We start from the raw sequence: 283170 nt of genomic DNA, 5'->3' as shown, positions 1-283170 counted from the left end.
CCCCCACCCCACACATTCCCTTTCTCTCCGCCTTGCCAAAACTCCTTGAAAACAGCGCCACAGTCAATTACAGAGGCAAGGAGGAATTCATTAATATTGAACACAAGCTCTGAGCCAGGTGGGGAAAGACAAGGAGGAGATTGTATGTGAGAAACTTGTAGGCCACCTAAATGGAGCAATTGGACTTGTGTGTTTACACTTCTCCATTCACCCTCTTAGCCCTCACAGCCAGGCCTTTCAAGAACGGCATTGAGGAAAGAGCTCCACTGAAGATGGTGGAGCCGCTCGGCCCACCCAGGCCCAAGCCAGCCATCTGAGACTGAAATGGAACCTGTGTACTTGCGGGACCCGGAATAGAAGGCAGTTTGTCACCGGCCCAGGAATAGAAATACTATCAAACCTCCTGCCGGCGCCATGAAACCTGCCCCCTGTGCACAGATGTGAAGTATTGACTTTGGCAACGGAGATCCTTTGCCTTGTCATGCTTGCAAAGAGTGGAATGGAACAGAATGACTAGTGTGGCCCTCTCGGCATGATAAAACAGGACACAAAACTTTAGCATTCGACCCAGAAAAATAGATAAGAAAAAAAGAATCCATGGAGAAGGAAGAGAAAGCCCAATGACACAATGTTCAAAATGTCCTGGCATTTTGAATGTTTGTTTTCTCTCAGTATACAAAACAGACACTCACTTTTTATTCTTATTAAATCAGATTTTTTTTAATCCCTCTCCACCGCTGAACTTCTTAACCGTAAAAACCTAACGGCTTTTGAAGAATCACCCGAACATTACCAAAGAGATCTGATCCGGTTCCTGAGTGAACGTGAGCCTAATCCAAATATTGAAGCAATGTGCCAATATCACCTGGCATTAGGTAAAAATTCCATCCGTTTGTTCTTTCATTAAGAAAATGGCTCCAGTTAGAGAGGATATGTTCCTGTAGTTGTTAGAGTTCTCCGAGATAGGAAAGAGCTCTTCCTGATCTCAGCAGGGCAGGATTGGTGCTCAGAGAAATGGAGCAGATGTTCCTTCCTTGAATTCTTGACCCTGGGCCACATCTAGAGCAGAAGAGAGGGAGCCCCAGCTGCTCTAAGCTGGGCAGCGAATTAGCTTCCTTGTTCAAAGTACCTTTGCCTTTGTTTCTGCACCAAGGCAACAATTAGTTCTTTTAGAATATTAATGAAGTGTGAAAAGTAATTTCTATAAATAAAAGCAGTACTCACATAAGGGGTAGGGGACAGGAGGTGGACTGAAGAGCTAATTACAGAATTATCAGCATATTGCTTACATTTTTTTTAAATTTACATTTATATCCCGCCCTTCTCCGAAGACTCAGGGCGGCTTACAGTGTATAAGGCAATAGTCTCATTCTATTTGTATATTTACAAAGTCAACTTATTGCCCCCCCAACAATCTGGGTCCTCATTTTACCTACCTTATAAAGGATGGAAGGCTGAGTCAACCTCGGGCCGGGCTTGAACCTGCAGTAATTGCAGGCTGCTGTGTTCTAATAACAGGCTTCTAACAGCCTGAGCTATCACAGCCTCAGAGTTTGGTAAATTCAGTTTGGTAAATTCAGTGTGAGAAAGGACATAATTTCGAAGGCTATAGCTGCATGCATGGAAGATACAGTATCTCTGCAGAAAAGATGTCCAGCTTCTGGAAGCCAGGCACTAAGAGCAAAGGTACCAAATTACCCTACATCAGGGGTGTCCAAACTTGGCAACTTTAAGACTTGTGGACTGCCCTACACCTTTCATCAAATGATGTTGGTGTAACATTCATCTTATTTTGCTATTTTGTCTTGGTTGTAGAATGAGGGCCTTCAGTGCTCCAGAACTCTTGCAAAACACTTCATATTCTGCAGAACGTAGTCAAAAAAAATATCAGTTGATATGGTTTCTGCCTATACCACTAATGCCTTTAGCCAACACTATTTTTGTTGTGGGGTCCTTGGTGCTCTTTGAGCTTGGCTGTTTTCTTTGCAGATGTTTCATTGCCCAAACTAGGTAACATTATCAGTGCTCTGAAGATGATGACTGATGATGTTTGGGTAATGAAACCTATGCAAGAAAATAACCAAGCTCAGAGAGCACCAAGGACCCTTCATTTCAACCCTGAACTATAAATTTCCCCCTCTCTCCCCTCTACAAATTTTCCCCACTATCAGTACTATTTTTGCTTTTAGAAAATTACAGGCTTCGGTAGAGCTATATAAGTCTAAGACTGGAAAAGTTTGCCAAGTGATTCAGTTCCTTCTTGAAATAGCACTGCCTGCAATTCTGCTGCTCCTAAATTCTCCCTAGAAGCAAGGAGCAGAAATAATGCCAGAAGACACCAGGCTGAATCTACAAATGATTAATGACTAGCTGGTATGAAAGACGGCTAGAAAAACTCAGCCTCAGCACAGCTGGAATTTCTTCCCATGAAACCACTGACTCCAAACAGACCTAACTTGTTACAGTCCACAAATAATTTACTAGTGAGGGCACAATTATCTCCCAGTCCAAGGGTGTATTATCTGTTACTCACAATTTGGGAGGCTAATATATCTTCTTGATTTGTCTTGGCTGTGAATAAGTTCTATGGTATTATTGGATATCCATCTCAACTGAGGAAATGCAACATGAATTGTTAAGTCAATAATTTCATTCATTTACTATATTGATGCTTTTAAAGCTGTACTACAGTTTTGTGTGATTTTACCAATATGCTCAAAGCTCATCACTCCAAGTTGAACAGCTAGTTAGGAATCAAGAAGAAAATGACTGTTTATAAAGGCAACTAAAAATTTCCTGAATGCGTAATGCTGCCAAATTTTGAACAGGGTCTAATCTATTCTGTTTGTGAGTTTTCACTACCGTAGTAGGCAAACAGGTCCTCACAGTGGTATATTCTCCATATTCATTAAAAGGCATAAGACAGGCCCCCAAAGGTTTATCAAGTCTAACTTCCTCTACCACTGTGGTCGAACCAATTCTCTAGGAAGCCTGCAAGAATGACAGAAGAATAGTAGCTCTCCAAATCCCATTCCTCCACATCCGCTGCTAAGAGACACATTATTTTTGATATTGAAGGTAAAATATAGTTATCATGACCAGCAGCTGTTGACAACCTCATCCTCTATTATTTTGTATCACCTTCTTTTACAGTAATCCATAGCGATTGCCATCATTACATCTTATGGAATCAAATTCTACAAGCAAACTATATGTTATATGTAGCATTCATTCTCATTATTTCAATACGGGTGACACTTTAGAGCCACAGGATTTAAGGCTACAGTTGCTTAGTGAGATACTCTGTATTTTAAGATATGTTTCTCACTGTCATGATAGCTTCTGCATTCTCGCAACATGTTTCAGTAATGATTTATTGCAATGGTGGCTCTGCGACACGTCATCAGAGGGAGTCAGTGAAGGTTTCAAGAAATGGTGTGATTTAAGTCTTGACTTAAGTATTGGGAGTCCATAGCCATGGTGCATGGCCAAAAACGATAATTAAATGGGGCCCGTGGTGAAGAAAAGGTTAAGAACCACTGGTTTAGTGAATAAACCAAAATTGGATGGGCTCATACAGCTAAGCTACAACTATATTTTGGTTGACAAACTGCATGAACCTAACCTCAATGAGCCACTTTATTGTAACTTCAATTCAATATTGCACTCCTGTGGTTAGCCATGGATGGCTTAAATAGACACCAACATTGCCCCATTTCCAAAATAGGCTTATTTGAGTTAAGGGTTAGTGTGCTGTGGAAACCTCCAAAGGAGTCAACGGACACAACCTGAGTGGTTTAGATTTAGTTCAAGAAACCCAATCTTGCACAGGATCCAATTAACTCCTGGTAAGTTGTACCATGGGAACACCAACTCCAAGTCCATTGGTCTACTTTGCCTATCTGTTTTTCCAAGACAAGGAATTGATTAGAAGGAGCAGTTCAAAAAAAGAAAAAGAAAGAAACTTCCCAACTCAGGCCTCACTGGCAGCAGAGAACACCTTCCCAAACAGCGACTGATGGTAGTGTCTATACGGCACCTTCTGCTGCTAGCCTGCAGGGGTGTTATCTGTACTAGGCAAGAAGCATGTCCAACAACTATTTCCTGCTTCTCTTCTTTTCCTCCCCCTTCTTGTTTGCAAGGGGACCACAGCAGTTTGCTGAAGTGTACAACATCTCCATGCCTCTTTAAAGGAAATAAACTCTCCTGGGGCCTCATTCCCCCCCCCCACATCTATGAGCACAGAAAACCAACAATATTGCTTATTCACCCTGCCCCACCCTGTCCCACACTTAACTAGGAAGCATTTGAAAATTCTTTTGTAAACCTAATGAAAGCATAGTTGCTCCAGGCCTTCTATCACAAAAGATCTTCCTGCAGGAAGCAGAAGAAACCCAAGTGCTCAGGCTGCCTTGAGTGCAGATGGAAGCTCATGCCAAGGACCCAGCATGGTACCTCTTGGGGACAGCCAAACAAAAGTAGCAGCTAGTTCTCGGGACTCAGACCAAAGCAGTTAGGTCACACTTCTGCAATCTTGGCTAATAGGAAGGGGTTAGGGATGCAAGGTGGATGGATTCAATTATTGTGGCAATCAGTGCCCTGTTGGGAGATTTGGGGGGGGGGAACCAGATTAGGGATAAATCATTATGCAGAAAACTCATCTACCCGTATGTGGTTGCTAGCAATCGAAAATGACTTCATGATGCCTAATCGATCAATCAGTCAAAAGGGATGCCTTGATGGAAGGACTCAAGGGTTAGCAGGCACTTTCCTGCTAAAAGGAAAGTGAGTGGAGTCTTTGCCTTCCACAAATGGTGATCTTTGATCTAGTTAATAAGATTGTGCCCTCCTGCAGGCCCCAGTAAGGAGGTCTGACTGGGTTAATGATTGGAGTTGTGGAAACAAAGCTGCAGCCTAACTTCAAGTAACCAAGAAAGTTGATGATTACAAAGCAGAAAGGGAGTTCTCTTGGCTGCTTCTTTTTCCCAAGACTGGAACCAGGATTTTTGGGCTGTTGGTGCAAAATATACGCATAACGGGAAGTCCAAATAGCTGCTTGTATTTTTTTCAATAATTCATAATATGAGAACTTCTGAATGCAAAGCACACTATTACATTTTGAAGTAGTAGGATTATTAGCACTGTCCTAGAGATTGTAATTATTTTGGCTGATAATATGCGTCTTGTAACTTTGGCATCGCTTTCACAATTTTGTACCGACTCTTAAAAACAGAACATATTGATAATTTTCATCTGAGTGTTTTTAAAATTCATGACTGTATGACATAATGTCATACTTACAAGTATTTCTTCTTTGAATTAGGAAAAAAACCCTAAAAATTAACATTTTAAAATTATATTTGGGAATGTGCCCCCCCCAATACATTGATTTTTTCATACCTCGAGCTCCTGCTTTAATATGAAAACATATTTTTCAGTCAGTTTACAGAAAATATACATCTTCTGATTCAGGGTGTAAATTTGATCCGTTCACATCAAACCTTTCCTACAAATTAGAAGGAAATCTCCTTTTTCATCAAGTTTTTCATCAAGAAGAACTTTGGTATGCAGCAACAGCCCTTGTTTCGTCCTTTGCAAAAGAATATACTGATTTATTGGAGGCTGACCATCCATCGAATGCTTAGTGTGGCAGCCCCATACTCTACAAAAATAATCGGTAAACCAAAGGAATGAATGCAGCCTGAATTTGGAGAGAGAAAACTCTTAACTAGAGGCACATGTGGAGCCTGGGGTGGGGGGAGCCCTCCTCCAAGCCCACAACAACTGGAGGCCTTTTTATTGTTTAACATTCCTGATATTTTCTGTCAGGGCTGAACCAATTGTCCCTAATCCACCCAGCTCTACTGGCCAAACAAATGCAGCTGAATCCTGTTCCCACTGAACAGGCATCTTTTGTGAGGGGGGATTTAGAGAGTAGCCCAGTAAATCCATCTAGTTTCCTGAGTTGGGGTTCCCACACACACACTCTCTCCCAGCTGCTAGCCCTTCCCACCCTTTGGGTTATGAAGATGCCCTCTTCGCCAGCAGTGTCCATGGACCCCATATACAAAGTGTAAGTCTTTCTCTCTTTCCTTCAGTAGCTCCTTTTCATATCTGTTCCCCTTGAAAGCAACTGCCATTCTTTTTAAAGTACCCTGACTTGGAGAAATGGCCAGGAAGCTATTTTAGACCTATAGAAGACCTGATCATTGGATTTGACAGACTTAATGTGTCAGGTTCAAAGGCCTTATGACAGTTTCACTAAATGGAGAAAAGAGGAAAATCTTTGTATTCAAGGGCTAATTTCTATTGCCACAGTCTAAATTGTTTTGCTCAGTCAAGGTTGTTCCCTTGTCATCAGAAACAGAGGACCAATCTCCTTGGCAGAAGCTTGCTGGGCCCAGATCTCATTATAAAACATTGCCAAGGAAAATCACTCTGAAGCTTGCGAGCCCATAGAATGGTATTTTCCCCAAGAAACAAATAATTTATTTTGATCGTTGTATAAGAAAAATGTGTTCGTATTCATTTTGTCTGGTTATTTGTCTCTAGTTTTCCCCATAAGTCATTAGGACGAAATAAACATGTCCAGTACATACATGGAAAGCCATGTTTGTATTATGAAAAATATCATTTGTGATGGGGCTGTACAGGAGGTTTAGACGAAAACTTTGGGTCACATCAGTGGCTCATAGTTTCTTCCCTATTTTGAAGGAAGGAAATTGCAGAGATATCATAACCAATTCTGAGTCCTGCATGTTGGCACAGGCAAAAAAAGAAATCAAGAATGTGTTCTATTTCAGTGCTATTTATGCTGCCCTTCAGCAGAGCCTGCAAAATAATTTATAATTTATAATACACGGGCAAGGGAAAAGCTGACTGGATTACAATTTTTACATCCATTCTTCCTTGCACAATCAACAAATTTAAAATCTATACATTTGTATGCTTGTATAAATTACATGGCGGTATGTAAGAGGGCAACAGCCGGACTAGACAGGGTATTTGTTCTCCTAATTATGGAAGAAAGGGACAACTAAACTAGGACTCATCCAATCTTCTAGAACAGAGGTCTCCAACCTTGGCAACTTTAAGCCTGGTGGACTTCAATTCCCAGAATCCTGGGAGTTGAACTCCGCCAGGTTTAAAGTTGCCAAGGTTGGAGACCCCTGTTCTAAAACAAGAACCCAGTTTTACCCTGGCTTAGAATAAAGGTAATTTATCTACCTATCAGTATCACTTGTGATCATCTCATTCTCTGTCTCTTCTCCCTCTTTGTGCCCCTTTTCTCCTTTTTTCCAGTTCTGTCTGCGCTCTTCCTTTAAAGAAAAAATGGCTTTAAAAAAGTAGGCAGGAATTATTATTGTGCCAATGCCACCCACTTCATATAGTGCACAACCATGATTTGTCACTGAGCTAAATGGCAGCATTTCTCAGTTTAGTGTCTTCAGTCCCAACATCTGGAAGGAGCCACTGAGCAGAGATGGAGGTCTTTTCCTGATCTGAATCATAGACAAAGCTGGGACTCAGGATGCAGCCTCAGCCATTCTGATAGCTGAATCATAACAAGCCTTTTACAATCTACACCGAATAATTCTTTTTCAGAAAAGAGAATACAGGGAATAGCATTAAGGACCCAGCCTCATTCATTCATTCATTCAATCAATCAATCACTCATGCATTCATTCATTCAACTTTTATCCTGCTTTTATTACTTTATAAATAACTTAAGGCAGCAAACATACATCATACTTCTTCCTCTATTTTCCCCACAACAGGTGAGTTGGGCTAAGACAGAGTGACTGTCCCAAAGTCACCCAGCCGGCTTTTATGCTTAAGGTAGAAAACTAGACAACTATTACAAGTAAAAGCAGGTAAAACCTGTGTGTAGGCCAACTTCTCATTCATTGAGCAAGCTTCCTCTGGCTCCTTTCTGTAAATTTATCTGAGGTAAAAGTGCAATTTGGGGGCAGAGGATGGTGCAATGGATGCCTCAATGAGATTGTTTAGTTTAGATCAGGGCTATCAAACTCGTGGCCCACAGGCCGGATGCATCACACATTGGCCACACCCACACCCAGTTTAGCAAAGGGGGGGGAAGTCCCGATATGTCATGTGACAACGCCATGACAATGTGAGTTTGACACCCCTGGTTTAGATACACAGTTCCATTGAACTTTTTGGTCTCCAAATAGGTTTATTGTTCCAAGAACTCTGTGTTTCACATCATTCTCTCTGCCATGTGACTAGCCTAAGCATGGGCCTAAAGCAATTCCCCTTTCCTATCCCAGAGCTCTGCCTTTGGTCTTGCACCATTTAAGCGCCAGCTTCTGAGGCAGTCAACCCTAAAGAGTCCCTGTGCCTGCCAGGGGAGGGAGGGCGGGAATTAAACTGAATCCCAAGGAATCTATCTTGCAAGGGAGGAAGGGATGCAATTCCCAAACAGGAGGAGGAAGAGGGAGGAACAGGGCCATTAATCTAAGGAAATAATGCTTTATTTTCCCAGTGTAGAAATTTGAACTCGGGCAGCACCTGGGACAACAGGGTGTTGATTGCTTCAGTTCTGCTTCGGACGCCCCTCCTGTCCCTTTGCTTCAGCAATAGAGCATTAGTTAATCCCACTTCAGTGCTCAAGAGGGAGGAAAGAGATGGGCTATTAAATAATTAAATTCTGAAACATGAGTGAAAGCTTGCTGACCTCTTTTGGGCAGGTAACCCCCAGTCCAATTCCCAGGACTTACTCCTCAGTCAAAACACTGCGGTTTGACACTTTTGTTTTCTTAGCTGGAGGGGCTGTAGCAGAGCTACCATCACCCTGAAGAAGCCTTTCCCCAGTTCTCTCAGTTTCTTCTAAAAGGCCTTTCCATAGTTCATGGCTACAGTGATGTACAAAGTATGTGAGCTATGCTAGCTGGAGATATTAGGAATTGTAGCCAACAGATTTGGTGGAATCAGATCAATATTGTGTTGAGACGGCTGGCTTTATAGATGGCCAAATAAAGACAAGGACATTTGGTTATAATGAACCTAGCGCATATATATGAGCACAAACTCATTTTCCAACTTATGTTTCCTTCTTCATACTAAATTCTATACTGAAATACTCATTTAATCATTTGTTCTCTTCTTCTCTGTATTAACATTTATCTAGAGTCATCATTCTATATTATTCTAAGTTACTCTGTCCTTGAACCTTGAATGCAATTGAATGACCCCATTACTTGCAGTATTTCTTTCTTGCCATTGCAGAGAATATTTTATCTCCCCCACACAGTTCCCAATCTCTTTTAAAAATAACAAATAGATGGGAGCAAAATACCTGTAACCAAAACAATTGACTGAAACAGCTCATGTTGCATCGTGAACAATTTAAACTGTAATAAAACACCAGTGTTGTTGGATGGTCATAACTCCAAGGTTCACATATATTTGTGAGAATATATCTATATATTTATATGTATACATGCTTACACACACACACACATACACCACAGGTTCAGTAGGGATCCTAATTTTAAAAATAAAAACAGTAGAAAAGTATTATACATTCATAGGCTTCTACACCTAGTTTCCCTTGTCATATCTCCCTCTTGGTATTGATGGATAAGCAGTAGGAAAAAAGTCATGAACATCCTTTTTATTTGTGATAACTGCAAGAAATTATTGTAAACACAAAGACAGAATGATTTGGCAAAACCTATGACAGAGGAATGGTTGGTGAAGATGATAGAACTTGCTGAGATGGCCAAGTTGACTAGTTTGATCAGCAAAAAGAGAATATCTGGGTTTATTGGTGGCTGGAAACCGCTTATGGACTTTTTGCATAAAAAAGAAAAAAATGAACTTATGATTTATCATTTTGATGATTGGATAGGATAGATTATAGGAAGAAGAGACTAATGAGGTAATCTTAAAGAAGTCAATTTATAATTGTACTTATAACTGCTCTAAAAATTTAATAAATAAATAAATAAATAAAAAGATTAAACGCCACTTCTCTATACTTCTTCCTTCCTTCCTTCCTTCCTTCCTTCCTTCCTTCCTTCCTTCCTTCCTTCCTTCCTTCCTTCCTTTCTTTCTTTCTTTCTCTGATACTCTTTTTCTTTTTGCACTTTTAGTTTGACCTTTCATTTTTTCCTCTGGTGTCCGCATATTAGACAAATGATTGGGTTAAGTCTACTTCTTTCAATGTCTTCAGTGTACATTGTGCAAGTCCAGAAAACCAGGTTGAAGAAATCCACAAGTAAGGATAACCTAATGGTGGGAAAATAAAATTACGAAGTTAGAAAAGGCTGTTTTTAAGTGAAGTACTTTTTACCTGTCTCCATTAAATATCATCCTGTGATTTTTTTTTAATCTATCAAATTTGTTTTGAACATTACATCTGTTTTCTACCATATTGTTCGTATTTTGAAACTGGTGAATATCCATTTAAAGAGACTCAAGACCATAAATTACACACTGTCTTAGAAACGTTCATACCTGCTGAGAAAATTAGAAATCATCAGTCCCTTCTTAAAATGCACACTGTGGTAAAGAATGGTAAATAATCCTAAGGGAATCCTAAGCAGCCTCATGACAGCCACTTAAAATGGATTTCTTATTTTCATTGGGACAGAGCACAGTTGCATCAGGTTCTTTCATAGAGACTGGAGATCCTCCATATTTGAACATCATTTTATTTCAAGCTATGTCATAAGCAAACATCTAGAACAAGCATGTAACCCTACTAAGAAGCTTTGGAATTCTGTTTTGTTGTATTACTCGTATTTCAAGAGTTTATGAGGTACTGATGGGATTCATACATCATATTCATTCATAATTTGCCTAATTACATTTTAAGAAATAAACTGCAGTGACTGGATTCACACAATATGCTAAAACAAAACAAAAAGAAAAACCAGGCAAGCAGGCATTGAAAGCCAAAAGGGGAGGCAGGGCCGGAGAGAGAATGTCCAAAATGTGAATAAGAAAAATACTGATTGCATGAAAGTCAGATGCATTTCAAGGACACTACAAAGCAAAAGGCATATGAGCATCTTGTACAATTTAAAAATGATTGTGTAAGATTAAAAAAAAGTAATATTTATCAATCAGATTGTGTGGAATTGCAAAACTTTAAGAAATATTTTTAAAGTGATAAATTAAACCCAAACATATATCTAATACTAAAATCAAATTGGTGAAGCCATACTAAGCAATATCATATCTTTGGAGAGATACCAAGCAATTTCTAGAATGAAAGATTTCATTTTTGAAGATTTCACTGATTAAATACAAAATTAAAACATGTTTATCCTCCTTAATTATTTTTATACTTTACATTCTCTCATAAAAAACATATAGGTTTTTGAAAATATCTACATTTTTATTATTTTTATTATTAACAAAGCTGGATTCAGATTTTTTAAAAAAATAAATATACAGGAAAAACAATGAAGCCACAAAAGGAAAGTTTTTTATGTCTTCTTAACTAGCTAAAATATTTCAGCTAAAGGACAGTAGAAAACTAGATGTGGAAAGAATGCAGCTGTTTTATCTTTTGGCATTAACAAAGGAGGGTTTTTTTTCCTTCAGTCTACAAAAATGTTATTCTTTTCTTAAAGAGAAGTTGACTCGAAATATCTAGCTGAACAAAATAATAAAGTCAGGAAGAAAATGAATGCATTTTGTTAATGTTATAAAAGAAAAAGATTTTTGGTAAAAGATTTGAGGAAAAAGGGGGGGGGAGGATGGAGTATAGCTTTCAAAGATCAAATAATAATAAAGATTGGGTGTCCTGATGTAGTTCTGTGTACATTGAACTAATTATTAACAACATTGATTTTGTTTCTCCCTAAAATTTTCATTATTACTTTGTTGAATAGCCCAAAAATGTAATTCTGAAATTTTATGAGCTTTTTCCCTATAAAATGTTTTACTAAAGAGACTCCTGTTATTTAAAAAAAAACTAATTTTCCCTCAGTCTAAACTCTAAGGGCCCTAATAATCCTAGCCACATAAATTTGTGATATAGACATTCTACTATATATACAATTTCACATATTAAATCTCAGTAAGTGAGGGCTCTGGCTATCCCCTGAATGAAATACTGTGGCTGTCACAAAGAAACATTTTTATGGATTGTAAAATGCTATAATAGTTTGATTTTGTGATAGAAATTGTACAAATAGATAGAAACAGCCATGGTGCACCTTAATAATACTGAGTTTCAAAATGAAAATTCCTGAACAACCTTTTTTTTCACCTAACAGTGGCAAAAACCTGAAAAAATAAACTTTCTTCAATTCATTTTTAAAATCACTATTATTTATTCAAGATTTTTTTAAAAAACAACTATTATTGGAAAATCTAAAGAATAGCTATGGGCTTTACTTACTTCACTTTTGAAATAGATTATTTATATATTTGCTCCTTCAAAGAAGTGTATCAATCTACCACCAATCTCTAAGGAATGCTTTTGGCAGGTTGGTGAAATAATATTGATGAAAGTTTTCCTTTTGAAAAAAATAAATTTGAAAGCTGAAGATATTACATGGTTGAAGAGTTTATGTATATGTATATATGTATGTATACATACACACGTCCATTAATCTGGTTCTCATCATATTATTTATATGTATTTATATATTTATTTATATGTATATATAAACATATACATATAAATAAATACATAAATAATATGATGAGAATCAGATTAATGGATGAAATTTAAGAATGTTTAGGGAAACAAGGATATTTAAGGGCAACAAGGATTAATTATAGTTTGTTATCCAGACAATATTTTAAGACTCAAACACAACTGCTCCTTAGAGGCAAATCTTCAATTGCAATCTAAGACTCTAAAGAAACCATTAAGGAAAGGTGAATGACAATTTTGAAAAGCAAATAGTTCACATGAAGAACACTAGGATCTGACACACTACCATATTCTACATATAAAAGAACTAAGAACCTGAAGGGTATACTATTAGAATTGATTTTAGTTCAAGCAATGTGAACCACAAAATAGAACTGATAAAACTTTTTCCCTTCCCATCTTTTCCCTCAGGCATTTGCCAAACATATTTTTTTCACTATCCTCCCTGTCCCCAGCAATAATTTCCTTTCCCAATCTTATTTCCTTTTCTCAGCTAGACTATGTTTCTCAGTCAGTTGGCTGGGGAATTTTGGGAGTTGAAGTCCATGCATCTTAAATTTGCCAAGTTGAGAAACACTGAGCTAGACTTATGAAATTAATATAACATCTCAGTGCTAGAAGATAAAACAGCTGTATTAACTATCTCAAAATAACTATTAGTATCCTTTGATTTACCTGTTTTAACTGATAACCACAGATATAGATGATAGATAGATAGATAGATAGATAGATAGATAGATAGATAGATAGATAGATAGATAGACAGACAGACAGACAGACAGACAGACAGACAGACAGACGGACAGACGGACAGATGTATATAGAGATACTCTTCTGAGCTTTTGAAGTCAACTTTTTGTCTAATATTATGTTTTTCTGTCTCTTCTATCTCTACTCTCTTGAGTATGGATTCTAAAGCTACTATAAATTCTCTTGGTGTGGCATCTCGCATGTTAAATCTCTCACCATTGAGTTAAATACTCACCAAGTATTTGTAACTCCTGCTGGCTTAATTGTTTGTTCAATAAATTATGGGGCGAGTTCACATAGGTTTCAGAGCATGGCTTTAACTTTTGAATATTATCCTCCAAATATTTCCTTTTTCTCACCTGTTTTTCTTTGACCAGAGTACTAATAACATTTTCTAGGTGGGTGACCAGTTATTCTTCAAGTTGTGATAGCCCTGATGTATATTGATATGCTTTATACTTGCCCAATCTTAAATGGCAGTCATTGATGGCATTCTAGCATACATTTGCTGAATGCTTTTGCCATACATCTGCCCATATCCGAGTTGACCAGCGGTCAGTATCATAGAATGACCCCTTTCCAAGTGCATTGATGTAGAAAGCTTTCAAAACTGGATGCCTCGGGTGCTGTGAAAAATTCACAAAGTCAAACTGTTCAAAGCACTAGGTAGCTACCCATAACCATCATGAATGAACACATATGTTCTGCTCCTAATTCCCAAGAATGCAGTATGCTAAACAGTGGTTTTTATTTTACACGTGAATATTTTTAAAGTTATACAAACTGCTTATAGGATTTTTATTTTATAATGCCCTTGTCAAAGGAATTTTCCAAAATGCATTGGTCTTAAACTCACAAACATACAAATAAATAACATATTTTAACATGATGAGTAAATTGGGCTATTACTAGGTTTGTACATCATGTTTAGCCATGGTTTGTTGATTAAACCACAACTTGCTGGGTTTTATCATATATGAAAACCAAAGAAACTAGAACTCTTTACCAAAGTACTTTTACATGCTCAGGAACTCCATCACAGGGACATCCTCTCCTCTTAATGAAGAATGAAGCAGTTCAATCTGCAGGGGAAACAGAATGGATTCATCAAAATCAAAGCAATCGTACATCACTAATCACCATGAAAAGAAGCCTATTTAAATAATTGATTGAACTAAAGTACGCTAATTTTCATGCATTTCCTAAACTAACATGCATTAGTTACTATGGCAATCAGCTTGCAATGCATTTTAGAACTTTGATCATGCAGCCAGCCCATATGCTGTTTGCACTATTAAATTATATTTAGTCATGATGGGGAACATAGGACTCTAAAATCAGTGAATGCCTGTTAGGTTTTCTATATTCATTAAAGAACTTAAACCCTGAGAAGAATTATAAATTGCATTTCTTTTCCTTTAATTAATGGATTTCTTCTTGTTTCTTTTTATACAATGATGCCATTAAAAAAAATTTAAGGCTTTCCTTTTAAGCTGTTTTCCTCCCTCTAAAAATTATTCCTTGTAGCTCCCAATGGGGCAAAAATACAGAACACTGATATCTATTTTCCAAGGGAGTAATTTTCAGCAAGAAGAGGCTGTTTCACCTATCAGGCTAAGCCAGCATTTGTTTAATCAACATTTATTGAATAGATATTGAATAGATATTGAATAATAGATATTGAATAGATATTGTTGGCTTTTGGTCATTACCTAGAAGCAACAAAGTAATGACCAAAAGCCAACATAGGTTTATCCAAAACAGATCATGCCAGACTAATCTTATTGCATTCTTTGACAAAGTGACAAAATTAGTAGACCAGAGGAATGCTGTCGATATAATTTACTTGGACTTCAGTAAAGCATTTGATAAAGTAGATCATAACCTACTACTAGATAAAGTAGAAAAATGTGGGTTAGACAGCACCACCACCAGATGGATCCGTAACTGGCTGACCAACCGCACTCAACGTGTAGTCCTCAACGGAACTACATCCACATGGAGGGAAGTATGCAGTGGAGTACCCCAAGGCTCTGTTTTAGGCCCAATACTCTTCAACATCTTCATCAATGACTTGGACGAGGGGATAGATGGGGAACTCATCAAATTTGCAGATGACACCAAGCTGGCAGGAATAGCCAACACTCCAGAAGATAGGCTCAAATTACAGAAAGATCTTGACAGACTTGAACATTGGGTGCTATCTAACAAAATGAAATTCAACAGTGAAAAAAGTAAGGTTCTACATTTAGGCAAAAAAAACAAAATGCACAGGTACTGTTTATGTGGTACCTTGCTCAATAGTAGTACCTGTGAGAGGGATCTTGGAGTCCTAGTGGACAACCATTTAGATATGAGCCAGCAGTGTGCAGTTGCTGCTAAAAAAGCCAACACAGTTCTGGGCTGCATAAACAGAGGGATAGAATCAAGATCACGTGAAGTGTTAGTGCCACTTTATAATGCCTTGATAAGGCCACACTTGGAATACTGCATTCAGTTTTGGTTGCCACGATGTAAAAAAGATGCTGAGACTCTAGAAAGAGTGCAGAGAAGAGCAACAAAGATGATTAGGGGACTGGAGGCTAAAACATATGAAGAACAATTGCAGGAACTGGGTATGTCTAGTTTAATGAAAAGAAGGACTAGGGGAGACATGATAGCAGTGTTCCAATATCTCAGGGGCTGCCACAGAGAAGTGGGAGTTGGGCTGTTCTCCAAAGCACCTGAGGGTAGAACAAGAAGCAATGGGTGGAAACTGATCAAGGAAAGAAGCAACTTAGAACTAAGGAGAAATTTCCTGACAGTTAGAACAATTAATAAGTGGAACGACTTGCCTGCAGAAGTTGTGAATGCTCCAACACTGGAAATTTTTAAGAAAATGTTGGATAACCATCTGTCTGAGATGATGTAGGGTTTCCTGCCTGGGCAGGGGGTTGGACTAGAAGGCCTCCAAGGTCCCTTCCAACTCTGTTGTTATTATTAGATCAGAAATGGCTGGGTTCATACAACCTATTGTAATGTAAACTGTTTTATCAACTACACTGTCTTATATGTGTGCACGAAATACCTTAAACCAAAACCAATGACCTACGTTATGATTGAATGTGCAAGCCAGGCTCAGGTCAGAGGGAGAGAATTAGAAATTCATGTCAAACGATGACTACCTGCAATTAGAAAGGTCATCTTATATACATATTTAAGGGTTCACTGCTTTGCTCTGCATTGTTGTATTTGCATCAGTTTGTGAAAGATTGTAGGGAGGCTTGGAAAAGAATAGATGAGAACACAGACATAAACAATCAAGAGGTAGAAGTAGGTGAGTTGCATCCTGCCTTCCCTCTGTCTGCCACCACCTCTGCCAGGGCACCTCCCCTGCCCACGGCCATTCTCCCAAGACCTGGCAGGCTTTATTTTCCTCTCAGCAGTCATGTTATGTTCATTTGCTCCTAATAGAAAAAGGAATCCAATACATATAACCTGCTATCTCAATTATGGGAACCCCGATCCTGTTCAAGGCATCGATAACCACTTAACTTCTCCTTGATTTAAGCAAGCTAATCCTAAGGTCCTAAAGAAATTCTTGCCTTTATTCCAAAATGCCTTCCAGTGCCTAAATTAAAGCATGCTTTCTCCCGGCCATCCCTGCCCTCTAAGCTCTGACTTAAAATGTATAATTATCCCTTCTGAAAGGCATGCCCTGTATCTATTTAGCGTTCAGATTCTACCTTATGCAATATTTTTTCCTGCAATATATTTCCAGAGAAATGTATTGCATGTTTACTCATTTGGCAATCACTTCGAGCTTCCTCATGCTTTTTGAGTGACAAAGGTTTGGGAATCAATGGGTTTTAAGTTCTTTTTACTCCAGACCAGCTGTTGAAACCTCTGGGTCAGGACAAGGAGGGGAGGGTCATCAGGAGACACATTGTGGCCTAGGAAGCCAAGCCAGCTGGCTTGTGTCATTCCAACATCCAGATCCCATCAAATGCAGGCTGTCACCAGAGATGTAGTCCTCAGCACACACTCAGCAGAGAGATCAGACCATCCACTCACACCCCCACAGAACTGCTCTGTAATGGAAGGGGAGGCACAGCCTAGTCATTTAGTAATGTCAAGATAGAAGAGAGCTAGCATGTCAACAAATAAAATGATTTCCCAGGCTGGGTTCAACCATTCAATTCCATAACCACAGGATGTGAAGTTTCACAATTCAGTGACTCAAAGTTGATCCACCCAATTTCTTGAGCAAGAGGTGGCTGCTTGTTAAGGATAATATGCACTTACTGTTGCCCATCTGCCACTGGTGTGCTGTTGGGAGCCAAAAAGAATTGAATGTGACCTTATGTCAAGTCTGACGGTCTTACCGCTCCCAGAATAATTGGGCAATTCTGAAACAGCTATATAACCCTATGCTGTCTATATTTCCATCTTGGTAGTATATGAATATTGTAAACCACCCAGAGTTAACCTGTGGTAAGACGGGTGGCCAATAAATTTAATAAATAAATAATATTAGTAGGTTGTGTATGCCATCACAAAACAAACATGGAAGCTTGCCCATGGCTGTGCATGTCACATAGGTCACTATTGTTGCTTTCCACAAATCTTGACTTCAAATTCTCCGCCCCCATCTAACAATGGCAGGTATTGTGTGTTTGAATACAATATGTAACCTCAGGTAAGCTTTGGAGTTAAATGAAGAATACATGTATGCATTTTTGGAGAAGGGCTGATAAAATGGAAGCACACAAAGTCTCCATTGACTTAAGAGTAGACATCCAGCAGTTGTGTTCTCATGACACACCTAATTGGCTCACCGCAAGGTTATCGTGTCATGTGAACTGTTAAACCCAGTCAGCTGTTAGGTTAGAGAGGGTCAGTTTTAATCCAAAACAGCCTAGGTAAATAAACATCCTCTGTTCAACTGGGAAGAGAAGAATAACACTCTCTCAGCACAAAATAAAAAAACCTAAAGTGGCACCCCACCCCCTTCACCCCAAACTGGGTTTCTCTGTCTATTTTCCTTTACATCCTGTGCTCCCCCCCTTTGAGCGTGCGTGCACACACACACACACACACACACACACACACGATACAAGAGCAGAACGTAAACGCAGGAACTAAGATAAGGACTCCCAGGTCTAGAGTGCCAACATCTGGATGACCACTAGTGATTGTCTGTATTTGGGTGTTCCTGGTAGCAACCCCAAGCAAGATGGTTGCTCCTCCTTTGCCTGAGGCATCCTCATAGCAGCTGTTTTAAAATCATTTTTACTGAACTACTCAGAACTGGCTGCATGTATATAATCTAATGAGATATATATCATAGTTTACAAAACACAGTTACTGAGATGGAATGGAATGGAAAAATAGGACAGACCAGGTTTATGCTCCTGATTACAGGATGTTAACAATGCAAGCTGGATCGAAAGCTACTATACAGAAAGAAAGTTACCTGTTAGCTTGATAGGAAAAATTGAAAAAAAGTATCTGGGCTACCCTAGTTAAATGGGGAGCAATCATCTTGGCTGGTATCTCAGTTTTGTTTGCAAATGGCAGAAAAGTTTGTTCCCAAACACCATCACTCTGCTAAACAAATAATTCCCTCAACACTGTCAAATAAGTTACTAAATCTGCATTACTATTAATCTTCTGATCGTTCCTGTCACCCATCTCCTTCCACTTATGACTATATGACTGTAACCTTGTTGCTGGTATCCTTACGATTTATATTAACTGTTTCCTAATATTATTTGTATCCTGTTGTACCTTAGAATTCTTGATGAAGATATCTTTTCTTTTATGTACACTGAAAGCATATGCACCAAGACAAATTCTTTGTGTGTCCAATCACACTCAGCCAATAAAGAATTGTCTTGTCTTCTCTTCTCTTCTCTTCTCTTCTCTTCTCTTCTCTTCTCTTCTCTTCTCTTCTCTTCTCTTCTCTTCTCTTCTATTCTATTCTATTCTATTCTATTCTATTCTCCCTTGACACTTTTAGGAAAACATTCATTTAAACATGCATGGTGACCCAACAAGGATTGGAGCCACCACTGACTGGAGTGAGAAATGTTAGCTTGCCTCCGTTGTACAGACAAGCCACCCCACAGGAGAAGGGGATTAATTTAAATACACCACTACTATAGTACTCCTGTTTTGAAAGGCAAATCTAGGCTTCTGATTTTTGAAGCTGGCTAGATCTTTATCTGAACTGGATAAGCATATTATGTGAACAGGTTCCTAACTGAGCTGGGTAAGTTGATACAGGTTATACCATTTTTTGAAAACTGAATTTCCAAAAAACATTTTCAAAAAGTCAACTATTTATAATTTTTTTTATTGGCCAAGTGTGATTGGACACAAAAGGAATTTGTCTTGGTGCATATGCTCTCAATGTACATAAAACAAAAGATACCTTCATCAAGGTACAACATTTACAACACAAATGATGGTCAATATATCAATATAAATCATAAGGATTACCAGCAACAAAGTTACAGTCATACAGTCAAAAGTGGAAAGAGATTGGTGATGGGAACGATGAGAAGATTAATAGTAGTGCAGATTTAGTAAGTAGTTTGACAGTGTTGAGGGAATTATTTGTTTAGCAGAGTGATGACCTTCGGGAAAAAACTGTTCTTGTGTCTAGTTGTTCTGGTGTGCAATGCTCTATAGCGTCGTTTTGAGGGTAGGATTTGAAACAGTTTATGTCCTGGATGTGAGGGATCTGTAAATATTTTCATGGCCCTCTTCTTGATTCGTGCAGTATACAGGTCCTCAATGGAAGGCAGGTTGGTAGCAATTATTTTTTCTGCAGTTCTAATTATCCTCTGAAGTCTCTGTCTTTCTTGTTGGGTTGCAGAACTGAACCAGACAGTTATAGAGGTGCAAATGACAGACTCAATAATTCCTCTGTAGAACTGAATCAGCAGCTCCTTGGGCAGTTTGAGCTTACTGAGTTGGCGCAGAAAGAACATTCTTTGTTGTCCTTTTTTAATGATGTTTTTGATGTTAGCTGTCCATTTGAGATCTTGCGATATGATAGAACCCAGAAATTTGAAGGTTTCTACTGTTGATACTGCGTTGTCAAGTATTGTGAGAGGTGGTTTATATATATCAATGTAGCATCATGCTTATTATTAATGAATGAAATGTTTATGCTACTGAATCATTAAAACTCATGGCAGATTACAGCAACATAAAATTACAATAGAATATCTGTGGGAATAAAATTAATATAAATATAAAATTAATATAAAAGTAAAAATAATATCAGAAAACATTCACAAAAGTTCAGGTTTTAATAAAAATGAAGAATGCCAGTCTAGCTTTTAGAGGGAGGCTGTTCCATTGTGTTGGTGCTATGTTCAAAAGGCAATGGGTCTTGGCTTTTTCATCCTCTAGAATTTAGACACCACTGTCTACCACCATTTTTTCCTGGTTAGACCAAGGTCAGTCAAGGAGATAAACAAAATGGTGGACATAATTCACTGATCAAGGCCTGCCCTTTTTGACTCCATCACATGCAAATATGCAAGTAAAAATGAGTGGATCTTTAATTGTTTGGTCACATCCTTTGTTTTGATGTTATTCACACACACACACACACACACATTCACACACACACCCATGGGAAGAACTCTGATTTGGGAACAAACCTCCAGATTCTTTGATGCCAAATTATAAAGTATAACCTTATAAAACCCAATTTAACATTTCCAATTGCACAGTCAGTCCTGATCATAACCACTAGCACCAGGCAACAAGTAAGCCACTCTGCTTTGGACCAGCTATAGTTTTCAAGAGGTCTTCGAGGGCACAAATACAACAGAATGATAAGGGCATGAGTTATTATAACCAGCTCCTCCCTTATATGATTTTCATGTAAAGTTAACTAACTAGGGCTATAGTATTTATCCAGAGGTGTGGCTCCATCTTCCATTCTGCAAAAAGTCTTTAAATTAGTTCCTGTTATTATCAATGGACACAATTTTAAAGCCACTGGGCATAGACTGTGGCAAGGAAAAAAAATCAGGAGCTAGAGTTTATATGTGGTTGGTGGAACACTGCAGTTAGGCTTCCTGCAGTAAAATGTTATAATCCCTCCAACACAGTGGTGGGTTGCTACCGGTTCGCCCTGGTTCGGGCGAACCAGTAACGGCGGGAGGCTCTGCCTACCTGCCTGGATATTTCTACGCAGAATTGTTGCGCACAAGTGCAAGCACCCATGAGCAAACCGGTAGCGATGGATTTTGAAACCCGCCCCTGCGCCAACATGCTTGCTCAGAGTTAGTCTTTGGTCTAAGAGAAATGTCCTATTCCTGCTTACATTCATAATATATATTTATGCATTTGAACCATTGTATTACCAGACTCTGTTTGATGAATGGGTTCTAGTCCAAGGGAATTCCACAAGTTTATCCACCACTGCTCTGTAAATGCTATGCCATGCATAACTGCCAGGGAGTAAGCCCCAGTGAAAATTTAGTTACTACTTTGGAAGAAAAATACATAGGGTTGTGCCATAAATCTTTTAAATGACCTATGGCCTTGGAGGCTGAACTTGCAATAGATAAATAGGACTGGGGAAAAGTGGCCAAAGTAAATTATGAAGTACAATTCCAATTTATATAATTCTCTTTCATAGGATAAATATAGTCTCCTAAATCTGTTTCATTTCAACTCCTCTTGGACTCTGTCTTGTGTGGTTTTTCAAGGGAGATCAGGCAGGCTGGCCAGGCTGCTGCTGCTGCCTCAGTTCAAAAGCCACAGCAAAAGGAGGAGGAGGAGGAAAATCATGGAGGTAGCAGCATCCAGAGCAGAGGTGGGCAACTATGGCAACTTTACGACCTGTGGACTTCAACTTCCAGAATTCCTGAGCCAGCATGGTGCCCGTGCTTCAAACAAGTTCCTGGCTTTAGACTAGAGCACAGATTCTCATTAATTTTTTCCAAAGTCAAAGTAGTGATTTTAAACTCGGTGTTTTTTAAAAAATAAACTCAACCTAAATGGACCATGTAATTTTTTGAACTAACTGTTCTTTTTGTCCCTTAGTGATGGTTGGCTAGAAGCTTCCTATTACCCTTCTTTCCTGCAACTGCCCACTATCTTAATGAGCTGACCAAAGAGGGACACCAGTAATAAATAGATTCAAAGAATCCCTGATACGCTCCAGAGTCTCTGGTTAGGGTCCCAGGAAACAGATTAATTGCATGTTGAAGAAAAAAAATGAGGTTTTTTTTAAAAACAGGAGTTCCCTTCCTTCATCACTTCCACAATTGCAATTTCCACAATTCTTCCATAAAAACCACAATGAACAGGAAGAAAGCATAGGGAAGGTCTCTTCCACACAGCCTTGACATCAAAATCACTGCACCTCAGTGGTGGGATTCAGCCAGTTCGCACCACTTCGGGAGAACCGGTTGTTAACTTTCTGAGCAGTTTGAGGAACTAGTTGTTGGAAGAAATCATGAGGGCAGAGAACCGGTTGTTAAATTATTTGAATCCCGCCACAGCTGCACCTCCCTTCCCTGCTTGCTGGAAAGCAACAGCACTGCCCCGATCCAGCAAGCAGGCACCTCGGAGGGTCAACATTTTGGCCCTCGGAACTAGAGGTGGTTTTTCCCAGCAAGCGCAGAGGGAAGGGAAGGCAAAGGGCAGTGCTGGGCCAGGCGGCAGACTGAGATCTGCTCCTGGTTCCTTTGATAGCCACAGTGGCTTTGCCTGAGTGCTAATCAGTTGGGTCCTTGAGTGTCTCCATGAAGCTGTTATGGGGAAAATAGCAGCCTTGGGAAGGGGATTCCACCAAGTCAATATTCTTTGGGGCCGAGCATAAAATTGGCTTGCCCAGAAGGTTTTGCTGGTGGCCAAAGCAAAAAGGGCCACAGAGGCCCAGAGATCAATAGGATCATAGGAAGGAATGCTCCTACTCCGGGTTGATCCGAACCTGCTTATTCGGAAGTTAAGTTTAAGTTAAGTTAAGTTTCGGAAGTTTAAGGGGCGTGCATAAGTGCACAAAAGTGCCTAACCGTTCCTGCCCTATTGTTTCCTTTTGTTGTGCCTCGTCCTCCCTCCTCTCCTCAGCCGGGCCCCTCCCGTCTCCACCCGGGCCTGTTATCAGACTCCGAGTCAGATAATGAAGATGAACGGCCTGTCATGCCTCCAGCCCCCGGCCCTGGCCCCATGCCCAGAAAGGATGTCAGGAGTGAACAGAGAAACCCGATAAATTTCACTCCTACAGCGTGTGAGCAGGAAGCCAGCCATGTGCTGGAATTACTGACAGCAGATCCAGCTGAAGAGAATTCAGAGTGGGAGGATCCTTGCTTCCGGAGATCTGAGAGGCGACGCCAGCAGAAGGAAGGGAGGGGCAGTCCTGGATAAATGCTGAGTCATGGAGCCACACCCCACAGCCTATATAAAGGACCTGCTTTTGGCATTCCAACCTTGAGTCAAACAAAGTCTCATCTAGTTTGCTAATATCTGACTCTATCGCTGAAGTCACAACTTGGACTCCTGCCTGCCCTGATAAACCTCGAAGGAATTTGGCAAGCTGCAGGGGCTTCGTTGCCACGTTTGATACGGACTTCCTTGACCCGGTCGTCGGAGGGGGAGGGGACACAACACCTTTCATTATATGTGCTTGTATATAATGTTATGACAAAATAAATAAATAAAATAAATAAAGTTGCATCATGTATTCCCTCAGATTTTGACGGAGGTGTCTATATTACAGGAGCGATGACGTCAGAGTCTCTTTACTCCAGAATCAGCCTGAGAATAGAAGAATAGAATAGAATAGAATTTTTTATTGGCCAAGTGTGATTGGACACACAAGGAATTTGTCTTGGTGCATATCTTTGCTGATCTTCTCATGTGGGGCGGGAGAACTCCCCAAGATCTCTCATACAGATCTTTGCCACTGCTTCTTGCCTAGAAACACCAAAGCTTGAACTAGCAGCTTTTGGCATGTAGAATATGCCTGTTCCCCTGCCTTAATGGAGTCAGCTAATTCGAGGCAATGTGTTGACTGATGAGTTGGGTGTCCTAATGTAGTTCTGCATACATTGAACAGTTGAACATTAACAGTGTCCCTTTTATTTCTTCATAGAATTTTCATTTTTACTTTATTGAATAGCCTTTCTTGACGATGAGGGGACTTGAGAAGGGTAGGGTGACAATATGCCCAGGTGGTTTTCGAAGGGTAAAAATCGTGCTGAGAAGGGGGTGCAACAACGCTGACCCCACAAACAAGCGCCTTGGAAAGTCACATTTTGGCAGCTATATATAAAATTATTTAAAATATAAAATTATTTGAAAGATGATAGAAATATATTAATAACCCCAACATAATATTTTAAAGACTATTCAAAGCAACACTCATGTCCAAATAGCAATTCAAATAACTCAAACAGAAAAAACAACAACCCACCAGTCTTTCAAAGCTCCAACTGCCGTAAAAGTCGGGGTTTCCCATTAGGTTGCTAAAATAATTACAAATGTATAGTAGGAATTCAGGAAATTCCAGGCTGTGAGTTAAAGAGATGGGTTGGGGGGGAAAAAAGCATACTGGAAAAAGACAGTGCCAAACCATTTATTACTGTGACTAGAAAAATACACGATGTTTTTGCTCCACATTGTATGAAAAATTACCTATTGCAGTGCCAGCAGTAAGTGCAACCTATGCTTGTCACTCCAGGACTGGGGATTAATAGGTCAAGATGTTACCAACTGTAGCTTTCCTGAATCATATCTCTGACTTTTGTAGCCTGGAGTGCTGCTAAAGTGTCATTGAACTGACCCTGAACAGATTGCATTAACAGCCATTTCTCTGGAATTTTATATTTTAACACAGGTTATGAGCTGATACTATTTAACTGCTTCTACCTCTGTGTTCCCTCAATGATGGTGGTACATAGGAAATTATTCAATGGGGCCAAATTCGGAGAATTCAGTGATGTTACTATTTGGTGTATATTGCCAAATCAGTCCTAATTTATGGCAGTTTACCATCCGTAGCACTTAGTACATCTACAATAAACATAACTAAATTAAAACAGCCAATAGCTGATCAAAGTTAGAACAATACAAAGGTAAATTATAATAACAGTAATAACGAAAAATAAAATAAAATCAATGTTGCCATCTGCTGGCCAAAATCTAAAACAGAAACAGAAAACAGATTGACTTGGATCTAAAAAATTGCCTCACATTTCATCTATGGGGTTCACTAACACTCATCATCATATCATCTCCTCTAATTTTGGTATCCTGGGACCTCCTCGCATTCATCTCCCATGCGGTGATACGGGTAAGGCTGTATGGTTTTCAGAAAACCTGGCCAAAAGTTTCTGAAATTGCTGGCATCCTTTCTCAAGCTTGGCTGTGCATGCGCTAAACTCAAAATTTCATCTGCTTCACTGCAAGGGATGTTGAGAATTGAATCTGACCATAAGGTGTGATTGAGGGCTGGAAAAGGCTGCTTTCAAGAGAAACCAGGCCTTAAAGAAAACCTTATTTGCTGCATGAATTTCCGGCACCTGCAGTTTGCCTCACTTAACAACATAGGATCCTGAATGTTGCTGTGAGAAATAGAGAGTTAATGCCTACTTGATCAGAAAAAATGTGGTCCCATCCCTGGCAGGGCCTATTCTGATTTCCCTGCCTAAGTGCTGCTTCCTGAAACATGCAGTTATCCTCTTTCATTAGTCCGCCAGTCCTTTCTCTTTTCCATAGCTGTGGGGTGGGGCGGGGTGGGGGGAGCAGCGAGAGGATTTTGTGTCCCAAAGATGATAGCCTGCAATAGCTTTGCCATCTGTTGATTTAAAAGGTCAGCAAGTCAAAACCTGGCAACATCCTGAACGAAAACAGAAAATGAAAACAAGGACTGAACTTGGTGCAGGGGGTCACTGGGGTCAGGGCTACAAATAATAACTTCCTGCACCCTGTGTGGATCAGGAAGCATGCTGGCCAGCACATTGATGGCCAATGACACCATCCTTTGTGTTCTGCACAAGCAGCAAGCAATCGAACCATTGGCTCCGGGTGGAAGGCTTGTCACTTTTCTCCTGGAATCCTTGCTGCCTATCCGGCAAAAATTGCAAGCCCTCATGCTTCTTTCATTGAAGGAAGCCCCAAATAAAAGAACCATTTGCCTTATACAAGCTGGGTTCATGTATCATACTAAGCCATGGTTTGTTCTGCAATTTATCAAACCACAAAATGTACTTCATTTGCGAAACACACTGAGCCATAAAATGTGCCATATGTGGTTTTTATAAACACAAGCCAGCCACATCATGGCTTAGACCAGTGTTTCTCAACTATGATGACTTTAAGATCTGTGGACTTCAACTCCCAGAATTCCCCAGCTAGCTGGACTTGCTGAGGAATCCTGGGAGTTGAAGTCCACAGATCTTAAAGTTGCCAAAATTGAGAAACACTGGCTTAGGCTGAGTTTAAGATACCTCTTCACTGGCAGGGAACTCACTCTCTAAATTACAATCTGACATTTTTCCTAGCCCATCATTAGTGGACAGAGATTGAATTAGGGATGTTTTGCATGTAAAGGATTATTGCCTACCCATCCCATCCCTATGTTAGAGCATCTGTGTTAGACATCTCCAGTTGAGCAACATGAGGCAGGTTGGAAGGTGTGTGGTCAGGTAGGGTTTTTATTGTCTCAATTTATTATTTCCTGCCATTTTTTTCATGAAAGCATATAGATTTAGGATTCCAAATAATTCAACAGAGAAAAATACGTTAGCTGTTTATCTGCTAGTAGCCTTATCTTATATAGAAATGACATTTCCTGAGGTTCCACATCATCCTTTCCATTAAGAAAACAGCATCTTCTATCAATAAGTAAGCAACTATGAAGCACAGATGCAAGTTCCTGATAAGCAACCCATTTTCTTGCAATTTTTTGAACAAAAATGACTAACTGTTTACAGCTCAGATTCTAGAGCTGAGATTTGACCACTCATGGATTGGACAGATCAAATAAGGCAACGGTCCCCAACCTTTCTGGCCTGGTGGACTGGAGGGGATGGTTCTGTGTGAGCAGTGAGTACGCACATGCTCCATTTGTGTAAGTGGTAGGCGCATGCATCTGCTGCTCACACAAATGGAGCTTTCTGGAGGCGTGACCAGCGTTGTGGTGGGACAGCGATGATCCCAGTGCTCCGGGGAAAACACCGATATTCCAGCCGATTTGGGGGTCCTTAATGGACCATAGCTGTCCTATAGAGAAAATGAAGAAGGGAGGCACCAGCTGGTGTGAACAGGGAAGCTGCAAATTCCCTGAAGCACCAGCATTAGCCTCCGACTCAGTGGCGAGGAAAGATAGCCGTTAGAGCTGTCAAAAGCCGGGGCAGCCACACAAATGAATTGAGCAGGAATGGTGATTGAACGGAATATTTTTACCAGGTGAGCGATTGGCCAACTCACAGATAAGAAGAAAATTTTTTAAAGCTGAAAAGAAGTTCCAACTTGAAATTAGCAGCTAATTGGCATGCGGAAATTTAAAGTGAAGGAAAACAAAAAGCAAAGAAGAATTCTAAGACTAAAGCCCTAAAAGAAATAACTTTCCATCTAGATTTGAAACTGGATTTGGAAGAAAGTAAAAATACTAAAAGGAGAAGAAAATTGAGGAAAAGATATTTTACTAACAAAAGGACTTAATTGAGAAAGACGAAGTAATTATCTTTGTGGATTAACAAGTGAAATTTTGTTGCCTGGGATTTGTGAATTGGAGAGAGACATCGGTTGGAGGAAAGAATAACATCGCAATGCTTAGGCTACCTTGGGAAAGACTGGAGGAGTGTTTGTTTAAACACATTGTCCCATGGCTCTGCGCATGCGCAAGATGGCGCAGCATTGAAGAATCGGCTCCGGCGTTCGGGAAGGCCTTCCGAGGACAGTAACATGTAAGCCGCCCGTTTAGCTGCCTGCTGTCTCCGGACTGTCATCTGGTAGGCAGCCGTGGGAGAGGGTTTCGGAGATTTTAGAGCCCACGGCTGCTGAGAACGGGGCCGGGTAAGCAGACGGCGGAGTTCCGGTGGCCATGTTTTTTTGCGGGCCTCGGAGTGGGGTGATGAGTGGCGTTTTTTCCGGCCGTTTTTTCAGCCGACGCTTCAGCTGGCCCTGCAGTTGGCGCTGGGTTTTGGCATCTCCTGGCTGGTTTGACATCTCCTGACTGGTTTGACATCTCCTGACATCTCCTGACTGGTTTGCCTCCGATTTTGTTTCATCTTGATGTCTGGTTGTGCTGTGCTGTGTCATCCGGACCTAGGTTTTTACCCTGACCTGGATGATAGCAACAGAGGCGTTTCATCAGCTTCCGGCCAGTCGTTCATGGCTTATTCCCTGCTGCCAGACTGTGATCATGGCGTCCTTCATATGCTCCGGCCTCTCGGAGAGGTTCAACCTGTGGGACAGGTTTGGCCTCTCGGAAGGAGAGGTTTGGAGAGACCTGGCCTCCGAACCGGGTGAGGATGTACTAGGGGGTGTTGGAGTTGAAGGGGCCCCCGGATTGTGCCTTCTGACTTGGTTTGGAGGTGGTGGTTGGAGGACAGTGGGAAGGCGATGGAGGTATTATGGGCTCAGCTGCTTGTAGTCCCCCTTCGGGTTTATCATCTACTACGCCTCTTCTGGCCAGTTTGGGATTCTTGGCCGTTGGTGGTCTTCGGGTCTTTTAGAAGAGGCAGTAGTTTCGATGGGGGACGGAGGTCGACATTGTTTACGACTGGAACACTCCCCCCCACTTCTTATGCCAGGATGCTTGCTTCAGACTTCCGACAGACTATCATCTGGACTGTGTTGTGTTTACTATTCTGGTCTGCCCTTACGGGGACTATTAGCATTCTGGACTACTGCTTTGAATCATCTTTTTAGGCCTGCCTTTATCCAAGTTTTATCATCGTCTGGAACTATCATCTAATTGTCATCATTTTTGTCACTCGGAGATGGACCATCCTTTTCGCCGACCCTATCTTCTACTGCTATGCACTATTCTTCTCATGAACTCTTGCAACTGTGAGGTGCCCCCGCCTCGCAGGAATGGCCCGCCTCGTTACCAAGGGCCGGCCTCAATGACGGGTCTTGGGACCCACAGAGGTGGCATGCGAAGAGAAAGAGCCTTTGGGGTTTTTTAGATAGGGCATTTTTAAGGGGTGGGAGGGTTAGGGCAGGTGCTGGGGGTAGCCTGTCGGGAGGGAAACCAGTTCCTGCGTGTGCTTGCGGCGGTCATTTAACGGGTTCGGAGGTTATGGGGGGGGAAGGTGTTCCTTTTTGTGAGGGTGGTTCTATTTGCACGGTAAGTGGGAGGGGCAGATATGGTGGAAGGGGGGGATCGTATCGGTCTAGGGGGGCACGCGCTCGATGCTTTCAGGCGATCGCGCGCCCCGATCCCTCTGACTTTTCCCGTTCCCCGTATGGTCAAGACCCTCAGAGCCTGTGCCTTCGACTTATGTTATGCAACGCACGGTCCATAGCCAATAAGGCCCCCCTAATACATGATCTTATTCAGGGGGGTGCCGCGGATCTTATAGGCGTTACGGAGACCTGGTTGGGCACTGAAGGGGGCGTGCCCCTGGTTGAAATGTGCCCACCGGGCTTCCGTGCATTCCATCAGCCGAGGGCTCAGGGTAGGGGTGGGGGGGTGGCGGTTGTTATTAGAGAGAGTCTAGAGCTAAGGGAGACCACTGTACCTCAGATTGCTGGGTGTGAATCCCTCTTTGTGAGATGGGGTCATAGGTGTCAGATGGGCTTGCTGATCGCGTACCTGGCTCCTTGCTGAATGACAGCTGCCCTGCCCGAGCTCCTGGAGGTGCTTGCTGGGGTGGCAGTGGAGACCCCCAGACTTTTAGTCATGGGGGACTTTAATTTGCCATCCTCCGGCTCGTCATCAACGGCAGCTCGGGAGTTCATGGCTTCCATGACGGCCTTGGACCTGACTCAAGTAGTGGATGGCCCCACTCACATCGGGGGAGGCACACTGGACCTGATCTTTATCTCTGGTCAGTGGTTGCAGGATCTGGACTTGAGAGATGTAGTCACAGAACCTTTGTCATGGTCAGATCACTCTCTCCTTTGCCTAGACTTTCTGACCGCCACTCAACACCGCAGGGAGACGGAACCACTACGTTGGTTCCATCCCAGGCGCCTGATGGACCCGGAGAGGTTCCGGACGGAGCTTGGGCCGTTCCCTGAGGGTCTGGCTCACGGCATGGCCGAGGAACTAGCCGCAGCCTGGGAACGGTAGATACAGGAAAGAGAAAAAGAAGAAGAGAATGGGAGAAAGGGAGAAAAATATTAAGAAATAGAATTTTAGAGAGACCGAAAGAAAATGGTTAAACGGAATAGAAAAATGAATAGCAGAAAAGAAATTAAAATAGTTGTAGAAATTTTAGGTAAGATGTAAATTAGAAGAAATATATAGATTATTGTAAAAGGTAAGTAAGAAAGGTTGAAATGAAGTGAATGTAAGAAGTAAAAAAGAAGAAATATGCTGTTTAATGGAGAAGTAGATGAAATGTGAAAGATATAATGGGATATATGTTTTACTGTCTGAGAATGCATGGAATGAGAGAGAATTATAATGGATGGTAAAGAAATATATTTTAAATATAGAAAAGAATAAAGAAATTAATTGAAACTAAGATATAAAACTGAAAAGAAGTAAAAAAGGAAGAAGTATATTGTTTAAGAAAAATAGTCCAGCAGATGAAATGTGAAAGACAATATGGTTTATAAGTGAAAACAATTGAAAGTGAGATGTAAAATGGGATAAAATTGAAATGTTAGTAAATGATGTATCCTACTGGAAGAGAAAAATGATTATTGAACTGTGAATAAGAATTTAAAGAAAACAAGAGATGGAAGATTGTATTAATTAAAAGGTTGTAAGGTAAAAATGGAATAAGATGAAGACAATGTTAATAATTAAAATATATGAGGGGAATTCTGAGAAATATACTCAATAAATGGGAAAATCAGGATTGTCTGGACACCATAGTTAAAAATATTGAAATGAAAATGAATACAGCAATAGAGAGAGATAAGGAGATGAAAAGGGAGCAGACAACGGAAGCTCCTCCTCCGGTATCTTCCGTCTAGCTCCTCCCACAGCTTCCATAATGGGATCCTGACTTTTACTTTGAGACTGTTGCTCTTCTTTACGCTTAAGGGCTCCTCTTGTCACCCTTTGCTCTTGTGGTTCCTCTAATACTGGCAGCAATAAAGGCTCTTGGGTCACCACGCCTTCTTGAGTCTCTTGAAGTTTTTCTATCACTTCTATTTCGACTTTCAAAACTGTAGAAAGAAAATCCTTTGCCTTTAAAACCGTGTCAATTCTATATCTCCTTCCTTGATAGAATAGTGTCAGTCCAACTGGCACCTCCCATCTGAATTGAATCTGATGTTTTTTAAGTTCTTGTGTAAAAAAAGCAAATTCCTTCCTGTCTCTTAACATCTTTGAAGGAATCTCTTTCAACACCTTCAACTCCTGTTCTCCAATTTTTAAAGTTGTCTGATATGAAACTTGCAGAATTTGATTTCTCATAGTCCTTTTCACAAAATAAACCACAATGTCCCGAGGAAGCTTTCTCTGTCTTGCAATCCAAGAATTAACTCTATATATTTTATCAATTTGGTAAGCTACCTCTTGGGGTCCGCTTCAATAAATTCAGCCAATGCTTCTGATATAATTTTTCTTAAGTCTTCTCCACGCTCTTCTCGCATACCACAATTCTAAGAGCTCCTTCCATAAGTTTATATTGTAATATCACAACCTGATCTTCATTTTGATCCACTTTTTTCTGAACACCTTTCATTTCGTCTTCTAAATACTTATTTGACTGAGAGATCTGTTGCATTTCCACTTCCAATCCTTCAATTTTTTTACTCAGTCCTTGAACTGCCATAAGAATATCTTCTCTTATTTTTGCATTAAAATTCTCCATCATCTCTTTTTGCCTATCTTCAGAAAGTTTTAATTGTTCTTTCAATATTTCCTCAAGACTTGGTTCAGATCCCCTTCTTCCAGAAGGCTTTAAAGGTTTAGCTGCCATTTTGTCTTCAAAAGAATCAGGAGACCAGTAATGGCAAATAGAATCTTGTCATGGAATGTTAATGGCTTGAATTCAGCTCAGAAAAGAAGGAAAATATTTCACTACTTGAAACAATTTAAAAATGATGTGATTTGTTTGCAAGAGACACATATAAAATTATCAGACCAAAAATATTTAATTAATTCAAAATTGGGTAACCATTTTGTTGCATCAGCTTTGGAAAAGAAGCATGGAATTGTTGTATATATCAGGAAGGATTTACCAGCTAAGCTAATTGAGGCAGATATTCAAGGAAGATTTATTGCTATTGAACTGGTGATAGATGCAAAAAAGACTTTGTTGATAGGTATTTATGCACCTAATCAGCAACAAGAAAAGTTTTACAAAATGTTACATGAGAGGTTGACCCTCTGGGATTATAGTTCGTTTATTTTATTAGGAGACTGGAATGGAGTAATTAATAGATTCGGAAAAGGATTTGGTAAAGGATTGTATGATAAAATGGGCACAGAATATTCAGGAACCAATAATGTTGGAAACATGGGAGAAAATCTGGGTTAGAAATGTTAAGTTTACACAAGCACAGAATTTAAGGGAAAATTTTTATAAGATGTTTTATAGATGGCAGTTAGATCCCAAAAAATTATCATGTATGTATCCTAATATCCAAGCGAAATGTTGGAGGTGTGATTGTGATGATGCTACATATTTTCATATTTGGTGGACTTGCAAGAAAATTAAGGTCTTTTGGATAAGAATTTGGTGGATTATTCAAAATGTACTGAAGAAGAAGATAAAGTTCCTGCCACAATTTTTCCTTTTGGGAATTATAATGGATTGTACAGGGATTGAGACTAAATTGATTTTGAACTTAATAACAGCAGCAAGACTGTTGATTGGACAATACTGGAAGAAAGAAGAGATACCTACAATAGAAGAATGGATATTGAAAGTTATTAATTTGGCTGAGATGGCTAAAATCTCAGCGTTTTAAAAGACAATACGCAGGAAAGATATTTAATTGAATGGAAAAAATGGATTGATTATCTACAAAACAGATATCAGATTAAGAAATATCAGATTGCCTTTGAATAATTAGAAAGTTATTTTATGTAATGGGGAGGGGGTTGGGAGACGATAAGCTTTGGATGTGGTTATTTGGATTGGACTTTACCTTGTGATTGACCCGGGAAGCCGGGGGGTGGGGGAGGGAGGGGGGTGTTTTGTTTGTTTGTTTTTTTTGGGAGGGAGGGGGAAAAAAGGGGGAAAAATGTTTTTGTTTCTTTAAAACTCTTTCAATAAAAAAAAAAAAAGGAGATGAAAAGGGAGAAGGAGGGAGAGAGAAAGAAGAAAGGGAAGAGGAGAGGAAGAAAGGGAGGGGAAATAAGAATAGGAGAGAAGGTTAGATAGGGAGGAAGAATGGAGGAGTGGGAGAAAGTAGGAGAGAAAGTAGGAGAGGAGAAAAGAAAGTAGGAAGGATAAAAGAAGGGAGGGAGAGGAATGAGAAAGAGAAAAAAGATTGCTGTAAAATAGAAAGGATGAAATGGAAGAGAGACAACCCCGAATATGTTCGAATATATCAGGATAAAAATCGAAATAGCTAAAAAATAATAAAAGAGAATAAATATTAGTAAAAATGGGGGGGAATTAAAAAGTTAATAAAAACTTGTTTAAAAAAACAAAACAAATGGAACTTCCTGTGCTGGCACATCTGCCCACCAGTCATGCAAGTGGAACGGCGTGGATGCTTGCCTGTCACTTCTGCAGCCCAGTTATAAACAGTCATGACCAGGGATTCAATTTTTTTTACTACTGGTTCTGTGGACGTGGCATAGTGGGCATGATTTAGTGGTCATGTGACTGGGTGGGCGCGGCCAACTCAATGTCACTCATGTTGAGGGGCGTGTCGCCTCACCTGGACTTTCATGACCATGGGGATGCTGCAATGGTCGTAACCCCAACGAAGCTATCGAAGTGCTGTCCCGGTGTCTGGAAGCCGTACGGGTCTGGATGGGGAGAAACAGGCTCAAGCTCAATCCCTCCAAGACAGAGTGGCTGTGGATGCCGGCATTCCGGTACAGTCAGCTGAGTCCACGGCTGACTGTTGGAGGCGAGTCATTGGCACCGATGGAGAGGGTGCGCAACTTGGGCGTCCTCCTGGATGAACGGCTGTCTTTGGAAGATCATTTGATGGCCGTCTCCAGGAGAGCGTTCTACCAGGTTCGCCTGGTGCGCCAGTTGTGCCCCTTTCTAGACCGGGATGCCCTATGCACGGTCACTCACGCCCTCGTGACGTCTCGCCTGGATTACTGCAATGCTCTCTACATGGGGCTCCCCTTGAAGGGCATCCGGAGGCTGCAGTTAGTCCAGAATGCGGTTGCGTGGGTGATAGAGGGAGCCCCTCGTGGCTCCCGTATGACACCTATCCTGCGCAGACTGCACTGGCTACCTGTGGCCTTCCAGGTGCGCTTCAAGGTTTTGGTAACCACCTTTAAAGCGCTCCATGGCATAGGGCCGGGCTATTTACGGGACCGCCTACTGCTACCGAATACCTCTCACCGACCCGTGCGCTCTCACAGAGAGGGACTCCTCAGGGTGCTGTCAGCGAGGCAGTGTCGTCTGGCGACGCCCAGGGGAAGGGCCTTCTCTGTGGGGGCTCCCACCCTCTGGAACGAACTACCCCCAGGACTTCGTCAACTTCCGGACCTCCGAACCTTCCATCGCGAGCTTAAAACACACTTATTCATCTGCGCAGGACTGGATTAGATTTTAAATTTATTGGTTTTAAATGGGTTTTATTATTTATACTGTTTTTAAATATTCGACCTTTTAGAATAAGTTTTTTAATTGTTATTTTAATCTGTATTTATATGTTTCTATTTGCCTGTGAACCGCCCTGAGTCCTTCGGGAGATAGGGCGGTATATAAATGTGATTAATAAAAATAATAATAAAAAAGTGGGAAAAACAATCATAAGTCACTTTTTTCAGTGCCATTGTAATTTTGAATGGTCACTAAATGAACTGTTGTAAGCTAAGGACTACCTGTACAAAAATACAAAAAGCTTCTTTGTTTGCAAAAAGCTGCCCTAAATACCAATCATTAGATTAGAAATACCTGCAAGCTGGAGTTACAAATCAGGCAGGGTGCCAGAGCACCTTGAGGAATTAAAATAGTTAAAATGCAATGATAACTATCAACAGCCAACTCTTGGTCATAAAGTGAAACCCTTTAGCAGAGAGGTCATTTAAGCTCTCCAGAAAGAGCACACCCAGGAGAAACAATCTTCAGATCCATTTGCACCACTTAAAGATACCAGCTGGTCTCACTCATCTCATAAGATATCCTAAGGAAATCATCCAAGAACCATTAAAGCAGTGAACGAAGATCTTCTGCCCAGATAGAAAAAGCACTTGAGATAAAGCCTAACTACAAAGAAAGCAGTTAACACTAGAATGAAGCAAAGGTGCAAACACAATAGCTGTTGCTTGTTAAACCAATTACCAGAACAAATAGACACAGGAACTAGCCAGATTTCTGAAGCTGCTTCTTTTCAGGAACACAGATTAACATTTTTACTTCCAAACAAAGCTGAAAAGGGAAAATTATCCCATCAATAAACACTGGATTAAAATCACCAAAGCACAGAATTAAACTTCACAAAAAACCAGTTTTAGACCAAAAGTCAGAAAGGGTATGTAAACTCATGTTTGAATGTCAATCTTTCTAACTAGCCAAGAAGTCTTACTGAATGTCACTCATCTTGGTTCCTTGTCATTAAAAACTTTTTTCCGGAAGCTCTTTGTAATTCAATTATTTCTTCAAAGTGCTGATCGTTGCATCCCGGCTGGAATAACTCCAATAGGGGAGTATTTCCCAACAGCAGTGTAAAAAGCTTAAAACAACCCTTCCCCTTTAAGAAAGTCAAGCCTCAGCAAAGTACCAGCAAAGGAAAAAAAAAAAACTCTGGAGAAGCTCAGGCGGCAGTAAGTCTAGGTGTACTGCCAAGAATGTAATAAGGGTTAACGGAGAAGCAGTTTCTGTAAACAAGACAATAACGATTAGGCTAGAAACAACACCATAATGTGGTAATTCCTTACAGCATTAACCCTGTAAAGTTTGTTGGAAGAAATATCCATCTGGGTTCAGTTCCAAGTGGGGACAAAGACACTGGAAACGTGGAGGCTGCTTGGAAAGATGGTTTAATGGTGGTCAGGATCACATGGCTTGAGATCCTGAACAGAAAAAGGCTGAGATCCTGTGTGCTCCCTGGTTTTATGCTTTTTCTGAGCTTTGAACTTTCTGGGGCACAGGAAGAGTATCCTGATTGGTTGTCAGACTCCCAGGGGGTGGGAGTCTTAGCTAGCCTTGTAGGTTGTCCCTCAAGCTTGCCTGAGCCTTGCCATGTGGTGAGTTTCTGTTTTATTGTGTTGCAAATGACGGTCATTGACAAAGGTGGGGGGATTGAGTGAGCTTGGCTGAAGCCTTAATTGCCCATTGACAAAGGTGGGGGGGGAGTCAGGAAGCTGCTTTGTCTTTAAAACATGTTTCTTCATTTCTCATCCAGGGAAATATATTCTGCCTTTTAAAATATTTTCTAAAATATTTCATTCTTCTAGGAGGGGGGTGGGTGCTAAATTCCTACAAGTTAAAAAAACAAAAGGAGATTTTTTTTCTAACAACCAGTTCTCCAAGCTGGTTAGAAAATTAACTACCAGTTCTACAAATAGATGTGAACTGGTAGAATCCCACCTCTGGTTATGACCTAGTACGACCTAGTAGACCACGGCTCAAAGCTTGGGGATCCTTGAAATAAGGGATCATGATACTGAGGAGTTGTGGTGCATAATTCACCTCCTGCTTGGGCAGGCCTTCCCCACATGCTGGAAGCCAGTAGTGGGCCTCATAGATGTGAAACTGCTTCATTTACCAAACAGATTCATTCTTTTGTCAGTCTGTGGTTTCCCTTTCCATAAAACTTTATATCCACTCGCTATTTCCTGCAATGAACTGTCCTCTGCCTGCCTGGTCTCACGGCGTGCAGCAATGTCAATGCTACAGTACATAGTTCAGCTGCTTATAAGGGCTATTTATCTTTCAGACCTTGTCACTTTGTGTCTATTCAGGAAAACACACACACACACACACACCATCTATCACCATAGTTGCTCCTTTTCCACTGTGCAATATTGTATGAAAGCTAGGGGCACCTTTTTTTTTTAAGCATGTGTAGCATCCGTTTACTCATTCTTTGAATCTAGCCATCACCAAACAGGCCTTTTTCAAGGCAATCTGACATACACATCTGACTGAATTCCCATGTCTCATTTAGTGGTGGCTTGTTTAAAGCAAATTGCCCAACAACTCATTAAGCCGCCCAGAGTCACCTTGGTTAATGGGGTGGGTGACATATAAATAAAATAAATAAATAAAACTGGCAGAATTCACACAGCGTGTGACCAAAACCAAACAAGCCAAGTTAGAGTTCATAGGGCCAGATTAGGGAATTAAAGTATCCAATGTAACATTGGAGGCCTCTCCTCCCTCCTCCCAAATCCTAGATCAGGGGTCAGAAAGCTACAGTTCTGGAGCCGCATGTGGCTCTTTCATCCCACTGCTGCAGCTCCCTGTCACTGGTTGGCTCCACAATTGATAGGGTTTTCGGTTAGGACAGGTAGAGGAAAAGGGACGCTGCGCTAGGAGGAGACTCTATGGTGGGGGAACCGGACTTCCAGTCAGCAGAGGAAAAAGGACACCAAACTAGGAGAAGTCTCTAAGGTGGGGGAACTGGACTTCCGGTCAGCTCCAGAATTAAATGGGGGGCTTCTAGTTAGGAGCTTTGTGGCTCTTTGAGTATTTAAGGTTGCTGACCCCTGTCCTAGATTAACATGGTAGACGAATTCAGACAAATGGTTATCTAATCTCTTCTTAAAAACTTCCAGTGTTGGAGCATTCACAACTTCTGGAGGCAAGTTGTTCTACTGATTAATTGTCTAACTGTCAGGAAATTTCTCCTTAGTGCTAAATTGTTTCTCTCCTTGATTAGTTTCCACCCATTGTGTTGTGACCCAGGTTCCTGGACTCTGACTCCTGGACTCGGATGATTCAGAAAGTGAGGAAGAAGACCTGGCAAGGCCTGCTTCTTCCGGGCCCTCTCCCTCCCTGGCACCCAGCCAAGGGGAGGAGGAGGGGCCGGCAAGGCCTGATTCCCCCGGGCCTTCTTCTGATTTGGCAACGCCCCAAGAACAATTTTGGCTTGATGCAAGACTGTGCAGACGTGACCGGCGCGCGCAGCAGAGGAGGCGTTGGGACAAAGTCAAGGAATGATGAGTCATGGAGTGACACTCACAGAGTCTATAAAAGCAGGAGGCAGAACTTCCTGGCTTTTTGTCTTGGACAAAGCAGTGAAATTGCGCGGGCAAACTGTATCATGGAGAGAAGAATCTGTTTGGGAGTGAATCGTGCTTTATCTATAATTTTCGGGTTATCTCCAGGGATTTTGGCAGGCGTGTGGGGAGACATCTCTGTGCCAGAAGGAATTTAGCCAAATGTAAATAAATTAGGAAGAGGCCTTTGACTGACTCTTTGTTGGGAGTATTGGGGGAGGGAAACAGAACACATTGCTTCTTGTCCTGCGTTCAGGTGCTTTGGAGAATAGTCTGACTCCCTCTTCTTTGTGACAGCCTCTGAGATATTGGAACACTGCCAAGAGCTCCAGAATATCATTCACAGCCTGCAGTATATAATGTGCATAATTTGTGGCATGCTCAAAACGTATCATAATACACATGATATCGCTTGCCTTCCTTGGCTCCACATTGGTGGATGTCTGTGCTGCATTGTGGTCCATGTTTGTCTATCAGGCAGCAGACCTTCCTGCCTAAAAACCAGTGGTGGGTTGCTACTGGTTCTCACCAGTTCGGGAGAACCGGTAGTAAAAATATTTAGTAGTTCGCAGAACCGGTAGTAAAAGATGGCTGCCATGCCCCCGAATCGGTCGCTGGTTGCTCGCCCTGGCCGCCATGTTTGTTGCCATCCTGCCCCCCCTCTGCCACCGCCATCACCACCGCCGCCCCCCCGCCGCCGCCACCGCTGCCCCGCCACCACCACCGCCACCACCACCACCACTGCTGCTGCTGCCCTGCAGCCTCCAGGCATCTTCAAACTTGCCTCCTTTAAGACTTGTGGACCAATCAACTCTAGGCTTTGCTGGCTGAGGAACTCTGGGAGTTGAAGTCCACAAGTCTTAAAGGAGCCACACACACCCCGCCGCCACCTCCCTTGCTCTTTCTCTGCCTCGCTCGCTTGCTGCTCAGCCAGAGGTCCTTGCTACACCGGAGCCGACATGAAGGGCAAGCGCGCCATCATGAGGTGATGCACGAGTGGGGGTGCCCTTCCGAAGGGTCAGGGGGTTTCTGGGGAGGGGGGCCAGTGGGGGCTGTGCTGATCCGGGAGGCGAACACAGCGCTGCTTCCCTTCGCTCAAACAGCCGGGCAAGGCGGGGTGAGCGTTGGGCTGCGGGGAGAGGCTGGCTCCGGAGGGCATCCCTGCCTCTTGTCCCGCTGGGCCCCAGGAGCTCCTGGAGGCTGGGCGGAGCAAAGCCAAGCTGGCGGCCTGTTGGGATGTGGCAGACTTTGGACCTGGGCTTGGTCTTCTTCCCGGCTCTCTTCGCCGCTTCCATCCACAGCCTGCGGTGGCTGGCGCCGGAATGGAGCCTCAAAGACCGGACCCTTCTCAGTGGCAGGTACTGGCTGGCACCAGCCCCGGAGGGGAGGGAGGCAGGAAGGCGGGCAGCATCCCGGAGGAAGGCGGCGGGAGACACCCCCCCAGCCCACCTCTCCCTCCCCTGACCCAGATCTGCTCAGGAAATTGGGGAAGGGAGCCGTGCAAAAGGAGCCAGTGGGGGCGGCGGGCGCAACCAAGAGAAGCGCCAACTCCGAGAATGCTTTCGCGGGGATAGAACCTCTTGCGCAAGAAAAGCTGAGTTGCGGAAGGGTTGGGGGGGCGAGGGGCGGGGGGTTGGGGAAGAGCAGAGCCCCCCTCCTGCTCCTTCCCGAGGGGTGAGATCTTGGGGGTGGGGTGGGCTCTCTCTCCCGCCCCGCACATGGGGGGCGCCAGGTTGGGGAAGCTACTGCTCACCCCAAGTCCCGATGTGCCAAAGGACTGCAGGCTTTTGGCTTGGTGTGGCCAAGGCTCGGTCCTTCTGCACAGAGAGAGGGAGGGAGAAAGAGAGAGAGAAAGAAAGAAAGAGAGAAAGAAGGAGGGAGAGAAAGAAAGAAAGAAAGAAAGAAGGGAGGGAGAGAGAAAGAGGGAAAGAAAGAAGGGAGGGAGGGAGGGAGAGAGAAAGAAAGAGGGAGAGAGAGAGAGGGAAGGAAGGAGGGAGGGAGGGAGAGAGAAAGAAAGGAGAGAGAGAAAGAAAGAGAAAGAGGGAGGAGGAAGGGTAAGAAAGAGGGAGGGAAAGAGAAAGAAAGGAGGAGAGAGAGGGAAGGAAGGAGGGAGAGAGAGAAAGAAGGGAGAGAGAGTGGAAGAGAAAGAAAGAAAGAGGGAGGGAGGAAGAGAGAGAAATAAATATAGAAGGGAGAGAGGGTGAGAAAGAAAGAAATGGAGAGAGAGAGAAAGCGGAAGAGAGAGGGAAGGAAGGAGGGAGAGAGAGAAAGAAAGAGAAAGAAAGGGAGGGAGGGAGGGAGGGAGGGAGAAAGAGGGAAAGAAAGAAAAAGGGAAAGGAAGGAAAGAAGGAAGGGAGAAAGAAAGAGGAAGGGAGAGAGAAAAAAGAGAGAGAGAAGAGGAAGGAAGGACCACAAACCCTGGCACTAGACTTGGCTTCAGAAGATGCTTTGAAACAGGACAGCAATCTGGGGCTGGAAGGGACCTTGGAGGCCATCTAGTCCAACCCCCTGCTCCAGCAGGAAACCTTCTATCGTTTGGGTTATTTTGGTGCCTCTAACAGAGAAGAAAATTGCCAGAAAGGAGAAGGAGTTTACTAGGACAAGGATGCCATGCAGAGGAAGGCAGAGATAGTCCTTGTCTTATGACCAGAATTGAGTCCAAAGTTTTGGTTGCTAAGCAAGAGCGTTGTTAAGTGAGTTTCACCACATTTTACTCAATCCATGATCTCTCCTGGCTCTAACAGTCATGTGCAAGTTAGGGAAGAACATCTGAAGTGTGTGTAATGTTCTAAATGTACAGAACTTATAGTTAAATGTGTGGCAGAAAGTGGACTCTGGGTGTGTTTTTCCAAATGTAGTCAGTGAGGTTGAATGTGTATAGTTTTAGAAGAAGGGGGTGTGTCTGTGTGTGTGTGTGCGCATGTACATACAGTATATATATAGTAGCTAATGTATCTTTTTGTGTGCCTATACACGCTATACTATGTAATATGTATGTACACATATGGCATATATACATAGGATTTAATAGTATATTTTGGATGTTTAGTAGTAGTAAATAACTAGACAGGGAAATTGACGTCAGTGACATCAACCTTTGACGTGAGTGACATCAAGTTGGCCACACCCACCCAGTCACATGATTACCCATCTACGCCTACCCAGTCACATGACCAAGCCACACCCACTGTCATATGACCATCAAGCCACGCCCACAAAATTAGCCACACCCACAGAACCGGTAGTAAAGAATTTTAGAACCCACCCCTGCTAAAAAACTCTTAAAATTGAATAGAATAGAATAGAATAGAATAGAATTTTTTATTGGCCAAGTGTGATTGGACACACAAGGAATTTGTCTTGGTGCATATGCTCTCAGTGTACATAAAAGAAAAGATACATTCATCAAGGTACAACATTTACAACACAATTGATGATCAATATATCAATATAAATCATAAGGATTGCCAGCAACAAGTTATAGTCATACAGTCATAAGTGGAAAGAGATTGGTGATGGGAACTATGAAACTGTTCTTGTGTCTAGTTGAGATGATAATTTAGGGGGATTAGAAACCCCAAAACAGACAATTATCATTTCTTTATTTTCACACCCTTGTTTGCCCTCAATCCCACTTTAACCTGCTTTTCTGGGGCCCAGGCAGCTCTCAAAGGGGCCACTTCCCTTCAGCAGCCTTGATAACTTACTAAGAGTTCTGAACTTTTGCTATTATGCTTCTTTTAAAAAATACATCTTAACACAGTATAGGAACCAGACAATAAATGGAGTGGTTTGCTACCAAGAGCAAACCCACTTAAACAAATGACTTTCTGCAAAATTATTTTTCTATGGATAAATAAATAACAACACAAAGGGATTTAAAATATATGTAGCAATCAAAGCTATTGAAGTTTTTCTTCTGAATATGAAAGAAAACTCTCCCAAACAGTTTACAAAGGAAAGAGGTGACCCATCAAGAATATTCTAAATCAGGAAATGAAATTAATGCTAATATCTTTAGCTGCTAAAGTTTAGCACAAAGGAAAAATTAACAGGTTTCATTTTTGTCCTGGGAAAGACTGTGATGAAACGCTGCCCTCTACTGGATTTGTTTTAGTTTATTTCTGTAATGCAGGCAAAATACATGAAAACATCCCTCACCTGAATTCCACAAGCCGCTTTTGGGGCTGCGCTTGCAGGCAGGGTCTCCCTAAAGCTACCTTCATCCAGGGGTGAAATCCAGCAGGTTCTGACAGGTTCTGGAGACCCAGTAGCGGAAATTTTGTGCAATTTGGAGAACCAGCAAATACCACCTCTGGCTGGCCCCAAAGTGGGGTGGGAATGGGGATTTTGCAGTATCCTTCCCCTGCCATGCCCACCAAGCCACGCCCACCAAGCCATGCCCAAGCCACACCCACAGAATCAGTAGTAAAAATGTTTGGATTTCATCACTGCCTTCATCCCTCCTTGGCCTACGGAGAAGGCAGCTTTAAGTTATCCTCAGTTGTATGAGAGTTTCAATATATTTTTCCTTATAATTCCAAAGCTGTCCAAGAGCAGCTTTGATATATAAAACCTGTTAGACTTTGCCACCCTTTAGCCTGGAAAGGAGCCAGAGGACCAGTAGGACCTGGGGACAGAGGCAGTAAAGACAGAATAGAATAGAATAGAATAGAATAGAATAGAATAGAATAGAATAGAATAGAATAGAATAGAATAGAATAGAATAGAATAGAATAGAATTTATTGGCCAAGTGTGATTGGACACACAAGGAATTTGTCTTAGTGCATACGCTCTCAGTGTACATAAAAGAAAAGATACCTTCATCAAGGTACAACATTTACAACATAAATGATGGTCATAGGGTACAATTTAACCCTTAATGATAGCAACAAAAAGTTACAGTCATACAGTCATAAGTGGAAAGAGATTGGTGATGGGAACGATGAGAAGACTAATAGTAGTGTAGATTTAGTAAATAGTTTGACAGTGTTGAGGGAATTATTTGTTTAGCAGAGTGATGGCCTTCGGGAAAAAACTGTTCTTGTGTCTAGTTGTTCTGGTGTGCAGTGCTCTATAGCGTCGTTTTGAGGGTAGGAGTTGAAACAGTTTATGTCCTGGATGTGAGGGATCTGTAAATATTTTCACGGCCCTCTTCTTGATTCGTGCAGTATACAGGTCCTCAATGGAAGACAGGTTAGTAGCAATTATTTTTTCTGCAGTTCTAATTATCCTCTGAAGTCTGTGTCTTTCTTGTTGGGTTGCAGAACCGAACCAGACAGTTATAGAGGTGCAAATGACAGACTCAATAATTCCTTTGTAGAACTGGATCAGTAGCTCCTTGGGCACTTTGAGCTTTCTGAGTTGGCGCAGAAAGAACATTCTTTGTTGTCCTTTTTTGATGATGTTTTTGATGTGAACTGTCCATTTTAGATCTTGCGATATGATAGAACCTAGAAATTTGAAGGTTTCTACTGTACTGTGTTGTCAAGTATTGTGAGAGGTGGAAGTATGGAAGGGTTTCTCCTAAAGTCTACCACCATTTCTACAGTTTTGAGTGTGTTCACTTCCAGATTGTTTCAGTCGCACCACAAAGCTAGTCGTTCGACCTCATGTTTATATGCGAATTCGTCATTGTCTCGAATGAGACCAATCACTGTTATGTCATCCGCGAACACATAGGCATGTGTTGCTTTGTTGTTTCTGTTTCTGTTGTTACCAGATGTAAGGGGTGTTCAGGGATAGGTAGCACCTCTGGGGGAGGGACCTTCCACACTCTTTTTAGAGCTCTTTCTTTAGTGACACTCAACCCTCACTTGTGGCTCCAAGCAGCTGTAACACATGCAGAAGCCACATCCCAGTAAACCATCTTGGAGAGGCCCCAGACAGCTGATTTTGACTCTCTGTGAGGTAGTAGATTTGTAAATCCCGGTGTGTGAAGACTGGCTCCCCCAGACTGAGTAGAGGAGTCTGATCAATCATCCAGGGGTCAAAAAGGCAGGCCCAGCAAGAGTTGTGGAGCACTCGTGACACTTAGATTTCCTGGTCATCCATTGCCACAGGAGAGGTCTCCAGCCATAATGGTTCTCTCTGCCACTGGACTGCCGAGAGATTCCCTTATGCAATGGCTGTCCCACTCAAAACTCCATCGTGTACAGGTTTCTGTTGTGCAATTCATCTTCCTCTACAACTGATTTGCAAATCTTCTCCATCCAAACCTAATTTGATGAGTCCTGCAGTGATGCGAGCGTGGCGAACCAATAGATGGGAGAGTGGCGAACCAACAGGTAGAGGTGACCGCTGATAGTTGCAGTCGCAAACCTGCATGTGGGTGACCCTTGGGCCAGTGAGTGGTTGGTTGTCTGTGTTTCTGTAAAGTTGTTTGGCAGCACCCAGGGTAACTGAGCAGCCCTTCTAGGAGAGCAAGCCCACCCTTGTATGAGGAAATTAAAAAACTAAAAATTGCCTGTCCCACAACATCTGGCTAGATAATTGCAGCAAGAAAACCATCTCTTTAGTGGTTGAGAATCAAGAGGGGGGGGGGGGAAAGAATCGAAGAAAATTCATGTTTGGGAGCCTGGAACATCCATACCTGGCTGGATAGAGACAAGGTGTCAAAGTCTGAAAGATGAACAGCACTCATAACAGCTGAACTTTGTCATTATAGCGTTGGCATTGCTGCACTCAATGAGACCAGGCTGGCAGACAAGAGTTCTTTGCAGGAAGTAGCGAGTAGATATAGAGCTTTTTGGAAAGGAAAACCACAGACTGACAACAGGACTCACAGAGTAGATTTTGCAATCACAATCACAAGGTTGACTCAGCCTTCCATCCTTTATAAGGTAGGTAAAATGAGGACCCAGATTGTTGGGGGGCAATAAGTTGACTTTGTATATAAATATACAAATGGATGAAGACTATTGCCTGACATAGTGTAAGCCGCCCTGAGTCTTTGGAGAAGGGCGGGATATAAATGCAAATAATAAATAAATAAATAAATAAATAAATAAACTGCTCTGCTGAAGAACATTTCTATTGTAGCTGCTGGAATAAATGAACACATCACGAAGTTCCGCTTTCCTCTTAGCAAGTCTCAGTATATCACCAATCAGCACTTATACACCAACTCTCATGAGTCCAGATGAAGACAAGGAAGCTTTCAATAAGGACTCGGACAAAAATATTCAAATAATCCCCATCAGTGACCAATTCATCATTCCAGGCAATTTCAGTGCCAGGATGAGGACAGACAGCAAAACTGGGATGGAGTCCTTGGGGAACATGGGGTCGAGAACAAAATCGCCATGGCCTGCTCCCTCTGAGAAAATGCGCTGAGCACAACTTGCGCATCATTACCACTCCCTTCAGACTTGCAAACAAATGCAAAACATCAGGGGTGTCAAACTGGCAGCCTTTATACAGGATGCATCATGCCCAGACCATGCCCACCAGAGGTGGGTTTCAGCAGGTTCTGGCCATTTCTGGAGAACCGGTAGAGGAAATTTTGAGTAGTTTTGAGAACCGGTGGTAAAAATTCTGACTGGCCCCACCCTCATCTATTCTCTGCCTCCCAAGTCCCAGCTGATCAGAAAGAAATGGGGGGTTTGCAGTAACCTTCCCCTGGATTGGGGAGGGAATGGAGATTTTACAGTATCCTTCCCCTGCCACGCCCACCAAGCCATGCCCGCAAAGCCATATTACACCTACAAAGCCACACCCACAGAACCTGTAGTAAAAAAATTTGAAACCCACCACTGATGCCCACCCCACCTCTGCAAAGGCAAAAAACATAGTGATTCATCATGTGACACCATGTGACGTGATTGAGTTTGACACCTGTGACCTAGATCCATCCCAGATCCAAACACTGGCACCTACTCGACTATATCATAGTACACCAGCACAGTCTTAAAGATGTCTCTATCCCCCGTACCATGCAAGGTGTTGAGTGATGGACAGATCACAGGCTGATCCGGTCAGCCCCTTTACATTGTAAGCAACCAAGGAGTGTCAGAAAGTCGTTCAACATCTGCAGACTACAAGACCCAGACCAAATCCAATGCTTAGATATGCTCAATAAAAAAAACCTCTCTTGTCAATTTATCGCTTGTAGGCACCTGTTCTGAAAAGTGGACACAGTTTAATGATGTCATCACCACATATTGCAATATGTATACTTTGAAAAACCAGGTGCATCAAGAACTGGTTTGATGAAAAACCCAAAATCATTTCAACAGGTGAAAAGCAAGGCCTTCGCAGACTTGCAAAATGCTCCATCATCTGCCTCAAAGAAAGACAAGCTTAAGTGCCTGCAATCCAAAATATAGACAGAACTGTGAGAAATGCAGGATGGATGGGAGCAGAAGAAGGCTGATCAGATGGAACCTATGCTGATATGACATGCCACCAAAGAGTTCTTCAGTGGAATAAAGTCAGTTTATGGTCCTTCTAAATCGAGATGCTCCCCCTGTCTGTCAGATGATGAATCAAACCTGATCAGGAAGGACCAAAAAAATGGCTGGGCTGAACACTTTTCCAACTTATTCACTAGGCCATTCACATAATTTTCAGCAGACTCCTCAGTTGCCAGTCTTGGATGCCCTAGACCTGCCTCCTTCTAAAGATAAGATCAAAAAAGCAGATCAACTCAAATAAAGCTTAACCTAAGATGGCGCCGACGAAGGCTGCCTCGGTGAAATGCTCTCTAATTGTTTCTTTATTTCTAATTGTTCTCTGTGACTCACTACGGATTTCCTACTCACGAGACCATCTGCTAAAAATTAAGGAACATTTCTTTAAGGAGCAGCTTTCTTTAATCTCACCCCTGCCTGTCTTTACAAACACGGAGGAGATTCTAACACAGGAGGAGGCAATTCCCACGGAGCCATGGATTACTAAAAAAACCAAACGACGGAAACGAAGGAAATGAGGTAAACGATCTGGGATCTTAATCAAGCTAAGAACTCGCACTAAAACTCCTCTGCCTTCAATTTTCCTAACAAATATACGCTCACTTGCAAATAAGATGGATGAAATACTCCTCTTAAACAAATACTATTCTGATTTTCGCAATTCAGCAGTCCTATGCTTCTCTGAAACCTGGTTAAATGAATCCATTGAAAATAGCAGCCTGAACATTCCAGGATTTCAAATTGAACGATCAGACAGGGTTCCAGAAACATCTGGTAAAAAGAAAGGAGGAGGCTTATGCCTATATATTAATTCAACCTGGTGTCAAGATTTTAACATAATTTACAAATTCTGTGACAACAATTTAGAGACTCTAATTATCAATTGCAAACCTTACTATTCGCCTCGTGAATTTTCCTCATTTCTTCTAATTGCTGTTTATGTCCCACCACAAGCCTGTGTAAACGAGGCATTACGAACTCTAGCTGACCAAATCATGGAGGCTGAAGCCAAACACCCTGATTCACTGGCCATTGTTTTGGGAGATCTAAACAAGGCAAACTTAAGGAAAGAACTACCAAAATACTTTCAGCATGTCAATTGTCCCACCAGAGGCAAGAATACTCTAGACCACTGCTACACAACACTAAAAGATGCCTATCGGTCTTTACCACGCAGCTGTAGGACACTCTGATCATTGCATGATTCACCTTGTACCTGCTTACAGGCAAAGACTTAAAGCCATAAAACCAATAATTAAATCAGTGAAAACCTGGACGGAGGAATCAGAATTAAAGCTACAGGCATGTTTTGACTGCACTGATTGGAATATTTTTAAAGATACCTCTGCAGACCTGGATGAACTCACAGATACTGTAACATCATATGTCAGCTTCTGTGAAGACCTATGTGTACCTACAAGGAACTTGCGAATACACAGTAATAACAAACCTTGGTTTACACCTAAACTTAAGCAGCTACGACATTCCAAAGAGGAAGCCTACAGAAAAGGTGATAAAATGCTGTACAATCAGGCCAGAAATGCACTAACAAGGGAGATAAGAGCAGCAAAAAGAAGCTACTCTGAAAAGCTAAAGAATCAATTTTCAGCAAATGAACCAGCAAACATGTGGAAAACTCTTAAAATATCACCGGCTATGGCAAACCTCCTTCCCAGGCTGAAGGTAATCAACAACTGGCAGATGACCTGAATGAGTTTTACTGCAGGTTTGAAAGGAAACTACAGCCACCTATCTCCACAACCCCCATCTCAGACACAGCAACAACAGCCAAGCCTCCTACAACTGACCCCATTTCATTGGGTTCACAACCCCTAGTGATCACAGAAAAGGAAGTGCAGGACCTATTTCACAGACAAAAGCCAGGAAAAGCGCCAGGCCCAGACAAGATAACTCCTTCTTGCTTAAAAGTCTGTGCTGACCAATTGGCCCCCATCTTCACCCATATTTTCAATAAATCACTAGAGATGTGCTATGTTCCTTCTTGCTTCAAACGCCTACCATCATCCCAGTGCCAAGAAGCCCACCATCAAGGAACTGAATGACTACAGACCAGTTGCTCTAACATCTGTAGTCATGAAAACCTTTGAAAGGCTAGTGCTTTCCTACCTGAAAACCATCATGAATCCGCTTTTAGACCCCTTGCAATTTGCATACCGAGCAAATAGATCAACAGATGATGCTGTTAATATGGCTCTGCACTACATCCTACAACATCTTGAGTCTCCAAAGACCTATGCAAGGGTCCTTTTTGTAGACTTTAGTTCAGCATTCAATACCATCATTCCAGACATTCTTCTAACTAAGCTAAACCAGCTACAGGTACCGGAACAGACTTGTAAGTGGATCACAAGCTTCCTAACAAACAGGAAGCAGCAGGTGAAGCTAAGCAAGATCACATCAAATACCTGTACAATTAGCACAGGGGCCCCCAAGGCTGTGTGCTCTCCCCACTTCTCTTCTCTCTGTATACCAATGACTGCATCTCCAATGATCCATTTGTTAAGCTACTGAAGTTCGCAGATGACACAACAGTGATTGGTCTCATTCGAGACAATGACGAATCCGCATATAGACGAGAGGTCGAACGACTAGCCTTGTGGTGCAACCAAAACAATCTGGAACTGAACACACTCAAAACCGTAGAAATGGTGGTAGATTTTAGGAAAACCCTTCCATACTTCCACCTCTCACAATACTTGACAACACAGTATCAACAGTAGAAACCTTCAAATTTCTGGGTTCTATCATATCGCAAGATCTCAAATGGACAGCTAACATCAAAAACATCATTAAAAAAGGACAACAAAGAATGTTCTTTCTGCGCCAACTCAGTAAGCTCAAACTGCCCAAGGAGCTGCTGATCCAGTTCTACAGAGGAATTATTGAGTCTGTCATTTGCACCTCTATAACTGTCTGGTTCGGTTCTGCAACCCAACAAGAAAAACACAGACTTCAGAGGATAATTAGAACTGCAGGAAAAATAATTGCTACCAACTTGCCTTCCATTGAGGACCTGTATACTGCACGAATCAAGAAGAGAGCCGTGAAAATATTTGCAGATCCCTCGCATCCTGGACATAAACTGTTTCAACTCCTACCCTCAAAACGACTCTATAGAGCACTGCACACCAGTACAACTAGACACAAGAACAGTTTTTTCCCGAAGGCCATCACTCTGCTAAACAAATAATTCCCTCAACACTGTCAGACTATTTACTGAATCTGCACTACTATTAATCGTTTCATAGTTCCCATCACCAATCTCTTTCCACTTATGACTGTATGACTATAACTTGTTGCTGGCAATCCTTATGATTTATATTGATATATTGATCATCAATTGTGTTGTAAATGTTGTACCTTGATGAACGTATCTTTTCTTTTATGTACACTGAGAGCATATGCACCAAGACAAATTCCTTGTGTGTCCAATCACACTTGGCCAATAAAATTCTATTCTATTCTATTCTAAAACAACAGGGCAGGATGGCATTCCTGCTGAGATCTAAAAGCTCTAGATTTAAACACTTTGTAAGCATTCCAAGACATCTTGGAAAACATTTGGCCCACAGAGGAGATACCTGATGATTTCTATGATGACTATGATCACTATAAAAATAGGGGAAACAAATGAGATGATGGGAGGTATCTCACTAATGTCCATTGCAAGCAAGAACTTTTCCTGCATTCTCCCAGAGGCCCAGTGTGGTTTATCAGCCAGAACAGCAGACATGATATTTGCTATGAGGCAAATCCAGGAGAAGTGCATCAAGCAGAAATAACGAGCCTCTTTACTCTGTCTTCATTGACCTGACAAAGGCATTTGACCCTGTAAACAGGGAGGCTCTCTGAATCATCCTGAGATATGATGGATGCTTGAGGAAACTTGTGAAACTGATTTAACTCTTTCATAATGGAATGACATGACAGATTCTTTATAACAGTGGTATGTCAGCTGGGTTTGCCATTTCCAGTGGGGGAAAACAAGGTTGTGTATTAGTCCCAGTCCTATTCAATCTGGCCTCCACTTGCAAATAACAATAACAATAACAATAACAACAACAATAACAATAACAACAACAACAGAGTTGGAAGGGGACCTTCTAGTCCAGGGGTGTCCAAACTTGGTCCCTTTAAGACTTTTGGACTTCAACTCCCAGAGTCCCTCAGCCAGCAAAGCTGGCTGAGGAACTCTGGGAGTTGAAGTCCAAAAGTCTTAAAGGGACCAAGTTTGGACACCCCTGTTCTAGTCCAACTCCCTGCTTAAGCAGTAAACCCTACACCACTTCTGACAAATAATTATCCAACATCTTCTTAAAAATTTCCAGTGTTGGAACATTCACAACTTCTGCAGGCAAGTTGTTCCACTCATTAATTGTTCTGACTGTCAGGAAATTTCTCCTTAGTTCTAAGTTGCTTCTTTTCTTGATCAGTTTCCACCCATTGGTTCTTATTCTACCCTCAGGTGCTCTGGAGAATAGTTTGACTCCTTCTTCTTTATGGCAACCCCTGAGATATTGGAACCCTGCTATCATGTCATCCCTAGTCCTGGTCACATGCTGTCCAGAGTCTGAAAGAGAGAGTTTATATCAGGTACTAATTGAATGACTCTCTGTTTGAACTTTGCCTGAATGCATGGACAAAGTGTCTCCATACAGTCATTCAAAAAGTTCTCTTTATTGATAGGACAAAGTGGTAGATGATGAAAGTGATCTAGAGTTTATGCTGAACAAATTCTCAGAGGATGCTATTGTTCTGGGACCTGACTTTCAGCCTGAACAAAACTGAAATACTTTATCAGTCCATGCCAAATACCAAGTCCATAGAACCAAAAATCACTGTTGATGACACTCAACTGTCAAATGTAAACATTCAAATACATGGGAAGCACATCTTGAGTGATGGGACTGTGGACAAAGAAATTGATTAACAAGGATCAACAAGGACAGCCAGGCACTGGGGCAGCTGCATACTAGAGTGCTCAATCAATGTAGAATCTGTTTCTCCACAAAGCTAAAAGTCTACAGAGGTGTGGTTACCCCTTCTTTCCTCTATGAAGGCAAGTCCTGGACTCATCAACGCCAAAGGTACGTCAAGCAACTGAAGAAATTTCACATGTGTGCGCTCCATGCCTTTCTCAGCATTTATTGGCAAGACTGTGTCTCCACCTTGGAGGTCTACAAAGTCCAGCAGCATCGAGTCTCTGATTATATCAGATCCAGATGAGATGGGTGGGAAATATCATCACAACTGATGACTGTTATATGTCTTGCCAGTTGCTCTGTGGTAAACTGGAGACCGGAAAGAGACCTTGGGGGTCATCCATGCAAGTGCTACGAAGATGCAGTGAAGGAAATTTCACTGAATCCTGTTCCTGTCAAAAGTGGCGTTCCCCAAGGCAGTGTTCTTGGACCAACACTCTTCATATTATACATTAATGATTTCTGTGACCATATTATATTGTATTCTTTTTGCTGATGATGTATTCTTTTTGCTGATGATGTCAAACTATTTAACACCACCAACAATACAGCTATCCTTCAAAAAGATCTTGACTTTGATCTAAAACTTGGCAACTCCAAATCTCAACCAGCAAATGCTCAGTCTTACACATTGGAAAAAAGAATCTAAACACTAGGTACAAGCTCAATGGACATTACCTTATAGATGATCCCCCACCGTGTTAAAGACCTTGGAGTTTTCATATCAAATGATCTAAGTGCCAAAACCCACTGCAACTACATCGCAAAAAAGGCTTTAAGAGTTGTAAACCTAATCTTGTGTAGCTTCTTCTCCAGAAACACTACACTACTAACCAGAGCATATAAAACATTTGCTAGACCAATTCTTGAATACAGGTCGCCTGTCTGGAACCCATACCACATTTCAGACATCAATACAATTGAACATGTCCAGAAATATTTTACAAGAAGAGTTCTCCACTCCTCTGAATACAACAAAATACCTTATGCCACCAGACTTGAAATCTTGAATTTAGAAAACTTAGAACTCCGCCACCTTTGACATGATCTGAGTTTAACTCATAAAATCATCTATTACAATGTCCTTCCTGTCGAAGACTATTTCAGCTTCAATTGTAACAATACACGAGCACACAATAGATTTAAGCTTAATGTTAACTGCTCCAATCTTGATTGCAGAAAATATGACTTCAGTAACAGAGTTGTTAATACTTGGAATACACTACCTGACTCTGTGATCTCTTCCCAAAATCCCCAAAGCTTTAACCAAAAGCTGTCTATTATTGACCTCACCCCATTCCTAAGAGGTCTGTAAGGGGCGTGCATAAGAGCACCAGCGTGCCTACCGTTCCTGTCCTATTATTTCCTTTCATTATATCCAATTAATATAGTTATTACATACTTACGCTTATATATATGCTTATATATTGTATAGTTATTTCATGCTTATGCTTATATATACTGTGTGACAAAATAAATAAATAATAATAAAATAAATAATAAATATATAACCTTGTGACACCCAACCAACAGAATTAAAAGCTGTGGCTGCTGATAAGACTCACTGGCAAGCCCAGCAAAAACTGATGAAAAAATGTGAGCTGTATTACAGAATTCACCTACAGTTATTGCAACAATGGACTTCTAGTGATCCTATTGCGTTAGACTCAGAGCTTCCAGATTGGGACCGCAGATGTGTTCACAAATGAACTGCACAACAGCATGTCTTCTTCAAACCCAAAGGGATACCCATCCATTCATTATTCAGCTTGGCATGGTTGGCACAACCAAAGACCTTTCTAAAATGAATGGAGCAGATACTGTATTGACTTCTTTTTTTAATATGCTTTTGCTTTCTCAATTAAACAGCATACATGCCTCTTAATCTTTCATGTATATGCAAAGCTATGTTACCATCCTGTTGCCTGGGATCAATTAGATTTAAGAGGGGAAATCCTATTTAATGCAAGCAAAAACCAGAAGAATGTGTGCATCATGCAAAGAGAGAGGTTTATATACATATTGTATATCACCTTAATCTTTCTAAAGCCTCATCTTGGTCTTAATCTTTCGGCATTGTGCAGCAAAGCCGAAATGGTATGAAAGATTCCAGGATTCCATTGGTGTGGGTTCAATTAGCTTTCAGTGTGGATCTAAAGCCACATCTGGTAATAACGTGAAACAGGTTGTTGTGTTCTTTCTCCCAGCCCAAATTAGAAATATAATGCATACCATCACATTAAGACTGCAGATATGTAGAGGAGCACCAGATAGAAGCAGAGAGATTGTCTTTTTAGAATAGAATAGAATAGAATAGAATAGAATAGAATAGAATAGAATAGAATAGAATAGAATAGAATAGAATAGAATAGAATTCTGTATTGGCCAAGTGTGATTGGACACACAAGGAATTTGTCTTAGTGCATACGCTCTCAGTGTACATAAAAGAAAAGATACGTTCATCAAGAATCACAAGGTACAACACTTAATGGTAGTCATAGGGTACAAATAAGCAATCAGGAAACAATCAATATCAATATAAATCATAAAGATACAAGCAACAAAGTTACAGTCATACAGTCATAAGTGGAAGGAGATGGGTGATTGGAACAATGAGAAGATTAATAGTAGTGTAGATTTAGTAAATAGTTTGACAGTGTTGCAGGAATTATTTGTTTAGCAGAGTGATGGCCTTCGGGGAAAAACTGAGAAATTGTCTCATGCACCTCCTTGCTGTTATTTAGTGATCCTCTTGTATTTCTGCAGACCAGACGTGGCAGAGCAAATGTTTATTCTATACTCTCTTTTTTCCCAGATTATACAGTAGTCTGGTTTTTCAGCAGAGAAGATTTATTTTCTTTTAAATTTAAGTCCTTTTACTTTTGATAGTGAGGTGTTTTTAAATTAGAGGAAATCAGTAATCAAAACTTCTGCAGAGGTGGGGATTGACATGAGGGCAATTGAGAAAGCCCCATTCATGGTTAATCCTCTGGTCACCATTTCTTTTTTAATTAAAGGCACAAGACCCTGCAAATGTTTGAAAAAATATTTTGCCATGAAAAGTTCCTGGAAAGAAACATGTTGAAATGACTTCTGTGATGTAGTAAAAAAAAATTGCATGGGAGTGTTCATGAAGTCACTAGAAATCAAGCTCAAATGAAGAGATATTTTATCTTTTTTAACCATTCTATGCAAGTGTCCACTTCCTAACAAAGGCAAGCTGGCTTATAGAAATCAGGTGATTGTCCTATAACTATTACAAACAAATTATTATTAAATGTTGGGCCTATGTAATCTTCATTTTCCTCTGGTTTGAATAACAAGGTAAATGAGCAATACTATTCTGCTATCTTTGGTGATCACAGGAAGTTTTTCTCGAGCACATGGCTGGCAAATCAAGAAATGTGGCATGTTTTTTTTCTCCTGTATCCTTGGGGGGAAAAAAAAACACCACATAGAATAATCTGAATTTCATTCGGTTAATATGAGATAAGATGTATTTTTGAAACCATGATGACCAAAGGAGGGGAAAAATTGCAGCCAACAAGACAAAAATAGTTTAATAGTTTTTATTTTCCTTTCAATTGTGTAATATATCCTCTGAATATTACCTAATAACCAAATTGAACATTATACATGGGCATTGTCACAGTAGTGAAATGCTCCCGGTTTGGACCGGATCGCCCGATACGGTAGTGATGGCAGCGGGTGGTTCAGAGAACTAGTAGCAAAAATCCCTGCCCACCCCCCACGCCCCAGCTGAGTCGCACGATCATCAGAGTTTTTTTAAAAAAACTTTTAAAAGCATTTTTTCTTCGTCAGAAAGTGAAGTTTTAAAAAAAAAGGCTCTGATGATCGGGCAGCTCAGCTGGGATCGTCAGACCCCTTTAAAAGCATTTTTTCTACAATCTCTTTGACTGAAGAGGTTGTAAATAAAAAGCTTTTAAAAGTCTCCTCTGGCAATCCCAACTGAGTTGCCTGATCACCAGAACCTTTTAAAAGCATTTTTTTACAACTTCTTCAGTAAAAAAAAAATTGGCCACGCCCACCCAGTCACATCACATACACACACCAAGCCACATCCACAGAACCGGTAGTACCAAATTTTACATTTCACCCCTGCATTGTCAGCTCTTCAGGGTGAGCCAGGTCAGGAAACAGACCCCATTAAGTACTAATGGAAATCTAGATTGTTATTGTCAACCTTGAAAGCCTGACAGAATTTCCTCCTGTGGAACAGAATCAAGATGGGACTATCCTGAGTTTCTTTCTTATCCCCTCTTGCTTCCCAGGGGACAGTGGGTGCTTAATAACTGTTCTTGCATTCCTTCTTCAAGGCTAGTAGGGTTTGTAGAATTGTAGTAGGAATGTAGGGTTGCTTTTAAACTGGAAAAGTTGGATGACATGGCATAGGAAGGGGAGTCCTACATTATTTTGAAATAAACTGTTTCCCCACTCTCGATTTCCCTTATTCGCTATATACCTGTGATGGCGAACCTATGGCACGCGTGCCAGAGGTGGCACGCAGAGCCCTCTCTGTGGGCACGTGTCCCATCGTCAGCTGCTCTTCTGGTTTCCGGCATGTACATGCACGCTGACCAGCTGGTCTTCGCAGGCGCCAGAGCACCAGAAAACAGCCTGAAAATGGCCTGAAAAAAGGCAAAAAAACAGGTTGTTTTTCAGGCTGTTTTCAGGCAGTTTTTGCCCCAAAAATGCCCCAAAATGCCCCCCAAAAACGATGTGAAAATGGTCCAAAAAGTGGCTCAAAAATAGCCTGAAAATGGCCTATTTATTACTATTTTGGGGCCATTTTCCAGTTCTCTGGCATGCGTGAAGACCAGCTGGATGGCGCACATGTGTGTGCCAGAAACCCAAAGACCAGCTGACCAGCACACGCATGCACACGCGTTCTGGTTTGGGCACTCGGTGCCAAAAAGGTTCGCCATCACTGCTATATACTGTGATAATTGTAGCTAAGAGGATACAGAAAGCCATCCTGTTTAAGACAGTACTAGATCGGGATAGTTAAGATTTGGTTACGAAGCTGACTAGATCAGAGGTCTCCAACTTCGGCAACTTTAAGACTTGTGGACTTCAACTCCCAGAGTTCCTGAGCCAGCAATTCTGGGAGCTGAGGTCCACAACTCTTAAAGTTGCCAAGATTGGAGACCCCTGGACTAGATAATAAGCAAAGAACTAAGGGCCCCACTGTTTTGCTTCTCTAAAAGTTTAAAACAACAACAAGAAAATGATACATGGAAGAAAAAAGGAACAATGTTTCAAACTGGAGCACAGTTGCAGAACAGAAAGTTGGATTAAAACAAACAAGCAGGGGGCCTGTAGCTACAACATTAAGGTAAAGGTAAAGGTTCCCCTCGCACATACGTGCTAGTCGTTCCCGACTCTAGGGGTTGGTGCTCATCTCAGTTTCAAAGCCGAAGAGCCAGCACTGTCCGAAGACGTCTCCGTGATCAAGTGGCCGGCATGACTCAACGCCAAAGGCGCACGGAACGCTGTTACCTTCCCATCAAAAGTGGTCCCTATTTTTTCTACTTACATTTTTATGTGCTTTTGAAACTGCTAGGTTGGCAGAAGCTGGGACAAGTAATGGGAGCTCACCCCGTTACACGGCAGCACTAGGGATTCGAACTGCTGAGCTGGCGACCTTTCGATTGACAAGCTCAGCGTCCTAGCCCGTGAGCCACCACGTCCCTATAGCTACAACGTTACTGGCCAGCAAAACATATGGCCGTTCCAGCCCCTCCTGTTTCTCTGCCTGTTAGAAGATGTGTACCTATCAGAGGTGGTATTCAGCAGGTTCTGACCAGTTCTGAAGAAACGGTAGCGGAAATTTTGAGTAGTTCGGAGAACCGGTAAATACCACCTCTGACTGTCCCCACCCCCCTCTATTCTCTGCCTCCCGAGTCCCAGATGATTGGGAGAAAATGGGGATTTTATAGTATCCTTCCCCTGGAGTGAGGAGGGAATGGAGATTTTATAGTATCCTTCCCCTGCCACGCCCACCAAGCCATGCCCACTGAACCAGTAGTAGAAAAAATTGAATCCCACCATTGCAATGTGGTGAACACAGCAGAAATTGTACGCTATGGTTTGCAAAGTTTTTACGGAACAGCAACTGCATTTTGGAAAATCATCACCCCTGTTGTACCTCATACTAGATGGGATTCTAGCACAGACCCTGCCCAAATCCTCTGCCTTCTCTAGTTGGTTTCAAGACAAAAAAGACTTTCCCCATTGTGATTAGGCTGATTCCTTCATTGACGGAATTGAGCTAAGATATATGGCTGTTGCTTGAGATGAGAAAATATATTGCATCCTGTTCCAAGTGACATCTTGCCCAAGCAGCTGGTCCTATGAGGAAGAGAAAATGGAAACCGGAAAAACATTTGTCCATTCCACTCCTGTTTACTTTGCCTGGATATCTGAGGGGAAGTTGCAAAACCAACCAGCTAGTGTTTCTCCTACGATCCTATCAATTCTCATTGCAGCTGGCTAGTGGCAGCACCTGATTCACTTTGTCTGGGCTCAGAAGCTAAGCAGGGTGCGGCCTGGTTAGGACTTGGATGGAAGTCTTCAGGAAATACCAGTGCTGTAGTTAGACTGGAAAGTTTTAAAATAAGGTTCAGAAGAAGACAGCAGTGACAGATTGTTTCTATACAATTTCCTTTCATATTTGCAATACATGTCCAGAAAATCATTGGAAGCTGAGCTCAGGTCAAAGAAGACATTTCGCACTGTAGGTTTAGGAGCTGGTAGTAGAGGTGAATCAAGAAATCCCTCCCATAAAGAAGGATTTAAAATATACTGAGACCTCCACCCAAAACCCAGCTTTGCAGTATTTTAAACTCCTAAATTGCAGATGATCTGGAGAAAAAAAATCAGAGAGCTGTGGCAGCTTTCACCCTGCCACAGGATTCTTGAATGGATGTGCCCCAAGCTACTTGGCTCAAAGTAGAATTTCTTTATAGTGGATCAGGGGAGTTAATTAGTTGCCATCAAGTTTTTTTTTATTCCTAGGGATGGGTAAAGGCATATCATCTTGACCTATTTTGGCAACATATACCTTTCAAGTGATTTATTTCATCCATTCATCCACTTTATCCATTGTCTTCCCCAAAACTTGCCAAGCATAATAATTTTTTCACAATCATGTACCTGAATTATATGAGTTTCTGCTGGCTGATCATCATCTCAAGGGAGCCATCAGTTTGGTTCAGGATCAATTTTTTAGTTCTTCTTACTCTCCATGGTTCATTTCCAAATAATTCTCAATGGCCAACTTTTGCCTTTGAACCTTGTCACTGAGAACTAAGGCTTTAATTATTCTGATTGTTCCTTGTAATGTCCTTTATCCATTATGTATATTAGTTTCTCATTGTCTTTGTCCTTCAGCAAATAGTTATCTGTTCGTCAGCCAACAAAAATCAAAACTATCTGCCATCTTTACTCTTTCATTCTGCTGCTTTCCATGTCAGTAATAGCAGCAGCTCAAAGGTATCATTTCACTTTGATAATTCAGTTCTAGCTACCTTACTTGCATATATTTTGTGTGATAAGGCTGCTAGAATTCTAAAAGCATTCTAGAATGCTAATTTACATTAGCTACAGCAAAACAAAGATTGGAGTACTGAAAGAATTTGATTATCCTATATTTGACCAGAGGTGAGTCCCATTTATTTTATATCATCTTCCATCTGTGTTTATCTACTGTTTGTGGTTTTATTTAAATGTGCATACTTTGAGAGATGGAAGACCTCTCTAAAATGTGAGTTTTAAAGTTTAAAGTTATGTGATTGTCAAACGCAGGATAAAGTATTCTCTACATGATTAAAATGAGGATCGATTTCAAAACTTATCAATTTCATCAGATGTTTTAAACCAGGGGTCCCCAACCTTTTGGACCTCAGGGATCACTAAATTTATAATTTTAAATCCCACAGACCACTTAATATGATCTGCCTAATGACAGGCTTGATGGGCGTGGCTAGGTGGTCATGTGACTTGGTGGGCATGGCCAACTTGATTTCACTCGCATGGAGGGATGCCTTGCCAGCCTCTACTTGCCCCTCCCCTCCCAGCCACTCATCGCCCCCCCCCCGGGCTCCTTAGGGCCCCAACAGGTAGCAGTTGTTGGAGTTAAGCAGCCACCATGAGAAAGAGTTGGCAAAACAGTTGGCTCAGTTCAAATTGGATCTGACCGAGAAGGAGGCTCAGCAGAAGCACCTCACTCAGGACTACAAGCATAGGCTTTCCAAGCAGAGAAAAGACCTGCAGAGTGCAAGGCCAGGTACCGGTGCCTGGAGGCTCAGCAGGCTGAGATGGTCAGCCAGTTCCAGGCCATGATGCAGTCCCACTGAAACAAGGCCCTCCGGCTCTTCGCCACCAGTGACACTTGCCTCCAGCCTTTGCCCAAAGCCCCACACAAGGAGGCTGAATCAGACCCTGAGTCGGAATTACTCTCCCCACCCCCCAACCTGCACAAGAAGAACCCGAAGGGGGAGACTCTCTGCAGCAAACGTTCATTGCATGTATCCGGCCAAGGGGCCATAGTTTGAGAACCCCTGATTTAGTGCAATATAAAAAATGCAAATAATTTTTCTGTGGACCACTCTGTTTTAAACCACAAGAGAACAGAACAGAATAGAACTACAATCAACATGACATCCTTCTAATTCCAAACTTAGAATAGTAAAGGAACAAGAGGTAAAAGTAGTATCTAGTGTTTGAAATATTGTTGGACTTGAGAGCAAAAAAAAAAAAAGTGGGGGGAGGAAAGGATTGAATCAAACTCAAAACCAAATCTTAAAACCTAGTAAAGAACAGACTCAGTTACTCACATGCGGGATGTGGTCTTGTTTCTTTTGCAAGGACAGTATCTCCTGCCCCATCCCCAACATCTTGAAAATATTTTTATTTATTTATTTTATTTATTTATAATTTAATTTCTATACCGCCCTTCTCCCAAAGGACTCAGGGCGGTTTACAGCCATATTAAAACACATAAAACACACAATATAAATCACAAATTTAAAATGCATTTAAAACGAAATATTTAACAGGCCTAATTAACTAAAACGGTCATAGACCGATATAAAACCCTTAAAATTTAAAATTATAAATAAATTAATAAATTAATTAAATTAATTAAAAACACTTAGGCTAGTCCCGCCTGATTAAATAATAAGGTCTTCAGTTCCCGCTTGAAGGTTCGGAGGTCGGGGAGTTGGCGTAACCCCGGAGGTAACTCGTTCCATAGGGTCGGTGCTGCCACAGAGAAGGCTCTCCCCCTGGGGCCCACCAACCGACACTGTTTGGATGATGGCACCCGGAGCAGGCCCACTCTGTGGGAGCGCATAGGTCGTTGGGGGGGCTATCAGTGGCAGAAGGCGGTCTCGTAGATAGCCCGGTCCTAAGCCATGGAGCGCTTTGAAGGTGAGCACTAACACCTTGAATTGCACCCGGAAGGCTACCGGCAGCCAGTGCAGGCCACGCAGGATAGGTGTTATATGGGAGCAACGAGGTGCTCCCACTATTACCCGCGCAGCCGCGTTCTGGACTAGCTGGAGCATCCTGGTGCTCTTCAAGGGGAGCCCCATGTAGAGAGCATTGCAATAGTCCAGGCGAGAGGTAACGAGGGCGTGAGTGACCGTGCGTAAGGAGTTTTGAATGTTACAAACTTGCCCACCCTTAGAATTCAACAATATAAACATTTTTTTTCCTACTTCTGTAGCTGAATTTTCCCACTTTATAAGATTTTGGACATACATTTTGGGTCATTGTGGGCTCTGGCTTATGATGATGCCCTGTTCCCAATAGATGAATTTTAAATAGAATCATTTTAATGGATCAATGATTTCTGACTTGCCCAAGAGTAAGGGATTACATGCTGAAAGGAACAGTGATTTGAACATGATTGACATATCTAAATCTTCAAAAGTTTAAGTAAATGTACTCACCAATATAAGGTATGTGTTAGCAAGATTTAGAATAGAGGTAGGAATCAGAAAGAGGGGAAATATTGTCATATATACTCCTATATAATGCTTTAAAATTAACATGTAATGGGAAGAATTAGAAGTTGATAGTATGATAGCATTATATGCCCTCAATAACATTATTAAGGTTAACATGTTATTAGCATTAAGATAAAATAATGTTGAATAATTAAATGATGAACGATTATGTGTAGGGTGGAGTAAATTAGATTTTAAATTTATGGTTTTAAATGGGTTTTATTATTTATATGGTTTTAATAATTCGGCTATGGAATAAGTTTTTTACTTGTTATTTTAGTTTGTATTTATATGTATTTTTAAGTGCCTGTGAACCGCCCTGAATCCCTAGGGAGATAGGGCGGTATATAAATGTGAACAATAAATAAATAAAATAAATAAATATTATAACTTTAACAGTTTTAATTGCATATTTATAATGTTATAATAATGTGGGTATGACTAATGTAAGAAATATAACTACAATGGACAAGAGATGAAGGAAAGAAATAGAATACTTATCAATATAAGATTGGTGTTATCAAGACAGGAAATAGAGGCAGAAATTAGAAAGGGGGAAATAATACAATGAATGTTGTTATATAACATGCTAAAATCAGCAGATAGATGAAAGGATAAGAAGTTTAAAGATGATTGTATTTTGTATAATGTGATCAGAAAAATGTGAGTATGATTAATGTAGGTGATCAAAATTGTTAATTTTATCATTATTGTTGGGTATCAAAACCAATACCCAGAAGCCACATTGTTCATGTAATTAATATTCATATACATTTAAAAATTAAAAAAAACTTATTTGAAAAAAAAAAGTTGAAGTAAAAGTTAAATATGAGAGGCTGCCAACTGGAAGTTTTTAAGTCTTCTTCGAAAGACTTCTTCTTGCATCTTCTAAGAGAAAAGAAAGGAAGTCCTTTAAAAATCCTTCCCAAAGTCCAGAAATATAGCATTAACAAAACTTTATGAAATAGAGGAAATGCAATTTTACATATGAGGATATTTCCCCTTCCTTCCTTCCTTTCTTTCTAACACACACACACACACACAACAGTAGTGGGTTTTAAAATTTTTTACTACCAGTTCTGTGGGTGTGGCTTGGTGGGTGTGGCAGGGGAAGGATACTGTAAAATCTCCATTCCCACCCCACTCCGGAGGAAGGATACTCCAAAACCCCCATTTCTCTCCCAATCCAGGGGAAGGTTACTGCAAAACCCCCATTCCCTCCCAATCAGTTGGGACTCAGGAGACAGAGAATAGATGGGGGTGGGGCCAGTCAGAATTTTTACTACCGGTTCTCCGAACTACTCAAAATTTCTAGTACCGTTTCTCCAGAACTCGTCAGAACCTGCTGAAACCCACCTCTGACACACAGCCTCCAGCCTAATCCTATCCCAATGCTATGCTTTTAAAGCAATGAACCAAATGTCCAAACATTAAAAAAAAGTTTATTGAGAGACAATGCCAATTTTTTTTAAAAAAGGCTACAGAATTCCAACTAACAACATTAAATTAATTGACTTACATGTTATCTGTACAAGTAAGATCTTGATTTTAAGAGTATGTTTGGAGTTTACTGAGAGTTGATGGCTTGAATTATCTGGAATTGTTTTGTTTCTTATTGTCCCTCTGACCCCACCCAACCCATCCCAGTTTTATATAATGCAAAAAATAAATGAAAGACAACCTCTAGACATATGCTTTGCCCAACCAGACGAAATACTTCTGTGTTGATGTTGCGGATGTAACTAATAAAATGAAAAATTACCTAATTGCTGAAATGACCATCCTAATAACCCCATGAATGAATTATAAAGATGCTAACTAGTTTAGAGTAATTATGTATTTTATTAAAAGGATTACTGTGCATAGGTTATCTTTTTGCAAAAAAAGAAAAAGATGGGGCCTGTCTATTCTGGCTTGTCAGCATGGAAATCAACTACTGTATTGTACTCTGAAAAAAACTAGAGATGTCCTGTGTCTCATCCCCTAAGTGGACAACCAGACAAATTCTTACACATTTAATACTGTGAAAGAAAAGTTTCTCGCCAGCTGATCTTGATTGCTGCTGAAAAAATGTGTACAGAAAATGCATGCCATACACAAGGACATCTTTACCAAAAACAGGTGCTGTATTTTAAAAATCTATGAACTATGTTCTTACATTTCTATCTTCGTATTTTCTTTAAGATACATAAGGTAAAGGTAAAGGTTCCCCTCGCACATATATGCTAGTCGTTGCCGACTCTAGGGGGCGGTGCTCATCTCCGTTTCAAAGCCAAAGAGCCAGCGCTGTCCGAAGACGTCTCCGTGGTCATGTGGCCAGCATGACTCAACACCAAAGGCGCACAGAACGCTGTTACCTTCCCACCAAAGGTGGTCCCTATTTTTTCTACTTGCATTTTTACGTGCTTTCGAAACTGCTAGGTTGGCAGAAGCTGGGACAAGTAACAGGAGCTCACCCCATTACATGGCAGCACTAGGGATTCGAACCGCCAAGCTGCCGACCTTTCGATCGATAAGCTCAATGTCCTAGCCCCTGAGCCACCGAGTCCCTTTTTAAGATACATATTGTAACTCAAATTAATTACAAATGTAAAAAGTCTATATAAAAAAGAACCATGCTATTGATGACTCGGTAATGTAATTTTGGGATATTTTTAATGCACAATTTCTGGAAGACATGTGAACATTTGATGTATGAGTCTTTATATCTTAATACTTGAAAAAGCCAATAACTGTGATTCCAAATCCTTTTAAAATTTGCAGCAAATTGCATCTTGTAAACTAATTTCTTTTGAATTTAGATTTTAAATTTTTTACGTTACAAATAGATGAAAATAAACAAGGGCTAAATTCAGCCATTTAGATCAAACTGGTTTAATTTCAAATATTAAATTACTATTACTTCTATGTTATCATCTTTATTATAGTCTTTTATAGTGAAGCCAGTCAGTGATTCTTAATGTATTATATATATTTTTAAAGCTTTTGACTGATAAAAATTCTTTCTATTCTATATTTTGTTAAATATCTTTAACAAAAAGGAACTCAACAGGACTGTCCTCTCACCCTTGCTTCATGTATTAGTTATTGGACCCTTAATGATAGCTTTAAAAAATTAAAGAGAAAATCAAAGGAATATAAATGAGAGAAAATAATAATTGGTGAGATTTATTTGCACATTGCACAATTCAAAAATTATATATGTATTTTTCGGAGTATAAGACACTCCGGACTATAAGATGCACCTACCTTTTTGGTGAGGAAAACAAGAAAAAGAAATCTGCCTCTGCCTGCCAGCAATTTACCTCCTTGCAGCAAGCAGCAGAGGCCCCAGCAAAGCAGCTGAGAGTCCGGAGGCAGATCCAAGGGACTATCAATTTGTGCTAATTAGGCTGTGCTGAAGCTGAAATGGGCTGTTTCTTCTTGCTGCTTGCTGCAAGGAGGTAAATTGCTGGGAAGCAGAGGCCAAAGGGTGGGGGCCAGTGGGTGGGCGGGGCCAAATTCAGTGTATAAGACGCACCCAAATTTTCACCCCCTTTTAGGGGGGGAAAAGGTGCATCTTATACTCTGAAAAATACAGTAATTTCAGTGGTTTTAGAATCTTACCAATAAAGGAAAACATTTGTAGTTCAGGGTTGAAATGAAGGTTCCTTGGTGCTCTCTGAGCTTGATGGTTTTCTTGCAGACGTTTCATTACCCAAATTAAGAAACATCAACAATGCTAGTTACCAGCTTTGGGTAATGAAACAACTGCAAGAAAACAACCAAGCTCAGAGACCACCAAAGACCCCTCATTTAGAACCTTAAGAAAACATCCTTTCCTTGTGCCAGCTTCTGTCTCTTCTCTTCTCTTCTCTTCTCTTCTCTTCTCTTCTCTTCTCTTCTCTCCTCTCCTCTCCTCTCCTCTCCTCTCTCTCTCCTTCCCCCCTCCCCCTCTTTGGTTATTCTTAACTTTGTTCCCTCATTTTACTGCCCTAGGTTCTTGGGCAGACTTCTCCTCCTGTTTGCATTCTGCTGGAAGTTAAACCACAAATCTTATTTTTGTTTCCATCATTGCTATCTCTCTGGCCTAACTAAAAACCACATAAATAACATAAAAATGCCTTGTTCCAATTTTGAACATTAGGGACTTATTTTTACATATAGTTTTCCACTTTAAAATGTTCACAAATGATCCCATCACTCACAAACTGGCAGAGAAAAAGGGTTACATTGTAGTGGCTGCTGGCTGCTTTCAAGTATTGCCCTAGTAAAGGTGATTAGGAGAGGCTGCCATCAGACAGCCTCTGCAACCACCTGGTGCATCCCTAACCTGTGCAGTTGGTGAGTCCTTAGCTTTTCTTCCAAAGAAAGGTAGTCTCATCAGCCTAGCTCCAAGAAAAACAAAACGGAAGGTGGCTTGGATTTTCCTATCCAAAGCCTACAACTGCAGAACTTATCAAAACCATGTAAAAGTTGTACAGTTATTTAGTCTTGCATGTAGCAAAAATTCTAAAGTGAGATTTCATTTTAAACCAATTAAGCTAAAATTACTAAATATAAAAAGGTATTTATTGGAAATGTAGACTTCAACTAGACTCTGTCATCTGGTTTACTGCAGTTGCATATATCCACCATATATATATAATAACATTATCTATATAAAACATTATTCATAACATAACAACAGAGTTGGAAGGACCTTGGAGGCCTTGTAGTCCAACCCCCTGCCAAGGCAGGAAACCCTACACCATCTCAGACAGATGGTTATCCAACATTTTCTTAAAAATTTCCAGTGTTGGAGCATTCACAACTTCTGAAGGCAAGTCGTTCCACTTATTAATTGTTCTAACTGTCAGGAAATTTCTCCTTAGTTCTAATTTGCTTCTTTCTTTGATCAGTTTCCACCCATTGCTTCTTGTTCTACTCTCAGGTGCTTTGGAGAACAGCCCGACTCTCTCTTCTTCTCTTCTCTTCTCTCCTCTCCTCTCCTCTCCTCTCCTCTCTCTCTCCTTCCCCCCTCCCCCTCTTTGGTTATTCTTAACTTTGTTCCCTCATTTTACTGCCCTAGGTTCTTGGGCAGACTTCTCCTCCTGTTTGCATTCTGCTGGAAGTTAAACCACAAATCTTATTTTTGTTTCCATCATTGCTATCTCTCTGGCCTAACTAAAAACCACATAAATAACATAAAAATGCCTTGTTCCAATTTTGAACATTAGGGACTTATTTTTACATATAGTTTTCCACTTTAAAATGTTCACAAATGATCCCATCACTCACAAACTGGCAGAGAAAAAGGGTTACATTGTAGTGGCTGCTGGCTGCTTTCAAGTATTGCCCTAGTAAAGGTGATTAGGAGAGGCTGCCATCAGACAGCCTCTGCAACCACCTGGTGCATCCCTAACCTGTGCAGTTGGTGAGTCCTTAGCTTTTCTTCCAAAGAAAGGTAGTCTCATCAGCCTAGCTCCAAGAAAAACAAAACGGAAGGTGGCTTGGATTTTCCTATCCAAAGCCTACAACTGCAGAACTTATCAAAACCATGTAAAAGTTGTACAGTTATTTAGTCTTGCATGTAGCAAAAATTCTAAAGTGAGATTTCATTTTAAACCAATTGCTAAAATTACTAAATATAAAAGGTATTTATTGAAATGTAGACTTCAACTAGACTCTGTCATCTGGTTTACTGCAGTTGCATATATCCACCATATATATATAATAACATTATCTATATAAAACATTATTCATAACATAACAACAGAGTTGGAAGGACCTTGGAGGCCTTCTACTCCACCCCCTCGCCCAGCCAGGAAACCCTCCACCATCTCAGTCAGATGGTTATCCAACATTTTCTTAAAAATTTACAGTGTTGGAGCATTCACAACTTCTGAAGGCAAGTCATTCCACTTATTAATTGTTCTAACTGTCAGGAAATTTCTCCTTAGTTCTAAGTTGCTTCTTTCTTGATCAGTTTCCACCCATTGCTTCTTGTTCTACCCTCAGGTGCTTTGGAGAACAGCCCGACTCTCTCTTTTTTGGCAACCCCTGAGATTTTGGAACACAGCTATCATGTCTCCCTAGTCCTTCTTTTATTAAACTAGACATACCCAGTTCCTGCAACCGTTCTTCATATGTTTTATCCTCCAGTCCCTAATCATCTTTGTTGCTCTTCTCTGCACTCTTTCTAGAGTCTCAACATCTTTTTTACATCGTGGCGACCAAAACTGGATGCAATATTCCAAGTGTGGCCTTACCAAGGCATTATAAAGTGGTACTAACACTTCACGTGATCTTGATTCTATCCCTCTGTTTATGCAGCCCAGAACTGTGTTGGCTTTTTTAACAGCTGCTGCACACTGCTGGCTCATATCTAAATGGTTATCCACTAGGACTCCAAGATCCCTCTCACAGGTACTACTATTGAGCAAGGTACCACATATACGGTACTGGTGCATTTTGTTTTTTTGGCCTAAATGTAGAACCTTACTTTTTTCACTGTTGAATTTCATTTTGTTAGATAGCGCCCAATGTTCAAGTCTGTCAAGATCTTTCTGTAACTTGAGCCTATCTTCTGGAGTGTTGGCTATTCCTGCCAGCTTGGTGTCATCTGCAAATTTGATGAGTTCCCCATCTATCCCCTCGTCCAAGTCATTGATGAAGATGTTGAAGAGTACTGGGCCTAAAACAGAGCCTTGGGTACTCCACTGCATACTTCCCTCCATGTGGATGTAGTTCCATTGAGGACTACACGTTGAGTGCGGTTGGTCAGCCAGTTACGAATCCATCTGGTGGTGGTGCTGTCTAACCCACATTTTTCTACTTTATCTAGTAGTAGGTTATGGTCTACTTTATCAAATGCTTTACTGAAGTCCAAGTAAATTATATCGACAGCATTCCTCTGGTCTACTAATTTTGTCATTTTGTCAAAGAATGCGATAAGATTAGTCTGGCATGATCTGTTTTTGACAAACCCATGTTGGCTTTTGGTTATTACTTTGTTTGCTTCTAGGTGTTCGGTGATTCGTTGCTTGATTATCTTTTCCAGAATCTTCCCCGGTATTGAGGTCAGACTGATAGGTCTGTAGTTTCCTGGATCTGTTTTTTTCTTTTTTGAAGATGGGAACTACATCAGCTCTTTTCCAGTCCTCTGGCAGCTCCCCTGTGCTCCAGGATCTTTGAAAGATATAGTTCAGTGGTTCTGAGATCACGTCTGCCAGTTCCTTCAGAACCTTGGGGTGTAATCCATCCGGTCCTGGTGATTTGAACTCGTCTAGGGTAGACAGGTGTTCACTTACCATTTTCTTCCCTATTTTAACTTGTGTTTCTAATCTGTTTTTGTAGTGCTGTTTTTGATAGGTTGGATTGTTTTTACGTTTGTGTAAAGATAGATGCAAAATATGAGTTAAGTAGATCTGCTTTCTCCTGTTGCTTGTCATCTTCTTGCCACTTTCTCCCAGCAATGGGCCAATTGTTTCCTTGACTTTTTCTTGTTTTTAACATGTTGGAAGAAGCTTTTTGTTATTTTTACTTTTGTCGCTAGCCTTTGTTCATTGTGAGCCTTAGCTTTCCTCACTTCATCTTTACAGGCTCGGGCTATTTGCTGATATTCTGCCTTAGTTATTTGCCCCTCTTTCCACTTTTTATATTTGTCCTTTTTGTCTTTCAATTTGTCAGATAGTTCTTTATGCATCCATGCTGGTTTCTTTTGAGATCTATTATTTTTCTTCTTCATTGGTATTGTGTTAGACTGTGCTTTTATAATCTCACTTTTCAAAATTTCCCAAGCTTCTTGAGTTGTTTTCCCCCTGAGGATTCTCATCCATTGAATCCTTCTCAAGCTCTCTCTAAGTTTATTGAAATTAGCTCTCTTAAAGTCCAAGACTCTAGTTTGACTTTGTTCTACTACTTGTATTTGCTTAATGTCGAATTCCAATATTGCGTGGTCACTTGCCCCCAAGGTTCTTGTAGCTTCAACACCTTCTATCATTTCATCTCTGTTAGTGAGAATTAAGTCTAATATGGCTGATCCCCTTGTCGCCTTCTCTATTTTTTGGGAAACAAAGTTGTCTGCTAGGTTTGTTAGGAACCTGTTGGATCTTCCACTTGGTGCAGAGTTTGTTTCCCAGTTGATGTCAGGGTAGTTAAAATCCCCCATTACTACTGTGATGTGCTTCCTACATACCTTAGTTAGCTGACTAGCAAAAAGTTCATCTACTTCCTCTGTTTGGTTGGGTGGTCTATAGTATAGACCTATGGCAATATGGTTTTATATTGACCCAAATACATTCAAGATGATTTTCATCATTGTTGTGCTCTATTCCTGTAGAGATGTAGTTATTTCTTATATATAGTGCAACTCCACCTCCTCTTTTATTTGGTCTATTTCTTTTAAATAATTTATATCCCTCTAGCTGTATGTTCCATTTGTCAGTTTCATCCCACCAAGTTTCCGTAATGGCAACAATATCATATCTACCCTCATTTACTTGAATTTCTAATTCACCCTGTTTATTCCTCATACTCTGTGCATTGGTGTATAGACATTTGAGTCCGTTTTGATTGACCTTGTGTTTACTGTCTACATAACCTGTGTTGACTGCCCCTACTTTCTTGCCACCTGTTGGTTTAGTGCACATGGTACGGCACTCATTGTTAAATGCTTGGTTTTGCTTGATAGCAGGGTTGATAGTCTTACCCATACAGACATCTATGTTACATGCACTGATAACCCTTTTAGTTTTCGATTGCTGGGAACAGAAATTTTCTATATCAGTTAATTCTCTGTCCCCACTGTTCAGTTTAAATGTTTATCCAGAAAATCTGTGAATATATTGCTAAGTAACTCAGTCCCTTTCTTTGATGGATGCAATCCATCTCTTTTGTACAATTTTTCATTGGACCAGTTGCAGACATCATGACTAATAAAACCAAAGCCTTCCCTTTTACACCACTCCTTTAGCCACACATTAAACTCCACTACACGCTGGCCTTTACCTTTTTGTTCCTTATGTACTGGTAAAACCTCTGAAAAGTTAAGCCTACAACCTATGCTATTAAGTTCATACCCTAAGCTCTGGAAATCATTCTGCACAGAAAGCACATCCTTTTGGGACAGATCATTTGTGCCAAGATGTATAATAGCATCAACATCAGAATCCTTACTGGCATTCTTGACTATCTTAAGAATACGCCTCTTGTCTCTGCTGGCAGTAGCACCAGGTAGACACCTGACGTCTTTCAAAACCTCCATATCCTTTCCTAAATTTACATCCCTTACAATTGAATCACCAATCAGAAGGTGGCTTCTCTTTTTGGATACCATGCTCTTCTTGTGTGACCGATCTGTAATATTTGATACACACTTTTCCAAAGTAGGTTCACACTTTTCCAAAGCAAGTTCTTCATCTCGAACCATAATCCCTTGATTGTTTGGGTTATCAGTATTACAACTACCTTGATCTGTCATTTTAGTGTTCCTATTTAGGTCAGCAAGGGCACTATATCTGTTATACTGGGACACTGTAAAAGCTTTGTGTTTATGGTTCACAGCTCTCACCCTGCCAGATCCCACGGTTGTCCATACTGCCCTTTTCCTGCAGGATCTTTGAGGTAGAGGGGGCTGATGGCACAGCAGCTGGAATGGCTGAATTGGGTACCTAATTTCTGCTTGGAGAGCATAGATTAGAGATTCTAGATATGTAATCTGTCCAGGTAGACTGCTAATTTGTTTACAAAGAGGACAGTACCCAAATTTGAAAAGAGTACTGCGAAAGACAGCTGCAAAACAAGTATTGCACTGAACTAAGCCAGTCATTTTGAATAGAATAAAATCACAATCTCAAGTGGACCAACCCTGAATATATTATTGCTATTTTTGATTTATAGTGATGGCGCGCGGGTTGTGAAAATGAGAAAGAAATGCAGGCAGTTTTCCACCCCCATTTCTCCTTAAAGCAGCAACTCTACTCACGTGCTGCTCTGAAACAAATCAGGAAGAAATGCAGGCAGTTTTCCACCCCCAATTCTCCTTAAAGCAGCAACTCTACTCACGTGCTGCTCTGAAGCAAATCAGGAAGAAATGCATTCATGGTAAAGAGTTTTGAATATCTAGTTTTTATCACATGGTTCTGATCTTTTTGCACATGCACATAAGTATTCAATGGCCTCCACTGATCTTACGCCACCTCACCCCCAATTCTCTTACACTCAAGGTCTCATTATCCAGACTTCCATTATCTGTGATACATTCCACTGCAATGTAATTCTGGCAAATGCCAAGGTCTGCATGTATAGGTAAAAAAGGGAAAGGGTAAAGGGAAATGGCAAATATGGCAAATCTAGACAGCGTACTAAAAAGCAGAGACATCACCCTGCCAACAAAAGTGCATATAGTCAAGGCTATGGTTTTCCCAGTTGCAATGTATGGCTGTGAAGGTTGGACCATAAGAAAGGCTGAGCGCCAAAGAATTGAGGCCTTTGAACTCTGGTGCTGGAGAAGACTCCTGCGAGTACCTTGGACTGCAAGGGGAACAAACAAGTCAGTCGTAGAGGAAATCAACCCTGGCTGCTCTTTAGAAGGCCAGATCCTGAAGATGAAACTGAAATACTTTGGCCACCTAATGAGAGGGAAGGACTCACTGGAGAAGAGCCTAATGCTGGGAAAGATTGAGGGAAAAAGAAGAAGGAGATGACAGAGAACGAAGTGTTGGATGGAGTCACTGAAGCAGTAGACCTGAGCTTAAATGGACTCCAGAGGATGGTAGAGGATAGGAAGGCCTGGAGGAACGTTGTACATGGGGTCGCGATGGGTCGGACACAACTTCGCAACTAACAACAACAAAGGGAAATATTCATTCTGCCTTTCTTTCAGGTTGTTTTTACAGGTAAGGGCCAAAATGCCTATAACCTTGACACACATTTTTCCAAACATTTTATACGTTAATATATGAATGGCTGTAAGAATATGGGTATGAGGATTCCCTATATGAATTTTTACATTCCTGTTTTGCAAGAAAAACTAGAACTATCAGGAAAAGAGTTGAATAAATCTGATTTTTGGAGAACATATTATCTATACATACTACATCTATACTGTACATATATTGTCTGTAAGCTAGTTTGGCATATTGGAGAGGCAGTTTGGTCTAGTGGTTAAGGCAATAGGATAGAAATCAGGAGAGTGTGAGTTTTAACCCCATCCTAAGCATGAAAGCTGACTAGGTGATTTCTCAGCCCAACTCACCTCATAGGGATGTTGTGAAGAAAATAGGAGGAAGAAGTATGTATGCTGCCTTAAGATATTTATAAAATAATAAAAGTAGGATAAAAAAGATCTTTTAAATAGGCATCAAGCAAGAATATGGGAAACCCTGAGTTCTACTCCCACCTTAAACATGAAGCCAGCTGAGTGATCTTGGTCAACCATTCTCTCTCAGCCCTAGAAAATAGGCAATGGCAAACCACTTCTGAAATCTTGCCAAGAAAATTGCAGAAACCTGTCCAGGTAGTCACCAGGCCTGACTTGAAGATAACACACCCACATACAAACAAACACAGATACACATACATGCATAGTAGGGTTCTTAAAGCAGAATGCTACACAGATTTCTAAGAGACAGTTCTTTCTTTACTTTTTACCTTTATAACTCAACCCCTAATAATTTATTTCAGTGAACTTTACTGAAATTACTTTAAGTGAATGGCTCTAAGTAATACAGCTTATGGTAACATTCAAAACTTTTGATTCCATTTTTCAGATAATTCCTCTATAAATAGTTGTTATTTCTCTTCTCTAGGCTGGATTAACCAGGGTTATGCACTACGTCTTTGGGTCGATATTCTGTTCTCAGGCTTCTTTCTTCCTCTGGGAAGATCCATATTAGAAGACAAGATCCAATTCATTGGCAACTTCAGAGGATTTTTAGTAGCAAAAACTTTTCTTTCCCCCATTCCACAGCCTCACATGTCTGACTCCACAACCTGGAAAATGCAAAGGGTAGGTAGGAACTTTTGGAGAGGAACAGTATCCCTGATTGCTAAATCATGTTTAATTAAATGCACTTCTTGGGCGGATTGGTATGCCATGGTAAGCCATGAAGTATGGCTTTCAAACCAAAATAATTCAAGTAATGTGCTTCATGTCTTGTCTTGTGTTGGTTTTATGTAAACCCAGCCTATCTTCCATCTGTCTGTTTATACAACAGGCTACCTCAAATCTCAAGTCCTTAAAAAAAACACCATAGAACCAGAACTAAAACCAGATACATTGAAATTATCAGCATTTAAAAGCTTATTTTATAAAGTGTGTTTTAGAGCCTTTTAAAAATCAGACAAAGAAGCCAATCTCAAATCAATAGAAAATGTGTTCCAGAGACCTGGGAAATTAATTTCCATTTCTGAATTTAGGAATTTAGGATTCTCATAATATTCTTCTACTAACCAGAAATCAGGCTATGTTTCTGATGTCCAGGAATAACACATACACACCTTCCTTCCTTCCTTCCTTCCTTCCTTCCTTCCTTCCTTCCTTCCTTCCTTCCTTCCTGTTTACAATCTATCTTGTAAAACACAACTCTGGGCAGTTCATAATAGTGAAACTAAAACCCAAGCATCTGACCTATCATCCCCAAGTCCATCAAACCATGCAATCCTCAGGCTCCTTACTTTACTCAGTTCCTAGGGGAAAGCCAGCTTTTTATAGCTTTCTGGAAGGCTAAAAGGGTGAGGTGCTGCTGGATCTCAGGGGAGGGTGTTGCATAGGGCAGGGGATGCTACAGAAAAGACATGCTTCCTGAGTCCTATTAGATAGTAACAGTTAAAGGATAGGACCAGGTATATATCCACCTTATGTGGAGCAGGAAGACCATGTCAGAGAGAGGTGGTCCCTCAAAAAAACCTGACCCCATGCTACATAGGGCTTTAAAGGTAATAACAAGCACCTGGGAAAAAAACTGAGAACCAGTGTAGTTCACACAGCAATAATGTAATATGGGCAAACCAAGGGACATCCAGCACTGTGCAAGCTGCCATGTCCTGGATCAGTTGTAACTTCCAGGCAGTCTTCAAGGGCAGCCCCTTGTAAAGTTCAAGGCAACGGTTTAACCAGTAATGACCAAGGAGTGAGCGACCATAAGTAAGCCTCCCTGTCCAAAAATGGACAAAATGCATAATACAAAGATCTCTTTAGCCAGAGCTGACACCTGCTCTTCAAGCAGGAGCTGCAAGTTGGGAGGGACTTCCAAATTGTGTACCAGCTCTGTCTGAGCAAAGTCTAGCCTACTAAGTGTGAAAGGTAAACACTTCGCCAGACCCTGAATAAGAACAAAAACCAAAGCTACTTTAACTAGGGTAGAGTTAAAGTTGGTTCCTCCCCATCCAGTCCCTTGTAGTCTCAGGGCACCAGGTCAGCAATAAAACAATGTCAATGGCCAGATCAAGAATGGACGAATATAATTGTGTATCTTCACATCCTGATGATACTGTAAACTGTGCCATCAAAGAACCTCACCCAGCAGTTTCATATAGATTTTAGAGGAGCAACGAGAGACCCAAGACCTGAAGCACCCCACTTTGCAGGGGCCTAGGGCTTGATCAATCCCCACCTGCAATGCTGACTGAAATTGGGCAGTGAAAAAGGAGAAGAACTACTGCAAAATGATGTCTCCTTCTCTCAATCCCTGAAGCTGGGTGAGAAGAACACCATGGCTGATGGCATCAAAAGCTGCAGAGAGATCCGGGAGGACCAGAATGGCTCAACATTATGACTTTGGGACTGATGAATAACCAATAGAATTATTACCTACCCATATTCCTATGTTTCAAACATCTTCCTTGAAACTCTTAACATTATCAAACCGACACTGAGTTAGTCACATGAACACAATTTCCCCAAGTGAGAGCTGGGGAACTGAAAATGCAATACCATTTACACACCCTGGCTCTGTGGTAGCTTAGCAGAAAAATGGAAATGAAGAAAGGGCCCAAAGCTGGTTAGCATGGAGATGGTCTAAATTATTTTGTTCTGTTTACATTCCATATTCCTATTCAAGAGAATATTCAAGGTTGCTAACCAGTTAACAAAAAAGAGATTCCAAAACTAAAAACACGTTAACATGAATTTTAATTTAATATTAAAAGCCTGGTGAAAAAGAAGCCTCTTGACAGCAGGAACTCCTTCAGAAAGGCTTCTCCTGCAATTCTTAGCTGCTGGGCAGGACACTAATAAACTCTCCTGCAGAATGCAGATCATCTAGTACCGAGATCACATGATCCAATATGTTACAAATATCCCATAGCTTGGTCTACATTTAGAAACATTAAGAAAAAGGTTGCCATCAGAAGGGCTCCAGAATACATTGTTTCAGATAACTTACTTATGTTTATTGAGAAATTTAAAAAAACAATTTCCCTCTTATATTTCAATTGGAATTTTTTATATTATTACACATATACTGTATCAGTCAGGTTGCAGATTCGCAGCTACCAACTGACAAAAATTTATCTTCTTTTGGGAAAGATGGGTCCAAAAATGATGGACTGTTATTTCTGTAAAACAAGAGAAAGGTCAATTCAAGCTGGAAGAAAATGCATGTCTAAGGCTTGCAGACAAAAGGAACTGTAGCCAAGATTTTGGGGGGTGGGAACTGGAAGTGGATAAAGATGCTGGAAGTAGCCATGGTTGAGGCCTAAACAGAAAGGTACAAGAGTCGGGTTAGCTGAAGGAAGTATTTGCTGAAACAGTATTTTTACTGTCTTTGCACAATATGGAAAATTGAATTCAAGGCAACAACTCTGAGGTTCAATGAATGCGGGCAACTGACCGACCGTGGTTAAAAGAATGATAGCTAGCACACCAATTCTATGGGAGAACAGGTAGAAAAGAGAAGCCGAGAGAAGAAAATCAGACTGTGGAAAGAAGAGGTAAAGGAAAAGAGACAATGAAAATCCCAGGCGGAGAAAGGAGAAACATCAGCTTGTTGATATGCTTGTGTGTTTCATTAACTTAGCCTTTGCGATTGTTCTGTTGTATTAAAGAGGGGAATTGTGTTGAATTGTGGATAACTCAGTCCTAATATTTCTGACTATTGCTGGTCATAATGCTGAGCCTGCTGGGTTTTGTGGAGGACAAGATCTAAAAAGGAACCTCCACTCTCCACACCTTTTCTTTCCCTCTTTCCCTGGGCAGCTTGACTGGGAATAATCAGGGTCACCTTTGATCGCCTGCCCCAGATGTGCAAACTGAATCTGAACTACAACTGACAAAGTGATCCTCTTCAGTTATTCTAATAAGCAGCAGATACTCATGGATGAATCAGGTTTCCCTAAAGACAGTGATCACTGGAGAACTGCAAATGTTCCTACCTTCTATCTCCTGTTGATTTTTAACTTGGGAATGGTTTTGTTTGCATGATACATCAAGTACAACTGTGACAACCAAGTTTTAATCAAGCGCCTTCTATGAACTTACAAAAATTCATAAATTATCCTTAGACCATGATTATAAACAATTTGGTCTATTGGTTAAAACACCAGTCTAGAAAGTTGGAGACTATGAGTTCAGGTCCCACCTTAGCCATGAAAGCCAGTTGGGTGTCTTTAACTCAGTCCCTCCCAGTTCATCCCACCTCATGGGGTTGTTGTTGTGGGAAAATAGGAGGAAGGAATGTGGTATGTGTTCACTGCTTTGAGTTATTTGTAAAAACAATAAAGATGTGATACAAATAAAATAAATAAACCATGGGTAAGAATGTAAATAAACAAGGCCTATGTAAAGCAGTCTAAGCATTCAAAAGCATAAGTATTATTATTACAGTGACCAAGTAAAAAAGCTAATTGTGCATGCCACTTTTACTACACAAGACTGGAGGGGAAAGTGATAGCTCTTTTTATTCTATGTGGACCATTCTTTCCCAATTTCTTGCTCTCCAGATACCAATTTCCACTGCACTCTTCAGAATCCGGTTCAAGGCAGCTTGTAATCAGTAACCACTTCAGAGAACAATACTGTCAATTTCTATTTCATACAGGAATATTTGTGGAAGAGAGGGATTAAAATGTTTTTTTTATTTAGATCAGTTTGCATTCTGGCCAAAAATACTTAACTGGAAAGAGTGGTCAGTATACTACTGGTATTAAAAAAAATACAAAACTCCCTTAATCAGATCATTAGTTTATTTCGATCAACTTCCTGCATTTGGATACATCTTTTGCTGATCCAAACTTTATTGGACCTGCAACTTTCCAAATTCTAGTTGGTGAGGCATTCTCTGCACTCAGCCGATGTTTTTGGAGGGAATCAGGTGGGAGAAGACTGACCTGGATCCCACTAGGGCACATTCTAGCTTGGAACCATCGTTTGTCTGAGGCCTCAGCAGCTGCAATTTAAACAAAATGGTCATTAATGACAAAAGTAGGAAAATATCCTCTTAGAACTTTTATTTGTGCCAAGGTTCCATGCACAAGTTCCATCTGAGATGTAGTTTCAGAATAAAAGTTTTTTTGTGTGATTTGCCCAGGCTTGTTCAAATTGTCAGTGGCAAAATTAAATCTGTGCAATCTGCGCTGTGCTTCGCTTTTAGTGTAGACATTTTAAAAAGCCCGATCCAAGACGTCAGAAGGTAGCAAGTTAGTCCACTGTAGGTATACCCCATTTCCCCATGCCAGCCTATCCTTGAATGGCAACTCCCCCCCACAAGAGTTTCTCCTCTGGAAAACTAGCACTAAGAGCAAGCAAGCTCTTTCAAGCCAGCAAAGAGCAGGAGGCTGGGAGATGGCCTTGGACACAACCACCTCCCTCTTTGCTTGACTAGGGCTTGCTTCTGCCTGCTCACCCTCAGCAAGGGAGGAGAATTTCGCTGAAGCTGATTCCATTTAAATATATAAATAAACGTATCAAATACAAATCAGGATTAATAAGAAACCGGAGGTCCCGGTTCCCTCTTCAGCAAGTCTGCTTGCTGCCCGCGGACGAGATTCGCCGGCGAGGATTTCAGGTAGACCGAACGAGCCAATCCACCCGTCCCGCTTCAGCCCGTCTGGAGGGGCTTGGGAACCGCACGGGGGCTGCCAAGAGTGTGTATGCGTTGAGTGCGAGTGCCCTGGGAAGGTTTGGCTCGCAACTCCAATGGCTGCTGTACAGAGTCGGTGGGGGGGGGGGGTGCCGGGCGGGGGCGACTGCATTCTGCTCCCAGGCGAAGCCGGAGCTGCACGCGGAAACGGGAAGGGAGACCCACACAGTCAAGGCCCGCCGCCCTTGACCGATGTCAAGGAGCTGAAGCGGCTGCGAAGGAGCCGAGAAGCCGGAGCCTGGGTAACTCTGGGCCGTCGTTCGGGGTCTGCACCGCACCACCTCCCGCCGGAGTTGGGGATTCGGCGGTGGTGGCTACGCTGCGGTTGGTCCCCGGCGAGGTTCCCCGGCCGCCCTTGCTCCACATAAAGACGAAGCAGCGCTGCCGAAAGCAACAGGCACGCGACGTTCTCGCTGGCCCTGGAGACCAGCTGCCGCAGCGGGGGTGGCCCCTTCAGAGCCCGCAGCGGTAGAGGGGGCTTCTCTCCCCAAGTCAGGCGGGAGAAGCTTCCTCCAATCTGTAGGGAGGAAGAAGGACAGCACCCAACCTCACTGCTGGGCAAGCCATTGGCTGGGGAGTGGATCTTCCCCCCCCCTTTGAGGGTTTGGGGAGCGGCCTGGTTTCGTTCTGTAGAGGAGATCCTAGCCTCGTCTACCTCTGCCACCCCACGGTTCTCTGGGGCCGTGTGGCCCTGCTCTGGTCTCTCTGGTGCGGAAGAATAGAATCTGGCCCCCTTTAAAATTTGGCGGGGGCCAAAAGGCAGCCAGATCTCTCGCCACAGCCCAGCCATTTATTTAAGGAGAGACGGCTCCCCTCCCTTAATCGGCGAAGGAGGTGGGGCGGGGGGGGAGAGAAAAGACTAGCGACGAAGCTTTTCTTCGCTCGCCACCCCATTGTTGGCCGCGAAGAGGGAACAAGTTGACCTGCTCAATTTCCCTCATTGTTTGGGCGCAAATATGGGGGCGGCCTGGCTACGTCCTGCTCCTAATCTCCGGGGCAGAAAGCCCACCCTGTTTTCCTCTCCCCCTCCCTCTCTTGCAGCGGAATAGGTTTAAGAGGTCGGCCAGGCGCCCTGGTCAACCCCATGGATGTGGCGAAGGGCAGCTCAGACTCGGCAGCAACACGTGCACCGGAGAGAACCCCGGGACGGCACTAAGCCCGGTTGGCTGGTGGTCACGGGGCGTCAGGAGGACTCCCCCCTCCCCTCATTTCAGGCTGGCAAGGAAAGCGGCGGCTGCCCAGCGGGTGGGTGGACGAGCTGAACAGCCACCATCTTTGCTCGCTCGTGCTCTCTCCCGCACCGCTTGGCGGGGGAGCTAGCAAAGGCCTGGCCTCGCAGGCGGCGCCCTGCCTGGGGTGGCTTGGTACGAAACGACTTGTTTAGGCTGCGTGGAAGGACGGGTGCTGGCGCTGGCTGCGAGAAAGGCAGGGCTTGTCCAGCGCGGGCAGAGGAGAGCTGCGGCGCCATGTGCCGTAGGAAGGGAGGGAGGCCGAGGTTAGGCCGGGCAGAATTGCTCGCTCACAACCAACCCTCGGGAGCAGGCTAAGGAGGTAGTCAGTGGAAGGAGCAAGAGGTGGGGCAGGAGGGGCTGCAGCAGTGAGCACTAGGGGGCAGCGACAAGCACACAGGGCCGTGTGGTGCCCAAAGGGGACAGGAGCGGGCGCGCCCGCTCTGATTGGACAGCGCCGCGTTTGCAGCTGCTGAACCCCAAGAGTCAGTCAGGGGGCGCGCGCGAGCGCGCACGGGGGGACAGCAGTAGCGGCGGCGGGGGCGCGCCTGCAGCGGGGGCGCGCCTGAGCGGAAAAGAGCAAGCGAGCGAGCAAGCTAAGCGCAAGAGGCCGGCAGGCTGCTGTGCTGGAGTCGGAGCGGGTGGGGGCTGGAGGAGCCAAATCGGCTCTTCGTTTTGGCCCCGCACTGAGGGAGGGGGCAGGTAAATTTCAGGAACGACTTCCCCGTTCTCCAAAAAGGCTTTCAAGCGTTTTCTTCAGCCAAATTCCATCCGGACATGGCAAGGGCGCTGCAGCCCACTCCAGATGGGCCTTTGCAAAGGGGAGGGGGGAAATCCTTGCTAGCTTCTGTCGGGCCTAGTAGGGAAGCCGGGCGGTAGGAAAAGGAGGAGGGATGAAAAGTCCAGAAGCCCTTGCTAAACCGTTCACTGTGTAGCAGCTGGAGCTTTCGGGGAGGTGGGGGGGAGTGCGGCAAGGCCAGGCCAGGCCTGCTCTGCTCTGCGGTGCTCCCGGCAAGCAACAGCAGGATGGATGCTGCCCTTGTTTTGAAGGCAACGTCAGATTGTGGCGATTAGGCGGCAACGTTGCTGGAAGTGGAGAGTCGGGGGAAGGAGCCCGCACCCGGCTTGTTAGACGTTCTGCGGCCTCCGGGCCAGAACAGAAGGCGGCTGTTGGGCCTCTGCCGCGGCAGCGGCTGCCGAGAAAAGGAGGAGGAGCAGGAGGAGGAATGGCTGCCATTTTGGAGAACAAGGCCATGGAGGGCTTGGCTGACCCCATTGTTGCTGTGTTTACTTCACAGGTTGATGCCCGCCTCACAGAATGGATCAGGCCTGCGAAGTCAGCAGGAGGGGCTGCCTGCTCTCTTTCGCCACTCCCTTGGGGCTAGACGCGCTGGAGGAGGACGGGGACAGCAGCCCCTACGTGGGGGAGGGTCGGAGCGGTAGCCCCGAGCTCCCTAATGGGGGCCCCGCGGGGGTTCCTCCAGCAGCGTCCGAGGTTGCATTCGGCCAAGACCCTTATATCCCACTGCGCAGGCTGCAGGATTTGGCCTCCATGGGCAATGCTGAATATTTCAATGGCTCAAAAGATGGCTCTGATTCCTTGCAGGAGCTGGAAATGAACGACTCTAGCCGGGACTCCCTGGAGCTTTGCAGTTCGTCGTTGTCGTTAGATGGCTCCAGAGACTACCCTCTGCAGGATTCTGCCAGGATTCTGGATTTTGACTCTTTCTCTTCATCCGAGGAAGACAAGGAGGTGGATTCAGAAGCCTCATTCATCACAGCTGAGGAAGAAATTCACTTGAGGATGGAAAATAGAGCTGCAGCCACCTGCAGTAAGGAAACCAACTCTGAAAACAGGGCAGACCTCCATCTAGGAGACTGTCTAGAAATTAGACCCAATGAGACCATTTCTGCCCTCTTATCAACCCCGGTTTCTTCTCCAGAGCATGTACAAAATAATTCTTACCAAGAGTCTGCTATAGGGAGCAGGACTGAGAAAACTGATCTACCCTCAATGCCTTATTTACCTGGAGATGCTGATCTGAGAAAAGAAAACCAATTCAGTCTCATGAAAGTATCTGAAAAGGAAGATCCAAATCCGACTCCCATCACCTTAGAAAACTTGATAGAAAGGCTTGAATCTTCAATTACTGCAAACCCACCAACTCCAGGATTACCATCTGTAAGCAGCCATGGGGTACCAAATAAGTTTTCTGGAAATTTATTTTACTGTGGCCACCTGCTGCTTTAGAGAAGCACAAATAGAGGGGAGGAAGGTCATTCAGTTAGGGGCAGCCTTCTGCAACCTGGTGCCCTCCAGATAATCTTGTTCTTAGAACCATTAACTAACTGAACTAGGATGCTAAAATTTAATTCATCTGGAAGACATTAGGCTGAAGAAAGTTGTGGGGCAGATTTTTCCTTATATTTGTTTATGTGTTTCAGATGAAAATTTAAATGGGAATGATTTAGTAAAGTTAATAATACAAATTTAGCTTATTCTACCTGGCACATAATCATCAAAGTTGGTATATTGAAAAGTAACTTATTACAGAAGCAGGATTGAATCTGTTATTTTTTTTTTCTTCTTTAGGAATTTCCACCTTTTCTTGCTTCTTATTGACAACCATTTGCCAGAATTGGGATGTGATATTTTATCGATTATTTAAAAAAAATATTACTTTATTTATTTTTAAAAAAAATTCATTTACAACATTTTCTTCTTCCTGCTTACAGTTTCAATTATTGGTATAAATCTGGAATTTTAAAACTTCTTTAAAGCCAAAATATTCTTTGGATAGAACATTTGTCCATAGAACTAATTTCTAGAGTTCTGTATAATTTCTGAGTGTAGATTATCTTTAAATCAAGAAAAAGGAAACCAGTTCTACAAACTAAAAGGTTATTCTTGCATTTCTGATTTGATTTGCAAGGTTGGTAGAACTATTTCATATAAAGGTCTCACTGCAAGATTAATAACAAAAATATAAAAATAAGTGTAATTTTGAGCATTTCTTTTGCACATGAACACATTTCAGACCCTTGCTGTCAGTTTTGTTTTTTTAGTGCATGTACATATGATACAACGAACTGACATTGTGTGGTATACTATACATTGTATAGTGTACATGTGATGTCAACAAGTGTCACATGCCAGGTAGCCATGCATATATAGCAGGATAAAATAACATGCATGAAGTAGGAAAAAATATCCTATTTTAGTAAAACTGGAAAGATTTAATTAAAACTGTAGGTTTGAAGATTACATTTTTATAGGTATAAGAAGTTGGTCTGTTCATGGGCTAGAGTTGATTGGGAATGATAGCCATGATACTGATAATATCTGGAATCAAGTTTACTTTTCACGAGTAATTTTGCAAATTATTATGTTTTGCTGTGGCCCTATATTCATTGCTCTGAGTGGAAGTATTAAAGAATAAACACAGGGATTGGCTTAAGAATTTTCATTGTGGTTGGTTTGTAAAGGTTGTGCTGTGGCAGTAAATAAATAGAAAAAAGAATGTGATATAAGAGTAATAGAACAATTCTGCATTTGCCCATTCAGAAGTACATTCCATGTAATTAAATGGAACCTATTTCTAGGTAAATGAGGAAAGGATTGTGAACAGTTATCTGATGCACAGACACACACGCACACACACACACACACACACACACACATATACACACCACCTCTAAATTTGGACATGATATGGTGGGATTTTTTTGAGTTTTCTTGTATGCGAACCAGGCTTTTATGAGTTTTTGTGTGGATGCAAACAGTATATTTGTACCAAGTGCTGCTATAAGAATTATTTTATCTTCAACTGTAACATTGAATCTGGCAGGGTAGGTCACAGATCACAATCATGTGATGTATCATTTAACCAACAAAATTAAGTGCAGTCATGATGCTTTGCTTAATGACCACACTGCTTAACAACATTTTTTCCAGTTCCAGTTATGGTCATAAGGTGAGGACTACTTATAGCCTGTGATAAACTGGAAACAGGAACTTTACACTTGTATAGAGCTTAAGTGAGTGCAGAAGCATGTGGCCTGTAGTGTTTCAATGGGATACTAAAGATCGTTATTACCGTACTTCAAACCTGAATCCCTTGTAGTAAACTCATAGGTAGAACTGTTGCTTTTCTGTGTAGAATAATAGTGGATATTATTTTTTGCTGCAAAAAAGAAAAAATAATTTGATGATTTATGGACTTGATTATTGGAAAGGGTAGGTTATGGAAAGAAAGAAACATTGATATATCCCTCCTTAGTAAGAGAGGGTAAAATACAAATATTCTTATAACTGCTAAGTAGATTAAAAACCACTTCTTGTTTTATTATTTCTTTTTCCTTCATTTCTACTTCATTTCTTTTTTCTTTCCTATTATTTTTCTCTATTTCTCTTTAAAAATGTGCAATATTTTTATTCGGAGGAAAAACTATATCTATCTATCATCTATCTTATCTATCAATCAATCAGTCATCTAATACCAGAAATGGGGATCTGGCATGTTCTTGTAACGGGGGGGATCTGTAGTCTTGTGCCACTGGGAGATCCCATCTCAGGTTTCTCCAGGCAAAAATTTGACTTAGGTCATCTTTTCTGCATCTGTTTCTGTATTTACTACCACTCAAATTATAAAGGGCTTTCTAAAAATAAATAGTTTCCATTCTACCCCACGTACTCTACCAATAACTAATAAGACCTTCTGACAAACATAATGGACAGGTAAAATTAATTTTGTGGGTTCATGCTAAATATATTAATAGCACACACATTAAGTTTTAGTTGTTCAAAATTAATCAGCATTATTTACAAAATATTTGTTGTCATAGAAAAATGGAATAGCTCTTTAATTATTTTAAATCATTATTATTTATATTATTTATTAAAATGTAAACTGTTTCTTAAAATGTGATTCTAGGACCCCTGAGTGTTCCCCTAAGAACACTCTTAAGGGTCTGCAAAATAAAATTTGCTGGCTTATTTTGAAAAATAATATCTGAGGAAGCATCTTGTCCCAATTTCATCAATCCATTGTATCAGGTCAGGCAGGGAAGACGTTACCGGCCCGATTGGTTAGAGAATTTTGACTGGCAGGGCCTAGATAAAGAGCCTTCTCTGCCATTGCCATCGCCCTATAAAATATTTTGCCTCCAGAGGTGAGGTTGTACCCAGCTTCTTTGGCCTTCCAGAAGAATATAAAGACCTGGATTTGCCAGCTGGCATGGGGATTGAAGAGTCATAGGTGACCCTAAGATCGGTTGGTGGTTTGAGGCATTCCTTCTGCCTTTTAAGTTGCCTTTTAAACTTTGTTCTTATTTTATTTTCCGCTTTTTTTCCATTCAGGTTTTCAGTTAAGTCTCTTTTACATAGTTTTGTGGTTTGTATCTGTAAACCACCCAGAGTCACTTGGGTAGTGAGATGGGCAGTATCTAAATTTGATAAATTAATCAAAATTTATGGGTAATGAGATGGGCAATTTGATAATTTGATAAATTAATAATAAAAATCCCAGAAGTGGCAGTGTGACGGCAAACGTGTCAGTTTTAACTTTTAATATGATAAATAAAGATAAAAATAACCGATACAAACAAAAGCTCTTTTGGGAATCATCCATAAATTTTAGAAGGGAACAGGGTCCAGAGAGCACAAACCTTAAGAAACACTGATGCAATAGTTTTGCTTCATCGACTGTATATAATAAAGTAGTTTGCCCATCTGTGAAAGTGAGTTTTCACTCAGAGAGAAATAAATCTACCTCCTAAACGCTCCCTTGATAGTGTCTTTTCTCTGGGGTCCTTCCTGATGTGTTGGATTAAAAGGATCCTCTGCCTCTTTGCTGTCCAAAGGTGTCAGTCCTAAATTCTGGTGTATTATAGTGGCCTGAGAGCCTTTTAAGAATGATTTTTTTAAAAAAGAGTTAGGACCATGATGGAGAACCTGTGGACACATGTGCCAGAGATGGCCTGCAGAGCCCTCTCTGTGGACACGTGCGCCATCACCAGCTGCTCTTCTAGTTTTGCGGGTGCTGGAGCACCAGAAAATGGCCAAAAAATAGGCATGTGCATGCCGGCCAGCTGGTCTTTGGGTTATTAGTGCACATGCAGTCATACACATGCAGTCTGGTTTGGGCACTTGGTGCCAAAAAGGTTCACCATCACTGAATTAGGAGAAGAAACTGGCCGTGTTCCCCAAGACCAAATTAAACAGAGCAAACCCCAGTGAAGCTCCTCCACCCATTACTGGAGGACTCTCTTTGGGCAGTCAGCTTCTTTTTGTTATTGCAATAACAAAGCTGCAATAACGCAGCTCTCCTTTCTCATCTTTATGACTTAGGAAATGTTGGAGTCACAGAAGAGAGTTAGTATTTAAACTTGACTTTATGGCACACTGGTGGTTTTCCCAATAAATGTGTTGGATCTCGGTTCCCATAATTCTCGGCCAGCCTGGTATTAGGCTGAGAATTAAGTCTAATGTATCTGGAGAGGTTTTTGGGAGGATTTGCTCTTCCTGTGGAAGTTTGTGAAAACTTGTATCTTAGTAACTTGTATCTTAGGGGGCTTGATACTGTATAATACTGTGTAACCTTCAGAGAGATTATCTTCATTGTTTTCAGAGAAAAACAATATATCTTTATAGCAGTACTCCTTAGGACAGATAGAACAATCCAGGCTAGGACTGGAAAACATAATGAATTTAGGGATTGATCCAGAATGTTCCTTTCACAGAGATTTCTGCTGAAAATAATGGGGGAGGCAGTTTCTGGTCCCCCCAAGGCTTCAGTGGCAGCAAAATCTTCAATTCTGAAACATTTCTAGTCCTCCCTAGTTTTAAGAGTCATGGGGTTTTCTGGGGATACTAAAACGGACAAAAGTTTCTTTTACTTCTCCGCATATACTTTAGATCATGGGTATCAAACTCATGTCATCATGGCGCCATCACATGATGTATTGTGACTTTTTTCCCTTCGCTAAAACAGGTATAGGCGTGGCCAGTGGGTGACACATTGAAACGAGTTTGACATCCCTGATTTAAGTTGTTATTCCATAAATGAGATGCATGAAGCCCTCTAATTTTTGGTTGTATACAAACTGCTTAACAACTTTGTTCATTGTGTTTCTGTTCAGAAGTAAGTAAAATGGCTTTTTAAGTTCATAAGGCAGATATTTAATTCCTCCATTTTCAGTGGCTATTTTTAGTTTGCTTATCACAATTTTGTAGAAAATCATAAAATAGGTGAAGTGAGTCATCTATTATTAAGCATGTTGTTTCTTATGTCTTGTTCTGTAAATGACCTTTCTATAAGTCAATAGTAATTTTTGCTAAAGTACCGTATATACTCGAGTATAAGCCGAGTTTTTCAGCACGTTTTTTGTGCTGAAAAACGTCCCCTCGGCTTATACTCGAGTATATACGGCTTATACTCGAGTTTTTTTTTTCTTCTTTTTTTCACATTATACCGGATGGCGCAAACTTGGCGGGCTTTTGCATTAGCGGGAAGCCCTGCGGTGCAGTGAGAGGCGGGCGGGAGCCGCCAGCCTTCTCGGCTGAGGAGGAGGTTTCCCGACCGGTAGCTGCCTCATTTCCCACCCTCGGCTTATACTCGAGTCCCCAGTTTACCCCAGTTTTTTGGGGTAAAATTGGGGACCTCGGCTTATACTCGGATCGGCTTATATTCGAGTATATACGGTAAGTAATAATATGTTTTCCTAGTTGTGCTAAATGAGGATGAGAAGAAATGTGGTAGTTGGGTCAGTTAAGAAAGTTAAAGATTGTATCAAAATATCACTTTAGATGCACTGAACTGAGGATCATTTCAACTAGTTAGTTGCTGATTAGAAGACACGGGTATAGGTTACTACAAACCTTCATTTGAGAGTAACCAGACAAAAGTATTGATAGCAGGCATGGCCTTCTGCTTCACATAACTATCATAAAACATCTATGATATGGACAATATATATTCATGCACAATTTTTGGACAAGCCCATGAACTTACAACACACACAATGTTTGCTAGAGGTAGGCAAATGTTTATATTCAGAAAAATACAGGGTATTTCTTGGGGTGTTTTTTTGTGTGGGGGAAGCAAAGTACTTTTGGTCATAGGGCATTTAATAATTGGAATATATATATATATATCTTTGGAGATTATGGTGACTATTAAGATAAAACTGTTTCTGACAGACCTCAAGTTATACTGTACTGAAATATTGCTTCCTTTCTCATATTCACATAAGCAATGTTTCAATAAATTAGCTCCTACACAACATTCAGTAAAGTATAATTTTTTTCAGTGAGTGGTTGAAGCATCAGCCTAGAAACTGGGAGACCATAATTTCTAGTCTCTCCTCAACCAGCTGGGTGATCTTGGGCCATTTTCTTTGGTCCTAGGAAGCAAGCAATGCTAAACCATGACTGAAAGATTGTGCCAAGAAAATTGCAGGAATCTTTCTAGGTAGTCACTAGGACTCAAAGGTACCAAATAATCATTTTCTTCGTGCTTAAAATGGGATCTATAATTAGTGTAAGACAGATTTAATTGTGCAGTTACGGAAAGTAATAGTTCATTGTTTAACAGGCCAACCTCCAGAGAACACGGTTCAGCCCAGTGGGTGAGTGCAGCCAGGTTAACACATGGATTAGATTTGTGAATTGAACTTGGATTGAACATTAATAGTTCTTGATTTATTACCGTAATTGTGACAGGAATGACAGTCATAAGTCTTTGCGGTCATAAGTTGAGATATCATATGACTGGATTTGAGGTTATGATTTTTTCCTCCCAACCATCAGTAAGCGAACGTGACAATGTTTATTTTTTTTCAAAATATTATATTGGTTTTAAAAACAAAAACAATGGACAATGCTTGACATCTCTGGTTTCTGACATTTGCATCTAATTCTAATTAATAAGTAGCATATTCCTCGATCTATATACAAATTTACATACATCCTACTTCATTACATGTCAAGCATACAATGCATTACTTCCTAAACAGCTATACACATATCCAATAAACCTATATTTCACTCATAAATTCAATATACATTGACAAATGCATTTCCAGACAATTGCTACCCTTCGTTTTGGCATTCTTCCTCTTGTCTAACCAATCATAAAATTTACTTCAGACTTCATAATACATTGACTCACTTTTATCTTTGAGTTCTAAAGTGAGTCTATTCATCTCTGCACAATTATAAATTTTACATATTACTACTACTTCTTAGAGTATTTCTTTACACTTCCTTTTTTGAGCAAATGCTAATTTTGCAGCGGTTAGTATATGCAATGTTAAATAGGTTACATTTTTATCATATTAGAATATGCCCAGTAAGAAAAATTCTGGCTTCTATTTTAACCATTAGAATCTCTTCTAGCCAGCTCTTGTGTTTGCTGCCGAAAGCGTTTTGCTCTTGGGCACTCCCTATGACCCTAAATCCGCCTCACACTTCCAACAAATTGGAGAGTGTTTTTTGCTAAATCTTGCCAATCTTGTGGGCGGGAGATGCCACCTGTAAAACATTTTATACAGGTTTTCTTTATAAGAGGCCGCCAGTGTAATTTTAGTATTTTTTCCCCACAGATTCTGCCAATTATCCAAATCAATACTGTATCCAAAACATTTGCTCCAGGTTATCATAGTCTCCGTAACTTGTTCTTCAAGCATGTCTTGTTCTAATAGATAATAATATTATTTTTCATGGCCTTTCCCTCTGTACTTAGTAGAATTTTATCCAATTCTGATGATTCTAATTTTATACCCCACTCTTGAACGTGGCAATGTTTAAAACAATGCATTTTCCCCAATGGATATTTTTTGCTGGAAAGTGGAAGTAAGTGCAGGAAACTGGCAGAAAACATTACAAAATGCAGTCATGTAACTGTGAGACACTGCAATGCCTGTAAAAGGAAGCTGAGTGACAAGTGTCCAAAATGCGATCACATGACCCGCAGGTTGTGTATAGCTGTCATAATTCCAAAAATGATTGTAAGTAAATTGAGGGAGGTCCATTGTAACTCTCGTCATTAAGTAAATGCTTGTAAGTCGAGGACTACCTGTAGATTTAAAGTCTGGTATACTAAGATGACTTTCTGCTTTGTTTCTGGCTTGTGTAGGGTTGCAACCCCCCCCCCCATTTGATAACTTTAAAATAACATATAGCACTGAACTAAAGGATAGCTAATTGTAGTAATTGTTCCTAATATAGAAAATGTGTTTAATGTATATTTCTATTTTTTTTTCCAAAATAAGAACAAATATTTAATGTTCTCTTCCTCAGACTTCTTTTTTCTTGTAATACATTTTACATTGTTGCAAGCTTTCTAAAACTATGGGGAACAAAAACTAGTAACATCTCTTAGTGACCTGGAACATATATATATTTTTTCTATTGTTTCCTATTAGTATTGAAATCTCCACTGAGAAAAATTCTAGCCCAGAAGAATAACTAATTGCATATGTACACTAAATGACTAAATTAATTGAATTTTTTCTTCTGTTATTAAGGCCAGAATGAATGGATTAATTTGAAGACAAAAGGTTGCTTTTCACTGCTTTTGGAAACCAGGTAGTATCAGCCCTAGTCAGTACTTGAACGGTAGACCACAGGAAATTTTAGGGTTTTAGGCTAGATTAGGACATTGAAAAAAAATACCCTGGAAGAAGACAGAAGGCACTCACTTCTGTATGGCTGCTAACTAAACTGTATGTATATTGAAAAAATGCTGGGCGGGGGAGGGGCAGGGATTTTTGCTACCGGTTCTCCGAACGACCCACCGCCATCGCTACTGGATCGGGTGATCCGGTCTGAACCGGGAGCATTTCACCCCTGGGCTAATGTAATTAATTGGGCTAATATATAGATTCTAAACCAGGTGCTGCACAGTTAATTTTTGAATCCCTATATGTAGCTATGTCATCTTGCATAGCACTGTGGCAACTAGGGGAGTAATAATTATATAAAATATTTTATATTCCGTTTTGTTAGTACTGAATGCTAACTTTTTTCTCTGCAGTGAGAAGAACTTTTATTGTGCCTATAGCTTTTTAAACATCATTATGGGGGTGGGAACTCCTGCTAAATTTATTGTTAGATTGAGCTTGGAATTAGAATCACTAGTAGGCATGTTAAATAATGAATGGAATTGAAAAAAGAAAGGTCCCAAATTTATAAAAGGAGAACCACAAACCATTACTACGTTACTATATTATTAATGATTGAAACAAGTTTTCCATTTCCTGTTTTCTCTTTTGTGTTGTTTAAATTTAATTATGAGTTAGCCCAAAATCTTAAATTCTTTGCTCTTTAGAAACAATGTGTTGCGCAAATATGGTAACATGTAGTTTTTCTTTTATAAAGGAACATATTTTATACAGTGTTTTAATTTTATTGTAATTTAGTTTAACCTTAAATCAGTTGTAGTTTTTTCTTCCCTTGCTCATTCTGGCCTCCCAACATTCCACTCAAAAATTAAGTGTGGTACTCCATACAACAAAATACAGCATTTTCACGTCGTACTATGTCTGAACCATGTTGTTATAGGAAAATAAAATTAAAATATATTTTCTAGGTAAATAAAATTCCATAAATTTTAAACAATGAAGCAAAGCCATTGGGGGTTTGAGACAAAATATCCTTTGGCAAGACAATGTCATACCATTCTTGACTTTTATAATGCTGATCCCCAAGGTCTAGCAAATGAGACAATGAAGAAAATAGTCCAGATTAGATTAAAATTGGTTTGACTTCTTTGAACTTTTGAAATAACAGAGTTGCTCATAATGTAAATCAAATTAACATGAATTTAATGCAAGCCAGAGTTCCTATAAAAATACAGCTGCCTAGAGTCAGCAAAGAAGTCTTAAAGTTGCCAAGGTTGGAGACCCCTGATCTAGATGACCATCAGATGACAAGAATGGTTTAGATCAGGGCTGTCAAACTCTCGGTCACGCACTGACGATGGCCATGCACGGTTTAGTGAAGGGGGAAAAGGCCCATACATCAGGTGACGTCACCATGACTCCAGGAATTTGACACCTCTGGTTTAGACCTTTTTTTTACTACAATCTAATGGTCATCTGGAGTTTTTGTTTCCCATATCTAGTTCTCAACCTCTGTACATGCACAGAAATGTGTCCATATGCACTTTGCTCATACTTTCTTCAGTATTATTAACTGTTTTCTCAAAGAACGTTTGTTAGCAGTATGAGTTGAATTTTTATCACCAGTGACATCTAGATTATAAGAGAATTATATATTTCTTTAGGATGAACTATCTCTTCACTGTTTGGACCCCTTTTATTTCCATAGCCTTGAAAATATCAAGTAACAGAATTTAAGTTTGGAAGATATCTTTATGAATTATTCAAGTGACTACAACTTAGCCTTGCTTCTTAGAGCAAAATAATAGGGAGGGTAGTATGCAGGTTCAGAAGAGAGATCGAGCTAATGTCAGCACTTTGCCTGTCAAATGGGTAGGTTTGAGGTTTATAGGATATGGGGATGAAAGTCAAGAAGCTTGGTTGGATGAAGCAGTGTTCCTCTTGGAGTATTCCTCCTAGCAAAAAAAGGAAGAGCCATCTTTGCCAGTCATCCCTTTCAGGACTGAGCCCAGTGCCATCTCTTTCATTGTCCAGATGAGTTCTCTAATCTGTAAAAAACCTTTTCAGAGCCACACAGGCTCTAAGTTAATCCAAAACCCTACGAAGCCCTTGTTTTTTTCCAGCTTGCTAACAAAATTGCCCACTGAATTAAAAGCTGGTTAAAAATGATCCTGGTCCAATCTATAGAGTTAATATCTGAACAATTTTAAACACTATAGAAGTGCTACTATTGCAGAAGGAACTGTGGCCAAATACCCATTTTTAAAAAACACAATTAAAATCCTTTCAGCCACATTAATAAATATAACCCAGAAGGGGGTGCCATTGTGACCAATGAATGCCAAATCAGTTCAATAGGGGACTACAGAGTGTAATATTTCCTCTCCTTTCTAATGAGTAAGAAATCAGTTAATGAGAAAAAAAGAGAAAGCTGCAGAAATAATATTCCCTGTAGATAACACACACAGTGTTAATTTATGCAAACATGAATTATTCTGGTACTTTCAATAAGCTCAGCAGAGCTGAAAACCAGTTTAAAGTGCATTATGAAAAGGCACTTATTGGACATGTGCAATAATTATAGCTTATGGATAGGTGGATTATTTTAAAAAGGGGTTTTTTAGGCTTGATTTGTTATTTTCTGCCATGTGCATATTTTAATCTTGTATTAATGTCAAAATTTATCTAGTTTTTTATTTAGTACAGGAGAATTCCAAAAACACTAGACTGGTACATATGTTGATTTTTAAGTGAATATATTTTCAAATGTGTTGATGAGAATAATTGTTTGTAAGTTGAATATATAATGGAGCTTGTAGGGTAGTGTGTGTGTATTAAATTCAGGAATATATATAGCTAATTCTCAACTGTGATGTAATTGCTCTAGGGAATTACATTTTGGATGATGGCTTCTGCAATAAGGTCTGTAGATATCGGGGATTTGAAATGGTTTCACCATCATTAAGCACCTTTTAAATTCAATTCAAACAATAAATATTGCATAAACATCGTCAAAAAACCCATATCCAGTATATTAAATATTGGCCTTTGATGGGAAGTGGGATAGATATAGTTTAAATAATGAAATCATGTTCAGAAAACCCACTTCCTATACTTCTGTGGACATTCTCTAGGTAAACAGCAGAAACCTTTCAAATCCTTTTGAAACTTCTGCAGAATCTTAATGTTCAAGACAAGGGGACAGTATTCTGACCCCAATCTTTCTGGCTTCATGGACCGGCAGCAGCAGTGGCGGTGGCAGCGGGAGGGGAGGGGATAGTTTTGTATGCACAACCTAGTTCCTACGCATGCACAAATGAACCTTCACGTGTTTGACCATTACTTGTGCAATACGGTTCCCAATAGGCCTCAGATTGGTACCAGTCTGCAGCCCAGGGGGTTGGGGATCTCTGTTCCAACTGAAATATGTCTTTCTGCTACATCCATAAAGAATGGGTTAGGATGCATTCTTTTGAAGGAAATTCATTTTAGACAATTCAGTAACTCATAGTGAAGAATTGGTTCCACAAGAGATACAGCAGATGTGTCCTCCAAAAAGTTGATGCTGTTGTGAAGGTCATACATCCATGGATTTTGCAAGATAGAAGGCATTTCCATCAGGATTATTTGCAGCTGCTTTGTTTCCCCATTAGCCCTGTTAGAAGAGCCTATGCATGCAGAAATATATCTACTTGCCAGTGGAAGGTCTTCACAGCAGCTGTACCAAATTGTTGGGAAACTCTGATCATTTAGACACTTGAAGAAATGCTTTGTTCAAAATGCTATGAAAAAAAAACATGATTTATACAATGCTCATTGATAATGGTTACTGGAATCCAAACTGGCTCAATCCGAATGGAAAGAACTTCTTGTCTTGAAACCCTCAGTAGCAGATGCATCACCAGATTTTTTGTTCACGTTGTCCATTACCTCCAGCTGGGGACTCTGTAGGTGACATGGCTATGTGGCATCTTTCCACAGAGGAAGGAGACATCCTCATTACCTATCTGCTATACAATTTGTAGAACAAAAGTCCAGTATGCTCAGATTATTTCAGTGGCACAGCCAGCAATGACCCACATATGGCTGGCCTAGAGATGCACTTTGAAGTTTCTTAGGCCACTGTTTTGGAGTCCTAAGTTGGAGGTTCTGCAACCAGTTTTTTAGGAGGAATTTACACACTAGGATTCTGATGTGATTGGTGCTGAGTTATAGTGAACCTTAATGCTCTCTTTTGACAATTTGTATGCAGTTAAATACTGATGTTTAAAAATAATTTAGTTTAAAAAGAATTTCCCCCCCCAACTTCTCATTATCCTAAAACTGCATTTCTTTAATGGAATATTGATTGCTCATTATTTATGTAAAGAGAATTTGGTCTATGAATTTTTGACATCGGTTGGCTTGCTTTTCTTCATAAAGAAGATAGAAGAACAAGAGAGAGAGAGAAAGAAAAATATTGTGAGGAACTGTCATTAAGAAGCATTTACCAATAGTAATATAATGATACAATACATTGAAAATTTGGATTTTTTTGAATACTTTTCTGTGCTATCAAAGGACTATTATATTTATACAAATTATTACAATTCACCTTTTAAAATCGTAGTTGAACCTTGAATATCCTTTTCTTGAATGCAAGTATGTATGAGGAGTGCATTCTTCCATACAATGGGAGACACCAGTAGTTTCCATAGTGCAAAATAATTTCAGATGTGTATATTTCCACTTCAGAAAAGGTGATAAATTCTTATTATATTTCAGAGTATGATGTTTTTGAGATGAAAATCTTTTTTTTTAATTGAAAAAGTTTTACAAGAAAATTTCCCCCCATTACATTCCCCACCACTCCCCCCACCCACCATCACCCCCTCCCCCCACCCCACCCCCAGACTTCCCAGAGCAGAATACAAGGTATAAGATCTAACAATCATAAACTAGAATACCCATCCCTCCCCTAAAACCTCAACTCTCCTTCTCCATAAAAAGAAACAAAAAAGAAGGAAATGTTCATTCATAAAATATTTGATGTTCTTCATCCAATAATTGTTCTGAATATAGTCAGTCCATCTTCCTCATTCTGGTATAGTGCAGGACCTATTTCACAGACAAAAGCCAGGAAAAGCTCCAGGCCCAGACAAGATAACTTCTTCTTGCTTAAAAGTCTGTGCTGACCAATTGGCCCCCATCTTCACCCATATTTTCAATAAATCACTAGAGATGTGTTATGTTCCTTCTTGCTTCAAACGCTCTACCATCATCCCAGTGCCGAAGAAGCCCACCATCAAGGAACTGAATGACTACAGACCAGTTGCTTTAACATCTGTAGTCATGAAAACCTTTGAAAGGCTAGTGCTTTCCTACCTGAAAACCATCACGGATCCGCTGTTAGACCCCTTGCAATTTGCATACCGAGCAAATAGATCAACAGATGATGCTGTTAATATGGCTCTGCACTACATCCTACAACATCTTGAGTCTCCAAAGACCTATGCAAGGGTCCTTTTTGTAGACTTTAGTTCAGCATTCAATACCATCATTCCAGACATTCTTCTAACTAAGCTAAACCAGCTACAGGTACCGGAACAGACTTGTAAGTGGATCACAAGCTTCCTAACAAACAGGAAGCAGCAGGTGAAGCTAAGCAAGATCACATCAAATACCTGTACAATTAGCACAGGGACCCCCCAAGGCTGTGTGCTCTCCCCACTTCTCTTCTCTCTGTATACCAATGACTGCATCTCCAATGATCCATCTGTTAAGCTACTGAAGTTCGCAGATGACACAACAGTGATTGGTCTCATTCGAGACAATGACGAATCCGCATATAGACGAGAGGTCGAACGATTAGCCTTGTGGTGCAACCAAAACAATCTGGAACTGAACACACTCAAAACCGTAGAAATGGTGGTAGACTTTAGGAAAAACCCTTCCATACTTCCACCTCTCACAATACTTGACAACACAGTATCAACAGTAGAAACCTTCAAATTTCTGGGTTCTATCATATCGCAAGATCTCAAATGGACAGCTAACATCAAAACATCATTAAAAAGGACAACAAAGAATGTTCTTTCTGCCAACTCAGTAAGCTCAAACTGCCCAAGGAGCTGCTGATCCAATTCTACAGAGGAATTATTGAGTCTGTCATTTGCACCTCTATAACTGTCTGGTTCGGTCCTGCAACCCAACAAGAAAACACAGACTTCAGAGGATAATTAGAACTGCAGAAAAAATAATTGCTACCAACCTGCCTTCCATTGAGGACCTGTATACTGCACGAATCAAGAAGAGGGCCGTGAAAATATTTGCAGATCCCTCGGATCCTGGACATAAACTGTTTCAACTCCTACCCTCAAAACGACGCTATAGAGCACTGCACACCAGAACAACTAGACACAAGAACAGTTTTTTCCCGAAGGCCATCACTCTGCTAAACAAATAATTCCCTCAACACTGTCAGACTATTTACTGAATCTGCACTACTATTAATCGTTTCATAGTTCCCATCACCAATCTCTTTCCACTTATGACTGTATGACTATAACTTGTTGCTGGCAATCCTTATGATTTACATTGATATATTGATCATCAATTGTGTTGTAAATGTTGTACCTTGATGAACGTATCTTTTCTTTTATGTACACTGAGAGCATATGCACCAAGACAAATTCCTTGTGTGTCCAATCACACTTGGCCAATAAAAATTCTATTCTATTCTATTCTATATTTTCTTGTAGGTTTTCAGTCTGGTACATTGAAGTTTCCAACAAGTTCAATATTTTTAACTTTCAGTCTTTGATAACAAACATATAGTCCATATTCCAATATTACACTGACATTATTTCACCCCCCCTATTTCCATCACAATAAACTACCAAATATTTTATGACCATTTTAACATTTTAACCTTAAGCAACTCCCTTTCTATTTTAATTTTTAATTTAATTTCCCCCCCAGCACTTTAAACCCAACATCAATTTTTATCCAAAGTAACTAAATCCACCATTAATAAAATAATGTCAATAAAATATATCTCCCACATTTTACTTACAAATTAAAACAAATACACCCCAACTTAATTTCCAAATACCATCTATAAGACATTTTATATAAAAAAAGAATTTAAATTATCCTTTCTTGCTTTTAATTTTTATCCAAAATAGATAAATCCACCACTTATAATAATAACAAAATAAATATAATACACCCACATTTAACTTACAAACTCAAGCACATGCGCATTATCCTTTTTATTTCTTTTATGTTCAGAGAGATGAAAAATCTTGATGGGAGGAAAGTTATTTGAAAAGAGAAGTAGGAAAAGGAAAAGGATTTTCTGAGCCTTTCCAGTGTTTCCAAATTTATTTCTCATGCCTAGGGAAAGAAATAAGGTTTGTCCCTACATTCTTCAACTTATTTCCAGTTTTTTAGACTATCATTTGAAGTGTAGCTAAAATTTCTTCTTGAAAAATTAGTGATTGTATCTATATTCTTTAATATAACTTGTTTCAGGCTTATTAGAAGGTTACCCTGTAAATAGTAGAACTTTAATTGGTTATCAGCTGAATGAATTCCATAAACTTTTTTACAATATGTCTTTAAGTCTTCTGAGGCCACAAATTACATAAATATGCTGCAGAAGAATGTTCTTGTTTATAGATGGATGTGGAGATCAGCAAATTATTTATAGAGGTTTGCATAGTTAGATTCTGTTCAAAAATTGCATCTAACCAAGGAAGTTTGCTGTGTATTATGTTATTTATGTGGTTCATTTGCTCTGGAATTTGAGGTGAGGTCATAATTAATATATTTTCAATCTTGGCTTAGCAATTATAGTCATATTTATGTCCAATATCATTGGCCCTCAACCTTTTGGGCACCAGGGACCAGTTCCTTGGACAGGTTTTTCCACGGACCAAAGGGGATGTGGTTTTCTTTGCTGCCTGCACCCCGCAAATGGGGCTTTGCTTATTTGGACGGACCAGTTTCTGGCATGACATGGAACAGTGCCAGTCCATGGACTGAGGATTTGGGGCTCCTGTTCTATATAATAACTGTTGTAAAATTCCAAGTAACATTTAGCTTGGGAAAGCATAGAGAAAACTATTCTCCTATGGTAAATCCAAATTTACAAGAACTATAATTTCATATGAAGAAGCAAGCCTATTGGTACACATTGTTTAACTGCTCCCACTCAGGTTTTCTTGGCATTTGATGCCTCTAGCCAACTTGGGAGAACTAAAAAATGTCGGAGAGGAAACAACAGATAAGCAATCAAGAAGGTGACTAATTGGAAATTAAGTGTACAGTTCTCTGTCAAGATTTGAAATAGGATCTGGAAGTATTTATAGGCAGTTAAGGTCATCAAGAAGCAATGGATAACATAGTAGTTCAAGTATGATGAAAATTAAGATAGGGGATAATCCTACATTTTTACAAATCCAAAATAATTACAGTAATAGACTCTCATCCCCTGTTGTGAATAAAAGAGGTAACAACAGAGTTAATCATTCAAAAGATATAGAGATAAGAGAAGGACCTTTAACCAATTGTTTTGTGTTGCGGGTAGATGTTTAGCTACTACCATTGGGACCTGTATCTTGGTCATTAAACAAAGAAGTCACTAAATGAAACAGCAACTGTGCCTATGATCTTACTTCAGCTTTCCTTTGCTTTACAGACCTGTGAAGGTCATAAATGCAAAGATCGGTTGTGAAGTTACTTTTTCAAAGTAACTCCAAACAGTTGGTGAACAAGGACTATTTGTATTCAGTAGAACAAACCAGAGGAAATGGTCAGTGAAATGCGATCTTTTGGATTAGTGTAATTTCTTACTTAGTGGTTTTTGCAATCTCTAAGAAATGTTAAAATTGATAAAGGTTTTTTTCCTCTGTGAAAAGCTATATTTATGATTTTAAAAGGAAAATAATGGGTAGATATTTTGCATAAGCTTCCACTTGAGGCTAGCTATTTAGGTAGGAACACCTGTTTTGAATTGTTTGTATTTCTAATTAAAACTCAAGTACTATAATTCAATTGGTTGACGAACTGTTATGTAAAGAAATTCTATTAAATATTCCAAACTGTAGCTATTTGTCAGCTATTTCCAATGGTATGCTGGGTTTCAACTCCTCAGCCATCATAATCATTTAGCAAGCAAAAATGGTAAGAATTGTTGGCCAGTGAGAATTAGCCATAATTTCTGAATCCCAAGCAATTTGTATCTTTGGAGATAGTATGCTTTGTCCTCTACAAGATTAGAAAAGAAATGAGTGTGCAGTAATGTTGACTCAGAATTAGCTCCATTAAAATTCATTGTTTACTCTTAGCTTTGTTTACCCTTAGCCAATAGAATTAGAATTGCAGCTCAATACTCACATGATCTTCATATTAGAATAGGATGAGCAGATATAAAAGAAGTTTGGGCTTCAGTTATTCTTTGCAAATGTAATCTTCTGAAATTTCCTCTACACAACTGTTAAAGAAGAAACCTTCTTCTCCTTTACCTATAATTTAGCTACCTGAATATAAGTAATTTCTATGAGGGATATGAGTTCTAATTTTTCTACTTGACAGAATGGCTGGGCTTAGATGTCTCACTAAGCCATTATATGACCATTATATTTTCAAGCTAAGATTAAAACAAGCCACAACTCAACATAAAGTACAAGTCATAGTGACCTGATTCACAAAATACTGAGAGGAAATGGCCAGGTTTTTGGCTTGTGGCCCCTGAGAATTCTGAAAGCGTATTGTGGATCAAGTCATAAAATTTGACTTTGTAATAAAAGATAGTTTATTCAAGAATGGCTGCTCCACTGGCTCTGTTAATCATAAATATTTGTTTATTAGATAATAAACTGATGTAGTTATTCTTCATGATTTATGTTGTTAGATGCATATACATTTATCATAGTGTTCCTTTTTGGGATAAGCCATGCATAAAAAATAAGTGAGAAATAGTGAACAAAAGAAATTAAAACATTAGATTAAACACTGACATTAGAATTTAAAAATGGAAGTATAGCTAAATCTTATTTATTCTGGCTCTACTATCTATATTTCTCCAAAACTTTCTATCCTTTTTATCTTTTATCATCACTTTGAGGTCTCTCTAACTGGAACCCAGAATGCAATGATAGGCAGTGCTGATTATGCCTCGGTATGCCCATATAATACTTCTGCTTCAGGAACTGCATTGGTTGCCAGTTTGTTTCCAAGTAAACAATTCAAAGTGCTGGTTGCTACTTTTAAAAACCTACATGGCACAGGGCTTGATTACTGGAAGGATCACTTGCCTCCCATAGGATCTACCCGGCTGATCTGATCTGGCAGGGTTGGCACACTCCCAACTTCCTTTCATTAAACAATGCAGTCTATCAGGACTCTAGAAGCATGCCTTCCTGATAATGCCAGACCTCTGGAATGAGGTTTTCCCCAAGATTTGAATAGCTTCCACCCTACTGCTGTTTCAAAGGACGCCAAAAAACCTGGCTCTTTAAAACCAGACTTTTAGTGGGTGTGACTGAAGACTCCCTTCTTTTTTTCCATTTGGGTTTATTATCTCTGCAACTGTACCTTTTTCTGTGTAGTTTTCTTAACTTAAATGTACTTAACTTAAATGTTTAAAATGATCAGAGTTGCTGAGAGTTGCGCAGCATTTGAATTTAATATATTATTATTATTGTTGGTCATATGTTTAGCCCGACGTTTAGACTGGATTTGGCATTTTTACCACCTATTGAGTTCTTCCCAACGGCCTCTGATAGTCAAATGCTGGTTCATGATGTTAAAGGTATCATCTCAGGATATAAGCTGTTTGAAGTAAAGCTTACTTTTGATTGTGATTTTCTCACTTGGTGATCAGTGGTGCTGCAGTTGTTTTGGGATTGCACCCAAGGTGCCTATTACTATTTGGTACTTTCTTTGCTTTTTTTCCCAATAGAGTTGTTTTACCTCTATTTATTTTTTGTTATTTTTCCAACGGTTTCTCTTCTATTTCGCTGTTTTCAGTTACTGTAGCATCCGCCATCCAGACTTTTTTTGTGTGTTTCTTCACTGTTATTAATTCTGGGATGTTAACATGGCAGTGTGCTTATCTGTTTGAATTCTAAAGTCCAAGAACACTTTAGCTTCTTCATTTTCTTTTATTTTCTCTACTTTGTGGTTCTGGTTCTTGATAAATGGTGATTCTTGCAGATACTCCAGTGCAGCATTGTTGGTACTTTGTCATGCCATTGTCTGTGTGATCTTATAGAATCTAACTAGCTGGTCCATTGTTTCTTCAGCTTCTTTGCAGAGGTGGCATTTGCTATCTGTGGCTATCTTCTCTATTTTGGCTTTGCCTGCATTTGTTCTTAAGGCTTGGTCTTGTGCAGCCAGAATTGGCTCCTCTGCATTTTCTTCAATTTTCCTGCTCCTAGCCGTTGTTATTCTTGTTATTATCTGCTTTGCCTCCAATTTTCTTAGTGTACTGGCCATGAAATACTTTGCATTGCTGTGTCTCTTTTCTATTTTGTTCTGTCTTTCTTGTATACCAGTTTGGTCTCTCCAATTCTCAGTTAAGACTTCATGAGATAGTAGCTTCAGTGCGTCTTCTTTGTCCTTCAGATATTATTCCAAAGCCCTTTTTTCTTCTTCAGCTATCTGGTGTATTTGTAACATTCCACTCCCACCTATGCTTCTTGATAAATAATACCTGTCCATATTCCTGCATGGATGAAGGGCATTATTCATTATAATTCTTTTTCTGGTCTTACTTACTTAGGCCATGTGATCCCCTTTTGCAACCTTCTGACAAGCAAAGTCCATGGGGAAGCTAGATTCACTTAGAAACTATGTTACTAACTTAACAATTGCAGTGATTCACTTAACAACTCTGGCAAGAAAGGTCATAAAATGGGGCAAAACTCACTTAACAAATATCTCACTTAGCAACAGAAATTTTGGGATCAATTGTGGTTGTAAGTCAAGGATTACCTGTGTTGCAGTATGTAGTAGTATGTTGTAGATCTGTATTGCTGCATTTTCCTAATATTATATTAAACTAAACCTACATGCACACCCTAGTCAACATATCTTTAATATCATCACAAGAGTTCCTTATATTTTTTCAAGGGAATGTCACACATCATTATCTTAATCCACTCTCAATGTTGAACTATTTACTACGCATTCCTTACATTCCCTTGCATTATTTATTTACTTGATAGGTTTATATCCCATCTCATTTTATAACTCACTTTATAACTCTAACAATCCCTATGGGGCTGTGTTGTGAAAGGGCAATTGCTCCGAAGTCACCAAAACTCATCCTGTGAATTTCTATGGCTATTTCTATTACTTGATCTGGATCTCCCCAATTCTCATCCTGCCTTTTAGCCATTGCCCGCTGTAGTTGTATGAATGCCTACAAGTTGTAAGAATGCCTACAAGTAGCTTTATATATCCTGGGGGTATTCTTGGAAATAATTGTAAAAATAAAGCTGGACTATTCTCTGTTTCTGCATTGTGTCATGCCAGATTCCTAATCACTTTTTTAATTAAAAGAATCTTTTAAAAATGAGTGGAACTTAGAGCCTATTGAATCCCAAAAGAGATATTTGTAGATACATCATTGCTTATTGAGATTGCATTGCACATTTCAAGAACCTTATATTAAATTATGCATTATGAATTTTAAAACACAATAGATACCGTATATACTCGAATATAAGCCGATCCGAGTATAAGCCGAGGTCCCCAATTTTACCCCAAAAAACTGGGGTAAACTGGGGACTCGAGTATAAGCCGAGGGAGGGAAATGAGGCAGCTACCGGTCAGGGAAAGCCTCCCTCCCTCAGCCGAGAAGGCTGGCGGCTCCCCCGCCCCGCCCTCTCACTGCACCGGCAGGGCTTCCCCGCGCTAATGCAAAAGCCCGCCAAGTTTGCACCATCCGGTATAATGTGAAAAAAAGAAAAAAAAAACAAACTCGAGTATAAGCCGTATATACTCGAGTATAAGCCGAGGGGACGTTTTTCAGCACAAAAAACGTGCTGAAAAACTCGGCTTATACTCGAGTATATACGGTACATTCACATATATCACCAAGCCAAAATAGGCAAGTACCGTCAATGGTATATGACAAAGGCTAATTATCTCTCTCATATGTATGAATGTATGCATGTATATATACACATGCAAACACAAACGTACATGTGTGTGTATATGTGTGTGTGTGTGCACGCACCAAAAGCAAACATATTCCCGGAAATATTGTATGCATAATTATGCAAACATTGCTATTTCATAAATACTTGAAATCAAGATTTGTAACAATGGTTTCTTGAATAAGCCATGTTAGCTGAATTTGCTCATGAAGCTAAACTATAATGACAGGGTTATGCAAAGCCATGATAGAGTTGACTTTAATGTTTTACTTAGTATATTATGAGAATCTTTGCAAACTAGGCCATTATGTTCAGTCCTTATGATGTAAAGTCATTTTTTTAACTTTATATATGAATTTTCCTGCATGCTGGTCTCACGAGGAATATACTGTATAGTTTTTAGGAATGGGTATATGAAACCTAAAGAGAACAGAATCCAGACAGCTGCACAAAGGATATGGTGCAGAAATAAATGTGGTGGGAGTCATAGGAAAAGTTGCAATTCATCTACATGGGACAGATCCTACTTCTATATAGAATTAATTTTATTATTATTAAATTCTGTGTCTAAGAAAATTCAGACTTACATTTAGTTTCTGTGGTGCTATTGTATGCAGATACAATCTAAGTACAGAAAGTTTGATGTTGAAATAACATTTTATCAGTCTGTTTGATTTAAAATAATCTTCCAAAAGAATTAAGTATTGATCTACATGATAAAGCCCAAAAGGGTCTTTCTCAAGACATATTTTATCTTATTCCTGACATATGCTATATCTTACATCTGATTTTGCTTTAAGATCTTAGTTCTTAATTTTTTAATTCTTTTACACAAATGTATCAGATCATACTAGCATATATTAGCTCAAATGTGTTATGCCTGCTATAGTCATTCCTTAGATGGTATTTCCTGTTCCAAAATTTTCCTTCGTTCCACTAGGAATATCCAATATTTGTAATTTTTCTTTTTTCTGTCCTACCAAGCAAGAGCAGAGACTGATTTTTCTTGTTGTCCAATGAATGGTTTATAAAACTGTGCATTGGGGGCAGACAGTAACTGTATATTTACACAGTCCTAACAATGGAGTCAAATGAACATCCTTAACCGAGGAAATGTCTAGAATTGAAAGCAAGAATCTTCCTTTGATATGTGAGTAGGAAGAAGAAGATTGCCAGTAATGCTTGTGAACTTGTAAACAATAATTAAAATGTATGTACATGCTGACAGAGGTTGCATAATATGCCAATTTTGGTGAATTATTTTTCTAATGCTTTTCAACAAATAAACTCCAGACTAGCAATTACTATGTGCTAGGATTCCCCAGTAAAAAACCCAAAATCCTTATGTTGAAATAATTATATATAAGCCTGGTCATAAATATAGAAAATATATTATGTAAGGCAAAAGGGAAGATGTCTATTTCTCCAGATATTGATCAAAGGCATCTTCTGGTTGCTAGAGTCAACCTTGACCATTGGTGAGGGATTCTGATACCTCTTAATTCTTCATTCTGGAAGCCACAATAGTTTCCCATGCTTACTGCAAACAGGATATACGGTCTCATTTTCTAATTCAGATTTTGCTTATTTATTTGAAGCACAAATTCTTTTCAAATTTAGGATAATTTGTTCTTTTACATTCCAATCTCTGCTTTGTGGCTATTAAGCCCAAGGACATATAAACAGACTTTAGAAATATTTTGATCTCTTCCATGGCACACAAAATTTCAAAGTTGGAGAAGGAAAGAAGAAGGCAAAAAGCTTGAAGTCAGTGTCTGCAAATGAAGTCTAGTTAGAGGCAGAGGCTGCACATAATACTGTCCTGATACGGTTAATATAAAATGGCTTCTGAGGTTTCTGGAATTAAGAAGAAGTAAACAAATAGATTATTCCTGAAAATAGGAAGTCTGATTGTATAGAAATCTCTTTAGTCTTATGCAAAAAATAATGTTCCTTAGTAGTAGAAAACAAGGAGGGAGTAGTAGTGGACAGTCTTGTGGTAATAAAGTTGGACCCTGGGAATAATTTTACCTAGTAAGTACAGGGGCTTATTGCTATTTTTTCTATTATTATTTTACATTCATTGGTCACCCAACTCCAATGGACTCTTGTTTTATACCTCTTCAGAAAATGTAGCATTATTCCTGCTTCAGATGCATAACATTCCTTTTTCCCTATATAATTTCTCTGCAATTATGCAAATAATCATGGTCTTATGGTAATATCCTAAAATAATGATTAAAGTTCAAAGTTTATTGTTTGCGGCCCAAGATCAAACCCAGAAAATTGACCCAATCCCACAATAAATATAATAAAAGAAAAGAAAGAAAATCCTGAGATAATGAACAGCTAACAATAGAATTTGGAAGGAATCAGTTTCTAAGAGCTATAGCTGTTGGATAAAAATGTTGCAACTTTCTTAAGAAGTTTGTTTAAAAGTGGGCACCCAAAAGAAGGATAATGATATTCTGGTCACAGTGACAATATTAAGTGGATAGCAACTGGGAAAAGTAAGTGGGATATTTTAACAGCACGTGTGAAATAGATTCTATCTCCATGTCTGAGTAGAAACAAGCATGGCTTTTGTATGGGAGAATTATTTCTACCAATTCACCATAATAGGTAATATACCAATTGGGCCAGTGTAAAGGAGAGTAGAATAGAATACTGGGGGGGAAAATCCAGGAACAGTCCAGGGAGGGGAGGAAATTACGTTATAAAAAAGGTTGCATATTTAGATTGAGCATCTAATTTAACAGAAAAACACCACCACTAGTTTAGTAGGTTAAGATGGAAACTGTTGAGATTACTGAACAGTGCAATCATGTGCACATCTCAGAAGCAAATAACGTTGAATTCATTACTTTTTGGATGGGTGAATATATGAGATAAGGCTAAAATGGTAAAAAAAAATCTATATCAACACTATGGGCCTTGCAGCAGGATGGGCAACAAACAAATTTAAATGTATTTCTTTGCATGTGTTGCACTTATGCTGAATTTAATGTATTGAATGCCTGTGAATTCTTCATAGCAATATCCTTAGTTTCCCAAAGGAAAATGCTGTTGATCATGGTATGTTTAAGTGGAAGAAATTTAGGCTTGGGTAGATTATTTTGGATGTCTGCCATTTTGCTACCTCCCTTTACAAAACTGTTGTGGCAAATTTGTAATACTTGAACTGCATTCTGGTTTGTGTGTGCTGTGATCTATGGTGAGGGGAAAGACTTACTACCGTAAAAAAGCAGAATCTGGATCCTAGTTCTTCCTTTCATGCTAATAAAAGTTGTTTTTCTAACAGTTTTATTTGCCTTAAGAAAGATGCTACTAATAGAGCCCTAACAAAGTACAAAGAATCTCAGTGTTCAAATATTTTGTGTTAGTAATATAAATTCCTTTCCCCATTTTTATTGGCAATATCATGGTTAAGACCAGAGTTCTTTCCTCTGGTGAGGAGAGAGCAGAAATACTAGTTAGGGTTCTTTCACAGATTTTAAAGTTGATAAATTTATTTACCAAATATCAATATTGGTGCCTTTTTTGATTTTCTTCTTCTTTTCTTTGATTTTCAAAATCTTGCAATGTATGATTTATAAATGCTCAAAACATTAACTTTATACAAACTTTTGCAATCAGGTTTGCCTTGAAGTGAAACACTCTTTTGACTATTTTAATTTCCAATTCATGTGGTGCACTTTTACAGTGAGGAAGGATGAGAACTAATTCAGCAACTGATGTATTGTGATTTCTTGTTTTACTTCAAAGGGTCGAACCAAGAAGAAACCTGCTCCAGTGAAATATGAAGCTGGAGATCTTGTATGGGCCAAGTTCAACAGACGTCCTTGGTGGCCCTGTAAAATTTGTCATGATCCTGTATTAGATACTCATTCAAAAATGAAAGGTAATCTACTCAACCTGCATTATATAAGTTTTGAGTTTTGTTACTGAAAATCATTAAGTACATGTAACATTTTGTAAATGATTCATTTGCATTGTATAGATTAATCATGATCAATTGATAGGGAAGAAATAGAAATGACATTCTTAAGCTAGTCCTAAACTAATCATCTTTGTAATTATTGAGATTTTCTTTTCTTTTTTCCAAGTTTTTTATTTTTTTACAAACATATCAATGTGTGAAGAGTGTGGCACCTGAGTGTCATACATTTTAATACAAACAAAATAATAATAATCATATTTACTACATGTGACAAGCTTATACAGTTCTGGTAATAATACACCTATTTATGTTGAATTATAATATTTCATTATTTAGTTATTCAATATTTCAATATGTTATTTTTATGCAATTACCATATTCTGAGTGTCATTCCTTTTAATACAAATAATATTAATCATATTTGTTATATTGAACAAGCTTATATGGAATAATAATACACATATTTATGTTGTTATAATCTACCATTATTTAATTATTCAATATTTCAATATGTTATTTTTATGCCAATCACCATATTATTCAAGCATACTTAATAATACCATCATTCAGGTTCTGATTTCTCCTCTTATTATTACTTCACCTTATTATATGAAAATGTGTATTCCATTAATCCCCCTCTCTCTAGTTTCCATCCCTATTCTAACTTTTAATTATGCCACTATTATATTTAAAAATATTCCCTTTATATCTATTGTCTCTTGCCCGCTTTAAAGCTTTGATTGGTCATTTCTTAGCTTGCCTCCTAAATCTTGAATCTTTACCTCCATCTGCTTCCACATCTTGACCAATCATTTTAAGCATTTCTCCCTTCTCTGCCCTTTTCCATTGTCTAATTTTCAAAATATCTATTCTTGCCCCTATTTCTCTTCCCAAAAAGTATTCCTGCAACTCCAGTTCCTTTTTTAATTCCCTTAAAATACTCTCCTCTTGGCTTATTTCATCAGTTACCTCCTTTCTGTCATCTTGTTTTATTTGTTAGTTTATCCATTCTGTTTTTTCATCTATTCTTTCAATTGGCTCCTCCTCTTCCTGGACGTCTTGATCACTCCTTGTCCTTTGTATCATGTTTTCCAGCTGTCCATCTATGCTCTGCATTTTATTCATAATCTCCTTGTATTTTCTTGTCAAAGTATCCTTAATACCTTTAATTAACAATCCTGTTTCTTCCCAAATTCCACTCATTTCTTCCTGGTGAAGCATCTCGTTTAGTTTTATTTTATTCCTCTTTTGTCCAGTAATCCAAAAACCATATATTCAAACCTAAAGTCACTTCTCAAAAAGTTCAATATTCATAAATCTTTATATCCCAAAGCTGATCAACCTGTTCCTCTGGATAGTCCCAATCCCCCCCCCCCCCCGAATCTTCATAAGTCTCTCTATAAATTCAGTCTTGTATTGTAGCCTTCAGGGGTCATTTTAATAATGTCTTTCTTATTCTCACATTTAAATCTCCAATAGCCAAGTATTTCCAGGATTTTGAGAATTGGTTATGCTGTCCTTTTGTCAGCAGGTGGCACTTTTAAGTCAAATTTCAATATTAACCAGTTTTATCCAATTTTAATGGTATCAGTTCAAATATAAAGATGTTAGTTTAAGTAAATAGTTCCAGCATTTTGAAATGCCTATCCAAAACAACGCCTGTTCACTTTAAAAATCCAATTTTCTGTATTTTTAAAGGTTTTTGTCTTTCTCCCTTTGATTTTTTTTCTTTCAATTTTGAAATTCTTCCCAAAATGTTAAATTGCTGCTTTTAAAAAGCCTCTCTTTTCATGGATATTCTTTTGGGGTTAAATTTTAAATAAAAAAAGATTCTTCTCATCCAATTCCAAACACTGTTCACCAGCACTGCTCCATTACAGTTCTTAGGAGTTCCTTGACTGTCCCAGCTTCATGGCAGCCTTCTTTAGGCTGCCTCTTCTCCTTGCCATGGTGTAGAGGGGAAAAAGCCAGGGTTCAGCAGGAGAGTTTGCAATCTCTACTGCAACCTCTTAGGGTGTCCCTCCTTAGCTTTTCCACTCCTACAAGGTGGTTTTGGCTCCTCTCAGAGCCCACAGATGGAGAACTCATCACAGGGAACACAGAGACCCGGTCCCTGTATCTGATATCACCGCAATGTCAGCTGGAAGTCCCTGAGTGAGATTTTCTTAATGGGGAGAAGGGAAGTACAGAATATTTGTTACATAGTGAGTGGAGTACAATGAGTACATTGTTTTGAGTGTGGGTCAAGTTCAGGACAGTACAAATTTCCAAAGCACCCGAAGGCCAGACAAGGAAGAATGGATGGAAACTAATCAATGAGAGGTTCAACCTAGAAATAAGGAGAAATTTTCTGACAGAATAATTAACCAGTGGAACAGCTTGCCTTCAGAAGGAGACTTTCAAGAAGAGACTGGACTGCGACTTGTCTAAAATGGTATAGGGTCTCCTGCTTGAGCAGGGAGTTGAACTAGATGACCTACAAAGGTCCATTCCAGGGGTGGGTTCTACTTACCTTTACTACCGGATCGCTTAGCTCATGTGTGCTCGCTTCCGCGCATGCGCAGATAGTCAATTATGATGTGCGGGTGGGTGGATCCTCCCACCATTTTTACTACCAGTTCTATAGAACTGGGCAGAACCGGGAGCGACCCACCACTGGTCCATTCCAATTCTATTATTTTGTATTTCAAATGACTGTTTTAAGATCAGAATATTCTTGAATGGAATATGTTGATCTTCCTGACGATTATCCATATGAATGCAGTCATGCAGCAAAATTCTAAACTGGCCTATTTTGAAGCTAGCTGTTTATGCATTGGATTTATTTTTTTAAAAAATGCATGTGAAGATTTTTATAACTATAATCCTATGCAAAATATTTTTTTCAATTCTTAAGGATTCTTCAAATGCAACTACTAAGGCATTTTTAAAGTGCATATCTTTAAAAATAAAGTTTACAATAGAAGGAGGCAGCAGAACAATCTTAGTTACGGGGATATTTTAAAAAATAATTGCAGTACAGAATATGTATAGCCCTCAACTATTTGTTTAGCAACTGTTTGATGTTACAATTGAACTATAAAAAAAGCAACTTATGACAGGTTCTCACACTTGCAACCATTATAGTATCCCTACGGTCATATGATCAAAATTTGAGTACTTGGCAGATAGCATGTGTTTATAAAAATTGCAGTATCCCATGATTGATATTTGTGACCTTCCCAGCTGGCTTCTGACAAGCAAAATCAGTGAGGGAAGCCAGATTTGCTTAATGATCATGTGATTCACTTAACCAATGAGGTGATTCATTAACTGTAGAAAAAAAGGTTATAAAATCGGGCATGATTCATTTAACAACCACCTTATAGCTAAGGGTTGAAATGAAGGGTTCTAGATGCTCTCTGAGCTTGGCTGTTTCCTTGCAGATGTTTCATTACCCAAACTAGGTAACATCATCAGTGCAAATGATGAACATCACTAACGATTTTACCTTCATTTGGGTAAATGTCTATGGAGATTCTCAATCATCCAGGTCATGGTTGTCCCAAAAGTGCTTTCTCCAAAAGGCAACTGGATTTTCTTGGGGGTTTTTTCTTTGAAAACATTTCACTTCTCATTCAAGAAGCTTCCTCAGTTCTCCAGAAAACAGTGAAATGTTTTCAAAGAAAAAAAACAAAGTCCACTTGCCTTTTGGAGGAAGCACCTTTGGGACTTCATTTGGGTAATGTCTTCAAGAAAACAACCAAGCTCATAACAACATCATTGCTTAGCAGCAGAATTTCCAGTCCCAATTCTGATCTTTAAGTTGAGGAGTACCTGTATTGGAGTAAAGGAGATAGGGGGAAAGTTACCTCTTTACTCCTAGTTAAGTGTTGTTAGAGAATAATGCTAGGAAGAAGAGAGAAGAAGACATACAGTATAGCCATCTAATAATAATGAAAAGGGGAGTGAGAAGGATAGTCTCCTGGGGATGGATGGTTTAATTCCAAGTGCAGCTTGTTTTTTTTTCCAAACTTTCCTCTCCCCACACACATTCACCAATTTGAAGATTTTTTTTAAAAAAAGAATGGCTACGAGGAAAGAGCAGTTTTCTAAGTCATTTGGTGGACAAGGAGAAAAGGGTTAATTTTATCTTGCCTCCTGTCCCCAAAATGGTTTGCTATGCTGCATGTAGAAATTGGAGATCCACCAATGTTGATGAATACTGCTCTGTAGTCTGTGTCATTGGCCATGTTGTGGGCCAGGAATTGTGGTTCAGCAATTTCTGACCCTTCATTGGATTCACCACTTCTGGCTAATAAGGGCAGTTGAAGCTTAATATGGAGAAAAAGGAAGCTCAGATAACCTGTGAACGAATAGACTGACTGCATCTTGCTCATAAATAAAGCAGTATCTGTAGAGATACATTTATTTATTAGATTTCTATTCTGCCTTTATTATTTTACAAATAACTCAAGGCGGCAAACACATGCACTATTCCTTCCTCCAACATTTTCTCCATAACAACACGCCATATGATGTGGGTGGGATTGAAAGTGACTGGCCTAAAGTCACCCAGCTGGCTTTCATGCCTAAAGCAAAACTAGAGCTCTCAGCCTCCTGTTTTTAGGCAAGTACCTTAAGCACTACGTCAGATTGGCTCTTTTAATTTTAGAAATAAGCAGCTCCTATTAAAAAAAATAAATCAATTTTTATTGATTCCCCCACACAAAAACACACACATTGTTTATGAACAGAATATTGGCCAGACCATATCTTATAAACCTTAACTTAACATATCCAAATATATTTTACTCAGTTACAATTTCTGCCCAAATATCCTTTTACCATATTTTAATCACAAACTTAATGCTTCTATGCACATTTATGTAAACCACATCTTCTTTCGCCCTCAAGTTCAAATTTCTGCATTTTTACTAACATATATTCTCTTTCATTGTTTTTTAGCTAATTCAATTTTTATCCTGATGTATTCAAATGTGTTCGGGGTTGTCTTTCTTCCATTTCATCTTTTCCATTTTACAGCAATCTTTCTTCCCTTTCTTATCCTCTCCCTTCCTTCTTTTAACCTTCTTACTTTCTTCTCTCCTCTCCTACTCCTTCTCTACATCCCCTTCCTTTCCCCCTCCTCTGTTCTTCCTTCCACTCCAACCTTCTCTCCTACTCTTATTTTCCCTCCCTTTCTTCCTCTCCTCTCCCTTTCTTCTTTCTTTCTCTCTCCTTCTCCCTTTTTCCACCTCTCTCCTCCTTTTTATCTCTCTCTATTGCTGTATTCATTTTAATTTCAATATTTTCCGCTATGGTGTCCAGACAACCCCGGTTTCCCATTTATTGAGTCTATTTCTCAGAATTCCCCTCATATTTTAGTTATTAACATTTTCATCTTGTTCTATTGCTTTATTAAGTACAACCCTTTATTAAGTACAACCTTCCATCTCTTATTTCTTTAAATTCTTATTCCCAGTTCAACAATAATTATTTTTCTCTTTCATTAAGATTTAATGAAAGATTTACTAACATTTCAGTTTTATTCCATTTTCCATCTCACTATATTTCACATTTTATCTATTGGACTATTTCTCTTAAACAATATATTTCTTCTTTACTTCTTTTCAATTTTGTATCTTAATGTCAATTAATTTCTTTATTCTTTTCTATATTTAAAATTTATTTCTTTACCATCCTATAATTCTTTCCAATTCCATGCATCCTCAAAAAATAAAACATATATCCCATTGTATCTTTCACATTTCATCTACTTCCTTTACAATAATCTATATATTTCTTCTAATTTACTTCTTACATACACTTTCTACATCTATTTTAATTTCTTTTTTACTATTCATTTTTCTTCTCCTTTTAAATCATTTTCCTTCAGACTCTCCAAACTTCCATTTTTTAATATTTTCCTTCCTTTCTCCCATTCTCTTATTTTCTTTTTCTTCTCTTTCTTATATCTTCCTTTCCACATCCTTTCTCTACTTTTTACTCTTTTGATTTTTTCCCCTCAATCTTTCCCCATTTCCTCCTCTTCTCTTCTTCCTTGAGAGATACTCTCTAATTTAACTCTGTCACTGTTAATCCAAGTGTAATCATTTATTTTTTCCACCCTTTTAACTTCCCCCCCTTAATCTTTTCCCATTGCCTTCTTTTCTCTTCTTTTTTAAAATATACTTTCCCCTATCCATTTTTTCACTGTCAATCCCAGTGTAATCATCTATGTTTCTGTCTTCATCTATATAATTGTCTTCAGTTATTTCCTTTTCAGCATTGTATTCTTGTTCCTCTTGCTTCTCCCACATAGTTATTTTTTTACATTTTAACCACTCTTCTGCTTCCTTGTTTCCCCTTAAGAGATTCTTGTACCATTTGAAACATTTCCCTTAGTTCCTCATACTCATCCTCCCAACTCTCCATGTTCTCAATTTAAGGAGAAAAGCTTTTCAAATTTATTATTTTAACTTATATATAGTTCAAATTCAAGTACATGTAATGTCCCTTTTTTCTTTTCTTTTTTATTTCCAGAAAATATCCAATTCAGATGTTCCTTTAAACTGTTCCAATTGAAGTCTTTGTTGTTTCCACTCCCCTTTTTTAAAAATCGCGCTGCAGCTGTTTGAACAAATCCTCCTCCTGACTTTCCCACGTTAGTCTAACTGATGCAATACTTTCTTTCCTCCAGCAGATGTCTCTCTCCAATTCACAAGTTCCTCGCCAAAAAAATGTCACTTTTTAATCCACAAAGATAATTACTTCCTGTTCCTCAATTCTTTTGTTAGCAAAAGATGTTTTTCTTCAATTTTCTTTTCCTTTTATTATTTTTAATTTTTTCCAAGTCCAATTTTAAACCCAGATGGAAAGTTTCTTTTCAGGGCTTTAATCTCAAAATTCCGCTTTGCTTTTTGTTTCCTTCGCTTTATATTTCCGTGTGCCAATTAGCCGCTAATTTCAAGTTGAAACTCCTTTTAAGCTTTGAAAAATTTTCTTCTTACCTGTGAGTTGGCCAATCACTCATCCGGTAACAATACTCCATTCAATCACCGCTCCTGCTCAAGTCTTTTTGTGTGGCCGCCCCAGCTTTTGACAGCTCCTAATGGCTGTCTTCCCATGCCGTTGGATCGGAGGCTAATGCCGGCACTCCAGGGAATTTGCAACTTCCCTGTTCGTACTGGTCTGTGCCTCCCTTCTTCGCAGTCTCTACAAGACAGCTATGACCCATAGAGGACCCCCAAACGGCTGAGATATCAAGGTTTTCTCCGGAGCACCGGGATCCGCCATCCCGCATCAATGCTGGCCACTCCCCCTCCTCAGCTCCTATTAAAATTAAGCCTCTAGCAACATTGGGATTGCTTTGGAGCAATTCTTAGGATATTTAAAGAAAGAAAGGCTTATTTGTTTGGTTTACTTCTTTTAATAGTGAACTTTGATGCCACTAGGTATGAAAGGTATCAAAATGTGCTGAGAATGGTGAAGTTTACTGAAACACACCTTTAAATATACGGAGGGTGATATGGTTTCTTACATCATACATGGGGTGGGGGTGGGGGTTGTGGGTTCTTACGTTGTGACATTTTAATCTTGTAAATTACCTAGTGTCATTGTACCTGAGTTTTATTTATTTATTTATTAAATTTGTTTGCTGCCCATCTTGCTGTGAGGTGACTCCAAGCCGACTACAACAATTAGGAGTTAGGTGGCCATATACATTTATTTAATAAATAAACAATAAATTTAATAAATAAAATCACAGGCAGAAAAGAACATTCCTACTGGTCATGAAATGTTCTGGGGATGTAAATTTGAAAATCTAATGTATATCCCTTGAGCTCTTGATTCTAAAAGAAAGCTGACGGAAAACATGCAAAGGACTCTCCTATAATAAAGTAAACGTGTGTTTCAGTAACTTATTTTAGGCTCCATTTGCTAATCCTAAATTGACAGTTTCAGGCCGTTCTTTTCTGAACTTAGTACAAAATGTAAATATAGCTAATTTTATTTCAATAGTTACTAACCGCAAGCCATACCGAGAGTATTATGTGGAAGTATTGGGTGATCCATCTGAAAGAGCCTGGGTAGTAGGAAAATCTATTGTGATTTTTGAAGGAAGACATCAGTTTGAAGAACTTCCTGTCCTTCGGAGAAGAGGCAAACAAAAAGAGAAAGGTTACAGGCACAAGGTAAATCTCTTGTTCTCATGCATATACTGTGTTGAGGCTTTTTGCTGAAATATAACAGTAAGGATCCAGCCAAAGAAGCATAAATTGCAGTTGGAATGAAATCACTTGTATAAATACCTCATTGAAATTAGTAGGATGTCAGTTTTATTTAAACTGACATCCAATAAAAAATTCTATTATTCTAAAAATTCTATTCTATTCTATTCTATTTTGATTATGGCCATAACATTTTCAAGCTGTAATGATTGATATAATTTGATTCTTGAAGTTTGAAGTACTCCAGGCTGACCAATGGAATTCTTAACAATTCCATTAGGTTTCATTTAGGATCAATATTCATTAAGTTACCTAATGTAATAATGCCACTCAAATCTGAGTTGTATATTTTGTTATATATTGCAAATAAACTTTGTGAAGGCAAGTATGATAATCTCTTCGTGTGTTATTATCATTTGCATATAAGCATTTATTTTCTAATTTCCTCTTGTCCTGTCTTCATTTATTTTTAAGGTTCCTAAGAAATTTATGGCTAAATGGGAGATCAGTGTCGGCCTTACTACTGAATATCTTAAGCAGAATGGCATGAAAAAATGTATCCGGACTTCTGGCAAATTGGATAGCGTCCATTTAATGGGATCATATAAAAAGGATTCCTTAAACGAGCAGAGCAGGCATCTGAATGGATATTTGAAACCATTAGCATTTGATTCTAAACATTTGTCCCATGTTAAAGGGAAACTACTCACTAAATCACAAATGAGGAAGAACTCCGATGCAAGGAAGGGGAATAGAATAAAAAAATGTAGCATTAAGGGAGAGTGTGAAGGGGAAATGCCAGTGAGCAAAGTTAAAAATACAATTTCTGAAAACATGCCAGATAAGCAGGCATCTCATGAACTTTGCAGAGCAGCGGAAAGCCTTATAGGTTCCAAATGTACTGTGGAAAACTATTTGCTGTCTTCTTTTGGAGAAAGACAATTTGAAAATAAATCTAAGAAAGCAGAATGCAACATCTCTCAAAGAGACTGCCAGCTTGAATCCCCCAAAATAGATTTGAAGAAAATGAAAAGCCCCTCAGGCTTCATGTCCAGTTCAACACAACAGCAGCCATATTCTGGAACTGATGATGGAAATGAGAGGAAAAAAGAAATGGACTCTGATGGTATCTGCGATCTAGAGCCTTTTGACCAAAGTATTGCAGCAGCATATAGAGATCTAAAAATTTGTGACTCTATAAACAAAACAGGAAAGGAACTGTCTTTGGGACAAAGAAGCATTAAACGTCCTGTATCTTTCTCAAAAAGTAATAATAGAAACCAGACACCCCTGGAAGACTCTTTGGATAGGAATGCCAATGTTGAAACAGGAGGTGAGCAATTCCAGCAGCCATCCTTTGAAGCTGAGAGGAAGGCATCTGCTTACAGGAAGGACAATCTTACCATTGTAGATAAGCACACTACACTCCAAAGCAAAGGGTTTACAAGTCATGTGGATATTAAACAGTTTCAATTCAGAACTATAAAATGCAAACATAAAGGATCTGCTGCTGCTGCCGCCGCTGCCACCACAGAATCATCTCTTAGGAAAGACGAATGTATCCCTGACTGCTGCTTTTCTACTACCAAAGGTGCTCCTGGGTTTCAACTAGATACATCTGCCAAAAGTGGGAAGCTTGATGGGTCTAAACTGCCAAACAGCACTAGAGAGAAATCTCATGATTCTGCTGAAATAGAAACAGCTGTTGTGAAACATGTACTTTCTGAACTGAAAGAGCTATCCTATAGGTCCATGAATGATAAAGACTGTGGGCCACCCAAGACTGCAGTGCCCTTACTCTTTTCATCTGTCTCGGGGCAAAATCACTTGCCTATTGAGCCTGATTATAAATTCAGCACCTTATTAATGATGTTGAAAGATATGCATGACAGTAAGACAAAAGAGAAACAGATCATGACTTCGCAGAATATTGTCTCCTATAGAAATTCTAGCAACGGTGAAAGTGCTGGAAGTAATACTCCGAGTGATTTGACATCTTTGACTACAATGGGAGCAACTCCTAAAATAGAAAAAAATCAAGATAGTGTTCAAGAACCAGAATGCCATAAACCCAAAGAAGGTCAGTCCTCTTTTTCACATGATATCACAACCAAGTTGATCAGTCCTGGTGCTAAAAAAAGGGAACCCACAAATATGGCTGTTGCTGATACACACTGCACCGCAAGGCGCAGCTATCCAAAATCTAAGCAACTATCTAAGCTAATAGTTAACACAACATCAAAGAGCAAATCATTAAAACATTTATTCAGTACAGCAAAGAGAGTGTCCCACCAGCATAGAGCTACCCTAAGCTCAGTTGCTAGATCTCTAGACAAAACCCAGGAAGATTTTGCAAGGAAAGTACCTTGGGAGTTAATCCAACACTCTCCTGGTGAAGACTCTTCAAGTTCCTCTGATGGCAGTTTAGTTCATGTAAAAATGAAGTCAGAATCTGGTAAAAAGAAAGAGAGCTACAGGCCCTCTGAAAATGGGGAGTGCCTAGAGTTGGAAACAGGACTGAATAGAGAAGGCTCCATGGGGGATGAGTCTAAAGATGTAAGCCACGTAGCACCCAAAAAGCGATGGAAGCGTTTTAACCAAAGCAGTTCTAAAGCTGGTAAGCACATCAGTAGCTCTAGGAAAACAGAAGGGGAAATATTTTGGTCATCTTTGACTGGTACTGAACGAAACAATTTTGATTGAGTGGAGATCTCTCCTTGCTTTTCAGGGTGATTAAATAAGACTCCTAAACAGGCAAAGTTTGTGAAAACTTTTTAGCTGAGTCATGTTTTCTTGTTTATAATAAGAACTGCAAGTGGGTTGTTTGATTCCCTATAGTTGCAGGTGGAATTTACTGTGAAATCCTGTAGATAAAAATCATTTTTAAAAAGGTGGACTAGAACTTGGTTCTTTGACATCCAATTTTCCAGGATAATTCTCTGTTTGTTAATACAAGGAACATGTAAAATGTGTGCCTGAAGTGGTACAGCTGTTAAATTACTTATTGTTTCATTTGTAGGTTGTGGGAACTAAGTGTTGCAAAGATATAGAAGCAAGCTAACTTTGACAGGAAAGAAAATCTTAGGAGAATAGCCCGGCATATATTATGTTGTATTGAATCCTTCAAACACTTCTCTTCTTTTGAGCTTAATTTAGGTTTCTAATTTTTAGAAGTCAAATCAACAACTGTCCAAATAAGAAAAGAAATACATTTAGGTTTTTTTCTTTACTTTACAAAAGGATATTATTTTCAAATGAAACTGTTGTGGAATCAAGCCCAGCTGTACTATAAGCAGTTCAAAATGGCAGGAATTTTAGTGTGTCTGTTGTGAATCCTACACACAACTAAATGGTATAAATAAACTTATTAGAAACAAAAATCTGGTTTACATGTGGTAAGAAGTGTAAGATGTAGACTGGACTGTATTAGGCCTACTGTATCTGGGCTGCACATACCCAGATGACATTATAGGTGGCAATAATTCTTTTTTTTTTTTATTCAAAAAGTTTTACAAAATTTTTCCCCTTTCCCCTCCTCCCCTCCTTCGCAACCCCTCCCCCGACTTCCCGGAACGAGCACAAGGTATAGTTAAAAATAAAACAAACATATGCTAAAAATTTTTCGTCCCAACTTAATTATACCCCTACAATCATCAATTCCTAACTTCCCCCAAAAGCAATCAAAAATAATACATCATAATCATTCAAAAACAGTCTGATAACTCTTAGTCTGATATCTACGTTGAATATAGTCAATCCATTTTTTCCATTCCTTTAAGTATCTTTCTTGCGTATTGTCTTTCAAAAAGGCAGGTGGCAATAATTCTGAATCTCGTTGCTGTTATCTAGTGTTGCCTCAATTTTTGCAGCCCAGGGATAATACACCTAGTCTCTATCATTTCAATCCATGGGCTGTAGATTGTATTTTTAACTGTTCACTTACATCATTCGTGTCCAAGCTTGGGTTGCCTGTTATGTTGTTCCCCAAATCTTAAATAGTTGCTTGAGTCCTGCCAGACCATAATAATCAATATGACGAAAGAGAAGTATTATTTAATGCATGAGAAATTGATTTATTAAATATAGTTTATCTGAATATCTTTACTTGAAGAACCTCTGCAAATAGGCAAACAGAACTGAAAGCAATGGGCTGAACTACAACTCTCCTCTCCTCATATAGTAGCATGTATTTTATGTTCTGCTTTGTTTTTAACTGAGGGAGTATTGAAAAGAATATCTCCACCGGAAGTTAAAATGGTGTAACCCATCTTCCCATTTCAGTAATGTGTCATGTGGAGGTAGGTTGAGATCTGAAGGTGCAGAAAGCAGGATAAAGGTCAGTTATAATTTGGTAGTGCCAAAGATATTAATTTGTAACTTCTTTATGTATAAAATGTATATTCATACATATGTGCAATAAATGAATAAGGTTAGGAGTTAAGAGGTTGCTATCATAAACTGCATCTCTACCTGCTGTTTCATAAAAAGTAAATTAAACACACTCATAATTAGGTTGCTCCCAGATATGACTTCAGATTTAGTCTAGTAATTCCACTTCATGTTGAAAATTGACCTTGCAATATGCATTGAAGGACAGATATATTTGATTTAAAATTTCATCATATAGACTGTTGTTTTAGTAGAACAAGGCACCGTATTTTTCAGAGTATAAGACACAGTTTTTTCCCTCCTAAAAGAGGCTGACAATTTGACTCTTATACTCTGAATGTAGCTTTTTCTAAGCTATTTTTCAGCCTTAAGGAGGCGCTAGCGAGTGAAGTGATCTCCGTGCTAAGCTTTTTTTCAGTGAAGAAATCATGCTTTGCCTGCCTCCTCCAACTCTCAACTGTGACGCTTTTTTTCAGCCCTAACAAGGTGCTAGCGAGTCCTGGTTTGCCTGCTTTTCTCATTACTTCTCTCTCTCCAAAGATCAGTTGTGCTATAGAAGCTGTTTTTTATTCCCAAGCAGGGGATAAAAAACAGCAAACTAACGTGCTGAAGCTGACCAGACTAAGGAGCTTGCCAGATGAATACCTGGTTGGCAGGTTCCCTACCCCCCATTTTCCTCCCCAGAAACTAAGCTGTGTCTTACACTCCGGTGCGTCTTATACTCTGAAAAATACGGTAATATTGCAAGTAGCTGATCCTACCTAACAATAAGTTTCTGCACTTTTTACCTAATGTAGTGGTTGGCGGTAGCTACGTGCACATTATATTGATTTTGTGGGTTCAACATTAATTACAGTACCAGTAGATTTCTAGGTGAATTAAGTGTTGATTTTAACTTATAAAATCCATATAGCTTGGGAGTTGGATACCTGCAGAAGCAACTACTTCATATGGAGCCTATTGATCCAGTGTGCACACCCTGGGTAGGAACCTTAAAGGAAGAGAGGAGAATTTCAATACTTCTAAGATGGTTGAAAGGCCCATAGTCTGTGGGATTGACCTTTGCTGAGAAGTCTAAAACAGTAAAGAGGGATGCAATTCCGCCCCCATCCAGATTCCATTGAAGATCATCTCATGAACTTTCCGCTATTTGCTCAGACCTGAATTCTGATTGAAAGGAATGAGATAATCCAATTTGTTTTGGACACTTTTCAGTTTGAAGTACTATCACAACCTTCCCCAGAACTGGGAGATTTGAAAATGGATAATAGTTTTCTAAATGGGCAAAATCAAGTTTTCTTTATGAGCAGGGCAGGGGGGTGAAATGCTTCTGGTTCGGACCGGATCACCTGATCTGGTAGTGATGGCGGCGTGTGGTTCTGAGAACCAGTAGTAAAAGTCCCGGCCGAAAAAATGCTTTTAAAAGTAAAAAAAAAAAAAAGCCTCTGATGATCGTGCAGCTCAGCTAGGATCGTCAGAGGCTTTTAAAAGCATTTTTTCTACAACCTCTTTGGCTGAAGAGGTTGTAAAAAATGCTTTTAAAAGAAAACAAAGCCTCTGATGATCGTGCAGCTCAGCTAGGATCGTCAGAGGCTTTTAAAAGCATTTTTTCTACAACCTCTTTGGCTGAAGAGGTTGTAAAAAATGCTTTTAAAAGAAAACAAAGCCTCTGACAATCAGGCAACTCAGCTGGAATCGTCAGAGGAGCCTTTTAAAAGCATTTTTTTCGTCGGCCAAAGAGGTAGAAAAAATGCTTTAAAAAAAAAAAGTTGGCCATGCCTACCCAGTCACATTAACTTCCCACCACCACCAAGCCACGGCCACAGAACCAATAGTAACAAATTTAACATTTCACCCCTGGAGCAGGGGTGTTTCTTCAAGGAGTATAATACTAATCCTTCACCAACCTTGGTTTTACCTCCCTGATAACCCCTTACCTTCTTCCTGAAGGGACCAGATCAGACAGGATTTCCATTCACATGTGGATGCTCTCCATTTCCTCAGAGTGCTCAGAATAAAATGCACTATAGATAACATTGTAAGAGGCATACCCATATTACTTCCATTGATTCGGTCCTTTTGGCATCTAGTTTTGAGCATTTTGCATTTTATTGGCAAAATGTTCTGAGCTTGTGGGCAGTTTTTTTCCCAACTCTTGCTACACAAAAGGAAGTGGGTCATCCTGAACAATACTGCTGGGACCCAGCCTGCTAGCACAATAAAGACAAATAAGAATACTTCACCAGCCTATACTATAGTGATAGACTCAAATATGAGCTTGTACCAGGTTTGTTTAAGCCCACTTCTATCTTTCTTCACCAATGGTCCTGTTGTTTCATTTCCCAGAAATTCTTAGTAAATTACTGGGCACCTTGGGATGAATGGGTGAGAGAGCACTCAAAAGCTATCTTGTCAAGCACATTGGTCAGTTGAAATCCATGCAAATCCATAAAGTGTTTAGGGTTCACCTTCTCTGCAGAATTTTTAGATGATGACTAACGTTAGGCAACTGAGTAAGTGATCTAGCCATGGCAAATACTACCAGTCCCATTCTCAAGCATAGACTACCAGCAGATGCGCCAAGGTGAATACTTAATATATGATAGGTAACTGCTTACATCTATCAGACCAGGCATTTATGTTAATGCAAATATTCTCAACTGTTTTCTTTATGTCGCCACTACATCATCATCAAAAGCTTTTACCCTATAAGCTAGAGTTCAGTAGCATGGCAATTGTGGATACCATAGCATATAAGATTCTGGCCAGGAGCAAGCGTATCTCCTAAACGGCAAACATTGAAGACAGGATGGTAAAGCTACTGGCTGCATCCTATTTGTTTTCCATACTTGTGGGGCTTTGGGGGCTAAGAGAGAGCAGGATGGAATCCCCTCTGAAGAAATGAAATTGATGTTTAGAGGGCAAAGATGCATAAAAATAATTTTAAATAGAGCTTGTGATGATGATGAAGACGATGGTGCTTTTTTATAATGGAAGATTCTATCCCACCCTCATTGTTCCTTTTTGAAGTCTGTGAAGCTGTTTCTCTCTTCTCTCAGTTGTAAATGCAGAGAAGAAGCGCCTTAGAAAACCAAGCAAGAGGCTTCTGGAATATGCAGAGGAATATGACAACATATTTGCATCAAAGAAGAAGAAAAAGAGTCAGGAATCATTTCAAAAGGTGGGTGTTGAATCAAATTAGGAATTTATGAAAAATGGGGAAAACCTAATTTTTTTTTTGGCTAAAAAATTAGGATTAGAATTCAAAATAGGAGTAAGTGTATAGAGTGGGGAGAAGCAATTTCCTCTTCTGACTATAGTTTTTATTTAATGTGTGAATATACAGGTAGTCATTTAGTGGCTGTCTCATTTAGTGACTATTCACAGGACAATAATGAAAAAATAACTTTACAACCAGTCCTTGCATTTAATAACCTTTGCAGGTCTGTAAAGAAAAGAAAAGCGGAAGTAAGATTATAAACTCACTCTAGCTCACTTAGTGATGGCTTTGCTTAACAAGTGAATTGGTGGTCCCAATTGCACTAAACAATGACAATCTTTAGTAGGAATGAGGAAGGAAGAATAGTAAATAACAAGTGACACAAACACCCCCAAATATTTGACTCCTCCTATAAAGGAAGTTTTTTTTAATATAATAAACAATTGCTGTGTCATGCTTGTTTCCTATGAAGGAATAGGATTTGAGTATATCACCAGTCAGAAAATTGTTCACAGAAGTATTATAGTACTTGCCAGTCTACCTTGAATACATCATGTTTAATCTCTAAACTAATCAGATTACTGTAATTCTTTCAATTATAATTAGGGATGAGAGGAATACATTTGGTCATGAATGAATAAAGAATTAATTAGTTGTTTCAATATCTCTGGTTTTCCCCCAATACATATTTTTTTAAAATCATCATCAAAAACGGTAAAATTAACCAATTGTATTTTTTAAATTATAAGTCTTCTTTTTTTAAAGCACATATCTTAAGGAACGTAGGGATTTGATTCTGCAAATAACATCACCATGATTAATTTTTGCCTTCATTCTTAGAAATGTCTATTGGCTCTCCATGATCCAAAGCCATCAACTTATTGCTTCCCTCATTCCCACTTAATGGTTATCATGGACAGAAGAAAGTCAGAGAATCCTCTAGCCTAATGATACTGTATCACGCAGTGTAATTTATTGGGGGAGAGAAGGAATATTAGTTATGGAAGTACCAAGTAAAGGCAATACTGTGCCTTCGTTATTTCTCATTTTAATTTTATTTTGTTGTTTCTTTTAAAAAAGCAGAAGAATTTATTATATACCTGCATAACTGCTTCCACTAGTAGAGCCGAAAGTAAACTTGACTGCTACCTAAAATATGCTGAAATATGGTCATATCCGATATAACTTTGGTAATGATTTGTACTGATTCCTACTCTGACCACTATTTTTTTGTTGATCACTGCTAATAGACAAGTTCTCTGGAAAAGTCTGAAACCAAACAGAAAAGCAGCATTGAGAAACAAGCATGTAATAAATCTCTTGAGCAGAAGCCCTTGGACTCGGTTTCATCAGCTTCGTCATCAAAAGAATCTCCTCCAGTCCTTGAAGCCGAGCGTCCTTTGTCAGAGGAATCTGATGCCCAGTCCAGGGAACCCAGATTAGAAATGCCAGTTTTGACGTTATCTTCACCAGATGTGTTGGAATCTGTTGCCTCTGCTCCAGATTCTCATTCACAGGGAGAAGAACCAATAGTGAAACCAGGTATGGAGATATATTTTCTGTGCAACTCCGTTTGAAAACCTACGATACTGCATGTAGTATTTATTGGATGGATTTAATTTATACCTTGCCTTTCCACCCAGACAAATATTGAAGTAGCATAATTTAAACAAAAAGAAAAATCCCACCCCACGCCAGGTTAAAATTAACATTAAAATAGGTACCAGAAACATTTAAAAATTAAAGGTTTCGAAAAAGTAAAACCTTTATAAATTGTGTAAATTATTCTCTTGGAAGCATTCTACTTCACAATTTTATTGGTTCACAAATATTACTTATGTATATATTTCTGTCTGCTTCAATGTTTAAAAGCTGTTTAACTCTTGACAAAATGCATAAACACAATTTGCAGACTTGTAGCTTATGAAATAAAATGTCAGTTTTTAACATTTTTTTTTGTAATGTTTTGAGAATTACATTAATTATTATGTGAACATTGCAAAACATTTTAATGTGAATATGGAATGCATTCTACTTTATTGTTTCCAGGCATTTCTGTTCAACTAAGCATAATCACTGTGGTATTCTTATTTTCTAACTTGCTAGTTAGACTAGTTACGGTAAAACAACCTGTTAAGAAGACCATGAATTCAGCCAGATCTGGAATTTTTCATGTTTGACTTGGCTTTAATTTTTCTTACATCTTGCCTTTTCCCAAGAGCCATCAATCCACAGGTAAAGACCCTTTAGGTCACAGGTGTCAAATTTGCAGCATCACATTGCCATCATGTGATGTTTTGTGATGTTTTTCCCATTCATGGAGCTGGGGTGGGCATGGCCTGCACATGATGCATCCAGCCCGCGGGCCACCAGTTTGACACTCCTGCTTTAGGCCCATAAAATAAGTGCTTAGGAGCTCAGTTTGCAGCATATTAAGAGTATAGAGGTTTACCACTGTATAGGAGGGGTCCCTAAACTTTTTTCCATTGCACATTGCTTTAGCATAATCTTAATGTACACAAGTCCCCTAAAAATCTAAACACCAAAATGAACACAACGATGAAAACAATACAATGAAATTTGTTTACAATGAATTTATTATTGGAGTTTTTTCCCATTCAATCCTGTCCAATTCTGGGAGGCTTCCTGAACCTGCAAGGTTTCTTGGCGAGGTTTTTCAGAAGTGGCTTGCCATTGCCTTTTTCCTAAGGCTGAAAGGAAGTGACTCTCTAAGGTCAAACGTGGTAGAAGAGAATTTACATCAGTTCTCTGCAATCCAAGGGCATTAATTGATTCATTGCTGGAACTGGACTTTGCATAAAAGCACTTCGCTCACGAGTGGATTGTACAAGTGGAAATATTGCCATTTTTCCTTGTTTTACATTTTATAATAGAGAAACTGGAAGGTATGGGGATTGGACTTCAAGGAGTTCATTCATCAATAATTACCAGAGTTGCAGCAGCAGTTGAATAATTTGGGATATTTTATTCTTGTTTTTTTCCTTCTGTTGTGAAGAAGCTTAATAAATAATGCCATTGTTCTTAGTTGTTTGATGCTGCTTTTTTAAATCCAGTGAAGTCACTGTTTTATATATATATATTTTTTTTCTTGTAGGAAGCTTTGAGAGTAAGCGCCAGCGAAAGCCAACAAAAAAGCTCTTAGAATCCAATGATTTGGATACAACATTTATACCAAAGAGAGAGTGGACCTCTATAAAGAAGGTAAATTGATCTTTCTTTCAGTTTAAAAATAATTCTTAAAATGTTACCATTTACTCTGAAAATCAGTTACTTTCAAGACCTGGTTATGGTGACGAGGCTTGGGGCTTCCATGGAACCAGAGACTTCTGTAGATGGCTCCATAGATAAGGAGGTGTTTTTTATTCTCCTTCACTTATGGTTTGTCTTTTTAGTCGTTATGATATTTATTATTATTGTTTTTATACATGTACTTGCTGTTTTTATAAGTTCTGCTGTAAGTTATTGTGCCTATCCCAAAGTTGCCTTGTGCGCCTATATAAATTTGGTCAATCAGTAAAACTCCTTGTTGCAACCCTGTAATCCCTTAATTAGGAATAGAGTTGCGGCGACTGGATGGAGCTGAGCATTTACTGGCAAGATGCCTTTCCTGATGCTACACAGAGTGCGCAGCAGATATATTTTTTTTCTTGTAGGAAGCTTTGAGAGTAAGCGCCAGCGAAAGCCAACAAAAAAGCTCTTAGAATCCAATGATTTGGATACAACATTTATACCAAAGAGAGAGTGGACCTCTATAAAGAAGGTAAATTGATCTTTCTTTCAGTTTAAAAATAATTCTTAAAATGTTACCATTTACTCTGAAAATCAGTTACTTTCAAGACCTGGTTATGGTGACGAGGCTTGGGGCTTCCATGGAACCAGAGACTTCTGTAGATGGCTCCATAGATAAGGAGGTGTTTTTTATTCTCCTTCACTTATGGTTTGTCTTTTTAGTCGTTATGATATTTATTATTATTGTTTTTATACATGTACTTGCTGTTTTTATAAGTTCTGCTGTAAGTTATTGTGCCTAACCCAAAGTTGCCTTGTGCGCCTATATAAATTTGGTCAATCAGTAAAACTCCTTGTTGCAACCCTGTAATCCCTTAATTAGGAATAGAGTTGCGGCGACTGGATGGAGCTGAGCATTTACTGGCAAGATGCCTTTCCTGATGCTACACAGAGTGCGCAGCAGATATATATTTTTTTTGTGCTCTAGGAGAGAAATATATGCTGCTATCTAGGATTGAACTCTCAATCTTTCAAGTGAGAGCTGAGAGTCTTCAACGCTAGGCCACCATGCCACTCAAAAAAATTAATAACTAAATAAATTACAGAAGTATAAAATTTTAGACAGCATATGTTTGATTAACGCATAGAAGCTGAGGGAAAAAATCCATGTGATATATTTCAGAAGATGATCTATAACATTCCCATTGCATATTCTTTAAAACACACATGGTATACACAGAGGTTACATTATGACCTGGTGATCTGAATTGTGAACTATTTGGTAAAGAAACCTGGATTGGAACTGAAGTGCTTTGTGAATTGTACCCACTCTTAGGAGGAGTCAGATAACAGAAATTGGGCATGCTCAATGAAATATGAGTCCAGAGGGGAGGGGTGGGAGTGGAAAAAGCATCCCAGAAAGGACCATTTCTAGGTGAATAAAAGTAAGAGAGGGAAGAGATACTTTTAGTATGGAATTGTTGGTGCTCTCTGAACTTGGAGGCTTGCTGGCAGAAATTTCAGTGCTGGAAGAAAGTGGAGTTTGCTCTGTTATATATATACTGCTAGGTAGTAGCTTTCCCTGTCAATGTTAGTGGGGGTGCTATTTTCTTTTGGATAGTGCCTTGATTAGGCTGTTGTTTACTCCTTGTTTTTCTAAGTTGCTAGTTCCTTGATTAGGGCATTTTTACTGCTTGATTATTTGTCTGGTGTTACTCCTGATGTTAATCCCTCTTTATCTGGATATTGATTGGGGAGATATTCTGGTCTGACTGTTCTTTTTAGTTTTTTAATTTTCTCTTTTGAATGGTGTGTAATATTGTTTATTTCTATGTGCCTGTTGACCGAATACCAAGCTTCCAGGAATTATGTCATGCTTTTGGATTTACCTTGATCTAGAATGCTGACAGTTTCCCTGGTGAAATCATTGTTGAGTCTGGCTATATGTTATGAGATTAAGGAACTTCTCACTGCTAGTTGGTATTCATGGATGCACTCTGCTAGTCTTCTACCTATATTTCCTTCATAGTGACTGTTATAGTTCTTTTATGTTAAGCAAGTAGTCCTCAACTTATAACCGCAACTGGGACTGGAATCTTGGTCATTGAGCATAGTAGTCATTTAGCCCATGTGACTGAATTACTCTGACCAGCTGCAGGAATGGAGCTGGGATTTTCATAGTCTGACTTTTAAATATTTAGGAAATTAATAATACATTATGTATTATATATACATATATAATACACACACACACACACACACACACATATATATAATATATCCATGGCATCCCACTGTCCAGCCCCACTTCTGCATCTTTCTCATTTAAATTTGTTTGTAACATATCAACTGGAATTGCATTTTTAGCCAAACTTGTTAAAAATATGTCCTTGTAGAACAATGTGTTTTCATGTTCTAAATTATCGATGGTGCTTATCCACAGTTTCCTGAGGCTGGTCCTTTGGAGACTGAAATGCCTGAGTTTTATTCCACATCTCGGCTTTCAAATGCTGTGGAAGGTAAGAAATGCATACATAAGTAAATAATACTAAAGTGAGCAAGGGTTTGGGATTGCATCTCAGAATCCATCAGCTATGGTGAATGTAAGTATCTTCATATGAACCAAATATAAACTGAGCCCAATAAAAAAGAACTACATTTTTATCTCATTAGACTGAACTTATTTAAAATGAAATCTTGGCTCTACCTGGAATTCATCAGAAACATTCTGAGGAATAATTCAGGAACATTCAAAAACATGAACATATGAAGAGTATGAATAGAAGTCATCTTGAGAAGAAGGTTGTGTGAGAATCAGGTCTTCTTTGACTTAACTTTGTGAAGTTTAGCTCCAACTGGACTTTTTTTGGTTATGTTCTAAAGGAGGGGTCCCCAACCATTCAGACCTCGGGGACCACTAAATTCACAATTTTAAATCCTGCGGACCACTAATATGATCTGCCTAATGATCAGCTGGGTGGGCATGGCTAGGTGGTCGTGTGACTGGGCATGGCCAACTCGATGTCACTCACGTCGGGAGCACCTTGCCCCTCCCCTCCCAGCCACTCCTTGCCTGCCCTCCTGGGCTCCTTAGGGCCCCAACAGGAAGCAGTTGTTGGAGCTAAGCGGCCACCACCAGAAACAGTTGGCAAAACAATTGACTCAGTTCAGATTGGATCTGGCCAAGTAGGAGGCTCAGCAGAAGCACCTCGCTCAGGACTACGAGCATAGGCTTTCCAAGCACAAGGAAGACTTGCGACAGTGCAAGGCCAGGTACCAGCACCTGGAGGCTCAGCAGGCTGAGATGGTCAGCCAGTTCCAGGCCATGATGCAGTCCCACTGGAACAAGGCCCTCTGGCTCTTCGCCACTAGCGGCACTTCCCTCCAGCCTTCGCCCAAAGCCCCGTACCAGGAGGCTGGAGCAGACCCCAAGTCAGAATTTTTGCCCCCTCCAACCTGCACAAAAAGACCCCAAAGGAGGAGACTCTGCAGCAACACAGACATTCATTGCACGTATCCATCCTAGGGACTGTAGTTTGAGGAACCCTGATTTAGTGCAATATAAAAAAATGCAAATAATCTTTTTGTGGACCACCAAAATTTTCTCGTGAACCACCAGTGGTCCATGGACCACCAGTTGGTGACCGCTATTCTAAAGGATAAGGCATCCACAATCAATAGAGATTATTCCTTAATTTTGATATGTAGTTTTCAAGCGCTGCATTTATCTAGACGTAAACTGTCTGCATTAAAGATGAACATGCCCTACAAAGGAAGAATAGGTAGGAAAAATATAAATCCACATTTGCTTGATTATTTGCTTCCATATCCAGAAATGATCAGGTATTCTCATGTTCTGCTCTCTCCTTCCGGCAAAAACAGTAAGGAGGAGGAGAAAGATGATGGAAGGGCAGTTGCATTAAGAATGGAAGCAGAGAAAAGGGATATCAAAACCCTATGGAGGTGATGGGGGAAAGAGGTTACTAGGCAGAGAAGAGAAGCCTGTTAAATTTTTCAAGCAAATAGTGTGTACCAAGCAATGGCTGGTCTTCAAAGTCACATCTTTTCAGCAACATCATTTGTAACTTCTATCCATTTGCTTATTTAAAATACTGTCCCTCTATTGTTCTCTGAATAGAAAGATCAGTTTTTAGGTAATTACTTGGACCCGACTAATTCACAGATAAATTATTTGCTGCACAATGGTCCTACAGAAGAAGTAGGGTGTGCTGTTTGCAAATGGACAGACACATTTTTCAAACTGTTAGAACCAAAATATGGAATGCATCGACATTGTCATTACACTGTGTATATAGCCACTGAAGGGGAATCAAAATTTGCAAAAGTTTTTGCTCAATTAACAGAAGGTACCCAAGGTTAGATTATGGTATTCAGTTCTGAGGACCAGGAGTGCCAGAATTGTATTGTGGGGGAAGTTAACATCCTACAGCTCCAGATACAGCTCCAGATGTGTGGTCTTCCTTGCTGCAGCTCCTGAAAAGGTTCCTGGGAAACAGAGGAAGAGAAAGAGGCAGCGCCGTAGCTTGGCAGCAACTCCCTGTAAAAAAGAAAAGAGTGACAATACTCAGGAGGAAACTCCAAACACGGAGGTACTGCTAAATCAACTTTGTATGATATGACTTTGCAAATTTGATTGAGGAATAAGAAGGGACATTTTAATAAATATTGTTTTGCCAACAAATATTTCCCTGCTAAAGTAGGCACTTGCTTTAAAAAGCCTAATCATGTTAATTTTAAAAGATATTGTTGAGACAGTCACATGACCAGGGTAAGCTAGAGGGTTTGGGGTAATTTTGTTCTGAAATTTGAGGGGTGTCTAATAATAGTATCTGTTGTTGTTCAGTCACTGAGTTACACCCAAATCTTTGCAACCCCTTGGATCACAACAAGCCAGCCTCCTCCCCATCTTTCACTGTCTTTCGCAGTTTGCCCAAACTCATGTTTGTTGTGTTGATGTGTTAGAGTGTTTACAGCATGACTACCATTTTGTGAGAACCCAGGAGCAAAAACCAGTACACAGAGGTTTGTCTTACAAACAGTGGTTTATATACAAGACTTCTACATACAGAAATACATGTGGTAGGCACATACCAGGCAAGCAATAAATCTTCAACTCTACACGGAGAATTACATTGCAGATAGAACCAGGGGTGAAATGCTACTGGTTTGTACCAGTGCGGCCAAACCAGTAGTGATGGTGGCGGGTGGTTTGGTAGCGATGTCAGTGTGAGGCTCCGCCCACCTGCCCGGTTGTTGTTACTTCCTGGTTTTAACCAGGAAATAACCTTTTTTACTCTCTGCGCATGTGCAGAAGGGTTTCACGTGCGTGGTGCATGCACTTCCAAACTGGTAGGTAAGGCCTCTGTGGCTCAGACTGGTAAGACAGTCTGTTATTAACAGCAGCTGCTTGCAATTACTGCAGGTTCAAGCCCCACCAGGCCCAAGGTTGACTCAGCCTTCCATCCTTTATAAGGTAGGTAAAATGAGGAGCCAGATTGTTGGGGGCAATAAGTTTATTTATTCAATTTATTTATTTATTCAAATTTGTATACCGCCCTATCTCCCGAAGGACTCAGGGCGGTTCACAGGCACATAAAACATTTATATACAATTAAAATAACTATTAAAAAACTTATTCTAATGCCAAATATTAAAAATATAAATATAAATCTTAAAACCAAATTTAAACCCCTGTAAATTTAAAAATCTATAAATTTAAAATCTAAATTTAAAATCTAAAATCTAAGCCAGTCCTGCACAGATGAATAAATGCGTCTTAAGCTCGCGACGGAAGGTTCGGAGGTCCGGAAGTTGACGGAGTCCTGGGGGGAGTTCGTTCCAGAGGGTGGGAGCCCCCACAGAGAAGGCCCTTCCCCTGGGTGTCGCCAGACGACACTGTCTAGCTGACGGCACCCTGAGGAGTCCCTCTCTGTGAGAGCGCACAGGTCGGTGAGAGGTATTCGGTAGCAGTAGGCGGTCCCGTAGATAACCCGGCCCTATGCCATGGAGCATTTTAAAGGTGGTTACCAACACCTTGAAGCGCACCCGGAAGGCCACAGGTAGCCAGTGCAGTCTGCGCAGGATAGGTGTCATACGGGAGCCACGAGGGGCTCCCTCTATAACCCGCGCAGCCGCATTCTGAACTAACTGCAGCCTCCGGATGCCCTTCAAGGGGAGCCCCATGTAGAGAGCATTGCAGTAATCCAGGCGAGACGTCACGAGGGCGTGAGTGACCGTGCATAGGGCATCCCGGTCTAGAAAGGGGCGCAACTGGCGCACCAGGTGAACCTGGTAAAAAGCTCTCCTGGAGACGGCTGTCAAATGATCTTCCAAAGACAGCCGTTCATCCAGGAGGACGCCCAAGTTGCGCACCCCCTCCATCGGGGCCAATGACTCGCCCCCAACAGTCAGCCGAGGACTCAGCTGACTGTACCGGGATGCCGGCATCCACAGCCACTCTGTCTTGGAGGGATTGAGCTTGAGCCTGTTTCTCCCCATCCAGACCCGTACGGCCTCCAAGCACCGGGACAACACTTCGATACCTTCGTTGGGGTGGCCCGGTGTGGAAAAGTACAGCTGGGTGTCATCAGCGTACAGCTGGTACCTCACACCGAAGCCACTGATGATCTCACCCAGCGGCTTCATATAGATGTTGAACAAAAGGGGCGAGAGGATCGACCCCTGCGGCACCCCACAAGTGAGGCGCCGTGGAGCCGACCTCTGCCCCCCCGTCAACACCGTCTGCGACCGATCGGAGATAGGAGGAGAACCACCGATAAACGGTGCCTCCACTCGCAATCCCCCCAATCGGCGCAGCAGGATACCATGGTCGATGGTATCAAAAGCCGCTGAGAGGTCTAACAGGACCAGGGCAGAGGAACATCCCCTATCCCTGGCCCTCCAGAGATCATCCACCAACGCGACCAAAGCCGTCTCAGTGCTGTAACCGGGCCGGAAGCCGGACTGGAACGGGTCTAGATAGACAGTTCATCCAGGTGTAGGGGAAACTGATATGCCACCATACTCTCTACAAGCGAAGGTTGGAGACCGGACGATAATTACCTAAAACAGCCGGGTCCAGGGAAGGCTTCTTGAGGAGGGGTCTCACCACCGCCTCTTTCAAGGCGGCCGGGAAGACTCCCTCCACCAAAGAAGCACTTGTAATTGCCTGGAGCCAGCCTCGTGTCACCTCCTGAGTGGCCAGCACCAACCAGGAGGGGCACGGGTCCAGTAAACACGTGGTGGCATTCAGCCTCCCCAACAACCTGTCCATGTCCTCGGGAGCAACAGGGTCAAACTCATCCCATAAAATGTCACCAAGACCGCCCTCAGCCGTCTCACCCGCGTCACTACAATTCTGGTCCAGACCATCCCGAAGCTGAACGATTTTATCGTATAGATAACCGTTAAACTCCTCAGCACGTCCCTGCAACGGGTCATCCCGCTCCCCCTGATGTAAAAGGGAGCGAGTCACCCGAAACAGGGCGGCTGGGCGGTTATCTGCCGATGCAATGAGGGAGGAGGCGTAGCTACGCCTCGCTTCCCTCAATGCCACTAGGTAAGTCCTAGTATAGGACTTCACTAGTGTCCGATCAGCCTCCGAACGGCTAGACCTCCAGGAACTCTCTAGGCGTCTTCTCTGGCGCTTCATCCTCGCAGCTCCTCGGAGAACCAAGGGCGGTTGGGACCTGCGCCGGGTCAGAGGCCGCAAAGGCACGACTCGGTCTAAGGCCCCCGCCGCGGCCTGTTCCCAGGCCGCAACAAGTTCCTCAGCCGAGCCGTGAGCCAGACCCTCAGGGAATGGCCCAAGCTCCGTCCGGAACCCCTCCGGGTCCATCAGGCGCCTGGGACGGAACCAACGCATCGGCTCCGTCTCCCTGCGGTGGGGAGTAGCGGTCAGAAAGTCCAGGCGAAGAAGGGAGTGATCTGACCATGACAGAGGTTCAATGACTATTTCCTTCAAGTCCAGATCTCTCAACCACTGACCAGAGACAAAAATCAAGTCCAGAGTGCCACCCCCAATGTGAGTAGGGCCATCAACTACTTGGGTCAGGTCCAAGGCCGTCATGGAAGCCATGAACTCCCGAGCTGCTGTCGATGACAAGCCGGAAGATGGCAAGTTAAAGTCCCCCATGACTAAAAGTCTGGGGGTCTCAACTGCCACCCCGGCCAGCACCTCCAGGAGCTCGGGCAGGGCGACTGTCACGTAGCAAGGAGCCAGGTACGCGATCAGTAGTCCCACCTGACACCTATGACCCCATCTCACAAGAGGGATTCGCACCCAGCAATCTGAGGTACAGTGGTCTCCCTCGGCTCTAGGCTCTCTCTAATCACAACCGCCACCCCTCCACCCCTGCCCTGGGCCCTCGGCTGATGGAATGCACGGAAACCTGGCGGGCACATCTCAACAAGGGGCACACCCCCTTCCGTGCCCAGCCAGGTTTCCGTAACGCCTATAAGATCCATAGCGCCCCTGAATAAGATCGTGTATTAGGGGCCTTATTAACTACGGACCGTGCGTTGCATAACATCAGCCAAGGCCCAGGCTCTGAGGGTCTCGACCATCCGGGAACGGGAAAGGGCGGGGGATCGGGCGCGATCGCCTGCAAACATCGACATGCGACCCCCAAAACGATATGGTCCCCCTTCCGCCATATCTGCCCCTCCCACTTACCGTGCTAATCAGACCACCCTCACCAGCAGGAACGCAATCTCCCCCCCTAACCTCCGAACCCATTAAAAAACCGTCGCGAGCACGCGCAAGGACTGGCTCCCCACCCGACGGGCTACCCCCAACACCCGCCCTGCCCCTCCCACCCCTTAAAAAAGCCCTATCTAAAAACCCCCAAAGGCTCTTTTTTTTCGCATGCCACCTCTGTGGGTCCCAAGACCCGTCATTGAGGCCGGCCCTTGATAATGCGGCGGGCCATTCCTGCGAGGCGGGGGCACCTCGCAGGCGCAAGAGTTCCAAAGCAGAATATCGCATAAATGTTCAAAAGCATAAGCAGGAGAAAGAAGACAGCGAGAGGTAGTAGTATAATGTCTGGGGTGGCAGGATGTAATGCCAAATCCTAATGGATACCCATCTGCCAGAATATCTTCGGATGGTGGCTGGCTTAACGCTGACACAAGATAGTACAATAAGCAGATGTAGTCTGATGGTAGAAAGTTATTACTACTCTGCACCAAGCTCAGTCCTAAAATCCATAATCTAATAGAGGTGGTATTCCTCTCTCCGTCCATGGCGTCTCAGCTATTTCCGAGGTAGATGGTTCCACAATAGATGTTTCAAGATAAAGTCCCACTGCAACAGTCGGTCTCCACTCATCCTCCCGGGAAGGTCCAAAGATGGCCGAACCCAGAAAACTCCGCCGCCATACAAAGTGCAAGATAACAAATGCGTGACAATGTCACAGATGGCAATGTAACTTCCTAATCCGGGAAGAAGCAGGCCTAGCTGGGCCCAACCAGGCCAAACTAGGCCGGGACACCTCCAGCAGGGGCCACCAGGGGGATCCTTCACAGCCCTTCGCCCCATGGCCGTCCACCAAATCCAAAACAGGACCAGGGGAACCAAGGAGAGCTGGTAAGCCCCCAAAATTCTCCGAAATAGCCCGAGAACGCTGGATGTCAGGGAGAGAAACCCAGCCGCGGCTTCCCAGCAACTAAATATAAGCCGCGGCCTCGTCCGTTGTCCAATGGCCGCCATTCGCCGCTCGCCCATCCCCGGCCTCATTCCCGACAGCCGGGAGTCCAGAGAGGCCCACAGGCCTCTCCCCCGGCTGCCCGAAAGATGGTATACCTGACCGGGGGGCGAAAGCCACTCGGCAAGCCATCTGGGTCCCGGCGTCCTTTCCTCCATTACCCAGTTGTTACTTTCTTCGGCTCCTGCCCGGCCGGATGGTAAAATGGCCGCCGTTCGTAGCTCGCCCTTCCGCAGCCCTGGTCTCGGCAGCCGCGCGTCCAGGGAGGTCCCGAGACCTCCCCCACGGCTGTCCAGAAGATGATACAGTTAACCGGGGGGCGCAAGCTGTTCGGCAGGCCGCCTGGGCGCCGCCATCCCCCTCCTCACATAATCCTCGTCGTCTCCGAACTCCGGCTAGGCTGCCATCTTGCGCATGCGCAGAGCCATGTTGACTTTGTATATAATATACAAATGGATGAAGACTATTGCTTGACATAGTGTAAGCCGCCCTGAGTCTTCGGAGAAGGGCGGGATATAAATGCAAAGAAAAAAAAAAAGGTAAGTAGATTTCACACCTGGATAGAACACAACAAGGAGAGTGATACACTGGGGGGGAAAGATACGCCCTCTCATGGCCTCCCTTATATAGACATCTTCTTAAAGTGGCAGTAACCCTGCTGACTCATCCTGGTCCACAGCCTTACAGTGGCTGGTCAGCTTTAAATCATCATTACCCTGACATGATGACACTATCTAACATCCTTTGCTGTCCCCTTCTCCCTTTGCCTTCAATCTTTTCCAACATCAGAGTCTTTTCCAGTGAGTCCTTTCTTCTCATTTGGTGACCAAAATATTTGACCTTCAGCTTTAGTACCTGTCCTTCCAAAGAACAGCCAGGATGAATTTCCTTTAGGATTGTCTGATTTGATCTTGCAATCCAAGAGACTCTCAAGAATCTTTACAGTCTCCCAGTTTTTTTACTTTATATTGGTATTAAACCATATTCTTTATCAAATGTTTTTCCCCTCTTTTATGCTCTGAATGGTTCTTTTCATCTACTTGGTTTTATTTTAAAAATGAAAGTGTTCACATGAGTGGAAGAATTAAACTAATTTATTAAACATTCATGTGTGTCATGGCTGATGGCAAATCTGGAAACCACTAGGTATATATTAAATATGGTTGGTTTGTTTAAAATCTCTTACTTTTCTTCTTTTTAAAGGGTGACAGATCTCATGGAATAGCTGGAAGCCCGAAGGAAACTACTGAGGAAGGTTCTGAAAATGATCCTGGGTTGCCTTCGTCCAAAAAGTTGCAGGGGGAACGAGGTGGAGGAGCTGCTCTCAAGGAGAATGTGTGTCAGGTAGTAGCCTCCAATATTTGTCCTAACACGGTAACTGTAAGGATGGCTGGAAACAATTAGACAACCAGAAACACTCCACATTCCTCAATTCTTTATAGACTGTTTGTATATTAAGTGCTTTTGTTCGTATTGATCTTTTCCCTTTAAAATACACTTTTGCAAACAAGACTTATTTGTACTTGCAAACTGCCCAGAATTATGAGGTGGCAGATAAAAATTTGAAGTCATCATCATCATAATCATCATCATTATTGTCATCATGATCTTTTATTCTTGAAAGTCACTTCAGCTTCCCTTACAAGATTCTTCCTTGCATGTTAGTGTTTCTAATGTCCTTTCTGCCTTTGTTGGTTATCTCCTTGCTGATTCCTTCTCTTCTGTTTCTCCTATATCTGTTACTTTTAACTCCCAGCTGAGTTAAAAGCTCCCTATGTATTCATAATGATTTCTTAAGCTTCCTGTCCCCATTTTTTTCCTAATGGAATAGTGTGCAGTAGTACTTCCAGAATCATTTTTGAGAAAGCCCAAGCCTTTCTGTACTGTCTTTGATCTAAGGATTTCTGTTAATAAGATCCGTTTTACTGCTACTGAATTGTTCATTATTGAGTCCCTCGTAGTCTCAGTACATGGCATCATGCTGTTTTCTGGGATCTCTGCCCCCCATTCGCCCCACCCTGGTAAGTTTCAGTTTAAATCTCTCCAAATGAGGGTTGCAAAGTGATTTCCAAACACTTTCTTCCCCATTCATATGTGGGAATATCTTGAGTCAGCTTACCAGAGTCCTTTACCTTGGAAGTATCAAAATTGCTTCCATTCCATACTATCTGCATGACAGATCGTTGACATCCAGTATTATTATTGTTTTCTTACTGGACTATGCTCTACAACAGGAAGAGATGGAAAAAAAACCCACCTGTTTCTTCATTCCCTTCACCCAATCCATCAGTATATTATAGCACCTTGTAGTGTCTTCAAGGCTCTGAGTTGTGCATTTGATGACATAGGAAGGGATGTTTTTCAGCAGGTGTACAGATAGTCCTCAACATACAACTATAATGGAACCTGTCCATCACAGTCATATGTCATGATAGTCAAAAGGCAGTTCGGCCATACTATAAAATGCAGCCATGTGTTTGCAGGATGCTGCAAACTGCTGTAAATGCAGGCTGGTTGCTGCACATTCAAAATATGGTCATGTGACCATCAGTGAGGGGATGTCACAACTTTAGAACTAGATCGTAAGATCCCTTGGAAGGTTTCTTATAACTTTGAATAGTTACTAGGGGACCGGTCATAAGTCAAGGGCTCCTGTAAAAGTTTTGGGGAATTGTTCCATTATTTCTGCTCTTTCAGTAAGCTGTTTCTGGGAGTCTTCTTGGTGCTGCAGTCCCAGTGTGACGATTTCCTGCATCTGATTTAAAAATTCTCCCAAGTGATAGTTAATTTGGCCTTCTCTTCCAGAAGAGCAGTCGGTTTACACTTAATAGCATGTACTTGTCTTCATGGGAAACCCCCCCCCCAAACCTGACATATCCCTTGCAGGTCATGAGAGCAGGTTCCTCACTGTCTCTATGTTCCAATAAGCAATAAACAAGTTAAAGAGTTGGTTTCTGAGTAACTGGCTTCCTTGTATGTCCTATAAAGATGCCCTACCTATACCCGCAGCAAACAGAATTCCAGCTACACCCCAATATTACTCAGGAAACATTAAGCAAGCAAACACAGAAACACCCAGGAAGCAGCCAGCAGCAGAAGCAGCAATGAATCACCAGTCTCTCCAGTTTTTCCGCCTCTTTCCTTCTCTTTGTTGAATTCCCCTGCTCTTTTTATTCATTTGCTTAGTGACCTCTCTGTTTGAGAACTAGCTCCCTTATGTTTCAATGTATAAAATGTTTTCCTATTGACTTTATGGTAGATAAGAAACGCAAGTAAACACATTTGCTGGGGGAAGGGGGATACAGGGATTGAGCTAAATTTTGCCTTGTAGGATGGACTTAAATTTAACTTTTGAAATCTAAATTGCTTATATTTCTACAGAAGAATCTGTATACTTTAAAAAAAAGTATTGTTGAATGTTTCCAAATGAAATTGCAACTGGGGTTTTGTATATTATTGTACATACAAAAAAAAAACAGCTTATGGTGACATACTGTTCATTTACATGCAGATCTGTGAAAAGCCAGGTGAATTGTTGCTGTGTGAAGCTCAGTGCTGTGGTGCTTTCCACCTGCAGTGCCTCGGGCTCTCAGAAATGCCGAAGGGCAAGTTTATCTGCACTGAGTGTTCCACAGGTACAGTACTGGGTGAATGGAAAGAACTTACTATCAAGCGGTGCTGTCTGTCAGCTTGGCAGCCTTCAAAAAAGGGTTGGACCAATTAATGGAGAGCATGGGGAACAATGGCTGTTAGCCTTGATGGCATTGTGACTGCCCTTGAAGAACATCTTATGGAGGCTACCGAGCTTCCTTGTAAAGCTGGCTGGCCACTGTGCAAACAGACTGTTGGACTAGATAGTCCAGTGGTCTAATCCAGCAGGGCATTGCTTAGGTTCTTATATTCTTAGGTAAGTGTTTGAACTTGTTGCAAACAAGTGGTTTTCCTATGGGGAACAGATGGCCTTGTGGTCAGCTGATTTAGAATATTTTTGAGACCTTCTCTCTGGTCTTAATAATAAATTTTGGTTGTTGTTGCTTCTGTATTTGAATGCCCCTATCTCTTGTTCTTGATTTCTCCTTTAGGAGTTCACACGTGTTTTGTATGCAAGAATAGTGGGGAGAATGCAAAGCGTTGTTTACTTCCTCTGTGTGGCAAATACTATCATGAAGAATGTATACAGAAATATCCTCCCACAGTCATGCAGAACAAGGGCTTTCGCTGCTCACTGCATATCTGTATGACATGCCATGCTGCTAACCCAGCTAATATTTCTGCATCTAAAGGTACATACAGGGGGCTTCTTTATAGTCAGTCCAGTGATGCCAAAATTTGGAGCAAGATGTGGGTTTTATTTGTAGACATTTTAAAAACTCAATGGACTTTTTTTTTAAATTGAAATTTGAATTTTATTATTTCCCAGACATATTAATTTTTAGAACTGCAGTTCAATATATTTCTTTTTAGGTCGCTTGATGCGTTGTGTGCGGTGCCCTGTTGCATACCACTCAAATGATTTCTGCCTTGCTGCTGGGACAGTGATTCTTGCTTCCAACAGCATTATCTGCCCCAATCATTTTACCCCGCGAAGGGGCTGTAGAAACCATGAGCATGTAAACGTCAGCTGGTGTTTTGTTTGCTCAGAAGGTAATGCATTGTTTGCTGGATGTGATGCATTGTATATATTTTAATTAAGACTTCTTTGTTGTTGTATTGGAAGACACCTCTGAAGATAGGAGAAGGAATTTGTGATGGGTGTATCTGAAGAATAAAGCAAAAATATCCTAGATATTATCCCCATGCAAAGTCTGATAAAACTAAACCTCAGAATAAGATGTTAAGATGAGTTAGGACTTGATTGATCAGAAGCTTCATTTATATTTCTGTTAAGTTTTTCTCTGCATCTTTTCTGCAAAGTATAGTGATGACTCCTCCCTGATTCCTTTATCATCTTGTGAACTATTTGTAGTATACAATTAGATGAAAGATGCTGGCCAGTCTAAAAAGCTATTATTATTATTATTATTATTATTATTATTATTATTATTATTATTATTATTATTATTATTATTATTATTATTATTATTTATTAGATTTCTATACCGCCCTTCTCCCGAAGGACTCAGGGCGGTGTACAGCCAAAATAAAACCCAAACAATACAATATACAAGTAAAACAAAATTAAAAAACTTATTATACAATTGGCCGAAAACTTTAAAACATTTAAAATTCTAAGAACCCATTAAAATTCATATAAAATTTAGAAATATAAAATATAAATTTAAAAATACAACAAAATTTAAGCCAGCCCCGCGAGGGCTAATCCCAGTCCTGCGAGGGCATCTCTGCACAAATAGTAGTTGTAGCATTAAATACCTGCAAATTACATTGGCGTTAAGGCCTCTAATTATAAATCCTATTACTGGTGGTAACTTGGTTCTGACAACTGTGATAACCCACCTTTCGTCCTTATAGGTGGTAGCCTTTTGTGCTGTGAGTCGTGCCCTGCCGCATTCCATCGGGAGTGTCTGAACATTGACATGCCAGAGGGGAGCTGGTATTGTAATGAGTGCAAGGCTGGCAAGAAGCCACACTATAAGGAAGTGGTCTGGGTGAAAGTGGGGCGTTACAGGTGAGTGAAAGAAGCAATTCATGTTACACCTAAATTACTGATTTTGTCTCGGATATAATCTGAGTCTGTCCATTAGAAGAAGAAATCACCACCATCTTTATAGTTCAGGTAGTCCTCAACTTACAACAATTCATTTAGTAATTGTTCGAAGTTACAACAGCACTGAAAAAAATTACCTATGACCATTTTTCACACTTACAACTGTTGCAGCATCCCCATTGTCATGTGATCAAAACTCAGACACTTGGCAGCTGACTCATATTTATGACGGTTGCAGTTTCCGGGGGTCATGTGATCCCCTTTTGTGAGCTTCTGACAAGCAAAGTCAATGGGGAAGCCAGATTCACACTTAACAACCAGGTTACTAATTTATCAACAGCAGCGATTCACTTAACAATTGAGGCAAGAAAGGTCGTAAAGTGGAGCAAAACTAAGTTAACTAAGTTCTCACATAACAACAGAAATTTTGGGCTCAATTGAGGTCGTACGTCGAGGACTACCTGGAATGACAGCTACCTTAACGTACGTGTGTGTTTTATCCTCAGTTTTTCCTGCTGAGGCTTTCACATTGTGAAGAGAACGTGTAAAGCAGGAGTGTCAAACTCAAGGCCTGCAGGCTGGATCTGACCCGTGTGGTGCTTACATCCGGCCCCCAGGGCTGCCCTGGAAACAGCGAAGAATCAGCCCGCGGTGTCTCTGACAGCAAAACTTGGGCTCCCATTTTTGGCTGCGACGGTTCCTACAACCTTCTGCCAGCAAAAACAGAGCTTGGGTGGGCTGCCTGCAGCCATGGAAGCAAAAATGGAGTTCGGCAGCCCGTTTTCGCTGGCAGAGCACTCAGGCCACCACAGGCACCCACGCCCGCCCTGGCCCCCCCAAGGTCAAACACAACCCTGATGTGGCCCTCAATGAAATAGTGTTTGACACCTCTGATGTAAAGCATCTGGTCTTGTCCTATTGTGACTGACTTGGCAAATATCTGAGAAGAGAAGTTGCAGTAGATATATCTCTTCATTACTTTACCTTGTGTTCTTTATCATCAGGTGGTGGCCAGCTGAGGTTTGCCACCCTAGGACCATTCCTATCAACATTCAGAAGATGAAACATGTCATTGGTGAATTCCCTGTTCTTTTTTTCGGATCAAATGATTACCTTTGGACTCACCAGGCTCGAGTGTTTCCTTATATGGAAGGAGATGTGAGCAGCAAGGATAAGATGGCAAAGGGAGTGGATGGCATTTATAAGAAGGGTAACTTACTTTAATTCAATCCAATCTAAGAAAGTGCTTAACTTTCATAAAAGCAGAAAGTACTTGGCTTATACTGTGATATATCAATTTACTTTATTATTTCTGGTCTCAGAGCAAAGGTAAGCTAAAACATTGACAATCTAATATTTGCATTTTTATCACAGTTAATGAATCTGCCTGTGGGTTACTTATACGTGTCAATTTTGTGCAGGAGTTCAGGATGTTATATTTGCTTTGATTTTGTTGGAGTAAAGCCACCATAATAGTCTATAGATATGTGTTTCCCTCTTGAAGGCTTGTCATTGATTTGGGTATCTAGCCACTGACATTACAAAGCAAATTTTACACCTTCATTCAGCCTAACTTCCTCTTTGGTTCAGACAGAGCATACTTCATTTCCCAAACATATCTCGTTGCTGATTCTGGAAAGATGAATTTGAGTTGAAGCTTTGCATAGCTTAGGATATATCCTCCTCCTTATTTTGAGTGCCTATTGCACATTTATTCACATATGATTTTTCATACAAAAATCTTGAGAAACGATCCAGATCCATATACCAGCCAGAAAGGTATATAAAAGTGTCTGTTCAAATATAATAAAAAATGCAATTCTCAACTTAGCTTTACAGGAAGCTGCTGTAAGATTTGAAGAATTAAAGGCACAGAAAGAACTGCGTCAGCTACAAGAAGACAAAAAGAATGATAAGAAACCTCCACCATACAAACACATTAAGGTCAGAATGCACATAAGAGATCTGATAGTACCTTAAATGTAATTGAGTGGTTAATTGTTGTTTAAGAGATTGATTTTATGCAACTTTTGCAAGCCTTAATTGTATATTAAGCTTTAGTTTTAACCAGGAATTGCTGTCAACTAGTACATATATTTCTTGCTTAGCTTGGATTTAAATTTCTATGTTTCCTGATTTCCAACTACCCTATGGAAATTCAATACTGGATATAAATTTAAGGAAGGAAGGAAATTCTTACAGTCTTTGCTGTTGTACCCTAACACTTTTAAACGAACCACACAAGTAGATTCCCAAACCTTTTGTCCCATCTCATTGTATGCAAATTAGCTGTTAGCTACACTGAGTTGAACTTGGTGCTAACCTGCAGCAAATTTGTATAAGGGAATCTCCTGGTTCAGCAAAGATATAATTTTTTACATATATATTATTGGAAGGCCAACCCATCTGACAGCCATTATATGGTCACAGAGAGGAAGTGAAATACGTACTATTTCTTCTGGTAGTGGTACTAATAAAGTAGCACAAAGTGCCCTCTGCAGCTGTAAAAAAAATTAGTAACTATTCCAACATTGTTTACTTATCATTTATGCTGCCAAAAGTTATTTATCTTTCAGTGAATTTCAGCGTACTGCCAGACAGTGCATCTGAGTCAGTGGTGAAATCCAATTTTTTTTTACTACTAGGTCTGTGGGCGTGGGTTGGTGGGTGTGGCAGGGGAAGGATACTGCCAAATCTCCATTCCCTCCCCACTCCAGGGGAAGGATATTGCCAAATCCCCATTCCCTCCCCACTCCTGGGAGAAGGATATTGCAAAATCTCCATTCCAACCCCACTTGGGGGCCAGCCAGAGGTTGTATTTGCCGGTTCTCTGAACTGCTCAAAATTTCCACTACTGGTTCTCCAGAACCTGTCAGAACCTGCTGGATTTCACCCCTGAGAGTGGCGTTTTCAAGATGTACACTTCCTAAGACAATGGGTTCACTTCGAATTGTCTATTTCTGCTTGTAGGTAAACAGGTCTGTGGGCAAAGTGCAGATCTTCACAGCAGATTTGTCTGAAATACCACACTGTAACTGCAAGCCTACAGATGAAAACCCCTGTGGCTTGGATTCAGAGTGTATTAATCGCCTGCTGCTCTACGAATGTCATCCCGCGGTTTGCCTAGCTGGAGAACGCTGCCAAAACCAGTGTTTCACCAAGAGACAGTATCCAGAAGTAGAAATTGTCCGTACTTTAGCACGTGGCTGGGGTTTGCAAGCTAAGAGAGACATTAAAAAGGTACTTTTTTTTTTTTGTTTTTTTTTTTTTTGTTTACATTTATACCCCGCCCTTCTCCGAAGACTCAGGGCGGCTTACAATGTATAGGGCAATAGTCTCATTCTATTTGTATATATTTACAAAGTCAACTTTTGCTTTTTTTATTTTCATTATAATTACCACATATCTAAAAATAAAGAAAAATCCAATTTTCTTGTTTTCATATACATCATAAATACATGGTAGAAGTTTTATTTCTCATGGTACTTTTTCTACCTACATAGAGGTTAGATTATACAACAATGGAATCTTAAATTACATCCATCAAATCAGTGTATTCCTTATACTGATTGCCTTTCCATGTCAACTGTTTCTTTTTTCAGTGTCAGTTATTTGTCATACAAATTCTGATTTAAAAGACACAAATTGTCTATGGCAGCTCATTGTTTCTGATACCCAAGATGTTACATAAATTACTACTGAATATTCATAAAATTCTTAAAATGTGCTATAAAAAACATGATACTAGATTATTGTATCAGGAAGTAATTGAACAAACGTTCCTTAAAATATTTGCCAGTTTTAGTATAACAGCTACTACAGATGCTTCAGTAGTCAGGTTTTTGCAAGTGTTTAACAGTAGCCCTGAGAAAAAGCAGAGTGGGAAACTGCAATCTGTAAATTCATGTAGACTTCTTAGATTTTGAGTGGAATATAAATACATATGAATATATAATCATAATGTAGCCCAATTCCAAATTGTTAAGAGCGCTAAAGTTCAAAGGCAAGGTATTTTTTTTACTGATTATATAAATAAGTTGGTTATATTTCACTTGTTGGTTACTGTTCTGTGTCCCCCCCACCCCGCAACCACAACCAAGAAGACACGCAAGATGACTATATTTGCCAGCAATTTATTCCTATGACAGATATCAGTTCTGGCAACGAACCTGCGATTGCCTGCCAAGTTCTCTTATCTCCTCAGAAGCCTGCGTAACTGCAGTTAATAAACAGAAATCCAGAAGCCAAATTCTTAGTCTCGAAATATTGCAGCCAAAGTTTCCAAGAGTCAGTTTTTGTCCGTCACAAGAAGCTATAGAGCAGCTCCTCCTGCTTTTATACCCTGTGGGGTGTGGCTCCGTGACTCAGCACTCTCTAGGCCTGCCCCACCCCTTCTTTTGTTGTTCCCACCTCTCCTTTCTGCAATGCCTGGGATTTAACCAGGACTGATTGTCATCAGCTGGGTCTTGAGGTGTTGCCCGGGAGGGGGAAGGTGCGGGAGAAAGAGGCCTCATCATCTCCTCCACCTGGCCTGCCTCTGGGACCTGGAGCGGAGCCAGAGAGGAAGGTCCTGCAGAGGGAAGCCCTGTCGGCTCTTCCCCCTCACTCTCTGAGTCACTCTCTGCCAGGAGGCCCAGCTCAGGAGCCGAAGACACAACAGTTACCTGTGTGACAAATATATAGGCTGCTTGGGTCTTTCTAGCAAACCTCCTAGCTTCTGGATTTTCAAAAGCAACCATATGTAGGCTTATTGTTATAGTAAGAGTGAGAACATTATTGAACATGAAATAGATTGGTGCCTCCTCAGACTTTTCTCAAAAAAGTAGTTTGGAATATTGATATTAATGAAGAACTTTTTGTTTTCCTAATTTTGTAATCTTACTTGTTCTTCCATTCCTGGGAATTTCAGGGTGAATTTGTGAATGAGTATGTGGGAGAATTGATAGATGAAGAAGAATGTCGGGCCAGAATCCGCTATGCTCAAGAACATGATATCACCAACTTTTACATGCTGACTTTGGACAAGGTGGGTTAAAAAATTTTTTTGTTTGCGGTACATTGAGTGACGGGTAGCTATATAAAAACAATTTTGTTTCAGCATTTGGAGTATTTAATAGAATGCAAAAAACCCTTGAAAAAACAAATGCTCCTTTGATACATTTGTGCACACTGTATTTTCTGAACTGTTCTGTTTGTTCACCTTTGTATTTTTTAAAGTGCTCTACATATTAGGTAGTCTCAGCTAAAAAAAGATTAAAGCTATGTTTTTAAAAGATGTTATTCCATTTGGTGATTTTAGGATCGAATAATTGATGCTGGACCAAAGGGCAATTATGCTCGATTCATGAACCATTGTTGCCAGCCAAATTGTGAGACACAAAAGTGGTCAGTGAATGGAGATACTCGTGTTGGGTTGTTTGCCCTTGTAAATATTAAGGCAGGTCAGTATGTCTCATAAAACCTCTCTTTAGAAACATTTGGGGTGTCTTAAATGCTTGGCTTTTGCTGTCTGTTGATGATTATAAAACCCATGACAAATATATTAGTGTTGAAGAGATAAGTTGTTCCCTGAGTACGTGGACAGTCTGATAGCCAGAACTGACTCATCCTGACTCCATCTGCAATTTGTCTTTTTCCTTTACATTTTCTCTGCTCATTTATTTCCTGAAAGATGGCAGAGGACTGTTTGCTGTAGATGCATGGTTCTTCATTTCTTTTCTCTAAATACCCCACAATGAAGGTTTTTTTTAAAACCTCATGTCTTTCTTTTTCCCCTTCTCCGCTACTTTCCTGCATAGTTTTTGATACCAGGGGTTCCTTCATTTGCTTGGTTGAAGAAATCCTGCCTCCCTTGTCAGCATTAGTAAGACTGCACTTCTCTAGGAGCCTATAGAAGTCTTGTAGCTGCTGAAAAGAGTCCTGAAAGGAGGGGGAGAAATGGTATAAAAGGAACAGTGAAGAAACACCAATGTTTTATTTAGTGGGATTAGGTTCTGCAAAGGGTTAATCTCTAATAATTGCATTACTAACCCATGGATAATGCTCTGTGTTGCAGTCATTCTGTTAGAAAAAACATGTCACAGCTATACTTCAGAAACAGTACTGAAATATAGGCTAGTAGATACTGCTTAACACAATAGAAATAGATTTCCCTGAGCACTTCTAGTTTTTCTTCTAGATTAACTAATTAATTAATTAAATTTATTGGCCACCTATCTTATCACAGGGTAACTCTGCATGGCTTACAATATTAAAAGATAAAACTACATGAATACTCCCAAAAATATAAAAATACAAAATACAATAGCTGGGGAGGGAGGGAGTAGGATGAGCGGGGGGATGGAGAGGGATGTGATATTAATCTGTCAACCAAATGAAGCCCCTCATTTAGAACCGAAGCTTACTGGCAGAGCTAGGCCTTTAAGCTCAAGTGGTAGGTCAGGAGGGTTGGAACTGGTCTCACTCCGGGGGCGGGGGAGGCAATGCAGAGAAGACCCTGCCAGCCAGAACACTGTGGCCATCCCAGGCAAGGATGGGGTGGGCCAGTCCCAGTAGGATGAGCAACTAACAGACCCATGCTTTAAAGATGATTACCAACACCTCAAATTGCACCCAGAAGTTGGCAGCTAGTGCAGCTCGTGGAGCAGTGGTGTTACATGAGCCACCCTTGGAATCCCAAGAATTGCACTGTACTCTGCATCACTGTAGCACTTCAAGGGTAACCCAATGTAGAATGTGTTGCAGTAGTCCAACTTGAGATGACTGGGGCTTGAAAGACTGAGCACAGAGACTCCCAATTCAGGAGAGGCCGCAACTGATGCACAACTCAAAGTTGCACAAATATTCTTGTTTGGTTGACTTTTTATCTTTCATTCCTTTATTAGATACTGAATCTCATGCTCTAAAACCTGTATGTTATCATCCAGGTAGGTCTTACTGATTTCTTTCATTACCAGGGACCGAGCTGACTTTTAATTACAACTTGGAATGTTTGGGGAATGGGAAAACGGTGTGCAAGTGTGGAGCACCAAACTGCAGTGGCTTCCTTGGAGTACGACCAAAGGTATAACAGTGTGTCTTTGAATATTTTTCAAATATCTTTTGAAAATATGAAGGTATCTTTTCTTTTGTGTACACTGAGAGCATAATGCACCAAGACAAATTCCTTGTGTGTCCAATCACACTTGGCCAATAAATTCTATTCTATTCTATTTTATTCTGTTCTGTTCTATTCTATTCTATTCTATTCTATTCTATTCTATTCTATTCTATTCTTACATATACTGGATACACAGGAGTTGCTTATACTGCTGTGGTCCTCTAATATTTGTGTAATTTGGTCCTGTTAATAAAAGTAGCATCCCTGTTGTCTGTTCTGCATTATTTAAACAGCTGAGAGTACAAATTAAAAAGAAAAAGAAGAAGAGCAATTCTTGTTTTCCTTGTAGATGTACATCTACTAATGGACCATCTAGGATTTAGACATTTCATTATGTATCTTAGTTAAACAAGTTAAATAAAACTAGTTATATGAGAACAGGGATTTTTTTCCATCCTGAAGAATTGCTAACTGGAATTTTTTTCTGTCTTTAGAATCAGCCACCTGCTACAGAAGAGAAATCTAAGAAATGTAAGAGGCGGCATGGGAAGCGCAAATCACAGACGGAAGTCACAAAAGAGCGGGAAGATGAATGTTTCAGTTGTGGAGATGGTGGGCAGTTGGTTTCCTGTAAGAGACCAGGCTGCCCCAAAGTCTACCATGCTGACTGCCTCAATCTGACTAGGCGACCTGCAGGTCAGTCATGTGTTCTCCTATTTTGTTACTGCAGAAAGTATTTCCAGGATGAAAACGGTAGCTCATATGCATGTAGGGAAGACAAAAGAACATATTGCTACATATTGGCTAAAGTTCCGTTCTTTAAAATAAACCTATAAACATAATTTTCTTTTAAAAGTGTTCTGTGTTTTTCTTCTCAAAGAAACATCTTGTGTTAATGAATCAAAATCTAGGACAAAGTTAGAAAATGAAGTTCTTTCCTTCATATTAGTGTACTAATAAATATATATATATATTTTGGATGAATTGGGAGTCAGTTATCTCTCCTATACCTTTTTTCTCATTAAAGTATTCCACTTTAACAAGCTTTTAAATACAAGCTGTTAAATGATTCAGTTACAGCTTCTGTCTATCTAATTTGATTCTTTTGTAAATGGTTCCTAGAGTTTGAATTAAGTCATTTAATTGTTACCTAAAGCAGCATTTATCATTAGAGTGAACTAGGAACAAAGTTAGATCAAAAGAATTGAGGAAAGGAGCCCAGGGGAACCAGACACATACGCTTATGAGATGTTAAACAGCAATTAGTTGAAATCCACAAGAGCTTATACCACCTCTAACTTTTTTTCTTGAGGTGGGAGAATTGGAAATGTTTATGTCTCTAGTTAAATTCTGTCTTCGTTAAATTCCCGTTAGCCCATCCCTAATCCTATAGGGTATAAACTGTTTTAGTGAAAAAGCACATGTGTTCCACTGGAATGCAGTGACTGTATGCTAATGTTCCCTTGAAACGCCAGCTCTCTAGTGGCATGGGTCTGGAAAAAACCTCGTCCCTGAATTTGAGAGAGAAACAATTTACCTTTGCAAAGTGTTTCCCTCCCACCAGTGCTCCCCTCTTTGCAGTACTAAGCACAAATAATTCAGGTAAAGCAAAGGCATTTTATTAAGCGGGGGGAGTCTTGATACAGGGGACAGAACCAAACAATACATTTGATATTTATAAGATGACAGAAAGCAACAAATTAAACAATAAAAGACATTGATTAGATGCAGGGAAAGATAAACACCCTTACCATATGTGGCAACTTCTCCTTTCCCGTCTGGGTTTGTTTCTTTAGCACTTGCAGTTCTCAAGGATGTCAGTCCTATTAAGTTTTTTTTTTTTTATTTACATTTATATCCCGCCCTTCTCCGAAGACTCAGGGTGGCTTACATTGTGTAAGGCAATAGTCTCATCCTATTTATATATTTATATACAAAGTCAACTTATTGCCCCCCCAACAATCTGGGTCCTCATTTTACCTACCTTATAAAGGATGGAAGGCTGAGTCAACCTCGGGCCGGGCTTGAACCTGCAGTAATTGCAGGCTGCTGTGTTCTAATAACAGGCTTCTAACAGCCTGAGCTATCACGGCCCCGCAAGTTTCTGAATAGGCTAGTTTTGCACATCAAAGGAAATGGCTTTGGCTAAAGGAAAAACAAGATTTCCTGTACTTCAAAAGGAGGCATGGTTGTCATGTTAAAATGCTAATATTTTATCTAAAATGCTTAATTAAAAAGCTCAGCATAAAGCCTAAACTTCCAGATAACTCTAAGGCCCTGTTTGTTTCTGATCATAGGTATCCTTTCTTGTTCTATAGATGGAGGTTCCTGCAGTTGGAGCCAGGGCAAAGTTGAAAGACAATAATTGTTACATAACAGTGGAATGAAACTATTATATGTAATGAATTGGATCCTCTGTGGGCAATTTAATACCAGCATCTGGATGTCTGGGAATCTGGAGCTGAATTTAGCAATTTTGCCTGAACAGCTTTCACCAGTCAGGGTTTCCTTGCATCTTGATTTCAAGAACTTTCAGAAACTGCCATCACTCATTTCAGTCATGCTTTTTCCCCGTGCTGCAGGAAAGTGGGAATGTCCTTGGCATCAGTGTGATGTGTGTAACAAAGATGCAGCCTCCTTCTGCGAGATGTGTCCCCGATCATTCTGCAAACAGCACCGGGAAGGCATGCTGTTCATCTCCAAACTGGATGGACGCCTGTCATGCACAGAACACGATCCTTGTGGACCTAACCCTCTAGAGCCAGGAGAGATTCGTGAGTATGCGCCTTCCACAGAATCAGCAGCTGGCTGCCAAAACACTCAGCCATCAGACCAGCAGCCTGCAGCTACAGGCCCGAAATCTCAGTCCTCAGAGAGGCTTCCTCTGACTGTGTCTCTGAGGCTACAATCCTCAGATAAACCACCTTCCTCTTCATTGGCTCTGAGGCTACAGTCCTCAGACAAGCCGCCTTCCTCGGTGGCCCTGAAGCTACAGCCCTCAGATAAACCACCCTCTACAATGGCACTGCGGCTTCAACCAGCAGACAAACTGCCCTCCACCCTGGCCCTGAGTTTAAAGCCCTCTGACAAATTGCCCTCCACCCTGGCCTTGAGGTTCAAGCCTTCAGACAAACTATCCTCTGCCCTGGCCCTTAGACTGCAGTCATCAGACAAGCCACTTTCGGCAGTGGCTCTTAGGCTACACCCCTCAGAGAAGTCAGCACCCACAGTGGCCCTCAGGCTGCGGGCCTCAGAAAAGCTAGCTTCCCCTGGGGCCCGGAAGGGGCAACCCCCTGAGAAGCTGTCCCCCGCCATAGTTTGGGAGGAACAGTCCTCTGGCGCCACTGAGGAAAAGCCATCTGTATCTGAGACAACAGCTGCCCTAGAGACGCCCAGGAATTCAGACCCATCACCGATGGGTGCTTCCCAGCCCCTATTGCTAGATAAGCGCCCCACCACCCCACCGCCCCATGGGCAGGTAGTGGATAGAGCTGCAGAACCTGACTCTCTGAGGCCTGAGCCGCAGGGCAGGGCCATTTCTATGGGGCCGCTGCCTCAGCCTTCAGGGAAGGCGGCCCCTTCACTGAGCCTGAAGCCGCAGCCGCCAGTCAGACCTGTCACCCCAGTAGCCCTGAGGTCTAAGCCGTCAGAGAAGCTAGTCGCTCCGACCGGCTCACCGCCTCAGACACCCAGCAGGCTGCCTACCCCTGTGGACACTCTGCCTGTACCATCTGACAAGCCTTCTACTGCCGCGGGCCTGAGGCCTCAGCTCTCAGACAGGCTTCCTGCCCCACTAAACCCCAGGCCTTTGCTTTCAGAGAAAGCACTGCGGCCAGTCGACCAGAATGCTCAACCCAAAGAAAGAGGCTTTGTGACTGTGGAGCAGAACCCTCAGCCGAAAGAATGGACATCTGTATCTGGCGAGCAGTCTTGTCGGCCAACGGGGAAATGTCCACCCTTCCCAGGGCAAACCTCCTGTCCGCTAGAGAACTTGCAAATGCACGAAAAGACCTCTTGGCTTAGTGCAAAAGGGCTGCCATCCGTGGAGCAATCTTTTTGGACAGCTGAGAAACTGCAGTCTCCTGAGCACAGTCTCTGTCCAGGCCAAGAAGCAATATCTGCACCCTCCACGGAGCAGACATTTTGGTCAACAGAGAGATTGTCTGCATTCGAACAACCCCCTTGGCCTGGAAGGGAAGCTCCACTACCTTCTGGGCAAACTTCATGGCTGACCAGAAACATTCAGACATTGGAGCAGATCTCTTGGCTCTCTGGGAAAACACAAACACCTGTGGGGCAGGGCATCTTGCCTTTGTCTGAGCAAAATGTGGTGCTAGGACTGGACCAGGACTCCCCTGGCCACGAACCTCCTGAGTCTAAATCTAAGTGAAGCCAGTTTGAGGCCAGACGGGTCACCTATTTGTTTTGATTGGTTTTTTAATTGTATGGGAAAGGATTGTTTTTGCTTGTTGTTTTCTTTTTAATCACTTCCCCAGTTTCTTAACCTCCAGCAACATCCTGCTCAAGCTATACAGACGTATTTTAACTAAATCTCTATGATGCCCAATCAAGGAGCAAGAATGTAGGTGGTCTTTACCTTCATTTCGCATACAATAATGCTGAAATAAAGGAATCCACTTGGGATAAAATATTTAATTCCATTAATCAGTTCACTCATTTTGTGAGTCTGAATCTAGGAACAGACTTGGATTCCTAGATTATTCCCATGTAGCTCCAAAGAAATAGTTTGTTATCATAACAAACTTCACACTGGCCCCCTCGTATTTCCAAAATGTTAACTAACGAACCCATATATTGAGGGCACACATGGAAATGCAGCAGGTTTTTAGTCCTTAATTTTCATTCCTTGCAGTCTTAACTGCTGTCAGGGTGGAACTTTTCCAATGCAGGTGCTTTTTTAAAAATACTTGAAGTTAGTTGAGGCCCTCAGTTCTGCAGAACAGAAGAACGTGCCTCAATGAACCTAGGTCTTACAGCGGGAGTATTGAGAAATACTATCTGGTAGATTCTTTGGGACTTCAATCTTTAGTGCAATGGCACTAGAGCTCCCTTTTCAACAGAATTTTGACCACTAAAGACATGAGCAGGTTAGAAAAATAAGTACATTATTTGTCTAGCTTTTCAGTGCAGCATTGCTGTGTTGGATTTTGTTTTCTTTTTACAGTTTGTTCACCAAAGTCATCTTGTAGCAAACTGATAGTCAGTGTGGACAAATGAAACTAATTTTCTTCTTTTCCATGACAAATCTGCTTAAAAATAATGTTTGCATTATGTATGGGTGTATTTCTAAATTATAAGCTAATTCAGAAAACTAAACAGTTGATGACCTATATGAGAAGAAATGTTCAAGATGAAAAGTTAGTATTACTACCGGTATTCTGATTAGTGTCTAGCTTAGCAAGCCTTTCATATTGTCTCCTGCAACACTCCCACACCCCACCTACAGAAAATTGACTTGAATTTAATGGGGCAACCCTAAGGTGTCCTGTTGTTTAAAGAGAGAGATAGCTAAGGTTATAGTTCTCACACTGGAACATGAAGAGCTCTAGCCCTTGCTGGAGGTTCTTGTTCTTTTTTCTTTATTTTCCAGTTAATGCAACATTTTAGTCCCGACTGGTGGTTAGGTTGGTAATACTATCTTTCCATTAAGGAGAAGCATTTAGTATTACATACAGAGGCAGATATGTTATCTGCACCACAGAAATATAGCTTGTGTGGTACTGATGGTGGTTTCTTTAAACTGTAGCTGGGGAATCAAATAAATTATTACTTCACCCTGTATATGGCGATATTATTCATTCTGCAGGGCCTTCACATATATAATATGGCTTCCATTTCATACTACAAAATCAGCAAACTATTTGACCATTTTTAGATTGCCACCCTATTCTATTTGCCTGGGCATCTAAACTCTCACAGACTGCTAAGCTCCAGTTTGAAGCAAAAACTTTTTGAATAGCTCCCATTTGGTCCTTTCTAGATGTTCACATTTTGGCACAGAGCAGAAATTCTAACTCTGTCCCAACCTAGAGCCTCTCATCTTGGAATAGATAACTCTGGGGTATTCAGGGCCTGTAGGCAATCGGCAATGTTGCAGTGGCAGTTCAAATTCAGATCCATTACCTTTTTTCAATGTTGGCTTTCCACAATGACAATAGCAACTCGGCACTGCGAAATATTCCCTACCTGGTTGTGCATCTCATCTTCTCTGATTCATTTCATTCTCTCCAAGTACAGCTAATGACTTTGTAAAAAGCATTATGACTAAATGGAACCTTAGTGCTTAAAGTTGGTTTTCCTTGAACACCTGCAGGCCGAGCGCTGCTAATTGCTGAAAATGGCGAAATGCAAACACCTTTTGTTTCTGCGTGACTCCTGCACAAAAGGAAACAGGACAGTTCTTCTGAATGAGACAGATACAAGAAACCAAGGGCATTTTACCAAAACTTTTTAAAATGAAAAGACCCACCCTTTTGAACAATCAAGCAAGTCAAGCCAATCACGAGGCTCAGCATATTAAACATTTCTCATGTGGAAACAAAATGAGGCTCTAAATTTTATGTCTCTAGGCCTTCCCGTGAACTGGACTTTATCATGTAGATTGTGTGTTTAGGGCTTCCTTTGTGCCAGCCCCTGCCCTCCCTTCACAGCTGTACTTGTAAGAAGAGAGATATCTGCACTGCTTTATCCAACTTGGTTCTTGCAATGTCATGTGTTTTAACTAGGTATTTGTTTCATGGGAAAAAAAATAAACTGTGAATATTTTTGGTGGAGGCTATTTTAAATCTTTAAAACTCAAAACTTTTTATTTTGAATTTTTTTGTTCAGATTCCTAGGGATCATATAGGTGACTGTTAAGAACTGGGATTTATGTAGCAGCACATTCTGAATTTTTGGCTAGGAACTCGATTGAACCAATTTAAACTTTTCAAGTGGTATTTCAAAACAATTGCCCAGTGACTTATTTAATATTACACCTTTCCTCTTTTCAGTCTCCTTAAACTAAACTTGCTTAAAGTACAAAGCTGTTAACTGAACTAAGCAATGAAATAGAACACATTGCAAAAGTATAGCTGGAGCAACTTGAATATTTTATCAAACACAACAGACCTCTCCAAGTCCAGAGGTTAATGTCCAGTTCATTAAGCGAAGTGAAGAAACTTCAGGAAAATATGAGGCATAAGGAGGAATCACCCCCCAGGTCTTGGTTAGCATAAGGTAAGAAGTTGCAGTCTCTATAACCAGATGATCACATGAGGCAGGAAATTCTTCGTTAGAAGGAACTGGTCAAATAGAGAATGCCATCAGTCCAAAAGAAAGGAGCAAATAAGGGTTGGAGAACATAGCTGATAAGAGTTGAATTTCCAGGGGCTAAAATACTCTTGAATTTAAAGTTATTTGGGCGTATTTTCTCTGCTGTTGAGTAGTGGTATCTTGCTGGAATTGTGGGCAAAGTGATGCACCTATGTGCAAATATTTTATTTTGCTGTCATGTTTATTTTAGACAGAAAATATGGTCTATAATTAAGAGTCTGGTCTAGGGTCATGCAATTTTTGTAGTCTGAGATAATATTTTGCCTTTGAAAAATAGGCCAAGAAGGCATATTCCAAAAATTAAAAAGATTGGGAAATTGAGAACAATCTGGACTAGAATTTAATGTAAATACATACATACACACATACATGCAGTGTGCATTATACAGTTCAGGTGACTGTATAGAACTGTAAAGAATATAATTTGTGCCTCTCCTTTTTCCAAACATTTTATCTAAGCTTTTGAGAAGGGAGAAGTGAACCTTAAAGCCTGCAGGTGCCTAGATCTGTTCAAAAACTCATGAAGCTGTTAAAAGGTTTATTTTTTAATATATAGGCTACTTGTGGGAAGTGTACAGTGTAAAACTAAATTGAGGGCACTCCTTGGTCAGTCTTGTAATAGTTACAAGTTAAACAAAAGTTTATTTCCCAGAGGCTTGAATGGGGCTTGTTGAAACAATAGATATATACATGATCATGATAATATTGAAGTATATGGAGAATTCTGGCCAGTACAGTTCAGTAATGTGCTGCTAATCATTCCATATTTCATGCTTTTCTGTACCAGTTTTCTGCATTTCTCTGCAGATGCAGATGATAAATTGACTGCAAGTCCTTTAATTTAGGATGTATAGTTTCAAAATGTGGGCATATTTTTAATTAAAAATGGGAATTTAAAATTATATGTAATATTCTGCAGCATTCATATGCTTATGTTCAATTTTAAAAGTCTGTCCTCCAAATGCACATAATTACTAATGACCTACATAAAAAGAATTTATTCCCCTTGTGTTGATGAGATTTTACAGTGTGGTTGAATTCCTTGAAATGTACAAAGCTGTCGAAATTAGATACAACCAGGGTTGACCATTTAAGAACATTGCATTACAGGAATTGAGATAATATTCACATCCAAGATCAAGATGTATTAGCGTATTCAAATATTGACAGAAAGTTACACTAAATAATGGGCACATTTCTGTCTCCTTTTCTAGATTTGCAATTGTTAGTATATTCAAGATGGTAGGGATCAATTTATATGTGACAGCCACTTGAATGCGCTAGTTCTTTTGGTCTTTAGGTGGCTGTATGCTTTGTGCTTCTGCAGAGCAACATCTTGAAAAGTTGTAGAAAGTGCAACTCAAATTCATCCTGTACTCTCGACTAGATAAATCCCTGAAGCTGTCCATTCTGCTCCTCACCAGTTAAGCCAGATTACAGAGAACATAAAGTTGAAAAATCCTTGAGGCAGCAGGATATCCCAGTGATGATTTTACATTTGCTAGGTTTAGGTCTGTCATCATCTGAAGAGAGATACTTTTGTAAAAGTTTAAGAGCCTATCCTAGTATATGGTCAAAAGTATTTGGAGAGGCTTACTTACATTTGAGGGCTTAAAACAAAAGTAATGTTGATTTTTGGGGAGGGGGGATGGTGGAAGAGGATCTTGTGTTTATCTGTTGCAGCAAAAGCAAATTCCTTGCAGCATTTTAGAGACTAACAAATTTATGATATGACAGAAGTTTGGGGATTGCAGTTCTTAAAACAGCTGAACTATTGTTCATACTCTTGGTTATTTATAAAAGTGATGTTAAACTTTTAAAAAATCATACGTTGTCTTTATGAAACCAAAATAAAAATGAGTCAGATAAAATAATTGGCACTTAACAAAAGCTAACATAAGATGGAGGGGAGAAAATAGTTTCTTCGAGCAATTTGCATTGTTACATTCTCAGGCATGTTGGTTACTAATTGTGGAGAGGGCATCAGTGGAAATTATGGCTAAGCAGAGCTGTTTACAGAAGATCTAAACAGCATATGCTGCCATATCCCTCCAGTGCTTAATTTTATCTGCATGGATGATGAAAAGGAGTCAACAAAGCATTTACCTGTATTAGTGGAAAAAAAGAGCCCAATATGGCTATGCAGAGCTGCCCAATTCTACAGAGATCTGGCTGCGACGTTTTTGGAATAGCTACATTGAAAGAAGAGGAAGTGTCTTTGGATTTTTAATTTCATTTTGCTTCCCATACCTAGTTGACTGTATGTGAAATTTATAATTGGGGGAGGGGGGGAAGGTTGCCCTACCCAGGCATTCCCAAAATATGTACTGTAATTCTTTGTATATAAAAGAACATAATTACTGTAAAGTAAAGTTTAACTTTACTCTTATCTGTGTGCATTGTCTCATTAAGGCCTGGCAGAGCATTAAAATCTACCTTAAAGGAAAGCTACTTTTACAGCACAGGTAGTTTCCCCATCCAAACAGTAAATGGGCCCAACAGTGCTTAGCTTCCAAGACAGTACAGTGTTGTCTGCCACTTAGACAAAGTGAAGACTAACTTATCTGGTGATTTATTAAAACTGTCCAGGATAAATTATTAAAAACTGTTTATAAAGTGTGGTTTTTACAAGATGCTTAACGCGTGGCATTTTAACTTAATACCTCACTATAGCTAGAAACTTAGGTAAGTTTCCCCGAGATTGTTGTGAGCTTATTGGTAGTGAAGTATGGAAAGTGTTTTCTACTTTCCCAAATGAAAAGCAAAACCACCATACATGAAAACAGATGGACACATTTTAGTCCTTGATAGCCTCAATACTTTGGAGAAGCTGAGGGCTATGGAGTGACTGCCTCCTGTACAGAACATATCAGGCCTGTGTGGTAGGCAGTAGGTTTGGGGCATTTTAACTAATTTGCTGTTTTGTGACACACAATTGTCTCGCATTTTTCATAAAAATAATAGTTTCCTCGGGAAAAAATCATGCTTTGGGGTATTAAGCCACAAAGCAAAATTCAGAGGCCGCGTTTGTCAACCAATTTTAAGATAGGTAGCAGCTAAAAAGTGATGGCTCCTCTCCTGCTGCTTCTCGCCAGTTACATCTACATAACAAAGAATGATTCGAGACCTGGTTCCAGCTGAGCATGAATATAGGAAAACTCCCATTTGCCTATTCGCTATCCTAAATTGATGGAGCCTCTTTCTGTCGTATCATTGACGAAAACAACGTTCAGTCTTCTTTTTAGTGCCTTAATAAAAGATTCAGTATTTCAGTATTTCTTTAAAAGTCCAAAGGTAGAAAAACCATTTTGCAGTGACAAATTAACAGGTAAAGTGTAAATATATTGTACTACTTGCTACTGTTTATAAAAGAAAACATTACCACCCATCCCTGTCGGGAAAGGAAAAGCATTTTCATGATTACATCTATGATCATCTCACTCTACAGCTGCTGGCATTCTCTAGCTCCCATATTGCAGCAGACTATAACTGCATTGGAACTTCAGTACCCTAATATGTAGTTCTACTCAGTGCAAGATTTAGAAACAAATCCTTTCATAGTATTGGGCCTTATTATTTTGTATGCACTCTTGTATTAAATTACTTTGGCCAACTCTGATTAAGCTACCTCAATAGACACCCCTATCTGAAAGAAGAGTTGTTTCTGTTGCTACATTGATAGCTGCTGATTGCCAGAAATTGATGGGTCATCCCTAGAATCACTCAGATGGCTTGGAGGTAAGAAAGTTTCCTCATATGGCCCTGATGGATAGCCCTCATTTAACAACAGTAGCCAATACCATTATTTCTATCACTAAGCAATGCAGTTGTAAAGTGTGAGGTTATGTTTATGACAAGAAATTCCTCCATTTTCAGTTGCCATCGTTAAACAACAACATCACATCACTATTTGCAACCTGTACATTTCCCTGTTGACTTTGGTTATAGGAAACTGACAAAGGAGGTCACAAATGGCAATCGTGACCACAGGTATGCTGTGACCATCCTAAGTATCGGGAGAGGTAAGTATCACTCCTTCAGCTCCATCATAAGTAGGGTCACTGAACAAGTGGTTATTATGTGAGGACCACCCGTGTGACGTGCCGTCAGACCAGAACAGATTCTTTTTCTAACTTTCTGCAGTTCTGGACATTCTGTAATTGCAGATAAATTCTCATCCCCATGTGCTTCTTCAAATAATCTGATTTTTTTTCAGCAGAAATAGAAAGCTGACCATATCCTCAACACACAAGACCACTCTGCCTTTTATTTACATGTAGATAACTTATTAGAAGCCATTTAAATAAGCTTAAGAATCAGGCAACATCTTCAAAATAGCAAAAACAACCCTACTCAGCATAAGGTCTCTTGTGCATAGTGATGAAAAATAATAATTCTTGACACAGTTCAATAATTTAGTCAATATCTGCTGGGAAGGGAGCACAAGGCAATCAAGTCTTCCACTCAACAAGGCAGCACATTTTGCAGCATGTTCATATCCTTGATCTACTTCTCTTCTGTTTCCTTGGATAGCGGCCAACAAATGATGTTCTATATATCCAAAGGGCAGGCATTCCAACTAGCAAGTAGAAGATGTGACCCACCAGAAAAAGCATGAATTGCTATCTCTGGTGGAAAATGTTACTTTTGGCAAAATAAAGAATTCAGTGATGACAACAGCTGTAAAAATAGGTGGTAGTGTTCTTTTGATTCAGATCAACTCCTTTTTCCTCTGAAAGTTAAACACATACAGGTTATAAAAGTGTACAGATTTCAAACAAATTAAGGTTAAGGCTCCATTAAAATTTCTGTGGAAAAATTTGGCAGTCACAATTTACTTAAGTGTGTGTAACACATAAAAGCTAATACCTTTCCTCTGTGGTCATCATTCCCTATCTTCCCTGTTACTGATAAGATAGGAGCTTGTATTTGGAAAAGATGTTCAAAGAGTCTGATACCTTCCATACTTCTTAGCACCCATTCACAACTATTCTTCTAAATTCAGTTAAAGGTCTCAGTTTCACAGGGAATAATATGCTGGATATGTCTTAATTCAGGTATACAACAAATTATTTAGAAGTGAATGTAGATGCTCAGAACACACCTGGTTCAGCAACTCACCTGTTAACTCAAAGGCAGTAAAATGCACATAATCTTCAGCCACCTTCTGGAAAAGCTCATCTTAAAAAATAGAGATAGTAAAATCACACAGAGCAATGAAACACTCAAAATATTAAAAAATGAAAAATGAAAATCTCTTTGATAAACTGCTGAGGCAGCCAAAAATGTAACTCTTTTAGTCTATTTATTTATTTATTTATTTATTATTTAAATTTATATACCGCCCTTCTCCCGAAGGACTCAGGGCGGTTCACAGCCAGGTAAAAATACAATACAATAAATACAAATTAAAATACAATTAAGAAACTTATTAAAATTGGCCAGGATTAAAATTTAGAGCTAAAAACCCATTAAAACCCATTAAAACACTAACCCAGTCCAGCGCAGATGAATAAGTAGGTTTTAAGCTCATGCGAAAGGTTCGGAGGTCCGGAAGTTGACGAAGTCCTGGGGAGTTCGCTCCAGAGGGCGGAGCCCCACAGAGAAGGCCCTTCCTGGGTGTCGCCAGACGACACTGTCGCTACCGACGGCACCCTGAGGAGCCCCTCTGTGAGAGCGCACGGGTCGGTGAGAGGTATTCGTAGCAGCAGGCGGTCCCGTAAGTATCCCGGCCCTATGCCATGGAGCGCTTTAAAGACATTCACCAACACCTTGAAGCGCACCGGAAGGCCACAGGTAGCCAGTGCAGCCGGCGCAGGATAGGTGTCACTCGGGAGCCACGAGGCTCCTCAATCACCAGCGCAGCTGCATTCTGACTAACTGTAGCCTCCGGATGCCCCTCAAGGGAGCCCCATGTAGAGAGCATTGCAGTAGTCCAGACGAGACGTCACAAGGGCGTGAGTGACTGTGCACAAGGCATCCCGGTTCAGAAAGGCGCACTGGCGCACCAGGCGGACCTGGTGGAAAGCTCTCCTGGAGACGGCCACAAATGGTCTTCAAAAGACAGCCGCTCATCCAGGAGAACGCCCAAATTGCGCACCCTCTCCATCGGGCCAATGACTCGCTCCCGACAGTCAGCCGCGGACTCAGCTGACTGTACCGGGATGCCGCATCCACAGCCACTCCGCCTTGGAGGGATTGAGCTTGAGCCTGTTCCTCCCCATCCAGACCCGACGGCTTCCAGACACCGGGACAGCACTTCGATGGCTTCATTGGGGTGGCCCGTGTGAAAAGTACAGCTGGGTGTCATCAGCGACAGCTGGTACCTCACACCAAGCCACTGATGATCTCACCCAGCGGCTTCATATAGATGTTGAACAGAAGGGCGAGAGAATCGACCCCGCGGCACCCCACAAGTGAGGCGCCGCGGCCCACCTCTGCCCCCCCGTCAACACCGTCTGCGACCGGTCGGAGAGATAGGAGGAGAACCACCGATAAACGGTGCCTCCCACTCCCAATCCCCAACCGCGCAGCAGGATACCATGGTCGATGGTATCGAAAGCCGCTGAGAGGTCTAATAGGACCAGGGCAGAGGAATAACCCCTATCCCTGGCCCTCCAGAGATCATCCACCAACGCGACCAAAGCCGCCTCAGTGCTGTAACCGGGCCGGAAGCCGGACTGAACGGGTCCAGATAGACAGTTTCCTCCAGGTGAAGGGGAAACTGATATGCCACCATATTTCTACAACCTTCGCCGGGCGAAGGTTGAGACTGGACGATAATTACCTAAAACAGCCGGGTCCAGGAAGGCTTCTTGAGGAGGGCCTCACCACCGCCTCTTTCAAGGCGGCCGGAAAGACTCCTCCAACAAAGAAGCACTCGTAATCCCCTGAGCCAGCCTCGTGTCACCTCCTGAGTGGCCAGCACCAGCCAGGAGGGGCACGGGTCCAGTAAACATGTGGTGGCATTCAATCTACCCAGCAACCTGTCCATGTCCTCGGAGTCACAGGGTCAAACTCATCCCACAACATCACCAAGACCGCCTCAGGCGTCCCGTCCGAATCGCTGCAATCTTGGTCCAGACCGTCCTTCAGCTGAACGATTTTATCGTATAGATAACCGTTAAACTCCTCAGCACGTCCCTGCAACGGGTCATCCCGCCCCCCCTGGTGGAGGAGGGGGCGGGTCACCCGCAACAGGGGAGCTGGGCGGTTATCTGTCGACGCAATGAGGGAGGAGGCGAGCAACGCCGCTTCCTCAGTGCCACTAGGTAGGTCCTAGTATAGGATCTAACTAGTGTCCGATCAGCCTCTGAACGGCTGGACCTCCAGGAACTCTCTAGGTGTCTTCTCCGGCGTTTCATCCCCCTCAGCTCCTCGGAGAACCAAGGAGCCGGTTGGGATCTACGCCGGGTCAGAGGTCGCAAAGGCACGACACGGTCTAAAGCCCCAGCCGCAGCCCGCTCCCAGGCTGCAGCCAGTTCCTCTGCCGTGCCGTGAGCCAGACCCTCAGGAAATGGCCCAAGCTCCGTCCGAACCTCTCTGGGTCCATCAGGCGCCTGGGACGGTACCAACGTAATGGTTCCGCCTCCCGCGGTGTTGGGTAGCGGTCAGAAAGTCCAGGCGAAGGAGAGTGATCTGACCATGACAAAGGTTCAATGACTATTTCCTTTAAGTCCAGATCTCTCAACCACTGACCAGAGACAAAATCAGGTCCAGTGTGCCACCCCCGATGTGAGTGGGGCCATCCACTACTTGAGTCAGGTCCAAGGCCGTCATGGAAGCCAAGAACTCCCGAGCTACCGTCGATGACGAGCCGGCAGGTGGCAGGTTAGAGTCCCCCATGAGCAAAAGACCTGGGGGCTCCACCGCCACCCGGCAAGCACCTCTAGGAGCTCGGGCAGGGCAGCTGTCACGCAGCAAGGAGCCAGGTACGCCACCAGCAAGCCCATCTGACATCTATGACCCCACCTCACAAAGAGGGATTCACACCCGGCTATCTGAGGTACAGTGGTCTCCTCGGCTCTAGACTCTCTTTAATCACAACCGCCACCCTCCACCCCTACCCTGGGCCTCGGCTGATGGAATGCACGGAAACCCGGTGGGCACATCTCAACCAGGGCACACCCTTCATTGCCCAACCAGGTCTCCGTAACGCCTATAATATCCGCTGCACCCCTGAATTAGATCATGTATTAGGGGCCTTATTGGCCACGGACCGTGCGTTGCATAACATCAGACGAAGGCCCAGGCTCTGAGGGTCCTGACCATCCGGGAACGGGTAAAGTTAGATCGGGCACGCGATCGCCTGCATACATCGAACGTGACCCCTATGTCGATACGATCCCCTTCCGCCATATCTGCCCCTCCCACTTACCGTGCCAATAGACTCACCTCACACAAAGGAACACCTCCCCCATAACCTCCGAACCCATTTGATAATCGCCACGAGCATGCGCTGGAACTGGTTTCCTCCCGACGGGCTACCCCATCACCCGCCCTACCCTCCCACCCCTTAAAATGCCCTGTCTAAAACCCCAAAGGCTCTTTCTTCTCGCATGCCACCTCTGTGGGTCCCAAGACCCGTCATTGAGGCCGGCCCTTGGTAGCGATATGGGCCATTCCTGCGAGGCGGGGGCACCTCGCAGGCGCAAGAGTTCACGTGCAGTGTAGCGCATAGGAAAGTGCGAATCGGCGAGGGATGCTAAGGTGGTAAAATCCCAAAGTAAAAGAAATGGTGAGTCTTCCAGCAGGAGTCCAGTTGGTCAAAGGACAAATGGAGCAGGAACCGGATAGCGATGACAAAACAGGAACAGACAGGCCGACAGTCTCCATAGCATGCCTATGGAAAGCAGTTCTACAATAGATCTTAATCAGGTAGACATGGCTAGCGGTCTGCCTAAGTCCCTAGACCAGTCCAAGCTAGTCCAATCCAGTCCAATCCACTCCATCCCGCAGATGGACAGGCATGACCGCCCAGTTTAGATGACCCATGGTCCGGAATAGTCTGTCTATTTGTATACTCTCAGTGGGATAGTTAATTTAACTCGGTACAATTTGTTTCTGAACAGATCTGCCTAGAATTATATTGTAATTCTAACTGAAGAGAAGGTAAAAATAGTTGCTTTGTCTTTTCTCATAAAGAAAAGATAAAATAACTCCATTCACACTATCCTATCTCCAACACTAGGAGAGAAAAATACCTATTCTGGAATTAGGTTGTTCCAAGAATGCCAGACATGTTTAGCATAATGCATGTAATGCACACAAACAAGATACACACCTACATTCTGTCCAGTCTTGCTTGAAGTTTCAAACAGCTCAGCTTTGATCTCTGGAATGATGTGTCAGAAGGCAAGGATAAATGTTTTGCTTTGTACTAAAACTCTCAAGTGTTAGTAACTGATAATATACCAACTATTACAACCCTCAACCTCTGGGCTAGAACTAGAGCAGGAGCAATCTATACAAACTACAGCCATTTTGGAATCAGGTCATTTTCCCTCCCCCCTCCCAATCTTCAACAAACATGAATATTCCAGCCAATGACATTGCTCCAAAAGTGGATGCAAATTATTTTCCATGAAAGGCAACATCTAACTCGCATAATTGCAAACCTTAAACTGCTGTATTAGAAAAGAAGACAGTAGAACTGTTTGCCCTCCTCTCAAAACTGAGCAATTGCAAGCAGTGTAACCTTTCATGAGGCATTATAACCAATAAATAAACATGGTTTGTCTTTCCAAGGACATAGTCAATGGGATATTTGAACCTCCTATAAATGACTTACAGGGACAAGGAGGACACTGATATATATCAGAATAAAGCAAAAACATACCATCTGCATAGTCCTGTACATCATGGAAGTCAATTTCTCGTCTTCTCTTATCCTCTTCCAGCAAGTCACTTTTGGTGCCACACAAATAGATCCTGCAGTTCTACAAAGAAAGAAAACAGGTACTTTCAACATATGAAGTGTCCACTGACACTTTGCTCCTCATAATAATAGGAATCACTATAGGGAGTTCGCATTGATACTGTGAAAAGCTAGTTAGTCTTCATTCTGTTTACTATTTTAACTAGAAACATCTCAGAAGGTTCCCAAATACATTAGATAAACATAATGACCAAGCCAAGCTTTCCAAAATGTACTTCCAGGGTCTCAATTTCCTACATCAGTGCCTAACATAAGCATCTCCTATAGAGGTGAAGGAATTTATTCTCTTTAAAAAGTAGTAGCAGTATTTTTATATGGCATCCAATTCCAAAAGAACCCTGCAAGGATTATACTTTAAACACCAGAAAAACAATAAACAGATAATCTGAACCATACAAACAACCATAATCCATATATTATAAAAAGGTACCACAGATAGGACCCCATAAACATCATCCCACAATTTTTCTTGATGTTGTCCTAGAAAAGCCAAGTAACCCATTTTCTCTGCCTACAAATAGAGATCAACATACTTCCTCAAAGTTCTGTAGTTCATTCACCCAGAATTTTGCTCTCTGGAAACTGCTTCTGTCAGTAAGATCTGTGGAAAGAAGAAGTGTCAGGACTAGATCCCACGCCTGGAATTAAATAAAGCAGTTCCATTCATCCCTGCATAAGTAAACCATGTCAAGAAACTAGAAGGAGTAATTCAGTTGAGAAAGTACAAGTATCTTCCTCAAGGGCTCTTAATAAAGCCAGTGTTGCCCTGACACCATAGCCATTTGCCTACTTTATGTGAATGTTAAGCAAGGTTATCAGATACCTGTCATTTTTATTGGCGCAATCTCCCAAGAGACCCAATTCATTAAATCACAACAGAATCTGAGTACCAAAGTACAATTCCAATTCTGGATACAGTAGTGCTTAAAAATGTGTTGTTCTTTTTGAATTTTCAGTATTTCTGCAAAAATATGTGGTATGTTTTCCACACAAGTCATTATTAGATAGAAAACCCCAACTAAATAAGTTAGAAAAATATATTTATTCATTTATTTATTTATTGAGGAAAACTGATTTAAAGGAACATATTTGTATGCAACAAAAAAATCAGCCAACCTTTGTTTTTGGTAACTAGTGAACTCCCCTTGAGCAGCGGTAACTGCAACTAAACATTTCCAATAACTATTGATCAGTCCCACACATGAGCTAGAGGAATTTTAGCCCATTCCTCCTTACAGAACAGCTTGCAGAAGTCTTCAGAAATCTCCTTTTGTCAAACCGATCCTACTCTGTGTCCATGAGGGCAGGCAGGCAGCTTCCCATCTGGTCGACCGCCTCTCCCAATGCCTGAGGGCCCTAGAACATCATCGTCCTTGGCCCTTGATCCCTCCAAACATTCCAGGGGAGCCATGCCAACCCCATTGGACAGCCCCAGTTCCAACTCCTTCTCCGAACTGGGATCAGATGAGGCCATGACAGGGACAATGTGGTGATCATAAATACCTGCTGGTTGTGAAGTTTCCAAATCCTAATTGCATGACTGTGGGGATGCTGCAAAGGCCATAAGCTTGAGGACCAGTCATAAATTACCTTTTTCAGTGTTGTTAAGTTTGGTTGCTGAACAAAGCAATCATTAACTGAAGACTATGTATAACTTATTTAATTGGACTCTCTTTATCTAGTTTCAGGAGTTTTGTGGACAATAGATATTTTAGGTCCTAATTATGCAGAAATGTTGAAAATTCAAAAAGTTTCACTTTTATGCACTGCTGTATAGTATATGAAATTGTTTGATTAGAAAAAGAAAATCAGATTTTCCCCACTGATAATATTTCCTGACCAGGACGAGTCTCACAATGCTTTATTAGATTTAAGTATATAATATTTCCCATTAAGCAGCTCAACTATGATTGCTGGGTGATCAAACAAACATTTCTACAGCACTGCCCTCAAACCCTGCTGTATTATAGATATAGCTCTTCCTTCCATTCTGGCCTTTGTAGCAAGATTTTAGCTAGAGCCAATTATAAGATATTTCACGATGAAATGACTTTTTTCAAGTGGCAACATGGGATGAGGGCGCTAGATAAAAGTAGCAGTTGGTGTCTGCAAGTACGAAAAAAATGGCCTTTTCCAACTTGGCATTTTCTAATTGCACTTTCCCATGATTCCAAGCTAAGTCATCAGCTTTGCTCTAGAAATCTGCCTGAACCAACATGCAAATAAATGCTTACCATAATGTAAATGACGGCTTTACGCAAATGAATGCTTACCATAACATACAATGGCAGCTTTTGCTCCACGATAGTATATTCGGCTCATGGCTTCGTACCTCTCTGAACCAGCTGTATCCTAGAGAAAGAAAATGGACATCAGATTTCCACTTAATGGGAAAGTATGGTTCTACTTTACATAGTACAGTGCATAATGTACTGAAGATCTGGTTGCGGCCTGGGAACGGGCCGCGGCTGGGGCTTTGGACCGTGTCGTGCCTTTGCGGCCTCTGACCCGGCGCAGATCTCAATTGGCTTCCTGGTTTTCCGAGGAGCTGAGAGAGACGAAACGCCGGAGAAGATGCCTAGAGAGCACTTGGAGGTCTAGCTGTTCCGAGGCTGATCGGACACTAGTGAGGTCTTTTACTAAGACCTACCTAGTGGCAATGAGGGAAGCGAAACGTTCTTACGTTTCCACCCTCATTGCATCGGCAGATAACCGCCCGGCCGCCTTGTTTCGGGTGACCCGTTCCCTCCTTCATCAGGAGGGACGGGATGACCCTTTACAGGGACGAGCTGAGGAGTTTAACGGTTATCTATACAATAAAATCGTTCAGCTTCGGGATAGTTTGGACTAAGATTGCGATGATCCAGCCGAGATGACGGAGACATGTCTTGTTGAGGTTATTTGGGATGAGTTTGATTCTGTGGCTCCCGAGGACGTGGACAGGTTGCTGGGGAGGTTACATGCAACTACATGTTTACTGGATCCGTGCCCTTCCTGGTTAGTGCTGGCTGCTCAGGAAGTGACATGAGGCTGGCTCCAGGGGATTATAAACGCTTCTTTGTTGGAAGGGGTTTTCCCCGCCACCTTGAAAGAGGCGGTGGTGAGACCCCTCCTTAAGAAGCCTTCCCTGGACCCAGCTATTTTGGGGAATTACTGTCCAGTCTCCAACCTTCGCTTTGTGGCGAAGGTTGTAGAGAGTGTGGTTGCATGCAGCTTCCCCGGCACCTGGATGAAGCTGTCTATCTAGACCCGTTCCAGTCCGGCTTCCGACCCGGTTATAGTACGGAGACGGCTTTGGTCGCGTTGGTGGATGACCTCTGGAGGGCCAGGGATAGGGGTTGCTCCTCTGCCTTGGTCCTATTAGACCTCTCAGCGGCTTTTGATACCATCGACCATGGTATCCTGCTGCGCCGGTTGGAGGGATTGGGAGGCACCGTTTATCGGTGGTTCTCCTCTTATCTCTCTGACCGGTCGCAGACGGTGTTGACAGGGGGGCAGAGGTCGTCCGCGAGGCGCCTCACTTGTGGGGTGCCTCAAGGGTCGATTCTCTCGCCCACCCTGTTCAACATCTATATGAAGCCGCTGGGCGAGGTCATCAGTGGTTTCGGGGTGAGTTATCATCTGTACGCTGATGACACCCAGCTGTACTTTTCCACCCCGGACCACCCCAACGAAGCTATCGAAGTGCTGTCCCGGTGCCTGGAAGCTGTACGGGTCTGGATGGGGAGAAACAGACTCAAGCTCAATCCCTCCAAGACGGAGTGGCTGTGGATGCCGGCACCCCGGTACAGTCAGCTGCACCCGCAGCTGACTGTTGGGGGGAGTTAGTGGCCCCAAAGGAGGTGGTTCGCAACTTGGGCGTCCTCCTGGATGGACGGCTGTCCTTTGATGAACATCTGGCGGCCGTCTCCAGGAAGGCCTTTTACCAAGTTTGCTTGGTCCGCCAGTTGCGTCCCTTCCTTGACTGGGATGCCTTATGCACAGTCACTCACGCTCTGGTCACGTCTCGGTTGGATTATTGCAATGCTCTCTACATGGGGCTGCCCTTGAGGTGCACCCGGAGGCTACAGTTAGTCCAGAATGCGTGTCGTGTCCCACTCCTCCGCTGACGGCTGGGTCCGGGAAATCCGAATCAGGCGTGCCTCTGCAGCTCTGTCCAAAGTCCTAGCAAAGTCCTCAGAGCAGGCAGGAGACCAGTAAGTGACTTCAGCAAGATAAGTTTGACTTTTTGCCTGACTCAGAGACTGCCAGAAAGTAGCTCCTTTATATAGGCCATGGGGTGTGGCACCATGACTCAGCACTCATTAAGGCCTGCCCCTCCCTTCCCTCTGTAGCCTCCGCCTCTCCAATCTTCTGATGCAAGGGTCACACCAATCAGCTGTTCTTGGGAGTAAACCCTCCTCAGGCTCACCTGCTGTGGAGGAGGGGGAGGGGTCTAGCTGCTCCGTTTGCCTGGGCATGGAGTCAGGGCTGGGGCAGGGAGATTCTCCTTCTGCAGTTTGTGTGGGCATGGAGCCAGGACTGGGACCGGGAGGCATACATTCCTCAGTGTGCGGGAGCAGGTAAGAAGGCCCCGGCTGCTCTGAGGGCGGGCAAGACACAACACTGCGTCTGCGCGAGTAGTAACGGGAGCCGCTCGTGGCTCCCATGTAACATCACTGCTGCGTAGTCTGCAATGGCTTCCTGTGGTCTTTCGGGTGCGCTTCAAGATTTTGGTCACCACCTTTAAAGCGCTCCATGGCTTAGGACCCGGGTACTTACGAGACCGCCTGCTGTTACCTTATGCCTCCCACCGACCCGTACGCTCTCACAGAGAAGGTCTCGTCAGGGTGCCGTCCGCCAAACAGTGTCGGCTGGCGGCCCCCAGGAGTAGGGCCTTCTCTGTTGGAGCATCGACGCTCTGGAATGAACTTCCCCCCGGCCTACGCCAAGTGCCTGATCTTCGGACCTTTCGCCGTGAGCTAAAAACACACTTATTTATTCAAGCTGGACTGACATAATGGTTCTTAATATTTTAAACTGGGTTTTTATTGTTGTGGGGTTTTAAATTTTTTAAATTTTAAATTTAAATTTTTAAATATCGGCCTTTTTGTAATATGCTCTATTTTAAATTTTGGTTTTAATTGTATATATATTGTGTTTTATTTTGGCTGTACACCGCCCTGAGTCCTTTGGGAGAAGGGCGGTATAAAAATTTAATAAATAAATAAATAAATAAAATAAATAATGCAATGCAAACATTGATTAAACATATCTACTGTCAGTATTATGAAGTAAAATTAAGAAACTTTCTCTTTATACAAAATGTCCTTCATCACCTTGCATAACCTAAGTTCCATAAGTGCTCTTGTTTTTTATTGTTTACTGTGCATAGCCCACATATCTATTATTTCAACCGTGACTTACCCAGATACCCAAGGTTACTGTGCGGCCTCCCACTGACATTACTTTAGCCACGAATGCAGCACCTATTGTCTAAAATAACAAAGGTAGATGTGAGCACAGCTATGGTATCTCTGTCAGTTTTGGAAAGCAGCTATACACACAGTCAAGTTATAACCATAATTGACCCCAGAATTACAGCTGTAAGTTGCTGCAATCCTAACTTAAGGCATCATGTGAATGGATCCATTTTTAAAAATATTTTTATAGTGGTTGCTAAGTAAATTTATTTCACCCAGTGGACTCCCCCCACCCCCCAAACCAGAAGTAAACACCAGAAGCCAGCAAAAAAGTTGTAAATGCAGTCACTTGACTGTGGGACCTTGTGATCATATTGATGGGGGAGGGAGAGAGAAAATACCTCCATATCATGGAAATCATGTCATAAGTTACTCTGGGGAAGTCCATCTTAACTTCAAACCAGTCATTAAACAACTGGTCATGAATCAAAGACTTCCTTTAGAGGCAAATGTATCATCCAAGTAACTGTGGCATAAATGATTTATAAACAGGAAAAACAAGAGTTTTAACGTTTTTTCTTCTTAGTGTGCATTACTGAGTGAAACATATACTGGCAGATAAGACACTATATATTGATAATCAGTAACTTCTCAGAAAAAAATTAGCAAAGTTCCCTTAAACTGAAAGTAGATTTCTCTGCCCCAGTTAAAATGGCTCCGTTTTGAAATAGTTTCACTTCAGTTTATCAACCGCTCCCCATTTCACAACAGGTAATGTAAAAACCCACTCAAATTCAAATCCTGATGACTAGAGCCACAGGGTTGTCATTTATCTGTTTATTCACTCTCTACTTCTGAAATCCAATAGAACTATAATAGTAGTTCTATAACAGAATAGCAACAGAAGGATATTAAAAAGGTCATAAGGAACAATAACATCCAGGCCCAACCCAGAGTTACCTGCACCAAGGAAACTCGACTCTATAAATAAAAAAGGAGCTCTTGGCAGCATTTAGCAAAATGATTTGCCATTGCTTTCCTCCTGTATGTTTGGGGACTATCCAATCTAGCCAATGGCCCTGGGATTTCTCAGTTAATTTTTTATCTGAATGTCAATCAAGACCAACTCCGCTTAGCTGAAAAGATCAGCTAGTATTGATTAGATGCTGCTCATAACATTAAAATAAAATGAAGCCTGAGAATCCGAATTTAGTGAAATTTGGGGGAAGAAATGGCTGGAATTGTGAAGGATTCAGTCCAATCCAGGGGAAAAACTTTCAGCACAAAAAAAGGCAAAACTCACATTTTGATAAGGTCCTACTAGGAAGCGGTTGTGAACATATCGCTCCACCAAGCTGGTCTTGCCTACGTACTCTTTGCCCAGCATCACAACTTTGGCATCCACACGCTGCCCGCTCATTCTCCTGCCCTCACAGCCGAGTGTTGCCCTCCAGAGGGATCCTAAGCTCCCCCAACTCGGCCAAAGAGGTGCAGCTCAGTAAGGCAAATTCACCTGAAGCGAGGAGAGGAGGAAGTGCAGTGATTCATCACAACAGAGAAGACATTCGACCAAAAGCTAAGGCATCCTTCTCTTCTGTTCTCCTTCTGAATTTGGCTACCAAGAGTAATGGCGCCTTGGATTAAGAGACCCAACACCCCTTTTTCTCACGAACAGCATGCTACATACGCCTACCTGTGAGAAGACAAAGTCAGCAGACCAGAAGCACAAGCTTTTTACCCTTCCAGTTCAGAGACTTTGCCTAATATTAGTAGCTAACATCAGAAGCAGAACAGAGCTGGAAGGGGCCTTGGAGGTCTTCTAGTCCAACCCCTGGCTCAAGCAGGAGACCCTCTGCCATTAAGACAAGTGGCTGTCCAGTCTCTTCTTAAAAGCCTCCAGTGATGAAGCACCCACAACGTCTGAAGGCAAGCAGCTCCGCCGGTTGGCAGCTCGAGAGGCAGGAATCCACCTCGGGGAAGCCCCGGGCGCGAAAAGGAAGCTCTTGCTTGGATTCGAGGAATGGTTGCCCGGTGCAATTAGGATTACAGCGTAGCACGCCGGGTACGGACCCACTTGTCCCGAGGAACAACGCTGAACGAGGCCCGGCAGGTCCTGAGGGAAACGCTACACGATACTCACCCCGGCCTCATGTCGCTGGAACCGGCCGACCACCCTTACTGGAGACGAGGCGAAGAAAAGCAGCGGCCTCCCTCCGGGCCGCCTCGGCCGAGCCAGTTTCCCAGGACATACCCGGGGAAAGGGGCGGGGCTTCCCTCCGGGAGCGGAAGCGCGCTCTGAGGGGGGCGGGGCCTGAGCTGAAAGCAGGAGGGGAGGAGACAGCGGCGGAAGAAGCGCCGCCGCCGCCGCCCCGCGGAAGTCGTTGCTGCTCTCCTGCCTCTGCATGGCGGCTGCGGTGTGCCTCCTGCAGCTGCTGCTCCCGCCGCCATCTTTAGCGCTGCCCGCTCTGCGGGGACGGGACGGCGGGAGAGCGTGAGGCCGGGTCGGAGCAAACCGAGCCGGGAGACGCCTCCCCCGCTCTCCGCCGGCTCCTTCCTCCTCCTCTCCCGTCTCCCGCCGGATCGGTGACCGCGGAGCCGATGGGGAAGTACTTCCTGACCCTGAGCGTCCTGAAAGGGCCTTGGGACCAAGTCTTCACCGCCTTTTGGCAGCGCTACCCGAACCCTTACAGGTCAGGGGGAGCGCGCGGGAGGGGATGATGGGACGCTTCTCCGCCTCGCCGTCTGCGGGGGGGGGGGCGGGCGTCGGCGTCCTGTCGGGCGGGAAGCCTCGTCTCCGGGATGGGGATGTGGGGTGATGGCTCAGAGAGGTGCGGGGGGGGCGGAGAGGGGCCGTAGTTGCACGGAGCAGGTTCTTCTTTCGGGGGCAAGAGGCGGAAGGGCTGCCCTTTGGAAACCTCGTCTCGTTCATCCCGCTGGCGATTGAAAAACCGCAGCTGTCTTGCCATCACTTCCCGAGTAAGTACGGGTGTGGCTCCGGCTGCAGTCTCGCTCTTGGGGGAAGCTGTGCGCCGACCCGGGATTCCCGCCCCAGGGGTAAAGCTGAAGCCACAGGCAGCTGAGGGAGGCCAAGGGGAGAAAACGGAGGGATTGTAAATTCCCTTCCCTTTTTTTTCCCCCAATGGCGAAGGGGCCGCCGGGTGATGATCTCGCCCGCTAGAGGGAGGAAGGGAGCGAGGGAGCCGAGCCGGTTTGTGGCTGCTTCGAGCGTCATTTTACAGTGCATTAAAGAGAACTCTACTATTGCGAGTGGAAACTGAAATAATAGGGAGTTGGGGTGGTGTTTTTCTTGGCTGCCGTGTTTAGAAAGAAATTCAAATATTCCTGTGGGAAAAGAATGATCAGTAATAATGGCCTGGCTCGGTTTAACTGGCGCCTGAAGAAACCGTTGTCAAAATGAGCCCCTCTTAAGGAAAGACCCCAATAGAATAATATTCCTCTAAGTTTAGGTAGCAACTGCTTATGTTCTCAAGCCAGTAGGCAAAGCCTCTTTTATCCTGATCTCATTAACTTAGAAGGTTAATCTTGGCCATTGTACTGTCCTATTAAACTTACTTTCCCTACTTTAACATCTATATTTGGCTGAAGTAATTAAAAGGTGGTCGACCTAATTAAACATGAGACCACTTCCCTTGCCCGGTGGATTCTGAAATAAAATAAATGTGTGCTAGTAGAACTGCAGTTCTGTCAAAAGTAAGTCTGAATAGCGATGCTTCCCCATTTCTCCTTCCCAATCAGGACAGGTGTGCTTTTGACAAAAGATTCTAGATGTGAAAATAGGGTAGCTAAGACAGAAATAGTATTATTTGACTCCACTGAATTGTGCGACTACATAAGTAGGGAGTGTTAAACTATTTAATTATAGTTGCACAACATAGGGTAGTATCTTAAATTATCTTTTGTCTTTTTTACCCAGCAAGCATGTCCTAACAGAAGATATCTTGCACCGAGAGGTGACTGATGACCAGAAACTGCTTTCCCGGAGGCTCCTAACCAAAACCAACCGGCTGCCACGCTGGGCAGAGCACTTCTTTCCACCTAATGTTGGCCGCCATGTCTACATCCTAGAAGATTCCATTGTGGACCTACAGAATCGAACCATGACCACATTCACCTGGAACATTAACCATGCACGTCTTATGGTAACAGTAAAATGTTTTACATTTATTTGCAGCTAGTACTGTAACATAAAATGATTCAGAATGTTTGGGGAAGTGATTGTTATTTTGGAATGCTGTCTCCCTTGCAGGTAGTGGAGGAGAGATGTGTTTACAGAGAGAACCCAGAAAACAGTAGCTGGACAGAAGTCAAGCGGGAAGCCTGGGTCTCCTCCCGGCTCTTTGGCGTTTCTCGTGCTATCCAGGTAAGGGAGCTACAGATCTGTGTTTGCATGACAAAGAAGAGACCGCCTGTAATAAATAATCTGGGACTACTGGTATCTAGCTGAAAAACCAGGCTGATTGCTCTCAATATTTAAGCTCTCCTAATAAATAGAGAAGAGGCTTTTTTTATCTCTTTGCTTCTTGCTCAACTGGCTGTTCTCTTATTTTAGGAATTTGGTTTGGCTAGATTCAAGAGCAATGTGACCAAGACTACTAAAGGTTTTGAGTATGTGCTAGGAAAAATGCAAGGTGGGTATATCTGTAATAGTAATTAAAAATGCAGCATATAAAATGTATATTAAGAAAAGTTTTAATTGCTTTCTTGGACTTGTAAGTACCACAGATAGTCCTCCACTTAAAACCACAATTGAGCCCAGAACTTCAGTTAATAAGTGAGACAGTTATATTTTACAACCTACTTTGCCATAGTTGTTAAGTGAATCATTGCAGTGATTAAGTTATTAACAGAGTTAAGTGAATCTGGTTTCCCCACTGCATGTCAGAAAGTCGCAAAAAATGATCACATGAACCCAGGATATAGCAACTGTCATAAATATATGCCAGTTGCCAAGTATTTGATTACGTGACCTTCGGGATCCTGCAAGATCATAAAGTGTGAAAAACTGTAATAAGTCACTTTTTTCAGTGCCATTGTAACTTTGGTCACTAAACAAATGATTGTAAGTTGAGGACTACCTGTATTAAAAAAGTAAAATCATTCCTCGTAGGTAATGACTATTAAAATTTTATATAATATTTTCTAAAATTGGAACAAACCAGAGTTTTACAGAAAAACTAAGTACTGTGGATATATTTACTTACTCCTGGACTTTTGGCTTATTGATTTTACAGGTGAAGCACCATCTAAAACACTAGTGGAAACCGCCAAGGAGACTGCCTTGGCAGTTACTGAGAAGGCAAAGGACTTTGCTGGCAAGGCAGCTACTACAAAAAAGCAACAGTACGTGTGAGAAAACAGTTTTTCCACTGAAGGAACTAAATGCCACTGACGAGTGGTACAATAATACTGGAAGGTTCACTTTAACTTAAGTTTCCCTTCCTTTGGAAGTTGACCAGAATGTCTGTAGATTTTATGTTTTTTTTAATTGAGACTGTACAAATCTGACAATCATCTTCTTTCTTAAAGGTGTAATTATCATTAAAAGAATAGACTTCAGTTTATTTCAGTATCAGGATCTGTTTTCATCAATGATTTAATTATCTTCCTATTTACACTTGCCTCTTACGCAATTCAAAAGCAAGCCTTTGTATATGAGACTTCAGAGAATTGGTAGCTATTGGTGAATAAATGTTACAAATTACTGAGGTTAGGTTAGGTTACAATTAAAAATACCAGTTATCAAAAACCCACTGAGTACATCTCAAGGTGGTTCACTTAAGTCAAAAGGTCAGAAAAACCTAGATTTTACAATGGCAAAAGGTCTCTTGAAGCAAAACTGTAATATTAGTCCATTCAACAAGACCCATTCATATAAAAAAAACTTGAACATAGCATTTACCTGTTATGATACGGATTTTTAAAATCCTCCCTGTAGATAAGAGCTAAGTGTATCTTTTGTTTAAAATGCCTGGGGGTCCTCACCAGCCAAAATCTCTGCAGAATGGACTTGCCTGTTCCACAAATCTTAACTGGGATGGGATGTAAGATGCAGCTATCCAAACCAAGTGTATATCAATTATTTTGAAACCTCACCCTTCTTTCTCTTGCCACCATGTGCTACATGTAGTTAGCCAGCTTCAGTATGTAACTCTCTTAACAATTGTCCTAGTTGGTTTTGTGAAGAAGGTGAAGATGCAAGACTTGTTTTGATGAGAAGATGCATAGTCTTTTTTTTAAGAAAGGGGGGGTTCCTCTTTACTTACAGAAAACAAGTCTTATAAACCATGCCATGAAGTAATTTCTGAAAAGCCTGAAGCTTGTCTAGATGAATGCTGTCCTCCTAATTGAACTTCTGTCCATAACCAGAAGTTGCTGACATTGGAATAGCTGTGCTCCTGCTGAGTACTGACGGCAGCCACGACATCTCCAATGCTAGCAGATGCCAGGCTTTCTACATCCACTTCATCTTCTGCAACAGAATAAAAAAAAAGCCACTTAGCATTGTGCTTTATTCAAATGGAATGCAGTATCTCTTATACAAGCTTCCTTTTATTTTCTGTTGCCTCTGCCTGTCCAGTTCAGCCCAGCAGGAGGGTATATTCTGGGTCCTGTTAATTAAAGTCATCTTGCAGGACCCAGGAAGCCTACATACTGTTGCAGTTCTTGCCCTCTGAAACGATCTCCCCTGCTCTGAGATTTCGTAAGCCTTCCTTGTGGGAAGCCTCACTTCCTTTTTTTATTTTAATAAGTTGTTTTTTAGTTGTAGGCTGCCTAGAATTGCTTGGGAGCCATGTGGCTTATGAAATGAAAACGTAGATCTGGCTCAGACATCCTTACCCTAGGTCCGTGATGGCAAACCTATGGCACGCGTTCCAGAAGTGACACACACAGCCCTCTCTGCTGCCACGCGCCCCAGTGCCCCAGGTCAGATCTCTGTGGTCTTTCTTTCGTGAGCTTGTTTCCTTGCAAACGACGAAACAGAAGCTCACGAAAGAAAAAGATCTTGGGATGCCACGCCGGCCAGCTGGTCTTCGGGTCTCTGCTGCACATGCATACATGTCCGTGTGCATGTCCGCACATGCGCACGTTCACACATGTCCACCTGCATGCACACACCTTTCAGTTTGGGCATGTGTGCGCACAGTTTGGGCACTCTGTGTCTAAAAGGTTCACCATCACTGCCCTAGGTAATCACCAAATTTATCATGCCTTTTATCATTAACACTGTATCCAGTGACTTTCTGCTTATCCGACCCTGCATTTTTTTGCTGCATTATTTGTCTGTATCATGAAGGCACTAGAATCATTACTGGGCATTGCCCACCTGAGTCAGAATGCTCAGAGGAGAACCGAGAAGAATCCAGGCTATCTGCTTCTGCCTGTTCCATATTCAGATGGGCTTGCAATTCTTCTAAACGCTGGTGCAAATTCTGCTGCTCACAACGTAGCCTCTCTTTCATTTGTTGAGCTTTCTGTTCCTGGTATTCTAGCTTCTGGGAGTGAAAGAAAATATTTGGAGTTACAATTGAGATGCTTTTATTTAATATCTCCTAGAAACATCACACTTTGTTGGAAACAAAAAATAATACAGCCACTTTCTCAAATTCAGCTGGAAGCATTTACTACGTAGTCCATCCTAAACACAAAACTGAAAAAAATTATAAAGTTATTCTTGGATGGATTTAAGATTTCTCCCTTTGTTTTCATTGGTTCTTAAATTTACTTGAAGGCTGACAGGATTTGTTTTTTTTTAAATACAAATTTTATTGGAAGTTTAAAAGAAAAGATAAAAACTAATACAGAATAAAGGAAACAAGAAAATGTGTGCAGAAAAAAGCTTCTGATTTTCTTTGTAGCAGATATGTAATGTTACATAATTGTCTTATTCTATGATTACAAAAAAAGCTCACTTTTTTCTTTTCAATTTTTTTTCAAATCAGAACCATGTCATAGGTATATTTTTTTCCATTATATGAAAAAAGTCTACAAGGGTTTTCCAGTAATCAAGGACAATCAATTTAGCCATCTCTGCAAGTTCGATCATCTTTACCAACCATTCCTCTATTGTGGATAGTGTCGACTTTTTCCTCTTGGAATTTTTTTGAATAAGCTGCAAATGTCATGCATAAAAGCACAAGTTCTATGGGGTTTTTCTAGTTATCCATTATTCCCAAATCAGAAAGTTCTGATTTCAATTGTACATTAATCTTTAAAATCTTCTGAATTAATGTATTTATTTGTACCCAATTTTTTTGGGATTTTTTATATGTCCACCATATATGATAAAAAGTGCCTTCATATTGTTCAAATTTCTAACAGAGATTCGAAGTTCCTTTATGCATTCTAGAGAATTTCTTAGATGACAAATCAGTTTTTCCTTTATTCATTTCCATTTATTGACTTGATCACGCTTAAATATTTTTTTCTATTTTTCAGCTTGAAAGGCTATGGGTTATTTCTAATAAAATATTAAAACTAGAAACCTCAATACCATTTGCAAATTACCAACAACTAAACCAGTCAAGAAAGGCAGTCTTTAGTTATTCCCAATATTATTACAGCTTCCTGGAAGAAGCGAGGTACATTACTTACTTTAATGTGCAATCTGGCACGATGCAGGAGACTAAGCATTGTGTAACGAGAATGCTGTGTATTTGTGGGGATCTGCTGCTTCAACTGTTCTAAACACTGCCTTAGCTGGGCCCTTCTGCTGGGAAGAAACGCAGATTGTGGACAATCATGTTTTAGGCAAAGCATTAATTGAATTCTAGGCTCCAGAACAAGGCAGAACCACATTTTCCGAAGAGTAAATCATTAATATATGGCTGATCTCAATAGTTCCTTAATTTGGGTATTTTCATATTGAGTCACCACTTTCTGGGTGGAATCAGAGGAGATAGGGTTTTTAAAACTAATTGGACCTAAAAGTGATGTCATTGAGAAGACTCATTCATACTTTGCATGTGCAAGCCCACGGCAGGCTTGCCCAGGCATGTAGGAAACTAAACCAATGAGTTTAGCCATCTGCTAATCACAGTAATTTCATTGGATGAATAGGTTACCTATGTTAATTTATCATTTTATAGCACTACAGTACTGAAAATCTAAGAATTGCTGTTATACTAGGCATAATATTTGTATACCATGGAACCAAAAATCTCTTATGCTCCTTTGCTAATAAGAATATTAGTAACTCTGGTCATTGAGATGTGTATGAAAGAGACAAGAAAAAGTTAATGGTCTTCGACTGCATTTCAGCTTCAAAATACATACATAGAAAATATTAACTACCATCAGCTGTATTCCCAGTTCAGTTTCCTGAAATGAGAACAGCAGTAATAAGAAGCTAATGAAGAGCCAGCTATCGGCACTTTAGGAAGCGTGAAATATATGGATACTTAAAAATATTTAGGAAAAATAAATCTGGAAAAGAATTACAAAGAGCATGAATTCATTGTCTTGAATTCATGAAATATTCTTACCAGGGCAAGATAAAAGACCAAGAATATGCATTTTCTCAAAACTAAATTTGGCCAATGTTAACCTTATTCATTTGTTGGTGCTTAGTTTGTTATGCAAATTCAGCCTGTTTAATTTATGGTATGATACATTGTGTAAACTAGAAAATGGTTAACTTAGTAAACAGTTCAAATGAACATATGAATAGTATGAAATATTAATAGGTGAGGGAAGTCCTTGCACATAAATGTAAGGAAGGACCCAGAAACTTTTCCTGCTTCAGAAAAAGAAAAACAAATTTTTAAATGATGACCCTGGAGCAGGGGTGAAATGCTCCCGGTTCAGACCAGATCGCCCAATCTGGTAGCAATGGTGGTGGGTGGTTTGGAGAATCAGTAGCAAAAATCCTTGCCCTCCCATGCCCAGCTGAGCCGTGCTATCATCAGGTTTTTTTTAAAAAAACAACAACTTAAAAGCATTTTTTCTTCAGCTAAAAAAATGCTTTTAAAAGTTAAAAAAAGGCCTCTGATGATCACACGGCTCAGCTGGGATTGTCAGAGGCTTTTAAAAGCATTTTAGAAAAAATGCTTTTAAAAGGCTCCTCTGGCGATCCCAGCTGAGTTGCCTGACAGCTGAGTTACCTGATCATCAGAGGCTTTTTTTTTCTTTTAAAGGCAAAAAAAAAAAAATGCTTTTAAAACAAAAGAAAAGCTTCTGACGATCAAGCAACTCAGCTGGGATCGTCAGAGGAGCCTTTTAAAAGCATTTTTTCTACAACCTCTTTGGCCAAAAAACGTTTTTAAAAGTTAAAAAAAAGTTGGCGACGCCCACCCAGTCACATTATCCCCCCACCAAGCCACGCCTGCAGAATCTGTAGTAACAAAATTTTACATTTCATCCCTGCCCTGGAGCCTAAACTAACCCTGAAAATTAATGGAGGAATAGCTACGACCAGGCAAAAATGAGTCCACCCTTCCTCCCTAGCCAATAAAATGTGGGAGAGAGGAGCCTAAAAATATCCAATTAGAACAATATTCCCCCTTAAGTGTACCTGTGTTTCTCCAGCTCATTGTGTACAGACCTGAAAGGAAATAAAAACACAAAACAAACATGAGCTATTTTTAAAATTCCGACAACTGATTGTTTTTTTCTATTGACATCAGTAAAGCAAACTAAGCACGCATTCAGTCACACGGAAATCTCTTAGTTTCAATTTCAACCTTCCTCTTTTGTGCAAAGAAGTAAGAGAGGGGTCAGTAATCTTTTCCATTCAAAAGAAAACCAAAAACTTGCTGGATTTGCTAGATGACAGAATCTCATGCTTATGCAACAGTGGCAAAATCAATTTAAAAAATATATGAATACCAGTAACTTAAATATTAAGGAGTAATAATGAAGGAGTAACCTTCATTCACTGCACAACCTTGAAGAGATAAAATATGAACTATACTTCATTTCTCAATGTTTTGGTATTATATAATGAAGTCTATAAGACTCAAAGTCATCAAAGATTTAAACCCAAGTTACTATATACTTCAGTACAAAGTGGAAAAGTATTATGAAGCATCGTTCAGAAACACTAAAGGAATAAACTAGTCAATCAAATTGCTACTAAAAAAATATTTCCAGTGGTTATCCTTTCAGTTAAATCCTGCTTAAATTTCACACTTAACCTCCACTTCCTTTTGACTGTATCTTTTTCTTTCAATTGAAAAGGCATTATGAAGCACCTAGCTAGCTCTTTCAGAAACTCTAAAGGAATTTGTCTTGTTTTCTTAGTCAATCTAATTGCTACTAAAAAAAATACTTCCTGATATTCCAGCAGTCATTCCTTCAGTTAAATCCTGCTTAAATTTCACACCCAGCCTCCACTTCCTTTTGACTATATTTTGTTCTTTCAATTGGAAAGGCTTGGTTACTACATCCTTGTGTGAATAGTACCTTTCTTTTTCTATTCTTCCAGGTATCTTTTCTCCTTTTAGTGAGAGAAATGAAACTAAAAGTAGACCTAAAAACACACAAACTTGGTCTAGGGCAGCGGTCACCAACTGGTGGTCTCTGGACCACTGGTGGTCTGCGAGAAAATTTTGGTGGTCCGGAGAAAAATTATTTGCATTTTTTATATTTCACTTAATCAGGGGTCCTCAAACTACGGCCCCTGGGTTGGATTGGATAAGTGCAATGAATGCTGCAGAGAGTCTTCCCCCTTCGGGGTCTTTTTGTGCAGGTTGGAGGGGAGGCAGAAATTCCAAGTTGGGGTCTGGTTGAATGCTGTGGGGAAGCACCACTGGTGGCAAAGAGCCGCGGGGCCTTGTTCCAGTGGGACTGCATCATGGCTTGGAACTGGCTGACCATCTCAGCCTGCTAAGCCTCCAGGTGCCGGGACCTGGCCTTGCACTCCCGTAGGTCTTCCCTCTACTTGGAAAGCCTATGCTCCTAGTCCTCAGTGAAGTGCTTCTGCTGAGCCTCCTTCTCGGTCAGATCCAATTTGAAATGAGTTGTTTTGCCAACTCTTTCTCATGGGGGCTGCTTAGTTCCAACAACTGCTTCCTGTTGGGGCTCTAGAGGGGTAGGACGAGTAGAAGCCGGCGAGGGGCCATCGACGTGAGTGACATCAAATTGGCCACATCCACCCAGTCACATAACCACCTAGCCACACCCACCCAGCCGGTCATTAAGCAGATCTATTAGTGGTCCGTGGGATTTAAAATTATGAATTTAGTGATCCCTGAGATTCGAAAGGTTGGTGACCCCTGGTCTAGGGATTAGTAAAGGTAAAGGTTCCCCTCACACATACGTGCTAGTCGTTCCCGACTCTAGGGTGCTCATCTCCGTTTCAAAGCCGAAGAGCCAGCGATGTCTGAAGACGTCTCCGTGGTCATGTGGCCGGCATGACTAAATGCCAAAGGCGCACGGAACGGTGTTACCTTCCCACCAAAGGTGGTCCCTATTTTTCTACTTGCAGTTTTTACATGCTTTAAAACTGCTAGGTTGGCAGAAGCTGGGACAAGTAACGGGAGCTCACCCGGTTACGCGGCACTAGGGATTCAAACTGCTGAACTGCCAACCTTTTAATCGACAAGCTCAGCATCCTAGCCACTGAGCCACCACGTCCCTCTAGGTCTAGGGGATTAGTGGCTCTCAAATTCTGGTTTTAGGACACCTTTACATTGTTAACTGAGGACCCCAAAGAGCTTTGGTTTCTTGCGGATAATGTAATCTAATATTTATTAGAAATTAAAACAGAAATGTTCAAAGTATTTGACTTCACAGACCTCCCTCCCCCACACTCCAAAAAAAAAAAAAGAGTCCCCAGACCACACTTTTAAGAACTTCTGGCTGGCCTGAAGGAAATGCAACTTTTTCCAAAGACTTGGTTTTCCAGATCAGAGCAGTGCTCCTTCTCGTCTTAAGTCTTCAGGGAAAAAAAGGAATAAAATCAAACAGGCCGAGGTTTAACTGAAGAAGCCTTACCGGAGGTTTCTCGGGGCCTTTCGCGTTTTCGGCCTCCTCTGCGATGGTAACGGATCTGGTCCGCAAGAAGGCGAGAGAGCAGCATAGCCGTGTTCGGCTTCTGGTGTAGATACAGATATACAGAAAGACCTATAAATACGTTTTAGAGGTTCCAATCTGCCCCCCCCCAGCTTTCCCACTCTCCCTTCCTTCCGAGGAGACCCAGTTCAGCCGCCCTCCGGTCAAAAGCCGTAGACGCGTCGCCCCTTTTACCGCCCTTGGAGACTAAGGAATACCTCTCTCTCTGCGCTCCAAGTAGTCGGCCGCTTGAAGCAACACCTGAATGTTGCTACTCGTGAGCTCCATGACAACGGGGGACCCGCGCAAGTAAGGGCTTCTTTGCAGCCCTGATCGCGCAACCGGCCCACCGCCTTCAGCAACCAACCCCGGCCATACCCCGCCCCTTCGAACGCTCCGAGGTCCTGGTTCCACCGCTTCTCATCCACCCAGCGGCTCTTCCTTCGGGGATCTCCTTCGGGGAGCGCAAATCAAGAAGGATGAAGCCAAGCGGGCTTTTTTTCTTTTTTTAATTTCGTTTTTCGAACCGCTCAGCCACACAACACACCCCCACACCCCCACCCGCTCCTCGATTTTTAGGCTCGGGCGTCCTCGCTGCCTTGTTTTGAATCTTAACCTGGGTGCTGGGCGTGGCTTGAGAAAGCAGCGCCTGTCATTGGTTGGAAGACGCCACCAAGACGTTTATCCATCACTGCCCTTTCGAAACAAATTTGGGCGGGTAACGATGAAGCCTGATATTTGAACAGAGGGCGGGGCCTGCACCCTGCTTATTGTTTGGAGGAAAAAGAACGAGACATGTTTTAATGCTGCTTGGGGCACAGCACGGTTTTATACATTACAGGCTTCCGCTGTCGTAAATTACACGCTTTTATAGCGTCTACACATCTATGTATATGTGTACATAGTAAATGAATAAAAAAAGAGCGTGGTAAAATATCCCGATCGGTTAAGAGTAGAGTAGAATATAGAATAGAATAGAATAGAATAGAATAGAATAGAATAGAATAGAATAGAATAGAATAGAATTCTTTATTGGCCAAGTGTGATTGGACACACAAGGAGTTTGTCTTGGTGCATATGCTCTTGGTGTACATAAAAGATACATTCGTCAAGAATCCTAAGGTACAACACTTAATGATAGTCATAGGGAACAAATAAGCAACCAAACCATATTAGGAAACAGTCAATATAAATCTTAAGGAAACCAGCAACAAGGTTACAGTCATACAGTCATAAGTGGGAGGAGATGGGCGATAGGAACAATGACAAGATTAATAGCAATGCAGACTTAGTCAATAGTTTGACAGTTTTGAGGGAATTATTTGTTTAGCAGAGTGATGGCGTTTGGGAAAAAACTGTTCTTGTGTTTAGTTGTTCTAATGTGCAGTGCTCTATAGCATCGTTTTGAGGGTAGGAGTTGAAACAGTTTATGTCCAGGATGCGAGGGGTCTGTAAATATTTTCACAGTCCTCATTTTGACTCATGCAGTATACAAGTCCATAATGGAAGGCAAGTTGGTAGCAATTGTTTTTTCTGCAGTTCTAATTATCCATTGAAGTCTGTGTCTGTCTTGTTGAGTTGCAGAACAAAACCAGACAGTTATAGAGGTGAAGAACTGTATCAGCAATTCCTTGGGCAATTTGAGCTTTCTGAGTTGGCGCAGAAAGAATATTCTCTGTTGTGCTTTTTTGATGATGTTTTTGATGTTGGGTGTCCAACATAGATATAGAATATAGAATAGATCAGATCAGATCAGTTCTGGAAGGGACCTTGGAGGTCTTCTTGTCCAGCCCCTGGACTAGTCCCTACTCAAGCAGGAGAACCTATACAATTTCAGATAAGTGGCTGTCTAGTCTCTTAAAAACCTCCAGTGATGAAACCTCCAGTGATAAAAACCTCCACTGATGGCAAGCTCTTCCACTGGTTAATTGTCCTCACTGTTAGGAAGTTTCTCTTTAATTCCAGGTTGCTTCTGTCAATTAGTTTCCATCTATTGTTTCTTGTCCTGCCCTCTGGTGGTTTGGAGAATAATTTGATCCCTTCTTCTTTGTGACAGCCCCTCAAATACTGGAATACTGCTATCGTGTCACTCCTAATTCTTCTTTTCTCTAGACTAGCCAAATCCAGATCCTGCAGCCGTTCTTCATATGTTTTAGTCTCTGGCCTCTGATCATCTAAGTTGCTCTTCTCTAAACTTTTTCCAAAGTCTCAACATCTTTTTTGTAGTATGGTGAGCAAAATAGGTTGCTGTATTCCAGGGGTGGTTTTTATAGGGTTTTATTATTTATTTTACCCTTACTAGGGTTTGATCTTGAGTAATTATGGTTATGTTTACATAGATTCATGTATGTTTGTGTGTGCTCACTAATCTACCTAGTTAGAAACAAATGATCAGCATATACATTACTACTTTTAGGGAGAAAATATATTTAGAAGGCAAGAGTCATACACATTCCGTTAAGCAATACACATTTATAATCTATTCCATAGAATAATTCAGGCAACGGGGCTGGTGATACATCAGTACAGTAATAGAAACAAACTTCATTTATCCTTAACAAGGCTGGGTGTTGCTATAAAAGCTCCAGAAGCCATATGATTCTACCTGTGATCTCCAGCTAGTCTTAATTATAATTCTCATATTGCACAATTAACAGGTGTTGCAAAAAAAAAACCTTCTTGCTATAAATTCACAATGTAGTCTTACCTTCAGATGTAACCCACCCCTTAAACTTTCTCATATGAAACCTTAGTATACATTTAAGGCATTCCAAGGATCATGAGAGCTGCAATGAGACAAAACAGCATATACATTTAGTAAATTATCCTCATCTGTAAACACAGCTTCCTGCACAGAAGTGTTTTTATTTTAAAAAATAATTGTAGCATGGAGTTGTATTTACCTTTTATAGAAAAAGCACCCCATTCCAATTTATACTCGCAGACAGCCCCGCTGATAGGCAGAATGAGAAATTACCTTAGGCAACTCATGCTAGGTATCATGAAAGGGTACATCTATGACTAGGTATTTATTATTTTTGTATCCTTGTTGCCTGCAAGCAGATGTTCTGAAGATATTCTGCCTCAGCTACCACTACCATGGCTCTGTTTTTGGGAATGAGTAGGTGGAGGAATGTTATTTGTTACAGAACAAAATTGTGTTGGTGTTGCCATAGCTGGCAAGATATGAGGGACAGAAAGCAGCAGTCCGTTCCAGAAGCAACTTTATTCAGCAGAGAGGCAAAACTCTGATGATTAAGATCTAATGCAAGTATGTCTAATGTAAAGATATATTAGAAGCCAAATTTATTGTATTTAATTAATGGTAGAGGGAGGGCTGCACTCCATAACACATCTTTAAACATACAATTATAAACATAGGGTGTTCAATGAACATGAGGAATCAAGTATCTTCTTTTCTTCTCACCCGGACATTCTGTTTTTCAAAATTTGAAGGGGATGAGTTTGTTTGTAATATGTCATATTTTTCAATGAAAAAGGTTCTCATGCAGCTATAGTATGAGAAACGGCAAATCTGAAACGAGATGGTATCTTAATGGATATGCATTTGCATGTCTATATACTTGGGGGCATATTGAAGTTTATCGTCTGTTCCAATGGCATTTTCCTTTTACTGGTTTAAACATAGCCATTGTTAGGCCCAAGCCCAATTGTAACATAGCAAAATTTAATCCAATCCAATTGTTTTATTTGTTTACACCTAATGGACAAAATCTTACAGATTAAAGCTATAACTCTCTACTAGATATATCCTAAGAGATTCTAGGAAGTGGCTACACTGAACTTCTTCCTCCTTCCCCCCATTTGGGCCTCTCTGATAAGATTTACAGCCCCCTTCCTGGGAAAGCTGCTCTGTTGCCCAAACTTCTATCCACCAATTCTCCAGATCAGACATGAGCATTTTGCTGCTCTGGGCTACATCCGGCCTTTTGGCAGTCTCTGTTTGGACTGCATGAGGTCAATTGGAAATTAGAAAATAAAATGTAAATAAGTGAGCTGCATGACGTGGGAGAAGCAGCAGACTACATTCCTTTAATTGACTGGAGAGAGAAAAGCTTTTCTGAGTGGCAGAACGTGGCTGGGTTGAAGCAAGATGTGGCTCTGCACTCCCTCCTCCCTCCTACCAGTGGCAGAATTAAGTTCAACTATTGATTTGGCCCTTCACAACAGTCCCAGTTTCTCATGTGGCCCCTTGCCCACCCCCCGCTCCAGGTGCACATTGCACCATAGCCTTGCACTCAATAATTTCTAAATTGCAAATGAATTGGTAGATGACTATGGCTTGAATATTTTTAAAGAATTATTTGGATCCCAGTTATAAATTCCGTTTTTTAAAACCCGAGTGACACATCTTTGTTGCATATCAGCAATGCGATTAGGGGGCAATCATCAGAAAAGGGGATTTTTCTGATTATTATGAACAAATTGTTCAGATCTTAGGCAAGAAAGACGAGCAAGGGAATGATTATTGAAATGCTGATTTACATGTTACTGTTAATAGAGATCTATATACTATTTCCGTCAATAATGTTACATAGCATTCTTATAATATTCAAGCATGAAAATGTCAAAATCTCTTCCCATGGTAGGTAAGTGGTTTAAGTTCCCCTTTAAGCTTCTCCTAGATGACTCATGGGCTGGAAGGCATACATACGTCTTGGGTGCAGTTAATAAATGCTGATACTTGCTATTCAACTGACATCAAAGAGATTATTTAGCATATAAGGCACTAGAGCCAAAACCAGTCACCCACATTTACACAAGCTGACAAATACACAAAATCCTCTGGTTGAAATGAGGGGAAAAGAAAAATAGCACAACAAGATTTGTAGAGTCTGTATTTGCAGCAGCAGATTCTGTCTGTCAACACCCAACAGCAACCTAACAGCTAAATCCAGCAAAAGCAATTATTTTGAATTCAGAATACACAAGATGGCAATAGCAAAAGACAGCATTTTTCAAGTAAAAAGTTACTTTATTCAAGTCAGACTTGATTTTATGCAGTTTTCTTGGCAGCATTATGGAAATGATTTGCATTGCCTTCTGGGATGGATGGATGGATGGATGGGAGGGGGAGGGGAGAGAGAGAGAGAGAGATTTTTTTAGTGTAGCTAGGTTTACAGGATGATAACCAGCTCATAAGTCATTTCAGAAAGAGTTGTATGAATCCCAGATACTGTAGGTTTCCAAAGCATCTCCCACAGTGTGGCAGCAGAGTTTACAAATATACATTGCATATGAACAGTGTTGCAGCCCTTACATATATCAAGAGCTGAAGAGCAAAAGTCTATGGCTGTCCTCCACAAATTATTGTTGGAAATCCAGGTCCTGCCTTTCAGTTCCAACCAAAAGTATCCTAAAGCCCTTATTGCACATGCATCCAAATCTGGTAACACAATCTCATTTTTTTGGTTAAAAACTAACTTTAGGATAATAAATTATTAGGTTTTACCAAAAATCAGGTAAATAGCACCAAGTAATTTCTACATGGGCCATCATTCCATTATAGAAAAAGCCAGCTTTATTAGTACATAGAAGAGTTTGTTCAGACTTCTTTAATGATAGATTCTAGTTCCCACTCCACAAATCCCAAGAGTTCTTAATTATAAAAATGTAAGAGTTCATTCCCCCTTTTAAGAACATAGTGCTTCTTCCTCCAACCCAACTCTTGTCTGACAACCAAAAGCCCTTTGTTCCACCCCCCTGGAGAATCCTAGTAAGACAGGTGTGATTGTTCCCATAATCCTTTTCTGATGAGACAAGCTGCAATTGTCTTCCAGTTCTTGGAGGTTCCTCAGGCACAGATGGCATTTGATAAAGCCCTCATCCAGAAACTGATGCTCACAGGCAACTGGCATTCTTATTTGTTGAAGGCAAGTGGGTAGTGTAGCAGTGTGTACAGATGCGGACTGGCTTCAGATGCCTAAAATGGGGCAGTGCTGCCAAGTGGGATGAGCAACGAGAGCAGAAGATCTGAGAAAAATAAATAAAAATATGTCCATCAAGAGCAACCTGATAACAAGCCTTATTTCCTTTGCCAGAAAGAAAGTAATAATGAACCTATGTATGAACTTGAATTTAATAAACATATTTATAACTAGAAACATCCAATGAAGCAGACTGAAGTAGAAAGGATAATAACCATAGTTTAATACCCAATCATAATTCAACTTAAGGCCCAACACAGGAATACCCAACAAGCTGCAAGTTAATCCTTTCATGATAGGCTACTCCATTGCTTCTTTCTTAATGCTCTTAACTGCCTAGTAGCTCAGTCACCAACCCCTGAATAGTCTGCCTCTTTCAGTTTGTCTCACGTGGAGATCTGCATTTCTGATCCCCCTTCCAAACACAAGGAGGATCTTTTTGGAAAGTAATCTAATTCATGAATTGAATTGAACTACAGTTCCCAGCATTCTGGATTCCTGGTTCATGTTGGGTCGATCTACCCCAAAGTAGCCCTGATTGCTTACCTTCCCACAACTCCGGCAGTGGTGCCGTCGCCGAAGAAAAGTGAAAGGCACATGGCAAGCCATACAGTGGCTAGAAGTACTGTCTGGTACCCAGTCTGGTGGCACCAAATTATCTGTAAAGGAACAGAAGAGTGCTTGGCAAGATAGTTGTATCTCAGTCTTCTAAAGCCATTCAGAATCATAAACTCCCCTGTCCCAATTTTTCAAGTGCCTACTGTCTTTATTCAAGTAAATATCCCAGAATAGTCAGGCACAGACCTCATTAAATGGGAAAAAATCCTTAAATTAAGGAAGCCCAAAAACTTAGGCCTAAAAACCTAGGGAAGCCCAGGGAGCTTCAGAACAGGAAAAACTAATACAGCTCAGGACATCATACTGATATGCTTCTATAAGGTATCAATGGACTATGAACTATTGACAGGTGAAGCGTCATTTATCAGATAATGTATTTCCATGAGTGTGGGTGTATACACGCCCCCGTGGGTTGCCTGTTTGGTCTGGTTCTTGCGAACCGATAGAAAAATCGGTGGGAGGCTCCACCCGTGACTATGAACAATCTGCACAGGCACAGAAGCGTGTGTGCACGCACTCCTGTTGCGAACTAGTAGTAAAGGTAAGTAGAACAACACCACCCCTGGTACATGCATGCCTTTGAGTCAGTCTTGACTCTTGGTTACTGCCTGGACAACTCCCTGCAGTTTTCATGGCAAGGTTTTTCAGAAGTGGTTTGCCATTGCCTGCTCCCTAGGGCTGAGAGAGAGAAAGATTGGCCCCAGGTCATTCAATTGGCTTTGTATCTTAGGTGGGAGTGGGACTAGAACTCCCAGTTTCTAGCCTGGTACTTTAACCAGTACCCCAAACTGAGCCTCAGTAGTGACCCTAACTATATCTAGATTATTCCTAAACATAGGAACATTTTCTCTTACAAATATTGGTTGCAGCCGCTTTGTGAACAAAGTCATCAGAGGCAGAACCCTTGCTTATTAGGAGCCTGTAGAGAACCCATTGCACACTTGGAGCTCTTACCTTCTCTCCTTATGCCTTCTCTGCTGCTGGAGCAGAGAGCACAGTCTGTCAAGAAAGGCGCTGTTGGTGCCATACAGAGATCCAACTCTGAAAAGGGGAAAGATATTAGCCTACAGGGCTGCTGCCACTTAACGGGAACATTTCTGTTCCAAATAATGAGCATATAAAACATTAATAGCATTCCCAGAACTGTCCCAAAGGTACTTTTTCAAGAGACAACTGGACTTTCTTGTCTTGGATGATTGAGAATCTCCAAAGACATTTAGCTATGCACTTTGGGAAGAACACCCTTCGATTGGGATGTACAGGTACATGTACGGTAATTTTTTAAAAATGCAAAGTGTGGAAAAGGCATCAGAAATAGCAAACCAAATAAATTAAAGGCAAGAAATGAAAAAGAAAACATAACTATTTTATGTATACTATTCACTATATCTTTTCATATTCTTTTATCCTTGCAAAAACCGCTTCAATTCTGTGACATTCATACACCTTTTCATAATTGCCTTTTGTTTTTCTCAACTCTTTTCTCATCAATTCCATCTGACTATGACTCTCTGGGCCTTCCCCTTCCTCTCAACCTATTTACTTTTCCTTCATGTATTTGTTTTGCAGTCTGATTTTCATTCATTCTATGTGACCAAACCAACTCAATGTACTTCCTTTCACTGGTGGTTATGATTGTATACAATCCACGTTTGTTCGTCATTCATTTAGTTTTTGTCCTATGGTTTTACTATGCACCCTTACGTTCAGGCAGTCACTCACTTAATGACCATAAAAATCAAATAAATAAAATAAAATAAATAAATTCATTCAGCAACCATTTGAAGATACAATGCTGAACAAATGATAGTTACTGTATGACTGTCCTTGAAGTTATGAACATGGTAGCATCCCCACAGTCACATAGTCAAAATTTGGGCACTTGGCAGTCTGCCTGCATTTATGAGCACAGCTTGTGGTTAACTCATGTGGCCTTGTGAAGGCTCTTGGGCACATCTTGACAGCAGCGATGGAAGACAATAAAGATCAGCAGGGGTAGGTGGTGGTGGTGGAGGAGTTGAAAGGAGCCAAAAGGGAATAGATGGGAGTGAGATAAATGGATAGGGGAAGCTGAAGCTGAAGTGAGCATGCAGGGTAGGAGAAACATGAAGTCCTTGCCAAATGACTGTCAGTCCTCATCCAGGACTCTTGGAACTGCTGTCACTGCATGATGCAGTCACATTATGCTTTCCCTAATGACTGCTTTGCTTACCAGTGGAAATTTTGGTTCTGATTAGAGTTGTTAAATGAGGACTATTTATACCCCATTTTTACAGCATTTTTTCTTAATATTCCTAGCTCTTCCCTCTATATCACCAAGTGAAAGAAGCATGTTTTTCTTCAGGTTTTTTTTTTCTTCTTTCAACAAACATATTTCACGATATTTCACGAGAAGAGTCCTCCATTCCTCTGCTCGCAACAGAATACCTTATGCCACCAGACTTCAAATGTTGGGATTAGACAACTTAGAAGTTTGACATCTTCGGTCAGACCTAAGCGTAGCACATAAAATTATCTCCTACAATGTCCTACCTGTCAATGAGTACTTCAGCTTCAACCACAACAATACATGAGCACACAATAGATACAAACTTATGGTAAACCGCGCTAAACTTGATTGCAGAAAATACAACTTCAGTAACAGAGTCATTAATGCCTGGAATGTACTACCTGACTCCGTGGTTTCTTCCCTAACCCCCAAAACTTTTAACCTTAGACTGTCTACTGTCGATCTCCCTGCCATCTTCTTCTCATGCTGCTTTGCACAAGGTGACAAGATTATGGAGTTATAGGTTAGCAAAGGAGATTCACTCACGTCCAGTGTCTGTCACCTCCAATTCTTCCACTTGGGAGGTCACAATTTTAAAGACACTCTTCAGAATGCTGCGCAGGTCACTTGCAAAATTAGTTTGGAGCTGGTCTGCCACTCCTGCCAAAACACAGCATTTTGAGCATTTCACTTGCACATGGGGAGGGGATCATGGCAGACTTTGGTACAAAAGACTCCTTTCATAAATAAAACAAAATACACAATAAGCAAATATTTTTATTTGAATGTAATCGATACAAAATGCTCTGTTTTTATTAAATTATCTAAAACAGAGCAGACATTTGAATATAGGTCAGCATATTAAAAAAGAAAAATGGTATACAATGATTTAAATAAATACATTTAAAGATTATTTGAGGGCCAAGTAGAAAGTCAACACAATGCCTAAAATGAGTGGAGATGTACCCAATTCAAACATATTTAAGACATCTATTCTCAGTTTTGCCATTTAGGGGTACTAATAGCCATTCTTATGATTGTAAAACATTTCTAAACTAAAGCAAAAAACAAAATGTAATACTAGTACAACAAATGAAACAGATCCCTTTTATAAACAACAAGGAACTGGGCACATTGTTGTAACATACACATATGGATCTGCCCAATTTTATTTTCCTAACATGATTAAGGTTATCTGTTATCTTTTTTTTTTGGAACTTTGCGTCATTTTAGTAGGACTTTCAGTTGTTTTCTTCTCTCCACTAATTTTTGCAAAAAAGTTACACAATTCATCAGATCTGGGGGCATTTATCTGGTACACTGAACTTGTTCTACTGTACATTTATTTTCAAAAGGAAATACCTCGCCACTTTAATAGGCTTTATACTTGTTCCTAGCATAAATAATTCCCAATTACTGATCTTATCAGTAAAAAGGGACCATAGTAGCAATGGATGGCTTGAAGAAAACCATATCCTTAATTACTACTGACATTTCTATGTTGCTCCACCCTAAATCATTGTGAGTGGCTTATAGCAAAATATCCTTGTTTAATCATTATTTTGCAAACTGTTAGATAAAAGCTAATAGTCATCATGCTATTGAATACAAGCAATGGAGTACTCACCAGAAATACAGACAAATAATGTGTGAATCATGTCCTCTATATTGCGGTAACGGCCTCGTAATTCCAACCATCGAGAGTTCAGTGGAATATCTGTGAACATTCGTCTCTGAGCACTATCAGATTCCTGCACAAAAGGCCTGCTAAGAGGAGAACAAGTCTTTAGAAAAATGTAAAGAGTTTATTTTTATTATTGCTTTTCAACCATGCCCCCCTTAAAAATCTGTATGCCAATCAAGGAACTACTGAAATAAAGTTATGCACACACCATGTCTCTGCTTTAGCTTGGGGACAAATGAAAATATCAACTCTTTACTAGGAAAGACACGACCACATGAGATTTCAAGATATAAGATTACGGATCAAACAGGCTTCAGTCTGTGGCCTCTCTCTCTCACAGCTTCTGTTATCCATCTACCCCTTTCATCTCATGTATTTAATACTGGACAAAAACTTCCCATTTAACTGCATACTACGAAATATCTCCTGGTCCTGACCTTTTGATGGCCACAAAGACCTTCTCAGCAAGCTGTATATGAATATAGCACTCCCAATTTATAAACTGAAGTTAGGCAACCCCGCATTCAAATGGGTGGGTGGAAACTGCAGGGAGAAGGAGGAGGAGAAGGCTCTTAGTCACACCTTGGTACAGATGGGCAGGCACACTGCGACGCAAAACCCTGGAAGTCCTGAGTGTCCCTATTACTGCAGGGCTGTGAATCTGCAGTGCATTCATTCAGCACACGTTTCTCCAGCTTGTACAACTCCTCCTTGGAAAGCACACGCAGCAAATCCCTGTAAGAGGAAGGGTCCATGAAAGAAACATCAGTGGCAACAAAATTAAGTGATCCTAATCTACAGGATGGACAGCTGTGTTCCAACAATACATCGGGAGGAATGTCCTAAGGGTGTTTCTTCAAGAGGCAACTGGACTTTCTGGTTTTTCTTTGAAGACGTTTCGCTTCTCATCCAAGAAGTTTCTTCAGCTCTGACTAGATGGTGGGGAATGAAAGGATTTTGCCTGCAAAATCTTCCACTAACCCCCCTCCTTAATGATTAATTGTATTCCTATACAGCAGTGCTATAGTCACATACCTGATTTTTCTAAGCAAGACATAAAAAGGGCTGAAGACTCGAGAAATCTCCTCTGGTCTCCTTTCCAAATTGAGGGGTCCATCTGGGTAGATCAGAAGGCCACTGCATAGAAGGCAATAAAATCAAATGTCAATTAGGAGTACCCAACTTTGTCCATTAGAATAAAAGTACTTGACATATATACACAGAGTCTCATGGAAAGCACAATCTTAGTAAAACCAGATTGTTCATTTTTTATTCCTTTTAGCAATCATTTTTGAGCATATTAATGACATTGTCGTAAGTGTCACCTTGCTTTCTGGAAGGTCTTGAAGAGCTGATTCTTCCCTCAAGCATTGGTGTAGGATGAACCCAACAAGATGATATGTGGATGTGTGGGAATGTGTTGCCCCAGGGGTACCAGAGTTTTTATTATGCTTGTTTGGTTGTTTGGTTGTTTTTATTGTCTTATGATTTGCCCACGATTGTGGTTGTAATCCATAGCTATACAAGTCTTTTAAATAAAATAAGAAAAGCTACACAGTACACCAGTACGGTACACCAAGTTGCCTAAGCATAAATAAGCTTTCATTTTCAGCAGCTTTCAGAATTACTTTTCTTAAGCCCTTTCATTTCTTACAGAGGTTATTGTTGACCATAATGCATCTTATAGAAGGACCATTACTGCTTTTTGCCAAGAAAGGAGACCATTGTAATTGGAATTTGGTAAAACCAGAAGTGAATAGATTTGCCATTAGCAAAAACTATCTTAGTAAGTATCCACAGTAAAATAAAATTTGCTTTTGAAAGACCAATCCAATTAAAAAGTTGCCACTTCTTCCAGCCTTACCCCACCTCAGGAAAGGCAGGCAAGAGGGCTGTTTGAAATCCAGCTTCAACCTATCCAGAAAATTTGAATTAACAATCTCAGTTCATTTTCTACACCAGCAACTAAGAATAACTTGATGGCAGTGTTAAGAGATCAGCAGGGTTCCTTTCTATATCAGGAATAAATCTGATATGCAGACTCCTGTGCTTTAAAAAGCAGAAACAAGATCATACGCATGATGAAGATCACAAAAACATGAAATGTGATGAAGAGCTATGGCAGGGAACTAATATGTCACAAGAGAATTTCAAATGAATTTAAAGAAAAGTTAGACTCTTTTACTATATAAATTCTAACCAGGAAACAGATTCCCAAAGTTTTATATGAAATAACAATTTATAGACATAAATCAGGGTTGCAGTTACGTAGCAAAGAAGGAGAAAGAATTTCATAAATTGCAAAGCACTCTTTGGAGGAGCATATTATATTCACCAATGTCAACCATGCAGAAAAGCACAAGGAAAGACGCAAATCTGAACTCATAGTAATAACTCAATTTACTGAGTAAATGTTATGTCAAAATTATTCTGCTAGGAATACATGGATCATGCTACTTTTGATCATTAGAGCTACCATGTCCAACATTTTAGGAATTCCAACCTACAGAAGTCTGTTTCTATAGTTTCATCTTGTAGGTGGCTGATTTGGTAGTCAAACACCAGCTGTTTACTAAACACATACCTAATAATAGCTAGGCGTGGAATGGTGAACATCAGCTGGGGTTCATATCCATCAATCATCTCCTGAGTTAAATAGCCAAGTTTCAAAGCTCTAGGTAAGCAAAGAGAATGAAGAGACAGAATTAGAAACCAAATCTGTGGATACATCTAAATTCCAGTTGATTATTCTGAATATACATTGGGCCAAGATAGTTATCCAAAGGAATGCTTAAAGGTTTGCTTACGAAGTTAGTATCATTGTATTATATACGTGCTGGCCCAGACTACAGAAAATGAAGAAGCTGTGTCAGAATGCTCACCTAGCCACGGTTTCACAGAAGAGCACAACAATCTCCTGCTGCCTATAGATCTCTTCAGGGGTTTTAACAGAAACTAAAGATGACACATAGCTGGAAAAGAGACACAGTTTGAAGTCCAAATGAACATATAATGCAACCCCTCTGTATTCAAATCCCAAAATAGTTTCCCTCTTTTGGTTTCTTTATCAAATACTATTTTGTTATCACTCGTTAATAGTGGTGGGTTTCAATTTTTTTTACTACCGGTTCTGTGGACGTGGCTTAGTGGGCGTGGCATGGCCTGTGGGCGTAGCTTCGTGGGCATTGCAGGGGAAGGATACTGTAAAATCTCCATTCCCTCCCCACTCCAGGGGAAGGATATTGTAAAATCTCCATTTCCTCCCAAATGGCTGAGGCAGAGGATAGATGGGGTGGGGCCAGTCAGAATTTTTGCTATCGTTTCTCTGAACTACTCAAAATTTCTGCTACCGGTTCTCCAGAACTGGTCAAAACCTGCGGAAACCCACCTCTGCTCCTTAATATAGGTAGCCCTCAACTTACAATAGCAATAGCACTTAGACTTATATACCACTTCATAGTGCTTTATAGCCCTCTCTAAGTGGTTTACAGAATCAGCATACTGCTCTCAACAATTTGGGTCCTCATTTTACCAATCTCGGAAGGATGGAAGGCTGAGTCAACCTTGAGCCTGGTGGGATTCGATATGCCATTCTGCTGGCAGCTGGTGATCAGCAGAAGTAGCCTGCAGTACTGCACTCTAACCACTGTGCCACTGGGGCTCAATCATTCATTTAGTGACTGTTCAAAATTATAAAGGCACTGAAAAAAGTGACTTATAATTATTTTTCACATTTATGACTGTTGCAGCATCCCTATGGCCACATGATCAAAATTTGGATGCTTGGCAACTGGCATATATTTATGATGGTTGCAGTGTCCCCAGATCATGTGATCACTTCTTGCAAACTTCTGACAAGCAAAGTCAATGGGGGAATTAGATTCACTTAAAAGCTATGTTACTAACAACTGCAGTGATTCACTTAACAACTATGGCAAGAAACATTGTAAAATGGGGCAAAATTAAGTTACCAAATATCTTGCTTAGCAATGGAAATTTGGGGGATAATTTTGGTAATTGTAGGTCAAAAATTACAATTGTAAGTCTGGGATTATGTGTAACTAATTGGATTTATCCAAGAGGTTTTTGGCATTAGTTTGTTTATGATCCAAAGAACAGCAATTAGGATTTTTCATCTCTGAGTTCACCTATCACTTATTGCTCCATAGTCCACTTCAGTTTATTGAGTATATTACCTAATATACTTTACCAAGCCTTGTCCCTGTAACTACCTTTTATCAATGAGCACCCCCACTCCAAGCAGCTGTTTTCTCCTCAAAAGGCTTGTTCTGCTTATTGCTCCCAAGGTCAGGGACTCACAGCCCACACTGTGTTTCCTACTTCTAACTGTGACCAAAGTCCTTTCTAAACCCAATTTCTTTGTGGGATTAACAAGTAGGACATAAACTGATATATAAGTGAATTTAGTCATACCTCAGTTCAAACTCAGCAAAAAGCACATCAAAGCGGATTAATGCTCTCCGGATAGTCTCTGAATAAGGTCCAGGTTGGTTTAAGCTTTGTTCTCGGAGTACCATCCGCACCACCTCTAAGCTGCATAGCAAATCTTTGGCCAGAGGACGCAGCCGTACTCCATCTGCCTCCTCCACATCAATGTAGGTACGTGCCATAAGACACTGAAGGGAAAAAAACCCCAAGAATACAGGAATGCTCCTTATCCCTCAGCTGCCTTTCCACAAGACAAGAAGTTCAAATAACAAGACTCTCCCTATTCACCAGGACATGGCACAGCCAATCAGAAGACTGAAATCCTGTAGGCCAGCTTGGAAAACAGCTATTCACTTAACATCTGCCCAGTTTAACCTTGACAATGCCTGGACAGGAATGGTCCAAGGTACTTCTTGTGGCCTGACTATTAGTGATCCCTCTACCAAACCACCTGGTTTTGACTTGCCTCATTTTTTCTGGTTGACCTTTCGCCGCGAGCTTAAGACCTATTTATTTATCTGTGCAGGACTGGCATAGAATTTTAGTTGTTTTTTAGGGTTTTAAATTTTTAAATTAGGTTTTGGGATTTTAAAAAGTATTTTTAGATTGGGCTAATTTAAATAAGTTTTTTAATTAATATTTTATTCTACTGTATGTATTTGATTGTTGTTTTTATTTTGCCTGTTCACCTCCCTGAGTCCTTCGGGCGAAGGGCGGTATAAAAATTAAAATATTATTATTATTATTATTATTATTATTATTATTATTATTATTATTATTATTATTATTATTATTATTATTATTATTATTATTATTGAAATTGAACAGAATTTGGTATGATACTTGAAGAAGTATGAAGAGGAGGAGGAGGAGGAGGAAGAAGAAGAAGAAGAAGAATGAATAAAGAAGAAAAGGAGATGATGATGATGATGAAAGAAGAAGGGAGGAGGAGGAGGAGGAGGAGAACCCTTTCCTCAACACAAATTGTTGCAGAACAATCTTCACAAGGTACTCTAGTAGTTTTAATTTCTGAAATAATTCCAGGTTATATCTCATTAAAGAAGGAACCTTCATATCTTAAATTTTCAGCAACCATCTGGACCATACTAGATGATTTGTGAGCCACTCAGAGTTCTGGTGTAAGATGGAGAATCATATAAATGTTTTAAATACATAAATAGTATAAAAATACAGAAGGTGGATATTGGAACAGCAAAACCAGACTATCAGAGAGAATGGTCACGCAAGTGCTTTATATCTGAGTACAACTCTATTTACATTACATAATAAATGCAATACAAAAATAGGAGACATTTGATTCTATCAGAGCATATTCTTTAGCTATGGCGGCATCTTGGTGTCTTCCCTCCATGACTCACCTCAGCAGCAAACAACATATGGTTCCGTAGGTTGTCCACTAGAAGGTCTTCAGGGAATTTGATGACATAGTCACGACCATGACGTTCCTTGGGGATACATTCCTCCATGATCTGTTCTATGATAGCCAGTAATTCAGCCTGCCAAAAAGAAAATAAATATTTCTACTTTTTCTAAAAATATATTTGACTTATTCCCAACATATCAATGGACAGTTATCCATTCTTCTCAGATCCATACTGAAGGGCAAATTCATAGCCCTGTATTTGAGTTAGAAATGAATAAAGTTACAAAGAACCAACAGACCATAAGAGAGCACTTGTAATGTGCTCTACACCAGGGGTGTCAAACTTGCATTGTCATGGCGTTGTCATGTGATGTATCATGACTTTTTTCCCCTTCGCTAAACCGGGTGTGGGCGTGGCCAGCGTGTGATGCATCCAGCCCGCAGCTTGCAAGTTTGACAGCCCTGCCCTACACAGAAATCAGTGAAAAGGGAAGGATCCAGAACTGAGTTTGAACCATTTGCAAGAATGGGTCACTTTTTTTCCCCTTTAGCTAAGATATAAAATTTTACTTTGGAAATATAAAATTATTTTAAATGATTAGTAAGACACTGTACATTGCTGCAAAATGTCCATATTTCTTCTTGCCACTCAGTGCAATACAAGCTGCACCACACAACTGGTACTCTGGAAACAGGGAAAACTCAGATTAACCTTTAATGACAGTTTGGTGTAATGGTTAAGGCACCTATTTAGAAACCAGAAGACATGAGTTCTAGTCTTGCCTTGAATCCAAAGCCAGCTGGGTGACCTTGGACCAGTCACTGTCTTTTCAAACCTAGTAAAAAGGCAGTGACCAATCACTTTAAAATCTTGGCAAGAAAACTGCAGGGAGTTGTCCAGGCAGTTGCCCAGAATTAACACTGACTTGAAGACACCACCACCACCAATATTAGTGTTTCAAGTTCAATCCAAAAACACCTGGAGCACCAGTTGAACACCATCAGCATTGATAAAATCACCATCGATTAATTGCAAAAGACAGCTTTACTTGGAACAGCTTACATCCTGTGACAGTACCTTTAATATCATTAAACAACATCTATCTATCCCAGGCTCTTGGGAAGGACTCAAAAGGTGGATAAAAATGCCAGCTGCAGTCTAAACACCTGGCTGACTGTACAGGCAACCATAATAACAATCCTTTAGTTGGTTTTCCTGAGTATGATCAGAATTGTAATTTAACCCATTTGAAGGACACAGGCTAAGTGGATTAATGAGTCAGGCTACTCAACTACCAGGGTTTGCAGTCCAGCTTGAGCAGAAGTGGTAGGAAATAGAATGACAGTTCATACCATAAACCTCTTACTTGACAGGAATAACTTCTAGCTCTGGAGTTCCATCAGGAGAAAGGCAAATAGAAATCTTTGCAGGGATACATGTGGGCATACAGGAAAAAGGCAAGGAGGAAGTTCCACTTCTGTTTGTGAATGCTGTACAATTACATTCACCTGATTGGTGATCTGCCACCACCTTTTGCTCTCCTCCCAAAAAAAAAAGCATACCTGACTAAGATGCAGCTGGTTTAACAGCGTCAGATACTGTTGGGGATCAGTCTCTACATCCAGGCAGTTGATTTCTGTTACCACTTGAGTCACTCGTTCATCAGCATAGAAAAACTGTGACAGCAGTCTTGGATCAGAACGCTGAGGAGAGAAAGAGAAGCCTGGATTATACACAGCCATACAATATGAGGCAATCAATGTTCAACAGCACCTTAATTGCATGTATACTTTGCTATAAACAAAGAAACTCCCTTGGTACAGAAAAGTAGTTGCCAGGTGAATTCTAATCTGGCTTTTTCCCCAATGTGCTTGTTTTCTATATCTGAATAATTTTTTAAATTAAGGTGCACACAGCCCAACCTGCATTTCATTGTGACAAATGAAGCAAAAATTATATCTGTAATTTAGACATATGTTTATAATATTTTAGACCTTATGTTTCATATTTTGTACTTTTATTTCTTGCGTTTTTATTGAAATGTGATGTGAATGTGCTATACAATAAATAACAGTCCAGCCTGCAATCTTACTCCAGAATGGGCACTGTATCTATCAATGGGCCTTCTGTTTGAAAAGTGCCATCTCTTTTTAAAAGTCCTATTCATGTGTTTATTCCTTTGCTTAGAGCTATTGTTTTCCTACAAAGATCAATTAAAGAAGACTTATAATTCCTCCTAAGTCAGTCAATAGTGTGCAAATAAAGTCTTCAACTTTACATGATGGGATGTTGAGGCAGGAGCCTCTGATTCTTATCCCAGAGAAAATGATTGTATAATTAAGGAACGGAGAATCATATATGGCTGCAGACTCATAACAAGCTGGAGAAAAAGGTTCAAGATTTGGGGGCAGGGGTGCAACAAGCCCAGAGAAGACAGGATTCCAGAGTGTTTCAGACAGAGAACTTTTGTATATGTCAGGTTTCCTAATTCATGATAATCTCCTAGTCTAACATTCTGGTGCCTGTTTGGGAATGCAGAGCAGAGAGATTCATTCTTTTGCCTGATATGGAACCCTGCCATCAAGCTCAAAAGGGAGAGAATTTTCTTGTTACACATTTTGCAACTATTTCATTGAGCAGAAATTCTCCAAGGGCTGGTTGCTCAGCAATATCTCTACTTAATTCAAGTATCAGAAACAAATCTCAGTCTTCTAACTGAGCTTATCAACACAATAGAAAGATTAAATGTATACCACAGGAGAACTATGAATGCAATACAAATTAATATATAACCAAAACAAACATAAAAGAAGCTAAATGGACTACAGAACCTTGCAGTATATACTTGCAAACAGATGTGCAGAATCTAAAAGGGCATGATATAATGTATAACAAAGGTGGTGAACTTTTCTGAAAAAGGGTCCACTGATAAGCATTCAGCTGTTTAGGATGATCCTCTCCCCTCTGGGTAGGGAGGGCCCCATAGAACATCTGTGGAGCTGCTGTGAGTATTAATCAAGCTACCTGGCAGATAAAATTGCTCAGATCTACTCTGACTTAACTGGGCAGATCAGACTGCAGTGCCTGGAGCATGGTCTGGTGGTATGATCTGGGATGAGTTTTAGCCAATGATTCCTGAAGAAATGACAGGGCGCTCTCTGTTGTCAGCTTGACCCCCATTCCGGGGTTGTAAAAGTGGCCAGAGAGATGAGCCATGGTTGGGTCCATGCTATGGTATCGGCCTTCTTGTATGAGACGGTAGTACTTTTTCTTTGAGAGAGCTGGTGAGGCAGCCTCTGCTCAAGACAGCTGGAGAAGGTTGTTGAGAAGCTGGTCAATCTGCAGTTGATGAGAACCCTTATCAACTGCAGGAAATGGATTATGTAGACCAGTTTCAGATGGGATTCAGATTGGGATTTAGCACTGACATAAATCACAGGAAGGGAGATGGTAATGGAGTTGGCCACCTATCCTTGTGTTCTCTTTCTTTCTCAACAATTAGTTTCATTGTGTCAATTGGGTGGGATAAATTGCTCCCTAGGCCATTCCCTCTCTCCCTAGGTTATCTAGGATAAGGTTATTCACTGGTTTGGGCATCAATATATTGATGACATACAATTATATTTTTTGATGGTGGGCTGATTTTAGCCGTGAGCTAAAAACATACTTATTTATTCAAGCGGGACTGGCTTAATAGTTTTATTAATTTTAATTGGGGTTTTATTGTGTTAGGGTTTTTTTTTTTTTGTTTTTTTTAAATTTTTAATGTCGGCCTTTTCTAATATGCTCTGTTTTAAAAAAATTTGTTTTAATTGTATATATTCTGAATTTTTATCTTTTTGGCTGTACACCTTCCTGAGTCCTTCGGGAGAAGGGCGGTATAAAAATCTAATAAATAAATAAATAAATAAATAAATGGGGCTGCTAATGTTCTGTCCTAGTGCCTAGAAGCTTTGTGGGTATAAATAGGGAAGAACTGTCTCTGACTTAATCCTACCAAGATCAAGTGACTTGAGATGTAGAAATGTTCCACCTACACTATAATTCTGAATGGAGTAGCACTTCCCCATTCAAGAGTGGTGCACAGTCTGGAGGCCTTCCTAGACCCACAACTGCTACTCACTGAGCAAATGGAGGTTGTAACAGAAAGGTCTTTGCATCAGTTGTATGAGTTGAAAGCTCTCCTAGATTGGGAATCTCTTGAGACAGTCACTCATGACTTGGTCAGCTCATGGCTTGATTACTGCACAACACTCTATATAGGGCTGTCTTTGAAGATCATATACAAACTTAACTGGTCCAGAATGCAGAGGTACAGATAACGATGGGCAAACCTCAGTATACCCATGTAACACCTTTATTTTGCAAGTTGCATTATATTCTATCCCCTCCCTTCCTTCCCAAAACAATACACCAGCCGAAGCTGTCTGCCAGCAATTTATTTACACTTGGCTGGGTTTCTTCTGGCAACAAAATTTCTGGCAACGTTCCTTCACGTGCCAGCCAAGTCCTTATCAAGTAGCAGCATGCTGACAGACCGTTGCCAGGGCAACCAGGAGTCTGCAGGATGATCTAAAGTACTCACAAGTAATCCCAGCTTTCAATCCAAAGCAGTCAAAGAATCAGTAGTCCGTAACTTTGTCCGACACAAGGGCCTACGGAGCACTCTCCCTGCTTTTATCCTCTGTAGGGTGTGGCTCCATGACTCAGCACTCCCTGGGCCTGCCCCACCTTTTCTTCTGCTGCACACACTTATCTCAGTGTCTGTTGTGCCTTGTCCTCCCTCCTCTCCTCAGCCGGGCCCCTCCCTCCTCCTGCCGGGCCTGCTATCAGATTCAGAGTCTGATAATGAAGAGGAATGGCCTGGCATGCCTCCAGCCCCCAGCCCTGGCACCATTCCCGGACAGAATGTCAGGAATGAACAAACAAACCTCACTCCTACAGCGTGTGAGCACGAAGCCAGCCACGTGCTAGAATTGCCGGCAGCAGATCCAGAGGAAGGGAATTCACAGTGGATGGATCCCCGCTTCCGGAGATCTGAGAGGCGACGTCAGCAGAAGGAAGGGAGGGGCAGGCCTGGATAAGTGCTGAGTCATGGAGCCACACCCCATGGCCTATATAAAGGATCTGCTTTTTGGCATTCCCTGAGTCAAGCAAAGTCTCATTTGGTTTGCTGAAGTCAAACCTTGGATTCCTGCCTGCCCTGAGAAATCTGAAAGGAATTTGGCAAAGCTGCAGAGGCTTCGTGGCCACGCTTGATACAGACTTCCCAGACCTGGTCGTCGGAGGGGGAGGGGGACACGACAGCGTCGCTGTTTCTCATCTAGCCAAGATTGATCCTCAGCAGCTGGTTCTTGGGGCGTTGCCAGGGAGGAGGAGAGGTCAGGGGAAGGAGGCCTTGCCAGCTCCTCCTCCTCACTCTCCGAGTCATCCGGCTCTAGGAGGCCACACCCAGGGGCCGGAGCCACAACACATTAGTTACTAGTTTGCTTCTGGGTATAATTCAAGATGGTGGTAGTTGCCTATAAATGACAAACAGTGTGATTACTTGTAGGAATGCCTTTCTTCCATAGTATCTGCCTGACCGATTAGATCTGGCAGGGTTGGTATGCTCTAGGTTCCTTTGATTAAAACAATGTTATTTATCAGAAGCAAATGTTCTCTGCTGTAGCATCTGCCTTCTGGAATAAAGTTCCCCTCGAAATCCAGGAGGGATTTGCACTGCTGGTATTTTGAAGAGCCTTAAAGCCCTGACTCTTCACTCAGAGCTTTGACAAGGTAACTGAAGCCTCTTCTGAGTAATCTGAGATTACTTTGCTTGTTGTCTGGTTTGTGCCACCTTTGTTCTTTGCTTTTATCATTGCATTATTTTATTGTTCTGAGTGTCTTTAATCTGTGAACTACTTCAGAGTTGCTATAAGTTAGGCAGTGCAAAAAAATGCAATATAGTATTGTAATTAAGAATAGGAATAGGAGAAGAAGCAGAAGGAACAAGATACGAAAATTATTATTACCAGTTTAGTTCATGACAGCAGATTAACCTTGAGATCAAGCTTGAAGTTTGAAAATACTGCACTGAAATCAGACAGTAACAGCTAAAGTTTGCATCTGTTATCCCTTTGAGCCCACTCCAAAGAAGAAATGCAGTCCAAATCTCAGACAGAAACCAATCCTAGCTTTTCACTAAGGTTCCACTAACTCAGCGGTTCTCAACCTGTGGGTCGGGACCCCGTTGGGGGTCGAATGACGATTTGCCAGGGGTCGCCTAATATCATCGGAAATATGGGAAGTATACTTGCGAGTTGAAGATTTGCACTCCAATGGTTGACTCCACAAGCCAGCTGCAGGTCTTCAAATCGCTAGCCGAATTCGGCTTCAGGCGCAATGAATTAAAAAAGAGAGAAATCTTTGCTCTGATGTCTCCCTTTCAAGCCAGCTGCAATCACTCCCAATCGCTAGCCTAATCTGGCTTCAGGCGCGATAAACTTAATAGGGGAGGAGTCTCCGCTTTAATGCCTCCGTCCTCAAGGCAATCGCAAGCAGTTCAGAACGCTAGCCAATATGGCTTCAGGCGCGATAAATTCAAAACAAAAATAATTTTACGGTTGGAGGTCGCCACATCGTGGGGAATTGTATTAAAGGGGTCACAGCACCATAAAGGTTGAGAACCGTTGCACTAACTGGTAGGACTATTAATGTGTTAGGTTCAAAGGCCTGAAGGTTTTCTATCACTGCAATAAACAAAATGACAATACAGCCCCATTAGTCAGCTGCTTTGTTCTATTTGGATGGGGAGGCTTGGGGTCGTTTGTAATGGTAAAACAGGATAGAAATTTGGTAAACAAAACCAAAATAGATTGTTTCCCAAGTTAGGTCATGTCATAATGAATCTTTAAAAATCACAAAACACTTCCTTTTTCTTGCTACAGACCAATCTAGCTATTTCTCAAGGATTGCTAACATTTAATCAACTCAGTCATTCATACTAAGCACCGTGTTCTTGTTGTTTCTGACTCTTTGTCAGCTGACAACAGATAATTTTGTGAGGATAGTTTCTCAGTAACAGCTTCTTTGAGGTCTGGTGTGCTCATGTTTATGTCACTAGTATTGGTATCTGGCCATCAACCTTTTTGTTTGCATTGTCCTTGATTTTTCAAGCATCAGGGTCTTTCTTCCCTCTGCATTATGTGTCCAACTTTTCAATATTAGCGTTTCCAGTCAGCAATTTGGTTTTACTCTTTCTAATACTAAATTAGTTTGTTTCTTCTTGAAGTATTCTAAAAACCGTCTGCAGCATTCTAATTCACAGGAATACCGTATATACTCGAGTATAAGCCGAGTTTTTCAGCACGTTTTTTGTGCTGAAAAACGTCCCCTCGGCTTATACTCGGGTCTATACGGCTTATACTCGAGTTTTTGTTTTTTTTAAAGCCCCTCGGCTTATACTCGAGTATATACGGCTTATACTCGAGTTTTTTTTTTTCTTTTTTTCACATTTTACCGGACGGTGCAGTGAGAGGGCGGGGCGGGGGAGCCGCCAGCCTTCTCAGCTGAGGGAGGGAGGGTTTCCCCAACCGGTAGGTGCCTCATTTCCCACCCTCGGCTTATACTCGAGTCCCCAGTTTACCCCAGTTTTTGGGGTAAAATTGGGGACCTCGGCTTATACTCGGATCGGCTTATATTCGAGTATATACGGTACATCTTTCTTTGTTCGTGTTCTCACAAGGCTTTCCTAAGTGTTACACAGCTGTGAAATCTAGACCATGTCCTTGACAGAATATAATGTTGTCAGTCTGATGTCTCTACATATGAATAATTTGTCTCAATCTGACTTTGTTTTTCCCCCAAGTAGCAACATGTTTTTATTTCATGGCTACAATGACTGTGTTTCTGAGCTTTTGATTTTCACGAAAATAAAATCTGTTACTACTTCAGCTTCTTTTCCACTGTTTGTATTAAGTTGACACAGCTTGTTATTCTAATTGGATCTTTTTTGTTATTGTCATTTTGTTACTATTGATCATCATACCACCTTTGACCTCCATTTGTTCACCTTCAACAAGAGATTTCATAATCTCTTGTTGGGCTGACATCCAGCCACCAGTCTGGGTTGTTGAGGTTTCTCCTAGCAGTTTTAATTCTAGTTTCTATTTCTTGTAGCATGTTCTGCAGGCAAGCCAAACAAATAAACTAACTGTCTGCAACCTTAGTTCTTTTCACAATTTTAAGACAATTTGAAATTATTTAATTGTTCCATTATTCCAATCTAACTGGTCACCATACAAATTCAATAGGCCTGCTTTTCTTATGTTTTTAAAGACTACTGAAAATTTGTTGTGGTCGAACACCATTGGAAGTTTTTCTATACTATCATCTATTAAGAAAAATGAGCTTTGCTGTTCCCATTATCCTTTGGAAGTTAGCAATATGATCTCAGGTACTCCTGCCTCTTCTGAATCCAACTTGTACTTTGTACCGTTTTTATCCCACGTACTTTTGAACTCTAGATTGCAAAAGCTTGGGCATTATCTTACTAGTATGGAAAACTAGCATTTGAGATAAATACAATTGTTCAATAAGTTGAACACAACACTGTACTTTTTTAGTATTGGAATATAAATTATTTTTTCACTTCTTTGGTCTGCTGCTGGGTTTTCCACATCTGCCTACAAACTGCAGACACCAATTTAACAGCAGGAGCTGGTAAAATTTTAAACAGTTCTGCTGGTTTATCAACAACTCTGCAGCATTATTTGCAAAATTTCCTAAAGGCCTTTTAACTTCACTTTCCAGTATGTCTGTTTCTAATTCAGTTAGATTAACAATTTTAGAAACTTTTTGATGAAGTTCTTCAACACATTTGTACCATCTCTAATTTCTTTCTTTCTTTTGCAATACAATTTTGCTTTTATCTTTTATCACATTCATTTTTGCATATGAGCTTACTTGATTTCTGTACTTTTCTTTAATAAATCTCTTGTCCTTCCCATTCAATTTTTTTGCACTGTTTATTTAAATACATCTTATTCCTTCTTTATCTTCTGTAGAATTCGATGTTTAACTGAACAATTTTTCCTCAGTGTTTATTTGTCTTTTGCTTTCCACATTTTTTCAGTTACTTTTGATGGTTCAGCAGACATTTTTTTATATATATACTTTTTGCAATTTGGGATATTTTTGTTTGCTTCATTTTAATGAAGTTACAAATTTTAGTCAATAATTCTTCACAGTCTATCAAATTAAGTCCATTAAATCTATCCTTTACTTTCAACATTCATATAATGTTGAACTCATAGCTTGATTGGCCTGTTGGTTTTGGAGGGTTTTGTTTTGTTTTGAGTTGTAATTTTGCGATAGGTTATGATCTGAGCAGGTCTTGTTTTCACTGACTTATAGAATTTATCTGTCTTTGCTTACAGAACAAAAAAGAGTGTTTGATTTCGGTGTCGTCCATCTAGTGATGTCCCTAAGTAGAGGTGTCTTCTTGATAGTGGTGTTCTATTTAATTTCTGCACCAAGCCCAAATTTTCTTATCATTCAAGATACTATTCTAGCTACGATTAGTATGAAGCCTGTTTTGAGAATGGTAGTAGCTCAAACTTTTGCAAGAGATCTTTTCAACTTCTGTTTTATTTATTGATTTAAAAAAAATATTGCCTGAATTACATCTATACTTGGAGTATAGATGTGGATCAGATGTTGATTAATTTACCTAGAATTCCATTTGAGGTCATTTTATCATTTTTGGACTGCGTTTATGGTCAACTATGGTCAACTCAACTATGATCCATTCCTTTTCAACAAAAATAGCAGCTGCTTTGTTTCCATGATTTTCTTCTCCTCAATAGAAGTTCTGATATGAAGTGAACCATTCTGGTCTACTTCATTGTCCTGTTTTGTGAATGTTCATTTTGTTTGTTTGGCAGAATACTGGAAATGTTTCTTCTTTTTGTCTCCAGTGGATCTTCATCCCATCCCATACTGTCTACAATATGACCTAGTCTTTCTGAACACATTATTAGGTTGTGCAAGCCCCTTCACTATTGCAAGTTAATAATCCATGAAGGGAATTGAGTATCCAAATGGCCATTAAATAAACTCTATTCCTCTTCATTGGAGCAAAGGACAGATATAATATAAATTATAATAGTATTCTTTAAGAAAGTAAAAACCATTATAATACTTCCAGTACAATGTTTTTTCTGCCCATGTACAGTGGTTACTAGATACGGTTTATCAACCATTTTTAAAGGATCTTCAACTCCCTGGGAAAAAATAATTCTGATTGCACCTTAACAAGCCAAAGACCTGTACAAATAATAACTAAGAAACCTCAGTGAATGGGGCTGTGTTTCCTATTTATCCTAAGCACATCACCATAACTAGTACAGTAAATGTAAGGTAAAGATAAAGGTTCCCCTCACACATACGTGCTAGTCATTCCTGACTCTAGAGGGCAGTGCTCATCTCCATTGCAAAGTCGAAGAGCCAGCGCTGTCCAAAGACGTCTCCATGGTCATGTGACCGGCATGACTCAACACCAAAGGCGCACGGAATGCTGTTACCTTCCCACCAAAGGTGGTCTCTATTTTTCTACTTGCATTTTTTATGTGCTTTCAAACTGCTAGGTTGGCAGAAGCTGGGACAAGTAATGGGAACTCATCCCATTAAGCGGCACTAGGGATTCAAACCGCTGAACTGCCGGCATTTCGATCGACAAGTTTACCCACTAAGCCACTGCGTCCCTCCTACAGTAAATGTAGTTGAGTACTAATTCTTACATTTCCTTGTAAGCTCTGCAAAACAAATAAGAGGGTGTAGGCCTAATCTTAAAAATGTTCTATTTTTAAGATTAGGCCTAAAATGAAACTATTTTTTACTCACCCCAGAAAAGTTAACACTTTTCCAATAAGCAGCACTTATTGGATCAGAACTATTAAAGTTAGCACCCCGGATTTCAAAAGATTGTCTTTTTTAAAGTGACAGAATTGTCTAACTTATAGAGAGCTTTCTCCAATTACTAAATTAAAGTGCAACCCATCTGCTAATGCAAAGAAAAACAGAAAACTGAACAGTGACTACCTTTACAAAACTGGAAATAATAAGAAGTAAGCAAACTCAACTGTACAAGAGGAAGAAACAATAAAAATATAATAAATATGATAAATATCACCATTAAACATCAATATCTGCCTATCTCTAGGCCTTCGGAAGGACTCAACAGGTAGATAAAAATGTCAAATCTTGCCTGAACATCTGGCTGACTGTGTGACAAACCATATTTAATGAAAGCAGCTTCGTGCAATGGCTAAGGATCCAGGCTAGAAACCAGGAGACTGAGTCCTAATTCCACCTTAAGCACAAAGTCAGCTGGGTGATTCTGGTCCAGTCACTGTTTCTCAGACCTAGGAAGGAGGCAAGAGCAAATCACTTCTGATAATCTTGCCCAGAAAACCGCAGGGACTAGTCCAGGCAGTTACCAGGAATCAGCATTGAAACACAGACTTGAAGGCACATGCACACAAATAATAAGTATGTCACAGAATTAGAATATTTCATAACTATGCAATTCTAAGTCCTGGCACATAGTTTCCTTTACTTTTCATAGGTTGCTCTAAGAGACAATAACAAAATGAAGGAAGAAGGGGCTGACCAGAAAGTTGGAACATATCTACAACAGGCTGAAATAGCTAGCTAGCTTCTCTGCTATCAGCCTTCTGAATTTCTTCTTAAGTACTACAATGAATGAAATTTAACACAGCATAGCTGTTGTTGAATCAGGGTGTAGGAAAAGCACTATTTCAACAAAGATAATTTAAATGTGATAAGAATTTACCTATAGAACTTATAGGATATGGTGAACTGGGCTTTCTGCCTCCCTCAAGGGGTTCTCTAAAACTTTTTTCCACAATGTCCTGCTTCCTTCGTTTGCAACAGCTTGGGAGATTTGGCTCCTTTGGCAAAAAAGGCTAAACAAAGCAAAAAAAAAAAGTGGTACCCTGACTTTGTTAAAGTTCTTGAAATTTCCTAGGTTTTAATGGTCTCTGCTCATTATCTAGCTCAACAGATTGGATTTTATTGACAAATCAAAATCAAACAGTTTTCTTTAACTTTTACATATCCAAACTTCTTGGCATGGGATTTTTATTTTATTTATTTATTTCTTTATTTTGTCACAACAATATATGTAACTATCATACAGAAAGGTTATATAGTATATAAAGGTATAAGCATATATATATAGGAAAAAGAAAAGAAAAACAATAGGACAGGAACGGTAGGCACGTTTGTGCACTTATGCACGCCCCTTATGGTCCTCTTAGGAATGGGGTGAGGTCAATAGTAGAAAGTTTTTGGTTAAATTTTTCCCCTTTAGCTAACTTGTTCATAGGCTGGAAAGGAGGTGAAGGCAATTTTTGGAGACTTAGAGGGGGTGGGAAGAGAGAGGGAGAGAGAGAGAGAGAGAAGTATCCAGAGCATTTCTGTATCATGATTAGACACAAATGCAGAAAGGCTCAAGGTCACACAGAAAGAATAGCAGCCTTGTTTAGCAAGAATCTCCTTTCCTTCCTCTAGTATGATTAAAAATATCAAAAACGGATGACAAGGAACTAACTGGGTTGGATTGTAAATTTGCACGGTGTAGTAATCATTTTCAAATAGTTGACTTTGTAGTGTCATTTTAGAGTCCAGATAAATTATACTGCAATTTCAGGATGTGCCCAACCTTTTGGTATAAAGTCATACCACATGCTTGGGAAGGCAGGAAGCTTAACCAAAAAAAAAAAAAAAAAGGATGCTCTCAGAAGTATAAACACTGCACTTGTAGCAATCACTAGCCAGCTAGTTCTACTCATTTAGCTGATGACACCTCTTGAGTTCACATAATTATTAAATAAAAACCCAGAGAAATGATACAGGTCGAAAAGTCAAATATCTACTAAAGCTAAGCCTGACGGGATTTCCATTAGGATTTTTACATAGGCTTACTCCTAGCAATCTAAGATCTGCTATGAGTCACAGACTGCTTAATTTTTCCCCCCAGAAACTGAGAATAGTAATTTCATTTGGTTTTGTTGTTTAAAAAGTCAGCTCCCAAAAAGACACTGGATTCCATAATAAAAAGCCAGGTAAGGGATGTAGTAGTTCTTAGCCAAAAACTCCAATCAGAAAGAAGGTGATGCTAAAAGACCTCGTAAGCCTCCAAGAGAAATTACATCTCCGTACTTAGCCTCTTCCAATAAAACTTCTCTGGGTGGAAAATGTGGATTTCTTAAACAGGATTTTTGCTGAGATGTTAAATTTTGGGGCAGATTTGCTTAGACCTTCACATCTGATTGTTAAACATTTTGAAGATAACACTCACATATGGATTGTCCCATGAATGCAGCTTTAGTTTCAGTGCCTCTGAAATGGGTGTTGTTGGATAGATTGGAGTTCCTGAGGCCCACTTAACATCTGTCTGCTTGTTTCTCCTCAATCATTTACCACAAAATGGAAGTGTGTAGACTGGCTAGTTTCCTAAGGTTATAAATGTGTCTATGTAGGTGGGAATAATATCTTAGCACCCAGATTTAAACTACAATGCCATCTTCCAAGTTCAAAACCATCTCTTTTGGACAAGATATATGTGTTGCAGCATTGGTAATCAAGATGATTTTGGAGGATTGGGATTCTCTGAATCTATTATAAATTGATTCCTCACTTTTTGTTGACACTGTTCTGGCATGACAAGAGAAATTTGACCCTATTCATTAACCAATCTATTTCAACATCTTTCAGCACCAAGACAGTATTCTAAAGGGTTATCTGACTCTGAGAGAAGTTGTCTTGGAACAGAGAAGTACTGATGGCTCACAACTCAATTTATCTTCCTTAAAATCATGCAAAGTTGCAAGAATATTCTGTAGACTGAACACAAGCCAGTAAATTAAAGCTGAATTCAGACAAGGCAGAGGAACTTAAAGCAGTAGTTTGGCCAGAAAGGTGGAAGTTAATGCATTCTAGATGAAGGCTTAGTTATATTTAACTCACTGTTTTAATTATGGAGTGTTATTTCATTCATTCTTCACTGTGGTCTTTAGCTGGCCATAGAGATACAGTCGATATTCTGGTTGGTTGATATTCTGTTTAACTACCAGAATATGTTTTACATGGGACCCTAACCTGTTGAGAAAGTTCAGATGCAGACCCCGCTGAAGACGTTATCTAGTTTGTTAATGAAACGTCCAGCAGTTAAACAGAAAGCTCTGAGAACAGACCCCTACCAAAAGTCCAGATGGCAACAAATGTAGTCAGATTACACTTAGGGAATAAATATTTGAAATATGAATACAAAAAAACAGAAGCAAATATGTGCTTTATTGATTATAGAAAGATCTTTCATTTGTTGATCATGCAAAGCTGTGCAACGTGCTTAGAAAAATCGGAAGCCCAGAATATCACACTCTCCTAATGCAATACCTGTACATAGGTTGGTAAACCACAGTCTGAAGAGAATATGGAGAAACAGACTGCCTTCAGGATGGCAGATAGCTGTACAGTACATTATGTCTTTATTTGTGTGTTGAATATATACAGTATTGAGGTAACTTGAATTGGAAGATGATAAGCAGAGTTTAAAATGGAGGAAGGAACATGCACTATGCTGATAGCAGTATTCTGATTACTGAAGGGCAAACAATCTGCAAAGAGCACAGTGAGTAAGTTTAAATATAAAGAAGATGATAAGAGATACAGACAACAGTCTTAGAATTGACAAATTAAGATAGGAAAGAGCTGGATAGCTTCCACCTTTCAATAGTAAAGGAACCAATCATTAGGAAATACTCTGCAGACCAGGACTTGGTCAAATAGCAATGAAAACCTTGGAAAAGGTTTTCTAATATCTAATATCTATAAAGATCAGATAAATCTATAAAGATCTATAAAGATCAGATATCTATAAAGATATTAGATATTTTCTAATATCTACAAAGATCAAAATACTGTAGTGGAGGTAATGGCTCAAAATATTGAGATACTGTGACACTCTATGGAAGTGAGTTTAAGACCTTGAAGAAGGTGGATAGAAAGAATATTGACACTTCGGAATTTTGGTGTTGGAATGGACAATGCAGTTTAGAATATCATGGATAGCCAAGGAAACAAACAATGGATGATCAAACAAATTAAGCCAGAGTTCTCACTGAAATCTCAAATGACTAGGCTCAAATTATCCTACTTTGGGCATATTACGTGAAAAACTCACTCTCTGGAGAAGTGTATATAATGCTGGGAAAGGAGAGAAGGAAAGAGAAGAAAAGGATGACCAGCAACAAGACAAAATTACAGCAGCAATGGATGCGTATCTGAAAGCCTGAAGGACCCAGGTGAGGAACAGAATATCTTGGAGAAAATCCATCTATATCAGTGATGGCTAACCTTTTTGCCATCGCGTACCAAAAGTGGGGGTCCTGTGCACATGTGCCCACACCCAAAATTCAATGCGCTGTGCCCCCCACATGCGATCCCCCCCACAATCCCCCACTTTTGGCATGTGATGGCCCAGTGAGCCCGGTAGGCCCGTTTTTTGCTCTCCCTAGGCTCCAGAGACTTTTTTGGAGCCTGGGGAGGGCGAAAACAGTCTTCCCCCTCCCAAAGGCCCTCCGGAGGCCAGAAACAGCCCATTTCACAACTTCTGGTGGGCCTGGAAGGCCCGAAAATCAGGTGGCCAGCACACACATGCACACTGGAGCTGAACTAGGGCAATGCTCGCGTGCCCACAGATATGGCTCCACGTGCCACCTGTGGCAAGCTTGCCATAGGTTCGCCATCATGGATCTATATGATCACTAAGAGTCAACATTGATTTGATGGCACATGATCAACCAATTCAATTTCAAATATTCAATTCTAACTTTAAAGCAAATAAAGTAGCACTTATTTTGGTTTTAAGAATGTTGTAAAGTTTTTGTCTTGATATTGACTGTTTGCTCCTCCATGAGCTTGTTTCCATATTCTGATCTTTTAAATCTCTCTATCTCTCCTACACAGGTAAAAACCTAAAATTGTGCTTATTCAGTAATAGCAACCTGTCTTTATATTTGTTATAACTTGTTTTCAGGCAACCGGGGGATGCAAATAGGTATGTACAAATAAATAACAATTTTCTCCTCTCCTGATCCATTTCATGTCTTTTATACAGCACTCATTCCAAATCCACAACCTTTTTGAAATAAAATCTACACAGAATGCAGTAGACTGAATCTTCTATGCAGATTATTACTTTTTTGTGTTCAGCTCTAATTTTCCATTTATTGGACCATTTATTGAGCTGTTGTCATAACCACAAATGATGTCATCAGACCTGATTTTACATTGACCTGTATAACAAGATGTCAGTTTGACCAATACATCCTCTATATTAGTTCTTGAATAACTTGAATTACACACATTCATTCTTATGACTGACACAGGAAGCTGGACTTAAGGTGTGATGATCAGAATATTTTGGCTATCCAGTATAATTAAATCAACCTGCAGTGTCCCCAGTTGTACATCATCAGACAACAGCATCCAAACACTAAGAATCTGCGCATGACTAGGTTCAGTTTGGCATAAACTTATTATGTGTACCTAGCCCCTTGTGGTTTGCAAACTATTGTTTACAGTTCTGGTTTACTTGATTATTAAATAAATCACAATTACATTTATACAAACTATCATTAATGAAACCATGACTTCACATATGTGAAAGAAGTCTATATACTTTTGGAACAAGTTCCTTTTCTCCAAACATGCACTTCCAACTATTCAGTGGTTTGCAGGATTAATATAGATCAACCATGGATGATTGTAACCAATTATGGCCTCAGTTTATTGATAAATGTAAATGTACGTTTTTATATTTTTTTAGTTTTGCCTCTTTTTATAATTTAGTATTTTTTATTTTATTAATAAAAAAATTAAAAAGTTACCTACTTTTTGAAAAATCATGATGCAGGAAAATAATAGCAAGAGACTATGTTTCTTGCTATCTTACACAGTCTGCAAAATACAACAACTACCAGAGTTCAATACTAAGCTGTATGCAAATGGCCTTTTAGCAATGTTGTGTTAACAGATACAAAGCATGTTACTGGAAAAACATGACGAAACACTATAATGTGGAAGATACATGCTCAGCTAATTATATATAAATTTTAGTTCATCCAAACATCACCATTGTGACCTATTTTCCGTTCCTGGTGTTTATACTCAACAAAATTACTAGACATACTATGTTGAAAATATTTGTATCCAAGACATTCCTTTAAGTGGAATATCACAGATAATTATTAACATTACATCTAGGAACATTAGAAAAGGGTCAGATGCTATTCAATATATACTTGGGCTAATGTTTGAAGAAGACTGGATAAAGGACAAGGGTTAGTATGTAATTATTTAACCCTAGAATCAATTCAAAGAAAAAGCTGCTGAGGGATCCTTTTATTGCAAAGAGCTGAAAGGTTAAATCAATTATTTTCAGAAAGGGCTCCTTGTTAAGCAAACCTTATTTTAACCTTTCAATGACATTATGAGTTTAAAACCAAGCTAAAAGTGTTATACAACTTACAAAAAATATTGGCTCAGCTCACGGTATTTATAGAAGTGGCCCATGATAATGAAATTCTGAAAGGATCGCCAGAAAATCTGAAGGTCTTTGTCAACTCTGAATTGAACCTGGCTGAAGCCATCTTGTGCTGACTCATAGTTGCCACGAAGAGGGAGGGAGGAAGGATAGGGGAAGTAGATAGCCAGGCTCCAGTCAAAACAAAATGCTTTCTTGTGGGAATCAAGGTCATTGAAACAGGTGGCTGTTGAAAGAGAAGAGCCTGCCTTCCATCTTCACTAGACAATGTAACCAGTGACACATGGGATGGGGGAGTTTGATTCTTTTAATTAGGTGAAAACCACGGGAACTGTCAGAGTTGGTTTTCACCAGCTGTGTGGATATGATGTATCCAACAAACATCCTTTGAAGAATCTACCTGCCTCGGAGTTATGCTTTCAATGGGTGCATTACTCGGAACACTGATATTCTTTGGTTAAAGGTGCTCAGCAATACAAGTAATCCTCAAATTGCAAAGGTTCATTTAGTGTCTGAAGTTACAATGCTGAAAAAGAGACATGACCATTGTTCACACTTACGACCGTTGCAACATCCCCAGGGTCACATGATCCAAATTCGGATGCTTAGCAACTGACTCATATTTATGACAGTTGCAGTGTAATGGAGTAATGTGATCCCCTTTTGAGACCTTCTGACAAGCAAAGCCAATGGGGAAGCCAGATTCACTTAACAAACATGTTACTAATTTAACTTCAGTGATTCACTTAGCAATTGTGGCAAGAAAGGCTGTAAAATGGGGCAATGGTCTTTCTTAGCAACCAAAATGTTGGGCTCAATTGTGGTCGTAAGTCGAGGGCTACCTGTATTCTCTTTCTGAGCTTTGCAACTCACTGAAAACTTTTGATCTTTTCAGCTAAAGGTCATTAAAAATGTAGGATGCAGATATCCACAACTGTTTTAAAATAAATTTCTCTCTTCTGCTCACCTCTTCTGAGTCTTCTGGGATTTGGAGAGGGCTGGTACTGCAAAAGTCTTTCGCAGGGCTTCTGTTTGGTCCAAACCACGGAACAAGAAAGCTACTTCATAGTTCCCTTTGAACTGTTTGGCATCAGGATAAGACTTTGGGAAGGAGCTGAGATGATCCCAAACTTATTTTGGTTACTGGGCAAAGCAAGTTGTTGTGGGACACTGCTCACAATACATACAAACAGTGGTGACCACAAGTCTTGAGGAAAGAAGCTGTTTTCTTTGAGCAGAATATAATTCATAGTGACTTCATGGATGAGCTCATGTGGTTTTCTTATTAATAATGCAGAAGTGGTTTGCCTTCTTCCAGGATGTTTTTCTTCAACTTCCTAGTTTAACCGACAGCCAATGTCATAAATCTAATGAAGACCAGGGAAACAGTCACCCTGGCTCCTGCAGGTAAGAAGAATCATGGCTATTCCTGTCTGCTGCTCATTCCTTTCCCCCAAACAGAAAGGTGTCAAATACGGAGGGGGGCCAGGGGGGGCGGCAGTCAATGTATAGAAGTCCACGTATAAGGTCTATCAATAGAAGCCTCATGTCCTAAAAGGCCTCTCAGTGGAAAAGTGAGAGCTCTGTGTCTGCTTCCCTGGCATGGGTGGGAGGCATACCCAAAAAAAAAGCAGCAGCAGCAGCAAGGGAATCAATCAATTGGGGCCTCAGGAAAGTGTGATATAGACAGAACATTACTGTGGCTAAAGGGATTGAAATCTGGGAAGTATTCTCTTAAACCGGCGTCATTTCTAGATATTTTAAGTATGGGAATCAAGTAGCTTAAAGCTACAGTGCAGGAAAGTCTTTACTGATTTTACTATCATTGACATGCTTGCTTTGCACAAAAGTGACAGTTTTAATTTCTTACCATGTAGATTACTCAAAATGTTCATAAAGCTGCAGAACAATCAAGTAAATGGAAACTTTAATGTTTGAACTACTGGAGTACAGTCAAGTTGTGACAACTATATCAAATCTTTTTCTTCTATGTACCCTAGTTTGATAATATGGCAACTTAATGCAGGAAAACATGCCTGTCTTCTTAATGGCAGCAATAAGCTATGCTCACTTAAGACTTATAGACTCACAATAACTTTATTGTCACTTTTAATGTACACTAATCGACATATTAAAATGAAATTTCATTGCATACAGCTCTCAAAGGGTCACCACCTTCCAATATATACCACATAAACATGACAAAATAAATAAATAAATACATAAATACATAAATAAATATGCATATACCCACATATATTATATGACACGGAGACACAACATTCTAATTTGGATGTATACATAACATGACGAGAAAAACGAACCTTGCAAGTTTACCATTAATACCATTAATATTGGTATTAATTACCAATAACATTAATTACCACTACCATTACCATTAATAACATTAATACCATTAATTACCATTAATATTGTCTGTTTTCCTGTATTTTAACTGGCTGTTCACCGCCCTGAGTCCTTCGGGAGAAGGGCGGTCTATAAATTAAAATATTATTATTATTATTATTATTATTATTATTATTATTATTATTATTATTATTATTATTATTATTATTATTATTATTGTTGTTGTTGTTGTTGTTGTTATTATTATTATTATTATTATTATTATTATTATTATTATTATTATTATTATTATTATTATTATTATTATTATTATTATTACCACCAGATTGGTGGTATAGGGAACAAAGCTGTTATAGAATCTGGTAGTCCTGCTAGAAATACTTCGAAAGCTCCTTGAAATAGGTTTATACTTTTGAAACCCACTAATGTCTATACATGCTTTTTAAGCTAGACCTATGCCCTTCACCTTCACTGTCTCATAGCTATATAAATAAATGTTACTGCCACAAGAGGGAATCTGAGTATTCTGAGCTTTTTGCAGTCAAGAAATGATTTAAACCAAGATCCTCTTTGCAATGGTGCAATGAGCTGAACACTTTTCCTGCTGATTTCTCTTTTCTTCATTTCTTTCCTAGCCATTTCACATTTATTTTTTGATAATGCCGTGAGTTTTAACAAGTGATATATGTTATTTCTATTTACATTGTTTGGAGGGAATAAGTAAATCATTTAAAAAAAAACAGTTTCCAATTCATAAGTATTATAAAAGGTAAATGGAGAGGTATTTTTGGTGCCTGAATAAAAAAAAATATTCAAGAATTAGATTTTCAGAAATTCAATTTTTGAAAGAGCAAACCCCATACAATTGATATCATTTTTACTACATATAATCACTGATTTATCTTTTCAGAATAGGTTTGTTTAACACACACCCAACCCCCAATGGGTTACATGCAGCCTTACGCCCTCAATTTGTGACTCCCAAAGCATCCTGAGTTCATCTCACTAAAATTTAGTGACAACATAACTGGATTGATTTTCAACAGTGTTAATTATAAGAGCAGGATGTAAATAAGTTAAAGATTAAAAATGATTTAAACTTCTGTAAGCTCCATGTTTTAATAAAACAATTAACTTGTCTAATATGCACAGTAATGTAGTGAAGGTCTGATACAGCATAGTCCTCCATGCCAATAAAATTAAAATCAACACATATAGAAAATAAAAACTGAAAGGAAGAGGTTAATATATTATGGAAAAACATGCAGCTCCCAAATACATTCAAAGTATAATGCTCAGGCATAGCGTTACTCAGTATTAAACAGTTCTACTTAGCCACAGCATGGCTAAAACAAACTATAGACTCTGTGTGTTGAAAACACTTCCCCAACACCCTTCTTTGAACATACTGCCTAGGAGTTCAGAGACTTGATGTCCCAACAGGTCCAGAAGATACCAGACTGGGAAGAGATTGTGTTGGCACATACAAGAAGTTCAACTGATGCATTCCTTTGATGTTGGGTGAAACCCAGTTATCTTAAATCAAACAATACTTGCATAACTAGTTATATGAATTCCAGCATGAGTGTAAATCAGGAATACAAAGAGAGAAAAAGTCCCGGTATAAAATCATTCTGTCATGTCATGTTACACTTTTCTCTAACATGTACACTTTTCTGTTTTGGTGGACCTTTAAGATTCCAATGCCATGTGTTGCTATTGTTGGGTTCTATCAAGACTTACTTGACTCCTGGTAACTCAACAGATAAAAACTATCTGAGCCATCCTGGCTCTTACTGCTTACACATTTCTTGCAGATGTATTTATGTGAACTCCCATAGACTCCAGAATTGATAGGGATGGTGCAAAAGAAAATTCAGAAAAGAACAAAAATGATGGGGGGAGGGGGGGAAAGGCCCTGGGAGCCGTAGATATCCTCATAGAAGACTGAGATATTTCAATCACGGCAAAATTTAAGATAGTCAACTCAGCAGAATTCCATTATGATGTTCAAATGTGAAGGATGGGCTCTGTGCAAGAAGAAGAGGGTTAACTCCCTTCAGCTAAGGAGAAGATTGCTTCAGATTCATCAGAAACAGTGGCTGAAAAACCAAACATTTGTTATTAGAAGAAATCAAGCCAGAATGCTCACTGCAAGTAAGAAACAAAAGAAAACCATTATACTTTTGATATGAAGACTGATGCATCTGTAGAAAAGGTGATAATGCTGGGCAAGGTGGGTGGCCCACGAGGTGGACAAATTACCATAAGCCGCATAAATGCAATGCAATTTACAGCCTACACACCATATGGCAAACTTTGCTGGTCTACCAAATGCATAGTATACTTCTCAAATTATATCTTGCAAAATTCAAGCCTGAGTGGAAAGTGAGTCATAAAATAAATCATTCTCTTGCCAACCAATAGTAGGTACTGCTCCCTGTAAAGCCTGTTGCACTCACACCTTCATCTAAAGAAGTGATGCAGCAAGGCAACTCACACACAAACCTCAACTTCTCAGCTCCACCCGGAGTCAGCCTAGATCTTTCCTCCGTAGGCAACTATTTGAGACTATTTTTTTTTATAAAAGGCAGAATGTAAGACTTCTTCCCAGGCAGAATTTTGACAGGTCTAGGCTAACAAATTGTTGATTGATACGTTTCTCAGCTGTACATATTTGTTTGCCAGTTGCAATGTATTGTATACTTGGTTCTCCCCCCCCCTTCCTTTTTTTTTTTGCTCAAAAACTAGCATATCTCATTACATACCAGAAAATCAGATACAAGTATGAATCACAAGCCTTGCCTCAACGGCTTCCTGCAGGATTAGGAATACTGTACCGACCTCAAAACGCATTGACTATGTCTCCTCGAACAGTGACGAAACGTTTGCGACCAAAAGTGCCAAGCTCGGAGCTCAAACCAACAGCCCTACTACTATACCCACGTACTACGATAGCTAAGGTCCCGAATTCAAACTCCCGGAACGGAGGTCACGGTGGAGAACACTTTTGAAGCACTCTTGGCGGCAACCAGGTAGACAAGACAGGACGGAAAGTCTGGGCTGCAATTGCCACACGCGCTCTCCTGGAGCCGAGACTGAGCTTAAGGGGCGTAGCTTTCTGGAGTAGTAAATCAGTGGTGGGATTCAGCCAGTTCGCACCACTTCGGGAGAACCGGTTGTTAACATTCTGAGCAGTTTGGCGAACTGGTTGTTGGAAGAAATCATTAGGGCAGAGAACCGGTTGTTAAATTTTTTGAATCCTCACCACTGAGTAGTATCAACTCATAAACAGAGCAAGAAAGAAGGGGGGAAAAAGACAAACAAAAACAAGAGGGATCCCTACTCAACCCGACACAATTACCGCCGGAAGGGAGCGCAGACAACACACCGCGCGACTCGAACACAGCTACGGGGCACCGCTGCTCACTCTCGCATCAGGAGTCTCCCGGGTTTACCACCGCCAGGCGGACAAAGACAAAGCGGGGGACGGACGGAACACCCAGCTAACAATCCCACACTCGCGTAACAAGAGTCCATGCTTCGAATACGAACAACCGCCGTTCTGCCGAAGGTCCCCCAAACAACGAACGGCAGCCGCCCTTCCTTCCCTTCTCTTCATTTCCCCTCCCCTCCCCAGCAGCCGCCGAAAAAGCGGAGAAAGCAAGCAGCGCTCGGGGTTACTCAACCCCGGGGGGAGCGAAGGTCTTCGGAGAGCAGGGAAAAGCTCCGTTTCACAGCCCTGGCGCAAAAGGAGTCCGCGCTCCCGCCAAGTCGGAGCCCGAATGGAGACGGTCTTTCGGTTCCTCCTCCCCGCCCCCCGCCCCCAAACAAGAAGCGGCCAGAAGGAGCTGCGGGTTGCGCTCGGGGAAGAAAGACCGCCCGGAGGGTGGGGGGGGATGGGGAGGGACGGACGACTCCAGGCCTAGTTCAGCAACTAAGGGCGTGGGACGGGGGAGGGCAGAAAGAGGCACCCGGCTTCTGCTCCCCGGGACTGCCGCCAAGAGCTTCTCCAGCCTCACCTTGGGTCTGTGCAGCCACCTTCGGACAACAGCGGGCAGCATGGCTGGAGCCGGGAGCGCAGCGGCCGGAGAAGCCGCCCTTGCTTTCTTACGCGGCGCACCTGAGCTCGGCGCGGCAACTCGCACCGCCTACAGGCGGCTCAAAGGCTTCTGTCAGCCCGGCCGGGATATTATAGCGCCTGGCCACGCCCAGAGGAAGGCGGGCCTTCGGCCAGCAGGAACGTGACTGCGTAGGGTTGCGATTGGGCTCCCTCCGCCGGCGCCCGGTTGATTGACGGAGCGGCCGCCGCTCCCTCCTGGATCAAAGTTATCGAGGGGGACAGCGGCAGCCAACTCTCCGCGGGACGGGCGGACGAGACGGTAGTTCCCCCAGAGGGAGGCAGCGGAGAGCGGAGCAGCTCCGTTCTCCGCCATGGACTTGGCGTCATTTAGAACTACAGCGATGGGGGCGGCTCTCGCCGGCCTTTCCAGTTCTATCGTGGTTCGGGACGTGCGGTTGACCCGTACCTTGACCGGGTCATCCTGATACAAGCTTGGGTAGCAATGAGAGGCAATGAGTCCCTTGCCTTAGAGCTGCCATTTCAGGTACATAAGACCACAAGGATGGTCGCTTGGGCTTCCTCTTGGGCTTCTTCCCCGACTGAAGCTCTCCAGGTGCACCGAATGCCAACTGAGGCAAAGGCTCCGGTGTTGAAGTCCAACCCACCTGAAGGGCGCTAGTTGGGTGCACGCTGGTGCAGTTCCGAAAGCGATCTTCAGGGCAGGCACGGCCAGTGATGATCCTCCTCGACCAACAAACTCCACGGGTGAGAGACGATGCCTTCCGTGCTCACTTTTAGAAAACGGCCCTGCAATTTCAGCTCGGTTTTTGTGTATTTAAGGAAGAAGAGGTTTTAATCCCATTGTCTTTTTTTCTTCTTCCTGCATTGACTACTGCATAAGAAACATTTAACAGAGCAGAGGTCTCCAACCTTGGCAACTTTAAAACTTGTGGACTTCAATTCTCAGCTCTTAAAGTGATCTTCAACTCTGGGAATTGAAGTCCACAAGCCTAAAGGTTGCCAAGTTGGAGACCCCTGTAACAGAGCACTCAACTGCCCTATTATATTGATTTGAAAAAAGGGATTTCCCCACTTTGAGATACCTAGCTAGAAATCAGTCCTTATAAGGACTGAAGAGCAAGGAACACCTTTTACTTTAAAAGTTATCCAATGTAAGTCTCAGTCAGGAGGAAGAGGCCAAGGAACTTCTAAATATGCATCCACTCACAAGCAGTCCTTCTGACAGCCCCTCTTTATTTGAATTCTCTGCTCCTGGCATGGTAATGTAACCATGTGGCTGCTGCCCTTTTAGTGTTTGGTCACATAAGTGAGTATTACTAGGAGGCAAGCTGGAAGGAATGGATCCCAAACACCAACTAGGATTAGAGAGAATAAAATCTGAATGGCTCCCTCACTGAGAGTCAGTAAGACTGGACGTATTGTACAATAGAGATATTAGGTATAGAGTTTCATGTTGAAGAAGAGCACTTTAAGATTTTGCACAGAAAAACTGCTCACCGAAATGCTGGAAATGTAAAGCTATACTAGGCACTTTTTTATTATTATTATTTGCATTTATATCCCGCCCTTCTCCGAAGACTCAGGGCGGCTTACACTGTGTTAAGCAATAGTCTTCATCCATTTGTATATTATATACAAAGTCAACTTATTGCCCCCAACAATCTGGATCCTCATTTTACCTACCTTATAAAGGATGGAAGGCTGAGTCAACCTTATTATCATATGTGGTGGGGATGCCCAAAAGCCAAGGACTTTTGGCTCCAAATAAAACAGTGGCTAGATGAGATGTTAAACCAGACGATAGATATGACACCAGAACTCTTCCTTCTGGGTATAATAAGGGATAATTACAAAAAAGAAGAAATATATCTTATGGTACACATATTAACGGCAGCGAGGTTGATATTTGCAAAAAATTGGAAAGGCAGAGAGAACCCACAGTAGGCAGAAATAATCAATAAAATATTGACCTGTGCAGAAATGGACAGGTTAACAATGGAGCTCACAGATAAAGATGAATTGGAATTCTATGTAACCTGGAATACATTTTATAAATGGCTAGAGAAAAGGAGGAATGTAGGGATAGAGAATTAGAAACAAAGTGAAGAAAAAGGGAGAAAAATAATAATAATATAAGAAATATTAGATAGGAGTAAACAGGATTTGAATAGATATGAAGGGAATATGTATGTAACTGGAGTGTGATTGAATGTACAAAAAGTATATATGGAATATGTATGACATTATATTAAAATGAAAGAAAAAGTGTTAGAAAAGTATGTACCAGACAAGTCGCACCATATCTAATGTTTTTAAATTGTATATTTAATAAAATGTTTTTTTAAAAAAGATTTTGCACAGGAGGCCTTAACACAATGTAAACCGCCCTGAGTCTTCGGAGACAGGCGGGATATAAATTCAAATTTTTTAAAAAAAGGCTGATGTAGAGTCAGTCCACAGATCCTTCATGCACTGAGTTCCACATCGTTCCCCATCCCTCTGACCCAATAAAAAATATCTAGTCTCAGAAAGAGTGTTAAGATTGTGTAGTTTCAGAGAATCTGAACTGGCATATTTTTATTCTCCTACATTTACACTTTATACTTTCAAATATAATTATTCCTGAAATAGTTATACAATTTCTTCTTAGGGATTTCATAGGCAATTATAATTTACTGACCAGATGTTTCACAAACAGAGGAGATGAACTGTTTCCACCATGATTTGGGATTGTAAACACAACCACTCTGCTATTACTGAACTGAACTACTCTTTAGTTAACTGGCTGTAAATCTGTAGCTTGTATAGATGTGCTAATAGCTAATTAAAGGAGAAAGGTGGATTTTCACAAATCTAAATGTGAAAATAGTTTTCTTTGCCAAATACGCTGATTTTGCTTTTGAAGAAATGTACAACTGTTTTATCCAGAATTTTGGAACAACCTGTATCTACAATTGCCTATAGTTTGGGAAATTGGCCTTAAGATGATATACCAAATTAAAAAAACAACAACCCTCATGCTCTTCTTTTTCCTGAGGCCACTTTCCATGGCCTTTTTCTAAACAAAGGTTGCTGCTGTCGTAGACAAAAAGATTAAGAGATACTATCATTATAAATGAAGTGATGCTTACATAATCCCACAGGGAGGATTAGGGATGACATCACTGAGATACCCAGACACTGACGTAAGTACCTGCGTAACCTAATGTGACGTTTTTTGGTTTAAATGTGGGTATCGAGGTTAACATTTGTTCTTGCATTCCATAGTGTAAGGGAATTAGATGGCTATAGAAAATGATACTTTTAACCTTGACTGACAAGAAGTACTCTTAAATTACTGTATAGGAGTTATAGAAATGGAAATAATTAATTCAAGATTAATTCTATATAATTTCTAAAAAGTTCCAGTAAAAAATTACAAATCTATTGGTATTAAAATGAATTGGTATTCATTTTAAATTGGACCAGAAATCTTGTTTATATTAAATTTATTAACCTCTCAGGTTAAAGTCATGTTTATAACGATGAGCCAGTGAGTTTTGCCCCATTTTATGACCTTTCTTGCAACAGTTGTTAAATGAATCTGGCTTCCTCATTGACTTTGCTTATCAGAGGGTGGCAAGCGAAGTGATCACATGACCCTGGGACACTGCAATCATCAAAAATTCATGCTAGTTGCCAAGTGTCCAAATTTTGATTACATGACCATAAGGATGCTGCAAAGTTGTGTGAAACATGGTGATAAATCACTTTTTTCAAAGTCATTAACTTTGGGTGGTCATTAAATGAATGGTTGTAAGTCAAGGATTGCCTGTATGACTATTAACATTTTATTAAAGGTATTTTGAGCCATAAAAGAATAAGTCCAACAAAAGAACAAAATAATGAATATAACACTAGCCATTAATAAAAAATGAAACAAAAACCAAAAGGACTATCAGAATTACATCTGCAAATGAAACAAATAAAATATTAAAAAGTTATGATATTTATATAGTTACTTAACAAGCACCTCTAAATTATATTAAACTAACCAAAGTATCTTTACAATCCCCAAGGCATGTCACAACTTTTGAGCACCCCTAGTGTTTGGAAATTGAAAGCTGAAAAATTTGACACGCCCTAAAATTACCCAGGGACAAAGAAAGCTATCAGGTAGTCAAAGATTGGGCCTAACATTGCAGAAAACACTGAGATAAAGTTATCCAAATGGAAAGTACCCAAATGCTACATGAAGCAAATATTAGCTTTTCAGAACATCATTTCATCTGGAAGATAAAATAGTGTTGCATCTTATATCAGCAATGCATAATTGTGGTTTTTTAAAAAATTGTTAATGCAAATAGCTGTTTTATATCTAGATATGACAGATTCAGCAGCTTTTCAGTATTTAAGAAAATGAAACCTAATTTTTAAAAAGTTATGTAGGCAGAGATTTACTATATTTGGGAGTATGCTCTAGTATAATCACTGTTAAATATCAGAATAATTTAATAGTACATTTTCTAATGTCTGCAGATTCAACTTATTACTAAATCAAATAGAATGAATACATTTCTGAATACAATAGAATTCTTGCCCAAATTTTTCTTCTTAAATTATTTTTTTCTCAGTCAGTAAACTTTGGCAAAATAAATTTATAAAAATCAGTATTAGCATTGTTTAATCAATTGACATAATGCCTAATTATATATTCAGTGTTGAATAATATGAATTCTATTTACTACTGGTAAGTGATATTGCGGTAAGTGACCAATTTACCATTAAACTGTTCTTTAAGAAAAAAGTATGTTTTCAGTTTCTCACTTAAGGTGCCTGAGTCACAAAAATGATTGTATCCCATTTATGGTGACCTGAAGCTGAAAGATGTAATCAAAGGTTTAAGAAAAATTTAATCACACTGGACTGTAACTTAGATATAGCAGACAGAGTCACATTAAAACTGACAGTACCTTGGATAGCACCTGAAGTACTGAGGGACTAAAGTCCCTCTATCCTCAATTGATCTTGGAGTAATCTTGGACTAACATCAGACCAACAATCAAGTCAACAATACCCCAATCAAGGAATTGCCAAATAAACCAAAAGTGAACAGCCCAACCAAAAAACTTCTAAGACCACCCCTTCCAACACTGACAGGGCAAGCCACTAGACTAAAATATAAATTGAGAGCAAAGCCCACTCCTTACTAGCCCTGAGGATATTTGGGTAAGAAAGTATCTGCAACAGTGGTGGGTTGCTACCGGTTTGCCTCGGTTCAGGCGAACTGGTAGCAGCAGCGGCGGGAGGCTCCGCCCACCCACTCGGATGTCATCAAATATGATCTGTGCATGCGCAGAAGCTTCTGCACATGCACAGAAGTGGCATGCACGTGAGCGAACCGATAGCAAAGGTAAGTGAAACCCATCCCTGATCTGCAAGAAAACAACCAAGCTCAGAGAACTCCAAGGATCCCTCATTTCAACCCTGAGCTACAAATATTATCCTTTATTGGTATTAACCAGATCCGTTAAAGACATAGCTACCATCATACAGCATGCTAAACTGGACTAATTTTAGCTTGATTTTATGTGTGTGTGCTTGCTATATTGTGTGAATCTAGTCTATTAGGTTAGTTTATTATTCAATGTCATCGCAAACTCAGAAATAAATTGATTCAGTAACCAGATGAAGTATGTTGTAAAAAGCCCTTTTATTATAGGATGCATTATAACGGATGGGTGCCCATTTGTCAGATACACGAGAAGCAAGCATTTGCTGCAAAAAGATAAATATTGAGTGAAGTCATTGCTAGGACCTTTTTCAAACCCTCTAAAATTGAAAATCTATACAGTAATCATTTGTTTACTGTTTTCAGAACAAAAAGGCTTATGTTTCCTTGTAGGTCTGGTGGCATTGAGTAAAACTTAATGATTAAAAGACATGTTACTATGAATAAGCGAACAGGAAAGAGCCTGGAAAGCAGACACTTAAAACAATAGTCTGACAGATAAAACTGAAAATAGAAATCCCACAAAAAGGGTTTTTTGAAGGAGTAAAAATTCATGCAAATTAACTGAGAGTTTGGGTAGTTGGCCATTTTTTAAAAATGGAAGAGGCAAAGCCTTTCTGTTTAAGTCCACATTTTAGCTTGTCATTATTAAATTAACACAGGTTATATGATAATTTGTATTGATGCTATCTGGAATGAAGGAACAGTGCCCTCTGCTGTAACTGTAAAAGTAGCATATCAAAGTAAAATGAATATCAGGCCCTGTCCTTGAAGACCTACATGTAATCTTCCTAGTCTATTATCAGTTCAGATACAAGCTGCAAAATGCAGCATACTTCAAGTAGCAGCTCTAATCCCCCCTCCCAATTTCGTTAAAAGAATTTACATGCTATCTTGCCTTTCTCAAATTTGAAGCATTGCCTTGGATAGATTCTCTCTCTCTATATCACTAAATAAAGCAAAAGCACAAGTGGCTTCATGGATACATATACACATTCATGGATAAATACACAGCCAATATATAAATGTTGTATACATGCAACTCAATAAATGATAGATTTATTTCTTTATATGCCTCAATTGCTAATCTACATCAATAGGTAATTTGTTCATACCTTGCAAATATCACTGAAGACTATTGGATAGAAAGGGGAAAAGTATAAAGCATATAAAGTAATTCATAGTATGGATAGAGGGAAGTTTTGATCCTTTTCCCATAGACAATCATCCATTAAACTTGAATATAGGTATCCTCGACTTACAACAGTTTGCTTAATGACTGTTCAAAGTTACAACGGTATTGAAAAAAATGACTTATGTGTAAGGTTTTTTTTCACACTTATGACCATTGCAGCATCCCCATGGAAACTGCCTCATATTTATGACAGTTGCAGCATCCTGGGGTCATGTGATCATCTTTTGCAAACTTCTGTCAGGCAAAGTCAATGGGAAAGCCAGATTCACTTAACAACCAGGTTACTGATTTAACTGCAGTGATTCACTTAACTGTAGCAAGAAAGGTTGTAAAATGGGGCAAAACTCACTTAATGAATGTCTCACCTAGCCATAGAAACTTTGGGCTCAATTATGATTGGAAGTCGAGGACTACCTGTATAGGGAGATTTCTTTACTTAATGGATATTTACATGGTAGAATTTGCTGTCATCAGATTGGGAATAGGTTAAAATGGACACTGGATAAATTCACGATTAGACTATTAATATCAGCCAGACTGGATATCTACTTACAGTTTTGCTACAAAAATTACAAGCCGCACATCTGTCTAAATTTGAAAGCTTGCAGAATGCATTTATTTGCCTTATATATCACAGAGAATGCTGGAGTAGATGGGTCATTAGCAGAACTCTTTTAGGTACTTTTTCCTGACAAAATATGTGGTATCATTTTTATGTTTTATTGAAATTGTTTTACATTTTACGTGGTTTTACTTTATACCCTGCACGGGGACTATTTTAACAATGTGGTTTAGAAATGTTTCAAAATCTAGAAGAAAATTGCAATATGTAGTTTTTATGTGTATTTGAAACCTTGCCCGCTGCACGGGCATCTTAACTGAGGAGACCAGCGAAGGCGCTAATGACTAATTGCAAGGAAAAGCGAAAAGTCAACGGGACAGGGACCAGAGGGGGTGGCCTATACAGATGAGGGCGACGACCCCTTTTACTGGCTGGAAAAGTAAAAGGCTCAGTGAACCGTGTCCAAACACTTCCTTTCTGCATCAGTGCCCGGGGATCAACGTTACCTGACCTATACCCGTTTGTGCTAAACGAAGCCTTCCCGCTCTCGGAAACTGCCTCCAAAAGACAACCGGCCAGCTGAGCCCGGCAGAAACGCTGCAGAGGGAGGGAGGGAGGGAGGGGGCTGGGATCTCCCTGCCTAAAGCCACAGGCTTTCCTCCCGGGCCATTTAACCTCCGCCGTGCGCTCAGCCTGCTTCCAATGGCGTCTCCTCCAGCCACTGGGGGGCGCGCTGCCCAGGCACTGCCCGCCTCGGCGATGGCGGCGAAGGCTTCCCCCGCGGGCAGGGGCCGGACGGGCCGCGCCGCCATATTGGCTGTTGTCCTGTCTGAAAGCAGCAGCGGCGGTGGCGGCGAGCGGCGTTAGCGGCGGCGAGCGGCAACGGCATTATCGGCGGCGAGCAGCGGCGGCGGGAGCTACTGCGCGGGGTGCAGGACAAGCATGACTCGCAGGCGGAATAAGGCGGTGGGCGCGACTGGGGCGCGGCGGGAGCGGGCGGGGGGAGCAGCCCCCCCGGAGCCGCCCGCGCCCCCCGCCGGGCCCGGCCTTCCCGAGACCCCCGAGGTGGCGGCGGCGGCGGCGGCGGCGAGTGGCGCGGAGCAGGGAAGAGCCTCACAGGTACTGGGCGCGCGCGCCCCCATCTCGCCCGCCGTCAGACCCGAGCCTGCATCCACACCCCTCAGCCCGCTTATCCCCGCATCCATCGGCGGCGCGGTCCACCCTTCACCCACGTCGCTGCTAGCGCAGTCGGATCACCCGCATTCAGCCATCCGGAGTAGCCTTTCGCCATCCCTCCTCCGCACGGTGGGATCGCCCTCCCGAATTGCGGCTCCCGCGGCACGTTGCTTCAGCACCCTCATTTCGTGCCAGCGTCCATCCAGCAGCACCCGCTGGTCGCTTGGCGGTCACCTCAAGATCCACCTTGGATCCAGGCTGCCTAAATCCCGAGAGAGCATTGTGTGTGCCTTTTATCAGCCCCTCCGCCACCCCACCCGCAGCCACCTGCTCCCCCGACATCTAGCACCCGTCAGGCCCGGAGCCCCTCCACTTATTCGCCACCAACATCACCTGCCTTCAACCCCCGGATTAGATAGACAGTTAGTTAGCCTGGAATAATGTCTGCTGTGCTTGTCGGCATTATTTCGCCTTTCAGTTGCCACCTTTTTCCTTGTATGCTATCGTAACTGATCGTGCATATAGTCCACTCCAGGATGCAGAAGGCAGGGCTGCTTGCATATTTGCTGCAATTTCCCTCTCGTTTCAGTAGAGAAGCACCATACCATATGCTGGTTGCACCTTGTAATCATCACCAAAACCTATTCAGATTTCTTTTGCAAAACATATTTCTTAAATCTTAAATTTTACTCTGTATTCTGCCTATCAGGCATACAGAGACAGGCCTTCCCCAAATAATCAATTAGTGTTTACACATCTATATTCTAGCATTCTGTTTATATTTTGAGTACTGTATTTCATTTGCTTTTCAGTGGGCTCTGCCCTGGGACTATGCTGCATCTTGTCCTTTAGATTGTACCTAGGCCTGTTTCAGAATCCCTTTCAATGCATGAATCCTTTCCTACTAGGTACTAGGAGATGGCAGTTAATTGGATCTTATGCGGTTGAAACATCCTTTATTAAACAATAAAGAGTTAATTGCAAGCGGGAGATGGTTACCAAAATACTTTTTACAAGAAGGCTGCCTTGCAAGAAGGACATATGTAGATCAAAGAATCCTGTAAGGCCAAAAGGAGACATTGACCATGTTCTACAAAAGTCATTGTGTAAGTGATGTTATGTCCCCCAAGAGGCTCACCAAGTGGACCTCAGCAGTAACTTTAATTTACTGATTTATCATGGGAGAACTGAAATGAACCTTTACTACAAACAGAATGCAGTTTGCCCCAAAGAAAGAACTAGAACCTGATGTATGCCAGGACTAGTTCAGTATAGCTGTTGAGCCCTATTCTGGATAGGTGGCATCTGTTCTATAGGCACAGGGCAAAATGCTTCTACATCTGTATTGTTCACCATGTATAGTGAGGTAGCAAATGCTTAGGATAGTTTTGTGCAAACTAAGGCCTGTGAATTAAACTGGGAAGCCAGACTGCCATTGGTAGACAGACATGCATAAGACTCAGCCAAAGCAGTACAGAATATGTAGAAATAGGGCCTTGTCTATATACTGTGCCAGTTGGCAAGACATTTACAGTCTTAGGAGGCTGCAGGCTACTGCTCTTGTTTACATATTTTTCAGTATGGCTAACAAGAACTGTTTGATGGGCATTTTAAGTGAAACAAGGACAGAGAATTTTCTAGAGTTAGAATCCAGCTCACCTAAAATGACATTAGTTTCTAGCCCAAGGTTAAAAAAATGTCTATGCTGCCATTACCTAGCTGCTTGTATGCAATCCTCTATTTACTTATCCCTTGTTATTTTCAGGAATAATTGTATAGCTATCATTTATAAATGTTAATGAAATGGCATCAGACCCAGAAATGGCTTGAAATTAGTTTGAATAAAATAAGTGGTTTTCCCAATTAAATCTGTAAGTCCTAGGTGTGATTCCAATTTTAGCCAAACATATCAGCCCACTTACTCTTTTTAGTCTTCCGAAAGCTATTATGATGGCCTTTGATATAGTAATTAAAGAAACTAAGACCCTTCTGATCTATCACAGAATATTCTGTCTTCTGAATTCAGAGAATCAAAATTAAGACAATGAGTTTTTTGTGAGATACCTAGCATCAAGATTGCCCATTAACTAAGAGTATTTTCCTTCCTTTTTAATGCATGATATCCTTTTTTCTACAGATGACTTTTATTTAGAAAAGTATTCCCGACTTGCCTTGTGGCCAGGAAAACACTCCTACAACTTATAAAACTTCAGCCATCTTAAGAACTAAAATCACCATAGACATCAGCATTGGAGAAAAATAGTATCAAACATACATATACACAATTCCATTGAGTTCAGTGGATTTTACTTTAGATAACTGGGTCCTAGATTGTGGTTTAGGATTTCTTGCTATGGTGCTTAACAGGTATAGAGAAATCAAGATTTTGACAGATTGGCACAAACATGAACTAAGCCAGATAAGCAGCAGCATGGCAGCTCTGAAAGTTGAGAAAGAAATTAACATCAGCCTGCCTTACCTGTCATAAAGATGGCTAGCACTCTGTTTATGCTTGCTTTTTATGTTTTGCTTCTCAACTATTTTACCATTATTAAACACCAAAGGCATGACTTTTCAACCTTTATCATTTTGGCAAGATTAAGTTGCAGTACTTCATTTTAAAATCCAAATATTGTATGATGTGTGGGTAGACTAGGAAGCCAAAGTTTGCTTCTGACTTTCTGGTGGGAAGTGGAGACAGATTCCCCTGAAATAAGAGAAGATACCACTTTCAAGAGGCAGAGCACTTACAGGACACAGCTGACACAATTAATTGCTCCACTTTGGGAAACACTGCTTTGCATTTTGGGCATACAGTCATGGATGCCCTAATCAAATTGGAAGTGACTCTCTTTGACAGCTTCCCTGTCAAAAGAAACAAAAGATTATCACTACCTCTCATTTTTTAAATTATTAAAAAAAACTGAGGTGGAGACAGTTGGCTCAGTGTTGACATAGTTGAAGGAAACTTCTCTGCTTGTTTCTTTCCATTTTAGCCCCCATGTAGTGGATATAAAAATGTAAAACAAGCTGTAAGGTGTTTAGTAACACCTGGCTTTTTTTTTGTAGGGTCACTCTAGGATTTTGTCTCTTTGTCAGCAGTAGCAAGAGATTTTATGCAGCATAACTGAGGGAAGCTAATGTAACCCTGTTGCTTCCTAAGCTTGTCAGTGTGAACAGTATGTATCTTTGTCTCTCATCATTTTCAGGAAGAATGGTCCTTGCCAGATTGCTGGCATAAGGGGTAATGAAATTAGAGCTATGAACCTTCAGCAGTTTGGCCAGGATGAAGCTATCACCTGTTATTCAATTGTAATCTAGATTGAAAAGTTATTAATACATGTATATCTCCCTTTAGATATCCTAAACTATCTATTTGTGGCAATATCATCTTTGAATTGTGAAGATTAAAACTTAGCTTCAAGTCATCATTTTATGTGAAAAAGGGATGGGTTTAAACATCTGATTGAAAGAACATTTTGTACAAGATGCTGCCCAAAGCATCCCTGTAGCCTCATTTTCTGAAGACCAAAATCCACATGTTTGAAATCCTAAAATTAATTTTTAAAATCACAGTTGTCTCAGTTACTATAACTGATCACCCTGTTGGGGTGCTGACTGATTTATGAAGGGTATGACCTAGGTAGTAAATAGATGATATGTCTTAAGACAATGAAGCACTTAAAATAGATGACTAGGCTGACTTTTGGTAAAGCAAATTAAGGCCTTCTTTGTAACTGATAAATTATTTCTCTCTAGTCTAGCCCAATGTTCTCCCATAGAATTATTTTGGGTTCTTCAATGACTATTATATTCCAAGTAATGAGAAAAGTATTTCCCCATTTCCACAAAACCTATTATGATACACTTTATAACGTTGTTCTGATAAAATAACCTTTTTCACATTAAGGTATATTACGTAGCTTCTAACGTAACTGAGGCAACCACTTCTTTGTTTTGATAAATGGGATTCATTTAAGGCCATGAGCCAGATTGCCTAAAGGAATAAGGCTGATTGCTCATTACAAGGGCCGTAAGTCTAACCATTTGAATTGTCTTGAAAATGAAAAGCAAAGATGATTAATTTCAACTCCTCTAATAATAATAATTTTGCAAAATAAAGTCTTTATATAATCCTCTTAAACTAGATAACTGTCAGCAAATCTCCCATTTTTAAAATATAGTAAAATATAGGAGGGTATAGCAAATATGCGAGACATGACACCACAACTCTAGGTATTCTTGGATGAAGACTATTCTTTCACCCTATTCCATTTTGGGTTCAAGCTTCAGTAAAACCTTGAGAAGGTCATGCTGGGATCTAAACAATAGGAATGCATTTTTGTTAGTTGTTTTGGACCTTCCAGCACTACCAGGAGCATTATAAATGCATCTTTCAGAAACTGGCTAATTCAGGATTGAGGGATAATATATTAGAGGGGTTCCTGAATGTATTGACCAGATGTTTCCAGAAAGTGCTACTAGAAGACAATTTCAGTGCCTTTTGGTCCTTGGTTTATTAGATAGATTCTTCAGGCATATATGTATTACCAAAATTCTTGTGTCTATATGATTGTTTGTAATCCTCAGTTGGTGAAACAGTTCATCATAGGGCAGTAATTTTTAAATCAATGTACCTCAAATGGGCTAACTTAAAAAATGTGTCCAAACTCTGGGATTCCTGATTTCTGTAGGATTGAAATTTGGCAAGGTGGTGACCCCTTCAGTGCTGCTACACTGCTGTGGTCAGCCACCATCAGATGACCATCATTTCCAATGCTCTCTGTCAGCTTCCTGCAAGAAAACCAGTGGGGAAGCCAGCAGGAAGGTGGAACTTGCTCTTTGTCCCACTACTTTTTGCCTGCCCTTAGTCATTTTGTTTGTTTAGGTAAGGAAATATTGCTGAAGCAATGACCCAATGGGTCATGGTAGTCTAGTATATACTATCCCTGTAGTTCTTATTTATTACATTTATATGGCACTTCTCCAACAGAAGCTCAAAGTGTGTACATAATACTTCACCCATTTTTTTCTCAAAACAGCCATGTGAGTTGGTTGGGCTGAGAGTGACTCTGTGAACTTCCAAGATGAAGAGTAGACTGGGTCTCCCCTTCCTAATCCTACAGCCAGCGGTGAAATGCAGCCAGTTCTACCTGGCTCGGGTGAACCAGTAGCGCCGGTGGCGGGAGGCTTCCCCCCCCAGATGTCATCATGTCCCATTTTTGATGCTCTGCGCATGTGCAGAAGGTCCTGTGCATGCGCAGAGGTGTCACACATGAGCGAAGCGAGTGCGCGCGTGTGATCCCATTTGCGAACCGGTAGCAAAGGTAAGTGGATTTCACCCCTGCCTACAGCTTAACCATTTCACCATCTGGTTCTTATCACAGAAATTTTGGGAAAAATATGCTGCTGACATTTAACTCTTTTTTTGCAATTGAGCCAAGAAGGCTATGGGTGTTCTGGACAATATGAAGGACTGAATATTAGCACACAATGTGAGGCTCAGTTGAGATTTTAAGGTTTTACTGGTCAGTTGGTGTAATGATATGTGGGGAAAGCCTTGAGAAGGATGAAGAGATGCTCCTTAGGGAACGGTCAGATAAGAGACAACACAGCCTTCAACTGCATAGTGTATAGAGCAAGAAGCTCAGAGAGGACCCTCTCTAGGTTCTAGGGCTGTAATGGTGATGGCAAGAGAATTTTACTTTCAGACTTGCATGAATCTGTTAATGTTGTTTTACAGTGTATTAGAATTAGTTTATCTGATCATGTTTCCTGTTTGGTCCACCTCATAAGATTGACAACAGACAGACAAACCTGGAATTTGGACACAACATGTAATGGATGGATTTGTATCCCATCATCATCATCATCATCTTCATTATTATTATTGTTGTTGTTCTTCTTCTTGTTGTTGTTGTTTGCAATTTTGCATGTTTTGCAGCCTGACGGGAGTTTGGATTTTTAGACCTAGCGCTGCTTTTAGAGAGTCAAGTAGTCACAGTAACCAAGCATTCTTTTCTTTATGCTAGTTACATTGCTTCCTGGGGATAGTAAATCTAGTCAGTAATCATGCCTTAGCTACCTCTTGGGTGATTACTATAACACTCTGACTGGGTTTGCACTTCACACAATTGTAGTATTTCAATAAATTGGTGGTTAACCAATTATGGCTTAGCACAATGTGTGAAACCAGCCTTTGTACTGGCTGCCCTTGAAAAACTTTGGACTTCAGCTAATGCGAATCACAGTTGACAAAACTACTATATGATTTATGCTTTAGAAACTAGACATCAGCAGATATTAACTACATTGGGTCTCCACTTCTTCCTAAACCCAAAACAAAATGATGTTTTTTATCTGTAAAGCCGTCACAGGCTGGAGCCTTGAATATCTGAACACTGTAATATCTCAGAGTTCTTAATCACAGGCCTATGTGGTATCACTCATGAGATTAGATTATATTTGTTAGGTTCATGGATAGGGTTGTTTTGGTTATACTTCAGTTATGGAATGTCCTTCTGGAAGAGATCGAGTTGGTTCCATTCTTTTAGTTTTAGTTGTAATAGTAGTATAGTTTGAATATTAGAAGATCTCAGATATTATTTTAAAAATGTTTTTATTTTTTAGTAATTCAGATGTATTGCATCTTTTATGTTTTTTACTACTCAGGGCTTGAAGTATAAAAATAATGATCTATTGTAGGGGTCTCCAACCTTGGTCCTTTTAAGACTTGTGGACTTCAACTCCCAGAGTCTCTCAGCCAGCAAAGCTTGGGAGTTGAAGTCCACAAGTCTTAAAGGGACTAAGGTTGGAGACCCCTGATCTATTGTACTCATTTTTTATTAGGCTACTTCTATATTTTCAGTATTTTAAACACAAAGTCACTGGGTGACAGGCTTTTTCCCAGTTTTTACTCTGGAACAGAGACTGCAAGATACTTTAGGTTTCCCAATTGTTCACATATTAGCTTTAATTATAATTTGTGCAACAAATTGTGCCTGGTTCATGTTAAGTAATAAATGTTATCTTACAGACCGTAGTGTTAAATGTATGCATAGTGTTAAAGGAAAACCAGACATACCACATTGTCACATAGTATGATGTGTGAACCATCTTTCAATTGCAACATCTTAACCATCTAACCATTCTAAATGAGTTTATAAAATAGTGTTGAGAAAAGGAACAAACCACAGCACACACTTGAACTTAGGAAACAGAGAAGGAATTATTAATATTGTGCATCCCTAATTTAAAGACAAAAATGGAGTACCATTGAGTTTTTTTTCTCCTCTATTTCCTCAAAATCATCCTCGAGTAATGAATTTATAATTCATTTTTGTGTAAGAGTGATTAATAGTGGCCACACAGATAGAAATTCTAGGACACTAGATGAGGTTTCTGATGATAATATATGGTTTAGCTGTTACAAGATCTGGGTGACAAAAATCTGGACAACAACTAGATGAGAGTACAGAATACTTTCCTTTATTTATTTGTTTATTTTACGTCTAATGATCATCCAGAATTTTGCAGCCCAGATCTTGTAGTTTTAAGTATATTCCCAGAAAGTTCTAGTATTCATTAATGTAGACATGTGCATTTGACCTTGTCCTCTCTCAAAGGGCTTATTCAAAGCATAAATGATGTGGTACAGTAATGATGAAATTAGAATAGTAGAAGCTCTGCTAAAACCAAAATGAGTATTTTGAATTTAAGTATTATTTTCAGGTCTTCAGGTGCTTTTCAGGCAATTGCATTTACACAAACTATGTGTTCTGGCATATGTGTGATGCTTAGAAGAAGAGAACCAAAATAAAAGAGAGATCAATAGAAGGATAAATAGAAGTTTCCCCATAACTTATGGATACTAAAAGTATGTACTGCATGAAAGAAAGAGTACAAATATTTGCACATTTGCCATACTTTTACTAAGTGAGATTTTAGGATGACATTCTTCTTCAAACCTGACACACATTTTTCATGCAGCATAGCTGAAGTTGTGTAGTCTGTGCATAGCTGGATACCCAGATTTCAACATAAGTACATTTTTCTCTTCATCATCTGGAAGCTTTTATTAGAAGCTGGAAACTAGCAAGCGGCGTACAGGTGGTCTTTGACTTATAACAATTTGTTTAGTGACCATTCAAAGTTACAGTGGTACTGAAAAAAGTGACTTACAATGGGTCCTCACCCTTACAACCATCACAACATCCCCAGGGTCACATGATCAGAATTTGGGCGCTTGGCAAATGGCATGTGTTTACAAGGGTTACAATGTTCTAGAGGTTATGGGATCACCCTTTGTAAGTTTCCCAGCTGACTTTGACAAGCAAAGTCAATGGGGGAAGACAGATTCATTTGACAATTGCATGATTCACTTAATAACTGCAGCGATTCACTTAACAACGGTGACAGAAAGGTTGTAAAATCTAGCCTGACTCACTTAACAACCACTGGCAATGGAAATTATGATCCCAATTGTGGTCCTATGTTGAGGACTACCTCTACTAAGAAATAATTGTTGCCCTTCATCAGATAGGACAGAATTTATGTGTCTTTAAAAATAAGAAGCCAGGAAAACCAATAGGTGTAAGTTCTTTTATTGTTGTATCAGAACAGCAGTGCCTACTGATCTTCTTCCTCTTATACAGCTTGTAAAAACATAGGAGTCTGTTATTAAATTGACATACCTGCTTCACTGCAGTGAGGAAAAATTTTCTTCTCATTTCTAACCCATTAAGAGTGTAATGACAGGACTGACTTTTCATAGCTCTTGCTCCTGAGCTTTATTGAGGCTAACTTGCAATCGTTTAATTAAAGTTATTAAAATGAAAGTTGTCTTCAAGGCAAAAGAGACAGGATGCTGCCTGAATACACACTGGCACCCACATGTTACAATTTTCCAAAGCAGATTAATAATACTAAGCATAGTTTCACACAATGCAGTGTCTTACCTGCCATATAATTTAAGACACAGAAAACAAATAAGGAAGCTATCCAGGTTGAAGTTGATTAGCATTGCACCTATAGTCTTCAGGTTTAATATACAGAATGCAAATATTTTCTAATTTGGAGATTACTTCTTATAGTTAAAAATGATATACGCTATAAAAGACTTACAAGCACTGTAGGAAAAGGTTGCTACAGAAATGCAACCAGTATCTAAATTCCTTATCAGAACGCTGTCTTATCACTGCTAAATTTATTTGGAGTTTTCTTGGACTTAACTGTCCCTTCCAGGTGGAGATTGTGCTGCTTATATTTGATCTCATCTTTTATTTTCATTTGCAATAAACCAAGTCCTTCCCGTGGTCATTTTGGTGTTAGAAACAGATTGTGTTAATATGATTTAACAAATTCCATGATGGTATCAGTCAGTCTGTGGGAGCAAAAGGTGCTACAGGATTCCTTGCTGATGAGTTAACATTGCTGGTCAACAAATCTCCTCCTTGATTGAAGTACCAGTTGCACTCTTAATACCCAGGGCCACAATCCAGAGGTGCATTAACAGAAGTTATTTTTGTATGTTTCTTTCTTGCAGCTGTCACACCAAGTCAGACTTGTAGTTGGCATCTGTCTCTGGATTAGAATCTAAATGGCTAATTGCATGCCAGCAACAGAGCCCTCTGCAAGATTATGTCTAAGACAAAATTATTTGCAGTGGACCGAACTTCTTTTTATTCTTTAGCATTAAATAGCTAGCAACTTCACTATTAAAAAGGAAGCAACCTCCACAAAGGGTGAAGCCTCCTAGTTTGTAGTCTTGTGATAAAATGCTATAGATGCTGTTCTCCTAATTAGTGTAGGGAGAGTCCTTCAGTTACAACAGTTCGTTTAGTGATCATTCGAAAGTACAATGGCATTGAAAAAAGTAACAGTTTTTTATGTCAGTTGCAGCCTCCCTGTGATCACGTGATCAAAATTCAGATGCTTGATAACTGACTGATATCTATGATGGTTGCAGTATCCCAGGGTCACCTTCTGGGTGCAAGCAAAGTCAATGGGGAAGCCAGATTCACTTAAGAACCATGTTATTATTTAATATCTGCAGTGATTCACTTCACACTGTGGCAAGAAAGAGAAAACTCAATAAATGTTTCACTTAGCAACAGAAATTTGGGGCTATACACACACACACACACACACACACACACACACACAGCACTGTTGTAAGACAAGAACTACCCAAAATGGATATCTACCTCGACGTATTGAGGTATTTCTATTGTTAAGTGAGACATTTGTTAAGTTTTTGATCACATGATCGTGGGGATGCTGCAAAGGTTATAACTTTGGAAAATGGTCATAAGTCATATTTTTCAGTGCTGTTGTAACTTTGAATGGTTACTAAACAAACTGTTGTAAGTTGAGGACTACCTGTATGGAGATACCTTTCATTATAGGTAGTTCTTGACTTACAACACTTCATTTACTGACTGTTCAAAGTTACAGCAGCACTGAAAAAAGTGACTTACGACCGTTTTTCACACTTACGTCCGTTGCAGCATTCCTGTGGTCACGCGATCAAAATTCCGATGCTTGGCAACTGATTCATGATGTTCCTGGATCCACTGTTCCTGGATCTTGGGATTACTTTCTGCAACGTTCTGACAGTGGGGGAGTCAGTGGGGAAGCCAGATTCACTTTACAGGTGCAATGGTTCACTTAACAACTGTGGCAGGGAAGGTCATAAAATAGAGGAAAATTCATTTTACAAATGCCCCACTTAGCAACAGAACTACTTGTGTAGATGAATCAGTGTAATTTTTGTACTAAAGTATTTGTCAGTTCCTGGAGAGTTTTGTGGAAGTGTTTAATTTAAAAACCATATATTATTTGGGAAAGGGGATGTCCTTCCCCTAAGCCCCTCCCCCTTTTAGATCAAAGCCCAGATTGGACAGAAAAATCTAGCAATAAAGCCTGAACTAAGGCTAAGCTATATTAATTAATTAATTAATTTTAATGTCCTGTCTTTCTGGTAGGAGCTGAAGGCAGTTTACAGGAGGATTTTCATTTTATCTTCACAATAAGAAGCCTATAAGGTTTGAGGTAGGCTGGGCCAAGAGAATGTGATTTGGTGAAAGTTACTTGGTGAGTTTCCACAGCTGAGGATCAACGTGGCTCTACCAGTACTAATCCAACACCGTAACCATCTCACAGCAGCTCTGCTATGCTTACACTAAGAATTCTGTAGTTAATAGCCGCTGTAAAACATTATAGCATTTGCTCAAAGGAAAATGACTGTGAACATAAACAATGGGAAGAAAAATATAACAAATAATACTTGAATAGGCATTTTATCGATAAATCTTTGCATCATAAAATAATCTAAATCCATTCTGTCCAAAATGATTCCCCCTTCCTCCTTTGCTCCAACAGAGCTCCTCTAAATAGTTCATGCTTAAAGGGTGCCAAAGGGGTTTAGAGACATGGAGAATGAATAAGAAGATTTTAAGAGTAGCATCATGGAGATATTCACATTATTTGTTAGTTTGTTCAGGCACAGCATACTATGCTCTCCCCCCACAACTATTTTCTGTTCCATAAGAAATCTTTCTCTTTTTTTCCCTATACACTCATTGACAAAGCCCAACTACAAATAAGTTGACCCTCTAAATATTTATGTTTTAATTTTCACAACTAACTTATTTGCAGGCAGCACATTTTTCATGGTATTTTAGTTAAAAATTTGAGGGCTTACTTTATCCATGGATGAGTTTATTTGTGAATATATATGGGATTTAAAGATACTTTTAAAAAGTAATACTTTTTCAGTATTACAGTAATACTAAACATATATACTTGTAGATAAGCTCATTCCTGGATAAACCAAACCTAATTTGCGGGGTATATTTTGGCACCTAAAATGCTTGGTTTATCCGTGAGTGTATGGTATTTTCGCCATTTAAAGTTTGCATCAACCTTAGTGACTTCCAGATGGTATTGGGGCTGCAGCTCCCAGAATTCTCAGCCAGGAAGGCTACTGGCAGAGAATTCTGGGAACTACAGTCCCAACACCATCTGGAAGGTGCTAGGCTGAAGAAGCTAGTGCTCCCTTTGCAAGGGATTTCTCATCAAAAGCCACCCACCAGAAATCCAGAAATTAAGAAGCACTGTCATATGATTTCATGTAGCAGCAGCTATTTTATGTTGTCTGTTAAGTCCTAAGTAGATAAACATTCCATCTGTTCTGCTATAAGGACAAATTGTTAAAGCATTATAAGTAGAACCCCTTCATGAAAATTGTAATCATGCTATTGCCAAGAGAGGTTTTCTGCCTCACTAGATTCTTTTTTATATAGTTAACTCACATTTCATGGGGTCATTTAGAAGATTAAACAGAAATGTTGAATTGTTGAATATTAGACTATTTTGACATAAATTTGCACGTTATTAATAGGCCTGTGTTTGTTTTTTTCACTATAGTAATATACCAGAAAACTTTAAAAAAGGTAAACAAGCTATTAACTCACAAGCTTACCAGTTAAAATTTCTCTTGAAAATTTGTTGAATGCTTGGCTGTTTAGTCTACAGATTTAGAAAGTACAGATATAATTCAAATAAATATTCTTCATTGTCCTTTATGTCAGCTTCCTCACTCCCCTGCGCTCCAAATTCCCCTATCCTTCATTGCCCAAAGGTTAAATTAATTATCTAAGACAGTTTAGAGAGCAACGTCATTCTCTAGGATATCTTTAAAATGAGGTTTTAGCAAGTTTCCTACAGTTATGAAGAATCAAAACGAGGCATTCTCAAGAGACAGGATGCAGCCCGTACACTTCAACTTGAACAACTTTAAGGACAATCCTCTTAGCAATTAACCAAGAAGAAAGAAAAAAAAAACCATAAACCAGTGAATACTTCTTCATGATGGGAAGTTTGTTGGTTAGGTATCTGTACCTAGGAAGGAAAAGATATTCTTACTTGAAACAGATCTAAAAGCAGTAGAAAACTCTGCCGTGCAGTGTTTTTCCCCCCAAGTATTTAAAGGGGATCTCTGGGGGCCCACCTGCTTAGCATCAGGTGTTAGCTACATAGTATCTAAGCTAGTTAGAGCATGCATTACAGCTAAAATAAATTTGGAACTTTATTTGATCAAGGCTTTAATTAATAAATAATTATTAAGTTCAGGGATGTAAATGGGGGGAGGAAATAAAAACTGTTTATCCAGTTATATTCCAAAACATTTTCAGAAATAGGATTGTGGTCACTATCATATTTTATTTCTCTCGTCTCTCTTAATTTTATCCTGAAGGATAACAACCCCTGAGATTTGTCTAAGCATGCTCAATACTTCTTTTTCCTGGTTAAGTACAGGATCTAGAAAGAATATACCTGTAATTGAAACCACAGATTCTAATTAGAATTTTGTTTTTTCAGTATTTTTGATCTAATATAGTCTGTGGAACCATTTTAAATAATAAATATGAGAGAGCTATTTTCTTTCAAAGTGTTGTCTCTATTGAGACTAATTATTTTCATTTTGTAAGTATATAGTAAGGAAGTAGTGTTTTTGTTTAAATTTAGGGTTAGTAGAAATAAACCTAGAATTGATTTAAAACATTTACATCAATACAGTTTTTCTTACAGCATTTCCTTGGCATGTGCTCTTTGCCATAGTCTCTTCCATAATCATAATTCACTTTTATCAATTACAGATAATATGGGTGATAAAATGTTTATTCTCTGAAGAAGGAGTGCTGGTTATATATTTTGTTGCAAATTGGAAAGGTTTGTCAAATAGGTGAGGTTCTGCAAAATAGTCATTGAATGTGTCTTAATGATGTTGGAAGAGATGGTTGTATTATGGAAGAATAGAATTCCTTGCAATAGCGTTTGTGTAAAATAGTTGTTATAAAGCCTATTTTGTGGATTTGAGGTTTAAATTATAAATGATATGCAGAGATTAAGGTTTGAAACTAGGTTGGTTGGTATTAAATGCTCAAAGTTTCATGCAGGGACTTGTAAAAAAGCTCCCAATAAACCAATACTTTAAAGTATTAAATATAAAATAATTACCAGGTTCCCCCCAAAATAAGACCCAACCAGAAAATAAGCCCTAGCATGATTTTTTCAGCATGTTCACAATATAAACCCTACCCCAAAAATAAGCAGTTAGGATTGTCAGGGGGTGTGGCCAGAACAAGAGGTGGCAAACGCGCAGAGACCAATGGTGTCTGGCAGCAGCGGCAGCCTGCTGGCCCATTGGCCGGTACACTCTGGGCTGTGCAGCCTGCGCACCACAGGTGAGTCCGAGTGCTGCAACCACCAGGCTGGCCCTCCAAGCAGCAGGCAGAGTCAGAGGCGTGGGGGGAGGCACGTGATCTGGCACATGATTTGTAAGTCTACAAATGACATAAAATTGGGTAGTAAGATAACTTTGGGCCATAGATGAATGAATAATTATCAGAAAATATTCTTGAGCATTGTGGATAGGCTGCTTACTATTATATTCAGTGGTTAGCTGTTCTGTTTTGCTAGCATTCATCATCATATTGAAAGAATATACGCTATGATGATATACAGATATGTATGTTCTAAAAAAGCCTAAATAATAGGAACAACCAGACGATAGACAACTTTAATAGGAGGCCTATTATATAATGTGGTACTCTGCCCATTGAGAAACAAGTTAGAAGAACATTGAACACTGTGATTATTCTAAATGTAATCAGCTAAAATAGAATAGAATAGAATAGAATTTTTATTGGCCAAGTGTGATTGGACACACAAGGAATTTGTCTTGGTGCATATGCTCTCAGTGTACATAAAAGAAAAGATACGTTCATCAAGGTACAACATTTACAACACAATTGATGATCAATATATCAATATAAATCATAAGGATTGCCAGCAACAGGTTATAGTCATACAGTCATAAGTGGAAAGAGATTGGTGATGGGAACTATGAAACGATTAATAGTAGTGCAGATTCAGTAAATAGTCTGACAGTGTTGAGGGAATTATTTGTTTAGCAGAGTGATGGCCTTCGGGAAAAACTGTTCTTGTGTCTAATTGTTCTGATGTGCAGTGCTCTCTATAGCGTCGTTTTGAGGGTAGGAGTTGAAACAGTTTATGTCCAGGATGCGAGGGATCTGCAAATATTTTCACGGCCCTCTTCTTGATTCGTGCAGTATACAGGTCCTCAATGGAAGGCAGGTTGGTAGCAATTATTTTTTCTGCAGTTCTAATTATCCTCTGAAGTCTGTGTTTTTCTTGTTGGGTTGCAGAACCGAACCAGACAGTTATAGAGGTGCAAATGACAGACTCAATAATTCCTCTGTAGAATTGGATCAGCAGCTCCTTGGGCAGTTTGAGCTTACTGAGTTGGCGCAGAAAGAACATTCTTTGTTGTCCTTTTTTAATGATGTTTTTGATGTTAGCTGTCCATTTGAGATCTTGCGATATGATAGAACCCAGAAATTTGAAGGTTTCTACTGTTGATACTGTGTTGTCAAGTATTGTGAGAGGTGGAAGTATGGAAGGGTTTCTCCTAAAGTCTACCACCATTTCTACGGTTTTGAGTGTGTTCAGTTCCAGATTGTTTTGGTTGCAGGCTAATGTGGAAGCAAAATGTCTTATTGTTTAGAAAAGTGCCAGATGTTGGATCTGACTGAGTAATAATCTCTATAGCAAAATAAAGAAATATGGAAAAATTAAGAAATTTCCTTACTGCATAGTCAGTGGCAAGAAGATAACCTAACACACGTTCATGATTCATTTCTTTGAATCTGAGGCACCACTTATGACATGATCAAGTTTCAGGTAATTTTTTTTTACAGAGGTTCATTCTGAGACATGTATATGTTTTTTAATTAGTTCAAATGAATTTCCTTCTGAATTAAAGCTAGTGTCCAATATAAAGACCCTCACCTATGTTTCATCAGTCTTGGGGACCATAATATCTCCTTTTTATAGAGAAGATAGAGCATGTTTACTTTTTCATAAAAGTAGTCGGCTAAATGAGTCTCTCATTTATGTCCTGGCCTTTCTTCAAAGCTTCAAAGCAGCATGCAATATAAGGAGTTATGCTTGAGAACAAGAAGATTCAGAGATGAATAGGTCTTTAAATCTGGTGATGTATATCCATATATGACTGAGATGTTACTTGGAAACAGTGCTTTCTACACCCCTATTTTAGTTTTAATAATTTAATATAGTGTATTATTTACTACTGTTACTTTAATGTTTGTAGATTGCATAAGAGTCCACTAGAATTGAGGCAGTGGATAAATTGCATAGATAAATACTTTATGCAAGGGGCATGAGATGATGGAGGCAAAAGTTCTCATTTATTCAAAGACGGCAAGAAGGGGCCATGGGGTGATGAGATCTAACGCTGCATCTTCCCATCGCTGATACACTAAACATGAGGCGTTGTCATGTATACCAATGTAGGAGTCCCAAAAAAGGGTGCATTGAATGATTGGGCATTTTTTTCCCTTCCCTGCCGATGAGTAGCTGATTCTGTTACCAAAGATGGCTCTTTGGAAGCATGCTCCCCAGTTTTGAATGGGAGTAACTTTGAATGATCCACTATGACTGAGTACTTGCCTGGGAAGAAAAATCAAGAGGATTGCAACTCTTGGGAAGAGGGTCTTCATCTTGCTGATTTGCCAAACCCTTTTGCTTCATTACAGATGTCAAATTTCATCAACTTATTTCGGAGCTTTAAAATACTTTCTCTTACACCAGAAAGAAGTCAGTGGCATAGGGTTTTCTTTTTCTTTTTTCTTTTGCAGTGAAAGTGATTTGATCTGATTAAACTGGATTTTTACTCTTAAGGATTTTGGATTTTACTAGTTTTTCTAAAAGATCTCCATTGCTTCATTTTACTTTTGTACATATTCTTGTCTTTTTATTTTTTAAAAAGATGGGAATTTTCCCCCTCCGGTCCTTTTTTAAAAAAACTATCTTCTGTGAGAATCATTATCTTAGCTCCTTCTACAGTTCATTTGTTATGGAACATCTACTTTCTTTTTCCTTCAAAAAGAACTGTTTACATTCTACTGTGAAAACTTGGTCATAAGAGAGATTCAGGTTTTATAAAATTAAAGCAATAATAAATTAAGAGCTTTGAATATTATACATTACATATGTTCTACATTGCCTCCCCCCCCCTCAAAAAAAAGATATATAAGACAGATGGTATTCAGATGGAAACTTGAAAAGAAGTGATTGTCAACTTACACATTTTAAATGAAAAATCAACTAAAAGGTTTGATAAATTTATTACAATTTCAGATCATTCTAAAGAAGACATTCAGATTTAGGCAACAGTAATCAGCTATGCAATTGGATGGATTGGAAATAAATTCGGTGTTAATAGATTTAAAAGAGAAGGAGTTTGCTTGAAAACTGGAGATTTTGCTAGGGGACCTGAACAGGGCATTAGCAAACAAGAATTTCTTAGGAAAGTTGATGAAGTCTGTGGAATAGAACCATTACGTGTAACTAGAAGACAGCTGTCAAGAGACATGGTGTTCCAATTTGCAGGAAAATTTACTGAACAAGTTCTATAGAGATATATTCTATGGAAACCTACTTTTTTGGGAGTGAGAAGCAGCTGTTAGGAAAGATCATTCCATTTACAATTTTAAAGAAAGGTAACGATGATAAACTTGGAAGTTATTGTTTTTATTACCAAGAATCAGTCAACAGTATTTGATCTTGAATGGATCAGAGACAATGGTTGCAATGTTTATGAGAGATTAGAGGCCGCTTGTGGACTTTCTGTGAGTTAAATACAAAAATAGACAGAAGTTTAGCTTTGTTGTTGGGATTACCTGTTAACTGTTTTTTTTTTTTAAATAGTAGATATGAAAGGTCAAATTGATTGATTGATAATGGATTTTGATATTTGTGATATTTTATAATGCCATATAGCCATTTTGCAAATATAGATGTAGAAATTTATAAACAAGACCTGTTTTTCAGGGGGGGAGATCTATTATTGTGTAAATATATTTATCAGTATTCAGCCGGGGGGGAATATTTTATGTGTATCTTTAATATTTTGTTTTATATAAATTTTTTCTTCATCTTTCTTTCTTTCTTTCTTTCTTTCTTTCTTTCTTTCTTTCTTTCTTTCTTTCTTTCTTTCTTTCCTTCCTTCCTTCCTTCCTTCCTTCCTTCCTTCCTTCCTTCCTTCCTTCCTTCCTTCCTTCCTTCTGTATTTTAACTTTGGAATAAAATTATCAAAAGTCAGATATACCAAAGCTTATGTGCAGAACTCTTCTATATAGCGGGCATCTCATTTAGCCCAGATTGCCCTTATGTGGATGAATTTAGATGATTTAATTGATAAAATTTAGATACTCTTTGCATGCATGATTACTATGGTGTGTGGATAGGAGGAGAGGCTGGCTCCACTTCGGATTATTTTACTTTCGCCTTCAAAGCACAAGGGATGATTTTAGAATGCTATACTATATCATTAATGTTTTATACATGCATGGAAATTCCCCTTCAGAATCCCTCATTGGGGAAACAGACATTTCCTCTTTCTACAGAGGCTTGCATCTGATTGGTTGATCCCTGTACTATCACTTCCTTCATTAACTTTTATAGCTTTTTAATTAGATCATCATCAACATCTACAAATGGGGCTCTTATAGATTGTGATTTTTGTGCTTAAGAATGTTTTCTTTAAAATTAGACAGCCTGTTTGAATCAGGAAGAGGCAAAATAAGAGTACTGAGTCAGAACTAGATATGCTGATTAATATGCCTGAAGAATTGCAAAGATAGGAGAATGCTCAGTTCAAGCTGTGTGCGTGGAAAAAGAACAGCAGCTCTGATTTTGAACATGACTGTACGTAGTCTAGGCTGCCTATATATAACCACATTCTAGCCCATTTCAGTGGCTCTCTGCCACTTTTAGCAGAAAGCTTCAGGGAAGTAGCATTCTAACATAAAGTATGTGAATGTAGTAGGGTGTATATATCTTCTGGTACAGTACTGTGTGGTATTACTATACAGTAATATAAGTACACAGTGAATACTTGAATCAGGCCTATGACAAACAGACAAATCAGGCCTAAGGCAACTATTTAACTGGTGATACATAGCTTCATCTGAGGCCTAACAGAGGAAAAATAATCAGGTTAATAATTTAATAAATAAATAAATAAAGACAAAAGAGGCTTGCCAAGATCGTAATTCCTTAATAAATAGAAAAGTCACTAAAAGTGGGCAGAAATGCTGTGGAATAGACTTTCACCCCATTTAACCAGAGAAAAGGGTTCCATACAGCTATGGCTAAAACTCTTAATGATGAGAGAACAAGGTATGAGACAGCTTTGTATCTGAAAGCTAAATCTTTATGAAATCTGTGAGGGTTTATGAGGACCTATGTCAGCTTTGGAAGCCATATTAACACTGGAAGCTTCCACGCTGCCACTTTCTTGTGCTTGGGAAAGCAGGAGGAAGGATTTAGTAGAGGGATTGTAGCTAGACATAACAGCATTCTTCTTTTTGGTCAAGGTCAGGGTGTTCCTGCATCTGGAGGAGGAGTGGTTGAAGTGGTGACTCAAGTTGGGATGGATGGTGATTGGGCCATGTAATGGCCGAGGGGTGCAGGGGCTAGATTTGGGATTTTGATTTTCTGAGGAAAAACCCAGAACTCTCAGATGTGCCAGTATACTTGCTCTAATAAACGGAAGCTTTGAGAAGATGAATGTCTCGGAGCTGGGATTTTCTGGAACGCTGACAACCTATGTGGTTTTTTTTAAATCTAGGCAGTATTGCTTTGTATTGCTTTGTATTATATAACTAATGCTTTATTTTTACTTGTCTGTGAATCATAAGTAAAATAATCTAATGAGAAGTGGTAGTAATATATATTAGAAGATATGTAAGCTAGACTGATTTAAAAACCTATTGGAATAAATACTATATCTATTTACTATATTTATTAAAATATTTTTGCTGCAACATATCTTCAAAATATCCATTATTGTATCTCTCAGAAATACAATAATGGAAGTAGATCTTTCTTCTCTCCTTTTTCTTTTTAATTATGTTAAATTATATTATAAACATTATCTTAAATTCAGGTAAATATAGGGTATTGACTTTCATCAAAATAGTCTCCAATATTTAATAGATGAGCTTTCATCTAATAGATGAGGCAATCAGGTGTTCTCCAGATGTGTTGGATCTGCTGGGAATTGTGGAAAATTTAGCTTACCTGAGAAAAGCCAGTTTAAATTACCCTGAGAAATATTTCAATTGAATACAAAAGTTTACAGCTGCCTTTAGTGCAACATTTTTAATTATAACTCAAGCATTCTTAACGGCAGTACTCCAAAATGTGGTCAGTTTATGTCCCTCATAAGTTAGGTTATCTAGATGAGTAATAGACAACTTGTGCTGAAAAAATTACTTGCCTTCTGGCAAATCAATGCAAGTAGATTTATTTACTTCTTTGACTATTTTGCTTTTTTCTATTGTGCACGTATGATTGATTTACCATGTATGATCTGATGCTACCAGATTTGGGTACCATATGAAATTTTTCCCTTGTCACTTTGCTTGGCCATGCCGGCCCCCCTGAGCACACCTGTTCCTAAAGATGTTATGAGGAGCACAGACCAGCACGCCTTCTGTCTCTCACTAATGCATTCTTTGTGCTTTGAGTCACCTGGGACTGAGACAGGCCATCTGCTTTCCAAAAACCATTCAGTGCACAGCCTATTGTCCCAGGTTTTTTGCTTAGTGGGAGGCAATACAACCTGCCCTTAACACTTCATGCTTGTTGCACTTTCTTCACAGTCCTGAGCCCGATTTGTTGCCAAGCTTCCACCCCATGGCCAGGCATTGTGGTATGGGAGGAAGGAAAGAAACAGCAAGGAGAAGATCTCTCCGTGTTGTGTGTTGCAGCTGTTCTTCCATCTTCACTCACACTAAATATCAAGTAGAGGGACAGAGTCACTTGTTTGACCTAGGTGGCCATATAAATTGAATGAATAAAAAATAAAGAAAGAATAGGCTGAGCCCAAGGATCCTTGACATAGCCCTGAAAATATGTGTATGGGGGTGGGGGGGTGGGGAGAGGCAGCATACTAGCTGAGACAGAAGTTGAAAAGCATTTGAAGAGTTGTTTTACAAAATGTATTGTTATCTATTGGTCCTTGAAGCATTGAAGTAGTTGCATCTTCCAAAACAGGGCTCTCCAACTTTGGCAACTTTAAGACTTGGGGACTTCAACTCCCAGAATTCTTCAGTCAGACATGCTTGCTGGGGAATTCTGGGAGTTCTAGGGAAGTCTGTAAGTCTTAAAGTTGCCATGGTTGGAGACCCCTGCGCCAGAAGACTCAGCATAACTTCTTCAAAGTTTTCATAGATTGTCTGCTTGCCGGGCCCAGGCATCATGGGCCAATCCTTCGCTTTTTCCAGGGTGGCCCCGTAGGCCAGATCTAAGCATCCTGCAGGCTGGATGCGACACGCAGGCCTTGAGTTTGACACTCCTGATTTAGATCAATGCATTTTGCAAAGCCACTTAGAGATTAAGCAAGGCCCTATAGTTACGTACCTTGAGAAAAAATGGCTGTCTGGATGCTTCCTCTGAGCAACGTGTCTTGAGTATGCTTTTGTTGTTCTGCTGCAGGTTCTTCCTACTTCCAACCAGTCGGTGCAGACGTGCTGCTTGCTCTGCCATCGGGAGCGCAAAGACTGGCTTGGGCCATCCCATAATGGGCTGGTATCCCCAGGTGAGCGGCTGCCCCCAGACTTTGTACCAACATTGGTACAAAACCTTCTGGGAGAGATGCCCCTGTGGATCTGCCAAAGCTGTCGGCAGAGTGTAGAAGAGGAAGAAAGAAGAGCAGTCCAGGAACAGGCTCTGGCGGTAAGCATTTAAATATAGATAAACGTTTGAAGGCCCAGTGCTTTACTCCAGGCAGATGCCATTGGGTAATAAGGGTCATGGATTTGGGCATTCTCAAACTCAATGAACACAGTTCTAATTGTTTTGGGGCAAGGCTGTGAGAATTGCCAGATGTGACATGGTTAGATGCTTTTTGAACAGTTATAGGTTTTGGGTCTTTTTTTTTTTTTTTGGTCACTGTTTCTTTTTTGGTAAGAAACGAAATACGGTTAAAGGCAAGACTAGACAGGTCTATCCTCACCCTAAAGAGCCTGCAATTTTACTCTTTTGTGCTATTGCTATGAAAGGTACTACTGAGTAGAAAGAAACATTAGTCCAATGTTATATTCCCACATAGATTAATCAGAAGCTTACGTTCCCAAACAAAAGTCATAAATTGGAATGAGTGGCTACTTAGCCATTAACTTTCTTCCCAGGTCTCACTGTCACATACAGCCTGTAAGTCACAATCCTGCGGGGCAGGCTCCCACTCCTCTTCGTCTTCATCATCTTCATCCTCGTGCCACGGGAACTCGGGAGACTGGGACCCTAGCTCCTTCCTGTCCGCGCACAAGCTCTCGGGGCTCTGGAACTCCCAGCATGCAAATGGGGCAGCTCAAGGGAGCTCCCTTGGGGGAACACCTGTTGTACCAGGTGAGTTCATGTTGGCCCTGGACTAGTGCTTGTTTTATCCCTTTTGATAGTGGCATTCTCCCTTTAGCTTCTTCATGGAGGCTTTTGTCAGTTACGGGGATGGATATTGTAGAACTATATTAAGAAAGTGTTTACATCTGCTGGTCCAGAGAAGGTATGGTGTCTTCTCTTGGGGCCAAGTAATGGTCATAGGAAACCTTCTGCTTACTAGGTTTATCTCTAGAGACCTCTATGATCTTGGACCAGGAAAAGGTTCCACAAGTGGGGAGGTGAGCCAGGGGCCTGGAGAGCAGCCAGCTCCATTTCTGACTCCGTTTCAGGTGACAAGCACCCCGGCCTTCCTCCGGAGTGTGTCAACCAGGCCCCTGCTGTAGGAGGTGGGCTCAAAGCCTGTCCTTACAGCCACGCGCTCACCCCAGCTCCCAGCGGCACCCCAGACTCACCTCTGCCTACCTCACTCGACTTCTGCAAAACGCTTCCCAAGCAGTTCAAGAGCATGTGTCGGAGACCCACCCCGCCAGGTCTGTATATGCAGGGCCTAGGGAAGGCCAACAGACCAAATTGGCAGGGTAAAAAAACCTACCACTATATTGTTGGGTTCCCAACTGAAGGCTCTTTCTTCCTCCTGGACTCCAGAGAGCCTTTTTCTTTTGGTTGAATTTGGGGCTTTTGTGTGACAGAGCCAAGCCAGCCATGGTTGACTTCTTTACCCATCTCTCTGGGTTATTGAATGGGCTTAGATCTTAAAGCATCCTTTGAGCCATGGTGGCACATTAGTTAAAGTGCAGTACTGCAGGCTACTTCTGCTGACTGCCAGCTGACTGCAATTTGGCAGTTCGACTCTCACCAGGCTCAAGGTTGACTCAGCCTTCCATCCTTCCGAGGTGGGTAAAATGAGGACCCAGATTGTTGGGGGCAATATGCTGACTCTGTTAACCGCTTAGAGAGGACAGAAAAGCACTGTGAAGCGGTATATAAGCATAAGTGCTATTGCTATTTATGTCCTGTATTATGTTGGACTTTCTAAAATGCTCTGGGAGGAATGTCACTTGTGGAAATGCCAAGTGTGAGAAGACATATAGTTGGGTTGGGTTGGATTTTACTGTGGTGTCTAGATATGTAGCCTTAGACCCTTTGAGATATTACAGAAGGAAAATATTTTGTGGGAGGAAACAGTAGTCTATGGTGGGGTGTATTTGATGTATCAGCTTAGTGAGTCAGGGTATTTTTACCCTCTCCGTAATTCATGGAAATTTCTGCTGGAAGGATTAGACCTAACATTACTTTGTTCCCATCTGGCTGCAGGAGAGGCCTTCCACTCCTCGGAGCACCACCGGCATGTGGACCTCACTGCTCCACCCAACAGCCCCACAGGCCTCCCCTCACAGCCACCGGCACTCCTTCCTGCAAAGCAGATGCCTGCCCACACTGGGCCCTACAGCTCTCCTCCTCATGTTCACTTGAGCTCTTCACCGCAGGCGGCCCCATTTCCTACACCAGCCCTTAGTCCACATGCACCGGCCCCCAAACCAGGAGCAGAGTCCCCTCCTACTGGATCTTGTAAGAGCCCACACTTATCCACTGCCAATGTGCCACTCCTGAAAATTCCACCTCCTGTAGGCTGCACCCATCCCTGCAACGGGCACTGCAGCGGTTCCTTGGGTCCTCCTACCGCATCACATCAGCTACCCAGCACCAACAGGTAATTAAGTGGAGTTCTGATTGCTGTGCACTCCCAATATCAGGATTCTTGTCTTCATAGTTTGCCTGTTTGTCTTGCCAGATCTGTTGAAAATCATAGCTCTCATTGGATACATAGTTTTTGAATATCTGATTTTAGATTGAGAATAACATCGTCATGTATGGGACATCATATCTACTTGGTGTAAATGAATCCTTAAAACATCAGGCAAACTAATGGCATAGTAGGCAGTGTGTTAGTCTCTTTTTCAAGTTTGGTTTTATAGGTATTTGATAATCTGATCTTTTCCTCCTGTGTTCTTTCTGGCTACCAAAGAGGGTTGTTGAAGAACTCCTGTCAAGCGATTGTCTTTTGGACTTGATTGAAACACACATATCAGAATCTACTCTGCTAACCAGGAGTAGCTTTATCTTTCCAGCGTTGTATAATTTCAGTGTTGATAAATACTTGTGTATAAAGGAATTACAATTTTTGATGCCTTTTTAAAGTTTTAACTACTGGAGAAATAGCTAAAAAGAGTATGGTTATTTCTTTATTTAGACAATTTATATGACTTCCCGTCTTAAATAATTCTGGGTACGTAATAGCTATCACAATAGCAATATAAAAAAAACACAACAAAAATTGCAATTAAAATAATTTTTATTTCAGAAGCAGCAGTTGACTTAAGACAATTTGACAGTTCTGTGAATTTTGTCCTTTACTATGGCTAGAATAGAATAAGCCAAAATTATGATGAATTAATATTCCATCTTCTAATTGTAATCAACCATAAGAAAGAGCAAGATAACTCTAACAAATCATTACTGAATATGTTCTGGAATGCAGTATTCCAGTAAAAAAAAAAGTTATATTAACCACATTTTTATCAGAAGACACTCATTTTTCAGTTTTAAAAACAATCTGTCATTACTTTGCTAGAACAGGACATTCAGATCAAAAGATCATATAAATACTATTGGTCTCTTACTCATTTGGGAGCATCAGATAATTCTTCCAAGTTCTTTATTAAATGCAGACTTTCAAAAGCAGTGATATTCAAGTCCAAATAATAAATGGTTCAAAGCCATCTAGGAGAATTCTGAAATAAATCAAATTCTTAAGTTTTATAAAGTTTTAAAACTCCTTTAACAGAGATACTTTGGTCTACGATAATCATGTTTTAAGAAACTGAATATGTCTTCCATTATTCTTAATTAGAGTTGATCTTAATTAAGTTCTTGATGGATAAATGACCCAAACTATATTGGTTACCGAATATTTTCCATATATTTCTTGCAGCATAAAGTGTAGGTACTGAAACTTCCCTTGAGAATGATCCCAGTATTTTTCAAGGTTTTGTTAGCTTTAATAATAACTTTTCAACTGATCCCCAAAAGAAATAATTAAATTCTGAAAAATCTTGTTCCAAGGAGTAATTGAAGTAAAGAGATAACAGGATTAGCCTGAAGTCACTCAGGGATAAGGGTGGACTTGGGTTTTTCCTATAGTGACATATCACCTGAACTAGTGTTTCTCAACCTCAGCAAGTATCAGATTTACAAATTAGCTCGAGATGGCATATATCACGTTCTGTCCTCCTATTTTTCCCTGTAACAGTCCTGCGAGATAGGTTGGTCTGGGAGAGAATCTGTAGCCCAAAGATTTGCTCTTTTAGAGGAAGTGCAACCTTTTTTCTCAAACATGTTTTCTGTTATAGTCAGATAATTTTTTTACTGACGGTATTTCTACCTTACCTGGATGGGGCTTTAATATGCTGGCATTCATTCAACTCATTCCAGACATTAGGCATCAATCTACCATGTCCATCAGGAGTTGTGAATCCAGTGTGTGCCTTTTCTTATCTCCTTCCCCTCTTTCTCTCACAGGGACCCTGCCTGCAAGGGTCATAAGTTCCCAAACGGTACAAGCTGTCATGCACCACAGTCCTGTGAGGCAGATGAGGGGCTTGGGGAGGATGAGGACAGCAGCTCTGAGCGTAGCTCCTGCACCTCATCCTCCACTACCCAGAAAGATGGGAAATTCTGTGACTGCTGCTACTGTGAGTTCTTTGGCCACAACGCGGTAAGTGAAAGCGCTGCCAGCAGCCATTCCTAACCTATACTTCTAGGCTTCACGCGAAGCTTGGAAGGACACCTTTCTGGCAGTGGAGGCACTGCATTTCCCTTTCTCATTCTAGTGCAGAGGTCTCCAACCTTGGCCACTTTAGGATTCTGGGAGTTGAAGTCCACAAGTCTTAAAGTGACCAAGGTTGGAGACCCCTGTTCTAGTGCTGGCTTTCCTCAAGTTGACTTTACTCTATCTGGACTGTTGGTTTTGTTCCAAGTTTTGAATTCTGTTATATTTTGTACCCAAGTTTTTTCAACTGGGATTTCTTCAAAAATGAGTGCAAATGTTTTAGATCAGCGTGTTTCTCAACTTTAAGATGCATGCGCTTCAATTCTCAGAATTCTCCAATCTGTGCCGTTGTCGAAGTTGAGGAATGCTGGCCTAGACGGATGAGACTTGCTTGGCCAAACTTTGGGCCAAGGAAGGGGAGAGCAGGAAAGATGGGAGTGGTATCTGTTGAGAATAACATTGGGGTGTCAGTTCAGTGTTTTACACCCAACTAACAGTCAACTCTGTCCACAGCCTCCAGCTGCTCCAACAAGCCGGAACTATGCTGAGATCCGGGAAAAGCTGCGCTCCAGGCTGACCAAGAGGAAAGAGGAACTTCCTCAAAAGCTGGGGCATAGCAGTAGCTCGGGAGAACCAGCTGTAGACCACCGGGATGTAGATGAGCTGCTGGATTACATTAACAGCACTGAGCCGAAGCCTCTGAACAGTGCTAAGGCTGCCAAGCGTGCACGCCACAAGCAGAAGAAGAAGGTGGGCTTGTGTCCATGTGAGGAATGGGTAAAAATGAGCACGCTACATAATAGATGGCTGTTTATTTATTTAAAAGGTTTGTATGGCTCTAGAAACACAGCTCTAGGCAGCTCTCAACAGCAGCAAAGCTGAAAAGTAATTAAGGCTTTTGTAGAAACAAAAAACGAAATGCTTCTAACAAAACTGTCCACAAACGTCCATTTCAACCTTTCCTCAGCACCTGGGGAAAGAGCTAACTCTTTATGGCCTTCCTGAAATCTAAATATCAAATAAGGGTAGGTTTGGGCAAGAACTGCCTCAGAAGTATAAATGGTAGTCCCTGAATCTAGGTGTATGGACAGGTAAATGGATTGATGAAATGAAATACAGTGGTACCTCAGTGCTCGGTGTTAATTGGTTATAGGAGGTGCGATGGGTACTAAAAAGGGCGAGTCCTAAACAAACCATGTAACGTACCATGTAATTGGTCAGGAAGATTTTTCTGTCTGTTCTTGTCTGTAAAAAACAAACAAACAAAAAAAAACTTGACTCTGTCAAGTGCCGGGGAAATCAGGAGATTCAGGCAGCTCAAATGAATATTTTATTTATTTATTTATTTATTTGATTTTTATACCGCCCTTCTCCCGAAGGACTCAGGGCAGTGTACAGGCAGAATAAAACAAACAATACAAAATACAATTAAAATGCAATTTAAAAAACTTATTTAAATTAGCCTGACAATTTAAAAATTTACCATACACTAAAAAACCCCATTTAAAATTAATAAAATTTGACATTTAAAATTCAATTTAAGCCAGCCCCGCGTGGATAAAAAGGTGTGTCTTCAGTTCGCGGCGAAAAGTCCGAAGGTCAGGTATTTGGCGTAAACCTGGGGGAAGCTCGTTCCAGAGTGTGGAGCCCCACAGAAGGCCCTTCCTGGGGCCGCCAGCCGACATTGTTTGGTGGACGGCACCTGAGAAGTCCCTCTCTGTGAGAGCGTACTGGTCGGTGGGAGGCATGTGGTAACAGCAGGCGGTCCCGTAGGTACCCAGGCCCTAAGCCATGGGCGCTTTAAAGGTCGTAACCAACACCTTAAAGTGCACTCGAAGGCCACAGGTAGCCAGTGCAGTCTGCGCAGGAGGCGGTGTTACATGGGAGCTACGCGTAGCTCCTCTATCACCCGCAGCTGCATTCTGGACTAACTGAAGCCTCCGAGTGCACTTCAGGGGGAGCCCCATGTAGAGAGCATTACAATAATCCAAGCGAGAGGTAACGAGCGCATGAGTGACTGTGCACAAGGCATCCCGATCAAGGAAGGGGCGCAACTGCCGAACCAGGCGGACCTGGTGGAAGGCCCTCCTGGAGACGGCCGTCAAATGATCTTCAAACGACAGCCGATCATCCAGGAGGACACCTAAGTTGCGCACCCTGTCCTTTGGGGCCAGTAACTCGCCTCCAACAGTCAACCGCGGCTGCAGTTGACTGAATCGGGATGCCGGCATCCACAGCCACTCCGTCTTGGAGGGATTAAGCTTGAGCCTGTTTCTCCCCATCCAGACCCGTACGGCTTCCAAACACCGGGACAGCACTTCAACAACTTCATTGGGGTGGCCCGGGGTGGAAAAGTACAGTACAGTCATCAGCGTACTGTTGGTATCTCACCCCGAAGCCACTGATGATCTCACCCAATGGCTTCATGTAGATGTTGAACAGCAGGGGCGAGAGAATCGACCCCTGCGGGACCCCACAAGTGAGGCACCTCGCGGCCGACCTCTGCCCCCCTGTCAACACCGTCTGCGACCGGTCGGAGAGATAGGAGGAGAACCACCGATGCACGGTGCCTCCCACTCCCAATCCCCCCAACCGGCGCAGCAAGATACCATGGTCGATGGTATCAAAAGCCGCTGAGAGGTCTAATAGGACCAGGGCCGAGGAGTACCCCCTGTCCCTGGCCTGCCAGAGATCATCCACCAATGCGACCAAAGCTGTCTCCGTGCTGTATCCGGGTCGAAAGCCGGACTGGAACGGGTCTAGATAGACGGCTTCATCCAGGTATTGGGGTAGCTGTCGCGCCACAGCACTCTCTACAACCGTTTATATTTATATACAAATATAAAAATTTATTGCAAGCTTAATCTCTCTACAAAAATCTGAGCTACTAACGGTCAAGGAAAGGAACGGGAATAAGAATGCATTCATGGTGGGCTGGACTTAGATCTCTTGCGGGTGCACAGGGACTCATGACACATTTGACCTCCTCCTTCGGGTTCCCCCTGGTCATCTCCTACAGTCCCTTTTCCTATATCAGCGACCTTCCCAGCATGGCCGACTTCCTGTCCACCCTCTGTGGTCGTCCTCTGCTTTTTGCAGCAGCCTTCCCAGCATGGGAACTTCCTGTCCATTCATCACAACTGTCCCTCTCTTCCTATATCAGGGTGTTGAGTACTAAACAAAGGTTGAGTACTGGGACAACATTTTCACATCAAAATGCATCGAGTACCAAATTCGTTTTGAAGAAGTCAAATACTGAGATACCACTGTATATAATACATTTATAGTCCTCCGAAGTCTATTTGAATATATTTTCATGATTAACATAAATTCCAAAAATGTGTGACATAATTAGCTCATAACATTTTAACTTATAAATGGATTGTGAGCCTCCCCCCTTTCCCCCCCCCCAAATTCTGCAAAAAAAGTAAACTTGAAAATACCATATGGTTTACTCTGAGTTTAGTAGGAGTCTATTAAATATGTCTTTGAATCTCCCAAAAGCATTGTAGACCCTTTAGGGATTAATCCAAAACCCTTTTTCTCCATCTGGGTATTTTTGAGGCTGAAAATATGAAGGTGCATTACACCAAATCAGACTACTATGTTCTTCCTGAGGCCTACCAACCTGAATGGGTGAATGTGAGAGAATGGCTCTAAATGCAGCTGACGTGAAGTGTGCAAGTATTTCCCTGCTACCTTTGCATGGAGGATAAAATAACTTGGCTTTACTGTCACTTTCCAGTGGAAAGATATAAATAAAGTCCATGTTCTTGCTACAGGATTTGATCTGCCCCCCTGTAATATATAAATAAACCAGAAGTTAGAATGAGTTGAGGATTTTTTCCTATGGTTAACTAAACAAGCACTTCAACTATTTTACACCTTGAACTGGGTCAGACAGCTTGAAAGTTTATATTTGTTTTTCTGCTCACATCTTTCATTTTTTTCCTTAATGTTGCACTGCCATGAGCTGAGCTTAGAGCTAGGGATGTAGGAGTCTTGGGACTTGTATACAGAGGAAAATTGCTGTGGGAAATTGCTGTGGGATATTGCTGGCAGTGCTTCTCTTCCCTAAGGTTTGTTACTATAGCACGGACTTTGTATATGCCATCTTATTAGTTTCCAGGGTCAATTCCCTAGGATGCTCTGTGGTTTGTGACAGCGCTTTCCTAGCTGTGTAAGAGTTGAGTGTGACAGGCTGAAAAGCAGAGGCCAATTCATTAGCCTAGGTCTGACTACTATCCTTCATCCACAGAGCTAGTCTTTCAGTGGCTGTTTGATTTGCTGAAGCTATTGTGGGATTCATACTGCTAATTCTGGTTTTCCAGGAGAAGGAAAAGGCCCAGCTAGAGGCTGAGGCTCAGAAGCGTGTGGATCGAAGCCCGCCTACAGGTCAAGATCAGGAGCTGCCTGAAGAAAAGCTTCTGGAGTGGCCCCAGCTAGAACTAGAGCGAGTGAACAGCTTTCTGAGCAGCCGACTACAGGAGATCAAGAACACAATCAAGGATTCCATCCGCGCCAGCTTCAGCGTCTATGATCTCAATTTAGATGTGAATGACTTTCCCAAAAAAGCTGCCGTGCTGGAACAGAAGAACCTTCTCTCCCACCTCAATGGCTCCTCTGAGCTGCAAGAGATTGACCTTGACCTGTCTCCACTTAGCCTGAATGCGCCCCATAACCATTCATTACTGAGAAATGAAGTGGGTCCTCGATGGGCTGAAAGCCCTGGAGAGGTAGTACCACCGCCAGCCTCCGAAAATGGTGTGGTGAAAAGGCTCAATGCTGTACCCAATCTCTCTCGCATGATTTGGGTACAATCACCCAAGCCGACAGACTCTCCCCAAGAGATTGGAACTAACCATGAATCCAAGGAGGCAGCACTGGGCAGGGGAATGGAAGTGCTAGAACAAGTGCCGATCATGGGAAAGCAGAGGAAGGGTAAGCGGCAGGGCTGCCTGGCAAAGAAGGGGGAAGCTATCTCTTCTAATGATAATTCTGGCTCCAAGGGGATGGGGCAGAAGAATCCCTCCAAGGGCAACCTTTCCGAAGCCCCAAGGGGCAGCAGTCATGCAGAGCAAGGCGATGGTGCCAGAGGGCTGCGGCAGAGCCAAGGATGGAGTTGCGGTGGCTCTAAGGCAGACAAAGAGAAGAGCATTGAGGGGAAGAACCGGAGAGGAGAAGGCAGAGCTGATCAGACTGAGCAAGAGCCTGCTCTGTCCGGGCCTGGGGACCGGCATCTCCCCCACATAGCCATCCCAGATGATTTGCCTCAACCAAAGGGCAAAGGCAAGAAGAGTAGGAACAAAATGGAGAAAACAAGCCCTTCCATTGGTGAGTAACATATATTCTCCATGCTTTTATTCTGCAACTATTCTTTAGGTATCAGCAGTGGTGAAATCCTCCCTGGTTTGCCACTGGTTCGCTATCCACGCATGCGCAGTACACGCCAAACATGCACTTTGTGTGGAAAAAGGCAGCTTGGGAAGGTAAGTAGAACAGTGGGGGGGGGGGAATAGCTGTGCTACATGATTTAGATTCACTAAAAAACAGGATTTCATGCTTTCTAGCAATTTTAAATTGTGCGGCACAGCTGATAGTCGGAAATACCGGTTCGAATGAACCAATAGCATTTTTTTTTACTACAGGTTCGCCTGAACCCATAGTTTTTATCGCTACTGGTTAGCCCGAACCGGTAGCATTTCACCGCTGGGTATAAGCCACTTAACACTCCAAAGGGCTGGCAGTTCTAGACCTCCTGACACCTATCAAACATATATGATGACATCACTGTCAGTTGATTGCAAGTCAGAAAAGCCACTGAAATAGAGTTGTTAGGTTTCCTCTGGGATGATATAAACAGTTTGGCACAGTCCCATTTTACAGCACTACAGCAGCCTTTTTCAAGCTGGCATTCTAGATTGACCCCATTGCCAAAGGCAGTTCTTAGGGCCCCTTGAAGCAGTTACACCACTGCTTTGTGAGCTGCACTGATTGCCAGTTTGCTTCCGGGTGCAATTTAGGATGTTGGTTATCACCTTTAAAGCCTTGCATGGTCCAGGCTACTTGAGGAACCACCAACACCCCACCCCACCCGCACCAGCAGAGGGGGTATTCTGCGGATCCCGTCATTTAAGTAATTTCAGCTGACAGGGTCCAGGAGAACAGCCTTCTTTGCCGTGGCTCCTGTCCTTTGGAATACCTCCTGAGGTGAGATTGGCTCCCTCCCTCCCTCCTTTTTGTAAGAAACTTAAGACCTGGCTCTGCCAGATGGCTTGGGAACCCAGTGGGGGAGCTTTTCACTGGAGGTGTTTGACTAATGAAAAGCTAATTCCCCCCCCCCCATATATCTGGCTCCCTCCTTTGCCATCTTGTGCTAATGATTTTATTTTATCTGTTTTGTTATCTTATATTTGATGATTTTAATGTTTTTATGCTATAAGTATTCCAGAATCATTTGACACGAGATGGGCAGCAAATACATTTCATAATAAAATAACTAAATTCTGAGAGATGCAGTCCCACTGTACCTGAAAGACAAAAGTTTGGGAATAGCTGGCCTAGAATCTTAGCATGCTTTACAAAAAGGCCTTAACATGGTATTAGGGAGAATTTTACTGAGTCAGGAAAGTAAACTATAAATACTTTTTATGCCTAGTTTACATTTTCATGTAACAGAGGCTGGAATGTTTTGGCAGGGGCTGATGTGGCTAATAGAGGAGAGAGGTGTGTAGATAAAGAATTATTGTGTATGGAAACAGGAGAGAGAGAACATTAATGCTAAATACAATCTGGAGCTCCCAAAATGTTTTTGGCCTTCATTTCCCTCCAAAACCAGCCATAATGCCCAGTGATTCTGGGATGTGCGTGCAAAGTAACTGGAGGGCATCAGGGGTTCTGCCTCTTGCTAAAGCCTGCTTTTCATTTTACTCTTTTAAAGTTCCCTTGCAGTTGTGAGAGTAAAAAATATTATGGATTTATTTAAAGTTGAGAATCACATGAAACCAAGGGGGGGGCCACATGGAGTTTGTCGTTCTTTCCACCTCAACCTGCCAAGTGTGTTGCTGTGACACAAATACAGAATAAATTACAACGAAACCGTGGAAAACGCTTTGTTTTCTATGTTTTAACCTGCAGGATGTGGCCTTCAACACATTTTGCATCAACATAAGAAAGCACATGCTGTGCTTGTCAAGGGAAGGAGATCCTCACCATTGACCTTTTTTTTGAATTGCTAACCTTCTTGTATTGTACATTGCTAGATGACGTGTTCCTGCCCAAAGACTTGGATAGCGTGGAGATGGATGAGACTGACAGAGAAGTGGAATACTTCAAGCGGTAAGATTTTGTCATATTAAAACTGACCTTTGGGATCTTTTCACCTCGGGAAAGAGATCAGCAGCATGCAGCTCTAATCTAAATGTCACAATAAATGAATCTGGTTTGTTGAATAAGCCAGAGCTTGTTCAGTGCACACAATATATGAAGCGACCAACCAGAGTTTATAAATCACAGTGCTAAATTGTTCCACAACTCTACACCAAACCATATTACGGCTTAACAAAGTGTTTGAACCCTATTGCAAGGATGAGATTGGCTCAAAGGGAATGGAAAAAGAATATTCTTTCATATTGCAAAGTATTAATTTGCAAGGAAGTGCACTGACATGCACAACAGCTTCGCAGGGTCCGTAATTGTAAGCATCATCCATCAGGGAGATGGTTAGGAAGTGGAAGTTCAGATGCGCTATGCCGGAAGGAAGAGTTTCCTGGTTGTTGCTCTTTCTCCCATGAATTTGGTAGCTCATGATTGTATATTTACTCACAATTGCTAGTAATGAAGGAAATGTTCTCTCAGCATTTCCAGGGAATGGTTGGAAATGTAGAGCTCACACAGATCCCACAGCATTCCTGGATATCCACTGACTCTAATCTTTTATTTTATTTTTTGTTTTATTTTTTAAGTTATCTGAGATGGGCAATAGACCTATACCTTGCACCCATTGCCTCTTCTGCAGTTGCCTTGCCGTGTGGGCTAAAAAAAATAATTCTTCAGGGTAAAGGAAAAGACTGAGAGAGTTGCAGGAAGGATGAGCTTTGCTACTAGCCAAAGGGCAAATATTAAAAGAAAAAGGATTGATTAGGCGCAGTGGAGGGGGTGGAATGGTAGGAAGGCCAATCTGCTGTGGGGTGGGAGAAGCAAAAGGGAATGTTGGAGTTGTCAGCGGTGATGGTAAAAACACAGTAGAAGAAGAAAGATCAACTCAATACGTTTTGGGGAACAGAGAAAAAAAAAGCAGTCAATGGAAGGAGATGGGAGGGAAAGAAGGAAAGAAAACAAAAGGTGGGGGGGCGGGAAATAAGCCCAAAGCTTCATCTATTCATACCAAGATAGAATTCACATACCATGATATATCACCATGTATTTCATTAGGTTTTCTGATGCGCAATTCCTGCTATTATGGTTTGCAAAACATGGCTAATGGGTAGATCAGTAAGCGAGGGGTGGTTGGTGCTCTCTGAGCTTAGTTGTTTTCTTACACGTTTCATTACGAAACTAGGTAACATCATCAGTGCTAGTAAGGAGTGAGGGTTGCTCTCAATTTATAATCTTTCAAAGCATTCCTATTAAAACGAAACTAGATATTATGAGTCATCCAAGATAAGAGTATTATCTATCTTAGTGTTCTGTTCAGGCACTTTGATAGCTGTGTCTTGTAATAGAAACGCAAGGTAAATATATTGTTAATAAATAGGAAAGGTTGACAATAATTGTTAATTGAAAGAACCATGTTTCCAGCTCTGGTTAATTTTTGGCCATTTTCTTTGAAAAAACTATAAAACGACTCTGACCAATATATACAATATCTGTATTTTATTCCTCTAATGTTTACCTCCCCATTGTCTTTATGGTAATCTGTCTCAAAGCTTCCTATATACATCACAAATTCTTTTCAAATGTGGGCCTATTTTTCCTTTTTATTTACAGTTTTTTTAGGCCCTTCAGTTCATTAACTTTGAGTTTCCCCTAGTTTTCTATATACTGCTTCATCACCCATTTTACTTCTATTACCTACTGTCTAGGAGTGTTCATCAAATACAATATTTTAAAAAATCAACTCTTTTGGCTTGAAATTCAATACAAGATAGTCGCACCTGAAGCATTTTAGAATGTTTCTGTAAAACAAAACTTGAAACATATTTAATGTTTCATCCTTGGGAATAAAGGGGACTTGAATAAACTCCTCGTTTCCTCATTTATATCTTAGGGCCACAAAAGTATATGGAGTGGGAATCCATGCTAAACGTTATTTGCTATCCATCCACTCAACAGAAAAATTGACCCAAATGGAAGCAATACAGTAGTGAACCATATTTTCTACACTCTGCCGGCAGCAATATCTGCAAGATTGAGCTTAGCAAAGTGACACCAATGAAATCATGTCAAAATAAACAGTAAATGACACAAAAGCAAGCAAAACCATCTTTCTCTGGATATTGATTTAAAGCTTCCACCTAACACTACCTGTATGCACACTTGTATTTGGCAACGTTACCTACCTGAAAAAAGAAAGTACAACAGAAGACACGGCAACATTATTATATTCCAACCCATGAACATTACTTCCCCATAAGTAAATAGCTGAAAATTTCGTAGCAGTTAACTATCTTCTCTCTGGCTATTCAACCTGTTCTGTTTCCCTCCCCCCAATACTCCCAGCAAAGAGTCAGTCAGAGGCCTCCTTTTCTCCTTTTATTTACATAGATATATGTCCTGGCCACGTCTACCCACGGGCCTGCCAAGTTTCTGGAGATAACGAGGAAATTATAGATAAGGCCAGAATTACTCACGAATATATTCTTCCCTCCATTGAAACAGTTTGCCCGCGCAAATTCATTGCTTTGTCCAAGACAAAAAACCAGGAAGTCCCGCCTCCTATTTATAGTCTCTGCAGATGTCACTGCATGACAATTATGACTTGGCTTTATCCCAACACTGCTTCTGCTGCGCGCGCCGGTCACGCCTGCGCAGCCTTGCATCACTCCAAAACTGTTCTTGGGGCGTTGCCAAATCAGAAGAAGGCTCCAGGGAATCAGGTCTTGCCGGCCCCTCCTCCTCCCTTTGAGTGGGTGCCAGGGAGGGAAAGGGCTCAAGAGAAGCAGGGCTTGCCAGGTCTTCTCCCTCACTTTCTGAATCATCCGAGTCCAGGAGTCCGGGTCCAGGAACCTGGGTCACAACACAACCATTCAAAATTGTCTCTGATGCAAGTTCAGAACTAAAGCGCTTTGTCCAATTTTTATAAGTCATCAGGGTCTAATAGCGTCAGTATTGGCTATGTACAAATATTAGTGAAGAATGACTGATGGTCAACTGCTGGTGGTTTGAGGGATAAAGCCAAGGAAGTCTAAGAGGAGAAGGTTGATTTTCAGAAAGATCGACTTCTCCACTGGATCAGTGTCCAAGTATGAGGGGGGGGTGCAAGATCCTATTTGTTAGGTATGACGTGTGCTACTGTAAAGCAGTCAGTTAATAGTTGTGAGGGCTGTTGAGATCTGCACGTTAATTAATTAATTGCCTAAGAGAGGCCTGGATCCTTCTACTCTTTTTCTCTGGCTTTGCTGGTGCAGCATTTCTTTCTGCAATATTGAGTACTCTATAAATATCTTGAAAAGAAGCCAGGCGTATACCTCTATCCCAAATTCTGGGAAAAGCACGTGTGCACTTGTCAAGGAGAAGCAATCAAAGTAATATTAACAGTAGGGAACTGAATGAGGGGGGAAATGTCTGAAAGAATCAATTTCTCTGATCCGCAAATCAGTCTGTGGTCTCAAATTGGTTACTCTTCATAAAGTAGCTGCCTAACAAGTTCCTGATGTCTCATTCTAGGTCTGTAGACAAAGGCATGACCAATGCATATGGGGAAGATAATGAAGTCTAGATTTGTATGCCTATACAGTAAAAACAAATTACTACTCCGTTCCGGGATTCATCACCCTTTATATCTCTCCCTCCCTTGTATTGCAGGTTTTGCCTGGACTCAGCCAAGCAGACCCGACAAAAAGTGGCTGTGAACTGGACCAATTTCACCCTGAAGAAAACCACTTCGAGTGCAGCTCAGTGAGGTGTGCGGTGCAGCCCTGGTATATCTGCAGGGCCCCACACCTCGCCTTCCCTCTCCCCAAACCCATAGAGAGACACTTGACCTCACTGACCCTTGGCCCTCCCCTTTCCCCCTCCCCATGGGGCTCCCTATCCCTAGCCCATAGGCAGGGCCTGGACAGCCCGTGTCCCTCACCTCTCAGTGTTCGACGTTCGGGGAGATGCTGACTGAGCCGCCCCAAGCCCAGGGGCAGTCTTATTCGGCCAAGGCCCAGCGTGGCACAGGGACCAGGCTGCACCCAATAAAGGACTTTTTAATTTTTTATTTTATTTAAAAAATCCATCTTCTCTGTTGTTTGTTCTGCCTTCACTGGGCCTTTGGTGCCAGGGCGTGGCCCTCTTCGTGGCAGGTATAGCATGATGGAACCCCCCTCTGTTCCTGAGCGCTTTCTTACATGTTGCTTCAACACTGTTGAGTTTCATAAGGGCAGGAGGTGCACAAGGAGCTCCCCTTACGAAGGAGCAAGAAGTTGTCTTCTGCTTTGAGAACCAGATATTCCCTTGCAAAATTACAGTGGCAGAGCTTCTGTGTGTGATAATGCCCATGTCTATTTCTGTGTGTGATACAGCCCTTGTTCATTTCCAGAAATTGCACATGTCATTCAATGTGGCTGTGTTACCTTACTTCTCAGGGAATGTTATTCTCTCAGATCAACACACCGTAAATTACAGTATTGCTCCTAAGAACCTACTAGTAGTAATGAGACCTGCAGTTTCATTTCAGACAGGTAGCCCATGGCTTCTGACAGCCAGCCTGAGCAATGCTGATAAAGTCTGAAAATTTTAATCTTTTCTCTTATTGACTTCTCCCCTGCATCTAATAATCATTCTGGACAGATATTTCTTCAGCACAGGCAATTCTGTACACGTTCTACGTATGAACAGCACATACCTCTTTGTTTCTCCATAAGCACACACAACAGAATTACCCCCAATTGGCTGCATCAAACATAGTTGTGCTCTTTGCACATGAAGATATATGTGTTACGTCCTACAAAGACATATTTATGGAGAGTCCTCATGTAAAATAGACTTACTGAAGAGTAAAACTGCACATCTGCTGTGTCATAGATTATGTATTTAAAATCAAATGTGGAGTGTGACTCCATTCTTTCTTGCTGCACTAAAAGTCCATCATTCCATGACTGTTACCCTTTTCACGTGTTTGCAAACTCTAGCCTCTGTCTAAGGGTTTGGTTCTTGCTGCAGTTGATCACCCGATTCATTCGATACAGGTGTATGTGATAGTGCTCCCTGCGTATGACTGCAGAAATCTGATTGCGTCTACTGTAGATAATCTCGCAATCCCACAGCAGAGCCCTATTATTTTTCAATTCACATACTGGGTAAGCTATTATCAGAACAATGATAGTGCATCTGAAAAAAGTGCAAATGATGGAATTCCTTCTAAGACGTTGCCTAAGCAAAGGTTCTCTCTCCTGCTGTTGTTTTACCATGGATCTCTTGTTTGGCTTATACATATTTGCACTTATTCCCTTAGAGCAGGGGTGTCAAACTCGCAACAACACGTCACGTGACGTATCACAGCTTTCCCCACCCCTTCACTAAAATAGGAGTGGAGGTGGCCAGCATGTCACGCATCCAGCCCACGGGCCACAAGTTTGACACCCCTGCCTTAGAGTCTCTTATACAACATTACTTCTTGAGCTCTACTGAATTTAAATTTGCCCCTGAATATTATACTGAAACAAAGTGGTTTCACTCCTCTAGCAACGTAATTGGGATTATCTCCCCATACGTGATACTAGCTACTTTACTGTGCCAAGTGTTGGGGGGATTCCACCCGCCTTTGTATCAGTGCATGACTAGGCAATCAGTGTTGCCTGCATGATATTGTTTGTCACATATCACTCTGTCTCAACAAATGAATATGGTCCATTGCCAAACTAAATTTCTGGAGGTATCCAGCCTCCTCTTCTATCTTATGAGACAGATGCACTTCCTACATCCCAGAGGGTTTGAAATATGTGACATCATTATCAGCAAACTGATCAGATTTTCTGTTTCTTTAAAGATGCTGTGAAATATTTTATGTGAGATAACAAGCTAGGCGACAGCATCTGAAGTCAACTTCAATGACACTATACCTTTTTCATAAAAACTCCATCGTTACATACCTGAATTCTGATGTTGATGCAAATGTCTACCTGCATGCTGGTTCATTTGTTCCCCCTGACGCCCTTCTGCAGATGCTCATGCTGACGTAGTCAGAAATCAACAGTGTAATTACAGCCTATATGTAAAGTGCCAAGAACCTGGAGTTTTGGTTGTTAAGTCACAATACAGAAAGCTTAGAGAATTTCACTAAGGCCAAGGCTAGTTGCTGACAACTTACAAATTGCTTACTGATATCAGCCTCTCTTCCCTCCCCCCTTTTCAAGACTGCATCTTGATTATTGGTAGGGGCTTTATTGCAGAAGCAGGGAACATAATGAATTTATAGCACTTAGTATTGATTCAGAGCTGAAGGCATTCATCAGTGCAATACAAGGTAAGACGTGTCATCCTTCCAGTTCTAAAAAAACAAGTATCTTTAAATCACATCAGAAGTTTTCTACAACTGGAGTGCATGTTGTCTAGCTGTCCAATGCTATTATTTTGAATTATAGGAATATTTAATATCTAAAAAGCTAACATTGAAATGGGGCAGGAGATATGGCAGCCAAGTAATCTTTCTTGCATTGGTTAACTTAAACCATGCATATAGCAAGCAGAACAGAAAGTAGAAGTCCTACAGTGTGGCATATTGGATTTTTCTTGTATACTAGTTCATTCTGTATTTGAAAATCTTGTTGCTCATAATAGTTTCATGAAATACATAAAATGGTGTTCATCTTAAGTGTTTCTGAGCCGTGGCAACTTGAAGAGGTGTGGACTTTAACTCTCAGAATTGCCCAGCCAAAGTGATCTAAACCATACAGGTTTGTATCAATCATTGTTCATCAAAACACTGCATAGGTACTGTATGATACAGTTCTCTGCTAGTATCTGGTGGAGAAAAGTACAGTATATATTGAATGGGGACTTTTGGTTAAGCCCAACCAATAACAAAAATCCAGCTAGTCTGGAAAGCCACACTTGTAGACAGAATAAAATCAACTTTTACTTTTTTATTCTATTGAATGTTTATGCTCCCCTGGAGATGTTAGCAGAACGGTAGCTGGAGGAGGGGGGGAGGTATACTTTCTAGGTTGGGAAAGAGTAAGGGCTGCCTTTCTAGATGGATCAAACATCTGTATTTGCAAGGTCCAAAAGATCCCAGGCTAGACACGAAGGCAGCAAACTTGGTTTTTTTGCCTTCAGAATCTGGTAAAAAGTATGGTATGGTATATTGAACTAACAGGCCTCAACTTGTCTGGTTTGGGTTTTTTAAAAAGTTATCTAGGCCACTTGTAATGATGTACTCTATTACAATATTACGTGTTTTCATCTGTTTCCAACCTGTTTTAATGGGCATCTTAGAATAATAGTGCTCTAAGAAAAGCATAAGGTTGCTGAAAATTTAAATCGCTAACCAAACACCACATATAATCTCTTACAAGTTAGTCCAGAATCCTAAATATGGACCCCTTTAAGTTCCCTCAGGAGGAAGGGAAATACACATAAATATCTATTTACTGTGGAGTAAACCTCACTGAATTCCCAGGATTGCCTTCTTTCCCACATCAGTCACATCCTTAGAAGATCAGTATCCCAAAAAGGTCAGATATATTGATAAGGAAATTATGGTACAGTATACACCTTATTTTAATTCAAGTTTCTAATCATTAACATTTTTCATTGCCAGTATACAATATTTATCAAATATACTGATTTGATAAAAGTTGGCAAGGTTTTCACCAGCTGATTTTATTTCTATTTGCCTACTGTCAATTTGGGATCCATCTCTTCCCTACATGTCTTTGTTAGTAATTTATATTTTTTGTTTTTCTTCCACTCAGTCACGTCCGATTCTCAGAAGTTGCTTGGAAAGTTCCTTCCTGACCTCTCAGCAAGGTCAGATTAGCTCAATATCAGCTACTCTGAATGACGTTCTTTCCCCAACAACTCTTAATCTCAGTAATTTTTGATATCTGCCATGACCCATCTCAGCCTTGTAAAGCATATTGTGTATATTGAGCAATAGTGCCTCACTTACAGATAATTTGCTTGGGTTTAATGTGATCCTAGAATGAGTTAAAGTGCTGTAAATTGCACATCTAATATCTTCTTTCCTAGTCGTTGTCCTAACAATAATTCATTTAAAAGAAAAGAAGACACTTCAGGGTTGTCTGTATGTGCCTAAAACCATCCGTTAGGCATAACTGCTGGTGATCATGCTTGTGCCAAATTCATGGTAAAAGTTGGGCCTTTAGATATGACATATTTTGCTTCTCTAAGCAAAGCATGCATAACCTGAATATGACAAAAAGGGTTATCAAAATACACTAAAAGACTAAAACTAAGGAATAAATACAAATCTTATCCCAACTAGTTGTTCCAAACGTAAGGTCCTTTCTTTTCTCTAGATATAAAATAGACAAAACAAATAGGATGTTGAGTTTTCAGAAACTGCTAGATCAGAATAACTGCTCAGCAGGTGCTTCTAGGGAGCATCTGAATTGGGATAACTTGGCTAATGCCATCCAGATAGTTTGGAATTCAATTCTCAGAATCCTTGATCATAGATCATCTTGAGACTTATGGGAATATAACATGAAACTTCAAGCCTGTAACACAGGTATGGCATAATAATTTATATAATTTAATTATATCAAACTATCATCAGTGAATAGAGATTCCACACAGTCATTCTTAGTTCTATATATGAACTTAAGGACATGTTACATATTTTTTATTAAATCAGTTTAAATTTGAATCGATATTTGAATATAATTAACATCTAGATGAATATTAGCTGGACCCAAATGATATGTTTTCAATTAAATAATGTACTATGCAAATGTCACATTCCAAAGCCAAGATGCCAACCTAAAAAAAAAGCTATTTTCTATAGCCATTTGCCAAACTCCTGATGGAACCAAATTTCTTAACACAAAGTACTTAATAGAAATTTTAGACCAGTCTGGTTTTTAAAGAAAATACTTTGAATTAGGCTTAGAAACGTACTTTGAATTTAATAAATGTATACTGAAGCATCTGACCTTTAAAATTAATTCAAGGCATCCTGTATTTATCACATAATCAAATCTGGATGTAATTAAAGTATCAGTAATAGGCTAATGTACCAATCTGCAGAGGAGGCATATTAAAATACCTTGTGCTTCAGAAATCTGCCTTATAAATAAATATATATATAAGTAATCCTTATTTAGGTACTGCTTCACATAGTAATAAAAATGTAACTTTGCAACCAAACCTTGCATTTAGGACCTTCACAGTTCTGTAAAACAAATGTGAAGTAAGATTTTAGATTTACCTAGCAACTGCTTTGCTTAACAACCAAGTTGCCAGTCTCAATTGTGGTCAATAACCGAGGATTACCTGTAAAATCCAAAATTGTACAAGTGATTATTATGAGAATGCAATATGCATCATCAGCTCTGATTCAAGAAATAAATTATAATGCTGGGACACAATTAAAAAATAGTAGGGTGTCATCTGTATATTGATGTCACCCAGTGGTGGGATTCAACTAATTTAACAACCGGTTCTCTGCCCTAATGATTTCTTTCAACAACAAGTTTGCCAAACTGCTCAGAAAGTTAACAACCGGTTCTCCAGAAGTGGTGCGAACTGGCTGAATCCCACCACTGATGTCACCTCATTCAAAGTTAATATAAGAATTCACCCAAAGATTTCATGTGAAAAACTAAGTCTACCCCATTCAAATTTTTCAACATATTTTAACAGAAGAGATTTGGTCATTTTATCTGCCCAGAAAGAATGGGACAAAGTTAAGAGTCAGTGTGACGAACTTGTGCTTATGAAGAGGGATATATTGATTGAACTGCAATGAAACAGCAGTTTCTCAGGAGAGAAGGAACACATTCCAAGGAGTAGGATAACACGAGATAATATCCAAGAGCTGGATCAGAAACAAGAGAAAGCTAGGACAACCACTTCCTTGTAACCTTGTTTCCAGGTTACATCCGCTAAGGCCAGAGTAGTATAGGTTTAATCTGTTAAGATTCTGTCTATTTGGTACAAGCAAATAAAGAACTGAAGTTTGGCAAGGATTATTCTATGTCATTCTTTGGCTGAGCATATAGTTACTTATGGAATAGGCAAAGGCCAGGACTTGTGGAATAATGTGCTCTGACCGACGAAGCAAAGGTAGTGTTATTTGGCCACAGTACCAAAATACAGCATGTTTGACCAAAACCAAAGACACCATTTCATCACAGGGGTGTCAAACTGGATTTCTTCGAGGGCTGGATCAGCATTGTAGTTCTCCTCAGTGGGAGAACGGGAGGAGACAGGACAGACTCCTGCAGCATCCTACTGGCCAAAACAGGCCATGGGTGTGTGTGTGGCCCCCTCTGCCCCGTTTTCGGCCTGAACAGCCTCCTGCAGCACTTTACTGGCCAAACAGGGCATGTGGGGCTGTGTGTGGCCACTCTACACCTCATCCATGGCCTCCTGCAGCACTCTGCCAGCCAAAAACAGGCCTTACGGAGGCCCCACAAGGCCTCTGCATGGCCATTTTTGGCCAGTGTTGCAGGAGGCCCTGGAGGCTTAAAACAGGTCACGGAGGGGGCGCATGCAGCTGTTTTGCCTTGCAGAGGCACTGCAGGCTGGTCCTTTGGTATTTCCAGGCCACCCTGTGGCCGGATGCGGCCCGCAGGGCTTGAGTTTTACATCTGTTTCACCAGAAGAACCTGATGGCAGCAATAAAATATGGTGGTGGAAATGTTATGATTATCTGTAGCAGGGCCTGGGAAGCTCACTATTATAGAATTCAATATGAATTCTTCATTGTACTAGAAGGTCTGTGAAAATGTGAGAGCATGTATCAGAAATCTGAAGCTCAACTAAAAGTGAATCTTGGTACATGACGACCCTAAATATTTCAATAAATCCACCAAGAATTGGCGCGGGGGTGGGGTGGGGGGAGGAAAAAAACAAAAGGTTCTGGAACAGAGAAAAAGCCTGGCTATAAATCCCAGAGATACTGTAGGCTGTGCATGCAAGAAACCCTTTATGCATCTATAGCTGAAAAAATTATGCATGAAGGAGTGGGAAAAATGCCTGTCACTCAATGTCAGAGATTCACTGACTATTATAATAAATGCCTACTTGAGGTTTCTGCTAAAGGGGGAAGAGTAGTAGAGCCAAGAGTGTACTTACCTTTTCCATAGAAGAAAATGTATTTTTTACTTTTTTATTGAATATTTGGAAAGTTGAGTTTTTTATAGTTTTATGTTCAAAGTTATGTTTTATGCATCTTTATATACAGTTTGAATGAAGATTAAATATTGCTATGTCCACATATTTCTAAAGAAAGGGGTTTTTTTTTTTTACATGGGTGCACTTATGTTTTCACATGACTGTTTGTTAAATCATACAAGGTGGAGAAGAGATAGAAAAGCTATTCAGTTTCCCATTATATCATAAACATTTTCTCCCTATCTCTCTTACATTATCTTGGGAAAAATGTTTTACAAGATATACAATTTTGTTCATGCTCTTATGTATGTCAAACTTAGTTCCAAGTTAAATCTGAAGGCAACTGGGTAATGGTAATGAAGGCCACTTAACTGAGAGAAATAGCATCTACCATAGGAACAATTAATTAAAATTAATTGAAAATAAATTACTCCAATGAACTAAAGAGATAGTACAAGTTATTTTAAGAATTTGCTATGATTACAAAAATTGGCTTCACTTTTGTAAAATTTACTTCCATTAATTTTGAAATCAGCTTATTGGTCAGCTTTTAACTATATGACAAAAATGGTCATATAGGGCTTTATGCACGTATTTTTTATGTATTACATTTAATTAATGATTCTTCAACACTAGGTTGTTTAAAAGTGAAACTTTCTGAAAAATCGCTAGTCCAGGGAAGTGCTGAAATAATATGATACAATCAAAGAGACTATTTGGACAATTTACATAATTATGGTAGGACTGGATAAGAAATTCTCGCCAAACATAATTTCCATATCTAGTTTTGACAATTCAAAACCCTATACACACCAGAGTTCTAGAACTGCATCCACAAATAGTTTGTGATAGCTGAAATATCCTTGGAATCATCCTTTTTGTCTGTTTTATGACCACCTACTGTATGCCCATCTTGTCTGATCCATTATGGATCTATGCATCTGAAAACTGCAGATATTTCACATAAATTTTCCAGTCATTTACTTCTATTGTTTTAAGCTTATCATTTATAATGTTTCAGAATATTACATAATTTTTAACAATCTTTTGTAGTCAGCTTCTTCACTGGGTCATTCCATAGTGATTGAAAGAATTCATTCATGAATTACAAATGAATGCCTTGTTTTAAAATTTAGGAAAGACTACACTATAGGAGACATTCCTTTATAGCTGCTTTCTATTACTATAAAGATGATTGACCTCCAAGAATGGGAGTGTATAGTACTATTCCAACTTTTCAATTTCATTGGTTAGTCAACAGAATGCTTGAATGGTATTGGGTTGTTCTACAATATGACACAGAAGCAAAGGTAGTGTTATTTGGCCACAGTACCAAAATACAGCATGTTTGACCAAAACCAAAGACACCATTTCACCACAGGGGTGTCAAACTGGATTTCTTCGAGGGCCGGATCAGCATTGTAGTTCTCCTCAGGGGGAGAACGGGAGGAGACAGGACGGACTCCTGCAGCATCCTACTGGCCAAAACAGGCCATGGGTGTGTGCGTGGCCCCCTCTGCCCCGTTTTCGGCCTGAACAGCCTCCTGCAGCACTTTACTGGCCAAACAGGGCATGTGGGGCTGTGTGTGGCCACTCTACACCTCATCCATGGCCTCCTGCAGCACTCTGCCAGCCAAAAACAGGCCTTACGGAGGCCCCACAAGGCCTCTGCATGGCCATTTTTGGCCAGTGTTGCAGGAGGCCCTGGAGGCTTAAAACAGGTCACGGAGGGGGCGCATGCAGCTGTTTTGCCTTGCAGAGGCACTGCAGGCTGGTCCTTTGGTATTTCCAGGCCACCCTGTGGCTGGATGCGGCCCGCAGGGCTTGAGTTTTACATCTGTTTCACCAGAAGAACCTGATGGCAGCAATAAAATATGGTGGTGGAAATGTTAGGATTATCTGTAGCAGGGCCTGGGAAGCTCACTATTATAGAATTCAATATGAATTCTTCATTGTACTAGAAGGTCTGTGAAAATGTGAGAGCATGTATCAGAAATCTGAAGCTCAACTAAAAGTGAATCTTGGTACATGATGACCCTAAATATTTCAGTAAATCCACCAAGAATTGGCGTGGGGGTGGGGTGGGGTGGGGTGAGGAAAAAAATAAAAGGTTCTGGAACAGAGAAAAAGCCTGGCTATAAATCCCATTGAGATACTGTAGGCTGTGCATGCAAGAAACCCTTTATGCATCTATAGCTGAAAAAATTCTGCATGAAGGAGTGGGAAAAATGCCTGTCACTCAATGTCAGAGATTCACTGACTATTATAATAAATGTCTACTTGAGGTTTCTGCTAAAGGGGGAAGAGTAGTAGAGCCAAGAGTGTACTTACCTTTTCCATAGAAGAAAATGTATTTTTTACTTTTTTATTGAATATTTGGAAAGTTGAGTTTTTTATAGTTTTATGTTCAAAGTTATGTTTTATGCATCTTTATATACAGTTTGAATGAAAATTAAATATTGCTATGTCCACATATTTCCAAAGAAAGGGTTTTTTTTTTTTACATGGGTGCACTTATGTTTTCACATGACTGTTTGTTAAATCATACAAGGTGAGGAAGAGATAGAAAAGCTATTCAGTTTCCCATTATATCATAAACATTTTCTCCCTATCTCTCTTACATTATCTTGGGAAAAATGTTTTACAAGATATACAATTTTGTTCATGCTCTTATGTATGTCAAACTTAGTTCCAAGTTAAATCTGAAGGCAACTGGGTAATGGTAATGAAGGCCACTTAACTGAGAGAAATAGCATCTACCATAGGAACAATTAATTAAAATTAATTGAAAATAAATTACTCCAATGAACTAACGAGATAGTACAAGTTATTTTAAGAATTTGCTATGACTACAAAAATTGGCTTCACTTTTGTAAAATTTACTTCCATTAATTTTGAAATCAGCTTATTGGTCAGCTTTTAACTATATGACAAAAATGGTCATATAGGGCTTTATGCATATATTTTTTACGTATTACATTTAATTAATTATTCTTCAACACTAGGTTGTTTAAAAGTGAAACTTTCTGAAAAATCGCTAGTCCAGGGAAGTGCTGAAATAATATGATACAATCAAAGAGACTATTTGGACAATTTACATAATTATGGTAGGACTGGATAAGAAATTCTCGCCAAACATAATTTCCATATCTAGTTTTGACAATTCAAAACCCTATACACACCAGAGTTCTAGAACTGCATCCACAAAGTTTGTGATAGCTGAAATATCCTTGGAATCATCCTTTTTGTCTGTTTTATGACCACCTACTGTATGCCCATCTTGTCTGATCCATTATGGATCTATGCATCTGAAAACTGCAGATATTTCACATAAATTTTCCAGTCATTTACTTCTATTGTTTTAAGCTTATCATTTATGTTTCAGAATATTACATAATTTTTAACAATCTTTTGTAGTCAGCTTCTTCACTGGGTCATTCCATACAGTGATTGAAAGAATTCAATCATGAACTACAAATGAATGCCTTGTTTTAAAATTTAGGAAAGACTACACTATAGGAGGCATTCCTTTATAGCTGCTTTCTATTACTATAGAGATGATTGACCTCCAAGAATGGGAGTGTATAGTTCTATTCCAACTTTTCAATTTCATTGGTTAGTCAACAGAATGCTTGAATGGTATTGGGTTGTTCTACAATATGACACAGAAGCAAATGACTAACAATTGAATGTATGCACGTATCTGTCTGTCCTAGAGCCAGTTTGGTCTAGTGGTTAAGGCAATCAATATTTGGTGGATCCAGAAAAAACCAGACCCTGCATTTATGGGAAAAACCTTAGGAAGTCTATAATCAGGGCAGTATTCAATCTATGAATTAGTTTTGATTCATACATGAAAATCGATAATGAAAAGTGATCACCAAGAATAACTTTTTCAGATTCTGTTTATTTAATGTGAAGAATGCTTATGTCTTATAGTAGTTCAATT

General features: G+C 40.5%; 6 protein-coding genes across 8 annotated transcripts; 3 read left to right on the top strand and 3 right to left on the bottom strand.

The window, feature by feature from the left end:
- The first annotated feature begins 81283 nt into the window (after nucleotides 1-81283).
- On the top strand, nucleotides 81284-159564 carry NSD1 (nuclear receptor binding SET domain protein 1). Its single transcript, XM_058171756.1, has 22 exons — nucleotides 81284-82760; nucleotides 108103-108238; nucleotides 116282-116454; nucleotides 116965-119107; nucleotides 123939-124060; nucleotides 125350-125641; nucleotides 127215-127321; nucleotides 129792-129867; nucleotides 131840-131958; nucleotides 138277-138417; nucleotides 140585-140708; nucleotides 141156-141356; nucleotides 141538-141717; nucleotides 142546-142702; nucleotides 143746-143951; nucleotides 144573-144685; nucleotides 145712-145981; nucleotides 147651-147767; nucleotides 148041-148182; nucleotides 149698-149804; nucleotides 150335-150536; nucleotides 152423-159564. The coding sequence occupies exons 1-22, from the start codon at nucleotides 81882-81884 to the stop codon at nucleotides 154228-154230; spliced, it is 7815 nt and encodes a 2604-aa protein (XP_058027739.1). The 5' UTR covers nucleotides 81284-81881; the 3' UTR covers nucleotides 154231-159564.
- A 1858-nt stretch (nucleotides 159565-161422) lies between these two features.
- Nucleotides 161423-174794, bottom strand: RAB24 (RAB24, member RAS oncogene family). 2 transcript variants are annotated; one of them, XM_058171754.1, is made up of 9 exons: nucleotides 174655-174794; nucleotides 173818-174027; nucleotides 172519-172587; nucleotides 169386-169464; nucleotides 167646-167713; nucleotides 167014-167113; nucleotides 166459-166509; nucleotides 162297-162356; nucleotides 161423-161907 (listed from the first exon to the last, which is right to left on the bottom strand). In XM_058171754.1, the coding sequence occupies exons 2-9, from the start codon at nucleotides 173932-173934 to the stop codon at nucleotides 161840-161842; spliced, it is 612 nt and encodes a 203-aa protein (XP_058027737.1). In that variant the 5' UTR covers nucleotides 173935-174027; nucleotides 174655-174794; the 3' UTR covers nucleotides 161423-161839. The 2 variants fall into 2 exon arrangements, with proteins under 2 accessions (XP_058027737.1, XP_058027738.1); XM_058171755.1 differs by lacking the exon at nucleotides 174655-174794 and adding an exon at nucleotides 174208-174648.
- A 110-nt stretch (nucleotides 174795-174904) lies between these two features.
- Nucleotides 174905-178096, top strand: PRELID1 (PRELI domain containing 1). Its single transcript, XM_058171753.1, has 5 exons — nucleotides 174905-175204; nucleotides 176449-176674; nucleotides 176782-176895; nucleotides 177085-177163; nucleotides 177767-178096. Exons 1-5 carry the CDS (start codon nucleotides 175113-175115, stop codon nucleotides 177883-177885), a joined length of 630 nt encoding a protein of 209 aa, XP_058027736.1. The 5' UTR covers nucleotides 174905-175112; the 3' UTR covers nucleotides 177886-178096.
- Nucleotides 178097-178770: 674 nt separating this feature from the next.
- On the bottom strand, nucleotides 178771-186110 carry MXD3 (MAX dimerization protein 3). The gene is made up of 6 exons (XM_058171752.1): nucleotides 185744-186110; nucleotides 185469-185568; nucleotides 183046-183075; nucleotides 181128-181242; nucleotides 179860-180028; nucleotides 178771-179004 (listed from the first exon to the last, which is right to left on the bottom strand). The coding sequence occupies exons 1-6, from the start codon at nucleotides 185811-185813 to the stop codon at nucleotides 178811-178813; spliced, it is 678 nt and encodes a 225-aa protein (XP_058027735.1). The 5' UTR covers nucleotides 185814-186110; the 3' UTR covers nucleotides 178771-178810.
- A 4390-nt stretch (nucleotides 186111-190500) lies between these two features.
- ZFYVE28 (zinc finger FYVE-type containing 28) lies at nucleotides 190501-226019 on the bottom strand. Its single transcript, XM_058171757.1, has 13 exons — nucleotides 225882-226019; nucleotides 203441-203581; nucleotides 201873-202010; nucleotides 200479-200681; nucleotides 198927-199016; nucleotides 198629-198718; nucleotides 197080-197181; nucleotides 196627-196779; nucleotides 195988-196127; nucleotides 194907-195020; nucleotides 193046-193132; nucleotides 192020-192132; nucleotides 190501-191519 (listed from the first exon to the last, which is right to left on the bottom strand). The coding sequence occupies exons 1-13, from the start codon at nucleotides 225921-225923 to the stop codon at nucleotides 191388-191390; spliced, it is 1545 nt and encodes a 514-aa protein (XP_058027740.1). The 5' UTR covers nucleotides 225924-226019; the 3' UTR covers nucleotides 190501-191387.
- A 7899-nt stretch (nucleotides 226020-233918) lies between these two features.
- FAM193B (family with sequence similarity 193 member B) lies at nucleotides 233919-272134 on the top strand. Of its 2 annotated transcripts, XM_058171163.1 has the most exons (10): nucleotides 233919-234310; nucleotides 255980-256219; nucleotides 256675-256891; nucleotides 257212-257412; nucleotides 258197-258593; nucleotides 260462-260657; nucleotides 261225-261461; nucleotides 265043-266045; nucleotides 267974-268049; nucleotides 271737-272134. In XM_058171163.1, the coding sequence occupies exons 1-10, from the start codon at nucleotides 234134-234136 to the stop codon at nucleotides 271831-271833; spliced, it is 2841 nt and encodes a 946-aa protein (XP_058027146.1). In that variant the 5' UTR covers nucleotides 233919-234133; the 3' UTR covers nucleotides 271834-272134. The 2 variants fall into 2 exon arrangements, with proteins under 2 accessions (XP_058027146.1, XP_058027147.1); XM_058171164.1 differs by lacking the exon at nucleotides 257212-257412 and having other exon boundaries at nucleotides 233922-234310.
- Nucleotides 272135-283170: the final 11036 nt, after the last annotated feature.

The sequence above is a fragment of the Ahaetulla prasina genome, chromosome 2 (genome assembly GCF_028640845.1).
Source record: "Ahaetulla prasina isolate Xishuangbanna chromosome 2, ASM2864084v1, whole genome shotgun sequence".
NCBI classification, from domain to species: Eukaryota; Metazoa; Chordata; class Lepidosauria; order Squamata; family Colubridae; genus Ahaetulla; species Ahaetulla prasina.
This window is presented reverse-complemented; position numbering and strand designations above follow the sequence as displayed.

Coding starts and splice junctions, on each gene's coding strand:
- NSD1 (XM_058171756.1), top strand. CDS start 81,882: ATGGATCAGGCCTGCGAAGTCAGCAGGAGGGGCTGCCTGCTCTCTTTC. Junction 141,718..142,545: donor GTGTTTTGTTTGCTCAGAAG/GTAATGCATTGT, acceptor TCGTCCTTATAG/GTGGTAGCCTTTTGTGCTGT. Junction 149,805..150,334: donor TCCTTGGAGTACGACCAAAG/GTATAACAGTGT, acceptor TTCTGTCTTTAG/AATCAGCCACCTGCTACAGA.
- RAB24 (XM_058171754.1), bottom strand. CDS start 173,934: ATGAGCGGGCAGCGTGTGGATGCCAAAGTTGTGATGCTGGGCAAAGAG. Junction 166,510..167,013: donor TGTACAGGACTATGCAGATG/GTATGTTTTTGC, acceptor ACATCATTCCAG/AGATCAAAGCTGAGCTGTTT. Junction 162,357..166,458: donor CAAGACTGGACAGAATGTAG/GTGTGTATCTTG, acceptor CTATTTTTTAAG/ATGAGCTTTTCCAGAAGGTG.
- PRELID1 (XM_058171753.1), top strand. CDS start 175,113: ATGGGGAAGTACTTCCTGACCCTGAGCGTCCTGAAAGGGCCTTGGGAC. Junction 175,205..176,448: donor CGCTACCCGAACCCTTACAG/GTCAGGGGGAGC, acceptor TTTTTTACCCAG/CAAGCATGTCCTAACAGAAG. Junction 177,164..177,766: donor TGTGCTAGGAAAAATGCAAG/GTGGGTATATCT, acceptor TTGATTTTACAG/GTGAAGCACCATCTAAAACA.
- MXD3 (XM_058171752.1), bottom strand. CDS start 185,813: ATGGAGCTCACGAGTAGCAACATTCAGGTGTTGCTTCAAGCGGCCGAC. Junction 185,569..185,743: donor CTTGGAGCGCAGAGAGAGAG/GTATTCCTTAGT, acceptor TATCTACACCAG/AAGCCGAACACGGCTATGCT. Junction 180,029..181,127: donor GTGCCAGATTGCACATTAAA/GTAAGTAATGTA, acceptor TTTCACTCCCAG/AAGCTAGAATACCAGGAACA.
- ZFYVE28 (XM_058171757.1), bottom strand. CDS start 225,923: ATGCTGCCCGCTGTTGTCCGAAGGTGGCTGCACAGACCCAAG. Junction 196,128..196,626: donor GCCTGCCCATCTGTACCAAG/GTGTGACTAAGA, acceptor TTCTCCTCTTAG/CAGGCCTTTTGTGCAGGAAT. Junction 192,133..193,045: donor AGAAGGCATAAGGAGAGAAG/GTAAGAGCTCCA, acceptor GTTCCTTTACAG/ATAATTTGGTGCCACCAGAC.
- FAM193B (XM_058171163.1), top strand. CDS start 234,134: ATGACTCGCAGGCGGAATAAGGCGGTGGGCGCGACTGGGGCGCGGCGG. Junction 256,892..257,211: donor GGGAACACCTGTTGTACCAG/GTGAGTTCATGT, acceptor ACTCCGTTTCAG/GTGACAAGCACCCCGGCCTT. Junction 258,594..260,461: donor CAGCTACCCAGCACCAACAG/GTAATTAAGTGG, acceptor TTTCTCTCACAG/GGACCCTGCCTGCAAGGGTC.